We start from the raw sequence: 243,793 nt of genomic DNA, 5'->3' as shown, positions 1-243,793 counted from the left end.
GGTAGATTTGGCCAGTGGGTCTTAGTTTGCCAATCTCTGCTTTAGAGTTTAAAATGGTTTTTACATGCCATGCCTTTAAACAGATTAGTAAATAATCGGTAAACATAAACATTATAAATTTACGAGAAGAACTAGAGAATTTTATGTTTAGACTACCAAAGTACAGGTGAATGTTATAGAATGAACACACCCTGCTTTGGAAGATTGCAGACCCATTTTGGCTCTTAGTTACACATATATCTTCTGTCAGATGATGCCGAAATCCAAGCCCATCCCAACACATATACAAACCCCAATCCTTCTGAGGGCTTGGTGAAGCTCACTTGGTGTGAAAAATAATTTGTTTCAAAACGTCTTGCCATAAAAATGTTCTTACCTTAGTGTAACGAGGGGACCTGATAAAGACATGTTTCTAGGGGCGCCTGGGTGGCTCAGTCGGCTAAGCGTCTGCCTTCGGCTCGAGTCGTGATCCCAGGGTCCTGGGATCGAGCCACACATCGGGCTCCCTGCTCAGCGGGGAGCCTGCTTCTCCCTCTCCCACTCCCCCTGCTTGTGTTCCCTCTCGCTGTCTCTGTCAAATAAATAAAATCTTTAAAAAAAAAAAGACATGTTTCTACAGTTTTAATCTAGCAGGAGTCACAAGCCAGATTTAAGGAGAAGGACTAGAGGGGCACCTCGGTGGCTCAGTCAGTTAAGCATCTGCCTTTGATTCAGGTCATGGTCTCAGGGTCCTGCTCAGTGGGGAGTCTGCTTCTCCCTCTCCCTCTATCCCTGGCTCATGCTCTCTATTTTTAAAAGAAAAAGGGCTAGAAACAATATCACAAAATTACATTTCGGAAGTTGAGGGGCTAGTAGAATAAATTAGAAGGAAGACAGAGAGTGGAACCTAATAGTTAATTGGGAAAGAAAAATGGGGAAACCAGTAAGACTCATTAATTGTATATCAGCTGAGGTTTTGAGTCTAGGATATTATGGTTTTACTAATTTAAAAAAGGAAGTATGTGAGGGGTGGCTAATTTGTGAAGAAGAGTTCTAAGATACCTGATTTCTAACAATCTTACATCCACCTAAATTTAAAGGTTCAGAATGCTCTTCCAAATACTCGGAGACATTCATTAATAAACGTTTTGTTATCTTTTCCAACATCTTAGCAATATACTGAAACAAATATTATTGGCATATAATTGGAAGATACCTGTGACTTTTGTTATTAAAATCAATAAGCATGAACAGGCACCTGGGTGGCTCAGTCTATTAAGCACCCGACTCTCGGTTTCCGCTCAAGTCATGATCTCATGGGTCGTGAGATTGAGCCCCATATGGGGCTCTGCACTCAGTGGGGAGACTGCTTGAGATTCTCTCCCTCTGAACTTCCCCCCTCTCTAAAATAAATAAATCTTTTAAAGAAGAAAAAAAATCAATAAGCATGAAGATCACTGTGGTTTTATAAACTCCCAGTGAGAGTTTTTCATCAAGTCACCAGAAAGTTTTCAGAAAATTACTTTTTCCAAAAGAAACTCACACTAAGACTTATTACTGACATTGAGAAGAAGCCGTTATGAGCTGGGGAAGCATATAGTGGCTTCACTCAAGAGTTCAGAAGCCCTGGTGGCAGGGAAATAAAGTTGTTCACAGAAGGCAGGCACCATGCAACGCCAATCTGGAAGGCTTCTTGAGCAAGAGAAACAGCACTGACCACAAGCACACACTGCCAAACACTGACTGAAGATGAATTTATTAAGGTCCAATTAGTATGTTTTAATTTCAAATAGTCCAGAATATATGCACATGAAAGTCCAAGTTCATTTCAGTCACTTCCAACATAACATGCTCTGTATTTTGTATAAAGAATGTGCAAACACCTTTCTGCTAACTGGTTCCCCACGTTCTTTTCACGGTGGGCGCTTTACAAGTCTGTCCTCTGCTCAAATGCTGATGGAGCAGACTTTTTCCTTCCTAGACAAAATGATTCTTCTGGACATCTTTCTCTTAAACATACTCCCAACTTTCCCATACCTGCTTCATGACTCTGACTTGACCGGTTACTTTTTCTAACAAACTGGTGCAATGACTAGTTCATCTGGACCATTCACTGAACAGGTATCACCTACCATGGTGGCAGTCTACTGGAGGTGATTCCGAAAGAATACAGAGTATCCAGTCCCATACTGACGCACTCAACCCATTTGCTACAGATGGGTCCCAAGCCATTTACTACGAAGATCCTTTATTCTCTTGGCCATGTTTGATGTCTTCGCATTCTCTTCACTTCTACATTATGGGTGTGGCCACCAAGAGCTGGACATTGGCTCCTCAAACAAAATTTGGGATTGCTAGACATATTCATTAGAGTGTCCAGGTTATCTGTGACAGTTGACTGTTTCTAGTCCATCTTGTGATATAAAAAAGTCACTCTCAACTAAAGTGACCACTGCATTTCCTGTGTAAAAAGGCAATTTAATTGGCTTTCCTCTCAATTGCCACCAGTATGGCACAAAGCAGGAAATCCCTTTTTATAAAAGGTAAGAGCATAAAAAGACATTTCACATTTAAAAAAAAAAAAATCCTTCATGGGAATATGTCCTAAGTAAATAATCAATTATATGGACAAAGTTGTATGTACACAAAATTTTTGCAACATTATTTATAGTAGCGAAAATTAGAAATGACCTAAGTAGTCAACAGTGTGGGAACGGTTAAATAAACTGAGCTGCATCCATTAAATGGAATATTGTATAGACAGTAAAATTATGTTTTTGTAAAATTTTTAATGCCATAGGAAAATGTGGCAACTCTGCAGTGGAAGGAAAAAAAAACTGGTTATAAAATTGTTTACGTATGATCCAAATTATATAAAAAGGGATATAATATACATAGAGGCATACACAGGGGGAAAAGCTGTTAATGGTGGTTACTTCTGGGTTGTGATATTACTAACTTTTTTTCTGTTTTACACATTTCTGTATTTTTCAAGTTTTCTACAATGACTATGTCTTATTTTATAATACAGAAAAAACACAGGCTATTAAAACATTCCTCTGATGTACTGATAATTAGAATGTACTTGGATATTATAAATATCAGTATTACTGTGTTTCATCTTCTAGGACCTTCTTTAGAGTACATTTTCTTTTGGTAATAAACTTACATTCCCTGTTTAACATGTGTTATAACACTTTGATAAGAAGGTAATATTAGGATTAGAGCATTGTTTCATAACCTAAACAAATACTGGCTTTGACCTCTAGGTTCTTCTATGTCCTAGAAGATTTAAAATCAATACCCTCTTATCTTTTTAAGTAAGGCATACTGCATACATACATTACATGCATGCTTTCTAAAATATCATTCTAATTTACAGTTTCCCCACATAAGGAAAAAAATGGAGTTATGGTAGTTTAAAAACAGCCTATAGTCTCATCCATCACAAGCATGTTGATAGGCATACACATGTTTATTTAATGAAATGTATCCTTTGGAAATAAAAAAAGGGAAGCCTGTATGTGGATGAAGTTGTGGATTCAATTAGTCAGAATTTATTCCGACTTGCACCAAACCACACAAAATCGTTTGAAGTCTAGTTAGTGTAGTCTAAATGGACACTCCAGAATCTGTTTATGAATTCCATGGCAAGATCTCCACTTTCTACTTTTCAAAAGGAATGGGGATCAGGATGAGGGTTGTCACGTAAACTCATTTTCAACATATCTCACGTCTTGTTGGGTCTAGGGACGAATACTGCCATTGGTTAGTGTTTAAGTACATGAGTTTATTTTTCCTCCCCCTCTCTCACACCCCACCTTGCCCTGGCATTGGGGGCGGGGGAAGGCTGTTCATCCCTCCGTCCATGATGGCTGGCTTCTCATCTTAGTTGCCTTTCTAAACCACAGAGTGGTCATTGCTGTGAACTCCAGCCAAGATGGTGTGGTTGAGGGAGGAAGCTGAGCGGTCAGAGCCTTCCGTGGGGCCGCTGGTGCTGTCACCACGCTGGCAGCACAGGATCTGTCTGAAGGTGGCGCTCATCTCCTTGTCGCGATAGGAGTAGATGATGGGGTTCATGGCAGAGTTGAACTCGGCGAGCAGAAGGAAAAATTTCTCATAGGCCAGGACGTCACACTGTGGACAGCACACATCGAGAAGTAACAGGACCAATCCAGGAGTCCAGCAGATGATAAAGGCACCTACAAAGGACAGGGATGGAGAAGATTTTAAAAAGGAAGAATGAAAAAGTATGTTAATTATGAAGCAAAGCAACTGTAATGTGAAATGATTTGGGTTCAGTATAAAAATACTGAGATTCAAAGCCACCAGATCATCTGAAATGAAATGCTCATTTGCTGGGAAAAAAAAAAAACTGAAGAAAGTTTTAATGCTAAAATAACTTAATAATATCTCATTGATTCAGACCCTAATAAAATTGAGTATTGATGAGACAACGGTGATGACTACTTTAAGCAAAACACTGAGTTCGCTAAGCAATTGAGACATGAAGGACTGCACTGGGGATATATACCTAAACACCTACAATGGTGGGGTTTTTAGCGGTATAACATTGTTTTGGGGGAAAAGGTAAGCCTGTGACAAATATGCTTTAATGTTTAATTTAAGGCACAATTTCTGAATTCAGGTTGAAGGGACTCAAATCCTTGCTTTGCTGCTGATGAATTTAGGCAATTATTTTCTTCAGTTTTCTGATGTGGAAAATAGAAATGATCATAACCTCATCAGGTTTGTTGTAAGGAGTAAATGAGTGCTAAGAAAATAATCGTTAAGTATATATTTTAGCAGTAACAACAATAATACTGTTATTATCTGCTCAGTATCATGGGCCTATTTGGAAATAGAGATTTCCAACAATAAGATGGATATTTATTTTTTATTCAGCAATCATTTAAAAGGTGTTCTATATGCTTTAAAAATACTAACTCATTTAATCTGTACACCACCATATGAGAAACCATTATCCCATCGTACAGATGAAGGAACTGAGAAAATACTAGGTGATAGTCCTGCTTCCTGAACTTCATAAAAATTAAATATTTTAAACCAAATTTTATGCTTTAAATGTTTTACTAACTTAAATCAACTTTTCTTCCCAACTATTCTGAATTGTTAAGGTTTTACTAGAACTGTCAAAAGAATGGAAATACAGTCTGTATTCTTAATTTCAGCTGATTTTGTTCCTCAAATCACTAATTTGGCTCCCAGGGGAAATGGAAGTTGTGAAACAGCACCAAAATCTACCACCGTGTTACCCCGGGATCTACTGGGGATCCTCAGCCAAGAGGACATGGGTCAACAGAACCAGTGGGCACCCTCACAACCCATTACAGCTCACCCCACACGTGTAATCAGGCTCCACAGTGAACAGACAGGGAACAGGGATGACCCCCGGAGTGCATTTGAATCTTCAGATGGAAATGGCACTAGCCTAAGTAGATCCAGGCTTGGACCGGGGTCGTGGATCTGCACCAGCCTCAAGGAGTGAGTTTAGTAAAATGTAAACACAAGAGATTTAGTCTCCAAACAGCCCATTTTTTAATGTGAGCTTTCTTTTTTGAAACTATTCAGCAGGGAAATGAAAATAAAGGAGAAAAGTACCCCCATAAAGCTCTTTGTTCGAAAACACAAATGTGTATTGGTTTTAAACTGCTGTTCACTTTGAAGGCCGTCCACGGTGCTTCATTTTCTAATAAATACAATACCTTAGACTTTCCTTAGAGAGAAAAAAAATATTTCAAGTATCAGGAGATAATAGCCAAGGAGCTATTTGAACTTCAAGTAAAAATGTTAATAAAGCATTCATTCCAAGTCCTTGAATTTCCTTGCTTGAAAATCACTCAGAAAGCTAAACATAAAGGGAAATCAAAGGAATGCCTCTTGGGTTTCAGAAATAATGCATTATTCATTGAGAAGCCAGGAAGGGAATTATTCTCAGGGTGGAAAATGCTTGGATGGAAAATGCATGGTCCCATTATTCCATTTACTTGGAAACTAAAAACATGCAGGCCCTTCATGAATGGGAGAGCATTCTTGCAAGTTTCCTTTCCCTTTCTTTTATCAAAGCTCTAATTGAACTCAAATTCAGAACTTGATTAGATACCAGCAACATGCATCTCAACAGATTTATTTTAAATAAAATGATCTTTTTCTCCTCCAGGGCAGCAGAAGGGAACATCCTTATTCTCACAGACTTGAAGTGACAGAATTCAGATACAGTCATTTGTTGTTTATAACTTCTTCTGATTTTTAAATTCAAAAGGAGCAAGATCTTTTCAATGAAAGCCAGAGTCTCGGAAAGTAACCCACGGGTCTTACTTTTAGACCAGAAAAAAAAAAAAAGCAAAGAGACTTGCTAGATCAGCGACAGGAAGTGAGCAACACCAGCCTGACACAGGAGCTAATACACGTGGAGGCTTCATTGAGGAACTCAAGAGTCATCTCCCTTATTCGCTGAAAGGAACTGTTTATAGTACCGTGATCAGGCCCAACCACACAGTCCCAATACTCTTTGGTTCTTCAAGACTCAATGAGTAACTCGAGGGACTCACAATACAGGCCTCAAAAATCAACATCTAAATCCAATCATACAGTTTTCCCTTCTTCTCCCTTCCCTTCTCTTCTCTTTCACAGAGGTGCCAAGGACCAAACTGCCCCAAAGTGAAGATGGACTACAGAAGTAGAAGAGGGGGACTGGAAAATCCCAAAGGGCTGAGGCTTCCAAACAACAGTGAATGGGGCTCCCTGCCAGCTCAGTCAACAGAGCGTGTGACTCTTGATCTCGGGGTTGTGAGTTCGAGCCCCACGTTGGGGGTAGAGATGACTAAAACATAAAATCTTTAAACAATAAAATAAAGACTGAGTGAATGTTATGAAATCAAGTTTGCTCAAATTATGGACTTACCCCCAAGCTTCTAAAAACAAAAACTACACTCAGGCCACTTTGGTATTAAGTAGCCAACCATAATTCAGTGGGGTGATAGGACTTGAGATGTGCATTATGGACCCTATCAACACCTAATCTGCAGAGACTCAAGTGCACACCAATACCAGGTTAGTAAGAGTCAAAAGGACTTTCATCTCTGCATCAGTAAAGTGGAAAAGTGACAGCTCCCTGCCTACTCTACAGGGTGTGGTGAGGATCACATTAAGACACAACATGTAAAATCTCCCTAGACACTGTGCATCTGCTTGACTTATACTACCTATAAGCATTGTGGGTAGCATGAGTGAAGGCTGGTGTAGCTGCACCAGAGATTTCCTCCAAGGGCAGAACGTGGACAAATGTTCTGGACTGTAGAAGACCTGGCAGCTCCAAGATGAAACCACCCCCAGCTGTAAGAGATTCCAAGGCCTTGCAGTTGAATATAAGGAGGATGAGAAGGGAAAGAGAGGGAACGCAGTGAAGCATGGGACCCCTAAATCATTCTGAAGGTTCTCATGGGTCAACTCAATACCTAGACCAAGATGGCACATAAAATGACGTAGTATTCAGTGGGGACACTGCTTTATGTAGCTTGTATATTTCCAGGACATTTCTGATGGACATATTCCCACAGATCAGGGCAAAAACCAAGGAATTGTATGCAACATTAGGAAAGTAAGAGGAAGCATAAGTCCTTTATGGTTACTTATTATAAAGTCAGAAGCCAGAAGTGGCAGAAGATAAGATGTCCAAGGTCATGAAGGCCTTGTGTATCTGGCTAAGACGTGTGAAATTTCTCTAGCGTGGCACACTAGTTCTCAGGCCTAGCCACACATTACAATAGCCTGCAGGGCTTATAAGAAAGAATGATCTTGGGCGCCTGGGTGGCTCAGATGGTTAAGCGTCTGCCTTCGGCTCAGGTCATGATCCCAGGGTCCTGGGATCGAGTCCCGCATCAGGCTCCCTGCTCCTTGGGAGCCTGCTTCTCCCTCTGCCTCTCTCTCTCTCTCATGAATAAATAAATAAAAAGTTTAAAAAAAAAAAAAAGAAAGAATGATCTTCACCTATACTTCCCCCATGAGATTTTAATGTCATTGGCCTTGCTAGTCAGAGTCTCACTGAACACAGAACACTATCATAGAGTGGAAGAAGAAAATAATCTGGATAAAAATAAAGACAAAAACATTGGATGTTTCCAAATTCCAGAGGAGAAATAATAAAAGCCTGAATCAGGGCAGTGGCAATGGGGGTGAGTATGAAAGGATCAGTAAAGTATTTAGGAGACGGACTGCATGAAATGGGTAAGATAAAGAGAGTCTGGGTGTGACTCCTAGATTTTCCATTGGGGTGAAGGAAGAAGGTTGCTATCTTTCACTGAAGGAGGAAAAAGTGATGATCAGGGTTTTCTGAGGGGAGATGAGGAGAAGAGAGAGGATGACCATGAGTTTACTGATCTGTGGTCTGAGACACCTGCCGGACTTTAGATGCAGATGCCTGAAGGACATGATAGGCTCACGGCAATTTGAGTCCTGGGAAACCGTCTCCTAGCACGCTGAACAAGAGTGGTTACATTCTGCACTATTGGCCCATTTACAAGTAACACCGGGAGAGGGATATTCAAAAAAATACCCGTGGGTTAGAATAAAATAGCTGAAGTTGCTCTTCTTGGAACAAGCTTCATTCCTTTCTTACACATCTGTCAAATCAACCCACGAGGGGCCCCGTGCCCACAAAGATGGAAGGAGAGGTGCTGGAATGCGGACGTAAAAAGCAGGGAGGAAAGAGGCTGTTTTGGAACAACGGGTCACAGCTGCAGAACAAGATCGTATTACCACACCTTCCCTCAAATCTACACAACCTCATCAGCTCAATAATGCTTACCATCTGGTCTTACAATTAGAGTCTTTTTTTTCTAGAGTGGCTTTTCCCTAACGAGTTGAACTCTGCTTACATATGGAACATCAGAACCAAAGTGAGAGAGAGAAAAGTCTTTGACAGAGAAGACCGCTAGGGAGGGAGCCCAAGATTTTTGATGAAGAAAAACCAGAAAACATTTCCAGGCTGGCTGGCAAATTTGTGTTTTTACCAAAAAACCAGACATCCCCCAGATCCAAAACAAGATAAGGTTAACTCAATTCCACACCAGTGGTGTATTCCAGTCAACCTCTTCTTTGGCCTCGCTCTTGTTTCTCAAAGGATCTAAGAAACAGTCTGAGGTTGAAGGGGAATGTAAGTGTTCAAATACATACACTCCTTCCATTGCCACTAAATTGTGTATCCCAGAATCCAGTCCAATTTCTGTAGTCATGATTTCTGCTATTAAGGTACACATAAACAATTTGCCTAGCTAAAAAAATCCTTCTAAACCATGTATCTTAAAAGAGGCTACGTTAGATAACAGACCTAGCTTATTCCTAGGTCTAGCAGTCAAGGGGTCATTGCAAAGGAGATGTAAATGACTTTCTGAAATTAAAGTTTTTTCCTATAAGAGTAACCTAATTATTTAGAAGATCCATTTCCTAGAACACTGAGAAGATAATGCATTTCTACTTCTTCATGGTCATAGTAATGCTTCATACATTTAAAGTTGCATGATTTCATTCATCGTGTGTTGTACTTTAATGTTTCCTTCACTCCTGAGAGCAACGTTTATCCTAATGTCCTTCCGGACATTAGCAACACACAGATCCTCAGGGTGCCTGGCTGGCTCAGCTGGTGGAGCCTGCGATCTCTGGGTTGGGAGTTTGAGCCCCAAGTTGGGTGTAGAGACTACATTTTAAAAAATCTTAACAACATATAGATCTCAAAGCAGAACAGAATACTCATTATGTTTTCTTCTGAATATTCCTGGATAAAAGCTTCAGCTGGTGCTGTCTTCAGCAACGCAATGCTGGCTGATACACAGGAGAATGCCACCCACCCTCGCTTCACTTCAGCATTTGATGCTCTCCTTCACGTTAAACACTGAGTATCATACACATACGTGCTCCATATCTCACAACAGACTGTAAATCTCATCCTGCAACTGGACATTGGAAAGCACATGCTGAAGTGGCTTGCATGCCAGTATCACCTCTTATAGAGCATCTGTGTTTGACACTGGCCGGGAGAAACCACTTCTCCATGGCTACAACCCTAGGCAAGTAAGCAATACCTTTCATCTGCCCATTGCAACAGGCTCCTAACCAATTCCTCTTTCTCCATGCTTCTTCCCCAAAGCTTGCAAAGAATGGCCAGTGATCTTTCATAAGCATAAATCAATTCATATTACATCACTTGCCTGCTTAAAATCCTACAAAGGTTTCTTCTTGAAATCCTTACTGTGATCTGTAATGCCCCATAGGACTGGCCCCTGCCAGTCTCTTCAACCTCATCTCTTTCCACTCATCCCTCATTCACTAGATTCTAATCACATGCACCAAGATCATTTCTGTCTCAGGACCTTTGCATTTATGGTTCCTTTACCTAGGAACACTCCTTCTGGAGATCTTCACATCTACTTACTTACTATTAAATATCACTTCCTCCAAAGCTATCCCCGGTTATCCTAACCAGTGCTGCACACCCTCCCCACTACACTCTCTCATATTTTGTCCTCTCCTATCGCTTGTCTATACCCAAAATTCTCTCACTGATTTGACATGTTTATTTTCTATCTTCCTTCAGTGAGAATGTCAGCTTTGTAAAGGAAGTAAATGCAGTTTCTGTCATGTCTGGATCTCCAGCATCTAGAAGAGTACCTAGCACACCGTGGACATTCAATGTATCTGCCACACATCAGTCACATGTAACCGCCCAATAGACACATCCAAAACAAGGAAAATTAATTAGTAATAAAGTCACCGAATAAGGTTTGGAAAATAAACATTAATGCCAACAGGAGGCAAGGTCTTTGAATGGGTGTTACTACACGTTCTAAAGGGCATGAGGTGGACTCTAGAGGCAAAAGTCTCTCCATATATGCATTTGTTACTATAACATAAACAAATCTATTGTTAACAGTCCTGATGGGTATCAGATTATCTATGGAATCTCCTGAGTTCTGGAGAAACATGTTTGGTCAGTAATGAAGGGAGACATGGCATTACCCATGTTGCTGCTATAAGAATGATTCCATAGGATGCTGCTGCCCCATCAGGCCCTGGATTCTGGAGTAGCTACCTGGATTGTGCAGTGTCACTAATTGACCAGACACACCTTTGTGTTGATCCCTCAGAATTCAAAGTTCATGCAGGGGCTCTGACAGGCCGTGATTAGGTCTCATACCCATGCCCTAGTTATCAGGGAGTGGGGAGCGAGAATATATTCTATGCCTTGGCATAGAATGTCTTTCCATTTTCTTAGAACATAAAGTACACATCTAATCACTTATCATACTCAGTATCCATGCATAATATTAGATGTGAATATTTGCAACACTTTTCCAAGTGCCATGCCTGTATTGGTGTGTTGTTTTCATATACTTATGATAATTTATAATAGTTTGCTTACGTCAAGGAAAACTCCTAATTTATGACAGGATAAGGATAATTCTCATTAATCTAACTTTTCTTCCCAGCATAGTGTATCAGCTGCTTTCCTTTCAGTGACTGATAAATAAATAACAGTATGAAGCTAATTCCTTGAATTATTACATTTTGTTTCCCCTATAGAAAGTTTGGAAAATGCAGAAAATATAAACAGGAAATTTTAAAAATCACTTAGAGTCCTGCAGTCTAGAGATACTTTAGTATATGATCTTGCACTTTTAAAATGTTGCTTCTTTTTAATTCTAAATGTGGGCCTTTTTTCTGATTGAATATGAAATTAACATGGAATGACTACTAGTGATGGGGAAGGGAGGGGAAGTAGATCTTTTATCTTGAGGATGATTATTTTGTTATTTGATTGGTGTTTTTATGTAGTGACGTACCCTAATTTGGTCAATACAATATCCCCTTGAATCAGTGAGGATATTAACTGTAATTTATTTGAAGCTGTTTTGTGTTTCCCGGAGGACTTCAGTTTCAATGTAAGATACTGCAGTACACGCAAATCCACTGCAGGGACAGCATGCTTCAGGGAATGTGTGTTCACGACGCAGGAGACTTTCCTGAATAGGGGACCCTCTGAGAAGTCAATCGCCATCTGAGCCAGCTTTGTCCCATCCCTAAAATATCCAGTGATGCCATCGGGTAAGCAAAATGCTGTATTAGACAATTGCATGGACAGAAGTGCACTCCTCTGAAAGTTCTTATCTATGAACAGTGAATATGAGGTTGTAATAATGTTCAAATAATACAGAAATAGCATGGCCATCTTGTTAGCTCCAAATTCTAAGAAATCAAGAGACAGCTATAGTAAACTAAAGACGCAATGAGTTATATGTCCTTACACATCCACAGACATACCCCACTTCCAGCTGTAGCTAATATTCTCCCAGAGTAGTATATGACCCCTTAGGTCTCTATAAGCATACAAAGCAGGAAATGCTTGAATTTACTTTCAACAAAACCAATGCATATGAAACTATGTTAGAATGGATCACCATCTCTCCCCTTCCTCCCTAAACATGTTTTCTGATGTCTACCCAGCTCTGTCTTGAGGTGAACTAGCGGAGAACAAGACTGGCTCACCAGGGCATTACCACCCACTAATAACCAAAAAACAGTGCTCCTCCAAATGCCTACCAAAGCATTTTCTTGCAAGTGCTTACTATTCTCAAATGACAGATTTTAAACATAAAAATATATACGATTTATATATATACGCACACACACTATATGAATTATACATAACACGTATGTATACGTATGTGCATGAATATATATTTATATGTGTGCATACACACATACACATATTCATACCCACATCCAGAACAGTCACTGCATTTTAGTGTTTTTAAAAAAAACAATGAGATCTATTTTCTTAGACATACAGTAAACTCTGAGACCCAAACAAAAAGGATGCCACTTAACATATTCTTCACAGAGAAAATTAATTCATCATTCTCAGAACAGTGAAATCTGTTTTGCCTTCTAAGCCCAGTGATTGCAAATTTTTTTTAAAAAGTAAACTTCACCCCTTATTTTAAAAATGGTAAATCTCACTGAAAATCAATGTTGTCAACTCCAGACCAACGTCAACTAACTCAGAAAGTGATACTAAACATATTGCATGACTGTGGTCCAACTGTTACCAAGGTAATTTGAATAATATTTATTCCTTTAAAAAGATAAATAAAATCTACCCCCCAGAATCCTTCCCTAGCAAAAGTTCAACATAAACACGGAATTTATAATCAGTTTTACAACATAAACAAGGAATTCATAATTGGTTTTGCAACATATTTAATTTTTCCGCTATGAATTAAGATTCTCCCAAAATGACTCAAGTCTGAAAAATGAGTACTAAAATCTGGGTGAAAATACAGAATGTAGCTGATGACAGCATCCTATGGATTTTATTCTTTACAGTTCATGAACTACTGGCATGGATCAGCAAGATACGTATTACTCAAGAGACAAACTTCAAGGACGAAGAAATGTAATGAAAATTTCATTTATAATTCATTTCCTTAGTAACAAAACAGGGGAAAAACTTAACCTAAAAGCAACTTCAGCAAATTTTGTGAAATATTCTTGCAACCTAAAAATGTTTCTTTAAAAACTGTGTATAAATATATATGTATAAATACATTTTTAATAGCCAAAAGATATGAGAAGAACAGCAGAAATGATAAATATAATTGTTCTTTTCAATATTGGCTATCCCTCCTACATTTGCTAAATGTTCTGGATTGATGTTTACAAAGCACAGATTCTTGGCAGAATAGGAGGGAGATGCAGTCTCCCTCTAGTTCTGCTAGAATATGATAGTTGTGTGCCTAAGAGATCTCTCTTTATCAAAAACTTAAGTTTAAAAAAAAAGCTATAAACGCAATCATTCATTTGGGAAGTGGGGATTTAGGCTAAAGAGTTCCAGATTTAAAATCATAAACAGGGCGCCTGGGTGGCTCAGATGGTTAAGCGTCTGCCTTCGGCTCGGGTCATGGTCCCAGGGTCCTGGGATCGAGTCCCGCATTGGGCTCCCTGCTCCGCGGGAGCCTGCTTTTCCCTCTGCCTCTCTCTCTCTGCCTCTCATGAATTTAAAAAAAAAAAAAAAAAAAAAAAGAATTTAAAATCATAAACATATTTTTCTACATGAACTCCAATTATTTTAACTACAAGTTGCAAGCAAAATATTGGTTGCTCAAAACTAACAAAACAAGATTAAGTATCACAAGGCAAATTCTAAGCATAAATCCTGAACAAAAGTCTATCAGTTCTAAAGCCTTCAAAATAAACTGCAACAATATCACTTCTGGGAATTTGTCATATAGATATACTCACAATACAATTGCACATGTACAAGGAATTCTTTGCAGCATTATTAATTTTAATTCCAGTATAGTTAACATACAGTGTTATATTAGTTTCAGGTGTACAATATAGTGATTCAGCAGTTCTGTATATTACTCAGTGCTCTTCAGGGTAGGTGTGCTCATGATCCCCTTCATCTATTTCACCCATTGCCCCACCCACCTCCCTTCTGGTGACCAACAGTTTGTTCTCTGTAGTTAAAACTATTTCTTGGTTTGTCTTTTTTTTTTCCTTTATTTGTTTCTTAATTCCACCTATGGGTGAAATCATATGGCATTTGTCTTTCTCTGACTATTTCATTTGGCATTACACCCTCTAGCTCCATCCATGTTGTTACAAATGGCAAGATTTCATTCTCTTTTATGGCTGAGCAATATTCCATTGTATATATACACACACACCACATCTTCATCTATGCATCAACCGATGGATCATTTGGGCTGCTTCCAAAATTTGGCTACTGTAAATAGTATTACAATAAACATAAAGTTGCATATATCTTTTCAAATTAGTGTGTTCATATTCTTTGGGTAAACACCCAGTAGTGGAATTACTGGATTTTATGGTGATTGTATTTTTAATTTTGGGGGAACCTCCATACTGTTTTCCCTGGCTGCACCAGTCTGCATTCCCACCAACAGTGCACAGGGGTTTCTTTTTCTCTACATCCTCGCCAACACTTGTTTCTCAGCAATGTTTATTTTTAAAAATAAGAAATAGTCTAGGTATCACAAGTAGAGAAGAAAAATAAATTACATTGTATTCATAAAGTAGAATCCCATTCAGCTTTTTAAAGTTATTAAGATATTCTATCCTGATACCAAATGATCTCCAAGATATACTGTCAAGTAAAAAAAAAAAAAAGATAAAGAAAAATATGTATAATATGCTATCAATTATGCTTTAACAACAGCAACCAAAAAAGCCTGTGCAAATATGAACATGCCCTATAATAAGCCCCAACTGAAGTTATCAATAAATTTAAAAAACGTTTAGAACATGAAATTATAAAAATGATACTTAAATGTTCTATTTGAACTTAAAATACCAATTTGTGTTCTCATTTGCCAATCCTTTCACATAGAGCCAAGGCCCTATATGTGAATATGGGTCTGCTAATTGGAGCTCCGCATCCTCCTCCATGTAAAGCCACAGCAATAAAGCATCACATATTACTTCCAAACTGGCTCCTTCAAAGTGGAGTCAGAACTTGAAAATTCTTGTAAAGCAGTTTGAGTACAAAAAGCTTGCAGACTTTTTTTATGGTTTTCTCCAAACATACAGTTGTTCTCATCAGCAAATCTAAAGCAACTTTTTGCAACTTGCTTTCACTAAATATTAACAAAATATCCACCTCAGTTTTCCCAGAATCATCTTGTTGTACTCATTTTTATTCGATAATGTAATATTTAATTAGTTACACTATTATTATAATAATCCTGGCATAAACGGCTTTAGGAGCAAAAACCAATTGATTCTTGTTAACTGTCAAGAGCTGAATTACTTGGCCTTAAAGCTACAGTCTACTAGCTTTCTTTTTTATTCATCCAAATATATGTGTATATTATATGTCAGGTACTCTCCTAGGTACTGAGGATACCACAGTGAATCAAAAAGAAAGAAATCTCTCCTCTCATTGAGCTTAGGTTCTAGAAGGGATGTGAAAGACAACAAAAGAAATAAAATCTCTTTTAGAGGGGGATGGCATTTGGAGACTGGGAGAGCAGGTGTGGAAGCAAGGAGAGCAGCTGGTGGCTCATGTAGAAATCCAGAGAAGAGGGCGCCTGGGTGGCTCAGTTGGTTAAGCGACTGCCTTCAGCTCAGGTCATGATCCTGGAGTCCCGGGATCGAGTCCTGCATAGGGCTCCCTGCTCAGTGGGGAGCCTGCTTCTCCCTCTGACCCTCTTCCCTCTCATGCTCTCTATCTCTCATTCTCTCTCAAATAAATAAATAAAATCTTTAAAAAAAAAAAAAATCCAGAGAAGAGACAATGATGGCCTTGAACATGGGAAGGTAATCGCAAGTGTATGCGGATGGTCAAGCTTATCTAATTTGCTAACAGAATGGATGTGAGAGAGAGAGAGAGAGAGAGAGGGAGGAGTCAGGAAGCCTGCAAGCAACTGAAATAAAGGTAGTGCCAAGGAGGACACTATAAGAGTTCAGTGGGTCTTGAGAATGACAGCCTAACTGGAGTGGATTCAAGAGTGAACAGGAGAAATTGGATACTGCAAGAATAGACAAGGCTTTTTAGGCAGCTTTGCTGTGGATAAGAGAAAACGGATTATTGGCATTAATTATGTTTTACAAAGTTTTTTGTTAACATGTTGGTTAAGATAAAGTTAATAGGTCTATACTGTGTGTGTGTACACATATGTGCATACCCACCCCCATATACATATAGGCTCATATATAAGAGTAATTTTTAGAATGCTACATCAAACACTGATTGTCAGTTCTATGTAAATGGTATGCTTTAAAAATGTGCAGTTTGTTAGATGCCCCTTCAATAAAGGGGGAAGGGGAGAAAGATGGGTGGGAGGGAGAGAGGAAAAGTGATTGAGATGAAGAAAGAGATTGACCAAGCCTAGCACTGACCATCTTTAGTCTCTTCTTCGAATCCACTGGCAGGAAGCCTATGTCCAGCCGGCTCAGAACCATGCAGTCACCTTAAGTGGTGGTGCAGGCTTCATGCTGGGGAGGCCCATGGCTGTCCAGCACGGCCTGTGGCTGGTGGCTGAGTCTTCTGATGCAGGAATGAAGTGTGAGCCAGCCCTTCTGATTTCAGAACTAAAGCTCATCCGTGTTAAATATGATATATTTTTTAAAGATTTTATTTATTTATTTGACAGAGAGAGACACAGCGAGAGAGGGAACACAAGCAGGGGGAGTGGGAGAGGGAGAAGCAGGCTTCCTGCAGAGCAGGGAGCCCGATGCGGGGGCTCGATCCCAGGACCCTGGGATCATGACCTGAGCTGAAGGTAGACGATTAACGACTGAGCCACCCAGGCGCCCCTTAAATATGACATTCTTGTCTTAAAAAGAATAGCTAGCAGACTGGGGAAGATTTAAAATCCTATTAATGACAGGATGAGTAATTAATAAACGGGCACACCCATATACTGTTGACAGAAAAGTCATTGGACAATCTTTCTGAAGGGCCATTTGGCAATGTCTAAACATAAAATGTCCTCTTCTATCTACCAAGTCCAAAAATGTATCATCCAGAAATACCTGAAAGCAGCATATAAATTGTGAATACAGAACATTCAATGAAGCAATATTTGTGATGGTAGAAAATCAGAAATTTAAACATCCATCAATATTATAAATCAGTGGAGCAGGAAACAGCCAGCACACAGACAGACATTGCTGCATGTAGGTATTTATCCACATAGGAAGACAGGCAAACTATACATTTGTAAAGTTATACCACACACCATTCCATTTATTATAAAATTGCAATAGATACTTATATGCATCCACACGCTACACACATCACAAAAATTCTAGAAAGACACACACCAAATTGTTAACAGTAGTCACCTCGAAGTTTCAGGGTGGTGGTAGTGTAGATTTTAAATTTTAATGTCAATGTTTTTCTAATTTTCAGGGTTTTTTTTACAAGGAACATAATCATTAAGGGGAATTGGTGACAATATTCAGGCATTATCCCCACGGCACTCAAGACGCTAGTTGTGGGGAGGAAGAGAGACCGAGGTTTCTCAGGGATAACATTTTGTTCAATCTCCCAGACTGTGTGATTTGGAGGACTTTAAAGGTATATATTCATATTTTCGTTGATAAAAGAGTTAAGCCTGAGGTCACATACAGTTTTTTCCCCTTACTAGTGGTGGGACATTGGCCACCTTCTTCAATTCTGCAGAGCCTTAATTTCCTTCTATGTCAAATGGGGAAAGTACTTCCAGCACTAGCGTGAGGAATGAAAGAGACCACCACTAGACTAACAGGCCATCTGATAGACTCCCTTCATTTTTTTCCTCTTTCCTCCTTCTTCAGGAAAAACCCAAGGAATAAATCTAGAAGAAATAGAGATACTTGGATCCCCAGGCCTAGAAGTAGCGAAGTGGAGAGCTGCACTCTCTAACTTCACCCTAGCCACAGAGGGACCACAAGACCGCCTTCCTCCTCCTGTTTGAGAAATTTCCAAAGGCGCCCACCGGCGTTTCTTGACAGGCTCTCAAATTTTCGGGCCGGTCCTCTTTCTCCTTTAAGTGGAAAGTCAATTAAGTATTTTCATTTAGTTTCTTACTTTTAGACCCTATCTCATTTGAAAAAGGATTGGAGCTAAGAGACAAATTAGTAAAAAGTTGAAAGGATCCTTGATTTTACTATGCTTCAGACAGAGGAGAACAATTGCTAAACAGTAATGGGCTACCTCAACCTTGCTATGCTGTTCCAGGGTTCTAGAAAAGGATGAAATCCTGGCTCTGGAGAGCCTGGAAACACAGTTTAAAAAAAAAAAAAAGTGAGGCTCTTCTCTGAGCATGCTCAGAGCTCTGGTGTAGGGGACCCAGCTGCCCACAGCCCAGACAGTGGAGTTTCTGGGCAGATTGCTCCAAGTTTCTCTGGGGCAGACGCTGGGGCCTGGCTACCTGACAGTGTGGGCCCACAATCAAGAAGGGCAGAACTGAGACGCACCCCCTTCCCCGGTCAAGTCCCAAGGCAGAGGCCAGATTCCTAGCTGGGAGACTGGATGAGATGGAATTGTTTTTTTAACGACAGGGTCTGACCCAGCTGAGCTGTTTGAGGAAAACAGATAAGGCAGGGAGGGAACTTCTTTAGGGAGTGGACACAGGCCTCACATTTCTGCTTTCTCACAGGTTACAGTTTAGGAGGGGTTGGTGGTGGGGGGACTGATTGGGCAGCATAAGCCATGAGTGTGGTGCTTGGTGCTGGAGGCTCTCCAGCCTCCTCTGTGGGCTTGGAACCCACCCTCCTGAAACAGTTGGGCTGCAGGCAGAGGGTGTATGCTGAGGGAATTCCAGCACAGGCTAGTTTCGGCTAACAGGGTAAAGAACAGATAAAAAATAATTCTCCTAAGAAATAGAGCAACAACGGTACTTAAACCAAATGAAGCTGTGGAGGGGCTGGACATTTCTCTTGCTCTTCTCACAGACAGAATAATGTTGTCAGGGAAGATACAAGCTGTGTCGATTCATTTACCTACCTGTAGCTCCAAAGGGTTAGCCAAACGTCTGCTTCCAGTTTACCCTGGAGAGAGAAATGGGCTTTCCCAATTTAATCCAGGGACATGACGCTAATGAAGAGCCTCCAGTCTCATTTGTGATTAGTCTTGTTACTGCTTGAGATTTAAAAATCTGCTGATACCTTCCAGGGCTCTCATTTTTCATAAATACTACCGATCGCTTCCTGGTAATAAACCTTTCTTTTTCAGGCACCTGCTATATCTTCCAGTCTTTTGTGGTCTTTTGAGCTTAACTACGTAAAGTGTTGAGGTGCAATTATACCTTTTTACACCCATTTTTACGTGGTATCTTTTGTAATGCCTGATTGAACTTAGCATGGAACATTATAAAGGCACCTCAGGATGTAAAATTTAGTTTTGTAGTTTGTACATAAGTAATTTGATTTTTTTTTTAAATTCCCCATCGTGTTCCACAGTACAATGTGGAAAGTAATCCTATGTTAAAAACAAAGCATCAGCAAGAATTGCACAGTAAGATGGAATAATATAAGAATAGAAACTTCCAAAAAGATGAAACTATTATTATAATAGTAAAATAAGAGCAAGGTTGGTAGATTGAAGACTTCTAGAGTCAGGTGCTACATGCATATTTAACAAATACATAATACATTTAAACATGGCTTAGAAGTTGGGAGTTGGGTTCTGTAACTTGTATATCAATAGGCAACTTTTTTATCATGCAGAAACATTTTTTCCTTGAAGAAGACACAAAGAAATGGAAAAACGTTCCATGCTCATGGATTGGGAGAACCAACATTGTGAAGATGTCAATGCTACCTAGAGCAATCTACACATTCAATGCAATCCCCATCAAAATACCATCCACTTTTTTCAAAGAAATGGAACAAATAATCCTAAAATTTGTATGGAACCAGAAGAGACCCCGAATAGCCAGAGGAATATTGAAAAAGAAAAGCAAAGCTGGCGGCATCACAATTCCAGACTTCCAGATCTATTACAAAGCTGTCATCCTCAAGACAGTATGGTACTGGCACAAAAACAGACACATAGATCAATGGAACAGAATCGAGAGCCCAGAAATGGACCCTCAACTCTATGGTCAACTTATCTTTGACAAAGCAGGAAAGAATGTCCAATGGAAAAAAGACAGTCTCTTCAACAAATGGTGTTGGGAAAACTGGACAGCCACATGCAGAAGAATGAAACTGGACCATTTCCTTACACCACACACAAAAATAGACTCCAAACGGTTGAAAGACCTAAACGTGAGAAAGGAGTCCATCAAAATCCTAAAGGAGAACACAGGTAGCAACCTCTTCGACCTCAGCCGCAGCAACTTCTTCCTAGAAACATCACCAAAGGCACGGGAAGCCAGGGCAAAAATGAACTATTGGGATTTCATCAAGATAAAAAGCTTTTGCACAGCAAAAGAAACAGTCCACAAAACCAAAAGACAACCGACAGAATGGGAGAAAATATTTGCAAATGATGTATCAGATAAAGGGCTAGTATCCAAAATCTATAAAGAACTTATCAAACTCAACACCCAAAGAACAAATAATCCAATCAAGAAATGGGCAGAAGACATGAACAGACAGTTTTCCAAAGAAGACATCCAAATGGCCAACAGGCACATGAAAAAGTGCTCAACATCGCTCGGCATCAGGGAAATCCAAATCAAAACCTCCATGAGATACCACCTCACACCAGTCAGAATGGCTAAAATTAACAAGTCAGGGAACGAAAGATGTTGGCGGGGATGTGGAGAAAGGGGAACCCTCCTACACTGTTGGTGGGAATGCAAGCTGGTGCAACCCCTCTGGAAAACAGTATGGAGGTTCCTCAAACAGTTGAAATTAGAGCTACCATTCGATCCAGCAATTGCACTACTGGGTATTTACCCCAAAGATACAAATGTAGGGACCCGAAGGGGTACGTGCACCCCAATGTTTATAGCAGCAATGTCCACAATAGCCAAACTGTGGAAAGAGCCAAGATGTCCATCGACAGATGAATGGATAAAGAAGATGGGGTATATATACACAATGGAATATTATGCAGCCATCAAAAGGAATGAGATCTTGCCATTTGCAACGACGTGGATGGAACTGGAGGGTGTTATGCTTAGTGAAATAAGTCAGTCAGAGAAAGACATGTATCATATGACCTCACTGATATGAGGAATTCTTAATCTCAGGAACAAACTGAGTGTTACTGGAGTGGTTGGGGGTGGGAGGAATGGGGTGTCTGGGTGATAGACATTGGGGAGGGTATGTGCTATGGTGAGTGCTGTGAATTGTGCAAGACTGTTGAATCACAGATCTGTACTTCTGAAACAAATAACGCAACATATTTTAAGAAAAAAGAAGAAGAAGAAGATAGCAGGAGAAGAAGAATGAAGGGGAGTAAGTCGGAGGGGGAGACGAACCAGGAGAGATGATGGACTCTGAAAAACAAACTGAGGGTTCTAGAGGGGAGGAGGGTAGGGGGATGGGTTAGCCTGGTGATGGGTATTAAAGAGGGCACATTCTGCATGGAGCACTGGGTGTTATGAACAAACAATGAATCATGGAACACTACATCAAAAACAAATGATGTAATATATGGTGATTAACATAACAATAAAAAAATTTAAAAAAAAAAGAAAAGAAACATTTTTTCCTACATCCTGCCTTCCCATTCTTCAACCCCCTTAGCACATTTGCAAAACTCTGATGGATGAGACTTGCAAACTGATCACAGAGGGAGGAAACTCTGCCAGTGCCACATGTTTGAGAATGGACTGTCACTTAGCTCTCTTTTGCATGTTACAGGCACCTGTGTTCTTCAGTTGAGAGCTTCCCCATCACAACTTTCTTTGAAGATCAGAAGACATAAGGTAGAAGAAAAAGACAAATGGAGAATTCTAGAAAGATAGAAAATTTCAGGATACCTAGAAAGAAAAAGAACTGGATATTCACTAAAATTAGCTTTTTTTTTTTTTTAAACTAAGCAGATACCGGGCGCCTCAGTTGGTTAAGCGACTGCCTTCGGCTCAGGTCATGATCCTGGAGTCGATCCCAGGATCGAGTCCCACATGGGGCTCCCTGCTCAGCAGGGAGTCTGCTTCTCCCTCTGACTCTCCCCCCTCTCATGTGCTCTCTCTTTCTCTCTCTCTTTCAAATAAATAAATAAATCTTTAAAAAAAATTAAAAAAATAAACTAAGCAGATACCCACACTACACTTACCAATGATGGAGTTTCTATACCACTATTGTTGAATTTGAAAACTTTGGGATTATTTCATAGAGATTACATAAAATCCTCCATCATAGAATTTTTGAAGGAAGAAAGAAAACATTTAATGGGGCAAACAAGGTCTTGGACAAGTCACATCTCACTGGCCTTCACGCATACGTTTCAGAAGCTGAAAAGACTGATAGGTCTTAATCATTTCTGTGACATCAAGCCCTCAAGAGTCCAGTGAAAGCCATGGCCCTATCCTCAGTGGGAATAATGTCCTAAAACAACATTTCGCTTATAAGTCTAGGCAATCCATAAGAAAATTTCTGGACCAAATTATTCTTCCCAGTATTAGTTATGCTTTCAGGGATTTAAAAAAAGCTGTTTCATTTTGTCAGTAGCTGTCAACTGCAGAACTATGACATCAGAGAATATAATTTGGCAATTTTATTCATCTATATAGGAAGCAGAAATTCTTTCTTGTAGGTTGATGTGTGCAGAGAAACATGAATTTAAATCTAATAGTATTATAGTGAGGACTTCCACCCCTCTGCCTATTTACTCATTGCTTCCCTCATCCTGCCCCTCTGCAGATAGAAATAGTTCACAAGAGAGGCAGCATAAAGCTATAAAAAGAACATTACTTTTAAAATAAAGAGAGCTGAACTTAAGATGTTTTAAAAGTTATGAGGCACTCAAGGATCATCTGGTTTACTGCACACATTTATGAGATAAAGATAATGAAGTCTAGAAGAAATGTTGCCCTTTCCATAAAACATAAGCCAAAGGCCCATCCTTCATCCATTCTTACTTCTCTGAGCCTCAGTGTCCTTATTTGCAAAAGGAAGAAGATCACTTACAGCCTGAATAGTCTAAGGCTAAACTAGAAGTTTAATTTTCCCCTTTTCTATAGAAGTTAATTCTTATTTATGCTATAAGCTATAATACTTATAACACCCAGCCTTTCATGTAGTGTATGTCACCTTAACTCCAAAACAACCTATGCATATTTTCATTGCATTAGTGCAAAGAAAGAACAGTTCCTTGTCATTCTGTCATATAAAGTAATAGATTTTGATTTGTACCAAAAAACCTGATAACCCTTAGTTGACTCAAACATCAGGCAATTTTTAAAAAATGCAAAATACAAATTCTTCCATCAGAACAAATGATGATTCTGGAAATGTTTGCAATTAATATTAAGAAGGAAAAGGTTTTGGGGGCACCTGGGGCCTCAGTTGGGTGTCCAGCTCTTGATTTTGGCTCAGGTCACGATCTCAGGGTTTTGAGACCAAAGCCCGGGCTTTGCACTGAGCATGGAGCCTGCTTGATATTCTCTCCCTCTTCCTCTGCCCCTCCCCCCACCCATCTCCCTTAAAAAAGGGGGGGGGAATGAAAAGGTTTGCTACATTTTGTTACAGAGAAAAATCTGAATATAGCATACATACACACATATGCATTCTCTTCTTCACATCATGAAATCAGTAGGAACCTTAAATTCACTATGAAATTTTCAGATATTCAAAAAGGTTATATCTTTTTTCATAGTTGAAACTCTAGGAAATGCCCAAATTAAATTATAAAAGATGAAAATAGCCATTTTTCTGGTTAAAAGGAAAACAAACTACACTGACTGTTCAGAAGTTAGTTCAACAAAATTCAATCCAGAAACAATAATACCAAGCAGCTATTTTGTGCAAGACAATGTGTTAAGTGTCTTTACGGTTGGAATGCAGAGATGAAATAAGACATAGTTCTGGCTTAAAGAGCCTAGAAACTGAGGTTGGAAAGAAAGGCATTTATGTGACTAAAAGGGAAACAGTGGGGGAGGGGAACATAGGAGGAGACGAAACAGGAAACAAGAAAGCATGAAAAAGTCATGTAGACCAGCACTTTTCAAACTTAAATGTGCATAGGAATCAACTGGGAAGCTTACCAAAACACAGATTGTCATTTAATAAGTCTGGGGGGAAGCCTGAGAGTCTGCATTTCTAAGACCTCCCAGATAATGCTAATTTTACTTGTCCACATATAACTCTTCGGGTAGCAAGGATCTAGAAGACCCTGCTGCCCAACAGAACTTCCTGCAATGATAGAAATGTTCTATATCTGAGCTATCCAATATGGTAGCCACTAGGCACTGAAACTAGTGAGCACTTGAAATATGGCAAGTATGACTGAGAAACTATTTAAAATTTATTGCATTTTAATAAATTTAAATTTAAATAGTCGCCTGCCTAACAGCCACCCTACTGGACAGTGCAGGTCTAGACTAGGCAATTGCATGGTACAGCATGCTTTGAGTAGGTAAATCAACCTAGTTCAGGATTTCTCAACCCGGGCTAATGACATTTTGGACTAGATAATGTTTTCCTGGGCAGGAGGGTGGGGGAAGGGGGGGTGGTCTTTCTGGTGTAAGATGTTTCGCAGCATCCCTGGCTTCTACCCACTAGATGCAAGTAGTACTCCCCAGTCATGAAAGTAAAGATCTCCAGACATTGTCAAAAGTTCTCAGAGAGACAAAATCAGTGGTCTAGATGATGCTTCTATATGGAAAGGTATAGGAAGTAAACAGCAACATCCTTAAAAGTAACCCAGTATTTGTATTCGTTTTCTATTGCTGCCATGACAAATTATCGCGAACTCAGTGATGCAAAACAACACCAATTTATTATCTTATAGGTCTAGGGGCAGAAGTCTGAGATGGGTTAAAATCAAAGGGTTGGCAGGGCTAGATATCTTTCTGGGGGCTCTAGGGGAGACCCTGTTTCCTTGACTCTTCCACCTTTCAGAGGCCACCTGTGTTCCTTAGCTCAGGGACCCTTCCTCCATCTCCAAGCCAACAGTCCAGAATAACTGCCCCATCTCAAAGTCCTTAACTTAATCACAACTGCAAAGTCCCTTTTGCCATGTAAGGGGGACATGTTCACAGGTTCTGGGAAGTAGGGTATGGATATCCTTGGTGGGCCATTTTTCTCGCCACTATAGTAAAATGAAAGCTGAGAACAGTAAATAATTTCATACCTCAAATAATTTAAGATAAAGTCTTCCTCTAACATCTTACAAAACTGTGATTGTATTCTCTGCTGCAAATACTTTCCCACCTAGAAATAGTATTTTCTATTCACACATAGATCTGTCTACGTAGCTGGTTATTCCACTTCTGCTGTTACAGTTCTCGTGCACTGCCTCACGCCTCCCTAACTAGTGTTGAGATCACTAGCAGAAAATTACATTTTTAACACCCAAGGGAGAAAATAGCATTCATTTCTAAATCTTTGGATTATTTCTAGAGCTTGAGAATTCTATTTGCATATGTATATAGTTATATCTTAGTCCGTTGTTGCTGCCATGACAAAACATCACAAGCTAGGTAGGTTATAAACGACAAAAATTTATTTCTCATGGTTATGGAGGCTGGAGGTCCAAGAGCAGGGTGCCAGCATGGTCAGATTTTGGTGAGAGCCCTCTTCTAGAATGCAGACTGCCAACTTCTTATTGTATTCTCATGTGGTGAGAGGGACTAGAGACGAGAGCTCAGTGAGGTCTCAGTTTATAAGGGCACTATAAACTGAGGGTGGATGGGGGCTCCACCCTCATGACCCAAGCACCTCCCAAAGACCCCACCTCCTAATACCATCACCTTGTGGGGGGGGGTCAACATGTGAATTTGAGAGGGACGCATTCAAATTGCAGCAGTTATATTTCCTACTTCTTTACCCCTAAACTTTTTATTTCTCTTAAAAAGAAGAGGAGTATACCCTTATCCAAAACATCCATCAACAACTTTTTCTGTATTTTTTAGATTTTTGCTCCTATGTGCCAAGAGCTGGGGCATCTTCAGTTATAAAACAATTAGTGACTAAGGTAATTAATTATCGTTCAAAAATATTTCAAACAAATCTTTCTTCACTCTGTTCCTATAAATTTCTCTTTAGAGTAAAAGCCTACATCTGCTCAACTGTCTCTGGAAGAGAAGAGTGGTAATAAACAAAGCCAGATGGCATTTATGCTTAGAGTTTCTTTCCCTTCTTGAGTTTGATATACAAGATTTAATGAATTGTCTTTAAAGGCCCATTTTCCCAGACTTGGGAAGTTAAGCTTGTTGAGGTCGACATGAGGCAATTAGGAGGAAGGTGGAGGGAGAAGTGGTGGCCTAAGGATAGAGCATCTGCTGACTCACTTTCCCACCACAGAGAGTGGCAGACTGAAACTGAAGCTTCAATTTAACTCTTCTTCCACACTCTGGAAAATACAAGATCTTCCATTCATAGAAGGCAATGACAGCAGCATTATTACAGAGTGGAGGGGGCTGGGGAGAGGACAGATTGTGTTCTGGTTTCATTTACAGGGAACTATGAGAGGCAGAAACGTAAAGAGATAGAATAGAGTACTTTTGCTGAAATGAAGCCACTGACCTAACTCATTTTTTCTATTACAGGTAGTCTTAAAGGGTCCCTCCAAACCCCATAATGTCCCCTAATAAGACTTCTGGTCCAGACAAGATGACATAGACTACTTTCTCCCGGTAGCTCCCAGCTAAGTATCAATACAAACCCTGGGGGAAAACCATTATAAGAGGCAACCAAAAACAAAAATCAAAAAAAACAAAAAAAGACCCACCCAAAACAAGACAAAACCAAAACCTCTGAAATGCAGAAAAAGGAAGGTGAACTGGTTAGAGACTCTAAGACTGAATGATCTTGCAATGTCCACCTAATAGGAGAAGGCCAACCAAGCCCAGATTTTCCACACTCCCAACCCAGTAACAGAAGGTAGCCCAGCGAGGATCAGAGTGGCACCAACGCCACAGGCTAACCAGCGGCACTGGCAAGGGGAGGAATCAGAGCTCCACTGCCGGTAAGTGGCCAGGGAGAGCACTCTCCTTATTCACTAGGCCTAAGACTCCCTTCCCACCAGGAGAGACAGCAGGCAGCTAGACGCACCAGCAAAGCAGACAAGGCCATAAAAAAGGCCTCACCTGGGAAGTGCCCTCCTTCTCTGCAGGGTTCGGGGGAGAGGGAGGACAGAGGACGGGAGGATTGCAGCACAACAGGTGCCAGGAAGTGTGGCTGTCCTCAATGGCCAAAGAGTTCCTCTCCTCACCCCCACCAGAGGCACTGGGAGGCCCTACCCAGGGAAACCCCTCCATCCCTCAGGTGGAACAAACAGGGACCAGGGGGACCTCGAGCAACCCCAGATCAACCAAGCCAACCAAGAGAGCACCACAAAGTCTCTCAAAATGTAACTGTCATTGGAAGCAAGAGCCTACAAAATTAGGACAAGATCTCCATGCTAAAACTAAACGGGATGACTGCCTGGTAAAAGTAAAGATTTATATAGGACCACAAGCCTTCTAAAATAATAGTCAAAATGTCCAGACACAATGGAAAAAAAAAAAATCACCCATCACACCAAAAACTAGAAAAAAAAATCACTACTTGATTGAGAAAAGAATCAATGGATGCCAACACTGAGATGAATCAGATGTTAGAATTATTGGCATCCTTGTCAAAGCAGTCATCAAAAAATGCTTTGACATGCAGCTCCAAATTCTTTAGAGCAACTGTAAAAATAGAATCATCACAGCAAAGAACTAGAAGTTATAAAAAAGGACTGAATTGAGGTTACAAATGTGATAACAAGAGTAAACTTAGTGAGTTCAATAGTAGAGATGACAGAGGACAGATATCGGGAAGCTGATAATCAACAGACTCTACTGAATTTGAACAGAGAGAAAATAGACTAAACAAAACAAACAAAACCAATGGCAGGAACCAGGACAATAAGATCCAACATTCCTCTGTACCATGAGTCCCAGAAGGACAGGACAAAGAAAGTGTAAAAGAATGTTAGAAGAATCAGTGGTTTAAACTTTCCAAGCTGCATGAAACTAAAAGAGAATAAGCCCAAAGAAATACACACCAAGACATTTCATAATTAAATTTTGAGAACTGAAGCAAAAAAAAAAAAAAAATGTTGATAACAACCACAGACAAATGACACATTATCAGTAAGAGAATACCAATTCACCGAACAGTAAATTTCCCATCTACAACTATGGAGGCCGGAAAAAGTCACACATTTTCTACCTGCTGGAAAAACAACAACAACAAAAGAATCATCTTCAAATTTTGTATCCAGCAGAACTATCCTTTAGAATGAAGGGAAAATAAAGACATCCTCAGATGAAGTAAAAGAAAAAGAATTTGTTGCTAGCAGACCTACCTTGAAAGAATGGCTAAAAAAAAAAAAGTTTTCAAACAGAAAGGAAATGATAGAAGAAGGAATCTTGGAACATAAGAAGGAAGAACAACAAAAGGAACAGAAATATGGTTACTTAGCTGGGAGCTACAAGGAGAAAGTAGTCTATGCCATCTTGTCTGAGCCAGAAGTCTTATTAGGATACTTTGTGGGGTTGGGAGGGACCCCTTAAGACTACCTGTAATAGAAACAGACAATCCTCCTCCTGAGTTGTATAAAACCTATTAGATATTTGAAACAAATACTCTACCATCACCTGATACTCAAGTCCATGATATTTCAAAGTGGGGAAGGTAAAGGCACCCCAATGGAAGTGAGGCTGCCACATTGCCAAGTGGTAAAATGTTGACATCAGTACGCCATGTTAAGTCACGCATGTATACTCTAACAGCCCTAGCAACCACTAAGAGAAGAATACAAAGGGATACACTCAAAAACACTGCAAATAAATCAAGATGCAATTCTAAAAGCTCCGAATTTCTACTTGGGATTCTGCACATCAGATACCTACACGTATTTAAAAGTATAAAGTCATTCAGGGAAAAGTCCTGGACCGGATGGATCTCTGTCTGAATCTAACTAGGAATATAGATCACCAGAACTTACTGGGGCTCAGTTTCCACATCTCTGAAAGAGAAGTGGCTGGAGAGGTACATCTATAAGACAAACTGGGCCATTTCTAGTGATAAAATTTGATTACTCTATAAATTATAAATCTCCATTCTTCTCATTCACCCTGTATTATTCCTTATGATTCAGATGTCTCTAAAAGCACTCTGAAAATCAAAACAAAAAAGTATTTGTACGGAAAATATTCTTAAAATATGGTTAAGGAGAAAAAAATGGGAAAAACCCACTGATTTGTTATTTGTTATTTCCCAACAACAAATAAACAAGGGACCATTGATGGGAGGCTGACTTATTCAGAACAGAAAAAAGTTTAGCCTTTATTCACTGTAGTATAACATCCTTAAAAATTCATTTTAGCTTTTCCCTGAAATCAGAAAAGTGGTGTGCGTGCGTGTGTGTGTGTGAGAGAGTGTGTGTGTTTTAAGGATAAGCCTTTCCCCTTTTTTTTTTTTTGGTATGAAAATTCCAGAACAACTAAACAGATACATGTAAATCAGAAATCTCAAATATTCTTTGAATAGCAAGCCATTCTTCTACTCTCTGTAGTTCCTATTCTGCTCTAATCTCTGAATTATTATAATGTTTATTTCCTTCCATTGTAAAGGTAATAGATAATCAGTACAGATAACCCAAGCAATGCAGCTATTTAGCATGGCTGGCCCAGGAGCCAGGTGGTGGGGACGGGGGTGAGTGGTCTGGGATGGTCTTTCCTTCTTTCCTCTCCAGAGTTAGCCTTCTGGAGGTAGTCAGCATCTGCTACCAGGGGTTTAATCACTGCTTAAGATTCTCTCTCTCCCAAAAAAAAAAAAAAAAAAAAAGATTCTCTCTCTCCCTTTCCCTTATTTCTCTCTCTCTCTCTCTCTCCTTCTCTAAACAAAAGAATCATCTCCATAATTTTAGCCTGTAGTAGAAATACAAGCTTATCTTTTCTTTTTCTAATACCAACCCAGTGTATGCCAAAATGGTTACCTCAAAAAATTATCTAATAAAAGCACACATTCCAACCATTCTGTGGTAAAATTTTTGTTCATATTTAAATATTTTTCTTGGATGTGATTCTCACAACCTTAAGAGTTGTTAACCTATTATCAAAGTACTTTAAAAACAGTTTTCTTGCAGGACAATACTTTTTAAATTAAAATACTTCTCTATGTATATTGTATAAATATATTCAGCAAATACAAAAATATAACGGATATATAAGATACATCAATTATATATGTAAGACCCAAGTTTCTATAGTGGTATTGAAATCACTTTAAGGGCCAACTCAAGGATAAAGGAAGTTTCTAAAAATTATGATATGAGGAAATCTTTCATTGATGCAAAATGGATTGAGATTTTTATAATTACAAAAATTAAAATTAATTAGACTTCTATAAATATCTATACATTGTCTGTTACTACAATATAGATACCTAGTCACAACAGCTAATATGTGTTTGAAAATATTCAAAATGTATTGATCATATCACTCTGACAAAGGGGAGAAAAGGAGAACACTAATCTAACAACTTATTATCTAAGAGATTATAATCTTATTTAAGAATTTGATGGCAATGATGTCACAGACAACAAACTTTCCTGATAATACACTGTCCAGGGAGTAACATCACAGAACTATCAAGGGAGGGGTAGAGAGAAACTAAGACTAACAGACAAGGGTGGAGAATGGCCTAGAATGATTCATCAGAGACCTGGCAGGCATGAAGGCATCGGTGGTTCTAACCCCCTTCGCACTGAAAAAAGGTGAGGGGTAAAGTTTCCAGGCTTCCAGTGGAAAAGGTGGAAGTGAGTACAGAGAAAGAAGCATAAAGATGAGGAATCATACAACCACTGAGGTCAAAATAAATAGATTAGCCATAAAGAGAGAATAATCTGGTTGACCTTAGACTCTTCTAAATCAAGGTCCAGTAAGGCAACATCTGCGAGTTTGCAGGAAATGTCTTGATTCTTTATTCTCTCCAGTCATTCACATGTCAGCCCAACAGAAAGTCCTCTCAGATAAAAGGGAACATTATAGTCTACATGATGGGACTATAGGTGACTATTTTCTTTCTTTTTTTTTTTTGACTGATTAGACAAGTCATTTTACTTCTACTTATATTAATCTCTCTTTTTTATTATTTCAGTTAGCCACTGTATCACTAGTTTTTGATGATGTGGTGTTCAATGACTATTTTCTTTTTCAGTATCTCCCAATTTATCTTTACAGTGGAAGGAAATTAACATTATAATAATTCAGAGATTAGAGCAGAACAGGACCTACAGAGAGAAGAAAGACTTCAAGAATGACCATTCAAATAACTGAGATTTCTGATTTACATGTAAAATTGTTCTAAAATTTTCATACCAAAAAAAAAAAAAAAAAAAAAAGGAAAGACTCATCCTTAAAATACATACACACACACACACACACACACACACTCTTTTCTGATTTCAGGGAAAAGCTAAAATGGATTTTTAAGGAAGTTATACTATAGTGGATAAAGGCTAAACTTTTCTATTCTGAATGAATCAGCCTCCCATCAATGGTCCCTTATTTGTTTTGGGGGAAATAACAGATCAGTGGGTTTTTCACATTTTTTTTCCTTAAATGTATTTTAAGAACATTTTCCATTTTGACTAGGAATTAAAGTACTATTAATTTTAAATATTTATTATTTTAATATTTGAGAAATTCTTAGTAAGCTATTTTAAAATCCTTTAATTATTATTCTAAAATATTTTAAGACATTACTTTAAATGATACAATGATTTAATAGTAAAAACCATTTTTATTATTAGATTTTACTATTAAATTACCTTAATAGTTTAATTTCAGTTATTAGAGTTTTAAGGAAGAATACACCTATATAAATTAATACCTTATCACATAATATCTTTGAAAGAAACCCAGAGGGAAATATAAAGTACAATAATAACCTAAGTGGATAAATACATTTTAATAACTGCACTGAACTGAACATTCTCATCTGTCAGAGAGAGACTCATTAGGAAGTCAGGTTAACTAGACACTGTGAAGAAATGCCTTTTCCTCTGTGGACCAGAAACTCCCTGACCTGGATACAATTTCCCAGAAAGCCTCATAAATTCAGAGACAGCTGCTAAGGGAGCGGGGAAGCGCCTTGCTGAAGGACAAGGCAGGCATGCCCAGCATCCCCGGAGGAGAGGTGGTATGCTCCACACACAGGAAAAGGTCAATGGGACTTTTAATTTCCATTTCAGAAGACACAGGAGAACTGGAGACCAGTCATCAGAGTGGAGAAGATGTGTACGATCCTGAGCCCTTTTGTACCTTCCCTTTATTCCTACTACTTCCTGTTTCTCCGTTGAGATTGAAAGTAAACAGTAAGACCCAAAAGGTCTAGGTGCTTGCATAAGGGATGATGAGAAAGCAGAAAGGCTAGGGAGACACTGTATGAAGCTAAAGAAAACCTCAAAGGCAGAAAATCCAGAGAGTAGGTGGATGGATGAAAAGCAACCTGGGTTCCTGTGGACCATGAAGGGGAGAGAGAAAAGCACAAAAGCAAAACAGAAATGAAATAGTTAAATCACAGGTTTTAAATACTTAAAAGACAAGGGAAAGAAAAACACAACTTCTTTCCAAACACACCCTGCTATGACCACCCATAAGGCTAGGCTTCTCTGCTGTGACCCTCTCCTCATGAAGGTGAGTAGAAGAACTTCCTATCACAGAACCTTGAACTTGGAAGCTGGGATAGTGCCAAGAAGCTCCCTCCCTCAAAGGCAATTCTTGACTTCTTCACAGATGCAAACGTCTGATCCCAGACCCAGAGACAGAATATAAAACCTCAAAAAGGGAAAACTCTTGTCTTTTAATGAGAGTTTACCAAAAAAGAGAATAGATGTCAAAGGTCTTTTTGCTGACAGCAGAGTCCTCGTTTAATTGTTTTTACTTGTAAAAGCAAAAAGAGAAGAGGCAAAATTAAATGAGCTTCTCCTTTCACAATAGAACTGTTTTCAGACATTGCTCATTCAGAGAGCAGTGAAATCTTATCAATGGAGCTAATGTTTAGATACGTTTCCATCAACTATAGAAACTGGCATAGTCGAAATGTGAACTATTAACATACAGTCATAATGGCTCTTGTTGAGGACAATGTCTCAACAAATATGAGGACAATGTCTCAACATTTTTTTTCATTACTCAGAAACTGTCCAGAGAGAAGGGTTAGAGATTCCACTCTCAATGTCACCTGGCCACTCTGTCCTTCCTTCTTCACCCTCCCGATGAGAGAGCGTTGCTTTCAGTTCACAGGGTGCTCATCTTGCCTCTCCAGGGATTGCCTCAACAAGTGAAACTGGACCGAGCAACCGGTCAAACTTGGCAAGCTCAGATTTTCAGCCCCCGGAAGGTCTGGCACAGAAATAAGGCAAGGAAGTTAGCAAGCACTGAATGAGGACTTTGTGGCGACATTTTGCCTTTACTCTTGTAAAGGCAATCCTACTTCCTACTCAGTGTAGGAAGTAGGATTGGTTTTCCTGTTTCCCAGATGAGGAGGAACCTAAAGGTGATTTCAGTGGACTTGTCAAGCTACCACCCAAAGCGAAGTCTGTGTTCAAATACCAGGTATTCCCAAACCCAGAAACTCATCTGGCATACAAAAGGTGCTATCTATTTATCTATCTATATGGAAATAATGTGTTAAACTATCTGACTCAAGGGGTATTTCTCCCCAGACCATGTCATATGACAAATACAGAGAAGCCACCACATTAAGCACGTTTGTACAAGTAGCATTTACCACTATTCCAAGTCAGTCCTAGAGCCGAATCAGAAACGTTAATCCAAAGACAAGTGAAAGTCAGCACCAATCTGTCTACACACACACACACACACACACACACACCCACACACACACACCCACACACACACACACACACACTTGATTCTCTAAGTCTCTGAGTCCAAGTTGAGCAAAAGTAGTGATACAAGGTATTTTCAATATATTTTAAGTAAGTACATCCCCTTTTAGCTTTAGACATTACAAGCCCATGGAATAAGCAGCTAGACCAACGGATAACCCCATGATCTACCCAAGGAACAATAGCCCATTTTGGATGGAACACAGTAAGTGGGAGGGGGATTATGGGACATAAGTCTCCAGAACAGGCTGCAGTATCATTCTGGAAGGACAAAAACATTAGAGTAAGGGATTTCAGCTTTCCTTCTTAGGCGGTGAGGGACCCACCTGCATTATGGATTAGGAAGATCACCGTGACTATTTTGCAGGAGGGAGAGGCAAGGGAAGACGCCACAAGTGGAGGGAGGGACTCTGAAGCTCAGCCTGGTGCCTGCACTATTCCTCCGCAAGAAGGCTGGCTGTTATTAGACTGTATTAATGAGATGTGTCCAAACTTGCAAGTATCAAGTCCTTTATCTCTGGCAGGAGATGAAGGACTACAAGAAGTTTCCCTATTGCTTTTTTCCCTTGTTCCTGCCCACAGAAAATGCCATCACCTCAAAAATTGCCTCTTCCTGGGGGAAAGCAAGCTCCACACCCAAGAACTTACAAACCTCTAGCCTTTTCAGTTCTAATCATGTTTCCCTTTATTTTCTCATGCAGGTATCTCCCTAACTTTTCAAGTTTTTTTTTTTATCATTATGTACACAATGTCTCTAATAAATGTGTTTCTACCAAGTTTGTGAGAGTAACTCATGGTTTCCTTCTTATAAGAATGGCACTCCCACCATCTTTATTTTACAAATGAGAAAATTGAGGTTCAGAGAGCTCAAGAAACCTCTCTGGGCATTTCGGCTAACAAATAGTGGGGCAGGGATCTCAATGCCTCCAGAGGCCCTCACTCCGAGCCACAAAGCTAACACTGCCATAGAAACAAACACACGGCATAGAAATATGTCAAAATGGTGGTCGGTGGTCAACCTCAGGATGAGTTTTGTATTCTGACTCAAATATTCTGTATATTATAAAACATCAACACTAGATGGAGTTTACTTTGATAATCGGGAATAAATTAGTGATTAGTTAACAAATATCACATGCAACCCTTGTGATTCAGCACCATGAGGTCCAGAGGGCCCATCCCTTGCTCTGTGAGACATCCTTCATTGTTACATAGAGATCCTTGACTTGGCCACAGGGTCTCCCTTTCCTTTCTTTGCAACAGAGGTGGGACAGTCTCCAAATGAGGCAGATGACTTTTGAGGTCCCTCAGGTTTCTCTTGAGAATGTTAATTACCACCCCCCACCCCGCAACTCACCAAAAAAATAAACAGAAAATTCTGCTGACTTCAATCAATCTATACTTAACTAGAAAAAAAAAAGTGTCCAGGTGTTATCAAGAAATATAATCTGAAGAAAAAAAAAACTTTAAAAAGGACTACAATATAACATGCATGGCAAACTGCATCCCTGTCTTCCACATGAGCCAAAAGAAAGATTCTTAATGGCTGCTGGAAAAAGATACAGAATACCTAGAGCTATGTGTTCATTCTCAATAATGTAATGACTTTTCAGTTTCCAGAAGATAAAGCACATTCACTTCAAAACATAATCCAAGGGATGAAAAGCAAAATTTTAAAAATTTCTTAAACGCTGGGGCGTAGGGCAGGAAGTGTGAAGTACTGTGCTACATTTCATTCCAAATTGAGTCAACCAACAGATTAGAAAGTCAAGCCCCACAGAAAGGCTTTAACTGACTACACTTTGGCAGCAGGCCACCAGCCTTCATGGAAGAATGTTCTAAGCAATGACCTATGGGACACGGCATTGCATGTGAACACCGTTAAGTTGTCCAGCACATCACACCACGGCCAATGTGTCCATCACAGATGAAGACCCTCAGGAGAAATGTCTCTTTGGGCTCAGTACTCAGAGGCGCTCTCTCCTGACTTTACCTTTGGCCACCAAATCATGAACCTTTTGTGTTTATGTCCTTGCATTAACTGCCAGAATGTACGCCCTTCCCAAAAGTGACAGAAAAGTCACTTTCTGACTTTTATTCTTCCCTATTTCTTTTTCTTGCTTATTTTTAGTTCAACTTTGTCCTCTGAACTGTATGCATCTCTTTAAGCTGCCTTAAATTCTTTTTTTTCCCCCACAAAGCATAAACAAACACAGGCACATACTCTGCACACGTCTGTAGGACTGTTTATATAATACTGCTCTTAGAACATAAAAACCACCCAGCATGAATGAAACCAGCATGTCTCCTACAGACCAAGAAGGAGAAAATAAATTTTCATTCCTATTTTAACAGTGAGATCCAAACAAGCCTAAGGTCTGTCCCCCCAGGCCTTTCGGCAGACACTCAGATTACAGCCTGAGCCCAACAGAGTTGCCGGCTTATCGGCAGGGTCACAATTACACTGTGATTATGTGTCTCTGTGCCACTGTGCTCAGGAAGTCCATGGTCGGGGTGTTAAGACTTCCATCCTCGAGGTGGGTAGACAAAGGCAACTGTCAGGTTAGAGGTGTGACATTTCAAAAACAGAGGGGAAGGAAGAAGGACAAGGGAAGGAATGCATCAAGAGGCAAGAGAACCAGTTAGGAGTAATTCCTCAGTAGCCCAAGGGAAAGAAAAATTCTAGGCAGAAGTGTTCATTGACACATTGTTTAAGGAAAGGTAAACAGCTTGGGTGCAAATACTTTTTTAAAAATGTGGACTTAAGGGGTGCCTGGGTGGTTCAGTCCTTAAGCGTCTGCCTTCGGCTCAGGTCATGATCCCAGGGTCCTGGGATCGAGCCCCACATCAGGCTCCCTGCTCAGCGGGAAGCCTGCTTCTCCCTCTCCCACTCCCCCTGCTTGTGTTCCCTCTCTCCTGTGTCTCTCTGTCTCAAATAAATAATAAATAAAATCTTTAAAAAAAATGTGGATTTAAATACATAGTATCCTTTAGTCTTTCACTCAATAACACTAATTCCTTTTAAAATGGTGCTTTTCCAAAAGTCAGTTTTTCTTCCAACTAGAACCCTATTAAAACACATGGCACATCTATGGTGGATGCACTCCCTCAAGGGGACCCCCAATGAGTCGCACCCTTGTCTAGCACCCTCCCCTTGTGTGTGGGAAGAGCCTGCAATTTGCTTCTAACAAACAGAATGTGGCAATGGTTATAGGAGTCCCTCTCTTGATTAGGTTCCATTATATGGCAAAGGTGAAGGGATTTTCCACATGTGATTAAACTGACTTTAAGTTGATCAAAAAGGAGATTAACCTGGGTCAGCTGGACTTGATCAAGTCAACTCTTTCAAAAAGAATCTAGAAGCCAGAGACTAGAATAGAACCAACATAGACTCACTCACTCTTCCTTGCTGACTTTGAAGAAGCAAGCTGCTGTGAATTCTATGGACACAATGAAATAAGCTCTGCCTGCACCTGAGGGCTCTCAGAAGCAGATCCTCCCCTAGTCCAGCCTCCTGAGGATAACAGAGCCCAGCCCAAGAGTTCATTTCAGCCTCGTGAGACCCTGGGCAGAGAACCCACGAAGGCGTGCCTGGAATTCTGACCTGCAGACACAGAGATAAAATAAATGGGTGTTTTACCATGGAGTTTGTGGCAATCTGTTATGCAGCATGGAAAATGAATCCAACATCTCAAGAGAGTCAGTTTGCATGGGAATTGCTTATAGTATTAGCCAAACAAAAAACAAGTGGAATGGAGACTTCAGGCTCTCTTTCCCTTGAGAGTTTCTAGGTATGTATCACCTAGATTTTTTTTTTTTGTAGCTTTAATGTTTTTAAAACCATTTTAGGGGCGCCCGGGTGGCTCAGTCGTTAAGCGTCTGCCTTCGGCTCAGGTCATGATCCCAGGGTCCTGGGATCGAGCCCCTCATCGGGCTCCCTGCTCCGCGGGAAGCCTACTTCGCTTCTCCCTCTCCCACTCCTCCTGCTTGTGTTCCCTCTCTCACTGTGTCTCTCTCTGTCAAATAAATAAATAAAATCTTTAAAAAAAAAGAAACACATTTTATTGAGGCATGACTGACATCAGACTCTTAACTGTTCACATCATGCTTAGTCGAGCTCTCTCACATTAAATGTTGCAGATACTTGAACTCAAGCTGCTGCAACTATGTCCATGACACTTGTCTGGAAGACCACCACATGGCATCCCTGTGAGGATTCAGTGCCTACTTGCCCCCGCCAAGAAACCTGCCTCCAGTAGGCCAGGACATGTTTAGCCTCGCCAACCTGTGACTTCCACAATTTCCTAGTCAGCCAAGCAGAGAATCAAACTCTATTTTTAGATTATTACCGTGATTCAGCATTCAAGTCAATGCCTTCGAGCCTGACACTAGAAGACCATTTCTTTTCTCTCACCTGTCATTTGGACATGAAAACCACCCAATGAGCATGGATCCAGCAAGTCTTTTTTTTTAATTTTTGATTGTTATGTTAATCACCATACATCATTAGTTTTGGATGTAGTATTACATGATTCATTGTTTGTGCATAACACCCAGTGCTCCACACAGAACGTGCCCTCTTTAATACCCATCACCAGACTAACCCGTCCCCCCACCCCCCCCTTCTAGAACGCTCAGTTTGTTTTTCAGAGTCCATCGTCTCTCATGGTTGGTCTCCCCCTCCAATTTCCCCCCCCTTCATTCTTCCCCTCCTGCTATCTTCTTCTTCTTTTTTCTTAACATATATTGCATTATTTGTTTCAGAGGTACAGATCTGTGATTCAACAGTCTTGAACAATTCACAGCACTCGCCATAGCACATACCCTCCCCAATGTCTATCACCCAGCCACCCCATCCCTCCCCCCCCACCACTCCAGCAACCCTCAGTTTGTTTCCTGAGATTAAGAATTCCTCATATCAGTGAGGTCATATGATACATGTCTTTCTCTGATTGACTTATTTCACTCAGCATAACACCCTCCAGTTCCATCCACATCGTTGCAAATGGCAAGATCTCATTCCTTTTGATGGCTGCATAATATTCCATTGTGTATATATACCCCATCTTCTTTATCCATTCATCTGTCGATGGACATCTTGGCTCTTTCCACAGTTTGGCTATTGTGGACATTGCTGCTATAAACATCGGGGTGCACGTACCCCTTCGGATCCCTACATTTGTATCTTTGGGGTAAATACCCAGTAGTGCATTTGCTGGATCATATGGTAGCTCTATTTTCAACTGTTTGAGGAACCTCCATACTATTTTCCAGAGTGGTTGCACCAACTTGCATTCCCACCAACAGTGTAGGAGGGTTCCCCTTTCTCCGCCAACATCTTTCGTTCCCTGACTTGTTAATTTTAGCCATTCTGACTGGTGTGAGGTGGTATCTCATTGAGGTTTTGATTTGGATTTCCCTGATGCCAAGCGATGTCAAGCACTTTTTCATGGGTCTGTTGGCCATTTGGATGTCTTCTTTGGAAAACTGTCTGTTCATGTCTTCTGCCCATTTCTTGATTGGATTATTTGTTCTTTGGGTGTTGAGTTTGATAAGTTCTTTATAGATTTTGGTTACTAGCCCTTTATCTGATATGTCATTTGCAAATATTTTCTCCCATTCTGTCGGTTGTCTTTTGGTTTTGTTGACTGTTTCTCTGGATCCAGCAAGTTTCTAACAGACCTGAGAGGAGGAGCCTGGGTTTTACTTCCATTTTAACATTGAAATCAAAACACAGCCTACCACCAGGCTACCCAGAGGAGACTCAGTTCCATAATAGCATGTTCTCTCTGCTGTGTGCAAAATTATACCCTGATGATATATTTCCATGCCACTGTGCCCAAAACGTGGTTAGGCAGCAATGGCCCTAGAATGGGTGAATGGGTGAATGGCTTAGTCATGTGAACATTTGTGGGGAAAAAAAGACAGGGAGAGGACAAAGTTTGACTCTTTTCCTGAGGCATTTTTCTGTTCATGAGAAACTGAAATTGAAAATTTTTTTTAAAGATTTTATTTATTTATGTATTTGACAGAGAGCAAGAGAGCACAAGCAGGGCGAGCGGCAGAGGGAGAGAGAAGCAGACTCCCCGCTGAGGAGGGAGCCCGATGCGGGGCTCGATCCCAGAACCCCGAGATCATGACCTGAGCCGAAGGCGGCCGCTTAACAGACTGAGCCACCCAGGCGCCCCCTTGTATTATGTTTTTTTGTGTGGTGAATACAGTGTTTTTTGCTATCCAGTAAAAAGGCCAAGCATTTTCTCTTCTGAAATTATTTCTGGCAACAAAACATTGGTAATGTTCCTTCAAACTGCTGTGATTCCTATACACTAATTAAAACTACTGTCACACTGAGATGTACTGGACCCAGCAGAAATGGCAAATTTTCATTGCTTACAAAAATCACGAGTAACAGTCACCTTTTCTTTTCCTTCTTTTCCTTCCCTCTTTTCTTCCTTCCTTCCTTTTCCATTTCTAACTTGTGAAATATTAAAAGGAAGCAACAGAGCAAATATGGAGCGCTAGTTCTGAAATTACAAATCCTGAGTGAGGGTGTGGACTCCAGCAAACAATGAATAATCTTCAGCAATAATGAAGGAATAATTTCTTGACTCAGTCTGATCACCTCTGTAATGTAAATAATATTTGCACTGTCAAACCTATGAGGTATACGTGTATAATGTCATGAGAATTTTTTAAAAGATTGATTTATTTGAGAGAGAGAGAGAGAAGCAGACTTCATGCTGAGTGGGGAGCCCGACGCGGGGCTTGATCCCACACCCTGAGATCATGACCTGAGCTGAAACCGAGAGTCGAATGCTTAGCCGACTGAGCCACTGCTGTCATGAGAGTCTTAAGAGATTATATAGGTCTGTGAAGATACTTTAGTTCATATAAACCCAATGTTACAAGAATGCAAAGTGCTTCTTCATGTTTAATAATTGATGCTTTCTCTCATCAACTGGCAAAGACAGTCACTAAATTTAAAAAATGAGTGGTTACCTTATTCCTAACAAAATTTAAAATATTTGGAAGTAAATTTCATAGTTACTGTCAGAAAAAAAGTATCAGAACCAGTTAACATTTATTCAGTACCCCAATAATTTATTAACATCAGGCATGGTACCAAGAGCACCGCACATTTTCTCACTTGATTCTCACATGAATTAAGGCCTATTATCATCTCCATTTTGTAGATGAGGAATATGGAGCTTCGGGAAATGGAGAAGTGGTAAACTTGGGATACAAAAGCAAGCAGTCTAATCCAGAGCCCACAAGTAACCACTCAACGGTTTCAGCTACATTTTTCTGGGTTGACAGGCCAAGAACAGCGGCAATGAGCTGTGGTCCGGGCAGTTCTCTGTTGCTATAAAGCAAAGACTGCCCCTGAGGAGTTGGGAGGTCTGGTGTGGAGGGCATGTCCACTCACACCGTGGGAGAGTACCACCGACGGACATGTAAGGAGAAGCCACATCACTGGCATACCATTTAGGCATCCTACAGTGGAAAGTATACTCCCCAGAGTTGTGAACTGAAAAAGTCCTGTCAAATTTAGAGCCCCGTGACTGACCTCAGCCAGCTACCAAACTGTATCAGGTCCTCCACAGCTGCATCTAGGGCCGTGGAGGTCCGGCAACAACCATACACAGACCAGTGCCGCTGGACAGGACACCAGACAGAGAACAGCCCTATGCAAAGGGGAAGGAAATGAGGCGGCTAGAACCAAGAAATAAATAAAAACAGGAACCAGAGAACAAGAGGTGGCAAATAGCCAGAAGAAAACAAAACTGAAGTAAAACCAGAAAACAGAACTATAGCAGGGCCCTGGTTCCCAAACTGCACCCCAAGGCACCTTAGGGTTCCACAGTTAATTTAAAAAAAGAGCACTGCCAGATATTTTAAGTTTGAGGGAATCAGTGACACTCAACATCTGTCAGAGACCATGTGAAAACTCCCAGCTTGAAGTAGTTCACAGTTTCAACATTAGATGGCATTAAATTCCTTTCTGTGACATGTTTTTGCAATATTGTCTGCTATAATAAAAATCAAATATTGCCTAAAACTCACTGTGGCACAGGAAATGAGGTTGGTGGTATCTCATTTGAGTCCAAGTTTTGAGAAGTGGCACAGTGATCAAAAGGTGCCCACAGCCCTCAGTAGTTGCTGTTAAGAATTAGATAAAAATGATCTTCTTTTCTGTTAATTTATTTTTGTTGTTGTTGTTGTACAAAATGTCTGCTAGTTTATTAGGAACTGTGTACTTGGTTTTTTTTTTAAGATTTATTTATTTGAAAGAGAAAGGGGGGAGGAGGGGGTGGGGCAGAGGGAGGGAGGGAGAGAAAGAACCTTGTCAAGCAGACTCCCTGCTGAGCACAGAGCCTGACATAGGGCTCCATCCCAGGACCCTGAGACCACAACCCAAGGCAAAATCAAGAGCCAACCGCTTAACTGACTGAGCCGCCCACACAACCCAGGAACTATATATGCTTATTATATGCTTATTAAGTTGACTTAACTGCTTAATAAATTAAACTCTTACGTATTTATTCAGCACTGTGGAAAAAATGGAAATAAGGACACTGAGAAATTATGGGAACCTCTGCATTTGGGACTAAAGTCATCTAGGGAAGACAGAAAAGTGGGGGAATCTCAGAACTGAGTTTCCAGAGACTTTCAGGATCCCTGAGATGAAAGCCCCACCCAAATCAAGGAAAACCTGTCCCACTGAGTCCCAAAAGCACAATGGGTCCCAATCCTTCTGCTCTGCCTCTTCTTCTCACAATATAATGAATAAAGATCCACCACAATGAGGACTAATCCAGGGACTTTAGGTTTCAACACAACAGTATGATCATTCTATACAAACACTAAGTTATGTATTTTGTTATGGTATCTACCAAGTACTTACATTCCTGGCATCTTATACAATCATCTTACTAATCTTTTGAGGCTTTTCTGTTTCTGCACTACCTCTCCTTATACAGACAAAGAAATGAAAGCATGGGGCAACTGAATCCATGGCCCAAGATGACACTGCTATGTAGTAAGGTCAGGACTAAAATCCAGGCAGTTGGCACTTCGTAGGTAACCCTGTTACCCCTGTGCTACAGTGTTCAGTTGTTAGACCTGTAGGTTTCCAGCGAAATAAACATACATTAGACTTTTACATGGAACAACGTACTTAAAAGTAGGACAGATATTTACATGGGACTAAATGCATTCCCATTTTTGTTTATTCTTGGTTTCTCAATCCTGGAAAAGCTTCTTTCTTTTCCAGGCCTGCTAATGACTGTGCTCATGAATAAAAATAATGTAAATGGTTACAACATGGCACCATTAAGAGAAAAAAAAAGCCATCCATCCATCCAAATACTGGCATGAATGTAACAAAATATTCTCATTCCTTTGTGTTAAAAGTGTAAATTGATATACACTTTACAGAGAACACTAGTAATCAAGATTCATAAAGTCCCAGTGAGGACAGTAAAGATTCACATTAAACAGTATTTATCTCAGGACGCCTGGGTGGTTCAGTTGGTTAAGCATCTGCCTTCAGCTCATGATCTCAGGGTCCTGGGATCAAGTCCCAGCATCCGGCTCCCTGCTCAGCGGGGAACCTGCTTCTCCCTCTCCCTCTGCCTGCAGCTCCCCCTTCTTCTACTCTCTGTCAAATAAATAAAATCTTTAAAAAAATAGATAATATTTATCTCAATGTTATTTATCACAGCAGAGAGAGAGAGAGAGACATAAAACCTAATTGCCCACTGATCTATCACTTGGAATGTCTCAAGTCTGTGTGGAAAATTCATGTTTTCATACAGATGACCCACAGACCCACAAAAAGATGTTCAATATCACTAATCATCAGGGAAATGCAAATCAAAACCACAAAGAGATATTATCACCTTACATCTGTCAGAATGGCTAAAATGAAAAACACAGAAAATAACAAGTGTTGGCAAAGATCTGGAGGAAAAGGGACCCTTGTACTCTGTTGATGGAAAGGCAAACTGGCACGGCCACTGTGGGAGACAGTATGGAGATTCCTCAAAAAATTTAAAAACACAACTCCCGTATGATCCAGTAATTCCACTACTGGGTATTTACCCAAAGAAAACGAAAACATGAATTTGAAAAAAAACAGATACACCCCTATGTTTACTGCAGCATCATTTACAATAGCCAAATTATGGCAGCAACTCAAGTGTCCATCAATGGATGATGAATGGATAAAGACGATGTGGTGTATGTACATACGTACATACGTGTACACACACACACAGGAATATTACTCAGCCATAAAAAAGAATGAATCTTGTCATTTGCAACAACATGGCTGGACCTAGAGGGTGTGATGCTAGGTGAAATAAGTCAGAAAGAAAAATACCATATGATTTTACTCATACATGGAATTTAAGAAACAAAACAATGAGCAAAGAAAAAAGGAGACCAAAAAAACAACAGACTCTTAAAATACAGAGAACTGGTAGTTGCCAGAAGGGAACTGAGTGTGGGGATGGGTGAAATAGGCGACCAGGATTAAGAGTACACTTGTCTTGATGAATGCTGAGTAATGAATAGTTGAATCACTATATAGTATACCTGAAAATAATAGAATACTGTATGTTAATTATACTTCAATAATAAAAAGAAAACTCATGTTTTTAAAGATTACTTAATGGCATTAACAAGCACGGGATATTTTTTTAAATTGTGCAACAAAACTGTACTGTATAATCTCAACTGAAAAGTATTCATTAAAATAAAGGACTGGAAAGAAACTGCATTCATTTTAATATTTTGCTTTTTCTCTAAAATGTTTAGAATTCTAAATTTTCTTATTTTTTTTATTTTTTAAAGATTTTATTTATTTGACAGAGAGAGACACAGCGAGAGAGGGAACACAAGCAGGGGGAGTGGGAGAGGGAGCAGCAGGCTCCCCGCGGAGCAGGGAGCCCGATGCGGGGCTGGATCCCAGGATCCTGGGATCATGACCTGAGCCAAAGGTAGACGCTTAATGACTGAGCCACCCAGGTGTCCTAATTTTTTAATTTTCTTCATCTTCCCTTCTTTCCCTCTTGACAAATATGTGTTACCTTGGTAATCAAGAAAAAAGTCCTAAATATTAAAAAGGGGTTCAGTATCTAAAAGAGGTAAATGCAGTCCAACAATACCCCATTCCTCCATCATCACCTACACTGTAACACTCAAAACCTCATTTACATAAAGCTCTCCTGATTATAGTCACAGGATTCTCTCCCTTCTCTCCATTTTTAGATAGCTTTATACTTCTTTTTTTTTTTGGTATTTTTGTCACTTCCTTCCTTTTACAATAATCATCTATATACACATGGAATTTTTCCTACCAGACTGGGCTTTAGGATGGCAGGGCCATGTTTGCTTCATACCTGTATCTGTCATCAACTTTACTCCCATCCTGCCTTGTAGTTGGGTCATATTGGTAAATGATTAGGGATTATACATTTGGTTATTAGTTATTTCAACACACAAAAGGCAATACAGGTCACGTGAACTGAATTAGTTTGTAAATACTGCAGTGTTCTTAATGGCACTAAGGGGCAGTAACTAGATCCAGTGAGTGGTACCCAAGAAAACAGTTCCATCCCAGACTGTGGCTAAATTTCTGTAATAGTCCACCTATATCTGAGGATAGTCTGGTCTCCAGAGAGACAAGAGTGCCCCATGAATCCAAGGTGTTTTAGCAGAGGCTGAAAGACCACGTGTTCTTCTGGCTTTGTAAGAGGGTATAAATCCCATGATCCTTGTTAAGTCTCATTCCACACCAAGTTTCTAAGATTCTACATGGATACATGTACATGGACAAATAGATGTAGATCCACATGGATAGATGTACATTCTAGATCTACACGGATAGATGAATGGACAAACTAATGGGTTGAATCCCCATATAGGGCTCTCAGCTCCATTTCTATGGGCAGACAGGGAGAAAATGCCACCAGTGATAATATAGGCCTATAAAAGAGGCTAAATGGCTCCAAGAAATGACCATGCTGGGAAAACAGTTCAAAAGATTAATCACAGCCCGTTGCAGGTGGAACTTTCATGAATGCAGAATAACAGGGAAGCATATTCACTTGAACAGGTGCCAGACAAGATTGTAAGCGCTTAACATACGTCATTTAATTCTCAAAATAACCTTCCCATTTGAGGAGAGAGTGATAAGTAATGTTCTCCCCCCAGTAGGGAAAAGCAGCTCTGAAAGGTCAAAAATATTGCCCAGGGTCAAAGCTGATATGTCAGCTGAACTGGGATTTTTAACCCATGGACATATCCATCCTAATCCCATGCTCTTTATGCCAGGCTGCCTCCGGAAGAAAATGAAGGAGTAGCAGAGACAGAATATTCTTTAACCTGTGAACAACTAAATGATCAATCTGTCCTTCTCTGTAAAGGTCTCCATGCAGACACACAACTGCATCAGGTTAACCCCCCCAAAAAGAACATGGTTGCCTTATCTCCTCTCTTGCGGGGGGGGGGGGGAGGGGGATAAAAATGTTCTCCTTGGAACAGAAAATTACATGCCTACCTGAAAAAAATCTTAGACCTGCCATGATTTCTCAAGGGACCTTTATAGTAAGTCCGCTGCATTTTCAGTCATTAAATCAAAGGTGACAAATTTTCCTTGGGTGCTAACAATTAGCGTGGATATTTCAACTATGTTGAGAGTAAAGCCTATTTAGTGCAAAAAATATCAATCTTCTTTATAGTAAGCTTTTCAAGAGCCAAGCATCTTATCTTACTAATACCATTTTCTCCCTAACTCCAACCTCCATTCCCTTTCTCTCCTCATTCTACCGCTTGCAAAGCGAGTCTACAAACACACAAGTGTGGGGGCAATCGCCAGCCCTAACTCACCGTGTAAGTGGTACCCATAATGTGTCTCTTTTAGTAGGAAAGGTGAAAAATTGATTTTAGAAGTGAGCAAAGTCAGGTTTAACGCCAGGCCTATGTGACTCAACTATGGATGACCGGATGCAACCACAGAGATCCTGCTTCAGCAGGTCTGGGCTAGGGCCCAGCCACCAGCCTGTTCAAACAAGCAGCCCAGGTGATTCACATGCTGGTGGTCCTTGAGCCACACCTGCAGAGACATCAACAGAGTGAAGCCCTCCACGGTCCAGATGAAGACAATCACAAGTGGATTGCCCAAAATAAGTGGCAAACTGGAAGTGAGAACATAGTTAATGCATTTGCAACCACACTACATCACATTTCTTGCTTAGCATTCCGAACTTTTTTGGGGGTCACTGCTTTATAAGCTGCAGCTGCAAAAACATTCATAACTTACATTTATGTGACACTTCCTATAAAAAGAGCTTTCACAATCACTATCATATATGATCTTCACAAAAATGTATTATTCACATGTGCCAGATGAGGGAAGTGAAATTCAGAGAGATTAAGAGTCTTGCTTGAAATTTTTATATTATATATATTTGGGGCAAAGTAATAGGATTTAATGAGTCTTGATCTAGTAAGCCCTCAAATGTTAACCATTATTATTTCTGGGTGATAGACATTGGGGAGGGTATGTGCTATGGTGAGCACTGTGAATTGTGTAAGACTGCTGAATCACAGACCTGTACCTTTGAAACAAATAATGCATAAGTTAAAAAAAAAAAAAGAAAACCATAAATATTGACTCAGGAAAAGTTAAAATTGGTAGAAAAACTTAATTAAAAATAAAATTAACCGCCAAACTCTAATAACACTTGTTACTAATTAACTCCCTCCAAATCAAGTATTTTTTATAAAATTTAGCTATAAAATAAGGCCAAGGAAAAGTCAATGTGGGAGGAAAAATGAAAACTCACAATGGTGGACATTTTGTTACAATCTGATATGTTAAAAAAAATAAAAACCTGATAAATTAAGTCATTTTACAATTTATACAAAAACGTGATTCTCTTAAAAATTTCAGATTTTTAAATCTGAAAAAAGTAGCAAACTAGAAATGCTTTAATTGTGCTATATATTAAATTGTTGAATTAAAATAGACTAGTTATATACACTTCAGAAAATACCTTCTCAACAAAAATGTTACTCTGATATCAATATGTATATGTAAAAAGACAGTACAAAAATGTCCTTGAGATCTACACAAAACAATGGGTCAAAGTATTCCATAACCTTAATAAGTTACAGAGTAATAAAGCTACCTACAACACTATTATTAAAGCTCTAAGTCTGACTGCTGAGGGGCAACACACGGGACATGTATAATACTGTAATAGTTAGATCACTTACTATGTAATGGATTACAGACAGATAAATATATAAATGAATGTATTTTCTAATTCAGTTTCTAATTTTTTCTGCTCTTGCTTCTAATGTCTTTTTTTTTCTAATGTCTTTTACATTTACATAAGGCATTAGCCTTAAAAGTAATAGAACCCAATCAGATTGAACTACAATGTTAAGAAATTCAATTACAGGGGCACCTGGGTGGCTCAGTCGGTTAAGCATCTGCCTTTGGCTCTGATCAGGATCCCGGAGTTCCGGGATTGAGCCCCACGTCGGGCTCCCTGCTCAGCAGGGAGTCTGTTTCTCCCTCTGCCACTCACCCTGCTCGTGCTCTCTCTCTCTCAAATAATTTAAAAAAAAAGTCCATTACAGAATTATAGCAGTCTTGTTATCTTAGACTTACTACTCACATTTCGTTTCCACAGAATTCTCTCGCATTTTAAATAACACGTTGTTACGTATTGGTACTTGTGAATATGCTAGAGTACGTGCATGGTACCTTGGAAATAATTTATTTTTATGAAAACATCTTCACTTGCCCCCCACCTCTGACCAAGACATTAGAATTTGCCAAATTAAATAAAGCTGGCACTTCTCATCTCTACAACTTTTGTGTATTTGATCATTACATATGTTCTTTGTAGAATGTCCAAATACAGACTCCTGTTTTTGTTCTGAAACTCACTAATTCCAGCTCCTCAATTTATAGCGTGGCTTTTCCTTTGGGGCTGGGGCAATATACAAAGGAGCATTCCAGGGTACCACGTGCTCAGCAAGGTTAGCAAAGCAAATCCCTACAATGTAACATGGTGAATCACTTGCTGGCTGCAGCAAAAGCTTGTCAACTTTTCACTTCATCAGTTTCCTGGGCAGGTCCTGGAAGGCTGGACTCCTAAGTGTATCTTCCCTCTCCTAAAAGAAAGGAAAATAACTCGAGCAGATGAATTCATGCCCGGTCGCATGAAGAGAAGCTTTTTGAAGTGCAGAAATACCCATTTAGAATGAACTCATGGAAAACCCTGCTTAAAATGCAGTGTTTTTTGTCAGCAAAGGTCTGCTTGGACAGGATAAATAGGTGAAGCCATGAATTTCCAGTCTCCCGATGCCAGATTAAATCCCACTTCTTCAAAAAAGACCCTGTGATTGCTGTGTCACCCTATTAGAACTTATTTGCTTTGGATCATCACAATAACTCCTCTATTAGTGGAGGAGACCTGCCAGGGTTTAAGTAAAGCCATGACCACACTCAGTCTAGACACTATCATCTGCACTAAAATACATGAATAAGAAGTAGCTTCTCAGAGGCATAAGGCTGTAATTTAGACCTCAAAGGAAAAAAAATATCAAAGGTACAAACACAAGAAAAAAAAATCCTTTGTTTCTATGGAGAAACAAACTTCATTAAAATACTTTTTTTCAAAGAGCTTGACAAAGAGTGTGTAAAAGGGGAGAATAATTCTGTTTTGAACTGGATGTATGTGGTATACAGTATGCTCATAAGCCTACATAGCTTCTGAGACACAGACAGAAGATTCTATAAACCAGGTATGTCCCTTTATTTCTAGACAACTCAAAATAAAAATCAGAAGTATTAAATAAGCGAAACCCTTCATGTACTTAAATCAATCTCAGGATAATATGGAAACCTGTAAGACAGAGAAAAATCTCCGCAGAGAGAGTTGACTGCCATCTAAAATGCTTTCGTTCCCACCCACCGCTATGTATTGGGGTTGCCAGATAAAATGTATCATGCCCAGTTACATATGACTTTCAGATAAACAATGAGTACTTTTGTTAGCACATCCCATAAACATTACTTTTATTTGCTAAATCTGGCTATTCCCATGCATGTATGTGTGTTTATTGTAAGTGTAGGTGTCGCTATTTCCTGGCAACAATCTTTCAGGTCCTGAAACATACATGTCACTACAGAGCCCATCTTACTTCCCACAGGATAATTTGCTCATGTAGAAATTCATCCCTTTCCTGTAACCAAACTCATTTACTTTACAATTTCATGTGACACTGCTTACTATGGCCAATTAAAAAAAAATGTATTATACCAGTGCAAAAACGTAGGCAAAAAAATGATACGCACGATATTGTCTTAAAATTATACAAGCTTTCCCTCCCGCCCCCAGATTTGCAAGCCTAACAGGAGTTATTGTCTTATCTAAGTGACATTAACTGTAATATAAGGAGGTGACTGAATATTTAATTCAACTCAGAGTACCAAGAATATCTTACTGAAATTATTTCTCTGCCAGGGTTCACATGGCAAACTCTATCATCTAAGACGTAACTCCTAATCACCATCATGAAGTCTTTCCTGACACTGCCCAATGGGAAGACAGCATTCCCACAGCACCTTGCATATTTTATTTACCATACTATATTGCATTTACTTAAATTATCTATCCTGATCTACTAAAATGAGAGCTCCTTGAGAACAGGGCCCATATTTTCACTGATCTTTGCATCTCTCCTCCTTAACAGAGGGCCTATTAGACATTCAATACATGTCCGTTGACAAAATAAACTATTATTAACTAGCTCACACTGGAACCCAGCCTAAAAAAATGTCCTTGACAGGCAGGATGTGGAACTGCCTTATTATAACTACCTTATAACAAACACCCCTTTGAATGAGGCTCATTAATACACTGCACTGAATTTCAAGCTATACAGGTATATTTCTATTGTTACTAGGGAGCCTATAAAATTCTATCCAGAATAAAAGGTACATTTCACTGATTTATTCAACAAATATCTAGAGTTGGCTAACTGCTAGGCCCTGTTCTAGGTGCTGGAAAATAAGATAAAGCCCCGCCATCATGGGATGTCCATAATGATACTCCAAGGAGACTGATGAAGTAGCAGTGAGAGATTACGAGTTAAATATCTTTTATCCTTTTCTCTCCAGGTGAACACTGATGAGGCCCCAAATAAAGTAATCCTAGCTGGATACACTGTAAAGCTGGGCCTGAACAGGAAACAGCAATAAGGTGTCATGACCCCAACCTCTGGCTATTCTTCCATTTATGCCAAACATGGTCCCTCACTGTAGGTCAAAAGCAAACAGAATGGTGCCCTAAATGGTGGCTGGGCTCTCAGCTGTGCCCTAAGCACAGCACATCCATTTGAAGGAACTGAAGACCCTTTTTTTTTTTTTAAGATTTATTTATTTGAGAGACAGAGAGCGCATGCACAAGCAGGGCAATGGGGAGAGGTGCAGGGGTAGCGGAGGGTCAGAGGCAGAGGGAGAGAGAGTGTTAAGCGGACTCCGCACTGAGCACAGAGCCCGACGTGGGGCTCGATCTCACCACTCTTGAGATCACAACCTGAGCTGACACCAAGAGTCGGATGCTTAACCAACTGTGCCACCCAGGCGCCCCCTGATGACCCCCCCCTTTTTTTTAAAGATTTTATTTATTTGACAGAGAGCGAGAGAGGGAACACCAGCAGGGGGAGTGGGAGAGGGAGAAGCAGGCTTCCCGCAGAGCAGGGAGCCCAATGCGGGGCTCGATCCCAGAACCCTGGGATCATGACCTGAGCCAAAGGCAGACGCTTAATGACTGAGCCATCCAGGTGCCCCCTGATGACCCCTTCTAATGGATATTGGCAGAGTGGCCTGTTCCATTTCAAAATTCTTTTTTTTTTTTTCAAAATTCATTTTAATGGTTAATGCCATTTAATCTTCAGAGAGTTACCAGGTCAAAACTGTCATTACTTATGATGCTAACAGGACTTTGAATACATAAAGCTGAGGTTCACGAAGATGCAGACACCTCTGCAGTACAGATATATCTTCGAAAAAGCAACGGCCAGGTAGAATAAAAAGTCCAGCCTATTATTGGTCCAGCAGCGAAGAGCTGCTGAAACACAGTAGGACTTCTATACCATGTCATAAAAAGGAAGCACTATCTCAACCACCAAATCCATTGTCGTACATCTGCTGGTCTGCGGGTACGGCAGGAGGAGAGAAAAGGGGAGGGTGCACATGCCGACAAGACCTAATAGTGATGAGGATATTTGCTACCAATCAGTGTTTTATATTAGCCAGACCCCCGTGAGTCAGTTCATCAAGCGCTCCTAATCACTTGAGAAAGGTCCTACTATCCTTCTTCTATTAATTCTGAAACTGAGGCTCAGAGAGATTAAATCACCCACTCATGGTTACAAAACAAGTAAGTCAGAACTTGAATTCTCAACTCTGGCCTATCTTATTCCAAACCTAAGCTCTCAGGCCCTCAGCAACAGTGGATTCCCAGGGGTCACCACACACCAGTCCAGGAATCTTTGCATCCTTTAGGACCTTTAATGATAAGGAAAATGTCTGTGCAGCATTCATATGGGGACAGGAGCCTCCAGGAATACAAAGTCTGAATCAGACCTAAAATAAGAAAGAGCTTCATGTTCTGGCTACTCTGTCCACACCTCAAAAGAAACTGTTAGGTTAATGTGGTATTTTTGTTTTTTGTTTCTGTTCAAAAGTTTCTTCTGAGTAAAAATATTTGAATGGAGCTGGGCAACAAAAGGGTATAAAGAACTGGTATTTGAAAGTTGTTTTCGCTTTTGACCAGGGCCGAGGACTTGGGGTCTGGGCAGCACTGTGGGGCTTTTGTGGGGTGTCTCTCCTGACCACACCCAGGGTGCCAAGCCAGGCTCGAGGCTGGCCAGACAATCGGGGCTCTCATGAATATTCTCTTAGGTTCCACCTCAAAGAGGTCTTAACAGGGATGCCACAGGGACCTCAGGAGACTTGGGGTGGCTCTGGTTCTTCTGCAGAGCAACAGGATGTGTAGCTGGTCACCAGTGGCCAGGGAATAAGAGCCTCTTGTATCCACTCCTTTCCTCTAGTGACGGGACCGACTGGGAAGCCTTCTCTTCCCGTCACAGAGCTCTCTATGGGAGAGTAAAGCAAAACAATTCATTTGAGATTATCCTCTATAAATGTGCCACTCCCTTTAATGGGGAATAGAGATTGAAAGCTAATTATTAAAGAAGGTGATATGGAGGGGCGCCTAGGTGGCTCAGTCGTTAAGTGCCTGCCTTCGGCTCAGGTCATGATCCCAGGGTCCTGGGATCGAGCCCCGCATCGCATCGGGCTCCCTGCTCGGCGGGAAGCCTGCTTCTCCCTCCCCCACTCCCCCTGCTTGTGTTCCCTCTCTCGCTGTGTCTCTCTCTGTCAAATACATACATACATAAATAAATAAGAAGGTGATACGGATAAATATCATAATCCCCTGCTACTATTCCATTTCTATTTCTGTGTTTTCTACTAGAGAATTCTACGTGATTGATCCATGATAGTTGTGTCCTTATCGTTTTGTTGACAGAGTAATAAGCAGAACTGTAATCTTGGAAATCAAATTAGCCAACTTCCTCCTACAGATGAAAGTACAGAGAAATTAATGCACAGAGAAAGTGACTTGCCCAGAATCACCCAGATGGTTAATGGCAGAGTCGCGAGAGATCCCAGAGTCATCTACCTTGATGAATATTAACTGAGAAAACACACACACACACACACACACACACACACACACACACACACACACACCCCGTGGGTAAAACAAACTTGATAAAAAACTAAGATAAATGAGAAATTAATACAACTGCTGTTATTAAGAAAGCTGACAGGATGCTAATATGTGTAAAAACTACATACTATGCAAGTAATTCAATTTCTAAGGACTTTTGTCAAAGTTTCATTACGGAGATTACTAGGCAGTTATAATGAGGCCAAATTCAAGGTGACCCTTTCTCTGGGTGCCAGGTACCTTTACAGCCACAATGTTTACTCCTATCCTGGCTGGCTAGCCCCATAAATACATGTTGATGTTCACAAGGAAGAAAATGTGGAAACTGTGGACGGGACTGAACAACATGGAGACATAGGTAGTGAACAGAACCTTTCTAGAAGTCAATCAGTCAGTCAGTCAAGATCCAGTCAAACCTGGATCTTGGCTTGGGCCACGAGAGAACTCAGATCTAAATTTCTCAACTAGCTTGGGAGCTTCAGTCTCTTTTTTTTGGTAAAATTAGGGAGTTGGATGGTGTAATTTGTTTTGTTCTATTTGTAATTTACAAGGACTCTTTCAGCTCTAAAATTCTAAATCTGGATAGAGCCTTGCTTTAAAACAAAAAACAGAAGTTCTTCACCATCTATATAACGGATCAAATCCAGTGTTGAAATCTACATTTAAAAAGCCAAAAGAAAATGTGGAAAGAATATAAACAAACAAAAAGCAGAACCTAGTAGAGTGACCACACATCCTGCATTGCGCAGACTTGGTTTACACCTGTTGCTCCTGCATTCCAACCAATTACTGCCTGTTTTCACTACCCAAAGCATCTCTGTTTGGATGACAAATTATATGGTAGCCCCTGTAAGGAACTGGTGTTATCTTGGAGAAGCCCTCACCACCTTTGATCACCTACAGACAGAAGCCTAAATGCCTTGGTATGTTATAAAGGCTTTGACTCTCCAGTCAAAGCTCTCCAGCACCCCCACCATATGCTAGTGACACCTGACTACTTTAGTTCCCCGGAGGTGAGGAATACTGCTCCTGCCATTGCTTAGCTTCTCCGCCTGCATCCTACAGAATGGCCAAGTCCTCCACAGGCATCAAGACCTCCGCTCTATAATGCCTTCTCTGGGAGGCCTCCCTTCTCTCCACCTGGGATCACTCTGCCCATACCTCTACTACCACGTGGCCCCAACAGCTTCCGTAGCTCTTTATCTCCTCTACTGCACCCTAAGCTCTGTAAAATGGAGGTCACCTTCTTCGTCTTTTTATCCCTTAGCACAATCATCAGCACTCAACATGTTTGTTGAATTAAATAGAGAAGTACATAAAGATTTGCTAACAGGATACTGGCTAAATTATCTTTCATTGGAGTGAACACAAAACAATTGGCTTCATTCAACTCAGCTGGTCACCACCACTATTATTACCACCAGTAAGTTTCTTGTATGGTGTGCGGAGAGCCAGTGTCCTGTGATGGTGGGTCATGGTCTATGACCACCTAACAGCTCAATTCCACTTCTGCCACTGACAAAATATGTGATCTTGAACAAGCTCCTTGCCCCAACTTAACTCAGTTCCCTCAGTATAAAACAGGGGAAATGCAACTTTCCTTGGTGTAGGATTATAAATGGTGCATGAAGAGTGGTGCCAGGTATTGATCCTGGCACAGAGTACACAGGTAGTAAGTAGTAATTTGGCTTCAGTGGATCATTTCCAGCCAGAGCAGGTCAAACTAGAAAAAACCATGACTCCTCCTTGCTCCCCAAAGAGATAAGCCCCACCTGGATTTTGCTTTATGTCCCTTACTCTCTCCCGGGACTAAGATGCCAAGACCTCCACAACAGTAAATATTATTCTCCTTCCAAATCCTAGTTCTTTGCTTTTCTAATTATCCCCAACACAAGGGTCAACATGAGGAATACAGCATGAAAGGCAAGGACTTAAAACTCAAGATAGACTGTGGTCAAATAAGGAAGAACTTCTTGACTGCCACTCTGATTCAACTATGGAACACACGCAAAAGGAATTCTTGGTAAAATGCCAAGTAGGGAGAATTCAAGCCTGGGGAAGGCTCACACGACTTCTTGCAGGGACTGTGAACCCTCAAGTGAACTACACCTTGAGCAAAACACTCCCTCAATCAGAAGCAGTCGGTTCCCGGTGCTCCAACACCAAGCACCAGAAAGGGACTAACAAAATGACCAAAATGACCGTCGTGAGCATCTCTAGCAGAAGAAAGAGGAGGAAAGGAATGTTCCCTTCGAGATTTCTTCATCACAGGAAACAAGGCACAGGCAGGGAGGCAACTAATGGGATCACAATGTTTCAATTAAGTAGCACAGAGCTGTTGGAACTTTGTAACAAAATACAGCCATGTGCTAGTAGTTGTTTTCATTATAGAGGCAGGATTGCAGGGAGGTTAAAAAAAAAAAAAAAAGACTGGAACCAGAGTGCCTGAAATGTATTCTAGCCTGTGCTTAACTAGCAGCGTGACCCTCAGCAAGTTACCTAATCTCTCCAGACCTCAGGTTTCACCTCTGGAGAGTGAAGATAACAAATAGATAATGGTACCTAGACTCTGTAGGGCTGTTTGGGGGGCTTGTTTTTTACTAATACTAATTTCTCAGGTAGGGTAGGGTTAGGCACAAGATTAATGGTGCTTAAGTATTTGACAAATAAAAATATTAAGATTCAGTACTCAAAAGCAGCTTATATGCAACCTAGTTCTGAAAAATTGCTACTGGTATTACCATGATACATCTCAAAGATGTCTTTTTTTTTTTAGAAAGCAACACAATTTCTTTTTTAAGATTTTATTTATTTATTCATGAGAGACAGAGAGAGAGAGAGAGAGAGAGAGAGAGAGAGGGGCAGAGGGAGAAGCAGGCTCCCAAGGAGCAGGGAGCCCAATACGGGACTCGATCCCAGGACCCTGGGATCATGACCTGAGCTGAAGGCAGACGCTTAACCATCTGAGCCACCCAGGCGCCCTCAAAGATGTCTTTACTTCACGTTCACTCATAGGAGTTTGACTTGTTGACCAACACATCTTTTTTTGATCATGGAAACTGAACAGGTCTGAAACCCAGAGTACACGGTAAAATGGACACTGATGGTTTCTAACAAAATTAAACTTTAATCATCCCCACAAGAAATGAAGGTAAAATAAACTTACTACTGAGTCACTTCCCAAGCTATTGTATTTGTCTGGAAGGCCCCAAACATGATAGGAGTGTAGCTAGGTCTGGCTTCTGCTCTACGGCTGAATACAGTGGCATGAGCTTAGTGAATTCACCGTGGCTCTCTCTTTTCCTCAGCTTCGAAGGCTCAATGACTTGGTTTTGCACCACGCTTATTCATTCAACAGTTACTTAATAAGCATCTACTCTGTGCCAGATACTATGACAAGTAATGTGGACAAAATGGACAACACGTCATTACAATCCCTACTGGCCATCACAGAGCTGGCAATCTGGCAGAAAAGGCAGATATAAAAAACCAAATGTGCACCCACAAGACCTGATGGTCAGTAAGTGAATTTACAGTGGAAACAGCTACGAGTAGACTAGATTTGTTTCCATAAGACCAAGCCATGTCCTCCATGCAACCATTATGACTACACAGGATTCAAGCAGAGGAATACACTGTATGAATGGTATCAGGCATCACCTTGACAAACATCCGACTGTTGAGGATTGTGAATTCCCTATTTTAAGCTTTCCAACCACCCATTCCCTCACTCCACCCATTCTCCCATTCTTGTTGCTTTTCTCAAAAAGGCTGCAGTCCATTTAATTTCTCCTTCCCGTATTACAATCACATACACATCTTGCTTCACCAAATTTCTTCATCTATCACCCTGATTGGAGTTTTCCATGTTCTAAAATTTCTTCCATCACACCCCTATAGAAATCATGTTATTTATTCCAGAGATAGTTACCAATATTCAGTCTTTATAGAGGCTACTAGTTTAAACCTCAGAGGGCAACATTATTTCTCTTATTTTCATGTTTGGGGTTGGCATGGTGGCGTGGGAGGGGCACTTAGGGGCAGATCTACACCAAAACTGTTGCCCCATAAACCCTCAAAATAATTCTCATTTAACCTATAAAACAATCCAATGAGGCACAAAAGTTAACTTTATATAAATCATTTAAAGCTTACTACATACCAGAAGGTGATAGGCATTATATAAAGGGCAAAATTAAAACAACTTGGCAGGTTCATAGTTCAAGTTCAGCAGTCATTGTTTACTGGTATTTCTGTGAACTATAACCAGTACTTGAGATAGTATTAGAAAAAGTACACCCATATGAAAAGTTTCAACCAACATTCAGAATATCAGTAAATAAAAAACTATTTGAGTCAATGCAGAAGTAAAATATCTTGTGTTACTTAATTTCATATAAAAATAACAATCATGGTAAACTAAGACAGGGCTTCTGTTGTGTCAGCAATTTCAAGGTTTTGTTTTTATTCTTAGAGGTCTACCAGAGGGTCACAAGCAGGATACTCAGCTATGATCTCCTGGATGCATTCACCCTAACCAAAAATGGATGGGACTAATGCATCAACCAGAATGTTAGGTTAGTTAGCCATAATTAGGGCTCTCTTTCCAGTGGCTCAAATTAATACAAGTCCCAGACTTTCCAAGGAGCCACACAATCCAGGTTACGTTCATTCAACACTGCTCTACAAACTGATGCAATGAGCATTATAGGAGCTTTCCAGTGAATTTCCAGGGGAAAAGATGAAATGCTAAAGATTTTTAAAAATATTTTTAAATTGTGATCAAACATTAATCTGAATGTAGCCTATGGAGAAAATGTAATTCAATAGGGTAATTATTTAAACAAATTCTCACTGGGTGAACTTTTATTTTTTATTTTTTTTAAAGATTTATTATTTGAGAGAAAAAGAGCGAGAACAGGGGGAAAGGGGGAAGAGGGAGAGAGAGTCCCAGGCAGACAACACACTGAGCATGCAGCCCAACACAGGGCTCGATCTCACCACCCCAAAATGACGACCCAAACTGAAACCAACAGTCAGGACGCTTAACCTACTGTTCCACCCAGGCATCCCTCACTGGGTGAACTTTTAAAACAGGTACTCTAAGCTCAAAAAGAAATGTTCTGTGTTTGTCCTCTTTTTGGGTACATGGCCAGGAGTCAGCACAGGGTCTGGAACGTATTAGGTGCTCAGAACTATTTTCTGAGTACATAAATGAATAAATATATTCCCCTGATCCTTACCATGAGTTTACATCTAAGAAAAACAACAGTGAAAGGCAGAAGTTATCTGAGTGTATAGAAAATAAAATCTTGCTCTTCACCTTGAAATATGAATTTCCACCACCAAAAACAGAAAATTGATGAAAACATAAATTTCCATAAAGATGGCCACAGAATGTTATTTTGTGCAGCAAATCTATACAAAACTTTAGCACGTTTATAGTTACGACTACAGAATGTGAAAGATAACTTATTTAGAAAGAGTCTCATAAAAACTATATATGAAAGCTTATTCATATTATATAAAAGCTCTTACTATCTGAAAATCTGTAATAAAGAGACCACAAGGCAAAGGTAACACAATTTGGGCTGTAAGGAAACCCTTTGAAAGCCGGTATTTTCAATACTTGATAGCTAAACTCATTAATGACCTTTTTCACATACTATTTATAGCACATCACTGAGACATTTCCCCAAAACCAATTCTGCAATTGTAGAAAGACTTATATGCTGACTTCATCCCAGACATTTGTTGTAAAGTGCCTCATCCCCCTTGTAATTCCTGTATGTTCGTCTACCACTATCATAAGTTAATATGGTTTTATATTAAGCCACTGATAATCCATAAAGTAAGTTAAAAGTCAAGACAAAACTTACCAAGCACAATGACCACAGTCTTCAGAAGACTCATCATGGTATCCCGATTCCTCCGGGGTCCAGAACTATGCCGAGACATTCTCATAGTCCTCTGGCGAACATAGCCAAAGATATGAGCATAGAGAACCACCATGACAACAAAGGTCACCAAGTTGAAAATAGCCCAGAAGACTAAGTAAGAGTCACTGTAGAGGGGTGCCATGTTGGAACAATTTTCGATATCACAGATACAGTTCCAGCCCACACTGGGTATAGCACCCATGACAATGGCCATAGTCCAGATGACCACAATCACCACCACCACCCGCCGGTTGCTCATCCGTGTGTGGAGCTGCATGCGGAAAACCGTAATGTGCCTCTCGATTGCAATAGCCAATAAGTTGGCCACAGACGCCGTCAGGCTGGTGTCAATGAGGCCCTGGCGGAGCAGCCACGTGCTGACAGTCAGTCTCCGAGTGTTGGGTCCTGTGTTGAACATTAGGTAGAAATAAGCCAACCCAGCAAAGAAGTCTGCAGCAGCCAGATTAGCCATTAAGTAATAAATAGGAAAATGGAAGCGGCGGTTGACATAGATTGCTACCATGACCAGTAGGTTGGCCAACATGATGAAGATACAGACAGTGATTCCAAGTCCCATCACCAGCTTGCTGACTGTGTTCCATTCTGTGGCAAGATACTTTCCACTCCGGTTATAAAAGAAGGCAATGGACTCATTGTAGAAGCACTGTGGTTCATTCATGGCTGTGAACTAAAAGAGAAAGGAAGAAAGATGAAAAAGAAAGAAGAAACCACAGATCCAAATTTAAAGACTTATAGTATGGTAAATGTGGCGCGCACGCGCGCGCAAAGAATCTGAAAATCTGATCCTGCATAACATTCTATTATGTTGAAACCCCAAGGCTTTTCAGTGTCTTACTGTCCTCAAGATTAAAGACAGTTGTAGTTAAATAAATGACAAGGTCTGTGCTTGGTGCAGGTCAATGAAGTCTACTAGAAAAGCCACATGGCCCAGAAATCTTGCCTAAAATACATGAGACAGATGAAAAATTGTGCAGAGAATTGCAACTGGAATATTTACCATGATGAAACCTATTTTGACCTGTTATTAAGGGAATCTGTAAACACAGTTGGTTTATAGATAAGGTATTACTGCTCCATTATTCTGCATTTCTGTTCTCACATAGTATGCTCGATCTGTGACACTTTGTAATGCAGTCCCCACAAGGACCACCATTTCAAAGAGGTCACTATGCATCAAAGCTGCTTTGCCCAAAGCCAGTATTTGCTGTTCGACATTCCTGTGGTCAGCACTGTCTACCCCCACGACTCCTTATCCCCAGAATAGCATTTGTCGACCAATCTATGACGTTAGAGAACTTTTTTCCTCTTTGGAGGACATAAGAAATAGGTCACCTAATGTAACCTCCAAAGAGCAGTTGACACTTTGGTGCTGCTCTACAAAAAGTGAAGTGCACTTCAAGTTTCTCCAAAATGTGAAGTGATCATGTTTTATTACGTGTTTTCTTATTTTTCAGCATCAATTAGAATACTCATTTATTAATTATTCTCACTTGAATCCAAAAGGGACTGAGCAAGTTTATAACAGAATATAGGTAGTCAATAAAACTATTAAAATAAAATTAGAAAATAAACAGTAACATAAAGGAGAAATGAGAAAATTACACATCAAATAGAATAAATCATTTTCCCGAAGCCTTGAGTTTGTCTGAGACTCCTAGAATCAGAAATTATTTAAAGACAGCTCACGCCCTTTTTCCTTTTATCCTGTATGTTTAACCAATGACTTAACAAACATGACCGTTTTAACCACTATTTTTGATCCAATGTTCTACTGAATATCCATAGGTTGTGCATGTTTACCAAACACTGAACATTCCTAAAGAGTGTGAAATGCTTATTAAATGGTTAGTCTTCTGACTTGTCCAGACATTTAGTCTCTCTTCATTTAGACTTTAAGAGCTTTTAGATCATGTTTCTATCATTACACTTACCATGTATATCATTATTTATCAGCTGTTTCTTAAGATCATGGCCCAAGAAAAGAGTGAAAACCTTGTCTTACACATTTTGGTAATCTCATATACTTTCCAAAAAGTCTCATTCATTGGAGGTCTGAGAACCTGATTTGTCATCTCCCATGACAAATCTTTCCAGTCCTCTGGCTATTTCATCTAATTTTCTTGCCTCTCAGTTTCTTGACCTCATCCCTAATGGCCTCCTATTCCATTACAACTCAGCTGCCCACTCCCATGGTCACACCCTGAACTTTCTAACCACTCAGAACTGTCTCCCTTTGGAAATAAATGATACATTTTAATTATTCACCACACTTCCCATTCTTCCAATTTTCTCATTTGATCCCCAATACAGCAGTTCTTTGAAGTCATCTATTTCCTTAAGCATCCTACCTTTCCCCACTGGATTACTCTGTCTTCCCCCTTTTCCTTATACAGCTTAGATCTCATACTCATTGACTCTTTATTGATAACACAGGAACACAGTCTCTCCTTGAAGATTCTGAGGTCAGATCCTTCAGAATTCAATTTTTTTTCCGGCTTTAAGAACACTTACACAGTAGATAATCCTTAGATGATGTAAATCCCCATCAAAATTTGGAGCCTCGTTCCATAATCATACACATTATTTTCTATGGCAAAATATATTTATACATTAAATTTGTTAAATAAAAGTTATAAATAGCCTCACATAAATTCATTCTGAGGTTTTGCCACAAAATGAATTATGAAAAAATCTTCAGTTTTCAGTCCTTGAATTTTGTAACTTCAGATAAGGAAGAAGAGACCTTTCTCCTTCAGTCTACTTGCCCCACACTGTACTTCCATGACAGTCTCTTGGAATAACACCAGTCTTGGCTGAATGCAATTGGTTGCCACTTCCACACCTACACCAAGGCTTCTGAGAAATATTTGAGAAAATCGATATATCTGGCAGATGGATTCTGATCTAGATTCATGACGTCTAACCTCAACGGAGACTTCAGGAGCACAAGGGGTCTGATTTTCCCCCGTCATTCTCTATCTTCTCCACAGTGGCTAATTTAAGCTTACCTACTGTTCTCTTTTGACAAAAGACAACATCGCCTATTCAAGAATCCATCCTTTCGTCCTCTTCTGTTACAATAGAAGGGGTGTAGCTTTTGCCATCCAAGTGTTGTGAACTCCTACTATTTCAAGAACCTTGTTCTAGAAATTGTTTCCTTCCTCCTTGTATCTTCCAACTCCCCCCTCACTCCTCCTTCTCTCCCTCTCCCCTCTCCTGAAGCTTTCCTATCTATGTTCAGGGAAGTTTAGTTTCCACCATCTTTTAAAAGAAAAAAGAAAGTCCCTCATGATCTCATTTCACCTTTCAGCTTTGGTAATTTTTCTCCTTCATAGCCAATTGCTTTCTCCCTTGCTAATACTGTCATTAACTATAGTAGGGCACCTCTGCCCCAACCCCTCCATCAGATCCACTCCCTTAAATTCTTTAGTTCCATATAACTTCCCAAAGTAACACCAATCTTGTCTTCAGAGCATTAGATATGTGACTGAGAAGCCCTTTTCAGAAAATTCTCTTTCATTGGCTTCCATGACATCATAGTCTCCTGGCTTTTGATTCTTCTCTATGGCTGGTCCTTCTCAGTCATTTCTGATGGGTCCCCATGCTCTACACAATATTGATTTCTACATTAGTTATATACTCAGCCAACACATTTTCACTGAGTTTTCTAGTATGTCCTCCCAAGATCTCAATGATATAACCTCAATACTCCCATGATCTATGTATTCAACCCATACTTTTTTCCTAAGCTCTAGGCAAATATCAAATTGCCTACTGGTATCTTGGATTAACTACCCCATAGGATACTCAGTACTCAGTCTCTGTGTTTAAAACCAAATTCAAACCCATAATCTTCCTCATGATCCCCAACTTGCTCCTCCCATCTTCTTCTAGTCCAGAGGCTAGAGAACTACTATCTCTCCAGTGGCCTGAGGGCTAAACTCATCCTCATTACTTAATAACCAAAGCCCATATATTCTCCTTGCTAAGCATCTACTCAACCTCTCTATTCCATCCTCACGGAATTACTATCACTACAGTGGTAGTAATACTATTACTTTCTTACTACAGTGGTTTCCTAAACATTATTACTACATTATTATTATTATTATTACTACTATTATCATTACCACCACCAGCATGATTACTATAGTGGTTTCCTAAGTGTTCTTTCTACCCAGTGCCAATCTCCTCTCTAGTGATCTTCCTAAAAGACACAGTTGACCAAGCTATTCTACTGAAAATGCTTTAATGGCTTACAAGTGCACTTAATGATAAAAACTTAAACTCTTCAACGACCTTATCAGTTCTCACCGGCCCTCCAGCCTCAATTCAAAGTATTAACGACTTCCAACTCTTCTTCCGCTCTATGTAACATCTTGTGCTCTCTCTCATCTCTGCTTCTCAGAACAGTGGTTTTCTCTACCAAGATCACTTGGAGGGTTTCTAAAACACAGATTACTGGCCACATCCTGAAAATTTCTGATTCAGTAGATGTAAAGTAAGTCCCCAGGTGATACTGATGCTGCTGGTCCACAGACCACACTTTTGACTCCCACTGGCTTAGAACAATCGTCCCCCAATTTTCACCTGGCTCCCTTGCTCTCATTCTTCATGCAGTTGAAAGGTTATTCTTTCTAGTCAGTTTCCCCAGACATCCCCAAGTCTAGGCAAGGTTTTTCTACTACAATTCCCTGCAGTTAGCTCTCAACAACACTTACTGTATAATAATTGCTCAATTAGCACTTCCTCATACTAGGCCATAAACCCTATGAAAGCAGAAATTCTAACTTTCTTGTTCATTGTACAGCACCCAACTGTTAGATTAGATGCTAACTATACATTGGTTGCATTAATAAATTCCAGAAATGTTTACAAGTCTCCTTTCTGCAAAGGACATACGATACACAAAAAAATAAATTATAACTATAAATGCAAAACTCTCCTTTAGCCTCTATAACCATTTACTTTCTCTGGACAAATACATTTTTAAATCAAATACCAAGCACACAGTATTTCACAGCATTCCAACTTCTGAACACCAACTGCTAACAAAGTCAAGAGATGGTATGTGCAGCTTCTTCGCTCTTCCCAACTTAGGAAAACTAAACAGTTAAGGAGGAAAACATAAGACAGTGCAAATTGTCTTGTGAAGCCACAATATACTAAGAAGAAGAAAACTGACAGATATTCTCTGCTGGTATCCCGTATATCGCATCCGCAAATGTAAGGTATCCAAGTCCTCTGCCATCTCTGATCTCTCAAAAATTTGAATAGTAAACACCATACTACATCTAATGACATAACTTACATGATTGTTTGAGCCCCAGTTTTATCATCTGTGAAATAAGAAAACTGAGCTAAATTACTATTATCTATATCAAGAGAATTCTGGGTAAGAACTTTCTATTTCATAGAAATTGCCAGCTAAATATCAAGACAGCACAAAATATGCCTGGAATGAAAACAGTAAGGGTAGAATATACCTGAGAAAAACGTCAAAGGAATGTCAGCTGGATTGAATGTAACAGGGCTGAACTGAAAGAAGAATGAAATCGCCTCTCTTTTCATCTGCAAAGAGGAGGAGGCCTGGAGTATAGGTGAAGGAGACCCCAGCAGAGTGGCCAACAGGGTAGTGTCAACAGGCTTTCTCACTTCTTCAGGACCCAAGGGATTTAAGCAGAAACCCAAATCGAGCTCTGGGAGAATCTAACTCAACTATATTGGACTATAATGCATTCAGGCAGTCATGCCTATAACAATAAAGAAAGCAGGAAAAAAAAAAAAGATCAAATACAGTAAGACAAAAATGCAACCTCAGAGGAGAGGACCCTTCTGAAGAACAGAAAACAACTCTCCTTGAGCAGATTTATGCGGGGAATAAAAGAGGTAAAAAGAAAAAGATTAAATTACAGGATATTTCTGATTTGTATTCTCAAAATACTTTGTTAGGGTACTAGCACTGAAAAGAGAACAAGCCATCATGAACACACACACACACAACAAAGCAAAAAACCAGTAAAAACTACATGGAGATTGTAATAGTTTCCTATTGCTACTGTAACAAATCACCATGTAGCTTAAATACAAATTTATTATCTTATAATTGTGGAGGTCAGAAGTCCAAAGTGGGTCTCTCACTGGGCTAAAATCAACATGTTAGCAGAGCTGTGTTCCTTTCCAAAGGTCCTACAGTGAATTTTTCTTGCCTTTTCCAATTTCTAGAGACTGTCCACATTCCTTGGTTCATGGCCCCTTTCCCTCCTCAAAGCCAGCAACAGCCAATCAAGTCTTCCTCACACTGCATTATTCTAACACCGACTCTTCCTACCCACCCTCCCCCCCCCCCCCGCTTTCCACATTTAGGGACCCTTGTGATTACACTTGAGACTACCCAGATAACCTAGGATAATCTCCCCACGTCAAAATCCTTAAGTGAATCACATGTTGCCCAGTAAAGTAGCATATTCACAGGTTCCAGAGGTTAAATAATGGACATCTTCGCAAAACCGCTATTGTGCCCACCAAAGAGATGAAAAACAACATTTGAATTAAAAACAGCAATTCAAACAATGCAATGAAGTGTAAAAATTCCAGAAAACTTGAAATGGAAGTCGAAGACATATTGAAGAAATTCACCCAGCACTCAGAAAAGGTCAGAGATGACAAGAATAAAAGGAAAGGAGGCACATAGAGGGACACATCTAGTTATACTAGCTTCCTAGTTATACTAGGAATCCAAGAAAGATTAGGACAAAGCTGAAGTAAAATAGCTTGAAACATAAGTTACTGCTTAAGAAGAAAGACCTCAGATTACTGGTTTGCGTTTATGTAAATTACAAAACAGAGTTAATTAAAAGCAACTAGAATTCAGATATAGCTTGGTTAGATTTTGCAATCTCAAGGGTAAAGAAAAATTCTTTAGGTATAAAAAAACAAGAAAAATAAACAAAAAGCAAATAAATCAAGTGTCTAGAGAAAAACAGACAAAATGGGGTATTGCCAAGCTACTGCGACAGAAAGATTCCAAAGGACAGAACACTAGCAATCAAAATCTTCATTAAATGGAGAAAATGAGGTCCATAAATTCCACAACCAACTATACTGATGTTCCCATATGAGGATAATATACAACGGTTTCAGAAATGTGGCAGGTCACAAAGAACATCATCTACATTTCCTTCCTAAAAAACATAACTGAGCAAAAACAGTGGCAGCAAGCATCAAAAGCCCCAAAACATAGGAGTCTAAGTCACTGCTCTTCATGTGGTTCTAAAACTTAGAGCAAATATCAAAAATAATTCTCGACAGTGTACTTATAAAAATAACTTAATCTAGAATTAAAATCACCTTATCAATAAGAGCTTGAAATGAGGGAGAAGTATGTAAAAGTGGGCACCCGGGTGGCTCAGTTGGTTAAGCGACTGCCTTCGGCTCAGGTCATGATCCTGGAGTCCCAGGATTGAGTCCCACATCGGGCTCCCTACTCAGCGGGGAGTCTTCTTCTCCCTCTGACCCTCCCCCCTCTCATGCTCTCTATCTCATTCTCTCTCTCAAATAAATAAATAAAATCTTAAAAAAGAGAAGTATGTAAAAGGTCATTTTCTCTTCTTTCTCAAGAAAGAATCAAGAAGTGCTATTTCAGTTGTAACAGTAATTTTCAAAAATGTTTAAAAACCACCTCATTGAATAATTATATTTATCGTAGGAAATCTAGGGAAAACAAAAATATGACCAGACAAAACTCAATACTTTTTAAAAGTTTATAATGCTAAAATCTAAATCACTGTAATTAGAAATTCTCTGTAATCAGAAAAGTTGCAGAATTCTGCACTGCCCAAGGAACAAAGAGGTAAATAAAACAGGATTATTCCAAAAATATTGTCCTCGATGCTAAAAAGAGAAGTCCACATTCAGGCTCTTTTCACATCCACCAATTACATCTCAGGATGATGGGCCGGAGGGAGGAGGCCTCTTGGCTGCTCTGCAGAGCAGATGTTCCCAATCTGAGAAGTTTACCTCACCCTATCATGTGATCTCGAAAGAAGTCATAACAATTCTGCCAAGCCTGAACTCTAAAGGGGCACATACAGTGTTCATCTTCACTATGCACTTCATGTACTTGTTTGCGCACCCACACACATCTACGGAATGCAGGTAGGGGCGGGGCATTGCACGACACTACGCTTTGCAGGGGTATCAAATACCCCTGCTGGCTGTTGCAGGTCCTCTCACAGTCCACCTAGTGCGGTTTTTTAATCTCCTGAGACAATAATTTAGTCATTGGCCAGGTGGAAAAGAGAACACTTGGCACAAGCTCACAGACTGGTAATTAAACCTTTGTGATTTAGTAACTATTTAGATAAAAAGTGTGTATGCAACTGACATTCTAAAAGGGAGATTTTACTCTCCCCTGGATAAAGAACCAGTCATTAAGACATAAATCAAGCTTAGTTTCCCACTTCTGCTAAACTACAACAATGGAGTGAAAGCTTCTTCCCGATTCCGATTGCTGGGGACAGCTAACCAGTCTTCAGTAAGTCCCGTAACTGCCTGGAATGGTGATTTTCTTATTTGTAAAGCAAGGTATGAATGCTTTCTAAGGCCCCTGCAATTCAATTTCTTCAATCTAAAATAATCAGGCCTTCTACACATTTCTTCCCCCTTCCAAAAAAAAAAAAAAAATTAGAAAAGAGCACAGAATTAAACGCAATAAGTCTCTATTAAGAAAAATAGTTCTCACCCCATTTAGAGCCTCAAATTAGAAACAAAAAAAAGTGAAAGTATCTGCCACTAGAACTAGAAAACGGGCCACAAAACAATGCTGACAGAAACAAAAAATGTTTGAAAGCTAGAATTCTTTTTTTTAGGGGGGTGGGCAGAGGGGGAGAGAGAGAATCTTAAGCAGGTTCCACGCTCAGAGCAGAGCCCTACGCCGGGCCTTGATCTCACAACCCTGAGATCATGACTTGAGCTGAAATCAAGAGTCAGATGCTTAACTGACTGAACCAGGCACCCTTGAAAGCTAGAATTCTTACCATAGGTGGAGAACAGGCAACTACAAGATTTTTGAAAGTTTACCTTAAAAGGTACATAAAATGCTACTTCTTATAAAGTAACAATGTATATGAATAGAATGTGTACATATGTAAAGAGAAACTATGGAAAGCAAATTGCACACTAATGAAAATACTTTGTATCTGTTACAGCCCCTTGCAAGGGGCAGAGATAAAGTGGGCAACATTATACTTATCAAATCTCCAAAGAGAAAATGTTGAGTTGGTCCTAAGAGGAAGGAATGAAAAAACAATCACTAAAAGGATTAAGAGGTTATGGAGAAAATATAATACTCTTCTCAATGCGTTACTGAGTTAAAGGGAACCACAAGCCAAGGCGATAGCCCCCGCCCCAGCAGCACACTGTCAGGTATGGAGACAGGGCATTAAATATTATTGGGAAGAAGATGAGCCCTGAGCCTTGACCGAGGCAGTGAGCTAGAACGGAGAATAATCACTAAGCTAGAAGGCTTGAAGATCTCCTTATCAGTAAAAGAGTAGCGGGGGTGGGGGAGGGGGGGTGTGGGGAATCTACCCTGTTGCACTGGGGAAAACAAGGAAGCGTGTCTGTCTCTGCTTAGGCTCCAGGCTAGGAAATAGATAAAAGTCTCCCTTCATTGTCATGACCCCAAGCCTATAAATCACATATAGTTGTGATCTTAAGTTCAACTTACCTGTCCAGTCTGTGAAGCCACAGGAGAACGACCTGAACCATGGTCCTGAGAGTGTGATATCCCCACCCTCTTCCTCCTGCTCCACACTGCCTGGCACGAGCATACAGCAAACCTCTCGGGGGGGGGGGGGGGGGGCCGACCTCAGTACAGGCACACCAAAGACAAACTCAGCACCCAAAAGAATAGGACACACGAAGAACATCACATGTGAGAACCAGAACAGTCCAAAGCAGGATTAGCCCCAAGCCTATCAGATTAAAGACTATCACAGTATCAGATTTGACATGCATACTTGATCTAAAGGTGATCTTCCTTGATGCACCTTTCCCTCCAATGATGTCTCTGCTCCCATCCTATGTGTTACTGCTACTCAGCACTGTACTTCCATTTGTTTTCAAACCTACATAAAATTACTTGATAGTACTGGTTTTTTTTTTTTTTTTTTTTTAAGATTTATTTACTTGAGAGAGCGAGCGAGCATGAGCACATGCATGCGCAGTGGTGGGGGGCGAGGTGGGGGTGACAGAGGGAGAAGGAGAGATAGTCCCAAGCAGACTCCATGCTGAGCATGGAGCCCAATGTGGGGCTCAATCTCATGACCCCAAGATCATGACGTGAGCCAAGACCAAGAGTAAGACACTTAACCCACTGAGCCACCCAGGTGCCCCTATTGTTTTGGTTTCATATTTTCAAAGTTCATTTGGTTATCTTTGTAAAGAAGCCAGCATACCTATGTTACAAGAACAAACAAGGAAATTAAAAGCAAAAGAAATTATTAGCCAGTATTTTTTAGGAATATAAACAAGAGCTCCTAAATATATTATATATTCATAATATATATTATACATTTATATATTTATATTAGAACATACATATAATTATATATCATATAAATATACAAATATAATTTTACAAATCAAGACTAAATAGGGTTTAATCCAGAATGCAAAGATGACCTAACATTTAAATATCTAATTATATAATTCACCAAACAAATTCAAGGAAAGAAAAAAAGTCAATGATCATTTCAATAGACATAAGAATGTGTTTAGCAAATTGCAGTGCCCTTTCATGATAATTTTGCAATCTAGAATTAGAAGGGAGCTTCTTTAACTTGATAAAAGATCCATGGCAATTGTCATTGTTGATGGAAGTATTCCCTTTAAAAACAGAAATGAAACAAATTACCAACTGCTTTTTAACATGGACTGGTGGTTATAGCCAAACAGTAAGAAAAAAAAAATTGGAAAAGAAAAAACTTACTGTTTTTCACAAATGAGATAATCAGTTACATAGAAAATACAAAGATGACTGTATGAATAGAGTTTAGCAAGTTTGCTAGATTAAATATCGAGTCACATGAATCAGCTGTGTTCCTACAGAAATACCAGAAAAAATATTTTTAGGTCATTATTTTAAGAAGAACTCATTTGCAAGAACAAAATCTCTAATGTATCTAAGAATAAATCTTAATATTCAAAGCTTACAAGAAAACCTAAGGAGAGAAAATATTTTACGGGTAGAGAAAGATATTAAGATGTCAATATTCCCACTATTAAGCTATTAATTCAGTGCAATAAAATGAAAAATCCCAAAGGATTCATCATGGTGCTTGACAGGTTTCCTGAACATTGATACGGAGGTATAAAAGAATCAGAATATCTGGGAATAACTTGGAAGACAAAGAACTAGATGCCCTATAGAATGCCACATTTTATTTTAAAGTCATAGTAGTTAAGACATTGTGATATTGTCACAGAAATACCTGAATGGCCCAGTGGAATACAGAGCCAGAAACTTGACAAGAGACATGCTTTACCCATCAATGGAGAAAATGGCATAACTGTTCATCTATATGAAAAAATAAAATAAACTGATTATCAATGCCACATACACAGAAATCAATTTCGGGTAATATAAAGACGTGTGAAAAATAAATCTCTAAAACTTTTAGAAGAAAATGAGGCATATATTTATAACCCACAAATAGATTTTTCCAAACAAGGCCAACACATTGACAAAATAGGACTAATTAGAAATCTGAGACTTCTGGGGCGCCTGGGTGGCTCAGTTGGTTAAGCGACTGCCTTCGGCTCAGGTCATGATCCTGGAGTCCCGGGATCAAGTCCCACATCGGGCTCCCTGCTCAGCAGGGAGTCTGCTTCTCCCTCTGACCCTCTTCCCTCTCGTGCTCTCTGTCTCTCATTCTCTCTCTCTCAAATAAATTCTTTAAAAAAAAAATAAAAATCTTGAAAAGGTAACAATCTTTAAAAAAAAAAAGAAATCTGAGACTTCTGTGCTGCAAAGAACTTTATAATGACTGAAAAAAACTAGAAGAAATTCTGGCAACGCATTCAAAAAAGGCTTACAGTGAAATGTAAAAACTTCCTACAAATCAAAAAGGAAAAGCCAAACAATCCAATAGAACAGGCGGAGATAAGGATCGGTAATTCACAGAAGAGGAAACCTTAATGGCCAATAATCACATGAAAAGATAATTACTCCTCAAGGAATCAGAGAGAGTTAAATACAAACTGAAGTCAGATACAAATTATGTCCATCAGGTTGGCAAAAATGAACACATCTGAAACATCAAGAGTTGGTGAGGACAGTCATCTGGTGTCAGTGGGAGTAAAATTTAGTACAACTGTTTTGAAAAAGTTTGGCAAAAACCACTAAGGTTGGACACGTTCATACACGTGACTAAGATTCTAACCCTAGAAAAAACTCACACATGTGCCTAAGGAGGCATGCACAAGACTTTTCGTTGCTACTCTTCTATAACACTGAAATACCAGAAGCAACACAAATATTCGCCAAGTGGAGAATGGGTAAATTGCAATCTAAACAGAAAGGTATGCTATGCAGTTAGAATGAACAATGGAGAACTTCACGTATGCTGATGACCAAAGCAGTGGGTGCAGTATAATGCAGTACACCATTCTTAGGAATGTTAAAAATTTGCAGAAATACTAAATATTGTTTGTATTTTCCCACATATGTATATATATCCACCAACACATGCAGGGAGATGACAAATCTCAATGTATGACCTGAGCCAAGAGGGAGGTTAATTAAACTGACAAAGACTACAGGGGGCTTCAACTTTATCTGTAATGATTTGTTTCATTTATTCAAGACCCAAAGATTTTGAAATGATTACACCAAAATGTTCAGATTTTACAAAGCTGTGTAACAGATCTACGACTGTATTGTAACAGTTTCTCCGCCCTTCTGTGCGCTTGACATATTAAAAACAAAAACAAAATGGAAAAACCACACAGCTAACTAAGTCTGAGTCACAGCAAATGGGCTGCTGTTGTTCCCTCAATAAAAGAGGGAGCGGAGGGAAGGACAGGAAAGGGTAGCAGCAAGTACTGTTGCTAGACTACACCAGTCCCAAGGTGTGATTAAAGAATGACACCCAGATACGGGATGATACTTCACTTGCAATTTCCTATTTCCTGGGAGACAGCAAGGGGAATGAGAGGCGCCATCATAGATTTGTAGCAGCTGGGAGCTTAGGCCTTAGAATCAGCGAGACCTGAGTTCAAATGCCGGTTATAGAAGACTCCCCTCTCAGGACTCAGTTTCCTCATCTGTAAAAATGGAGAGGAAAACATCACCCACTTTTAAGGATGGAGTACAGTCTCTGTGAGATCTGTTCTCTGGAAACTTTTGAATTCAGGAACCCAGAGAGCTTGACACTCATAAACCAATGGCCACCTCCAAACACAACTTTCTTGAAACTCACAGATGAAAACAGTATGTAATTCACCCATGAAGAAAATGAAAAAATTATTTTCCATTAGCCCCTCTTTTTCATAGTCTAACAGTAGAATGTTTCCTTATTACCTTGTTCCAATTCATTTTTTCTTACAGCGATATGGGGGTGGATTGGTGTCTGTTTCTTCTGATGCTTTATCTCTCGCTATACAAATATCCCACTGACTTATTCATTATAACTTTATTATAAATTCTGGTATCTGGAAGAGCTTTTCCCACCTAGTTCTTCTTTAAGATTGTATCAGTTACTTTTGACTTTTATAACTTATATAACACTTTTTTATATAAGTGTTAGAACTTGTGAGGTTTCCAAAAAAAAAATTTAGGATTTTTATTGTGATCACATTCAATCTATAAAATGCATTTGCAAGGAACGGACATCAAATCAATGAGTCTTACAATCCACTGACACAGTTATCTATGTAAATCTTCTCGAATGTCTATTAGTGTTTGATAAGTAATCTCAAAAAATCTCAAATCTATTATCCTTAGGTGCTTGATACTTTTCATGTACTTACACATTGCTTCTCTGGATAATTTTCTCACCTAACAGTTGTTTCTTTTATTATCGATATAACTGATAAATAATATTAGTTTCAGGTGCTCAATTTTTAAAAGTTGGATTATTTATGTATTTAAGTCTTTGCTGTATTCTGCCACTTACACTTATGTACTCTTTTATTCCTACAGAGCTTGTCTTTCTTTTTCTATGACTAGAGAAAGCAATAAAATGTGCATCCAAAAGAAGTCGCATTTAATACTTTATTGGTTTTTTAATGATTTTTAAGGAAAATATGCAAAAAAGTTCTAAGAATAAATGTATATTCCTCATACATCATCTGAAAAAGCTAAACATCATGGTATAGCTACAGCCATAATCCTCACAGATTCCCTATCATGCCACCTTGTTTCTTCCACATTTGCTTGCTCCACTACCACGGAATTGAATCCCCATCTGCAAGTTCAGTGTCATCCTAGTTTTCCAAGCTAATCCTGAATGAGACAATGGGCTAATGAGCAGTTAAAGTCTCCACCACGACATGTCTCACAGGAATAGTAGGATCTTTGCCTAACCACAACTGCCGAGTTCCGAGTTCCCACTGGTCACCCACACAATCCAGCATGTCAGAGATAAGCCCAGAACACAAGCCACAGGGATAGGGTTCTTCTGGGTCCTCCCCTCCACTGTTTTTGCCAGATTTCTTTGGTAACCTAATCAACTACAATTAAGGTCATGCTAAACAGAGTTCTGGAGTGTGCAAAGTCCTTAAAGTTGGGGCTCAAAGCTGCACCCAGATGAATAGATCTCCTTTCCAGGTCTCAACTAAGCCTCCAAAACCTCCCCATGCAGGCTGGTAGGGTTCATCTAAATGCAAATATGTTTACATCAGGCAGCTACCTAGCTCAACCATATCCTAACCCTCCTCCTCTGAGACTGGAGATTTTTGCTCCCAAAGCGAATCTGAATCATTGAAGATTACTTTACTGCCAACCTAGCCTTTCAAGAACTCAATCTACTCCATGACCCTTTCACGAACATTCTGTCTGATGCCAAGGAGCAGGCAACAATCCACTATCACTTCTCTCCCAGCCTGCACCTGCCTAGGATTACCATTTATGAAGTGAGAGAAGTTTAACTGAAGGGCAGTTCTTAAGGGATGCCATGCAATTATGAAATAGCGGTATCATCACACACAGCAGATGAAGGCTGATTCTTTAAATGACAGTCTTCTTATAGCAAGGTATGGTTCTCAAAAGACAGAAATCTGGACTCTGTGATTATGCTCTCCTCCGCTGGGAAACACACCAGTGCCCAGCCCCACCTTAGTGTTTATTCCTGGAAAAGCTGTAATGAAAGTTCAAAGAAAAATAGCTGGAGAAGCTAGGCATGCAAAAAGGAAAACAGGCAAGCAAAAAGCATCAGAATGGGAAGGAAGAGTGAGAAAATCACATCCCTTTTGAAGGATAAAGAGGTAGCTCCATTAATTATTAAAGACTAGATGAACTAAAAAGAAAATATTGGAAAGAAAAAGAAGCAAACATGAAAGGTCTTTGTACCCAGTTATCTTTGTACAGTTTTGTTATATGAGTAGAAAATTCAAAATGTGCCCTCATATAGATGAATGGACACACACACACACTGGACTAGTACTCAACCATGAAAAGGAATGAAATCTTGCCAGGTGCAACAACGTGGATGGACTTAGAGGGTATTATGCTAAGCAAAATAAGTCAAAGAAAGACAAATACCATATGATTTCATTCATATGTGAATTTAAGAAACAAATGAGCAAAAAGTAAAAAAAAAAAAGAAAAAAAAGACACACACACAAACCATGAAACAGACTCTTAACTATAGAGAACACACTGGTGGTCCAGAGGGGAGGCAGGTGGGGGCTGGGGGAAACAGGTGATGGGGATTAAGGAGGGCACCAGTCATGATGAGCACTGAGTAATGTACACAACTGTTGAATCACTGTGTTGTACACCTGAAACAAATATAACACTATATGTTACCTATAATGGAATTAAAATTCAAACGTATTAAAATGAGTATAATTGTTAAACACTTCCCAATCACCACTGTCTGGACCTACTCTAAAAAAAAAAAAAAAAAAATCACATGGCCTCGGGGTGCCTGGCTGGTTCAGTCGGTACAGAATGCAACTCTTGGCTGTGAGTTTGAGCCCACGCTGGATGTGGAGATTACCTAAAGAAAAAAAATAAATAAAATCTTTTTTTTTTTTTTTTAAATCACACGACCTCTTGTCATGTGAGCTAATTAACTCCCTATCCCTCTTTCCCCACCTTTATTTTACTTAAGTTAGTTTGGGGGGGAAAATGTGCCCTCATATTCTGAAATAAAATATCCTATCAAGCTTTATGTGAGCTTATAAACACAAAAGAGAGCAGAAATGATTTTAAATTGCAATATGAGAACGCATTTTACCTCTAAGAGAAACACGGTTCAAGATAGAGTAAGTCAGAAACCTCAGTGTTTATCTATGTATGCAATTACCTCTGGCAACGTGCTGGCGTTTTCCCTGGACTGTTTATCTAACTTGGCTTTCCTCTGATGGATCTTCTGGCATACTACATGAGCACATCATATACACAGACCATACGCAGAGGTAGCCACCTTCTCCCTGTAAAGAATTCTCAGAATAACTATGGAGAGGAAAGGAAGGAAATAATATATGTCACATATCTAACTAAGGGGCTGCGAGTGTACTTAATAGATATTTTGCCATTTAAACAGATAAAGGACTTCACAGCTATTTTGCCATTTAAACTTGGGAGCACAGGGTGCCTGGGTGGCTCAGTTGGTTAAACGACTGCCTTCGGCTCAGGTCATGATCCTGGAGTCCCGGGATCGAGTCCCGCATCGGGCTCCCTGCTCAGCGGGGGGTCTGCTTCTCCCTCTGACCCTCTTCCTTCTCGTGTTTTCTATCTCTCATTCTCTCTCTCAAATAAATAAATAAAATCTTTAAAAAAAATTTTTTTTAATTTTAAACTTGGGAGCACAGTGTATATTACTTGAACTTTAGAGATTAAAATAAAACTGAAAGAGATACCTATATTGAAACTTGCCCTAGCTGTTGGGACCTGAACCAAAATTCACCTATATCTCAGCTAAGGGATTCTCTTTTCTCAATTCCATGGTAGATGAAGCCAGACGACGCTGTGTCTTCACTGTGTGGCACTGGAAATATATTTCATGCTCCAACTATTCACACTTTAGTCTAAAAGCACTCTCCAGCCATCTGTGATCCTTTACTTCAGAGACTGACAATTTAACAATTACAATCATTCTTTTACTTTGGAGCCTTCCGTGTAGGTCTCATTTTTTCTTATTCTTCAGTGGTGAAATATTCTGGTTCATATGTCAATCTACCTCCCACTGAGAGAATAAAGGGAGGAAATGGAACTGCCTTTTAAACCTTAAAAAGTGATTGAATAGTCTTAGAGAAAACTGATCTGAGCGATATGTTTAAAAGACAACATAACTGCAAAACCACTTTTTGGAAAAGCGATTGGGGGTACCTGAATATGGATGTGTATAAAATGACATTAAGGAGCTGTTTTTAACTTTGTTAAATGTGCTAACAGTACTGTGGTTACAGAACTGAATTATTTTCAGAGATGTATATTGATGGACAAGGGTCAAGGTGAGAGGACACGATGCCAAGCATTTGCTTTACAATGGTTCCTCCCCCAAAATGGGAGCAAGTGAAACAAGTAGGGCAAAATACCAATAACTGTTGAATCTAGGTGATGGCTGTACTGGGATTCGTTATGTTATTTTTTTTTGTGAATGTTTGAAAACTGTCATCATAAAAAGTTCTAAAAACCAGGGCGCCTGGGTGGCTCAGTTGGTTAAGCGACTGCCTTCGGCTCAGGTCATGATCCCAGGGTCCTGGGATCGAGTCCCACTCGGGCTCCCTGCTCAGTGGGGAGCCTGCTTCTCCCTCTGACCCTCTCCCCTCTCATGCTGTTTCTCTCTCTCTCAAATAAATAAATAAAATCTTTAAAAAAGTTCTAAAAACCAGACAAACACAGAAGTCTTTCAATCTCAAAAAATGCAACCCACTTAATATGGAATTCAATTGCTGTACTCCAAAAGTATCCAGTCTCTAACATCAGAAATGAAACCTCTAGAACATACATTTTGGAAACATGATGGATTTTGTTAGAGGAACCTATTGGTAATATTCAAAAACGCCTGTCTTCCAAAGACAAGTCGAGACCTTGTGTTACATCAGAACACTGGATATGAACCAGAGGAGCAATCTGTTAAGACACTGAGTACCTCCCTACCCAAACTCATGTCTTTAACGAAAGCTATAGGAAGTCACTTGGAGGGATAAAAATATCTTTGTTTCCCAGGCTCAAAACCAAGATAGCCACTTCACAAATGACAGACAGAATGAAAGACCTTGTAAAATACAGCTAGAACAGAGTCCTCCCTTATTGGAATCCCCAGTGTGGAATCGGAATACCTTTGATATTCTCAACACCAGTCCTGGGTTTGAGAAAGGCCAAACCATCCATGCATGTTGTGAACCACTTGACCCTTCCATTCAAAAGGAATATGCAACTTTTAATCCATACTCCACCCATGGTTGGATGAAGCACAATTAAAGTACTGCTAACCAGAATTCTAGAAACAGAAACCGGCCATTAAGAGTGGCAAGATTCTTTATTTCCTATCCCACCTCCACCCCATCCCAAGCCCCTACCTGCAGGATATGAACACATTAATTTAACCTAATGGTGAACGTATTCCCATCTGCAAACATTTCCCTAAAGGTTTCCCTGGGCAAGGAACTCTTTATTGGTGCCTGGACTAACACAGCAGTAACTTAGCTACATCGGTCTTCCTGCTGCTGCTAGTCCAGTTTCGCCTCAGTATTTATCTAGCTTCGTAAGAACAAGGTGCTTTCTCAACATGAGAAAACAAAAATCCGCCTTACAGTCTCGTCAGGAGCAAAGCAGGGAATACAAACTTGTCCCACTTCAAAGCACAAGGCCTATCTTTCACTAACTAAACAGTAACCCCAGCCGGAGCAACAATGGAAGCTTTCTTCCCTATTATTGTTTGAAACAATCACAGGCTATTTGTTCATATTAATTAGCTTATATCTAGTATTAGGTAGCCTTGATTAGGAAAATGCTCTTTGTTACCTAATGAATAGAGGAAAACAAAACCAAAAGCTTTTTTTAATTGTTGTTTTTGCCTCAGAAAAGGATTGTCAGGCCTTTCACACTCGAATGTAGGTTTATATTTACACAGGTCCCTGAATTCACTCTAGAAGAACGCAAGTGGATGTGCCAGACAATACCAGGCTAAGCTGATTGAGTGTGCTTATTTCACCTTTGCCTGAGGAGACAGTATATTTAAAAGACTTTTACCTTCTCTGAACCTGGAGAAACCTTAATAATGGGAGAGTAGACATCCATACAGACTCGGGGGCGAAGGCAGGTCAGCCTGGGACTAAAATCTGACTACACAAATTACATGTGAAGAACAGACATACAGATCATCACGAGGTGCATCACTGACCAGAGCACCTGGGAATGAAGTGACCCAGGGATCTGCAGCTCTCCAGAAGAGTAAGCTCCTGGGACCTAATCCCCTTGTTTACTTCCAGGTGGGCTTGGGTTCCTCCAACAATCAGAGACTACGTGTTCCCAGCGTTATGTTAAGAATAATGGGACTTGCTACCCTCGTTGAGATTAATTAATGAACTTGTTCAATAGGACTGTCGAAAGTCAGGGTTTGAACCCAGCCCCAAGACTCCAAAGCTACACAGATTTCAAGGGGCGCCCTGAGTGGCTCAGTCGTTAAGTGTCTGCCTTCGGCTCAGGTCATGATCCCAGGGTCCTGGGATCAAGCCCCACATCGGGCTCCCTGCTCAGCGGGAAGCCTGCTTCTCCCTCTCCCACTCCCCCTGCTTGTCTTCCTGCTCTTGCTCTGTCAAATAAATAAAATCTTTAAAAAAAAAAAAAAATTAATGTTCAATTCCTCAATGTAGCTTGCAAGGCGCTACAAGAATCTTCTCCAACCTTGTAACCTACCCCATCTACCTCCTCTACAAGCAGAGGTATGCTGATAAATATCTAACAATGGGCTCTTAAGAGTCAGGGACTGTGTGCCAATTTCCATGGTTAAATACTCCACCCTGGCTGATTGCAAGCTACAAGCATGAAGTCAATTGGCTCACACAGTTTCTGAAAACTTAACAATCAGATCTTGGCTGGCTCTAGCACATCTCTGCTTGCAACCTCACACCTCAGCAGACGGCAACTATCCTGAACGAACCTCCAAATGCTGTGCTCTCGCTCTCCCCTTGGGACATTCGACATTCACAAATGTTTCTCCTCCCTTGTCAAAGGAAGGACACATTAGCTCCCAGCCTGGCAGTCTTCCTTCCAGAAGCCTTTCCCTGGCTGCTTTGCTTTACTTCTAAAGTCCCCATACTTCTATCCTAGCAGGTGTGACACCGCTAATTTTTTGTTTCCCTGTCTGTATGTTTCCCACTACATTTCTAAACCCTGTTTCTCTTCCTTATTCTTGGATTCCCCAGGCCTGCCACAGTGAGCTTGTTGAACACTATTAACTAAGATGTACTGAGCACTATGTGCCAGATTTTGTTCTAAGTTGTATACATATTACCTCATTTCACCCTTAAAACAATCCTATGAAGTTGGTTCTGTAATTTTTATGTTCAGTTTGCAGATGAGGAAACCGAGGCCCTCAGAGGGTGGATACCTTTCTCCCACCCCCACGGGCTCAGGTAGTAAACACTGGAGCCAGGAGTTAAACCCCAGGCAGTGTGACTGGAGAGCCCTTGCACATCCAGCCCAGGGTTTGACTTTTCTTCCCCCCAACTGGCAATTCTCAATGAGAAAATTTTACTTAAATTTAAATTCTCCCTAATGAGAGAAATTAAATATTAAGGGATAGAATGTCATCAGGTAGGGTTAAACTTTAAAGGGACTTTTTCTATCTCCCCAGATCCAATTTTGCACTCTTGGAGAAAACATCATTCCCATTGACAATGTATCTTCTAGACCTTTTACTACGTGCTTACATTAATGTACCATATGGTCATCCCTAAAAACATATGATCTTGTTTTACAGTTTGAATGATATCTTCTTGAATTAGTCTGCATTTTACTTTCTTTTTCCTCCATCAGGTATCTTAGGGAGATATAGCTGTGTTGAGATATATATTTATCATTTTTTTTAACTGCTACATGGTACTTAAAGCATATCAGCAAGCCTGAATTTGTCATTCCACTATCGTATATTCAGAAAGTTTTGTACTTTTTGGCCTTCAACTAATGCTTCAGTGAGTATCTCTATGCATGTCTCCTTGGTGTTTTTCTAATGTAGTTACTGAGATGGGAAGAGGGTATATGCAAAGGGACAGAATTTTAATAGATGCTATCAAATTACCTTCTAGAGTGACTGTACCAATTTACCTTCCCACAGAGGATTTACAAGAGCCCATATTTTCCCCAAGTGTTTATATTAAATACAACATCTTCCTACCTTGGGCGGTGTAAACATTTTCATTAAGTGAGTCATTGAGAAATATTCTCGCGCTCGCCAGCTGATAGTAGCTTGTGTACAAGGAAAGAGGCATGTGGATAAGATGCTCCTCCTGGAGATGCTGAAAAATGCACCAGCGAGACCCAGGGGCTGAAACCCTTGCCCAGAAAACCTGTGCTAGGGCCTAACTCACTTCACCAAAGGCTCAGAATGGCTGCTGCCTGGGGACCACCACAGCAGACTCCGACGTGGTGACCTCGGGTAACGGGCACTAAATCTCATCACCCACTCATAAAGTCTCTGCAGCACCAAAAACCCTACTGAGGGGAATGGAAACCAAACAGCCCAAGTCAATGAAATGCTGAAAAAGCAAGATGCATTTGCCAGACAGAGAAATACACATGATGGCGGTCACACTAAACTTTCTGGAAAATACCAAATGTTTTAAAATCTTAAGTAACAGGAGGACTTTAACCAGATGATCCAATTCCAAGGTCTTTTTTTTTTTTTTTTTTTTTTAGAAGAGACAAGAAGCATTTATATATACATGAAGTAAAAACGCTCCCTTCTCCCTCCCCCTTCTCCATTCCCTCCTCCACATACCCCTACCTTGAAATACATACAGAATCTAGTAGCCTGAAAAACGATACAGGACACACACACCAAAAAAAAAAAAAAAAAAAAAGTGTGGAAAAACATTCTGTATCATCAAGATTTAAACTTCAAACAATATGGCTCTTTTTTCAAGGGTATACTTTTTTTCTTTAACCTTGGCTTGAAAATGATGATCATGGGGGCGTCTGGGTGGCTCAGTCATTAAACATCTGCCTTCGGCTCAGGTCATGATCCCAGGGTCTAGGGATCGAGCCCCACATCGGGCTGCCTGCTCCTTGGGAAGCCTGCTTCTCCCTCTCTCACTCCCCCTGCTTGTGTTCCCTCTCTTGCTGTGTCTGTCAAATAAATAAATAAAATCTTAAAAAAAAAAATGATGATCATGAATGAGATGGGGAAGGTCACACTCTAAAAGGGGGAGAAGATGAAGGAAGAGCAGATGGGAAACCAGTTGTTGAGCACCTACTATGTGCTCTGTGTATATCCCACCATTTAATCCATAGAACCATCCCATGAAGTATGGTGACATGAGAAGACATGGAAGCTGAGCGAGGTCAGCACGATGAAGGCCATCCAACCATCAGGATGTGACTTCAGGCCTAATGCTTGCAAAGGCTGTTTCCCCACTAGACCACACTTCCTGCTAAAATGGAAAGAATCCAGTTACTACTCTAGTAGATCTGATTGTAAAATAATCTGCAGGCAATGTTCTTGCCACGTAACTGCTCTTCACTGGACAGAAAAAGTAATGTGTGACTACTGTTCACAAGTTCCTGGAGGTGCATCTTCTTTTCAAAGCTCCTAGAACAGGTCAAGGCAAAATAGTAATTAGAGGAAGCAGACAATGAGACTGCATTCAGAAAACGTCCAAGATGAGATCTGTTCTGAGACAGTTCATTAAAACCCTAAAAAAGCTGAGAGAGGGAAAGCAGCAGGATTGACCGTCAACTGTCTTGACTGGGAATTTGATGCCTATCGGAACAGCCAGACATTCAAAGCACTGAAAACCAAGACCCCCGACACACAGAGGCTGGGCTGCTATCATCACTTGCTCATTGTTCCAGCTGCTTCTTGAACTCAATAGCACCTCCCTCACGAAAGCACTGTTATCCAAATGCCCACCAAATGATCACTAGAAGGTTGCACACCATCCCTAGAGTCAGACACACCTTCTGAAATTCAATTTACATATCTGATGAAACTAAGATTAGCCCAAACTTAAGTGAGGTTGAATCACTTACCTGTGGTTGTGAATTTACAGGGGTTGAAGTGAAGGCAGCAACCATGGCAGCTCTGTAGTTGTGGGCAGTGACCAGGCCCCAGCACAGCAGTGCCAGACACAGGAGTCAAGTTACCTTAGTTGTTGATCAGATCACAGTCATGCTAGGAGGAACTGTGTACCTGGAAAAGGACAGGAAAATCCACATTTAGCCTGAGAGGACTAGGGCGTGGGAGTGAAGTACCACTGGCCAGAGGAAGCAAAAATTCCCGTACCATGTACCAACTCCTAGCTTAATGAAAAGTACCCAGAAGGGAGCATCGAACATCTCAGAGCCAGGACTCCAGTCCCACTCAGCCAAATCATGTTAGGTTGATGTACTTTCAGAAGTCCGAATCCAGCTGTCCTTGCTAGCTATTTTGAGGAGGCCATTTCAAGCTGTAAAGCTGGGGACAGGGGGCCCAGTGGAGACATCATTCCATCATTCAACAATAAAGGACCCACGATTGATAACTGCCGTTTAAATACAAAGGGCAAAGAGAATAAGACCATCAAGGGTCTTAAAGATCACCAGTTCAAGTGTACCCATCTGCAGATGGAAAACTGAGGTGTGGAGAAGAAAGAAACTACAGTCCCACATTTCGTTAACAACAGAAGCAGGAATGGAACCACAAACAATTCCCAGTCTCATATGGAATATAAGACAGTGAGTATGTTCCATGTTTACACTTCCTCAGGAAACTTAGTCACCACTAAGATTAAAGAAAGGCAAGACATCCCAAAGTTACAGGAGTCAGTTACAAGAATGAATCAAGTACTCCAACTGGTGGTGGGGGGGCTTCTTCCGTCTTGCCCACGAGTGGGGGAAGAGTGAGGGCATTTCTACAGCCTTTTTGACATCCTCGGAGAGAGGATGCTAGATAGGTACAAAATATAAACAAGTCTCCTGTTACTGATATATTCATTAAGGAAACTCAAAAAGGTGCTGAATTCTCTGCAGTAAAGCATGGCCCCAGTTCTGTCCAAAGACCGGTATGATTGTTTCCACACTGCAATTAGATCCATGGGGAATTTTTTTCATTTTAAGAATTTACGAAAAGTCTTCCCTTCTAAGAAAAGTTCTCATTTTTAGGTTGTTTTCAGACCACCTAACGATATCTTTTCTTTTATTCAAAAGATATTTATTAAACATCTACAGTGAACCAGGAGCATAATGTATAAAACTGAGCCAGCCTCTGACCTCAGGGAGCTTTTGTCTGGAAATATACTTTCTCGTTTCACTAGCATGCAAGATGATACCGCAACACGTCTCAACTACTGGAAGATGATACTTTCCATTATAGCAGAAGTAAAGATTTAACTCTTCAGCTGGACATTTAATCCAAGGCTTCTGAACACCGAATTCTCTGGCACTACTCTGTCCCAGATGGATGATGTCGGGCAAGTCACAAAAGCTCACAACTGTGTCCTAAGAAATAATTTAGGTTTGGCAGCAACTTCTATGAATGTGAAGTTCTGGATTTTTATCCTGTCTTTGCATATTACCCTTCAATACTAGAGTTTCCATCACTTTAGGTTTTATTTAAAACTATGGCTCCTTAAAAATAAATAAATAAATAAATAAATAAAACTATGGCTCCTTCCTAACTTTCTCTTCTCTGTTAGAGTGATTATAGTTATTAACAGGTAAGGGGTAAAGCTGTCAAAGTATTTTGGTATAACATTCAACACTAAATTCCTTAGGTGCCTTAATGTTCTCCTTAATTCTAGCTTTAGGGGGGAAAAAAAGACCTGTTGTTTATCAAACCGCGAATCTAAGTGAACAGCCTGGGAGAAAGGTCTATGTATAGGGGAATGCCTTTTTGCTTGACTGCCAAGCCTACACTGAGAAAATTATAGGACCCCCATGGTGCACTGTTTTGTACTGAACTTATTCCTGGCATCATTTGTCCCCACCCCTCCTTTTTTTTTATTTTTTCTCTTTCCTTCTCACGTTATTTATAATTCACATCATCTTACTCTATCATATGTGGGGTAGAGACAGATGAATATATAAATAGCATGATAACCAAAAAAACAAAATAAGCAGGCAAGTGAGATTCTATTCTGAAAGACTCACACTATGTGCTCGGGTCCAATATCTAAGTCATTAAGCAATATGACCTTAAAAGATTTTCAATACTCCGAGTACAGAGACTTGCCTGAAAGATGAATAACCACACTGGGATTTAATGAAAGCCTAGGAGATGCTGGGCGCTGAGAAACTCATTTCGCATACAGGTTAAGGCGCATATTGTTAACTCATTTCATGGACAAGAACCCTGAGGCTTTACAAGTTTGTGTAGCATACATAACCAAAGCCACACGGCCCCTTAGACATCCTTGAGACGCATAAGAGCTAGCCCAGATTCTTAGTTTCCTATACTCAAGAAGCAAGCAAGAAAATAAGGCAGAAACTTAACTGCTTTCTCCTAAAGCAGACCTATCGAGTTGTGAGGCTTTTGTGGAACCTTTTCTTACATGATGGGAGTCCTTTATGAAATGGCATATGGTTAACTTAACTCTAAAACTGCAAGGCCTAAGCAATACTACCGCAAAGGGTATAAATCAGCTCTCTTGGGGAAGTGAAGGGCTAAAATTACATTTATAAAACCTATGTACTTCCCAGCTTATTTACCGAAGTGCACAGATCATGGGGGGAGAGACAAGATGACATCCTACATACTGCCATTCGGTCCCCAGCCAAGTAAGCGGTCTCACTGTGACCATACGAGTCTCCCGCTGTCCCAGGCCTCGCAACGTCAACCACAGCATCGCACCGAATTTCTGAAGAAATTCATCCCTCTCTGAACTCTTCCAAGTATCTGGATGCCTGTCCTGTAGTCCTTCCAACCTGCCATGGATCCAGCTCTCGTTTCCTTCGCTTGAGCTGGAAGATTGCGCTCCAGCTAGAGAGAGTCACGGAGCAAAGGGCCCTGCTGACCCCAGCTGCCTTTGGGTCATAACTGTTGCCCTTGCCCTCCTTCTCTACTTCTCTTCATTCTCCATTCTAGGCATCTCTTCTGATCTGTACCATTCTTCCCCAAACCACAAACCACTTCTCATGCCCTTCACTTGCAAAAGATCAGCCATCACTTATTTATTTACTGGCCCATTCATCTATTCCTCTATAGTCGTTGAGTATGAATTAACTCATTATCCCTCCCTACGATTCAAAACAGATGTACGAAATACAATCCATAAGTAAGAAAGCTACATAGACTCATTCCCCTGTGCCAGATTACTAGAGAAATCACCAACTGACTCTAAGAATAGGAAATATCGTGAATCAGCCCTAGAAGCCACAGATGGAACCCAGCTATTGTTTGAATTTTCAGAAAAATATACTAAAAAGAATCAACATGGGAGGCTGACAGAAGGACTAAGGTACAACATCCCCTTCATGCGAAACTGCACTGAATGGACAGAAAATAAGCAAATGAGACCCTAACAGACTCATAATGATACTCCTAGCTCAGAGGGATGAGGGGTGGATGGAGTGAAGCCAGGAAGCATTGGTGTACATTTCAAATACACTCACCCCTTAGATGGCCTTCCTGGCTTCAACCGAGCAAGTCATCTCCGGCGGTATGTACTTCTGATTTACATGTGGCCATGATGACTGCCCCAGAAAACGTGTGGGGAAAAAACCCTACCATCTGGCTTCTGACATGGGCAACCTTGCCAAGTGACAATGACCTTAGTAATTACTGAGTGCCACACCAAATACCTAAAAGAAAGTCTTTGGTTCTGAGGCAAACTCCCCTTTGTTTACTTCTGCAGCTGATGCTGGCTCCTTCCCTAGGCCTCAGAGGAAGATGAATTTCTAACTGGCAAATTAATGTGTACTATAAATCTAACCATTTTTCTCTATCTGGACTTGAGTCAAACAGTGACTCATTTCAGTCTCTTGAAAGAACACAGGGCAATACCCAATACTGAATATGCAGAGACTTCCCTCTCTATGGATAAGCAACAGAGAAAAATCCAAATCCACTAAGCAAATGAAAAATATTATGGCTCAAGAGAAGGGAAGATTCTAGGATCAGAGCAAATATTTACTTAAGGAATGGGTGTACTATATTAAGAAAAAAACTTTAAAAATTATGAGGTAAGAATGAGTCTGCGTTAACCAGAAAAAAAATCTGATTTATGAACTTGAATGAAGGTGGTCAATAAAGCAGGAAACAGAATAAAAAATAAAGCAAAAGACAGTTTTTATGAAACAGAAGATAAACCAGAGCTTAGTCAGGGAGGTACTTACATGGGTAAAGATTTCAAAGCTGCCGTCCCCAAAACATAACAGATGAATGAAAAGTACTAAAGGGGGAAAGAAAGAAGTCATCAATGCTACAACCAGGAAAGAGTAAATTTATCTTTAAAGCTTTAAAAAAGCATTACATATAAATAAAGCCTTTTAGGTGAAGTAGAAAAAAATTCCAGACTTTAAATTTGTGTATCCTTCTGCAGAAAGCTCTATATAGTCTGGCAGAAACCAAGTAGAAAAAAATACTCTGAACCTCAAACCTGGAGAAACAAGATGTGATATAGGAAGGTCCGAAATAGCATCGGAAGCCAGCCTTAGAGCATCTAAGAACTAATGCTCTTCTCTGGATTCTAAGCAGATGAAAACAGAACAATAGTAACACCAGAAAGGTAACACTGCACCCATTGAAACAAAAACAGGCTACTTAACAAATGCTAATTCAAAATGCAGTAGAAAGATTGGAATATCAAGTTAAGAAACTTGCCCAAAATGTAGAGCAAAAAAAAAAAAACAAAGGAAAAGAGAATAATAAAAAGGAGAAAGGTAGGGGACTAGTCAAGGAGATCCAATAGCTAAAGAAAAGCAATTCCAGAATGAAATAATAAAAGAAATGGGGGATGGGAGGAGTCACATAACTCAAAACATTTCCTAAAATGGAAAAGTCATAAATTTGTTGATTATTAGGGTCCACTGAGTGCCTACTTGCCCACCTCAACTGATTTTAATATGCCAACATTAAGCACATCATTATGAAAAATTTTTTAATGGTAGAGATAGGAAAAAATCCTGTCACCAATCAGAAATTGGGGGTGAGTGGTAGGGGTGCTCATAAACAAAGAATTGGGGATCAGAAAGTCTTTGGACTTCTCAACAGCAACCGGGAAGCTAGAAGGCAGTAAGGCAAAGAGTCAGGTGATTTACAACCTACAATTCTGTTGGAGGATGTTCTTGGGCAACACAGGAAGGAAAATAAGAAAATGAAAGGCATATAGTACAGGAATTGGAGTTCAATACAGGAGAAAAATAAAAGGAATTTCTGGCATCGTTGAGAAAAGAGATCCCTGGATGACAGGTAATAGGATTCAAAAAAGAGCCTGGGCAAAAAAAAAAAAAACTGTCCATCTGGATACATCGAGAGCAAACTTCTAGAACTGACAAGAGTTTGGGACTGAATGAGTACACAGAATACGAAGCACACAGAACACAAACATAAAAAGAAGGATTAAAATTTTCTCTTTTATAAGGATTTGTAGAAGAGAAGCATTCATAGAATTCTAGACAGCTCCACTACTAACAACACTAACAAGGTCATGATGGCATTAACACTGAATAATGAATGGCCTAATCAAAATCATGACCTAACTGTATTAGGACAAAGAGGTACAGGATGGGAATGTGTGTACGACACATCTTTCCCGTGGGACAGCAAGAAATATTTAAAACTGATAGATCAAAAAGTGTAAGTAAAGATCTTAGAGATGCAATGAAATTACTGAACAAAGCCACCAAAACAACTGAAAATGCTAGGCATGTTGAGGGAAAATGGTAGGGAGAGAAGAGCTCCTTTTCTTAAGCAAGCTTCATATAGCTACTTGATACTTTAAGTCACAAACATGTAGAACTTTAAAAAATAAGAGTAAAAAAAAAAAAAAGGAATAGTATCAGGGCTGACACTAAAAATTTAAAACTACAACAGGCAGAAGTGTCACAACAGAAAACCAAGTTGATGCCATGGAAGAGGAGCTTGAGAAAAACTACACACACTTAGAGTAATAGAATTTACTAGACTGATTAGACAATATGGCTATGGAGCACAGAAAGTAGAGATTCAATATAAAAATAACTGGTAGATCTGAGGGCAAATGGCACAATAGTTACCTAACAATAAAAGCAAACTTTTTTTAAAAGATGATGGAGAAGATTTAAAGAGCTCACCACAAAACAATAGAAAAAAACAGATAAGATGCACTAAATCAAAATTAAGAACTTCTGTGCAAAGGACATAATCAAAAGTAAAAGTACAGTCCATGGAATGGGAGAAAATATTTGCAAATCCTAAATCTAAAAAGGAGTTTAATATCCAGAATGTATAAAGAACTCCTACAACTCAATAACAAAATCAAGCAATCCAATTAAAAGATGAACAAAAGACTTGAACAAACATTTCTCCATATCCAGATGGCCAAAAAGCAAAGAACAAGATAGTCAACATCACCAATCGTTAGGGAAATGCACATCAAAACCACGATGAGATACCACCTCACATCCATTAGAATGGTTGCTATCAAAAAAGCAGAAAGTAAGTATTGTTAGGGATGTGAAGATTGGAACCTTTATTTTACTGCTGGTGGCATTTACTGGGAACATGGCTCAGCTGCTATAGAAAACAGGATGGCGGTTCCTCAAAAAGTTAAGAATGGAATCATCATATGACCCAGCAATTCCACTTCTGGATATACAACCAAAGGAACTGAAAGCAGGGTCTCAAAAGAGGTATTTGTACACCCATGTTCCTAGCAGCATTATTCACAGTAGCCAAAAAGTAGAAGCAACTCAAGTGCCCATCAACGAGTGAATGGATGAACAATGTGGTACATAAATACAATGGAATATTACTCAGTGTTAAAAAGGCAGAACACTCTGATCCGTATTACAACATGGATAAACCTTGAGGGCATTATGGTAAGTGAAGTAAGCCAGTAATGAAAAGATAAATACTTTGTGGGCGCCTGGGTGGCTCAGTTGGTTAAGCGACTGCCTTCGGCTCAGGTCATGATCCTGGAGTCCCGGGATCAAGTCCCGCATCGGGCTCCCTGCTCAGCAGGGAGTCTGCTGCTCCCTCTGACCCTCTTCCCTCTCGTGCTATCTCTCATTCTCTCTCTCTCAAATAAATAAATAAAATCTTTAAAAAAAAAAAAGATAAATACTTTGTAATTCCACTCATATGAGGTGCCTAAAGTAGTCAAATTCACAGAGACAGAAAGTGAAAGGGTGGTCGCCAGGATCTGCGAGGAGGAGGAAATGGGGAGCTGTTGTTGAATGGGTACAGCATTTCAGTTTGGCCAGATGAAACGTTCTGGAGATCTGTTTACCAACAATGTGAATATACTTAACACTATTTAAACTTGAAAATGGTTTAGACAGTAAATTTTATCTTATGTATCTGTTACCATAATTAAAAGGGGGGGAAACAAGAGCTCACCACATTCCAGGTAAAATATGAAGTACATTACCTGCAACTGAAACACAGATCTGTTAAGTTACTAAACTGCAAGAGTTAAAAGAATTCCCATTAAAATAAAAATCAAGTGGGGGCGAAAAATTAGGCTGTACACAGCCACCATCCTGACCACAACAGATAAGATAGGAGCAAATTTCATGATTTCGTCAGAAATATGGAATGACTCAAAAAGCATATGTTCACCCAAATTGTCATTTACTTCCAATAGCAAGAACAAGGCACTTTTATTAAATACAATCAGGATATATTTCACCCTGAAAAATCCACTCGATGGCATAATGCAACTGACCGTGTGATAAATAAAAATAAGGTGCTGAGGAGAGCCTCAGCACGAGCAGCCGGTCAGTGTAAACACAGAATACCTGTGATCGTAACAGGACCAAAAAATGCAGTTATTATAACTAATAACAGCTATATAATTGAAATGCATATAGCTGTAATGAGCTAAGATAAAAACTCCAGAAAATCAGGGCGCCTGGGTGGCTGAGTCAGTTAAGTATCTGACTCTTGGTTGCAGCTCAAGTCATGATATCAGGGTCGTGAGGTCGAGCACCGCATCAGGCTCTGGGCGAGTCTGCTTATCCCTCTCCGTCTGCACCCGCTCCCCTCTGCTCGCTCTCTTTAAAACAAATAAATAATATTAAAAACAAAACAAAACAAAAACTCCAGAAAATTGCAAGAAAAAGGAAAACATTCTTCACCTTTTGAGTTAATCAATACTGTTTTATTTCTAAGGTCAATAAAAGGAGAATTTCAGGCTCAAAGAGCCTAAAAAGGAAAAGGGGGGGTGGGGAAATGGGTGACTAAGGGTCCATGGTACATTTTTTAGCTCAATTTCCTATCCTTACACCACTGCTTCCCACAAAACCAGTGAGGCAAATGGTCCAGCTGGGATGAAGAAAGCTGTGATCACAGGGTCCATTTGCTTCTCATGCAGAGTTAGAACAAAGAAATCAGAAAAGCACTTAAGAAACCAAATCATTTCTTCATGTTTTGTTTTAAAATACCGTCTCTACCTGTCGCAGCAGAAACTTTTCCTCTCTTCTTCAAAGTATCAGGTCCAAGATCTTGCTTCAATATATTCACTGAAGACAATACGTTTTGTGTTCTTAAATCTTTTCTTTTCCTACATATAGGATCAGTGTTTCCATTTGCTTCTCCAGCTTTTCAATCAGACCTTTCATTCTACACTTGGCCTAAAAGTCTATCATTCTTTCCATATGACACTCAGCTGATGCATTCCAAGGAAGGGATACACGTGGCCTGCAGAAGGAGAAACGAAAGCACCACCATCGCCAGGTTTAACATGTATCTTATCTGTTCAGAGTCCAGTATTCTACAGATAGAAGAAACTGGCCCAAAATTACCTAAAGAAACTCACTGTTCTGATTTCTAAGAGTGCACTGACAGGCATACTGTTTTCACTTTTGAACAGTGCTCTTGACTGGGAGAGATACTATCCTGAAATGTATCAAAATAACCAGGAATTGTTAGAACACAATTGGCAGAAAAATCTCAGAACAGTTGTCACTACTAAAGCGGAAGATGTGTTGGCCATACTCTGCTTACAGTCTCAAACTCAAGCTAGCTTGTGTTACGTTGCTTAGAAGATGGGGGGAGAGGGGTTGTAGTTTTAGTAAGAGTGGATCAGGAATGGGCTACAGTTACAGGTTTCAGAGTTAGAGAAAAATGAACAAGTGAGTATACTCACTCACAAAGGAGGAGAAAAGGGATGGGAATGAAGGAAGAAAAATCATCTTTTTAAAAGGATGGAGAAAATCCTCTTGAAAGGTAGGACAAATTTCTTTATTCTGTTTCTTTCCACAGGCCAAGGCGCACAATGTCTAAGCTCTGGGTCTCCTTGGTATCTCACGCCATGACCCTCAGACATCTGCACAGGGACCCAGAGTAGTGCAAAGACTAATGGGACTCAGGACTTGCATCTAAGGGAACGAAGAAGTACCCTGAAGCATAGCATGGATAAATTTTACTGAGGAATGTTTGGGGAGGGAGCCTCTGAGCCATGCTGGAGTATTTGAGGTCCCTCAGTTTCAAGACAAGGAGAATTACCACTTCTGTAACCAAGTCTTGGGCCAAGCTAGACTACGCCAAACATAGCCACTGGAGCAGATAGAGGATATTTCCTTCTGAGAGCAAGTGCATGTTTCTAAAGTCAGAATTCCTAAATGGCCTACAACTGAAGGAGTATGAACATGCATATTCATGTTAGTGGAGGTGAGGGAAAGGGAAAAGCGGAAGAAAAGAGAGTAAATGGGAGTGGGAGCAAAGTATCCAAATAGCGGGCCAGAATACAGAAGTCTACAGCTGTGATAAGAACAGTGATTCAGCCCAGAATAACAGTTTGTAACAGCAAAGGATCCCGTTAACAAAGGCATCTAGGAATTTATACTGTGTAAAGAATACTAAGAGCAAAGATTTTGCTACAAGGAGGCTCAGTGCATTATCATATATGACTGGCAAATTTTAGAAACAATCTAAACATCTAATACTACAATACTTGCCAAATTGAGTTATTAAAACTGTTTACATACAATTTTATGTAATAAAATTTATACAATAAAAATTAAATTGTACTGAAATTGTGTATCTATACACCCCCTCATTTGGGAAAGCATACAAAGACAATACATACGTTATTTACTAAGCCCTGAGATGGTACATGATATCACTCAGAATATCTTGTTTTGCCAGAAAGACAGCACTCAAAAATTATGGAGACACGTTGAAAGAACAGGGAAATTAGCTTGAAGGGCACCCCCCTGGCCTAAAATAAAAATTTTTGAGCTTCAACATAAATGACAGTAACAGCTTTATAATCCTTTAAATAGAAATCCAGGAGTCCATTTTAATGTAAATAAACTAATAAAAGTTTGGTAAGAAATGGAATATTTACATAGACCCAAATACTTTCCCACAAAATCTGTATTCATTACAAAAGCAAATCAGTAGCTTTACAGTGGAGAAGTCTGGAAGACACCACCTTAATCAAGTCTTCAAAGTAAACATCATGGGAAATTGTAACAAAATTGACATTGTACACCACCTGACAAGATGTAACGAGAAGAACACAGCATCCCTTCTTTGATATTCCTGCCAAAGGTTCAAAATCTGAATTTAATCAAAAGGAAACACAGGCCAAACCCAAACTGAGGGACATTATGCAAAATAACTTTCCAATAATCTTTAAGTTTTACTTACTGACGTAATCTCTACACCCAACGTGGGGCTCGAACTCACGACCCTGATATCAAGAGTCATGGGCTCTTCCGACTGAGCCAGCCAGGCACCCCATCCTATAATCTTTAAAAGATTAGGTCATAAAAGGGGAAAAAACACTGAGAAACTGTTCCATGTTAAAGAAGACAAGAGACATGACAAATGAATACGATGCAAGATTCTGGACTGGATCCTTTGCTATAAAGGAGATTATTGAGATAAGTTGGGGAAAGTTCAGCAGGATCTGAAAATTAGATACAATAACGATGCTCATCTCCTAATTTTGACAGTGGCCTTGTGACTATGTGAAGAACGTCCTTGTATATAGGAAATATATTCTATAGTATTTGAGGGTGTCAACATCATGTCAACAAGTCACTCCTCACTGACTTGGTGAGATAAAAGTCCCTTCCTACTTTTGTACTCGCAACTTTTCTGTAAGTCTGAAAGAGGAGGGACAGGTGGAGGTTGAGGAGGGGAGAAGCAGGGGCAGCAGAAGCCCTGCCATCTACGAGAAAATGTGTTTAATTGGAAAGGAGTGTTCATGTGTCACCATTTAACATACGAATACACATGCCCCAGAATCAATTGAATTTTACAAAATTTAATCTGGTTAGGAGTTACTGTTACAAATTACAGGACTACCCCAGACACACATGGGCCTGATTTCAGAGAAGACAGGAAAAGATGTCTCAGACAAATGGCTGCGTATAAGGGGCGTGTTGCCAAAAGTCAAAGAGGTCTTTTGAAAAAGGAGAAGTCTGGACCACAGCACATAGTGCAGGCAGCATCACACCACTAAGTTTTGCTTTAGTTGCAAACCTAAAGAAGTATTATAGTACAGAAGAGATACATTCACATGCAACACAACACAAAGGAAAAGGCAGATGCCCCAGCAATGTGGCTTTAAGAGTCTATCTTCTGTTTCCAGGCTCTGGGGGGAAATGTGACAAGGTACCACGTTCTTTGAAGATGGTAGATTATGAAATTTCTTCTGCCTACCCGTGAGAATAATCTCTTCCAGATGTTGTTTGGCGCACAATGTGCTATTCAGAAATATGAACGTTTTATTTATTTTTGAAGTTCAAGAGCCAAATAAGAAACCTAGTTTCCTTCACTAATCTCTAATTAAACTGGAGATAAGTTCCCTTAAAAAAAAAAAAAAAAAAAGTCCTGTACATCCTAAGTCTAGACTTAGACATCCTGGCCAACGTTTTGAGGAGGAAAAAAATAATACCTGTTGAATACAATTCTAGTTCTCTTCCTTGCCATGGGAAAAATGAGGCGCTTAATTTAATTTCCTTTCCCGCTCTTAACATACACCACTGTTCCTCAGTGAAGTTGCTCCTGGCAATCTCTCTCTAAAACAGACTCCCTTAGAACAGTAAGTATGGAGGGAAATCTAAAGAACACTAGGATTGTGTGACAGCAAGAATTATTCCCAGCAGGGCGGAGGATATGTAAATACCATCGTTTCCTGAGAATTCACATACGTGCTTTCGCCACACTTGAAAGGTCAGTAAGGAAAGGCTGGCCTCGTTCGTTAATATAACAATTTCATGAGTCACATTTCAAAACATTATCACCCCTGTTGAAGAAATTAGGAATGTGAAGCAAAGGGAATTGAAGGGCTCTCCTCAGTTCGCAATGATTTAGTAACTATGAAAACACAAAGGGGCCCCTCCCCGAACTTACGTGAATGGTATTCTAAGTCTTGTTTTCCTCTTATGAAAGGATTTTAAATGTGACAGTGGTTATCTTTTTATTTTTTTTAATAATTTTTTATTGTTATGTTAATCACCATACATTACATCATTAGTTCTCGATGTAGGGTTCCGTGATTCATTGTTTGTGCATCACACCCGGTGCTCCACACAGAACGTGCCCTCTTTAATACCCATCACCAGGCTAGCCCATCCCCCCACCCCCCTCCCCCCCAGAACCCTCAGTGTGTTTCTCAGAGTCCATCGTCTCTTTTAAAATTATTGTTGAAGGTGTTTATCAGGAAAGCAGCAGAAAGTGGAAAGGCAAAGGAGCCTTTTTACAAACTGCAAAGAGATAGTCAAACCGCCAAGTAGCCACAGAACCCCTATGCCTGAGACACGACCTAAAAACCAGCTGGAAACCTAAAAACAGCTGTGAGACCCCACTTTAAAGACTTCTGACCATCTAATCATCAGTCTGAAAAATGCTATCCTACTTGTTCAGAAAAATCACAGGGGGTAAATCCAAATATGTAAAGAACGGAGGGTGTCCTACAGGAAAACATCTCGCTAGCGTGAAAAGATACGATACGGCTAAGCCCGAGAGACGAGAATGCACAACAAAATTAAAAAGGGAATTCTGGTAGAAAAGGAATCAGAAAAAAAAGTTTTGCTCAACGGATGCTACCTGAAAAATCTGGAAGAAGGGGAAAAAAAAAAAAAAAAAACCCCACCAACCAGACTCAGTGGCAACAGTTTCTACCTGACCAAGAATTTCCTGGGGCTTAAAAAAGGAAGGAGGGTGCTGGAGAGCCGGGGTGCGTGTGGTTGCCATTGTAAGCCAAGTCATGGAGGAAAAAATAAGCAGGCAACAGATCTATAAATCCTTTGGGTTCCAAGATGTCTTCATTTTACACTACTATGGCTCTGGTTCCAAGAAACTGAATGTGGTGTGCTCAGTCCATAGCCAAGAAGTGGATCCAGAGGCAAGAGGAACCGGTCACCTCTCTAAGGAGCCATCCCAGTTTGAGTGGTGGTGGAGGTGACCAGGAGGACAAGCGAGGACTCTTCTCCTGCTGAGGCCTAATGGTTTCGTTTTGGAGGCTGATCTCAGATCCATGTTACATGAACTCCTCTCAGCTGGAGTTCATAGCGCCACACTGATTTCTTTTGGCCCCAATCCTGCATCGCAGCTGTTTATACTTATTTGAGGTATGGTGTATTTTGAAACAAAATGAACCAGATTTCCCCTACTGCCTATGTCAGTGCCTGGTAATGGAAAACATTAACTCTTTCACAACCAGGATACTGACAAGTGTAGTACATCCATCATATGCAGGAAGACCCAAAGGAGACAGGGATCTGGAGCTGGGAGAGTTCTCCAAGTAAGCTTATTTCAAAGCAAAGGGCAGATATTCCACCATTTACATAGTTTCTGGAACCCGTCCATCTCCATACGCAGTCAGTTTACAGGTTTTAAAACAGCAAGAGTCGTGAGTTCGAGCAATTATATGCCAACAAACTGGACAATCTAGAAGAAATAGATAAATTCCTAAAAACATACAAGACTACCAAGACTAAATCATAAATAGAAAATTTGAGATCAAACACAGTAAGGAGATAGAAACAGTGATCAAAAACCTCCCAACAAAGAAAAAGCCAGGACTAGATAGTTTTGCTGGTGAATTCTACCAAACATTTAAAAAAGAATCAATGCCAATCCTTTTCAAACGAGAAAGGAATATTCCTAAACCCATTTTATGAGGCCAACATTAACCTGACACAAAAGCCAGATAAAGATACTACAAGAAAACATAAGCCAGGGGCACCTAGGCGGCTCAGATGGTTGGGCGTCTGCCTTCGGCTCAGGTCGTGATTCTGGGGTCCTGGAATCAAGCCATGCGTCAGGCTCCTGGCTCGGCGGGGAGCCTGCTTCTCCCTCTCTCTCTGCCTCCCCCCCTGCTCATGCTCTCTCTCTCTATCTGTGTCTCAGATGAATAAATGAAATCTTAAAAAAAAAAAAAAAAACCATAAGCCAATATCCCTGATAAACACAGGTGCAAGGGATGCCTGGGTGGCTCAGTCGGTTAAGTGCCTGCCTTTGGCTCAGGTCATGATCCCAGGGTCCTGGGATGGAGCCCCATGTAGGACTTCCTACTCATAGGGAGCCTGCTTCTCCCTCTCCCTCTGCCCGCCACTCCCCCTGCTTGTGTGCGCTCTGTCTCAAATAAAATCTTAAAAAAGGGGTGGGGTGGCTCAGTTGGTTAAGCAACTGCCTTCGGCTCAGGTCATGATCCTGGAGTCCCGGGATCGAGTCCCACATCGGGCTCCCTGCTCAGCAGGGAGTCTGCTTCTCCCTCTGACCCTCTTCCCTCTCGTGCTCTCTCTCTTTCTCTCTCTCTCGTTCTCTCTAATAAAATCTTAAAAAAAAAAAACCACAGGTGCAAAAATTCTCAAAATTTTAGCAAACCAAATTCAATAGCACACGAAAAGGATCATACAGCATGATCAAGTGGGATTTAACACTGGGGTGCAAGGATGGTTCAACATACACAAATCAGTAAGCATGATACAACCACATCAATAAAGGATAAAAATCTTATGATCCTCTCAACAAATGCAGAAAAAGCATTTGACAAAATGTGACATCTGTTCATAATAAAAACTCTCAACAAATTGGGAATAGAAGGAACATACCTCAAAGTAATAAAGGCCACATATGACAAACTCACAACTAACATTATGCCCAAGAGTGAAAGGCTGAAAGCTTTCCCACTAAGATCAGGACTATAGGCAAAGATGGCCACTCTCACTACTCCTATATACTGTATTGGAAGTTCTAACTAAAGCAATTAGGCAAAAAAATAAAAGGCATCCAAATCAGAAAGGAAGAAAAGTCGTCTCTGTTTGCAGATGATATGATCTTATAAAAAAGAAAATCTCAAAGACTGCACCAAAAACATCCTGTGTTTTTTGGCTAAATAATATGTGGTGTATATATGTACAATGAAATATTATTTAGCCATAAAAAACAAAAATCATTTGTTTCTATGCACTACCAACTATCTGAAAAAGAAATAAAACAATCCCATTTATAATGGCATCAAAAACAATAAAATGCTTAAGAATAATTATTTGATGAAGACAGTAAAGAGCTATATGCTGAAAATTAGAAGACTGATGAAAAAAATTGGAAGACACGAATGGAAGATATCCTGTGTTCATGGATAAGAATATTGTTAAAATGTCCATACTACTACCAAAAGCCATCTATCAATTCAATACATTCTCTAGCAACATTCCAGTGGCATTTTTCATAGCAATAGAAAAAATCCTAAAATTCATATGGAACCACAAAAGATCCCAAATAGCCATTGTTCCTAAGAATCATAAACCTAGAGGTACCACAATTCCTGATTTCAAACTTTATTATAAGCTATAGTAATCAAAACAATATGGTACTGACATAAAAACAAACACATAAACAACTGAAACAGAACTGAGGCTTGAGAAATAATACCAACATATATGATCAACTAATATTTGATAAGGGAGCTAAGAATACTCAGTGGGGGAAAGGATAGTCTTTTCCACAAAGGTGCTGAGAAAACTGGCTATCCACATGCAAAAGAAGAATGAAACTGTATTCCTTTTTCCACTACTCATAAAAATTAACTCAAAATGAATCAAAGACTTAAGACCAAAATTATAAAACCACCCGAAGAAAACTACAATATCCTTGACATTGGCCTTGGCAACAATTTTTTGAAAATGACACCAAAAGTACAAATAACAAAAGTAAAAATAAATAAGCAGGACTATATCATACTAAAAAGTCTCTGCACAGCAAAAGAAATAATCAACAAAATGAAAAGGCACCTACAGAATGGGAGAAAAAAAAAATGCAAACCATCTATCTGATAAGGGATTAATATCTGAAATATATAAGGAACTCATACAACTCAATAGCAAAAAGTGATTTTAAAAAAATGGGCAAAGGTCTTGAATAGACATTTTCCAAAGACATACAAATGGCCAATGGATACATGAAAAGATGCTCAATATCACTAATCATCAGGGAAATGCAAATCAAAACCACAATGAGATGTCACCTCACACCTGTTAGAATGGCTATAATCAAAAAGACAAGAGATAACAAGTGTTGGTGAGGTGGTGGAGAAAAGAAACCCTTGTGCACTCTTGGTGGGAATGTAAACTGGTGCAGCCACTGTGGAAAACAGTATGGAGGTTCCTCAAACAATTAGAAATACCATGATCTAGCAATCCCACTTCTGGGCTTATAGCTGAAGGAAATAAAATTATCTCAAAGAAACATCTGCACTCCTATTTTTATTGCAACATTAACAATAGAAAAGACCTAGAAACAACCTAACTGTTCACGCACAGATGAATAGCTAAAGGAAATGTGGTGTATATATGTACAATGAAATATTATTTAGCCATAAAGAAGGGGAAATCCTGCCTTTTGTAACACTGATAAACCCTGAGGCATTATGCTAAGTGAAGTCAATCAGAGAAAGACAATATTGTATGCCCTCACTTGTATGTGAAATCTAAAAAAGCGAACTCATGGAAATAGTGAGTAGAATAGTGGATGCCACGGGCTAGGGAGTGGAGGAAATGGGGAGATGTTGGTCAAAGGGTACAAAATTCCAGCAATAAAATGAGTAAGTTCTGGGGATCTGTATAGCATGGTTACTATAACTAATATTCTGTATTATACACTTGAAAGTTATTAAGAGAGCAGATCTTAAACGTCATGACCAGCAAAAAAAAAAAAAAGTAATTATATGAGATAATGGTTATGTTAACTAACCTTATTGTGATCATTTTGCAATATATACCTGTAAATCATGTACATCTTAAACTTAGACAATGTTATAGATCAGTAATATCTCAATAAAGCTGGGGGTAAAAAGACTCATGGATTAAAGTGGACAAGGGAAATAGGTATTTCTAAATTGAGTGTAAAATTTTACTGAGCTCTCTGGTAATTAAAGCAAAAGAGAAAATGAAGAACTGCATATTAACTATCAGGAGAGAGAGACTATGTCCTTCTACTAAATCTAAGTAAGAGTCACCATGTGGTACAAACCAGAAAGAAATATTAATATGGCCATTTCTTCTCTACCAATCCTCAATGAAAGCAGAAGACAAAAATCCATGGTTCTCAAGATGTTTGCAAATGACATATCCAATAAAGGGTTAGTACCCAAAACATAAAAAAAAAAAAAAAAAAACCATATACAACTCAACACCAAAAAAGCCCCCGAATAATCCAATTAAAAATGGGCAGGGGCGCCTGGGTGGCTCAGTCGTTAAAGCGTCTGCCTTAGGCTCAGGTCATAATCCCAGGGTCCTGGGATCGAGCCCCGCACCGGGCTCCTTGCTCAGCGGGAAGCCTGCTTCTCCCTCTCCCACTCTCCCTGCTTGTGTTCTCTCTCTCTCGCTGTGTCTCTCTGTCAAATAAATGAATAAAATCTCTAAAAAAAGCGGGGGGGGGGGGGGGGGGGCAGAAGACATGAACAGACATTTCTCCAAAGGGGATATACAGATGGCCCACAGACACATGAAAAGATGCTCAACATCACTCATCAGGGAAATGCAAATCAAAACCACATGAGATATCACCTCACACCTGTCAGAATGGCTAAAATCAAAAACACAAGACACAAGTGTTGGCAAGAATGTGGAAATAAAGGAACCCTCTTGCACCGTTGTGGGAATGCAAACTGGTGCAGCCACTGTAGAAGACATGGAGATTCCTCACAAAGTTAAAAATAGAACTACCCAACAATCCAGCAATCACACTACTGGGTTTTTACCCAAAAAATACAAAAACACTAATCCAAAGGGATACATGTACCCCAATGTTTATAGCAGCATTAATCATAATAGCCAAATTATGGAAGCAGCCCATTCATTGATAGATGAATGGATGAAGAAGATGTGGGTGTGTGGGGGTGTGTGTGTATTCCACATGTACACACACACACACAAATGGAATATTATTCAGCCATAAAGGAGAGTGAAATCTTGCCATTTGCAACAACATGGATGGAGCTAGACAGTATAATGCTAAGTGAAATAAGTCAGAGAAAGACAAATACCATATGATCTCGCTCATATGTGGAATTTAAGAAACAAAACAAATGAGCAAAGAAAAAGTCGGGGAGAGACAGAAACCAAAAAACAGGCTCTTAACTAGAGAGAACTGATGGTTACCAGAGGGGAGGTAGGTTGGGGGCAGGGGATGGAGGAAATAGGTGATGGGGATTAAAGAGTACACTTGTCACGATGACCCCCACGTACTATACAGAATTGTCGAAACACTATACTTCACACCTGAAACTAATATAAGACTCTATGTTAACTATACTGGAATTAAAATTCAAAAACTTAATAAAAAATTAAAAATTTTTTTAAATCCATGGTTCTCAGAGGGCTGAGAATCTTAAACCCAGTACATACACCAGAATGAGCATCTCTCCTCACCCCTAACCAGTGCTTTTGATTTAGCAGAATCCAGTCACCTGTATTTTTAAAGTCTTTTTTTGTTGTTGCAAATCTGGTTTTAATATATACCTCCTTTTACCTACTCATTTTGAATATACACTTGTCACATTTGTGGTATGATAAAAATATTTTTAAAGTCTTCTTAAGTAAACCTCTGATTACAAGCCTTGGTCTTCAATTAGAGTTCTATAGAGACACCTGTATATGGACAAATGCATTATTTTCCACATTTATACAACTGAGTGATCTAATAGGACACAAGGTGAGAGCAGAGGTTCCAAAGGAGGCTTTGCCACAGAATATAAAAACACTGATTCCTGGGCCCTGAGACCCACTGAATCAGATTGTGTGTGGATGTGAACCAAGTATCTGTATTATAATGAGTGCCCCTACGTTGAAAGCCAGATGTGTTAACTAGTGCATTAGACTAGTGGTTCTCAAACTATAGCCTACAACAACCAGATTTCACTGGAGGGTTTGTTCAAACGCCAGATGGCTGAGCACCAACTTGGAGTTTCTGATTCAGTAGGTCTGCAATGGGCCATTTTACACTGAGTAACAAGTTCTCAAGTGATGCTGGTGGGGCTACGCCAGGGACTACACTTTGAGAAGCACTCACGAGACTGTTCTTTTAATCGATCAGTTGCCTCAAATGGCCTTTGATACAACTAGAAAGGAGGTAACTCAGGACTGCAGGCTCTGCTATGTGTCTAAAGTGTAAGTGTTCAGGGCTGTTGAATAAAAAACAGTCTCGTGCTTTTGGTACAAGACAAAGAGCAAATTTGGTTTTTTAAAAAAAAACAAATGACACTGCGATCCAAATTGAGGGCAATTTTACCTATTCAATTATGAGGATTTCCAGGAATTTTCTTAGGAAGGAGATTTTGAACTATTCAATAGAGACTAACTGAAACTCCACGGGTCAGTGATGGAAAGATCTGAGTTCAGGTGTTGCCATTTATAAATCTTGGACATGAACACACACACACTTAGTGAAGCTGCTAAGAACATGTTATTTTGGAGCAGGACTCAATCCCACTGCATGTCCACAAGAATAAGAGAGGTGCAAAATGTACCCACCACACCATTATATGAATTGACCTACGGAATGAAGGGATTTAATGCTGTCCGTCTGAATGGTGCCAGGGGTCTGCCAAAAGCAACAGATTTCGTATGGACAAAGTCAAGAGCAAGCTCCTTGAAGAAGAGGACCAGTCAACAGCTCTGAGGCATCTTAAATTCATTTCCTGGTCATGAGCATAAGATCATACCACCGCAAAGGAAATAGCTGGTTCACAGGAACGTTTAAGTTATTAATCATAAATTTAAAAAAAGGCAGAGGGAGGTGGACACAGATAGGTTTTATATCACTTGGAAATGGAATGTGATCCATCAAAAGATAATTCCCATATACTACACGATTCTCAGGGTGGTTGTATCAACCCTCTTCCATACTGAAGTCTAAAATCTTTGAGATCAATCAGTTCAACCCAAGAACCGTTTCACGAGGATCAAAAGCTTTGGTTAAATCAATAAATCACGCAAATGGTCATGAACGGACTCCTGAATAAAGATGACATCAGCCCCTAGGGGTGCCTGGGTGGCTCAGTCGTTAAGCGTCTGCCTTCAGCTCAGGTCGTGATCTCAGGGTCCGGGGATCGAGCCCCGCATCGGGCTCCCCACTCAGCAGGAAGCCTGCTTCTCCCTCTCCCTCTGCCTGTTTCTTCCCCTGCTTGTACACTCTCTTTCTCTGTCAAATAAATAGATAAAAAATCTTTTTTTTTTAAAGATGACATCAGCCCCAATTCCTTGATACATCTCCACCCAATTTCCAGTTAAAATACACATAAAGACAAGCGAAAACCTCAACACGGTTCTGAAACCAAGAATAATAGCCTGCCATTAATAATAATCATAAAAACCTGGCAGTGATATCTATTAACTACAATGTATTATCTATTAAGTACAGTGAAGGTGGGGCTGAGTTAAAACCAGTGAATGTCCACTGAACACTTTGCCAAAAAAGAACTAAAAGTGAGAAGGTTCAGACCCCCTCCACTCTACCTCCTTTTCCAGAATGAAGAGTGGGTACCAAAGAGAACAGCAGGGAACAGCCCTGTATTGCTCAGCTCTGCTTTCTGAAATAACCATGGAGCAATCCGCTATTTCCCCTTTCTCCCATCACTCTTGGAAATCCTGTGCAAGGACTTTTTTTTTTTAGGGGTGCCTGGGTGGCTCAGTCGTTAAAGCATCTGCCTTCGGCTCAGGTCATGATCCCAGGGTCCTGGGATCGAGCCCCGTATCAGGCTCCCTGCTCGGCGGGAAGCCTGCTTCTCCCTCTCCCACTCCCCCTGCTGCTGTTCCCTCTCTCGCTGTCTCTCTCTCTCTGTCAAATAAATAAATAAAATCTTTTTTTTTTAAAGGACCTTTTTTTTTTTTTCCATAAGTCAGTAGGCAATAAAGAATCCACTGCCAGGTTCAGGGCCACCTGAATACGGGAGAACACAAGTCTACTCTAAAGAGATCTGGGTACAGGAAGAATTCTAACATGAAGAGTTTGTCTATCACTACACCCGAGTCTCTTAGTATTGATTTGTAACTCAGGAAAGAATGGGCCCTACTTTGAGTGGGGAGACTTCTTTGGGGCGTGGGGCCAGGGTTTTCTCCTGTGTCAGCAGTCAAGGTAGAGAGTTTCTGGGCGGGCGGGGAGGATCATCCTTTCCAATAGTGCCATGTGCTCACTGCACAAGAGCATGTGGCTCAGTGGGAGGAACAGGGCTTGAACCCCGCAAGCACTGTACCACTCGTGGTGGAGCTGGGCCTACCCAAAAGAAAAAGTCTTCTGAAACCAGTGGAGCTATACAGCTAGTAACAGGGGATGGTTTTCAGTCCAAAGTCAGGGCCCGCACTGTCCAATAAGATGGTCATGCGTCATATGTGCACAGTGCAAAACAGAACATTTCCATCACTGCAAAAATGTCTATTGGGCAGGGCTGGCATGCTGTTCACAAAAACTGTGAAGTGGAAAAAAGCTCTGTTACTTTTTAATTAAAATTGAAGTAGGATTATTCTCTTCTACAAAATGTAGTTTACAGAGAGTTCTGTCATTTTGGAGTCAGAATGAAATCTAGCTACAACAAAGTATGCATTAAGACAGTGATGATAAGCTCATAATCAACTATTTCTGTTCATTATGTTTCCTAGTTTTCCATAAATTAAAGTCAAAAGCGTGGAAACACTGATCTGTCCTAAGTAAATCCTTTAAAAGGAATAGGGTTCTAATTACATATTCATCCATATTCCTCTATTATGCTATCCTTGTAAAATTCCCTTGAGCAATCAATTTTTGAACTTACTTCTAAGCCACCCCACACTGCACACTACACAGTAAATCACTGTAATACTAGAGTAGGTATTGTAGCTATTTTAGGGCAAAATAAACTTATTTTTACCAGATAACATTGTGTGTCAAAGTTAATCAAAGAAAACCAAAACATATTTCAGAAAGAACTTATCTTTTAAAATGGAGAAAAGGGTCATACAATGTCAACTAACAATAGGAGAATAGTGAGGATAAATGCAAATCAATATCCATCAGTTTTTGAGAGCTAAATAGGTGGACATTCTCTTATTCCTAATCAAAGTTAAATAAACCAGAGGCTCCAAAGTCATAAACACAGATAGGATTTTTCCTGCCAACAGTAATAGAACAAAGCAATTCAAACTGTCAGTAAAAGAGGAATATAAGGACCAGACTCTAGAATGATGTGTCCACCCAAAGTCTAAAGCACTAGGGTGTGTGAGTTCTCTTTAAAATATAGAAGTGTTGGTTACAGGAAGCCTAATTTGCATACCTAGATCAGAAATTCTGGAAATCCAAGTAGGTCATCAGGAGCCCATTATAAGTGGAATCCTTAGTTCCCATGGAATCAATAGGAAAGTATTTAAACCAGAGAGATTCATCCTCAGACAGAGGAGGAGAGACTACGGCTGCCCCAATGCCTAGAGTTTAGTGGGCAAGCCAGAATACTACAAGGTAGAAGAGAGTTCACAGGTGCACATTCACATCTCAAGTGCTGATTCAGAGAAAGGCTGGCCTAAGTGCAAAAAGCAGGATGGCACACAAATCATCCTAGAGTCCATCGTCTGGAGAAACCGAATATAACATTTGCTTAGTGGGAAGTGCCTTTGAACGTGCAGGCATTTCTGAGAATGCCTTGGAGAGTTTCCCTACTTAGAAGGAAAAGTTCCTTCTGTTTCGGGGGGGATGGAGTAAGGTGAACTATTATTTGGAATTCAGTGACTACAGAGTGGTGGCAGCAATCACAGAATGAGCAGAGTCACCCAGGTTTCTGTACAACATGGTAGGATCAGGAGCTTCCTTCCTTCCCAAGAGCACCATCCATCTGAAGGCATCCATCTGTGAGCTGGTGTATGAAAACTAAACCAGTCTTTATGGGAGTGAAGGCAAGATGCTGGAGCCACATATATTCATTATCCCCCAACACCTCTGATTGTACTTCAGGTTCTCATGGCTCACAGAAGCAAAAATGTAATGGAAGCCAGAATTAGGCTAAGCAAGAATCCAAAAGTAACAATTTATTTACATGTACCTTCGAACACTGTGCCAACCGTTGTTTTTAAACAGTGTTCTTATATTGTTACTCATGTCAAAAGTCCCATTAATGATTCCAATAAAGTTTATCCCAACAAGTTAGACTTAGGAGGAAACTGCCAACTCATCGTTCCATGAAGACATAATCAAGGCTCTATCATACATCCAGTAGACAGCGGACATAGTTCTTTGTGCCCAAAAACATTTGTAAAGCGTATGCCTTGAAATCCCTCACCTTCCAATGATAGTGACAGTCACCAATTTTGGCCAACACTGACTTTGTAAGACATTTCCCCCCATCCATCCTAGGCCTCAACTGGCCATACCTAGTTTGGAACCAAAGTTTGCTTCATTCTTATTCTCTCTTCTGTTCCTTCAGCTTTGTTCTCTCCTCCATTCCCAGCCCTCAGAATAAAAACATACTATAATTCTTATTTTTTTAAAAGATTTTATTTATCTATTTGACAGAGAGAGAGACGCAGCCGAGAGAGGGAACCCAAGCAGGGGAAGAGGGAGAGGGAGAAGCAGGCTCCCTGCTGAGGAGGGAGCCCGACGCGGGGCTCGATCCCAGGACCCTGGGATCATGACCTGAGCCGAAGGCAGTCGCCCAACCAACTGAGCCACCGAGGCACCCCTATTTTTATTATTCTTATTTTTAAAAGAAAACAAAAATACTCTCGACCCCAACTACCACTTCTTCCTCTCCCCTCCACTTTGTTCCTTCCCTCCACCACCCTCTCTTTAAGGCCAAGAACATGGAAGTAACAGACTGTGTTCATTGCTTTTGCATCCTTCTGTGATGTGCCATGGCTTCTGCCCTCACCACACAAAATTTTGAGAAAAGATCACTTTCCTCTAAATAAGGACATTTCTCTGTCCTTATCTTACTTGACCTGTTAGTGGCATTTTACATTGTTAATCACTGTCTTTTAAAATTGGCCCTACTCATGACACCATTCTCCCTCTATTCTTAACCAACTTTCTGACAGCTCTTTCTCAGCCATCTTTGCAAGGTCCTCTTCCTCTGCTGATCTGGAAATGTTGGTGCACCCCTGAGTTCTTCGGCCCTTTTCTTTTCTATTCTCCTTCTGCTCACTCTTCTTAGACCAGCTTATTCATACTGATGGATCCCACAGCCATTTGCAGGCTGATGCTTCTTCACTATGCATCCCCAATCCAGAACATTCTGCCACACTCCAACTGACCTATATATAATTTAAGGACCTCAAATTTAAAAATATTCCAAATCTACTTATTATTCTCCTACCTTGAAACATGCCGCTAAATCCTGTTGACAATACCTTCCAATAGATTCTAATCCATTCTCTCTCCTTTAGTGCCCACTGTCACTTACTTAGTTCAGGTCATCTCCTCAGGACAATTGCAAGAATCTCTATGACGAATTTTACTGCACTTCTCTGCCCCTCTCCAACTTAACCTGCCATAGTGATCTATCTGAAAAGCCTGTAGAAATCCTTTCAATTGTTATGAATTGGGACGGAGGAGACAAACTTAGATTCATCTGCATACTCCACAAGACCGCCCAATAATCTGGCCTCTGACTCATGCATGAGCAAGTCTTCCATTATTTACCAACGAAACTACTCGAAGTTCCTAGAACACACCATATTATTTTAAACCTTTTCATATCTATTTTCATGGATTCAAATGCCCTCTTCCACTACCGATACACAAAGTAAACTCTTTATCTTTCATTATCAAGTCTCAGCAGTCTCCTTCTTAGTCACAGGCACAAACATATCACCACCAGCAGAGAGTTGGTGTACCCTCCTATATGTCATCATCTCTGCACCTTGCACACAAGAGATAACAGTCATCACGCTAAACTCTTTATGACACAACTGCTGGACTTTGTGCTCCTTGAGGATACAGTCAGCACCGTAATTATCTTGTTATACTACTGTGCAGTGTGCCTGACACACAGTCCTCAATAAAGCCTAGTTGAATAACAAAAGGAAAAATGAATGAGGACACACGGCCATGAGAAATGAAGAATGATCTAAAGAACTGGTCTACCCCAAAGTGCAAAGTGTTTAAATACAACCTAACTATACTTCCTAGCCAGTGGATCTCATTCATTCATTCATTCATTCAGGCAACAAATGTGTATTGAGCACCCACGATACACAAAAGGCCATACCACACAAGAAACAAAGTGCTGGTAACAGTCTTCTCAGCTTTCTCAAATCACTGCAAACCCCGACAGTACAAGAGCCTTCCTGATCAATCCCACACATTTCCAATGGTCACTAGGAAGATAAAGAAAAAACATACACAAATTGGTAGAAAGATGGGTAAGCATTATACTTAACCTTCTTCTTTAACACATCCCTAAGCTCATTCCTTCTTCCTTAACACACTCACCTGCTTTTTTCATCATGGATTCGGAGTTCACCATTGTCTCTATAAACATCTACATTACAAATTCCATATTATGCCAATTCTATTTCTAAAAGTTACAGCCTCAACATGAAAAACATTCCCAAATAATTTGCTTTATCCAACTCATACCTCCAAACAGATACAAAGACAAATCAACATGAATAAAAATTTGCAGTGGTCTAAGGTGACAGACAGATCTTTATATCACATAACCAAATACATTTTCTATGAAAAATAAACCTTTAACAGACCTAAAAGAAAAAAATAGAACAATTATATAATTGTAGAGAAAGGGAAGGCTACTTTAGCATAATGCCAAAGCAAAAACCATACAAGATTGATAGAGGTGACTATCTAACCATTAAAACTTCTTCATATTAAAAAAAAAAAAAGGAAATGCATACTGGAAAATGTTTTACATCATGAATGCCATTAATATCTTAAAAGTTTTAAAAGAATTATATATGATATACAGTTTAAACAAATAAAAATAAACCTACAAATAACCATCCTAATAGAAAAACAATTGATAAACATGAATGAAAATTTATAAGAGAAAAGCAAATGGTCCATGAGCATAAGAAAAAGTTGTAATTCACCTTTCAAAGAAATGGTCAAAGAACACTCAGTGTTAACTAAGTATGGTACTTTCAAATACTGTGATCACAAGTTTCAATATGGAACAATCATCCTGATCCTTCAGGAGGACTCTAGCAACATCTATCAAGAACCAAACAAGCATACTCTTTGACCTAGCAATTCTGCCTCAAGATATTTATCCTGGGGAAATAATCAGTGGCCTATGCTAAGACAACTATATGAGGACATCTATTACAACACTGTTTGTAACAGAGAAATTGAAAGCAACCTTAAGGTTCCAAGGAAGGGGATTATTTAAGTAAAAAATATATTTGAAGGATGACATGTGTCCTACAACTAAAAAGTCCCACTTTAGACTTCCTTGCCAGGAATACTAAGAACAAATTACCCTCAATACCCTCCCAGTACAAAATCGTATAAAACTGCCGACTATTTGTATACATATGCCTAACATACACACAAACACCACACCTGCCTCCATAAATGCCTAGCCAGGCTGGCCAAAAAAGTAATGAACCTCTTGGAAAGCCAAAATGTGTTAAGAAATCAGTCAAGGTGAAAGAACACTGAACTTAGTCACCAGCTGTATCCCAAACCCAGATGACTTCTAATTTTAACTTTCACAGGCAGAAAGCAAGTCAAAGAGTAGACTGCGCCACCCAGGCACCCCAATACAAGATTTTTCTGGACTGATACACTTTGAGTTCTCAAAGAAAAAGTTCCTAGAAATGTGAGATCACATTAAAAAAAAAAAAAAAAAAACGCAAAACAAATGAGGAAGCAAGCCAACACATACAAGAATCATTAAAAACAACAAATAGCAGAGTCAGACCTACAAAATCTATAGATAATGGAATTATCTGATACAGCCTATAAAATAAAAATGTTTATGGGTGCCTGGGTGACGCAGTTAAGCGTCTGCCTTCAGCTCAGGTCATGATCCCAGGGTCTTGGGATCGAGTCCCACATTGAGCTCCCTCCTCAGCGGAGAGTCTGCTTCTCCCTCTCCCACTCCCCCTGCTCGTGTGTGCACACACGTGAGTGCTCTCTCTCTCTCTCTCAAATAAACTTTAAAGAAATAAAATAAAAATGTTTATGTTTCACAATCAAAGGAAATATATTAAAGGTGTGACAGTAAGAAATGACCACGCAGCTCTGAAAAAGACCCAGTTTCTAGAAATGGAAAACACTGTATTTCAAACTAGAAACTCAATGGGTGAATTAAACAACAGATTAAGTGCAACCAACGGGAAAATTAGTAAATGGGACCACTGCTACAAAGAAGTAACACAGAATGGAAGATGGAGACAAAGAGATGAAAATTTGAAAGTGAAGTCAGAGGTAGGAATGATAGTGAGATAGTGAAAGAGTCTCAACATAAATGAAGATCCAGAATCAGAAAACCACGAGGAGTAAAGTGTTATTCAAAGAAGTAACGGACAAGGGGCGTGTGGGTGGCTCAGTCGTTAAGCGTCTGCCTTCAGCTCAGGTCATGATCCCAGGGTCCTAGGATTGAGCCCCGCGTCAGGCTCCCTGCTCAGCGGGGAACCTGCTTCTCCCTCTCCCACGCCCCCTGCTTGTGTTCCCTCTCTCGCTGTCTCTGTCAAATAATAAAAATCTTTAAAAACACACACACACACAAAGAAGTAATGGACAAAAATGCCCTACACTTGACGGTAGACGTGATTCTCAGATTCAAAAGACAGCAATATCAAACAGAAATCTACACCAAAACAAATACAGCACATATTGATGCAAAAATGTTTGATATGAGGGGCACCTGGGTGGCTCAGTGGTTAAGCGTCTGCCTTTGGCTCGGATCATGATCTCAGGGTCCTGGGATCCAGTCCCACATCGGGCTCCCTGCTCAGCGCGGAGCCTCCTTCTCCCTCTCCTTCTGTCCCTCCCCCTTGCTCATGTGCTCTCTCTAATTAAAAATATATATATTTGATATGTTCCTAATTTAAAAATATATATATCTTTGATATGTTCCTAATTTTTAAAAAATTTTTAAATTAGCAGTATATTAGATTAACATAAAAAAATTTTAAATTAGCAGTATATTATGCTCTAGGGTTGTTTTTATAAGAAGTGTGGGTTTACAGACATAGAAGAATGGTTTTTAAAATGGTCAGTGTATGCTTATTGTTAAGTGGAAATATTTGTCAATTTTTGATTTATGCTTTTTAATCTTTTCCAGGGATTCTGAATTGTGTATCACTTTTATGAGAAGTTACTAAAACTTTTTAAAATAATGCTGAACATACTTATATATTCGAGTATATGAAGAAACATACCAAAATGTCAACATCTAATATTTCTAGATTATAAGAATTTGAATGATTTTTACCTATAGTTTCTAATCCATGATCAAATAATTATATGTATAAATATAGATAAATTATATGTATAAATACAGAAGGAAAGAGCTGGTATTTTAAAACGTTAACAGTGGCCTTACAAAAATGCTGTTACTCCATGATTTATAATTTTTATATTTTACAAATTTTCATTTGTTATTTTGTTATTATCGTTTACATTTTATACATTTCCATTTGTTGTTTCAAAATTCAGAAAAAATCAAAAAAAATAACAAAAAAAATTAACATATGCATATGGATACATAGGTGAGTCAGTTGGTCTTAGAATTCTGGGTAGAACTTTGTGCAAAAAAAAAAAAAAAACATTTTAAAATAATCAAAATTGAGAACAAACATGCAGCATATCCACACATTTACATACAACGTTTTCAGAGACTTGCTGCCTTTAAATGTTAAAATTCTAAAGCACACAACAAAAATAGGTGCAGATCTCCTCAGCGATCTACAGGAGGGTAACAGGCAGAAATGACAGAATGTTAGCAGTGGCTGTGTCTGGTGGTACAGTTTCCTTCTTGCATTCATGTCAGGGGGAGGGAGAGAACAAGAGGACTAGTCAGGGTTTCTCAATGTTGACACACATCTGGCCCCAATTTTGAGTCTTGGGAATCAGAGCAGTGCAAACAAGAGAACCAGGAAAATAAGACAGGAACTAAAACCACCTATCTTAAAACACATTAAAATTTAGAATTATTGGCACTTAGAGGGGGAAAGTCAACATGGACTAGGGCCTTTCAACATAAGGAGAAAAGACCAATGTGACCAAGGAAAAGGGGCAAAGCTAATAATGCGTGGCAGCTGCCACTTCTCTTTAATGACCTCAAAATTGACAGATCCATGATTTGTGTGTTGGCATAGAGTATCTTCAACCTAAAAACCAGATTTTAATCTCTATTTATTCAGGAATAAAACTTCAGACTATAGGCAACATACTTTCACGAGACTTTAAATATGATTATTAGCAAATGACAGGAGAACCTCACATCGCCTGGTTGAGTTCACACAAAATGTCAGGACTCCCCCTCTCTTTGTACAAGCAGATCCCTAACCAAAGGACAGGAATACAAAGTCTCAGAACAAAACTTTTAATTTATTCTATCCAGTCTTTGTCTGATCTCTAAAGGAGTGATTCTGCAGTGCTTTCCAAATTCACAGCAGACCTGATGTATAAACATCGAATCATCAAAGACAGTTCAAGAGAGCACTCTGCTTCCAGAAACATTACAAGCAAAAACTAAGAGCTTCTACACCTGCAAATAATAAACTTCAAAGGCAACCCCAAACGAGCCTGGCATTTATCACTAGTGTGCATAAGTATGTGTATGTATACTCCATCAACCAACTATAGTTTACCTAGTCTTCTTTAACCCTGGATTCTTGTATAGTGTCCTTAAGTGTGCTGTTCATAAAATAGCATCTCCCAAATGGAAGGAAATTTCTAGTCTAGTTCTACCTCTCATCCAATGCTTTAATATTGTCTACATTCTCCAGTAGCTGCTGGAAACATCCAATGATGGGAAGCTCACTACCTTCCAAGGCCAGCCATGAAGTCCTCAAATAGGTTGCTTACTCAAAATTCTCTCTTAGATGTAGTTCATGTCATCCTGACTGAGAAGCCCATCCATGGGACCCCGCTGCTCTTCTGTGATTAAATTGAATCTCATCCTTCAACACTTGAAGGTGTAACAGGCAGATGAACATAAAGGTCAGGTCACCCATTTCTTTCTTTTCATCATTTCTCACAATGCATTTCACACATCCTTCAGAGAACTTTCCACTCTCCACTCAGAGCACAGCTATTCTCAAAGGGTAACAGCTAAAACACCTGACAGTACAGTACCCTTGCTGGATGGTTCTGCCCAAGCCAAAAGATGGTGAAACCAACCTCTCATCTGCACTCATGTTAATTTTCATCTATGAGGTGTACAGAGAACACACTGCAATGAAAGAAAGTCTACAACTTGGTATAACAGCCATTTCAAACGGGCCCCGCTTCAGAAAACGCTACTACTATGAAACGGAGAATTATAAAAATTGAAGTTCTGAAATCCACTGTTTCTCAAAGAAAATGTGGTGCACCAACAGAGTTTGCTTAAAAATGCAAAGTCCTGGGACGCCTGGGTGGCTCACTTGTTAAGCATCGGCCTTCAGCTCAGGGCATGATCCCAGGGTCCTGGGATTGAGCCCCGCATCGGGCTCCCTGCTCCGCAGGAAGCCTGCTTTTCCCTCTCCCATTCCCCCTGCTTGTGTTCCCTCTCTCGCTGTGTCTCTGTCAAATAAATAAATAAAATCTTAAAAAAAAAAAATGCAACGTCCTGGATCCTTCCCAAGCTGCATGAATTAGAACCTCTGTGAGAGGGCCTGGGACTTTGAATTCTCAATATACTCTGGCAATTGTGACACAAAGGAACAGGGGAGCACCAGTGCCCTACCCCATGAATGCTATATTGCTGTTGCTTTACCACACACAATTCTCCCTCGCCCTCTCCCTCCATCTCCTGGCAGTCCACAAAGGCAGAAACGAAATGACCAGTACCATCTAACTTGGTTTCAATTGATGGATCAACTGGGATTCAAACCAAATAATGGTAATCACTTCTTTTAGTTCTGTCCAAGCTTGTCCCTAAAAAGAACAGTTATCTGGGATGTAGTACTAGGAGGAAGAGGAGAGGGGCCTGAATATTAGATGGGGCTAAATTTGGGGAAACAGCCTAAAGCAATTATTCACGGTTGATCCTTGGAGGTAAGTGGTATAAAGCTGAGAAACAGTTCCATGTGGAGAAACCTGCCAAAAGAGGAGAGAAGGAAGGAAATCCCAAGCAACAGAGAAGGGGAATTCCTGTGACTATACAGGACACACCAGTTGGATTTGGCCTGTGGCTTTGTGAAGATTCTGTTGTTGCACTCTTAGAATGTTGTTGAGTTCTCCCGTATTCAAACGAAGCTCTATGCGATTTAGAAAACATTCTTCCCCAGGTAAGCAAACTCAAAATCAAAGTCTGTGTTTGCTGCAGCAAGAGCCAAAAATCCAAGAGTCACTTTTACATGCAGGGATGAGGATCAAAGTTATTTCTTCAAATATCAAGGAGAAATCCTAATCCTGAACACAAACTGTGCCCATCACAATTCTTTCTGTTGTTTTGGGTCCTAGTTTTTCAAAATACACTTTACATTCCCCTGCCAAATACAGATGCAAACTGCAGACAAAACATCCTACCACAAAACTAAATCTGAAAATGCCTAGGACCAAGAAATCCACAATAAAGGGGGCTAAAATCCAAACCCAAAATGGTAAGTGTAATAACGATGATCCTTACCATGTGGTAAAAGATGAATCTAATTAATGTTACCTTAAAAAGAATTTCAGTAACTCCTCTCTTTCCTGTTATAATTGCCCATGATAGGCCTCAAAAGCCAGCAGTTTGGTGGAGACATTTTCTGACCAATGTACTTCTTCACCCTGAGTGAACTCTATGAACCAAGCAGTAGTGGATTCCATAATCTGTCAAACATTTACAGTTACAAGGGGATCAATAAAAATGCAATTGTCATACGGTTGCTTTCTAGATTGCTCCGATTCCAAAGTAACAAAGGAAAGGAAAAAAACAAGTAGTGACCCAAAAAATGACATTCTGTTAAATCAGGAGACTGGAAGGGACCTTAAAGATTATCTACTAAATCCCTCGGCCCTCCATTCCCTCTTCCAAACAACTCAGTCATCAAGCAAATCTTTATCAAGGGCAATTTCAACATATTCAAAAGTCTGACCTCTCTGCTTAGACCCCTCATTACTCAGAATCGCCCCGTGACACTTCAAAATCCCCCTTTCTAACTGGAACTGGACATTCATACAGCTGTTCTCACTCACATACAATATATCTGCCCTTAGATGTCAAGGTCCCCGCTTCCTACCCCTCCATTTCTCCGGCTCATCAGCCCTGTCCAATCAAAATGCCACAGTCCACCCCCTGAGCTCTCCACACACCAGCCTGCTACCTCTCAGGCTCCTTTCTGCCCTTTAACACCCAATTCTTACTAATCTCCAAACTGCCTGTTCTGCTTCCATTCGCAGCCTCCAGGGGTCCCATGGAGAAAACTGAAGGACAAGATGAAGATGTATTCTAATCTCAGCAGAGCCCACAGCAACAGCCGTTAATGCTGTCACTTCTCTCTGCTCTCTTCCATTTCTCATGGTGTTTCTTCTAAGCCTTTAATCCTTTCAAAGAAGCTCCATAACTTTCACATCCATCATGGAGAAATCAGGAGGCATCAGGCAGGAACCCCCTTTAAGTTCTTCCCTTCCTCTTCTGCTCTCCCTACTGCCCATCACTTGAATAATCTGGGCCATTTTTTCACGTACCTTCTCTGGCTTACCCACCACACACAGCCTAGACCACGCCTCTTCAAACCTGGATGCACACTAGAATCACCAGGTAGCTTCCCTGTTAAGAGCTGAACTGTGTCCCCCAAAGATTAATATGTTGAAGTCCCAAACCCTAGTACCTCAAAATCTGCCCTTATTTGGACATGGGGTCCTCAAAGAGGTAATTAAGTTAAAAAGAGGCCATTAGGGTGCGCCCTACTCCATTATGTCAAGTGTCTACAAGAAAAGGAAATTTGTACGTGTACACACGGAGGAAAGATGTGAAGATACAGGGAGAGGATCATCTACAAGCCAAGAAGAGATGCCTCAGAAGAAACCAACCCTCCAATACCTTGGTCTTGGGACTTCCAGGCTCCACAATTGTGAGAAAAATTGCATTGTTTAAGCCACCCAGTCTGTGGTATTTTGTTATGGCAGCCCTAGCAAACTCATACACTTCCCACGCCCTCCCTATTCTGACATCTCTATCTTGGTGAATGTTTGGTGATTCCATTATTACTCCTCATCCTCCTAAATATCTTTCACCTCTGCCTCCTTCCCTCCAAACCCACTATCACTGCCTTAATTCAGGCTCTCATTATCCCCCCTAGGATATTCCAGTCGCTTCCACCTCCCATTTCGCTTGGCTGTGTGGAGACTCATCTTCCTGAGACAGAAATCTTCCAGGCCAATGCTGTTTCAAGCCCTTCCACAGTTCCCTACTGCCTCAAGTCAGACCTCCTGGAGAATAGCATACAGAGTCTTCCAACCCCTTCCTGCTTCAGCCATAACCTCCTTTGCTCATTAAGCTCCCTCACTTTGGATCCACCTAGAACTTCCCTAACACATAATGCTGATCCAGGCAACTGTCTGTACACATTCACTTGGCTCAAGGAGGGGAAGCCAAACTCTATGGCAAACTCCTACATGATCCTTCCAGTCTCAGCCTCAGAATCACTTCTCAATGAAACCTTTTATGAACCTCCTCCCCACCCAGATTAATTACTACCTGTTCTTCGCTGCCTCTGGAATTTATACATACTTCACATTACACCGTGACCATACTTTGGCAGGTGTCACCAATACAAATACCCACAGGACCAACCAGGTATCATAAATCAATGAAGTATCTAGCAAAAACACACCTTAAATGTGCATGATACAGAAACCATGCTTGCATTAAAACCGATCATAATGACTGCTCGCTGTCATACCTTTTAAAACCTTGCACTCAATAAAATGTAGAGGGAGCCAAGTTCATTTAGCCAAAGGCACACACACGTCAGGGCCTTCGTTTCTCTTCCTTCTACTTCTTGAGGGGAAAAAGCTACAGAACACGCCTGTGGGCATTTTCATAGCCTGACAACCTGTGGTTCATAGACTGATCCATGTTCACGCTATCCTCAATGGGACTGATGCTTAAAGCACACAGATACACACTTCGCCAATTACAAGGAAAGGATGCAGTCTTAAGTTGAACTCAACTGTTACTCAATTTTTACCAAAAATATTTTGGGAGAAATAACATACAGGCAGGATCTTGAAGGGTAGCGAGCCCACTGTTCCACAAGGAACATGGAAGGTCTATCCTTGGACACAACCAGCAAAGGGCTACTTGTCTGAACTATCTTGCTTTGACTTCCACAGAATTGCTCTTGTGAGATAAGCTTTGGCATTATGCCCTTGACCCATATTGAGCAACATTATTTTTTGAACTCCACTGTTATATTCATTATAAAGATTGTGCTGGGAGACACTGTTAATTATACTAACATATCTCATGTTTCAAGAACCATGAATAAAATCTTCTCTCCTCCCAGGGCCATGAACAGTTGTGCCCTCTCTTTAGTCCTGGTGCTCACAGGTGTCCAGATCGTACAGCTGATCGTGTCCCCTCTTCGTGTCAACCATTAGGAAGAAGAGTGAAATGTGAGGTCCTTTCCTAGTAACGTGGGTAGGACCCCTCAGGGGACTCTCCATCTTGATCTTTGCTTAAACTCATACTCTTTCTCTGCATTTCCTTCCTGTGCATACTAAACTTATTTTTCTTCAGGAGGGAAATGCACAACTAACACAGTATTTTCAGTTAGTTCCCACCTCTACAGTTGGTCAGTTTTTTAAAGACAAGGCCTCCCTCTCACTCATTTTATATCTCTAGAGTCTAATAAGCAATCATTTATTGTCAAATTGAATTACATCACATTTGATTCCTTCCAGTTACGAATGAAATGGTAAACTACTTCCTTCTTAAGAAAGGTAATTTAATTTCCTCAGAAGAATAAAAGTGGCCTCTGCCCTTAATACCAATGGCATCTAGAAGGCATCATGGGGACAAGTTTCAGGAAAACACAGTAAACAAGTACAGGTATAAATACTACATAACTTTTAGTTATTTGCTATCCATTTTTAGAATATTTGTTCCGTTTGCTAGTAGTTAACCAGTTCTTTTGTAGAAACCTATTAACCAGGAATATTCCACAGTTGATACAGTGAATGCAGTTAAAACCAAAATATTTTATGGCATATTAAAATCCGTGCATTGAAGGGTACAGGACCAAGGGAAACCTCAAGAAGATGTTCTCTGTTAGAATATAAAACTGTGGGGGAGTGAAAATATCACCACAAAGGAGAGAAGTATATCCACTAGTGAGGTCAGATCAGTTCCACTCGGTATCATCCAGGGCTGATTATTATTAAAGCTTGTCGCTCTGATCATTTTCCAAGTTCTACAAATCCACGTTTACACAAATTTCAATCTTTAAATTTTCTGAAATTCAGCCGGTAGTAGTGTGAAGTGTTATCATTGTTTTGGAAAGCAATTTAATCATTTCTCATCACTAGTCATAAAAATCATCCCTACCTTTTGAGGCAGTTAAGACTGTAACTAGGAATCTACTCCAAAGAAATCATCTGAGGGGTGCCTGGGTGGCGTAGTCAGTTAAGCCTCCAACTCTTGGTTTGTGCTCAGGTCCAATCTCAGGGTCTTGAGAACAAGCCCCGCGTGGGGTTCCATGCTCAGCGCAGAGTCTGCTTCTCTCCCTCTTTCCCTCTGCCCCCCTCCCCTGTGCATGTGTGTGATCTCTCCCTAAAAAAATAAGTCTTAAAAAAAAGTGATCTGAAATGCAGAAAAAGCCTTGCACAAAAAGGTGTTCACTGAAGTGAGAGGTAGAGCTACTGCTAGAACTAAGGTCACCTTTAATTAGGATATACTATTAAGACAAAGGACAAGATATTCATTGTACCCAATAAGATTTTGACCCTATAAAATGTACCAAGAGATTAGAAGGAAATATCTCATAAAAAGTTGACAATTGCTATATCCAGGTGGTAACTGTAGCTAGTTTTTACCTTTATATATTTTTTGATATCTACAATGAACACATATTACTTGTGTAATTTATAAGTTTTTTTTTTTTTAGAAAACCTTTTTTAATATACTTGGAAATCATATGATATTACTCTCAAATTAGTGATCCCACTCTTCATTAGTCTCAGAAAATAACATAAGAAGCCGTTGGGTGCAGTGTTTTTTAAAATAGCAAAGAAATGAGAAAACTAAATGTCCAAAAATAGGACAATGGTCAAATGAACACAGTTTAACAACTTAATCCAAATGGATTACTATTAGGCTATTAAAAAATATAATGATTCAGACCATACAGTCACATCTAACAGTAAATAGAAAATGGTCAGCAGAGGCACAAAAATAGACACATAGATTAACAGAATAAAATAGCCCACAAATGAACCCATGCTTATATGGTCAATGAATCTACAACAAAGGAGGCAAGAATGTACAATGGGGAAAAGACGGTCTCTTCAACAAATGGTATTGGGAAAACTGTACAGCTACATGCAAAAGAATGAAACTGGATCACTTTCTTACAGCATACAAAATAAAGACCTACATGTGAGACCTGAAACCATAAAGTTCCTAGAAGGAAACATGGGCAGTAATCTCTTTAACATCAGTCATAGAAACATTTTTCTAGCTATGTCTCCTGAGGCAGGGGAAACAAAAGCAAAATTAAACTATTGGGACTTCATCAAAATAAAAAAGCTTCTGCACAGCTAAGGAATCAACAAAAGACAATCTACTGAATGGGAGAAGATATTTACAAACGACATATCTGATAAAGGGTTAGTATCCAAACTATATAAAGAACTTCTACAACTCAACACCAAAAAAACAAGTAATCCAATTTAAAAAATAGGCAGAAGATATGAAGAGACATTTTCCCAAAAAATAAAGATGGGCAACAGACACATGAAAAGATGCTCAACAGCACTCATCATCAGAGACATGCAAATCAAAAGTATAATGAAATACCACCTCATACTTGTCTGGATGGCTAAAATTGAGAACACAAGAAATAAGTGTTAGCGAGGCCTGGAGAAAAAGGAACCCTCACGCACTGTTGGTGGGAATGCAAATTGGTGCAGCCACTGTGGAAAACAGTATGACGTTCCTCAAAAAATTAAAAATAGAGCTACCTTATGATCCAGTAATTCTACTGGGCATTTACCCAAAGAAAACAAAAACACAAATTCAAAAAGATAGATGCATCCCTATGTTTATTGCAGCATTTATAATAGTCACAATATGGAAGCAACCCAAGTGTCCACACATAGATGAATGAAGATATGGTGTGTATACACACATACACACACACACACAAATGGAGTATCACTCAGCCACAAAAAAGAATGAAATCTTGCCATTTACAACAACATGGATCAATCTAGAGGGTATAATCCTAAGTGAAATAAGTCAGTAAGATGATCACATGATTTCACTATGTGGAATTTTAAAAAAACAAAACAAAGAGAAAAAAAACAGACTCTTGAATATAGAGAACTGTTGGTTGCCAGAGGGGAGGTAGATGGGGGGATGGGTGAAATCGGTGAAGGGGATTAAGAGTACACTTATTGTGATGAGCACTGAGTCATGTAGAGAATTGTTGAATCATTATATTGTATACCTGAAACTAATAAAACACTGTATGTTTATTATACTTGAATTTAAAAAAATTAATTAACTTTTTTAAAAAAGAAAATGGTGAATAGAAACAAAAACACATTTGTTAACTCTAGGTAGAAGTAGACCATAAAATAGACCACAGTGGAAATAGGCCATAAAATTAACATGATTAAATGAAAAATATACTACATTAGGGAACTGCAAACATGAGTGGGTTTGTTTATTTAAATATTGCCATAATGCAGTGGTTTCATAATGTCTGGTTTCAGAAAAATTTTTAAGCATTTTAAAGAATATTCTAATCAGTTTTTAAATAAAAACACTTTTTAAAGGAGTTGAACAGTTTTAAATACCTTAAGATATGTTTACTGAAAAATTACTAGCTGAGTTATTCCACTATCAAAATGGGATGAAAAAGGAAAGGACCTAGATAAGTAAATGATTAGGTCAGTGCATTCTCCCTGTATTAGAATTAGCCCCAAATAGTCCACTAACCTCTGCCATAACACCAATGGGCACGCTTAAAACTTTTTTCCCAAAATTAATGGAATGTTAAGTATGTTTTACAGTTAACTATTACAGGAATAATATATTTAGACATGAAACCTGAGCTGATTCTTGCTACTAGAGAAGGTATTTAACAAGGTCCCTAATCCCTGAATCAGGTAAGAATTTGTGATTTGTGGTACTGCACTTTGAGTTGGCGAAATGCTTGAAGAGTTGCCAAGACTCCATTTCCCAAGGTCATGATGACAAAGTCCTGCTTGAGGGTTGACATTCCCTTGAACAAGCAGAGATGTTCAAGTGATGCTCCTAACTCTGAAGATAAAATTCCTCCAGGGAGTTTTAGATTTCTGTCTACACAACTTTTCTCCTAGAGCCATCCAGAATGCCTTTCCTTAGAACACTGGGCAGTGCATGAGAACACTCTGTGCCTCTTTCTAGCTTTGTCTGCCTAACTCCATAATTCCAAACCCTTCTGATTCACTTATTTCCAGTACTAGCCTTAAGCAATACCTGTGCCTATTACCTGCCTGGATTTATGCCCAACCTGGATCCCAAACACCAGCTACACGATCTGCCCCTGCCTTGTCCCACATCAGGAGCCCTGAGGTCCTGGCCAGGTTTCCATACAGTATCAGCTTAAAGAGATTATTCAACAGCAAATAAAGGACTATGAGCTGATGAATCAGCACCAAAACACACTAAATACCCACAGCTACCTGAACTTCTTCAATAAATATTATGAATGAGGAATTAGATAAAGCTCAAACAGAAAAAGCATGCATCTTGTCTTTTTTCAAGTATATTTTACTCAAAAATAAGAGCAAGTGAAATAAAATGCTAAGTAAAATAGTGACTTAAAATTTTGAAATTACCAAAAAATCTACTTTAATCAACTGATTTAACATGTAAGAAAAATGGAGTTGTCAAGTACTTTTCTTCTGTTCCACATAAGACCCATTCTTTATCAAATATTCCTTAAACTTGGAATAGTCATTAAAACTGAATTAGTCCTCCATGTGATTCCTTAGCCCTTAAGTCTCTTTGAAATAACATCACTCACTGTTCAAATGGTTTTTATAAAATGCGGATTATATATAACTTAGATACTGCACATTTCCCCCAAAGCAAATACTCAGAAAATAAACTGAATGAAGATTTTTCATCTTCACAGACTCTCAAAGGTTAAAATAAAAAAAAAAAAAAAACTTCAAGTATGGGCAGTATGGGCAAACTGCAAACCAGGATGGTAAAGCCGAAAGGATCTGCCCAGGAAAGTCCTAATCTTTGCCCACCCGTCCACGGTGCCGAAAGAAGCACTAGATGTGTCATCCCATGAGCCTGGCCTTACAATACACATAAGGACGTAAATACCTGGAGTTCTCCCACATTTAGCTTGAGCCTGTCAGACTAAATTAGCTCAGTGTTCTTTGAACATTAAACAGCCAGAGCAAAGTTGAAAATAAAAAGTACAGAGTCACCGAATATAATGAGAATGATCAGTGCAAAGTGATTCTAAGTCCTCTCTTTTTATTTTTTTACTTGAGTACAGCAGACAATATTACATGAGTTTCACGTGTACGACACAGTAATTCAACTTCTCTCTAGGTTCTGCTCTGCTCACAAGGGTAGCTACCATCGGGCACCACACAACGCTATTCCAGTATCATTGACTATATTCCCTATGCTGGACCTTTTATTGCCATGACTTACTCATTCCACAACTAGAAGCCCGTACCTCCCACCCACCCATCCCCTTTACTCACTTTGCCCATCCCCCCACCTCCCCCTCTCTGGCAACCATCAGTCTGTTCTCTGAATTTATAGGTCCGATTCTTTTGTTCATTTGTTTTTTAGATTCTGCTTCTGAGTGAAATCATATGGTACTTGTCTTTCTCAGTCTGACCAAGCCCTCTATTTTAAGACAAGGGCCCAAAGGCCTGGAAAGTGTGGGTACGATCAAAGGCCCACAGACAGTGGTGACAAAACTGGCACTTGACTCCTGATCTCGCATCTGTCTCATTTAGTTTCAAATTTACTTTATGAATTTCCAATTTAAAATATTTTTTTAAAAAAACTCTTCACCCAGGGGTGCCTGGGTGGCTCAGTTGGTTAAGCCACTGCCTTCAGCTCAGGTCATGATCCTGGAGTCCAGGGATCGAGTCCCACATCAGGCTCCCCGCCCAGCAGGGAGTCTGCTTCTCCCTCTGACCCTCCCCCATCTCCTGCTCTCTCATTCTCTCTCCCAAATAAATAAATAAAATATTTAAAAAAAAAAAAAACCTCTTCACACAGCCTTAGAAAAGGTGAGGGGAGAACCCTAAAAATCCTACTATGGCAAAATAAAAAAAAAAAAATCCTCACAGTAATAATTTCTAATTTCATGATTGGAAACAAACAAAAAAGCCACTGAGAAGCTATGAAACATCCACCCAATCACCTGGTCCTCACTTACCAAAACTTAATTTCCATGTTTTACCTTCTTCTGAGTTAGGCGTAGTTACTAAATTGGTAACAACACTGTATTTTTTTTAACCCAACCAAAACTGTGCTCACTTCGGCAGCACATATAATAATCCAACCAAAACTACATCTACATATCCAGGCAGAGCTTTATACAGTTCCTAAGGCAGAGCAAGCCACAAAATTGCTATAATATAAAACTGCTTCAAAACATATACATGCACCTACCTCCCAAAAATATCCTTTCTATTCCTACCTGAATTTTGTTAAGTGGGGGAAGGAAAGTCACAAATAGGAAGGCCCACTATGTATCACAAAAAATTGCCAACTCATCAGACCCAAAATTCCGCCTTCCATCCGTCATTCACTTCCAGTACTCTGTTTCGCTTCTATTACTCAATTCTTCCATGACTCTACAGTCCCATGTTCACACAAACCACCTCAGCCCTGCAGAGTTAACCCCTTCTCATTCTGCAGATCTAATCAAATGTCACTTCCCCAGGGAAATCCTGATTCACCCCAAAGTCAGATAAGGTTCTCCATTTAATCTGTTTTGAAACTCCCTGTTGTTCTTCCCTTCTAATACCCATATTTTGTAAGTATATATTTGAGTGATCATTTGGTCAATATCCCCCTTCCCACTGGACTCCATGCTTCATGCCTCCAGTGATAATGACTACTTTATGTACCACTCCATTCCCAGCTGCCAGCACAGGCACTGGTATTGTATGTAATAAAGACATGTTGAATAGTGAATGGCCCTAATTCCACATAGAACAGCACCACACCAAATGTCTTCAAAATTTCTGAGTTATGACCAGCATTTTTTAATGAAAATGAACAGACCGTAATAGAAAACACAGGAACAAAAAGTGTTATAGTTTTCTGTTTGTAGTTAAGCTGCATGAAACTTGTTTTATTCATGTATATAACCATTGCTAACCTTGGGGCATGGTCAAAAAAAAAAAAAAAAACATGTTGAAAGCCACTAAACCAGATGTCCCAATACAACTCCTCCCAACTTCCCATTAAAACACTCAAGAACGTGCACAAAACTGCAAAGATCAGCAACAGTACTAGAAGGGGGCGGGGGGGCCAAAATCAAGCCATTATTTCCACTACACTCTTTGAAAGATGGATATGCAGCACATTCTTAGACCACATAAATCTGAAAGATGCACACTACATCTTTTGAACTTCAACAAGACAGATGCTCTGATGAATGTAGGAGAAGTCCTGAGTCTAACTCAGGAATGCAGAAGATGCCATTGGCCAGATAAATATGAAGAAATCCCCCAACTACACAGGAGATACCTTTCGAGCCAGCTAAAGCAGGGGGCCTCGTGGCCACAAGAGCTAATGAGGGTCAAAACAGACACATACAAAATACAGTGGCAGATTTTATCACAGAATAGAAAACAAAAGTCTGAAGTCTATACTTACAATTTTGGAGGTAAAACATATATAAATTTATGTATTAAATGTATAGTGGAAATTGGGAAGGGGAAGAAGGCAAGAATAATTAAGGCATACTAAATTCTTTGTTGTGCAGAGGAGTGGGATCAAAGTAATTTAGTTCTTTGACTTTGAGAACCAGAGAAACCCAGGTTTAGGAATGTATTTAGAAAACAGAGGCAATCACTTGTAAAACTGAAAACTAGACTTGACCACTTCAAAATACTATGGATGTACTGAACAAGGCACAGAAAGAGAAAATAAAGGCAGGAAGCATATTAGATTGACCCATACAAAACCTGCCATTTTTATAGGTCAAGAGCAACCAACTACCAACAATTTCACATGACTGAATCTATCAACAATGAAAATAGTAAAAGCTAACGCATTCAGTGTGCCAAACATTTTTAAACCATTAATTCAGGATTTGGTGTTTTTGTGTGTTGTTTCTTTACAAATAGAAATCTGTAGGCTTAAAGACATTATGTAATTTATGTAAGCCCATACGGCAAAATATTGGTGGAAAAAGGCAAGCCAGTACTTTTTACTCAAAGCTATGGTATCTTTCATAACAAAGAGAATACTTAAGGGTAAGAATTAGGTTCAAACATGTGGGTTGAAACAATAAACGTAAAAGCCATACGTTTCCTTTAAGAGGTATGCTGAAACAAAATCCAACTAACTATTAATAGGCGGGGCCCCTGGGTGGCTCAGTTAAGCGGCTGCCTTTAGCTCAGGTCATCATCTCAGGGCCCTGGGATCAAGCCCTGCATCGGGCTCCCTGCTCAGCGGGGAGCCTGCTTCTCCCTCTCTCTCTGCTGCTCCCCCTGCTTGTGCTCCCTCTCTCTCTGTCAAATAAATAAAATCCTTAAAATAAATAAATAAATGTTTATAGGCAACAAAATATAAAATAAAAGGACACCAAAAGTTTAAAGTCACAAAGCATGAGTGAAGTCTTTTCAGACAAAGACAAAAAAGCAGACTGGCAATATTAATCTCAGGAAAAAAGTAGGGTGTGGTTCCAAATGCACAGAGGATTATTTTACATTAATAAACACACAATAAAGGCCCAACAGGAATCTTTAATATTATGCTGACACATAGAAAGTGCTATAAAGAAACTGACAAAAGCCCATTTGTAGACAGAGACTGAAGGACCATTATCAGTCTATGACAGAACCAGGACAGAGAAAATGTGAATAATATTATAGTGGCTGAATTAATAAACCTAACTGTACTTGTCACACAGAGAAAATCCTGCTCTTTTCAAGCAACACAACACAAAACCCGCAATTGACCAGAAAGACAAACTGTACAAACCTCACTTAGTTACCATGATAAAGGAAGTTTATGCAAAAGATTACATGTGTGCAATAAAGCAATAATCAGCCACATCATAGAGAACCACCAATAGCATTCCCGATGAAGTCAGGTATTAACAAGAATGTTTACTTTGCCTGTATTGTTTTACATTTTCACAGCATTTTTCTTGCACAAAACAGAATTTAAGCTAGGTCCATTAAAATCATTGCTACTTTTAGATCGAAAATTCCTTCTCCCTCAATGACTAGCAAAATGAGCAAAAATAATTCAAAATTATTGGAATGAAGTACTATATATCAAAAATGCCAAAGCTGATCAACCTCCACCCTCATGCAATTTCATCATTTAAAACAAATGACCTAATTTCAACTCAAGAAGGCCCAGACTTTTGATTTTCCTCATCATTTTCCCCAAATTACCCCTTCCTTTTCTGTATCAAGGTCTCATTTCCTCTTCCATCCTCCCAGTTTCACTGAACTAATTCAACTCATCTTTCCAGCCTCAGATGGAAAGATTTATACTCCTCAGTATAAATACCGCTTTCTCCAAAAAATTCTTCCCACCCTCCCAAAGCTGGTCTCCCTACTCCACTCTTCCAGGACACCCTGCTTTTCTCAGTCATTCCAATCACACTGTGAGTTACTTGTTCAAGGCTGCTTCCTTCCTTAGATTGTAAATCCCAAGCACTCAAGACCACAGGTTATGCATTATAACACGCTCAGTATACTACTTTTTAATTCATAAAATGTCCTTTCAAAAGACTTTTTCTTCAGAAAAATCTGAGTTCTACTATGTGCAAGGGACTATATACTAAGCATGGGGAAAAGAGCAGTAACTAAGAAAAATTTAAAAAACCACTTTCCTTCGTTTAAGAAGTCAAAAAAAGTCAAAAAACAATACGGTGGAGGGGGAAAAAAAAAAAATCAGGCATGTCGGATAAACGGGAAAGGTCATACAATTTTAAATGTAGTCATTAGGGCAGGCTGCACTAACAAAGTGGCATTTGAATGGAGACCTGAAAATGGAAAGAGAGCAAACATATGGATACCAGGGAACAGAGAACTCCAGGCAGAAGCCACAGTCCATGGCAAAGGCCTGGGAACCACAGTCCACTGTGCAGATAAGCTCACCCATGGAGACTTTTCAGAGCAAGGCTGGAGCTCTGGGAACACCAGCACCAAAAGATGGCAGAGAAGCATACACCCTTAAAATAAAGAGAAAAGAAGCAAGCGGAGATGGGAAATAATTCAACATTGTGACTACCATGTTGTCACTGAAAATTAAAAATGGAAGATTTTAATGGCAGGTATACTTAAGACACAACACAAAATGCTACTGACTATTCAGGAAGATCAAATATTTGAAAAACTCCAAGAAATGATACCAAAATGGAATGAGGAAGTTATTCTTGAAGGGCAGCACTATGGCTGCGTCTCCTATACTTTCCAAATTCTAAAGTGAGCACGTACTGTTTTTATTATCAAATGGAAAAGAGTGTAATTTTAAAGAATCATAATGGCCTCGGGCGCCTGGGTGGCTCAGTTGGTTAAGCGACTGCCTTCGGCTCAGGTCATGATCCTGGAGTCCCGGGATCGAGTCCCACATCGGGCTCCCTGCTCAGCGGGGAGTCTGCTTCTCCCTCTAACCCTCTTCCCTCTCGTGGTCTCTGTCTCTCACTCTCTCTCTCAATAAATCAAATCTTCAAAAAAAAAAAAGAATCATAATGGCCTAGAGAGAAAACGACTAAGAACAGATTTATCCCTGTTCTAGCTCACATGCAGGAAGCCATGCCAATGTAATTATACAAAATGGAAATCTACAATTAGAAAAAAAAATTTTTTTAACCAAGTAAACAGAGAAGTTATACTGTATCCTACTTTTACCTTCATCAGGCAATGGAAGCTTGCATGTACTAGATCAGATTTTATAAATCCCCACAACAAACCTGTTGGGGTTCCTACATCTGGTCTTTATGCTAATGGGGTTTCCAGAGTTTTGCTAAGTTTCTCAGCTTGTCTTTTATTGTAGCAATGACAGTAATAGGACTTTCACTGCTGTTAGTCCTGCAGTAAATTAAAACTGTATTTTGCAACTCCTCTCAGCCCCCAAACCACCACTAGTCTTCTAATTAGTTTCAGAATTGTCTTTTCGTTTGCCGGAATGGATTGTTTCGGGAGCTTTTATGCACCCAAAGGAATATCAAGCTGGAACTCCATCCTCTTTGTATCATCCCAGGACCACCTCATCAAGAGAAGCCATCGTGGGCGCTCAATGTGTGACAGCCTATAAGACTATTTCAGTCACCTGCTAGAAAGAAAAACAGCCTGAAGAATCAAAATACATCTTGTCCTTGTTAAAACACCAAGTATATTGAGGGTGAGGGTCCCTTTCACAATGTGTATGTACATCAAATCATCACATTTTACACTAAATACCTTAACCGTTTTATTTGTCAATTATACTTCAATAAAGCTGGAGGGGAATTTTTTTTATATCTTCATATTTAAAAAAAACAAGTATATACCACTCTTCTCACTCTAAAAGTGCTCTTCAGCTTATCCTGTAAATTTCACTGGTATTGACTCTGATATATAACAATTACTCCCCAATACTGCCAAGCTCTGACCTCTCAGCCAAGCTTCAAACTCAAATTCCAGCCACCAGCTGAAAATTTCTGCCTAAAACCAACATGCCTCACTGGAAGAATTCTTATACTGTCATGTCCCATCTGCTAATGGCATCGACATGCCCTTTTCTTTGTTTGGTCCCCAATGGCTTTGCCCCCTCCTGTTGGCACTGCAAGACTGACCTGAAGCATTACCTAACTCTGCCACAAACCCTAACCTGTCACTCACACGCAGTGCCTGCGCCTTCTACACTTCCATGTGGAATGAGCCTCTCAGCCAAACTGTGCACAGAGGCCAGAATCCTGCTGCAAATCCTTCCTCACCTCCAAGGCAGAGTTACTCTCTCCATCCTCAGATGTTGAGATGGCACTCTGTTTAAAATATTTATCATTGTCTGGGCGCCTGGGTGGCTCAGATGGTTAAGCGTCTGCCTTCGGCTCAGGTCATGATCCCAGGGTCCTGGGATCGAGTCCCGCATCGGGCTCCCTGCTCAGCGGGAGGCCTGCTTCTCCCTCTCCCACTCCCCCTGCTTGTGTTCCTTCTCTCACTGTGTCTCTCTCTGTCAAATAAATAAAATCTTAAAAAAAAATATTTATCATTGTCTGCCCGATCTCAGGCATTTATTTCCACGGCTTTCCATGTTTATGAGCTACTTGAGAGCAGCGACCATACTTTCTTGGTGGCTTTATTATTATTATTATTTTTATTTTAGTGTCCTGAGCCAAGCATAAAGACTTCACCACAGAAGTGCTCCAAGATTTCGGCCACATGAAACTGAACTGACTGGGTCTCAGAGAAAGTGACAAGGGAACCAGATTCTGCCAAATTTGGAAGTCAGTTATCCTGCCCTAGCCTTTGAACTTTTAGGTCTCCGTGTCTACTCCAAGGACAGCAAGCAGTTCTGTATGGAACTACAATAAATACTGAGTACAGAATGAATGCCTCACTTTCTGGACAGGACAAGAACCCCTCTTCCAACAAATCACAGCCCAAGATGGCAAAGCGGCCCCTTCACAAAAGGCAATTCTGTTTCAGCCGTGAGTCTCCCTTAGCGAGAGCCCTCCACCTTACTGTCTGATTACCGCCTTGGAAGAGGGCTCCTCACTTAAAACTCGCACCATGAAACCTGCCTGGAATAAGGAACTCCACCTATCTTTTCTGTTGGAGAGCTCGACAGGCCTACCCCAGACGCCTTGTTTTCCACCTAACAAAAGGTTCACAGATGCCAAACACGGGCTCCGAAAGGCCCCTCCTCCTCTCACCCGAGACCCAGATGAAGCACAGTCCTTGTGAGAATAACATTCTCTGCAATGATATTTGTTGTCTCCGTTGTCACACAGCTGGAAATAGTTTTCTTGTTCCCTGTTCATAACAGCCAGACATTCATCTCTCTCTGATAGAAACGTCACTGAGTAATACCATACTGCACCGATTCAAGAAGTCCCATTTATATGTGTGTGTGGAGGTCTGTTTCTGAAGATTCACATGCTCCTGAGACTTCAAAGGTCTGAGCCACGGTGGCAGCCTTCCTAACAGACTCTCTAGAACAGAGGCAGGAGCGAGTGTGTGCACACAGACACACATACACACAGGTCCTTGGGTATCTATAAACAGACCTGCACGCACACATGTAAATATCTACACACACAAACAAGTTTGTAGATCTGTAGAAAAGTACAAGTATGGAAGGCTATGTAACAAATTGCTGACAAAGGAGCTACATCACATGCTTAAGGTTAAAGGGGCTGAAGGAGGTTATTACATTTACCTTAGACACCTCCATATTGTTTGAATCATTACAAAATCCACATCTTTTTATAAATGAATGCAGCTACCTTCTTCTGGTTAGAACACTTTCTACTGTGTTCATTCCCCAGTGATCTAAACAAGATAAGTAAACTACATCAACAGCAAAGTACAGAGATAGTGTGGCCTCAAAATAACTCTGACTCCCCAATGAACACTAGATTTGGATTATTCTAGTAAATCATAAACTGAATATAGAAACTCAAACACAGGTTGGGTCAAAATTAAGAATATCCAAAATGAGGGCACCTGGGTGGCTCAGTGGGTTAAGTGTCTGCCTTTGGCTCAGGTCATGATCTCAGGGTCCTGGGATAGAGCCCCGCGTCAGGCTCCCTACTCAGCGGGGAGTCCGCTTCTGCCTCTGCCCTCCCCCCTGCTCATACTCTCTCTCAAATAAAATCCCTCAAAAACATAAAAGTATCGAAATTGAGATGGAAGCAAGCCAAGGTTACAGGTAAGACAGCTACATCTGTCTCTAGATTTGACACAAACAGGTAAATCTTGGGAAAACATTTCAAGTTTATCAAATGACAATGAGAATACCAGGCTCTGTCTCCTTCTCCTATTTATGAGGGAAAGGCTAACTTACCTGAAGCCACTGAGACTCAAATGGAAGAATAATTCAATAAGCATGCTCCATATTTTGAAGCATTTCAAAAGAACTTCCATTAAAATAATATGATAGAAGGGGCGCCTGGGTGGCTCTGTCATTAAGCGTCTGCCTTCGGCTCAGGTCATGATCCCAGGGTCCTGGGATTGAGCCCGAAGCCTGCTTCTCCCTCTCCCACTCCCCCTGCTTGTGTTCCTGCTCTCACTATCTCTCTCTCTGTCAAACAGATAAAAAAAAATCTTTAAAAAAAATATGATAGGAGAACTCCTTGAAAAGATGAAAAAACATCTTGTTTTCTGTTTCCCAGTATACGGTAAGTGTGCAACAAATATCTATAGACCATTGAACAAATGAAAGATTAAATTAAGGAACAAGTAAATGAAAACTAGAATTAGCAAGCAGATAATGTCAGGTCTTATTCCCATTTTACAGATGTAAAAAGAGAGAAATATTGACTTACCCAAATACAAAGCCTTTTGATACCCTCTATCTTGATCCCTTTTTTCTTTTAGGTTCCTTGATTTATCTCCTAGGGTCCTTCCAAATCCTAACCCTTCAGCAGTCTTCCCTGATCCTGACCACCACCACACCTCTGAAGGTCAGGTGTTCCTGCTCGGGGCTCCCGTACTAACACGCGCTCATCTCGCTCACCTCGCTCATCACACTTGCTACACTGAATCACTTTGTTACACTAACCTGTTAACATGTCTGTACCTCCTGGAGGGTAGCAGTCCTGCCTGGACTCCTAGCACAGTGCTTATTATACAGCAGGCAGTCACTTGAGTGCTGCTAGGGTTGAAGAGAACTTGTGTCCTCTGCCCCTGAATCATTTCTCCTTCCAAAGAGCCAGGAATATCCTTCTGTTAGGGCAGAATTTCAGAGTGAAGGCAGCTTAGAGATTGGTCAAGGAGAAACAAACACAGAGAAAGAAAACTGAGGATAGATTTACACGAAATCGAATCTAGTCCACGGTTTTGATACTTAAGAAAATGGATAAAGGGAAACTTGCTACAAAGAAATGGTTCACAGTAGCACTCTCTCCAGTAGTTAAGTCCTAAACCTTCATAAGCATAGGCACCTCTGATGGCTATAATGAACAAAATTCACTTTAATGGTTTCAACCTGGGAAATCTCACCCCCCCAAAGAGACCCATGACCAGGTGTTATGGGTCAAATTATCTTTTTTAGAGAAAGAGGCTGGTTTTGAAATTCTTTTATCTCCATATTAAACACAACAAACACAGCCTGATCTAGCTCATTCAGGCTTATACATGTTTGTTTCAGCACTGGACTAAAGAGTCTGCCCTGTCCTTTCTAGCACTTTTTCAAAACAGTACTGTAAAAATAAAAAAAATTATAACCTAGATCCATGCACACAGTACAGCAGTCCTCTTTCATTTCTGAAAGAAACTTGAATTTTACATGAACTTCAAGGTTAAAGTTTCTATAGCACCGATCAGATGACAGGAGCTAACATCAAAGTATTAGGACAATCTTCTTTGCCCCATCTCCATAAGTCAGTAATAACAACGCTACTGTGAAATCATACCAACCTGCAGGAAAAAATGTCAGCGCATTTAAATAAAATCACAATCACCACCACCCTCTCTTACTTCCCTCCCTAAAAACCAAAGACACAAAAAAAGTATCCTTCTAAGAAACAGAGTATACTAACCCTGGGCTCCTTCAAATTAACTAATTAAACATGCCAAACCCAAGTTCCCTTGCAAAAGAGAAAACTGGTGGGAGGATCCTTCATTCGAATTGTATTCAGAAGAGAGTAAAAAGCCCCTGACCTAATCTTTTATTAAGGCTCCTGGGTAGCCCAACATCCCCAGATTCAAGGCAATTAGAAGCCTTAGCCCGACCAGCTCCACCTGTGACATACAGCTGAAAAGCCGTCCACTCCCACCTGTGACACGGAGGTACTGTGTTAAGAGAAGAAACCGACAGAGCGGCCAAATGCCTCTCTCTCAGATGGACCCCCGAGAGATTCTTCCTATCTGAGAGGTTATAAACTAGACACCTTAGCTCTAGAGATTTAGGGAGGAAAAAAAAGCAGATGATCAGAAAGGAGGTTCTTAAAGAAGTAGTCATCTACACCATTAAGCTACTTCTATTGGAATTACAATTAAAGGATTTTCAGAGTTGGGTCAGCCCTCACTGCGGTACCCAAAGTAGTGCTCTCTCCCCAACCTCCTCCCTGGATCATTTCCTCCTCCCCTTTACAAGGGCATTAGCCCCATTTCAAAACTAATAATAATTCTTTCTCTTCTGTATGACAAATATTCAATCGCTGTGGTTAAATACTATGTATAAGATAAACAGGGTCAAGAATGCTGGTTGCCATCAGTCATGTTTAAATTAGCATTAACTCACAGGCCCTTCCCTAAACAAAACAAAAGGCTTTCTTGGTCAGCTCTGTGCCTGAGGAGTGATTTTAACTCACAGGCTCAAAAGGCCTCACAAGCATCATTAATTTCTGCTCAATGAAATTTCTCAAAAGACCATTATCAGTTTGGGAGGACTGTGGAGGAGGAAACTATGTATCATTTATTCTATCATTTTTATATAATCTGGATGAGCTGGTAGCAGTGCCCTAACATTCACTGGCCAAGAGTTACAAGGAAATGTAAAGGAATCAAAGCTCGGTCCTTTCACACATTTCACCCCTCATGATGCCCCAGTAGGCACTACCATTGTCTTCCAGCATTGTGGGGGTTAATACTTAGCCCTTCCCAACCCCACGTAGCACAACTTCTTATAAAATAACATCCCAGGTCCCCCCTAATTTACCGCCTGGTCCCTTTCCAGGCTTCATTACCCCAGACTCCAACTACATCTTCATTCTCCACCATTCATCTTTTAAGAGATGCAACATTTTCACCCTTCAAGGCCCTTCTGTGAAGTCTTCCCCAGAGTCAAAGTTCATTTTCCATTCCCGAGCATGCCAAGGGTTCTTGGATTCTACAGCTGACCCCTAGTTACGCCATCCAGCTACTATATATTGAAGTTAGCTGCACGTTTTCCCTCTGCACTGCCGCTCTTTTTAGTGTCTTTGTGTCTGCCTCTGTAGGAGGAATTCAGTAATTGCTTATTCAATTACAATTTTCTCCTTTTCTCCCAACCTTCTAAGACATCCATAATAGTTCTCGACGAGATATCTAAGTAATAACACAATAGGGATTTGGGGGGGAGGGGGTAACATGATATGTAAAAACAAGAAACCAAGTAGTATAAGGCTGAGTTAACAAGGCCAGAGCAAACTTTGAGACTTTAAACCAAAAGCTATGTTCCCAGTTTTATTACATCCACACTTCACTTTTTAAAATAAATCATGTTCCTCAAGTGTGTATGCATATGGGTACCAAAAAAACTAAAGGAAGACCAGCCACACATGGGTACCAAAAAAACTAAAGGAAGGCCAGCCACACATTAAGCACAGATATTAAAATCTTGACCTCAAACTAAATTTGAAGTCTTGTTATTTGCTGAACACTTGGAGCTTCCCAGTGAAAATGATAGTGTATTCTGCCCAGATTGCAACTTTCCTTACTAAGCATTTGAAATAAGATTCTTGGCCCTAAAAATCACTAACTTCAGGCTGAGTGTCATTATGTATCAAAAAGACTTAGCAAGTAAGAGTTTTACTTTCTTTGAATTTCCCAGTCTAATAGAACCAATTCAGTAAAGCCTTGAAAAATCTATGGTATAATTTTTTTTAATGAAATTTGTTTGGTAAATATTAGCTTCAAACAAAAATAGAAGTTTCCAAACACAAGCTGTTGAAAGGGCTGCCCTTCCCATCTCTGTATTTTTCCCCATCATTTACAGGGATACTGAGATCCTCTCAGTGCCCACAGCACTGGGCAGCTGCTGAGCCTGAGAGACACTGATACAAATGGGAAGTTGGTCAGGTCCCACAACAGAGGTTACCCCCACTCCACATCACTTTTAAGGCTAAACAAGTTCACTCACTGTAATAGAATAATGGAAGATTAAGGGGGTGTGGGGGAGTATTATTGATGCCTTTGTGGAGGAGGAAAGAAAAAAGAGAGGAAAATCAACCCCCAGGTCAAGGTTCTTCCTCTACACGCCCCCCCCCCGCCCCCCCCCCCGGTCCAGGCATCTCCTACTGCACTTTTTTTTTTTTTTCTACCTTTGACCCTCTTGCCCTCTCACTTCCCTTCTGGAATAACCCGTTCACGCTTTACTCTCTTCCTACTATTCTACCATGGGATAACCAACCGCTAGGTTCTAAGTACTTGGGGGAGCTGGAAAGAACAGCAAAGATCATTAAATCCATCCATTTTCCAGACGAGTACCTCGAGATGAAGAACAAGCTGACCTGACTGGCTAAGGTAGGCACCGCTAGGGGACGTGGTGAGCATACGGACTCACATTATGACAGCCCACTCTTCATTCTGCCCCTGCCTTCCCCCTACGCTACCTCTTTCTCTTACTTAGCTTCTTTATCCTCAAATTAAACGGTGTCAAGTAAAACACGGCCTTAACATACTTACAGTGCTAATCGTTATTCACAGTTTTGCATTTGAGGCAAATTTGCTCACTGCTACCAGATTTAGAGAACCAAGAACAGAAACAACTAGATGGTAGAGTGACGCGCGCGCGTGTGTGTGTGTGTGTGTATGCAATTTAGTTCGGTCCAAACAGTCATAACTCCAGTATACACCCTTTTCCCTTGGGGCTTACTCTTCTATTTGACAAGCGAATCTCTTCTTAGGAGAACTTAGAAGGTTTCCCAGTGCAGTCTCCCTTTAACCAGAATCGCAGGCTTTGAATCACAGACCACTGGCTTCACAGTTATGCTCACGCTGGACAAACAACACTTATGCAAATAAGTGAAAAACAAGGACTGTTAGAGCCTAAAGGAATAGAGGATTTTATCCTAATAACTGCAGTTACAGGTTTCCGATATTCAGGTTTGCAAATATGCACCTATTCCAAATGGGAATCGGTGAAACTTTAACAAGCGGAGCCCTCGCTGAAAACCCACATTTACGAAAAATCCAGAGATTTCAACAAACAAGAAAAGAAAGAGAAGTAGCGACAGAGAGCAACAATCTCAGGCCCCAGACCGAAGGCAGCAACAAGTCCTGGATGCCGTCATCCCTTACAAATCAAAGGCCAAATGGCAGCAAAGAAAAAACAAGAATAAAATTTAAATCCATTCATAACAAACTAGTCCTACACAAACCAAACGAGCCTGTCGGTTTCAAAACTACCAACTCTAAGCCAGGTCCCTCCCTTGCCTTCAATTTCCCAGTTACTTGCTGAGCGTGTTTGTTAGGCGGCTGCACAGAAAACTAAGTTGAAAGTCCGCAGCTCGGGAGAGACTAAGGAGTCGTCCGTGAGAAGCAAGTGGTGCGGGAGCTCCGCGCTGCGGGGCGCGGGGAACCCTGGCGTTCCACGTCCACCCGGACCCGGCTTTGGGGTAATTTCGAGCCCCCCCACCCCCTGCAAGCCTTCTCGCGCTCCCACCCAGACCCAGGTAACCCGAGGCCACGTACGTGTCACTTGGGCGGGTCCGGGCCGCAGACGCCGCACAAAGCGCCGGCCCCGGGGCGCACTGACCTGGCCGGGGGACCGAAGGGCCGGCGGCCCAGGCGGCTGCGGCAACTTCCCTCCCGGGGCTCGGTCAACTGGTTGGCTGCGGAGGCCAGGAGAGCCTCGCCTCCTGCAGGCCAGCTCGCAAGCGCGCACGCCCACCCACAGCCGACACAGGCAAGCGCGCGCGCGCGCACACACTTACACTCGCTCGCACAGCCACAAAGCCTGTCTGCCCCGGGACAGTGCGAGCCGAGCGCGCCGTGCTGCGGCGCAGGCGACGCGGCAGCCGCTGGCTCAGCGCCCAGGGGGCGCCGTCCCCCCGCCCCGCGCCCGCCCCTTTACCTGCGCCCGCCGCTGCCCTCCGGCTGGCCTCCCGCAGCGCGCTCGCTCCCCGCGCCCGGCCCTCCGCCCGCCCCCTCGGCGGTCTCCCGGAACGGGGCCGCCCCCTGCGCCCACCACCCCCCCCCCCCCCGCCCCGGGGAAGCCGGGGAGGGCTCCGCGGCGCCGGCGTCCAGGCCGCCCAAGATCCGGGCAGTGCTCCGCAGCGGGCGGGGGAGTCGCAACCCAGGGAGCGCCAGCCGCCGCTCGGGCCGCCTGCTCGCGCTTTGGCGCGCTGGCCGGGGCGGCGGGGGAGGGCCGGAGCCGCGGCGCGGACGCCAGCCTCCTTTCTTCCTCCGCCTTTTCTGCCGGCTCCACGTAGCACAAGTCGGCAATTCCCGCACCCCCCGACTTCTTCCCCCTGGCTCGTTCCGTCACCTGGTGTGACGCCCCCAGAGCCCCGACACTCGGCGCGCCCCCTCCCCCATTCATTGCGACCTCCCTGCCCTGGCGGCTGGGCGGGGGTAGAGGGGCACCTAAGCCTCCCGTCACTGTCTTACCGCCCCCCCCCACCTCCGCAGCCCCGTGTGACCCACCCGCGGAGACCCGCGGCCACCGGCTCGGATGCTCACCCCTCCCGCGCTCACCTCAGCGTCCGCCAGCTTGCTGGGCTGGGTGGGCTCCCCCACACGGTGCATTTTCATTTTGTCGCTCTACTCGTCCCACTCGAAAAGCTCTGGAAAACATCGCGGGCCCGCAAAACCCTGAAGTAGGGCCTTTCTCGTAGTTCAGTTTCTCAACTTCGCGGAAGACACCAAGTTTCTCCCAGCACAGCCTCTAACTGGAGGCTGCAAAGAAACCAAGAGTCGACTTTTCTGCTAGAAAGGTGCACACGTTTCTGTCTGAGTTTTCCATTGACTCGGTCTGCAGACCAAAACAAGTGTGACTGTGCTCCCCTAGTTCTCCATAGCCAGGGTTACACATTTCTCTTCCGCTTTCCCAGTGAAACTTTGCAAGTGCAAACTATCAGTTTTAGGAGAGTAATTAAGGGCGGGGAATGCACACCTGGAGGTGTGGGCGGGAGCGGCGCCAGACTAAGGTCTGGAGATCGTTCTCGGGGAAAGTGGCAGCCACAGAGGATCGCCCAGGTCCTCTAACAACACCCGGTCCATCGGGGGCTTTCAAGCCGCGCCACCTCCCAGCCACCTCCCGCTTCCCACCCTTGGCTTCCCAGGATTTCCGGAGTTTGGGCAATTCTCGGCCTCTCGCTCCGGGGCTAAAGCCGCCACGCATCAGAAGGAGCTGTTAAGGGGTAAAAGCTGAGTGCGCTCTTGCCTTTGAAAGGGCACATAAGAGACCGGGACAGCAGTGTGGCAGGGGGACTCGCTCGGCAGGACGGATAGCTAGGTCTGAGGAAGAAACGCAGAACAGCGATGCGGGGGGGGCTGCTTTGGTGGTAGTCACTCGGTAATCTCGGGCTTTCAGAAAGGAGAGGTCCCTTTAAACCGCAGTGGGCGGGGAGGGGAAGACATCTCGTAAAGGACCAACACTTTTCGAGATACCAGTTAGGTGTGCTTGGTAACAGAACGTGACCTGCTGCCCGCGACTGCTTAGAACCTTGACTGTGTTGGCCTATGGTTTTCACAGGATGCTCAGGGCTAAGACCTGTCGCTAGTCAATTACTATCTAAAGCGGTTTCTTTTTTAAGATAATCTTTCAAATCCTCCTTTAAAACAAACAAAAAAAAAAGTTTTGGTTTTTTTTTTTTTTTAAGTAATCTCTACACCCAGTGTGAGGTTCGAACCTACAACCGGGAGGTTAAGTCCCAGGCTCTACGGACTGAGCCAGCCAAGCTCCCCCTCTCTAAAAAATCAAACATTCCACTTTCTCTCCTTTCCTACCCATTTATGGTTTATTTTACAATAATCCACTTAGAATGTGAAAAATTAGAAATGTAATACATGCACGGTGCCAATATGTTCATGTAACAGTACAGAAATGCATGTCCAACACTCTTTTCTCAAATAATGAAAGGCGTTGACCTTAAACTCTAAAAAAATATATTGGGCAAATAGGAAAATATCCACTATAAAGTCTAAGTATAATACAAAGTATATATTGATAAGAAAAGAATACATGCTGAAAGCGTTTTGTTTTCACCACAGCTCTACACAACTCAGAAAATCACTTAGCTAGGTTTCTCAATGCCAAAACTTCAATATCTAGTGGAAAGAATATTTTACATTTTTATTTAAAATAATTGAAGTATTATATTAATTTTATCAATAAACATTATTAGATTATTTAATTTAAAAAGTATTTCAATGTTTAGCCCTTCTTCGTAAGTCAAAGTGTAAAGGAATTTCTTGCCTACCACTTCCCCTTGAATATCTTTGAATATATTGATTTTATCTCTTACCATCTTAAGGAATATTGCTGCTCGTGCCTTCATTATATATTAACTGCCTTAATATATAACTGCCTACTCTGTGGTCCTGACATCAAATGGGGAGTTCTGTCCACACAAGACTTATGTACTCAAGAGTTCTAAGTTATTTGCTGTACAACACTTTATTTTCTCTTTATTTGGTCTCCTGTGGTCTAAGATGAAATGGAGAACAAAATTCAAGGTCAGCGTGGACAGACCTGTCTTTCTGACAAGTGTAGACCTGTCTGAATGAGACTGCTCTGCAACCAGCTTTAGGACAATAACTTTCAAATCCAATGTAGGTTGTATGCCCAGCGTAAAAGGAGCGAGAACATGAAATCCAAGACAGAATTCAGTTCAGCACAGAGATTAATTCATCAAAACAAGTACTGTGTTCCAAATGAGCCAGTTTTCTCCTCTGTAAAATGGGATAATAATACCAGTATAGTCTATTTTATTGGGTTCTGAGCTGTCTTTATCAAAGTAAGGTAATAGACTTGAACAGTCTTCTTAAAACATTGAAACAGATGATATTGTTTCAGTAGAGATGAAGGATACCGTGATATACTTTCTTTAATGTTTTTACCTGCCTGTGGCCCTCTTGCCACTCAGACCATTGCCTTTCCTGGATAGTCATCCAAATGCTTTCTGCTCTAACCTTTCTCTCTTACCTTCTGCCAAGCAGTGTTTCTCTAGATTTGTTTCTTCAAATGACTTCAGCAGAGCCGAAGACTCAAAGACAGCTGGTGCTGTCAAATGTGAGAAAAAAAATATTTTCAGCAAAATGAAGAGAATTTTAATGAGGAATATTTCAAGTACAGTTTCCATTATTATCTCAAAGGATACTATAGACTTTGTTAGATTACTGATGTTATCTAGTGAGTGGTCCAAGAGCTATAACTGACAAAGCATTTAGGATGGACAAGTTGGCTGTCACTGCATTAGGCTCTATCATTTGTTCAGAAAGGGATTGCTGGTCATGCCAGTTCTCTGCCTTCCCATGTTCCCTTTCATCTGGCAAAAAGCCTTTGAAATTTTCTATGAGATTAATCAAAACTATCAACAGAAAGATCTGTTGGAAACTCTCCCTGGTCTGTTAATGTAGAGACTGGTTCAAAAAATATATTTTGGTGAAACAATACCCCGAGAGAATACAACCTGCTGGGAAAGTTCTTCAGGTGCCTCTGGGGCATAGGTTTCTTCCTTCTTTACATAGGGCATGTGTGCCTCTCTGGTGTTTTTCCTTTGGCTAGAAAGAAATCATTCTCCTTAGGAAACCTTTCTATTTTAAAAGGCCAGCGGCAGAGATGGGTGAGGCAGCCCAATTTAGTTTTTAAAAAAAAAAAATGCTCTTAACGGTAGAAATAGCATAAGGAGACTCCAAGAAGGGGGAGGAGACGTTGGAATTGTATGCATAGCAGCCCTGTGGGAGGGCTACCTGGCAATGAAATGAAAACCCTCAATGGAGTGCCTCTGTGCTCACCTGCTTCTCATCACATCACATTTCTGCACAAATCATCTGGCCAGTCTACAGCAGATAAAGGACTAGCAAGTTCTTTCCTGTAATCTTCCTTACCCAAGTGAAAAAGCTTTGATAGAAAACAAACGGAGAAAAAAAACGAAAATGAAGAAGAAAAAAACATGTGTCACGTGTATAATCTTAGAGCTAACAAGAGACCTATATATAAAGGAATCATAGAAAGGGTCATAAAAATCAAACAAAAATAGGTAAATTGCTAGTAAAACGGATAGTGGAGAAAAAAAGAAAAATGAGACTATGAATGAGATTATAATTATAGTTTCAGTACAATTTTTTAATACTAAGAGAATAGTATAGTCATATATCCTTTCTGAACATTAAAAACTTAGCTAAAATAAACACTTCTTAGCAAAATATAAATTACAAAAACTATTGGTTCAAAAAATTTAGAACATGAATATATCTATAACCATTAAATAAACTGAATTCCCGTTTCTAAATCTTCCTGCAAGAAAGTTCAAAGATTTAGTGGGAAAGATTTATGAAATCTTCATAGACAATCTCTATTCAAATGGTTTCAAAGATTAGAAAAAGAAGGAAAGCATCTCGATTTTATGAGTTAATAAAATCTTGATACAAAAATCAGAAAAAACATAAAAAGGAAAATTATTAGACAAATCTCAAAAGGCATTAAAAAATGTTATTCTTACATACAATGTTATCAAGCCTAGTTCAGCAATGGATTTTTAAAAAAATATACTTCATCAGGTTAACTCCATAATGTAAGGATGATTTAATATTAGAAAATATAAAGTAATTTGCCATTCATTTATTCTTTTAATCTTAGCAAACTAGGAAAGGAAGGAATTTCCTGAACACAATAAAGAGTTGCTACCAACAACCTAATTCTAGAAACAGTATTCTTAATTTTAATTCATTAAACATTTGTCTATTAAAGTTAGCAACAAAACAAGGATAGATTTACTATTTTATCATTTATACTCAACATTGTACTGAAGCCCCTTGCTAATAACACACACACACACACACACACACACACACACACACAGAAATGAGAAGTTATAAGGGTCAGAAAACAAGAAAATATGATTTATAGATGATGTAGTTGTCTGCTAAGAAATTCAAGCAAATCTAATAAAGTAATAGAATAAGAGTTTAGCAACATTGTTGAATAAAAGATCAATATACGAAGAAACCACAGCCCATTAGAGGTTATAAATTCTTAAAGGTCTCACTCATAATAGCAACCAATCTTTATTATAATTGATTAAAAATGCATAGAAAGGTAGAGTATGTGTGGAGAAAATTATAAAGTTTCATTGAAATACAGAGAAAGGCCTAAATAAATGGAGAGATACATCATGTTCATGGATGAGAAGACTCCTTGATCACAAAGCAATCTACTTCAAATTGTAATATAGGGTCTTTCATAGACCTTGACAAAGTGATTCCAAAATTCATGTGGAATTGGAAGAGGCCAAGAATGACTAAGACAATTCTGAAGAACCAGAGGGAGGAAAAATTTTCCCTTCAGATATCAAAAGCTTCATACTGTAATAATGTGGTGTTGGTGCAATGATTGGTAAATAATCTAATGAACAAGAAAAGGAGCTTCATGGGGCGCCTGGGTGGCTCAGTCAAGTGTCTGCCTTTGGCTCAGGTCATGATCCCAGGGTCCTGGGATCAAGCCCCGCTTGGGCTCCCTGCTCTGCAAGGAGCCTGCTTCTCCCTCTCCCCCTCCCCCTGCTTGTGTTCCCTCTCTCGCTGGTCTCTGTCAAATAAATAAATAAAATCTTTTAAAAAAAAAAAAGAAAAGCAGGTTCAGAAACAGAACCTCATAGACCTGCAGGGTCTATTATGTCATTCAATAATCTAATGAAAGAGAATTGTAGGTTCAGAAACAACCATTCATATAAATGACAAATAAGTCAATGCAAATTAGTAAATCAAAGATGATCTGTTTAATTAACAATGCTGAGATAATTAGCACTCTCTTTATATATTTTTAAAAATGGGATCCGTACCTCACACTCTAAACAAAAGTAAGTTCTTAATGATTTTAAAAACAAGGCAACACCTCCAGTTTTTAGAATATCTTCATCATTTCAGGGTACAGAAGAATTTCTTAACAAGGCACAAAAAGCACAAACCATAAAGAGTCTTTTCTTTCAAAAAAACATATGACAGATTCTAATATGCTGGATTCTTATGAGTTCTGGTAGTTGATATGATGTCTGCTTCAAGCCCTGCAATGAGTATTCTAAGGGATATGAACAGCACTGTGTCACCCTGAGCAAAAAGTGGGGCACAGGGTTTTCCTAAGTCATGTGTATTTTGTTGTCTCTGTTGTTTTGATTTCATAGTCTACTATACCTTCTAGAGCAAGGTGAAAGCAGCAATACTAGAGGTACAAGAGGCTCTGAAACATTTTTGGATATAGACTGCTTTCAGAACCTAATCAAAGCTATGAAACTTTTCTACAGATAAATGTAGTTATCTATCTTGTAGCAGAGGCCTCTGACTACAATAATATGCTTTCTTGCCTTCTTGGGTACCAGCTAGAGTAGATTTCCCAGCTACTCTTACAGGTAGTTGAGGCCACATAGCTGAGTTCTCTCCAGTAGAATCTGAGCCTAAATGACTTCTGCCTGGTCTAGGACTACCTATAAAATTCTCTTACATGTGCTTCCTTATGGTCTTTGTCCCTTTTGGTTGCCTGGGATGGTGATGCCCACACCAACCTTGGAGCCATGCTTGAAGATGACAGGCAGCCATAAGTCCTGACGCCTTAGTGTCCGTATGAAGGAGAGCCTATCTACTGATGTGAACACCCTCTATGGACTTTTACCTGAAAGATATTTCTTGTTCTTTGAACCAATAAATTTTGGGAATCTATCAGTTAACTTGGCTTAACTAATATATATACTCACATATATTTTGACTGTTATCTCAGCAGGTCAATGACACCTACGGATTAATCTAAGAAAAGGAGAAATTCTGATGTACTGCCTTCTGGAGTGGGCACTCATCAAAAGTGGGCAAGTTAGAGATGTTACACATTTGTGCAAAGTCTGCTTGATTAAGCACTGATTACATTTAACTGAATGGCTCCACTAACATATACTCTGCCAGAAGCAGAGACGGGTAAATTCCAAAGGTTTAAAAAAAAAAATGATGAATGAGTGACATCAGGAACAAACTCCTGATATACACAAAAATATGGATGAATCTCAAAAACACGCTGAACGAAAGGAGACACACACAAAACAGTGTATATTCTATGGTTTCATTTCCAAGAAGTTCTAGAACAGGCAAAACTCATCTGTAAAGTTAGAAACAGAAAAACAATTGCCTAGGGAGTAGAGATTGACTGACTTCCTTGGGTGAAGGATACGTCCTATATCTTGCTTTGTGTGGAGGTAACATGGGTGTATATAATTGCCCAGACTCATTGAAATGAACATTTAAGATTACTGTAATTTATTGTTTGTAGATTATGCCTAAATAATATATTTTTAAATGCAAGTGAAATTATGTGGCTCTATCCATACAATAATATTCCTAAAACAAACATGGAATAATGCTCAGCCATCACATCCTCTGGGAGCTACTGTTGTGATTAAACGCATGTATACACTACAACACCTAGAAGCAGAAAATGATTATATTCCTACACAAAACCAAGACACACAACAAACATGTCCTAAGAAAAATTAACTTTATGATAAGTCAGTAGATTATTCCTAGGTATAAAGTCTGTGATTTTCCACAGCTAGTATCCTAATTCTGTGTAACATAGAACATATTTCTATAATCAAGAGTGTATAGTTTCTTCTGCCCTTAGTGAGATATACTAATTATATGACAAGACTACATTTTAAGATTTTTATTCAATGTTTTCTTTTCCCTGTATTTCCATTTTCCTCCCTCTCGTTGTTGAATCATCATATGCTCTGTGTTCATTGCCCAGGAAGGTGTGCGGCAAAACAGACAACAAAAGAGCCAAAAATCTTTGCAGAGAGCTTAAGCTCTTAGGATAAAAGGATTTACAGGCATAGAGTGGTATGTATAGACCTGAAAGAAAAACAATACGCTAGTAGGAGAGTGACAGAGAAAGGTTTGTGTCTCAAGAACAGAAAGTCTTAGAGGCAAACTCTAAAGACCAATGGTAGATGGGCCCCTCCAACACAATGACATTATACAAAACTTTGGATGGATGACCCATCTGGATACATGTGTATAACTAATTCCCTAAGAATGGAAGAAAACTCCAAAAGAACTGAGCTTATGCTTTCCCACCAACCCTGAAGAACAGGAGATCAAGAGTTAGAATTTAATCTGAAATATAGAAAAATACTTCTTGAATATCTAAGTTCATTGACTGAGATTCACACCCACTGTATTAGTTTGTTAGAGGTGACAGAACAAAGTAGTACAGTCTTGGTGGCTTAAACAATAGAAATGTATTGTTTCACTGATATGGAGGCTAGAAGTCCAAGATCAAGGATTTGGCACAGTCGTTTCTTCTGAGGTCTCTCTCCTAAGCTTGCTGATGACAGTTTTTTCCATATGTCTTCACTTGGTCTCCCCTCAGTCTGTGTGTCTGTGTCCTAACCCGCTTGTAAGGACACCAGTCCTTTTGGACCAGAACCCACTCATATGAACCTCATTTTACCTTAATTACCTCTTTAAAGGCCCCATCTCCAAATACAGTCGCATTCTGTGGGATAGTACTTCAACAAAAAATTTGGGGGAGACACAATTCAGCCCATAACACTGACTAAGGTTGGAGTTCTTATCCATGATTGTTAAGAGCCCTTGGCCACCTCATGTGGGCACCTTGAAAAGATTACAAACCTTAGAATAGGAACCAATTTGATATAAAATGTGGCCACAACCTTGGGAGGATTACTATGCAGACAAGAGGTAACTTCGCAGAAGTCACTGCTAGTTTGCACAATACAGGTGTACTGTAAGGAGTTTGAAACAGTAACACAGAACAGTTTAAAACTCCTGGGATGATGTAGTATGATCAGAAGGAAGGAAGCAATAGCAAATGAGCCTTGATAGAATTTGCTGATGAGGTTAACTTAGCTCTAATTTCTAAGAAAAGATCTAGAACAGTATCTATGAAAAGTTATCTTTAAAACCCATTTCTGGGACTTTAAGCTTCTGAAAGGTTAACAACAATAATCATAACTGGACTTCTTCCCAGAGTGAGATTGGCACTGACTTGCAGAAATTTAGATCTAGAGAGCATGGACTTGACCCATTCAGCACAGGTTTTGGCAAGTGTAAATTACATTCAATATCATAATCTATTCTAAGATGAAGTTGAATGAACATGATCCTCCCCCTTCCATAATTCTTCTGACTGGTAAAGGAGAGGGAGGAGGTAGAACTTCTCCACAAGCAGGAATGCTGAGCCAGCCTTTGTCAACAGCATGATGGACACATGAATGAAGTGGCCACCATGGCAGAGAGGGAGGCTATAGACTCCCACTTTCCAAAGCTACCTCTACGATGCTGCTTCTAAATGTCCAAACTACCAGCTACAGAGACCTACTCAAAGCCCACGTGCAGACGTAAACATGGACCAACTCTGAGCTCCTAGTACAGACCATTTCTTGAGGAGACCAACTGGCAACTTAGTGGCAAGTTGACTAGGTTGAGCCTCTTCCATGCTAGAAGGGCTGTGGTTTATTTCCACAGGAATAAACATCTATTCTGCATATGGCATTGCCATTCCTACCCTCAGGCCTCAGCCAGCATCACTATCCAGATCTTATGGAATGCCTGATCCACAGGCATGGAATCCCATACAACATTCAACCAAGGCATTTAGTTTACAGTGAAGAAGGTGCATCATGTGGTCTTATCACATAAAGCCCCACCCAGAAGCTTCCTGTGGAGGGAGGGAGAAGCTGCTGAAGAACACAGCTGAAGTACCAACTTGGAGACAGGACCCTGCAAGCATGGGGAACTATCTTTCAGGATGCAGTATATGCATTGGATCAGAAACCTATTGAGGTGATGCTTTATCACCAACAGAAAAAATACACAAGTCCCTGAAATTAGAGGGTACAAGAAGTAACCCCATTTACCATCACTGTCCATGACCCACTGTGGGACTTTGTGCTTCTCTCCATACAATTCTGGGGTCTACAAGCTGGAGGTTCTGTACTCGTACCAGGACTAAAGTCTTACAGCAAAAGTCCCATTGAACTACAAGCTGTGGTTTCTGCCTAGGCAGTTTGGCGTCCTGGTGTGTAGAGACCAGGAGACAAGGCATTGTGACTGTGAACAGACAAACATAGCAACTAAAGAAGAACATAGTTACCCAGGACACAGAGCCCTGAGGAACAAGGATTTGAGTCCCACCATGAGGTGCGTTACCAAGACTGGCAAACAAGTTACCTGAGGGGGAAGGGATTTAGAAGACACACAGTAAACATGTCCTAGAAAAATTAACTTTATGATAACTCAATAGATTATTCCTAGGTATAGGAATAAGGAATGATGGAGCAGCTAAGTACCAGCTGTGGTCCTGAGACAAATTGCAGTGATAAAGTTTCTAGTTGGTCCTTCTAACCCCCCTCTTCTAAGTTTATCTTCAGGAAGGGAAGCCCACCCGATACCTGGAGTCTCTACTACCTCCACAAGTTTGCAGAAGTGGATCCATGTAGAGCAAGTACACTCCGACACATGTGAAGACCTGCCATTCAGATCTGCTTCAAGAAAGAACTCACTGACCTGCTGCAAAGATAATCCATGGCTTTTAGTACTTTCAGTCCTCTGTGGCTTTTGAGATGAGGCCACATTCTTCCTAGGATATCCCTTCAGCCAACGAAGGAGCAAAGTGATAGCCAAGAGCATGCTGGTCTCATGGTGGGCCATGGCCAATGACTGAGCAAGGGAGCAACACAAGTCCGAATGTGGGACTTCTCTAATGGACCATCTTTGTTCCCAAGATCCGCATCAGGCCTGCAAAAACTTTGTTGGTTCTGTATCGTGGTCTGATGGCTCCCATTGCCCCATCCCGCTTCTCCACCTTTTCCTTTCATAGATGTTACTCTGCAACAAACTCTCTGCACTCCCAACTCAGCCCCAGCATCTACTTCCCAGAGAACTCAACCTGTAACAAGTACATTCCATAGTTACTGCCTTTTTAAAAGTAGGTTATACTTATCTTTAAATAATTGTCATGAATAGTCACTTTGTTGAGATTTTAAAATTGCTCGAGAGGGAATTGTTAGGGTATTTATACCTTTGTTTATCCTAGTACTATAAATTAGTGTTTGTTTTTTTTAATGATTTGCTTTGCTAAAGGTCTTTTATTTTTTTACTTTTCACAACAAAAATAGATCTAGGATCTATTTATCAGTGCTATTCATTTTCTGCTGAGTATCTCATTAACTGTTTTGTTTACAGTGAAATCCATCCTACTGACTTTCTTGGGTTTATTTTGTAATTCTCTTTAGTTTCTGGTGCTGAATCCTTAATTTATTTTATTCTTTTCTTTGAATAATAATTTTTAAATGCTCTCAACTTGGTACATAACTCAGTCCGTTGGACCAATTTTCCCACTTCTCAACAAGGCTTTATGAGAGGTATATGGTGAAGTCTTTGCCTATCTCTGAATGTTTTCTGTTCTCTCCCAAAAAAGAAAAATAGAACTATATTGGAACCTAAAAACCCCTTCAAATCTACAAAAATATGTCTTTATATAATAGGTTTACAGATAGTTTTGCGAACCTTTATAAAATAGGTCCAGGAGAGTTTTTTTCTACTACATAGTTAATTGTACCTTTGCTTCTTTTTTTTTTTTCTTTTTTTTTTTTTGTCTCCTTCAAGAACAGCCCTATCCATACACTGGCTCTTTGTTCTCTATTCTCCATTCACTTGCTCTCTTATCATTTTTAGCTCTTTGCCTTTTCTCCCTGCATCCTAGGAGAGCTTATAACCATGTGATCCTATGATCCATAGCATTTTTTCTCTTTAATCACTCCAACATAGATTTTATTTCCATTGAATTTTAAATTTTATTGCACATCCCCCTCTTGTCTTCCTTCTTCTTTTTCATCTTATCCAATTATCTTTAAAAAAAAACCTCTCGCTGTTAACATTTTATATCAACCTGCCCTTCTCCTAACTCACCTGTTTCCATTTCTTAAAAACTCATCTTTTTACACTCTATTACATATGTATGCCTAACTCAGTTATCTAGCGCTTAGTAAATACTTGTTGGATTAATTAAGTTCAAGTAAATGAATGAACCTTTGACTGTAGGTCAAGTTCCAAAGCAAAGGGGAAAATAATACGCTAACAAAATTGGCAGTTTATTCAAGTAAAAATGAAATGTCATTAATTTCTGTTTCCAGTTTTATTCAAAATCAGTTTTTAAGGTACAGTAAGAGAATTATCCAATATTTAATTTCAACCTGTTTAAGAGATCACTGATTATCAAGACTATATCCAGCTTATGTAACTGGGCACCTCTTTTTTAAAAATTGCCTTGAAGAAAAATTTATTTCTGAAATGTTGAAATCTGCCCATCCTCTTGTGCTCTACACATATATTTGCAGCTCCTTCTTTCTGTGTTCTCTCTCTCGAAAAAAAAGTCTGAATTTGAAACATTAACAGTGGAACAGTTAAAAAAAAAAAAATCCTCTGGTAATATTAACCAGCCACAAATGGCCAGGGTAAACTTCCTTCATGAAAGCTTCTTGCCTAGAAGTGGGATTGGGTCATTATGTCTGCACAATAACCACCCCTGCAAACAACATATGAATGCCAGATGGTTGGAACTGTTCCATTAAGAAACTGATGTTTTCATTGTTTGGAATTTGATTTTGTAGCTTTCTCCATATAGTGATTTGATTGCAGCATTTAGAAGCCTTGAGAGCTTTCCCATAAATTATTCCACCCCTTGAATATGAAACTAGGGGAGGCTTGTTAGCCTGTTTTTCCATTAGTATGTCATTCCCACTTTCTTACTCAGATGTGGATAATTTAGGCAGGATTCATAAAAAGAAAATGTGCGTTTTGTGCTTTGGTTGTTCTCTTCAAGGAACGTGCTACTGAATAATACTTCCCTCACTTTGTTCCTTGAAGAGGTATATGTGAATTTCATTTAAAAAAATTAAATAATACTAGCAAACAAAACTCTGACTGTGTACTTCAATGGCTCATAGATTACTTTTGCAGTTTTAACTATTCTATACATTTTATCCTATTAACTCGTATGAGCACCACATCAACTCTGTGAAGTCAATACTGTTATTATCTCCACTTTATAGATGAAGAAACTAGAGAAAAGTGAAGTGAAGTAACTTTTCTAAGGTCAAAAAGCAGTGGTAGAAGCAGGATGTCAACCTCGGGGGGAAAAGTCTGAGTCCGTGTTCTTAACCACCTCACCCCACATTACATTGTTTAAGTCCCAGCTAATCTAGCTTGTTCCAAGAGAACAGTGACAAAACTAGATTCCCTGCTCCTTATTTAGTCCTCAATAAAGTAAATAGTGCCTTGCTATGATTGTGGCAAATGTCTTATCTATTGCAAACCTTAGAGAACATCCCAGTATGTATAACCATCTATCAATAGGACCAGTTAAAACTATACCTTGGAGAGATTTATTATTCTGTTTAAGAAGTAAAGGAGGTTTGAGGTGCCTGGATGGCTAAGTCAGTTAAGTCCCTGCCTTTATGGGGCACCTGGGTGGCTCAGTCCTTAAGCATCTGCCTTCGGCTCAGGTCATGATCCCAGGGTCCTGAGATCGAGCCCCACATCGGGCTCCTTGCTCAGTGGGAAACCTGCTTCTCCCTCTCCCACTCCCCCTGCTTGTGTTCCTGCTGTCACTGTGTCTCTCTCGTCAAATAAATAAATAAAATCTTTAAAAAAAAAAAAAATCTCTGCCTTCAGCCCAGGTCATGATCCCAGCAGTCCTGGGATCAAGCCCTGCATCAGCCTCCCTGCTCAGCAGGGAGTCTGCTTCTTCCTCTCTGCTCCTCCCCCTGCTCATGCTCACTCTCTCTTAAATAAATAAATAATCTTTTTAAATAAATAAATAATGGAGGTTTTCTTTCCTGAAATCCTATACAAATTACTCTTGCTATGAATGCTCTAGTCTTGATATCCCCCATTATGTTAAGGTGGGTCATGATTAAAAAAAAAAAAAAGCCACTCATTTGCATTAGAAATAAAGTACAGCATGAAGTTACAGAAAATGGAAATGGGCTATAAAATCAAAACTACAAGGAGTTACAATTGCAAAATGGCAATTACTGTGATAGACCTCATGATCAGTAGGTCCTAGTGAGAAAGCATACACCTGCCCTCAAGGTGAAAGGACATGGGGACATGACCGTGACAAACATTTGGAGTATGGAGCTGCAAGTGGATGACTCAGGGAAACCAAGTAGTTGAAAGGGCTTTAGAAAATAATCTTTACTCACAGGCAAGCATTTAAATGTCATCCTAAGACTAGTTCTGATGTGTCAACTCCACAGGCAAATGGACAGCATAGTGGGGGTCTGTTTTTTTTTTCATTGCCCCTGCATCCATGCTCCCTTCTGCTAACAACACCCTGATATTCCTTTCTCCTGTTTTGTGTTGACTTAACCTTTTCCTATGATGTGGTGCTGGCCATTAAAACATTCAATTCCACAGTCCCATTGATCAATTCAAAGATGAGACAGTGATCCTATCAGAGCCAATGAGGTACAATCTTGGGTACTTTTGCTTGAGCTGATGAGAAAGGAATATATTCTCTTTTCCTGCTACAATTGGAACTGTGAGACTGAATGCCTAAAATGTCGGAGGCCACCATGAATAAGAACTTGCCAAAGGGGTAAGCCAACATTCAGAAAAGTAGCATACAGAGATGTAGAGGAAGTGAGATAATATCCTAAAGACATCATTTGGACCCCTGGATCAAGGTGAACCTATGGTCTGTCTCTCGAACTTTTAACTTACATACGCCAATAAATTCCAATTCGTATTTAAGCTCTTTGAGCTACCCAAGGAGTTCGGACAGGAGGAAAGACCTAAGGCCCCTTTGGAGAGAGTTCGCTTTGTGTTCTTTTGTGAGGGGAAACAATGGAGCCCTTGAAGAAGGCTCTGGAGAAAAACAAAAAGGTTGGGATTTAACGATATCCCTGAGCAGAGCTAATCTTTGAGGACATGAAAAGAGAGAGTCTAGATTGCCCTTTGTAGAAAGGCAAAGAAAATGTTCTGTACCTTCACGCAGAATCCTTGGGGATAAAGTTGAAAAGAAAACAATTTCAACAGGTAGTAACTAAAAGGTTTCATTTGTGTTATTGTGACAGATTTCAGAGACTTGCCTTTTAGCCAGTAAGCCGCAAAGATGCTTTGTGCCTTCGAGAAAGGCATGGACCTGAGTTTCCATACTTTCCACGAAATTTGTTCCCTATATATCGCTTAGCATGGGGTGGCAGACTACTGGTGGCCACCAGAAAAACTTACTTTTCTTATGCCCTACTAGTGGAATTTTAGCTGGGTCCATGGATGTTCGGCTAGAGTCTCCACTTCCGAGCCAACTTTGCAGCCAGTTACGATCATGTGATTAGTTTGCACTAATGGAAGTGGAAGAGTGTGAGTGCGAGAGATGTCTGCAATTTCCAAATCATTTGCTTAAAAGGAGATTGCCCTCCATCATCTAGCTTGATTCGATTTCAAACAATTAGCAAGGGGGCGCCTTGGTGGCCCAGTCATTAAACATCTGCCTGCAGCTCAGGTCATGATCCCAGGGTCCTGGGATCGAGCCCCGCATCGGGCTCCCTGCTCTGTGGGAAGCTTGCTTCTCCCTCACCCACTCCCCCTGCTTGTGTTCCCTCTCTCACTTTCTCTCTGTGTGTCAAATAAATAAATAAAATCTTAAAAAAACGGGCACCTGGGTGGCTCAGTTGGTTGGGCAGCTGCCTTCGGCTCGGGTCGTGATCCTGGAGTCCTGGGATCGAGTCCCGCATGGGCTTCCTGCTCAGCGGGGAGTCTGCTTCTCCCTCTGACCTTCTTCCCTCTCGTGCTATCTCTCATTCTCTCTCTCTCTGAAATAAATAAATAAAATCTTTAAAAAAAAAAACAATTAGCAAGGACAACACCCTAGGGACCAGAGAAGCAACAAGATGAAAGAAACAATGTCTTGGAATGACTAACTGAAGACAGGAGAGCTACGCCACCAACCAGGACCACTCACCACTAGACTGTTATTTGACAGGGAAACAAATTTTTTATTTAAGCCCCTGTATTTTGGAGCTCTCTTTTTTTATATATAGCAGTTAGCCTCTATTCTAATATTCCTATTTTCTGAATCTTTCACCGTTTCCTCCTCCACTTTTTCATAACAGATAATTTCCATTTTTTCATAACAGATAATTTCCATTCCATAATATCTCCTAAATCACACTCCAACTGGCCAGGGTCTTTTAGTGTCTCTTCATTCTTTACAAACTATTGCAGCCATCACCTTATTGCTTTGTCCTCTAACAACAAAGTGGCAACTTTTATCAAACAATATTGAGAAAAACAACTTTGCTTAAATATTAAGAGGGAAACCCCTGGACTATGAGAACTTCATTTGGATTCATTTCTAAGACTTGACTGCTTGGATTTTATAGGGGGTGTGTCTGTGTCATTCTCAATCATCAGGAGGACGGCACTAGCTCAGCTAATGATTCCCCCAGATATTTCAGATCAGAATAGCATATCTTGCCCTCTAATTTTAAGTGCATCAAAGAGAGTTAAAAAAAAAGAAAGAAAGAAAGTTGAGAAATTTTTTTCCCATAAAATATCTGACACTTTTCTATTTTCTCACCTCTGGAAGTGTGTGTGGTTTGATGATTAAGAACCTGATCGTCTTCCCCCCAAAAGTCCGAGGATATGATTGTCATAGACACACCTCAGTCCAGGTGCACTCTGCAGCTCTGAGAGGTCTCACGGAGATGGAGCTGGATCTCTGAGAGCAGCAGGTTGGTAGATACTTGAAAGCACACCTTTAATGTGACTCAGTTGTTGTCTCAATCTCCGTTCTCGCCTCTGTCATCCTGCTTCTCCTACTACCAACTGCATTCATCACTCTCGATGATAAGTCTTTTATTTAAGTAAAATGTTTTCTGCTTCTTTATAACTTTAAGTTGACAATGCTCCCTGGAGTATCCCAAGACTTCTCTCTCTACACCCTTTTTTCTTCTGTTCTTCCTGCCACTGCCTGATTCTCACTCTATTTCATTTGAATTCTTGAGTTTGAGAATCCCATTGGCCCAGCTTATCCCTCGTTGGACAAACCTTTTTGTTCCAGTCTTTCTTATAGGACTGGCTACCTTTGGGTTAGATAACCTCTGTCCTCCCTGACAACTACAATGTAGTGAGGTAGAGGGGAGGCTCCTATGTTGTAAAACATACCTGCATATTCCCTTCATTTGTGGGGCAGATATAGGACAGAACAGTTTTTCTTAGACATGGCTATGGGAATGGTAAGCACTGTGATTAACCACCGTACCACAGTAATGAATATAAAGTCCACTAAACTTGAGCCACTCATACAGAGTAGCCAAATCTGGGGTGTATTTCCAGATTTCATTTGGTGAGGAAAGCTCAAATAAATAAAATGGACAATTCTGTGTAGCAGACTTCTAAAGTAGAGTTGGGTCAAAAGTTCTGCTAAATGAAAAGACAACTGCAAAAGACATATCCAATAAAGGGTTAGTAACTAAAACATATAAGAAACCTATACAACTCAACACACACACACACACAAAACAAATAATCCAATTAAAAATGAGCAGCAGACATGAACACATATTTCTCCAAAGAAGACATCCAGATGGCCGACAGACACATAAAAGATACTCAACATCACTCCTCATCAGGGAAATGCAAATTAAAACCACAGTGGGACACCAACTCACACCTGTCAGAACAGCTAAAATCAAAACCTCAAGAAACACCAAGTGTTGGTGAGGATGTGGAGAAAAGGGGACCCTCTTGCACTGTTGGTGGGAATGCAAACTGGTGCAGCCACTGTGGAAAACAGTATGGAGGTTCCCTAAAAAATTAAAAATAGAACTGTGATCCAGTAATCACACTACTAGGTATTTACCCAAAGAATACAAAAACACTAATACAAGGAGATATATGCACCGCTATGTTTATTGCAGCATTATTTACAATACCAAATTTGGAAGCAGCCTAAGTGTTCTTTGATAGATGAGTGGATAAAGATATGGTATATATAATGGAATACTACTCAGCCATAAAAAAGAATGAAATCTTGTCATTTACAACAACATGAATGGAGCTACCAAGTATAATGCTAAGCAAAATAAGTCAATCAGAGAAAGACAAATACCATGATTTCACTCATATGTGGAATTTAAGAACTAAAACAAAGTAAAAGAAGAGAAACAAACCAAAACACAGACTCTTAACTATAGAGAACAAATGGATGGTTACCAGAGGGGACGTGAGTGGGGGGATGAGTGAAATAGGTGAAGGGGATTAAGAATACACTTATCTTGGGCGCCTGGGTGGCTCAGTTGGTTAAGTGACTGCCTTCGGCTCAGGTCATGATCCTGGAGTCCCAGGATCGAGTCCCGCATTGGGCTCCCTGCTCAGCGGGGAGTCTGCTTCTCCCTCTGACCCTCCCCCCTCTCGTGCTCTATCTCATTCTCTCTCAAATAAATAAAATCTTAAAAAAAAAAAAGAACACACTTATCTTGATGAGCCCTGGGTCATGTATGGAAGTGATGAATTATGATATTGTATGCCTGAAACAAATATAATACTGTATGTTAACTACACCAGAATTAAAAAATTTTAATTCTTCTAAATAAAGTTTCTACCACAAAACTACATAAGGGTGAGGGGGAATAGCTCAGTATATCAGTAAAACCCCACTCGTGCTCAGTCATCATGGTAACCCCTTCCTGCCTCCCAGCAGCAACTACATTTTTAACCAGATGTCACCATCCCTGGGATCCCATGAACAAAGGTTGCGTGAATAGGCAAGCTGAGGATCAGTCAGTTACCAGAGAGCAAACCACAGGATGTTGAAAGCATACCTGGAGTACCCCATGTACCTCATTTAACCTGAACTTCACTTGGGGCAAGTAATCAGGTAAACTAGGTGGGGCTTTGGCACCTAAAAATTCACTAAAAGGGCAGTTCTGAGGCTGTTCTTCAGGTCTGCTTCTATCTTAAAAAGAAGAAACTTTTCTGGCCCAGCCTAGCCAACTCACTTCATCCAGGATCCTTACATTTACCTACCCTACCCAAGGAGAGAAGTGGAGAGAAGAGAACTACCAAGGGATAGTAAACATGATCCAACAAGACCATTAAGAAAGCCCATGGTGGCTACTGCTCATCATTCTAACCCTCTTCATAATGACTAGACAGTGAAAAATAACTAGGTAAGAGGAAAGAATCTGCCACCCAAAAGAGTGGTTCTCTTTTGAAAAATCAGAAAAAAAAAATGGCCTCAGTTAATAGTAGTAATGGTGAAAACTAAATAGAACTTTTAAAAAACATTCTAGTTGATATTTTCAATGAGATTTAAAGATTTTTTTTAAAAGATTTTATTTATTTATTTGAGAGAGAGAATGAGAGATAGAAAGCACAAGAGGGAAGAGGGTCAGAGGGAGAAGCTGACTCCCTGCTGAGCAGGAAGCCCGATGTGGGACTCGATCCCAGGACTCTAGGATCATGACCTGAGCCAAAGGCAGTCGCTTAACCAACTGAGCCACCCAGGCACCTTAAAAGATAATACACAGATGAAATGAAAACAGGCCACTAGAAAGTAGTAAGTGGAAAGCAAGAATGAATTTTTATAGATTTAAAAATATGATTGCCAAAAGTAAATAAATAAAAGCAAAACCAACAAGTGGCAGAATGGACATTCCTGGAAATCACATTAATGGGTTAGATCCACTGCTGGACGCTCCTAGAACAGCATGTAACCATAAGGTAGGGTTTTGACGGGATCATGGACTTCACAGTTAAGTGACCCAAGTTCAATCCGTAGCTCTACTCCCTTTATAGCTATTTTGTCTTGTGCTGTTTTAGGTAACTTTTCTAGGCATTTATTCCTCATCTATAACATTAAGCTAATAAGAGTGTCTTTTTTATTGGATTGCCATGAAGATTCAACTAGGTAATTTATGCAAACTCTAAATGTCTGATACATAAAATACTTAAATGTTAGTTATCATTATTAACACCCAGCAAAAAGCAAAGAAGTCAAATTCTTAATAGAGAAGATAAAGAATATGGAAGAAAAATACAGGAGACTGGATGCTATATGTATCTAATAGAGTGTTGAGTAAAACTTTTCCAGTTTTACAAAAATGGTAACTCAGGGGGCATCTGGGCGGCTCAGTCAGTTAAGTGTCTAACTCTTGATTTCAGCTCAGGTCATGATCTCAGGGTCCAGGTCAGAGCCCTGCGTCAGGTTCCGTGCTCAGCGGGGTGCCTGCTTCAGATTCTCTCTCTCCCTCTCGCTCTGCCCCTCCCCCAGCACAGTCACTCTCTCTCTCTCTCTCTCTCAAATAAATAAATAAATCTTTAAATATATATATATTTTTTAATGTTAACTTGGGTTGACAGCTGAAAATAAAGAAACTCCATGTGCACACTTCCTAAAGAGAGACACTAACAAGTAGGGACAGACTTACATGGTATAATAAAAGACGTCACAATGGCCCTTAGCCATTAACAGCACCCTTTTCCCCAACCCCAGTATATAACAGAAGGACGAGGATTTTCAGAGAGTTTACATAAATGACTACATGTGATTCTCACTGGTGATACATATTATCTAGTGAAATCGCTATTAGCATTGAACATAGCAGAAGGAGCAGGGACAGAGAACCTGTTGCACCTGACTCAGTCCAGTATACCAATGAAACTCGAGAAATGTCAAGTAAGTAGGAGGCCATCAGTGAAGAATACCACTCATTGTCAAGTCCAAAGGCTCTCTCTTGACAACTTGGGGAAGTTTCAGTTGGGGGAATTGATTAAAAGATACAGTAGTAAGGGCACCTGTGTGGCTCAGTCTGTTAAGCACCTGCCTTAGGCTCAGGTCATGATCCCGGGGTCCTGGGATCGAATGCCCTGCTCAGCAGGGAGTCTGCTTCTCCCTCCCTTCAGCCCCTCCCCCCACTCATACTCTCTCTCTCTCTCAAATAAATAAATAAAATCTTTAAAAAAGATACAGTAGTAAGAAATAAACACAGGGGTAGAGGTAAAACTTTAGATTTAACAGAACTTAAGAGACATATTGACCATTTGCAATGTATGAACCTTAGTTGGATTCTGACTCGAACAAATAAATTTTGTTTTAAAAATGACACAATAGGGAAATTTGTACTGTGACTGGATATTGAGATATTAAGGAACTATTTTTAACTTTTAGGTATGATAAAAGTACTGCGGTATGTTTTAAAGGGTTATTTTCTTTTAGACATATACATTGAAGTATTTAAATATAAAGTAATACAATGTCTGAGAATTGTTTCTAAATTATCAGAGAACACATATGGGTATAGTGATTGATGAAAAAAATTTTAGAAGTCTTTTTTTTTAAGGTTGAGTGTTTGAATAAAATAACAATTATCTGCTGTTTAAAATAAGCCGACCTAAAACAAAAAGAAAATAGAAGTTTGGAAATAAGCAAAATGAGAAGATACTATGCAAATGGTAGTTTAAAACTCATGGATAATGTTATTAAGATCAGAATAAGTAATATTCAAGGAAAAAATTAAGTGAGATTAAGATGGACGGTTCATATGAACAGATGGTCTAATTTATCAAAAGATGTAGCAATGAAACTTTGTGTTCAAACAATATTGCTTTAACTATCCAAAGCAAAAGTTATTAGAAGCACATGGAGATTTTAATACGGTAAAAGAAAGTACTAATCAATTGGACTTATAGATGAAAATATTCTAAGAGCAACTATTATAAGACAGATGGCAATAGTCTAAGATTTCAAAATAGCTACATAAACTTACTTCTAGGAGTTTAAAAATGATTTATAATTTCATTCATAAGTCATCCTCAAATGAGGTCAAAGCAGGAAAAAAAATGCATCTTAATAAATGCAGAAAAGTCCCATGTTAGGCCTTGGGGACCCAAAGGTGAACAAAGAAGAGCTCTCCCTCAAGGAGCTGACATTCCAGCGGGAGAAGGCAGAAAATCAACCCATAAACAAACTACCCATCAGGTAGCAATCGAAGCCACAAAGATGACAGAAAAGTGAACTGAGTTCTTAGGGGAGCACTTAGTTGAGACAGAATGGTTAGGAAAGACCCTTTGTAAAGATGGCATTTGAACAGAGACCTGAGGAAAGCCAACAAGGGGGTGAGGAAGGGGTAGGAGTCAGGGCTCCACGTAGAAGGAAAGATAAGCCCAACCGTCCCGAGATGGCACTTTGCTCCCCTTATTCAATAAGGGGGGGTACATACCAATTTAAAAAGCCTCCAAATAAAAACAAGCAACACTTAAAAAAATGATAAACTGGGTAAAGATTTGTGAAATATGAAAAGTATTTTAATGTGATTTTCCTTTTTTGAGCGTCCATCCCATCTGGATGACGGTCAGGGGTAATTAGCACTGTTAACAGAAGGAATGCAAGAGAAACAAGACTGGGTGTTCAGCTTCTGACCGTCAAATGGCTTTGCTCAGAAAGAAAAGGATTTTCTAAATTCTTTGAGCTCTCACTTACTGGATTGCTGACTTGATCAGAGAGTTCTGCTACCAGGATCACACAGAGAGGACTCAGGAAGCAAAGGCTGGGCCAACAGAGGAAGAAGTCAAAGTCCGTCCTTTCCTTTTGCAGTGGAGTTTGGAGAGAAAGAACAGATGCGATTGGATTGAAATTAGGGGCCAGTGATCTCACTTCTGTCCTCCTAGGGTAGAGGTCAGTGAGTAACACCGAGGAAAGATATCATGGAAGCTGAGGGCTGGGAGCCAGGGGACTATTTCCTTAGATGCTCAGTCAGCGTTCAGCAAGGTGTGAGAGCGATCACGCGGCACTGGCACACGGAGGTGGCTAGAAAGATGGCTTCTCACACCTGGATGTGCCCCATTAGGGGAACTAGATGTTCCCACGTGCCTTCCTGTGGATGACACAATGACACCGAGTGGATTCAACAGTGAGTGTCTGCTGTGGAAACCAAGAGTCTGTGGTGATGGGGACTTGGCACCTTGCTTCATTTCAGGTGGGAGGGTGTACACAGGTTATTTCAAGGTCTGTGTAGTCAACTGAGTCCCCCCCCCCCCCCCCCCCCGCCCATGCAGGCAAGAGTTTATCAGTCTCTTTCCAACTCATGTTTTCATGCTCTCTGGGGTTTTATAGATATTTTAGTGAGGCCTTGTGTGAGTCGGCCTCGGGGAGTAGTAGCCTCGTTATTGGCACACCAAAAAAGAGACGGGGCTAGCTTTAGCCCCCCCCACCCCGCCCAGTAATCTCTATCCTTTATTCGTTGAGATGAGCAGTTGACTTTCTCAAACCTACTTTGGGCTTCCATCCAACACTAGGAATGCCTCCGACTCCCTCATACCCAGAAATTTTGTAATCATCAGTGGCAAACCAAATACCATCTTGAACTCTCAACTCTTAACTTGTGCGCTTGAACTCTGAAGTTTTGAAGTTGTCTTTTCTGAGGCAGGGGATAAGAGGCTGCCATCTTTCTATTGACAGTTTCAGATCCTAGCTCTTCTGGATCGGATCTCCTCTGAGTTACTTTAAAATTCCATCCTCCTCTCTCACAAGAAGCAGGCACCTCATCAGAACTTCTGGGAATACAGGCCATAAATTCAACCAGTCATTTATTCCTGACAGTACTTTCTTATGATTTCTTCTTGTGCAATAAGTATCTCAAAGAGAAATGTTGGGACATATGACTGACCGAGTAATCAAGGAACTTAGCCACGAGTTTTGGCTAATTTAATTGATGCAGCTTGGTCCTCTTGCATTTCTTCTCCTTTTCCTGTCTTGTGTTTCATCTCAAGAGAGGCAAATCTGGATGTCATAAGCTAAAAAGAATCTCTGTAACTACTCACCCCATCTTTTGAACCCCCTTCTTTCATACCTTATTAGTGTCACTTCTGTTTGACTCATTATTCACTTCCCTGCCCATGTTCCCCCTGTTCCCTCTGAAATGTTCATTCTTTCTGCTTCTGTGGTTTCATCATGTCCTTATAGCCCATCTTCCAGCAACACCTACAGGCCCCGATTGATACCTGAGAGGAACTGCCCTTCACCATTTTTGCTATTATTCAACATTATGGCTATTAAGTGTGTCGGGTTAAGATGCAGAGTCCTGGGCCTCTGGCAAATCAGAAACTGTCAGCAAGTCTTGGGGTTCTTCATTTTACAAGCTTTCTGGGTGATTATGATGCATACTAAACCTTAGGAAGTAAAAACAAAAAACAGATAAGGCCTTTGGTCCTCTCAATTCTTCATTTTTTGGCTCCTTCCTTCCTTTCTCACTTCCTTTTTTCCTTCTTTGGGACTTAATATAATACAGTGCACTCACCTTCTGGTTTTAAGTCTTCCTCCTTCCCTTCTACTCTTTCTTCATCCCTTCTTTCTCATCCTCCGTCTCTCTCCTATCCTGCCCTGCTTTGCTCTGGCATTTAAGTGTATCATTGCAGTATGCTGAGCATTACAAGTATTGGATACTCTTTACCAAAAAGAGGGGAGTGGTAGGGAAGGGAGGGGAGGGGAGGGGAGGGGAGAGGAGGGGAAGGGGAAGGGCAGGGAGGGGAGGGGTAAGGGAGGGGTAAGGGAGGGGTGGGGTGGGGAGGAGAGAACAGGAAACCAAGCTGGGCAAGAGCTGCTGGACTGAAATCTCCCTTGAGCTTTGGACACGTAGCCTACAAACTACAGAATGGTAAAGAGCCAGGAAACCCAAAAGTAAGCACAGCTGGGATCCATAAAGTCCCCTCCCTCTTTGACTTGGGGAGAGACATTTAAACAGCTGACCTATTGCTCCAGTGTTTCTTTTCCATCATATGGAATGTGTGATAAATAGATATTTAAAAGCCGACATTGTCCTGCCCTCCTTTATCCTTTACCACTATTTCACTAATTATTTTTCAAGAAAGTTTCCATCCGATGGGCCTTATAGAAAAAGGCTTAATTCTTCCACATGCTTTTAGAGTTCTGTGTTAGTAGAATAGGAAAAAAGTCTCTTCAAAACCTGTTGCCTGCAGAAGTAATACACGCAGTCTGTGGTTGTTGTTTTATTAAACACAAAAGGCTAAAAGAAAACTGTTTAGAAATTTACTGTTTTTTATTGCAGTCAAGGTTACTGAAGAATTGCATGTTAATTAAATTATGGCTAATAAAAGTGTATTTAAACGATATGTATTCCCAGAGTCTGTAATTTAAAGGAAATTTATAGTAATTTTTTGTGTGTCAAATAATGGCCTCTTTTTGCTATGCAAATATTCGTCTTATTTTGCACATTAAGGTTGCCTAAAAATCCTTTTCCCTTAAAGTGGAGGCATTTCTGTCTCACTGAGTGTTTTGCTAAATTAAGTGTTGGGAGAAGCAGAAACTCTATACCCATGTTTACCTCGCATAAGAAATGCTAATTTTATGTAAGTTAACTGGTTAGTAGAATTGTCTCGGATGACTAGGCTTGGTGTCCAGGAAGGAGAAAAGTTCTTTCACTTGCAAAAGAGATCCATTTTATCATCCTCGCTTGGTTTTTAAAATAACAAATTCTGTTTTAGTTGCAAAAGTTCACAAAGAGACCTATTTGATTTGCTGAATTTAAAGCGTTTATAGACACACAGCTTTCTTAGAGATAGGAAGAGGGAGTCACAGCAGCGCCCACTGAGAATTATCTTCCAAATTCCGCCTCTAAGTCTGGACTTCACATCAAGATCTGGCCGACACAGTCCTGAAATTGTCAGCTCTCTGAAATAATCACAGCCTGCCGTCAGTCAGAGGTTTTGCCATTGCCTTCATGCACATTCCTCCCTCACACAGCGATCTCCCTTTAATTCTTCCTCTTCTCCCTTAGCTTTTATAATAACTTGATTAATTAACACCTATACCTCCCTCCGCTGTACAAATTCACACCAGGAACTATTAGTCAAGGGATCAGGCTGGGAGGGAAAAAGAAAAGTATGCATATAAGAAAACGAAGTGATGGAGAGAAAGCGCCGACCCCCTCTCCCCCAATGGCTTCAATATGCCCATCCCAAGTTCTGATAAACATCTCTTTCATATTAAATATTGGCTGGAAGTACTTTTACATAAAGGAAAAAGAAGACCTTTTTTATGGCTTTGAAAGGTGAGTACAAGATCAAAGGAGCCAGGATCTGAGTTTCTTGACCGGAATTCCACTAACACAGATGGAAAACCCATTAAAAAAAAAAAAAAAAAAAGTCAAATCTATTCACAAATAAAAATAAGCCACTAGGTTTTAAGAGCTTTGGCCTGTGTTCTGTGGAACATTAGGAACCAATTAAATTGCTCTCCCCTTCTTGTTGATCCTAAATAATATGGTCTTTTCCCTTCTATGATTATACCAACTTCGTGTCCCTGTGAAAGGAATCTGCTCTTTCATTGCCATTAAACCTCTTTCTCCACAGCACATCAGAATTGGTTTAAAAAAAAAAAAAAAGCCTGCATTTTATCATGCTCGTGCGGGGAGGTGGGGGGAAAGCTAAGCATCTATCTTACATCCTGTAGTATTTTCTTTTGCCCCCAAAAACGGTTGACAGTTGCTTAATGGCTGGGTGCATTTGTATGTTGAATCACAAAGTCCAACCATTGACAATGATTCTGTTTTTCATTTGCTTAAACTTTTCACCTCCCTCTTAAGCTTATCACGGAACATATTCTTCATGTTCTGCTTTTAGCTTTCCTTTTTTAGGCTTGTGCACATGGTGCAGTTCTGAGAGCATAGAGAGGTAGGCTTAGTGCCTTATTGTGAAATATGGACTGTAACATGACATCAATCCTTCCAGTTACCGCCTGAGGACACACCACTCAGTGGTCTGCTTCCCGTCTGCCCACCAAGACCACAGCCCCAACAGAGGGTACGATGCCTCATGTCCGCACATCAACAAAACTACATATCTGCTCCTGGGGCGTATTCCTAGGAGCAGGGTGGATATTACACACTGGAAAGAGCTACCAGTTAAGTTCAGAAAACCACAAGTCACATGGCTCTTCGCTTGTACAATACGCAGACATGATCATCCTCGTACATTTTGCCATACAAAACAAACGGGGAAAGAGAAGGAGCTGGGACCAGTGCCCTATTAAATCTCTCCAGAATGACTTAGACAACTCTGGAGCCTCAGAGCGCTTAGGTAGGAGCGGACAACAACCTCACAGACTTTTTGGAGCTTCCGCTCCCTGCGAATCCCCATCAGTGAGTTCAAAGTTCAGTCGTGTGTCGTGTTAATGTCAGATAATTGTGCCAGGAAATGACAGAGGAAATATTATTATCTCAAAGTTGAAAAAATGGCTTTCATCTTCTATCCACAATAACCCAAAAGCTTCGCTTCACTCTCCTAGTGGTTCATCAAGAAACACTTTTTCCTTAAGAAACACTTGCCCTGTTCTTCTCGGACCTGCTGAGTGCCTGCCCTCAGTACTGCACAGGACCGCACCGTTCCTTTCGAAGTCAGCCACAGGATTAAATTATGTACCTTTGGGGACAATTGATTGGCCATCAGCCTTGCTGTCTGCACAATAATGCTGCTTTTTATGCTTTTCTAGGAAACAGAAAGGAGTAGTTGCCTTCCTAGAAACTGCCTAGTGACCTGCCATCACCAGATGCATCCAGGTTGCCTAGTAAAGGTCATTCACATTTGAGTGGTGACAAAGTGTAACAGGAGGGAAAAATCAGACCAGGGAAAAGGAGACCTGATTTTGGCCAAATGTCCTTATCAAAGACGGCACCCAATCTCTAAGCCTCAATGTTCTCAACTATTAAAGGAATAGCAGAAAATTGACATTCACGGAGTAGCTACAATATTCCAGGTGTTTCAGAGAACTTTTTAATTTTTATTCACACAAAACCCTTCCAAGGGCAGACTTCCTCTCCCAGTGTTTTACATGAGGACATTGGAGCTCCCAGAGGTTAATTAATTTGCCCAGGGTCACAAAGCAAAAAAGTGGCAGAGCCCAGATTTGAATCTCTGTCTAACTAGCTTCAGAGCTGTTGCCTCCCCCGAACCTACACGTAGGAGAACATTATGCTTGGCGCATAGTTAGTGCTCTGGTCCCTTCCAAAGCCCCGTCTAGCTTTAAAATACAGATCCTATTATAGATGCCAAGCCTCAGGCCTGTTCAGTTATGCAACTCATTTATAACTCACTGCACACAGAGTCCAAAGCTATCTGCTTAATTCCCCCTTTTGAATTCTTACCAGGCTACTCTCTCATAATATCGTCATGTCTTTCAGGCTAAACTTCTTGCTACCCTCTTTTTTTTTTTTAAAGATTTTATTTATTTATTTGAGAGAGAGAATGAGAGACAGAGAGCACGAGAGGGAAGAGGGTCAGAGGGAGAAGCAGACTTCCCGCCGAGCAGGGAGCCCGACGCGGGACTCCAGGACCATGACCTGAGCCCAAGGCAGTTGCTTAACCAACTGAGCCACCCAGGCGCCCTCTTGCTCCCCTCTTATTCCAATGTTCCCGTGTCCCCATCTTTGATGCCCTATCAGTTTACGCTCCACTGTCCAGTACCATTTGTCAAGCTCTGACCCTTTTCCGTGTGCTAAGAGCTCTTGAAATCTCAGCCTTCATTAGACGTCTTTCCAGAAAAAGTTAAAATAAGCACAGTAATTCCCTGAACCCTCACTGACTTAGTTGACAATTGATTTGCATTAAACAAATTGTACTCTACATGTAGAGTATGCTGTACATTTTATACAGCGTATAAAGAAGTACTGTATATTTCATATGTATAATATATAACATACCTAACATATACCAAATATAAAATAATATATAAAATACATAATATATATTATACTATGTATATATAGCCTGCGGATAACTGTGAAAACATACACACACACACACACACACACACACACTCACACACTTCATAAGAATAACAGATTATTTTCAATAACAGCACAGTCCCAGTCATATTTAGAAAAGCAGTATTTTCCTCAAGGAAATAAAATATGTAAAGATCCAAGTCTGCCCACAATGAAGTCAACCTTTTATAGGAATAGCAGAGGATTTTAGTTCCTGGCACCTGCATGTTCTCCCTCCTTTCCGACCCCAAATTAGGTATTTGTGGTGGTCTTCCCAAAACAAAGGAATGTTTCCCCCAACCCCACCCACATAAAACAAAGAACTGCCAGAACTTTGAGCTGACAATGTTTTAGTTAGGAATCAAGCTCCAAAAGTATGGCATCCCTTTCCCTCAGCAGCCTTTCAGCAAGAAATAATTTCAGCCAAGCACTTGGCCTGAGAAGAGGAGATGAGGAAGCAGATGCCTTCCCTCTCCTCAGGTAGGAAATCCTGGAGGTCGTGATCTTTGCTCCACATTTAAATTTATTCTCACACCAAGACATCAAGTTCTCCATAATTTTTGTACTTCTATTTTTTTTCCAAACCCACAGAATGTGTGAGAAAGGTAACTTTCTCAAATTTGACCTGAGTTATGTTGCCGTGCTATTTTGGGTTTTGTGTTTGAGCAATTTTACTTTGAAGTGTACCAGTCATTAGAATGTGGGTTAAAAGAATTGGCAGGTGCAGGAGAAGGCAGTAAAGGAATATTTCAGGTGGGATGGACAAGAAATCCTACGATTCTCTCTGTACTTTCCACGAATTGAAATTTTCCCAAAAGATGTGTAAACTTTCCCAAAAGATGCCATTATTTTCACTTCCTGTTAAGGATTCCGTATCTGTGGCCATAAGGTAGTTAACACGGGTAGACTTCGAAGATTATTATTGTTCCCTCCCACCCTGAGCTGAAGAGCGGAAAACAAAGGAAATTGGGACCTGTCACTCTTTCTCTCTCATCAGCTTTTTCTCTTACTCCCTCTTCTCGCTCACCAGGGACTGGTCACTGACTAAAAGAAACCACCTCAGCACTATGCACATCATCTCAATACTAGAGTCGCATTAAATTTTAGAGTGACTTATAAAAGCCAAACACTGTTCTTAGTGTTAGGCCTCCCATTTCCTGGGGGAAAAAACTGCTCAATCACACATGAGAATGAACCTAGTCCTAGACAGATCCTCAGCATGCTTTCACAAAGCTCCTTGGCTGCAGGGAATCAGATCCCAACTTTCTCATCCCCACCTCTGTTCTCTCAGAGGCAGATCGTGGGGGAAATACAGCTCCAAAGTAGAAAATCAGGACACATCAAAATCCGACTGGTAGAAGACTTTGGTGGGGCAGCTGATTCTCTGGATATTTCCCAGCTTCAGATGAGTTAGGTGTCAGGGAAAAAGTTATTTGGGAATGTGACCAATAACGTCCTACTAGAAGAGAACTACAGCACTCTTTCTACCCCACGCTTCTCCCTGCACCAACACCCAGATAGAAGGTGGGGCATTGGGATAATTAACGCCTTGGTCCAGGGACAAAGGAAGAAGCAAGAACTTCGGGGAATACCTGAGCTCTCAGTCACAGGAAAACCCTAATTGGGGTCGGCTAGTAGAAAGCAGTTACTGACAAAAGGTGTCGTCCATTCTAAATAAATGGTGAAGCTGTGGAGGGAAATTCCACCTCAGAGGGAAATCTTTCCTCTAAGAGAATAGTTATAGTGGCTTGTTGGTTTAAGCATTTATGAAGAGACATAGAAAAGCTAAAGAAACAGCTGATTTAATTAGAGGGTAGTTCTGGAAACTGACCCAGGCAAAGGGCAGGTGCTACAGAAATGCGAAAGACGAACTAGGTTGTAGGGGCAGGGTAGATTTCAAAAGAGCTGATAGTACGTTACTCATGGCCTGTAGGAAAGTAAAGTAAAAATCGATAAGAATTTTGTGAGATCAGGGGCACCTGAGTGGCTCAGTGGGTTAAGCGTCTGCCTTCGGCTCAGGTCATGATCTCAGGGCTCCCTGCTCAGCGGGCAGTCTGCTTCTTCCTCTCCCTCTGCCCCTCCCCACCCTACTCATGCTCTCTCTCTCTCAAATTAATAAACAAAATCTTTAATTAAAAAAAGAATTCTGTGAGATCAGATGAAAAATGCCTACCCTCAAGGGTCTCCAGAGATCCTCAGAAGGATCTATGTGACCTCTTTTCAGAGGGTGATGACTTGGAGGCCTGAATTCTGCTCTTGGGAGAATATTCTGCTGGCCTCGGGCCAATTCTGAGGTCACTTTATCAGACCAGCAGTTATTTAGAGAAGGAACCAGTTAAAAGGAAAGTCTTAGGGGTGAAAGATTCCCCCTACCTTCCTAGAGCATATGGAGGCAGATAACCTGAATATCTTGGCCCAGATCTTTCTCATTAGGCTGAATTTGTTGAGGTAGGAGTTGATTCCAAGGTAAGCCAAGTACCTGGATGGATTTTACAAATTGGTAAATATCCTTCATCTGTTCTTGGCTGAAGTGGAGGGAAGAGATTGAGCTCCCAGAGGCCACCATATGTGACCAGCAGGAACTCCTTGGGGTTTGGTGGAAAATTGTGGGAAGTGCTTACTGAACTACATCGTTGCCTTAAGAGTTCTAAAAAACTCCTTAAACCTGGATTCCTAAGAATTCAGCTATGGTAGGGAGTGCTTTCATGTTGGGAGCAGGGGGAAGGGAGGAAGCATAAATTTTATATGAAAAACTAGTTTAATGTATGGGGTTATCATCTGAATAATCAAAAAATTTTAGATTGTTTCTAAGCTGGCATTTACAGTGCATATGATTCTTAGCTTATCAATAATTGCTCTCATTATCCTAAATTCACTTTCTCTATTTCTCTTCATCAGCTGTGTGTACTCTCTTACTGAGCTGATGCTTACTACATAATCTACCGAATTTTCGCTTGTATAAATTTGCTGCCATCTCCAGTGGAATTAATTCCACAGGTCTTACAGAAGGGAAGGTAACTATGTGAAAATGAATGATACAAGATGGTTCGTTCTAACACTGACTAGTCATGTGACCTTGGGAAAATTACTAGAACTAGAGTGGATTTGATCACAGTACCTGCCCCACAGAGTTGCTGTGAGGATTAACTGCTGTGACAAGTCTGTGACACCAAGTGTCCTATAAGAGCTGCTCAATGAATGGCATTTCCTTCCGAGATGTCTGGGGGGTGGACACTTTTGAGACTCTTCTGTTTCCCACTTGGCATCACACTGGACTGCCTGCCACTGGATGGATGTGCTATCTGATCTCAAGTCCATTTATCCACTTCTCCATTCTCAGACCTAGAAATACGCTGTTATTCCTCCCCTGAAACCTAGAGCTCTTCTCACAGTTTCTTCAAACCTTTGTTCTACACCATTGGACTGAACACTATTTCCCCAAGTTCCTTCTGGCCCCCACTCCATGCCTCTCACCTCCTCTGCTGGCCGCATTTTCTAACTCCGCCATTTTTCCCATTCTTTTTTTTAAGGATTCACAGCCTCTGTCCAGAAATAGTCTGCCCTGCATAACATTTACCTGTTACACCTTCAGTAGCCTTCTCTACAGTCTAGCTTCCAGGGATAGTCCAGCTCTTGAGAGATCAAAAAAATAAATACATAAAAAGAACAAAGGAAAAGAAAAAAAGATGGCATAGGCATTCAGGAGAAGCTAATAAATAGTTCCATGTGGACGGGAAAGCCTACATATTTGGGGATTAAGTGCAGAGTTCATAGAGAACCAAGAAATTATCTTCATCCTCTATCTCAAGTTCTTATCCAATCTGAGCAATATAAAACAGCACTTTTTGAGTTGTTAGTAGGTGTCAGTCACAGAGTGTTTTATGTAGGTCATCTCATTTCATCTTTAAAGATTTGTAAGTATTTATTTATAAGTAATTTCTATACCCAATGTGGAACTTGAACTCACAACCCCAAGATCAAGGATTGCATGCATGCTCTACCGACTGAGCCAGCCAGGTGCCCCCTAACTCATTTCATTCTATTTCTGTAAGTGATTTCTAATTTCTGTAAGAAATTTCTAATTTCTGTAATTTATTATCATCATCCTCATTTCATGGATGTTGAAATTGAAGCACAGAAAGACATTAAAGGTCACAAAGCCAGCGAGCAACTCAGACATTCTGGCTCCAGGGCCCACTGCTCTACACAAAGGGGTTCAAGTCTACTATGGTTTTCAGGCTAAGAGAAAGTAACCATTTCAGTCCATCCCATTTTTTCTAAGACTTTGGACCCTGATTCTCTTCCTCATGCATTTGATAAGCCTGGAAGAAAGGCTATGACATAGATAAAAATGTTAATGCACTGCTCTCAGAGCACCAGAATTTTCTATAATTCTCTATTCTGTAATAATAATAATAATAGCTGCTATTGACCATTCACTATGTGGTGGTGCTACACTAGGAACCTTTCTTATTCCATTTAATTCTTAAAATGACCCTTCTAAGTACTTATTATTATCCCCATTTTTTATAACTGAGAAAACTGAGGCTTAAAATAGGTAAGTGACTGAGTAGTGAGGTAGGATTTAGTTCAGGTCTCCCAGATTCCAAAGCCCTTGTTCTTTCCCAGATACTGTCTTCCCCTTCTTTTCTTTAAGGTACAGTGATCTTCTCGCCTGTAGTCTCTGACCTATGACCATCTTTAATTCTGCATGAAAAGATTAAAATGATAAAGAGATTAAAATGATTCAAGTAATCAGTTTCTGGTTATCTCAAGTTGCCAAACAAAGTGAATTTAACCCATGAGCCAAGACCTTTCACCAAGAAAAGGAACAAAACAAACACATTATTTTATCCTTCGTTATGTGGTTTGTGACTCCCAGTGAAAGGAACTCGGCTGTAAAATTAAGAAACGAAAACCAAATGGTTCACAATGAAGTTCTGGAATCTATTCTCTTTAACAGGTAAGGGAAATGGAAAAAACAAAAAACTGGGCTAAATAACTAAACGAATATTGGAATGATCATATTCCATGGAAAGAATATGAGGCCATGGTTTGCAAACCCAGTTCTGCACAAGCCATGCATTGTTTTAATCAGTCACTTTATTTCTTTGAGATACATTTTCCTCATCTGTAAAATAGGGCCAATATCTGCATCGCTTAACCCAATAGATTGATGGAAGTATTAAAATATGAGAAGGTACACCAGTGTTGTGTAATTTATAAAATCTATTTAATTACATTGGTCTGTCATCCTCATTGCCTTTGGAGTCAAATGGGTTAGGGTGTATGTAAGTCCTAGTCCCTGACTATACCTGGGATATCAGATCAGGTCACCTACCTTCTCTGTCCTTCCACTTATCGTTTATAAAATGGATGTAGTGAATACTTGCTAATTGCCTACCCCAGAATCCAATCCCCACCTCTGTCACCCTAACATTATCCAGTTTTCATTCACAAGTATACCCCTGCCCCATGGATTTCAAATACTCTAGAGGTCACCTGACTCCACTTCCAGTTTCAAGGGTGGATCTTGACCAGATTAAGGAAATCAAGGAGTAAGGCCACCTTGCCTTAGTGATTGATTTACAATGATCATAATCTGATAACCAAAGAGACTGGTTCAGAAACAAGCAAATTCATTACTCCACTATGACTAATGTGAGGCATTGGAGGTTTGCAGGTGAACTGAGCTTTGGGAAAGAAGCTTCCTAGCTCTTATGAGATAATACCTTAAAAAAAAAAATTATATTTCTACTTTTGGCCATGACGGAGTAACTGATACCCCGGACTAGCCTTCCTACGATAAACAACTAGAAAACTGGATAAAATATATAAAACAACTATTTCTAGACAACATACAAGTGGCACAAGATTGTGACACCTAATAGAAGAAAAACAAATGAGTTGAATCCTATGATTACCCCAGCTTTCTGTATGGAGACATTTACCAGACATTGACAGAAGGAGGAAGAATCCAAGCAGAGCACAGTGGTCTTACTAAGCTGACGACACAGAGACCAGAGTTCAGGGAGGCAAAACTGGCCAGAATTTTTTTTTTTTAACTGGCTAGAATCTTTATGGAGCACCAGAAAGGAATGAGGTGCATAAATAAATTGTTCCATAAATCTGCATGGGGATCACCTTGAATGTCTGACCAAATAATAAGCTGTATATTTAAAGCACGAGACTACCCAAGAGTAAGCAAAGAATATTTATGTGAAGCTGTAAGCTGAACAACTAAAAGAACCTTCACTGAGTTAAGAAACACTTCAATCTAACCAACCAAAATGGAGAAACCTCACTGAACACTCAAGGCATTCATTAGGATCTGCAGAAGGCTGCACCTTAAGAATAGGGCTTAGCTCTGGATCAAAGGCTACCTTAAATATGCTCTAACAGAGCTTTAAAAATGCCTTGAAAGGACCAAAAATATCTAGAAGTAAGTTAATTGCCTTCCAGAATAAAATCCAACACAGATTAAAGGAAGGCAACAAACTCTAGACACTCAACAAGGCAATCATTGCAATGTCCAGAATCCAATAAAAATTATACATGCTCAATGTCATTACAAATTAGGTAGATGCAAATCAAAACTTCAATGAGATGCTACGTCACACCCACTAGAATGGCCCTAATACAAAAATATGGAAAATAACAAGGGCAAGGATATCGAGAAATTCCCATATTGCTGATGGAAAATATAAAGTGGTACAGCCACTGTGGAAAAACAGTTTGGTGGTTTTTCAATGAATTAGACATAGAATTGCTATATGACCTAGCAATCCCACTCTAAAATAAATATACAAAAGAAAAAACAGATTTTTCAAACAAAACATGTACATGAATGCTCATAGCAACACTGTTCACGATACCAAAAGGTGCAAACAACCCAAATGCCCATCAACTGATACATGGATAAACAAATGTGGTATGTCCATTCGATGGAATATTATTCAGCCATAAAAAGGAATGATGTACTGATACATGCATGCTATGACATGAAAACTTGAAAACACTGTAGTAAGCCAGACACAAAAGATCACATATTGTATGATTCCATTTATATGAAATATTCAGAATAAGCAAATCCACAGAGACAGAAAGCAATTAGTGGTGGCCAGGGGGCGGGGAAAGGAGGAAATCAGGAATGACTGCTTAATGGGTATATATTCCCTTTTAGGGTGAAAAAATTTTTCTGACACTAGATAGAGGTGATGGCTGCACAACTGTGAATATACTTAACACTACTGAATTGTACACTTTAAAATAGCTAAAATGGTAAATTTTATGTTATGTATGCTTTACCACAATTTTTAAAAAATTATGGTTATAGGTGTCAAAAAGTAGGAAATTCTTGTGCTTTTTTCCCCCGTTTGGAACTTTTATTATAAAACAGGGAGAAAAATCAGACAATAGAAACAAATCCATGGATGAAAGAGATGATGGGATAAGAAGAAAAGAACTTCATTATTATTATTATTTTTTAAAGATTTTATTTATTTATTTGAGAGAGAGAGAATGAGAGATAGAGAGCACGAGAGGGAAGAGGGTCAGAGGGAGAAGCAGACTCCCCGCCGAGCAGGGAGCCCGATGCGGGACTCGATCCCGGGACTCGATCCCGGGACCATGACCCGAGCCGAAGGCAGTCGCCCAACCAACTGAGCCACCCAGGCGCCCCTGGCTATTATTTTTTTTAAACAGGCTCCATACCCAGCATGGAGCCAAACACGGGGCTTGAACTCACAACCCTGAGATCAAGACCTGAGCTGAGACCAAGAGTCAGATGCTTAACCGACTGAGCCACCCAGGTGCCCCCAAAAAAGGACTTTAAAGCAGTGATTTTAACTACATTTAAGTATCGTATTAGTTATGTGTTGCTGCATAGCAAATTAACCCAAAAGCAGTGTAAAATGGCAAACACTTATTATCTTCTATTTTCCAAGAATCAGAAATTCAGGAGTACATTAGTTGGTGCTTCTGACTGAGAACACAATGATTCCTTATGCAATTAATATGATAAATTTGGCAGTAAATAAAAGACAACAAAATATAAAGGGCAGTAAAACTAAACATGGTCAATACAGAAGTAAAATGGCAAACGTGGCAGTAAATATGAAAAGACATTTCTGCTTTTTTAATTTCTTTAAAAGATAACTGGAAGACTTCTGCTTGTGACAGAGTAAGTCCCCTCCCCTCTGCAGAAAACTATAAAACTTAAATAGGAATAGAGTGCTGAGAACTTTATCCCAAGACAAAAACCCAGAAGACACAAAGAAAGCAGAAAGCTTGTGTTACCTCCTACAGGAGACACAAAAGTCACTAGGTAAGCCTTCCCTGGTTATGTCACCTGCTGGAATAATCTCAGGAGAAAAGCAATAGGGTTCACATAAAGAACTTAGATGAGACCCATCTTAGCACACACTGGGGAAAAAATGAAGGTCAAATGAAATAGTGTTGATACATGAATTCATTTTTAGACTTGTTTGCAAATCAAAAATTTGCTATTAGATCACCGAGAAAAAAGTGAAATATCTGTCCCTGTGGAGTTGAACATGGAGCAAAATTCTAAAATTCTCCATTTAGCAGCTCTTCCATGGCATCAAACTGATCCCCTTCCAGCCAGTTGGGATGCTCCCAGCAACTGATAACCAAGAGCCATTTGAGAGCTGTGGGAAGTCTCTCCAGACAACTTTCTTAGACGATGTCACTAAGCTTCTTGTTTCCATGAGCACCAAATTATTTGTTTTAAAAAGATTTCCTATGACCTCACATGTTTTTAAATTTGGGGCTTGTCATGTCTTATTTAGAAAGTCAGCACAGCCCATGTCTGAGCAAAGTAACATGATACGACAGAATAATGGAGTGTGAAGCTCCCCCCACCCCCTGCCCCACCCCAGTTGTGCTGGGAACCAGGACATGGCAGAAGCACGTGGTCACCATGAAGGTAGAACAAGGGAGGTGCGTGGAGGTAAGTGTGGGAATCTTAAGAGAGAATAATGTTCCTGTAAACCAAGTGAAACAAATTAAGATTCAAAAATTCAGTGATGCTATACTGTGACAACATCAATTAAGGGTTAAACCTCTTCTGCTCTTTGGGGGTCAATGTGGTTAAAACCTCTTGCCTTCTTTGGGATTTAGACATACTTACTAGCCCTCTCCTGCACTGATTCCCAGCCCTTGCCGTGCAATGGAATCACCTGGGAAGCTTCAGAAACTGCTCATTCCTGGGGCTCATTCCCAGAAATTCTGACTTAATTGCTCTAGAGTGAGCCTGGACATCAGCTTATTGTAATGTCCCCTGCTGATTCTCACGAGCAGCAAAGTTTGAGAATAAGGTCTCTACTGCTTTGTGACATAAAGTGTGGTCTGAGAAGCTCATTAGAAATGCAAATCTCAGGCAACATCTGGATCCACAGAATCAGAATCTCCACTTTACTAAAACCCCCACGTGCCTCAAATGCAAACTCAGTGTGAGACATTGCTTGATTTTCCTGATCCCTCTTCCATTCTTCAGAGCAGTAGTTCTCGCCCTGGGCTTTACATTAGAATCGTCTGGAAATTTTTAAAAAAATATTTATGTATGGGTCCTCCTTCCAGAGATTCTGATAGAGTGTGGCCTAGGCATGGTTTTTTGTTTGTTTTTTTTTTCATTAAAAAACAACAACAACAACCTTCCCAAGGGATTTTAATATAAATTCAGGGCTGAGAACCATTGCTATAGAGATTTTTTTTTTCTTCTTTTAATTTAACAGCCTTTAGTGTAATGACAACTTCTGTTAAAAATTTAGGTTCTGTGGAAGAGGTAACATTTTCGTTATTTTCCAACATCAGATATGAAACCTTAATGTGCAAAAGCAACCACTGTTTTGCTTCTTAGAAAATCCAGAGTCCCTGTGCCTCAACCTCAGAGAGTTTCCTTTGGTAAGTCGGGAATAGGGTCCAGAATCTGCAACTTTTACAAGCCGTGGTTGGAATTCTGACGTGTGTGCTCTTTGCATCATAGTTTGAAAATCACTGCTTTAGTATGGCAGAAGAATCAGAGAGTAGACTTTGATGGGGATAAGGAGAGAAAGGGGACCATGTAAGCGCCCAGAGTTCAGGGTAAAGGAGCAGAAAGAAGTAATGCAGGCTAAGCAAAAGATGGAGCCCCAAAGGTCACTAAGAGAAAGATGGAACTGTATGGAACAATTCCCAGGAACCAGCCGTAAAGATCAAGGCTGTCTGTATAGGCTACTTTCTGTCTGAGCATCTCCATGTTGCCCAAGGAACAACAGCCCGTCTGATCACAGTGAGCACCATCTTGCAAGCCTTAAGACCGGGAGACCATTTACGCTATTAATTGCTACTTCCCAGGGCCCTGAGGTTTTCCCTTTTTCTTTTGACCCACCAGACTAAAGAATTAGAAGAAACAGAAGAACTCAACCTGAAAGAATACTGTTCAAAACCCCAAATCCATCAATGCACCTTGCCTTATAGAAGCAAAGTGTGTGAACAACTAACTGTACATTGAATTCTTATAAATCAAATGATAGTTTGAATCCCTATGCAACATCACTAATGATCAGAAAACTGCAAATCAAAATCACAATCAGGTATCAACTCACATCTGTGAGGATATCTATTATCAGATTTTTTTAATTTTTTTAAGTAATCTCTACATGCAATGTGGGGCTCGAACTCCCAACCCCAAGATCAGGAGTCATGTGCTCTACCAAGTGAGCCAGCCAGGTACCCCCAGACATCTATTATCAAAAAGACAATAGACAAATTTTGGTGAGGATGTAGAGAAAGGAGAACCTTTGTGTACTGTTAGTGGAAATGTAAATTAGTGCAGCCTTTATAGAAACTATTATGGAGCTTCCTTAAATAATTAAAAATAGAACTATCAGATGATCCAGAAATCCTACTTCTGCGTATATATCCTAAGGAAATGAAATAAGAGTCTCAAAGAGATATCTGCACTCCCATGTTCATTGCAGCATTATTCATGGTGACCAAGATATAGATACAACTTAAGTGTCTATCAATGAATAAATGGATAAAGAAAATGGAATATTATACAGCCATAAAAGGAAACCTTGTCCCTTGCAACCACATGGATGAACCTGGAGGACATTATGCTAAGTGCAATGAGTCAGACACAGAAAGAAAGATACTCTAGAATCTCACTTATATGTGGAATCTAAAAAAGTCAACTCACAGAAACAGACTAGACAAGACTGCTAGGGATTAGGTAGGAATGGGGGAAATGGGGAGATGCTGGTCAAATGTAATAAACTTCCAGGTATAAGATGAATAAGTCCTGGGGATCTAATGTACAGCATGGTGACTACAGTTAATAATACTGTATTCTAGGGGCACCTGGGTGGCTCAGTTGGTTAAGCGACTGCCTTCGGCTCAGGTCATGATCCTGGAGTCCCGGGATCGAGTCCCACATCGGGCTCCCTGCTCAGCAGGGAGTCTGCTTCTCCCTCTGACCCTCCACCCTCTCATGTGCTCTCTCTCTCTCTCTCATTCTTGCTTTCTCAAATAAATAAATAAAATATTTTTTAAAAAAAATACTGTATTCTATCCTAGAAAGTTGCTAAGAGAGTAAATCTTAAGTGTTTTCACCACTACCCCCCCACACAAAGGTAACTATGTAAGGTGATGGATGTGTTAATTAACTTGACTGTGGCAATCATTTCACAATATATATTTATATCGAATTATTGTACTGTACACCTTAAGTACACATAATTTTTATTTGTTAACTATACCTCAATAAAGCTGGTGGGAAAAATCACTATGGCAGGGGAAACGGGCAATTTTAAAGACTCCCCTCATGAATCCTGCTTATCTGATCTTCTTAATGAAGGACATGCATTTAATATTGACAGTTCATAGGGTTATTACTGGATTAAAGGGGAAAATGCATTTAAAACATTATGACGGTCCCTGGCACATAGAAATTTAAAAAAATAGATATTATTTTTACTACGATGATGGAATTTGTCTAAGCTAAATCTCAGAAGACCTATCTCAGGGGTCATCACCAGTCCTAGGAGGCTTAATGAGATTTATGTCTATAAGAGCTTGCAGACAGGAACACAGTCAGGCAAAACCACAATTTGTCAATGATTGACCAAATGAAAACTCCTTAGAGATGGGGGGAAGTGAGTAGAACAACAGTGATTCATTTTCCCTAACAAATCCATTCATAAACCATTTGGTCTCATTCAATGAGAACTTACTATGAAAACACATGGGTTTAAATCTCATTAAATCCCTAATTGTTATTAGTTGCACTTCACTGATGGGAAATTTCTAGAAAGGGACAAAGCAACTACTAAGATCTGGGTCTGTCTCCCCAGACCCGACTGCCACCACTCCATACCTTCCACCTTCCTGACTAATTGTCCCAACAAATGTTCACTTTGCCACACTATCAGAACAAACACAGACAAGTTGCTTGGAAGGTGACACTCAGCCATGCTGAAATGAGACCTCTATCCCCTGAAACAACCTCAGATTACAGAATGTAAAGCTCTTTTTCTAAAAGGTTCCAAACCAGAAGTTGGGAAGATAGCAGCTATTCATCCAGGAGCTCAAGAGACCTCTCAACTCGTCTGAGCCTGATTCACCTCTTTGTTTATGGAGTGACAATCTTCATGATGAGTTGGGATGTCAGGCAGAGCTAGAAGATCTTACCCACTGGAGAACTCCATTAAAAGTCTGAGCCCTTGTCCTACCAGCTCGAACTCACACACCAACCTGCCTCCCTCCACCCTTAACACAGCGCGCCCGTCTGCAGACCTAACCCCACAGACTGCCCCGTGCTTCTTCTATGAGGGGCACACAGCCACAGTGTGATGATTTGATGTATGTATACTTTGTCAAATGGTCACCACCATCAAGCTAATTAACACATCCACCACCTCACATAGTTACTTGTTTATGTGTATACGTGTCTGGTTGAGAACATTTAAGTTTTATTTTCTTAGCACCTTTCAAAAATAGAATACAGTATTATTTAGTCACCATGCTGTACATTAGATACTCAGAACTTACTCATCTTATAACTGGCAGTTTAGACCCTTTGACCAGCATCTCCTCATTTTCCCCACCCCAGCCCCTGGCACCCAGCGTTCTAGTCTCTGTTTCTGTGAGTGGACTTTTTTTAGATTCCACAAGTAAATGAGCTCACACAGTCCGTCCCTTCATTCTTAGTCGTGGTGCCATATCTGTATTTGCTGCATCCCAGATTTGAGGTTGGAGGCCCTATTACACTCACTGTCCTTGTGGGGTGTTCTCAAATACAGGAGGCTGACATTTGGTGGGGATTTGCACCCAGGGTGGGACCACAAAATGACATCTGCACGGCCAGGTAAACCAGCCTCTGATTGGAGCACTTAAGGAAATGAAATCCCAGCAGGATTCTGATTTTCCTCCTTAATTAGCTTCCTCCATTCCCTTGAGCATTTGCTCCCTTAGCGAGATCCTACCCCATTAACTTCCCTTTGTCTTGGCTCAAGGGTGTTACCTAAATACCTGGAAGCAAGATCGCCTGTAGCTTGAGAGGGCTTTTTGCGGCCCACAGCAGGCTCCCGGGCTAGACAGCTTCTGCTAATGCTAATTGGACTGTTTGTGTCACAGTTTCTGTCCCCAGGAGAGATGCTGCTCTGCCTGCCTGAGCTCCTGCCAAGGGAGCCCTAGAGTTCCCGCTCAAAGAGCTTCTATAAACGCGCATTTATTCCCAGCCAGTCTCCCGAGGGGTCAGCCAGTGTTTATTTTAGCCACGTTAAAGGACTTGTTTTCCCATGACCTCTAGGTGTTCTGAAATGGAAAGTTCAAAGGATAAAAAGAATATACCCATAACTAAAATAATATTAATCCCATTTTTTAAAGTCAGATTAAGGCAACTGAAATTATCAATCAAATGGAACCAATGTTAATTCTAGAAATAAGTGTTATAAATCTCATCACCATGTTAAAGTTAAAATCACACATAATAAGATAAGAACACTGAAATCTAGTGATCCTTGGAATCTCTGTTTCTATTACAATAGCTTCTCCCTCTCCCGAAACTTGAGTGCTCTGTCAGGCTTTATCGCTATGTTAATTTTTTGAAGAAGAAAATGGGGAAAGTTTATAGACAGGAGAAGAGAAGTGAGGAGGGAAGAGGCACCTTTTCACTTTTTCTATATTAGGGAATCAATCTATTTCTTTGGCTGAATTATGCTTCCAGGTAAAACACTGCTGGATAATATAATGCAGAATGCTACAGTTGAAATGTTTATCTTTGTTTTCCTCACGTTGGATGAAGCTAGGAATTCATTCATTCATTCATCAATATGTACTGGGGTTAGGATGAACATGTATATATGATTTATTATCCAAACGGGGTAGTCTAGAGAATGAAAGGGATGCTTTATTATCTCTACCAAGACAGAAGGACCTACCAGGACTGTTCTGAACAAAATGGGAGGTGTGGTCACCTTAATAATTGAACACTCCCTCTATACCTGGTGTAAAATCAGAAAATGTCTATGGGGTGCGTAAAGGGGCTATTCTTCATTCCTAGATTCAAAACTCCCACCTTTTCTTAAAATACCAAAAGGTTCTGCTAAAACCTATTAGTTCTTTCAGGTAAAATAAAAATAGCGCTCAAGTCTTTCAACCACTGATTTTTCTAGCTTGAAACAATTCCCTCGACCCAAATAGGATCCTCTTTTCCCCCTATGATTTCTGAGAACAGGTTGAATTTTGATAGGTAATTCTATATTTAATTACACTGATATACGATAAGAGCTCATTGAGACGCAATCTTACCCAAAAAAACCTATTGTTCTCCCTCAAAACTGAGGAAATTACTGTCTCACCATTCAAGGGAAAATAGTCAAGACAAAGTACAAAAACTCATATATATATATATATATACATATATATATATATATATATACACACACACATATACATGTGCATACAAATACAAATATATACATTCAGTTTTGGAAAGATTTGAGCATAGCTGATGTTAGTTCATAGTTCATGTTTTCAGAGAACAATATTTATAGTTTAGAAATAAATTTTGCCCACCTGGCTTAGACAGTATCACTAGCCCCAGCTTACAGTTGAGGAAATTAACTACTGACAGATAGGCACTCAAAACTCCTAACCCTGATTCCATCACTCTTCTTACAATAAAACAATAACTCATTACAGATGTTTAAGTGACAACATTGTCAAAAATTCCTTATACTTCCATCAAACTCAAAACTTTTCAAAGCATTTTCCCATTGACTCAATATACATGAAGGAACTGTCATGTGCCATGCACTGACTAGATACTGGAGGCACAAAGGGGAATAAAACTGTCCCTGAGTATAAGGAACTGGAACTCTGATATTTAAGACAGACAAGGAAACAGGTCCAGTTCAGTTGATAAAGTAAAATGAAGGAGCTGCAAACTATGCCAAGAGCCACACAACAGAGAGCCCCAAGGCCAGGCTGTGGGGACCACACAAGGTATCCCAAGATGTAATGCTTGCAAGAGAAATGGGAGTTTGCCGGAATGACAAGCTGCATATGTGCTCATGACCTGAAGTCAGGGAACAACAGGTTAGGTTAAAGCAATAGCAAGTTGTTTGTAAATAGCTGTAGCAAAAGATGTATTTCAAGATAGGATGCTGGATCACTGACAAGGCCCAGGATGGGAGCCTGGAGTGTTTAGCTTAGGAAGTTGAAATTCATTTTATACGCCTAGGGTGCCAATGAAAGGAGAAGGAAGTGATGAGACAGTGAGACACTCAGGGAAGCAAATGCATGAGGCTCGGCTGGGATCTAAATTTAAGAAAATGGAGGGGAAGGATTGCCAGGAAACAAATGTACTGAAGACAGAAGCTGGTAGGATTTGGGGTCTGGATGTGGATGTGGAAGATGAGGAGTAAGAAGAAAGCAAATGTACCTCTAAATTCTTCGAGGAACTGGGTGATTAGATTTCATGAACCAAGATAGGGCACGTAGAGGGATGAGCAGATTTCTGAGAGACACTAAGAAGTTCAGTTTTGTATCTATTGAGTGTATGTACTGAGTGTAAGGCCCATAGAACTGTCAAGTGGCAAGACCTACAGGAAACAGACAGTAGACCCGTGAAGCTCCAGAGAAAATTCTAGACAGTAGTTTCAGCTTTGAAGGCCACAGGTGAGGCCAATACAGAACACCATTCACTGAAGAGGGAAGCAGAAGAAGCTTTCCAACCGGGAGGGGGGAGAGGAGTTTAAACAATAGAAGGTTATTATAGTGTTTTGTTTTATTAGAAACCAATTATTTGAAAATAGATGTTTTAATTAACATGGAGCAAAACACTTCCCCCTGCTTTGTTTTATTAAGAGATCTACACATACCTCCACGATATTTCCCCTAAAAAATGGACTTTGAACCACATATATGGAAAAACAAGAGGGGAGGAAATCTTTCTTCCATGATGTCAAATTGATGAATGTGTGATGACCTTTCAGAGGGAGAGATGCACTCGGGGGAAAGGGGGCCTATTTCTAGAAGCCCCATAGGACTGACCTTCAAAGTTTCTTGACAGTTCCAAGACACCCTCTGAGATCACAACATTTTGTACTAGCTTCTCCATGTATTTGTAGCTAAACAAATTGTTGCAACGTCCACCACCCATGTTCCCATCCCTTTCACAGATCAGATGTAGATTTCCCCATGGCCAGCAAGAAAGCCAAAGAATGACTGAAACCCCTAGCTAGCCCTGGGAAACAGGCCACACAGTGAGGAAGAGGGAAGTTATTTCCCTAAGCGTCCCGTAGTGAAGTCACTTTTGGCTCCATTCTGATTGTACAAATGGCCTGTGAGATTGGATCCCCTCATCTCAAGAAGCGGCTTCCTACAGTGTGAATATGGTTCTGAACTTGGACCAAATTATGTCCACTACCACCCCCCCGCCCCCAAATTCGTATGCTGAAGTTTTAACCCTCAGTACCTCAGAATGCAATTGTGTTTGGAGATAAGGTCTTTAAAGAGGCAATTAAGTTAAAATAAGGTCTTTAGGCTGGAGAGTAATCCAATATGACTGATGTCTCTCTAAGAAGAGATTTGTACACAGATATGCACAAAAGAAAGACCATGGAAGATACAACAGGAAGGTGGCCACCTGCAAGATAAGGAAAGAGTCCTCTGAAGAAACCAAACCTGCCAACGCCTTGATTGATCTTGGACTTCTAGCCTCCACAACTGTGAGAAAATAAATTTTTGTTGGTTAAGCCACCTAGTTTGTGATACTTTGTCATGCATGCCTAGAAACCAATATAGGCAATTATAAATGTGGTATCAAATATGTGCCAAGGATTTCCCAAGATGAAGTTAAGTGGGAAAAAAAAAATCAGGCTTATTTTCCAATTAAGGGTATTGATGATACACAACTGTATTGTGTAAAAACATGTTAATTGATTTATAAGCTCTAGAGAAGTCTAACCATCCCGGAGAGAAGTGAGCGTGTGGGCACCTGAGCTTTGTATCATCATTGCTATAGAATTCACTGACAGAGTTTCATGGAATTCCATCCCGTCTGTGGCTCAGATGTGAACCGCTTTAGGCAGATTGTATTGGGTTGATTCTGCAAAACTCTTAATATTTGAAACACAAAATCCTGAATGTAATATGACATTTCAAAAGCAGGAAGAAAAAATTGTGGATAATGTCTCTGCTTGTGTGACAAGTCACTTTTTTCCTCTCTTCTTTCTCCTTCAATATGTCACCAAGTCCTATGGACACAACTTTTGAAATTGGCCTCACCTCTGTTTCCCCACCCATACTGACTGCGACTGCCTTCATCCAAACCTGCATAATTGCTGGCCCATTCTACTGTCTGCCTAACTAAATTTTTTGGAGGGAATGCAACACTGTGTAAAGGTTAAGGGGCACAGTCGCTTGAGTTAGAGTCCCAGCTTGTCCCTTGACAAATTGTGTGACCTCATTCAAATCTAAGCCTCAAATTTTCATAATTAAAACAGAGGTAATAACAGTACTCTCCTCATAAGGCTGTTGGAGAATTTAGTGAAATAACAAGTAAAAAGCATTTGGGGTAGTACATAGTAGGATACTCAGAAAATAGTAGGTATGCTATTACTAACCTTTTAAAATCCATCGCCTTACAATGTTTTGTCATGCTCTCTTCTGCTAATTCCACCAGCCAAGATTTTCTTGTGCTTGGCTTTCTTGTAATTGATATGAAAACAACAGACACGTTGAATTTTCTGTTTCAAATATCACTAATTTCTCCCACCCGAGTCTCCTCAATGAAGGGGCCCAAGCTCCCCATGTGAAAACCCAGTCCTCACGGACAGTTTCCAAGTCCCTGCTGTAACCCGTTCTCCCTGCAACATCAAGTTCCTGAGTTCTTTTCCAAAGCGCAGAACTCATCTTTCCAATCCTTCAGGGGCCTATTCCGGTTCGTGAGCTGAAGCCCAGATGCTTCCACGTGGCCCACAGCACCTTCGTCAAGCTGCCTGCGCTTCCCATTCTCACCTCCAGCCCTGAGGCCCAGCTCAGGGCCTAGGAACAGCAGGTGCTCAGCAAATGTTTGGTTAATGAGAGGCATGCCTGAGAAACACTGAGCTCCAAGGCTTGTTTCTTCTCCACCAGCATCAGCCTGTTGTAGTAGAAGCTTCCTAGGGCTGCCATTACAGACTACCACAAATTTCAAGGCTTCCAACAACAGAGAGTTATTGCCTCACATATCTGAAAACCCGAAGTCCGAGATCAAAGTGCTGGCAGGTAGTGCTCCCTCTCAAAATTCTATGGGAGAGTCCTTCCTTGCCTCTTCCAGCTTCTATGTCCCCAGGCGCTTGCTCCTTGGTCTGTGGCTGCATCTCTCTGGTCTCATTCTTCATCTTCATGTGGCCTTTTTCCCTGTGTCTCTTCTGTGTCTCTGTGTCTCAATTTCCCTCTCTTTTCTCTTATAAGGACCCCTAGTCAGCGGACTTAGGACTCACCCTAAAACCAGGATGACCTCATCTTGAGACGCTTAACTTGACAACATACACAAAGTTCCTACTTCTTAATAAAGTCACATTCACAAGTACCTGGGGTTAAGACTTGGACATAATTTTTGGGAAACACAACTACAAACAAACTACAATAGTCAAGAGTAAGAGAGGTCAAAAAGGGAGGTGTGATTAGAAAACAGAGAGCTTTGACCGTGCACAGGAAGGAAATGGGATTTGCACCTGCAGTTCCGAGACCAGAGCCGTCTGGGTGCTGAGCATGCCATCTGGAAAGAGCCCTCGAGCAAGCCCAGGCAGCAGGGGGACAGTGGTTTCTGCCCGGCTCTCTGGTTCCAGATCTACTTGTTAATGGTTTTTGTTTTTGTCCTATGAACGATTATTCATTAATAAGGCAAATTCGAGAAAAGAAAAAAAAAATCACATGAATCCCAGCACTCTTGCATCTTTTTTCCCCCATATTTAGGTTTTCGTTTGGGTTTTGTTATTTTTTTAATGAGTAAGCTTACACTAGTATACAATTTGTACTCCGCTTTTGTCTTATAATGAAATTATTAAAATCAAAATTATTTCCATTGTATGATATACTCTCTATATTTTCTCTTAATGTATTTTAAATTTAGTTTCATATTTTTCAAAATTACACCTGCACAGAACTTAAAGTTTATAAGGTTTGTTACAAAGATAAAAATAAATCACAAACAAACAAAACAAACAAAAAACAAAAATGGCAATCCTCTGTATCACAGATCCCTCTCCCATGTCCTGCTGCGCAAAGACAACCACTTTAAAAGAATTCTCGGCTGATTCTTTAAATGTTTATTTCTATATATCTTGATAGCATGCTTATAGTAATATTTCTTGATTTCTCAGTTTTAGATGTTATTTATTGTCTGTTTGGTACCTCTGCATCTCTCCCCTATTTCCACCATCACCACTATCACTAACACACACACACACACACACACACACACACACACACACACACACACAAAATCACACATATCTTATCTCCCTGTAACCGCAACATGTTTATACATTAATTGCAGTTAGATCAACAGACAGTGTTGACATTATCTGTAGCTGAGCCAGGAAGTGGTGCTATCATTACTTGTTTCATTCTTAAACAACTGTTGCCTTCTACAGTATTAATAATTGCATTTTTTGCTTTGTTTGCTGTATATTTATCACTAATACATTTTTTAATTCTTCTCCATTGTCTGAATCTTTCAAGACTCTATTAATGTCTTCTTTTGGAGCCTTATCTCCCAGAGCTAGCTGATGTGTTTCCATGAGCTCGATGGCTCCCTACATCAGCTACACAGCTGCCTTCCTGGGATCTCCCTTGACCCTCACCTTGAGGAGCCCCTTCACCTCCATCTCCCATGGGATTTCCTGTTTCCCAGGTCCTATGTTTTCATTATTTATTCTCTCTTTGTGGTAGAGCATCTCCTTCAGTAAGTTCCTGGGAAAGGATGCTTTGATGGTAAATTCCTAGAGACCCTGCATGTCTGAAAACATCTTCAGTCTCTCATAGTTAACTGATATTCTCCTGGGAATAGAATCGAAGTCAGAAATAATTTTCATTCAGAGTTTGTAAGAAAAGCCTCCAGGAGTCTTTAGCTTCCTCTGGTTGCTGTTAAGAAAACCCAAATCATTCACTGCCAACATCTTCGCCCAACGACCCCCTCCTGTACCTCCAAGCTTATAGGATTTTCTCCTTGTTGCCAGAGTTCTGTAATTTCATGATTATGAGGGTACCAGCCAAGGGCAGGAAACTCACTATACTCCCAGATGACATTTTTGGTAGACTTTTTAATAAAGGAACTGGACACACAGGCCACGATGAAAGGAACCCAGGGATCTGGAAGCACTTCAGGACTAGCAAGTGTAGAGAGCTGAGAGCACCATTTGACATGAAGGGGCAGGGTGAAGACAGAAATGTCTGTATCAGATTCTGCTTGCATACTGCAGCTCTGGACAGAGGGCTGCACAACAGAACTGTAGCAGCAACGGGAGTAGTCGCTGCTAGGACTGGGCATGATCTTGTCATAGTCTGCGTCATCTGGTTGTGATAAGAGCAAAACCACATTCGTGTCCTCACTCACATGGTCTCCTGGTGAGTGCTTCTCCCTCCTACATTCACAAAGAAAAAAAACACCTCCCTTTTGCTGAGCACAAGGGTATGTGTTAGATGTGGATACAGGAAGAAGATTAATTGGTAGAACTTAGCTGTTGCAACTTAGTTGGTAGAGAAGGAAGAAAGTCCAGCTGTCCCTCTGGGAGGAAGTATAGTTTTTGGCCCACTCCTCCAGGTCCCTGTTCCTTTGGGCAAGAAGAATGCAAACAATTGGTTTTGTCTCTGGAAGGCCTTTCAGATAGCCTTTCCAAGTAAAACATACATGAACAGGTCATGAAGGAAAAACATCATCCAAAGGACCCAGGATGGGCCAATGTGGGTCCCCATAGGGCCACTAGCCTCTATAAAAGTATCTTTTGTATGAGCTAGAGAAAGACAACACTTCTGTGGGGACATCAGAAAAAGATGTCCACTCTGGGCAGATCCAGCCCTGCAGGAGCACAGCTCAATGAGCAGAGCCAGGCTAGATGCCAACCGCCATTTACTCCTGGGTCAGGCACTTTTGTCTGTCAAATGGACAAGCTTTACAACTATTTAGAGTGGTCCCAGGTCTTCATTTACAGAATACAACAAATCTGTCAGCGTGTGGACCATGACCAATAGTGCAGCATAACACCAGACAGAGGGGTCTGTTGTCACCCTACCAGAGCTGACTCAGAGTAAAACAATAACACAGATTTGGGGAAGCTAAAAATGCAGGAAGATGAACAATAAACAAGTTAGCCAGACCCAAGAAAGGTGAATCCTAAACGAGCAACAAGGAAAATCAAGACACCACCAGAATTACACCACGAGACCCTCACCATAAACAGAACTCCCAAAATGCTATCAGAATTCCTGTTCCAAAGGGGATCAGACATAGCTTCTCCCATTTCCCTCATATGTCTTTTACTTTGAAGCAAGTGTCGCCTACAATCATAAGAGTGTTGTTCTTCAAGGGAGACCACCAGAAGCCTGGCAGGGACCCTGCTAACCCTCTAGAGCAGTAGCTACAGAGCTGACTGCAAGAGCATAGGAAGCCCACCCAGCATTTAGCTCCCTCTGATACCTTGAGCTCAGGTGGGATGGAGGGGGAGTTGTTTTGTAGGACTAGCAGATAGAGGGATGGGTTCGTAATCTCCAAATGGGGTTACAGAAAGCTACAAAGTCTTTGGTGGAAGAGTTCCAAGGCAAAGTAACCTCTGACATCCCTTGTCATCCGGGTTTTCAGAAGCATCGGAACAACACGGTCCATTATGCTTCTCAGGAAGCTTGTGGCTGCAGGGACTTTGGCAAACCACCAGTCCATACCTCTTGCAGCTCCTACCCCATCCTCCCAGGCCCCGAAAAAAGGTTTTATCAGGAGCTCACTTTCCCATTCCTGGCAATTTAGCACAGCTAGGAATAAAGAATACTCGGAACAGTAGATCGTAAGTCTAAGTTCTGCGGGGAGCGCTCATTGTTGGTATTGCATCTAACATCTTGCTGCAGCTCCGTGTGGGCACTGGGGAGATTTCCAGGAACATGGAAGTCTTTGTCTCCCCCAATATTTCAGCATTAGAGTCTCTGAGACCTTTTCAGGAAATCCAGAGGTCAAAACTAATTTTATAATACTGAGACATCATGTGTTTTTCACGGCATCCCTATTTGGACTGATGGGACAAAAGCAGTGGTGGGTAAATCAAGGCAGGGACATCAAAATGTATGAAGAGGCCAGCAGTCACTGTACTCTCTACTGTCACACATTTCCAAGAGGGAGAGCCAGCTTCACTTTACAATGTCTTTGATGAAGCAGTAAAAGGTACAACTTTCATCAACTCTTGATTCTTTTTCATATTCTGTCTGGTGAATTTGCCAGTATGCATGAAGTTAATGCATAACAAAGTTGTATGTTTGTCTCAAAGAAAAGCACTTGAATTTCAATTTTGAATTTCAAGCTGAATAGCTACTTTTTTTTTTCATGAAGTGTGATTTTTACTTGAAAGGAAGCTGAAAGACAAATATTCATATTCAGATTTGGGCGTTTGACAGATAATTTTTCTGAAAATTAAAAAGCGAATCCATCACATGGAAAGTATCTGTTGCCAATTACAAAATTTGAGCTTTCAAGCAAAAATTACAAATTTGGAAAATTTGTACCTGTTATCATGAAACTGACAGCTTCCCGGTACTTCTGTCTTTAAGTTGCTTAAATTGTTTTTCTGAGACTGGTGCTGAAATGAACAGCTGGGATGTTTTGATGTTATATAATAAAATATGTCAACCTTTTAAAGATCTATATAACTCAGTGAACCAACAGTGTAATATCCATTCAAAATACCAAATAGACCAATAGATTTTTCATGAAACTGAGTATGAAAGTTCTTTGATAGTTTCAGATTTCACAATGCAACTAGTCTTAAAGAAATTACTACTTGTTGGAGCCCCTGGGAGGCTCTGTCCATTGGGCATCCGTCTCTTGATTTCAGGTCATGATTTCGGGGTTGTGAGATCCAGCCCGGCGTCAGGTTCCATGCTCAGCACCGAGTCCGCTTGAGACTCTCTCCCTCTGCCCCTCCCCTCACTCTCTTTCTCAAATAAATAAATAAAATCTTTAAAAAAAAAAAAAAAAGAAGGAAAAGAAACTATCACTTGTCAAGGGGTAATTTCTGGAGTAAATGCTGTATGTAGGCTCGAGAGCATGGGTGGATAGATTGCCTTTAGGATTGTAGACAATTAATCCATTGCAATAGAAAGGAAGGCGGAGTATATGGAGACAAATAGAGGCAAGCTGGTAAACTTGGAAGAAGCACAAGGATATGGAAGCTCTGTCCTGACTGCAATGTTCTCAGTGAAATGAGAGGCAAGAGCTCCAAAGAAGGGAGAAGGAACTGAGTGGAGAATGGAGGAGAATTGCTAGGCAGCGCCCCACTATGACCACTTGAGGTTTGTGGTCATAAATTTAAAGTGAGACCAGCCAACACATTTACGTGGAGTACAATATTAGAGTTTTCTGTTGAAATAAATTTTTTTTATTGATTTCTAAGAAAGAAACAGAAACTACCACTTGTCATTTGGTGCACTGTCAAAGGAGAATAAAATTTTCTGAAATGGCTGCTAAACCACTCTTACCTTTTCCAACTACTAATCCACATGTGGCTAGCTTTTCCTCATATACTTCCACCAAAAGAACATATCACAGCAGATTGACTGCAGCAGCGTATGTGAGAATCTAGCTGTCTTCTATTAAGCCAGCCACTAAAAGATCTGCAAAAATGAAAAATAATCACCCTCTTCTCACTAAATGTTTTGTTTTAGAAAATAGAGCTCTTTTTAATTAAAATAGTCCTTAGAGTAACATGTACTAGATACAATTATTTTAAATGAATTAATACATAATTTAAACTTATTGCAAAATACATTGTTTTCATAAAAATATACTATTTATGTGAATATGTAATAGGTTTATTATAGTTATTTTTAAATGACAATAAATAATAAAATTTTCTTAGTTCTACTCTCTTTTTTTTTTTTAAAGATTTTATTTATTATTTGACAGAGAGATAGAGAGCACAGGTAGGCAGAGAGGCAGGCAGAGGGGCAGGCAGAAGGAGAGGGAGAAACAGGCTCTCCGCTGAGCAAGGAGCCCGACGCGGGGCTCGATCCCAGCACCCTGGGATCATGACCTGAGCCGAAGGCAGACGCTTAACAGACTGAGCCACCCAGGCGCCCCTTAGTTCTACTTTCTAAATGTGGTAAAATCATCCATAGAAACAAACACTAATTAATTTAATAATTTATTTTTAATAAATAATTTTTAAGAGTCCTAATAATTTTTAAGAGTTTGAGGAGGCCCTGATCCCAAAACAATTGAGAATTTCTGCTGTAGAGTATGATATAAGTCAGCCTGGTTTAAGCGAGCTCACTGGGCCGGTGATTAGGAACAGGGCAAAGAAGCAGAGGCAAAGAGTGGTTAGCTGAAACAGAGCCAGTCCAGAAGCTGCGTGCACTTTTCCTGCTCACAGCCTATTGGCCAACAGTTCCATGGCCACGCCCAGCTGCCCAGAGGCTGGGAGACCTGGTCTCCATCGGGACAACCAGAAGGAAGGCATTAGAGGTCTCTGTCATACTCCCAAAACCGGACCTTGGGGGCATTCAAAGAGAGACTTCTCTGAGTTGGTATAAAGGTAGCTTTGTTATTTTGGCCAGCACTGCTGAGGCTGAGGCTCAGGCGGGAGATGTTTGGCCAATACAGCAGACCGGCAGCTAGTGGTAGATCAATACTTTGATCCAATAGGCTCAGCTGAAGATGGCTTGGAGAGTGGCATTTGTAATGTCCGCTGGGGCATATGCCCACTCCATTTCTCCCTTATATAACATCTGAACTTGAGGGCTGGCCAAGCAGACAAGGACAAAGAGGTACAAACATGGACCCTTTACAGGCAAAGCACTCAGGCTCCCATGATCCACCAGGGCCCATGTTACGTTATTAGTAGCATCAAGGGAACATGAATGGAGAGTGGACCTCACCACAGATTTCGATTTGTCTACCACCAAAAAGACTAGCTGCTTCAGAGAACTCTGGTCCTGATAAAGGACAGTTGCCATCTCTGAGAGAAAACTCTTCCTCCTCTATTTGCTCTAGGATGACCTCCTATAAGCAGCCTATTGGACCAGCCACCAGAGAGCCCCTGTGGAAAGTGGGTGCAAGTGGCTTCCTCGAGCCTAGTGCACTGTAGGTGGGACCAGTCGTGGTGAGACTGAGTGCCCAGCCTATATGGTTCACACAGGACCACTGACTGCCAACCTCAGCAGCTCAGCTCAGCTCAGCAGATCCCTCACTCAGTTCACACAAATCACTTCTTTTCATCTTCATCACTTGGTCTTTAAAATAAAGGATAAACAATGTGCTCATTCCCAGGGTTGCTGAGAAAATCAAGCAAGATTTATGTTGCAAAACACTATGTACCAAAAAGTTAGAGCAGTCAGTTAACGTGGCCATTACCTCCACCTGACACAGTCGAGAGATCTTTAGGTCACTTACGATTTCTTGGGTTCATATGTCCTCTTCCTTGGCACTCAAATTGTTGTGTAATCAATCTCCAGAACTTTGTCACCTCGGAAATCTGAAACTTTACCGATTAAATAACCCCTCCCCATTCCTCTCAAAATTGGTTTTGAAGTAATCCTTCCTCTCAAGCTTCCAGAGCCATGATCAGCTAAGCCGATGGGCCACACAGGGTAGCCCCCAGGACATTTCTTCACCTTCCTATTAGCTACTCATGAAGCATGGATTATATTGAGTGTACTCTTTGCAATGATCTGAGGCTAAAAATATATATATATATTATTATTCTCAAAGATCTCACAGTATATTTTACAAGTGTGTCGGTAACTGTGTGTGATCCAGTGGTCACAAACACGCAATTAAGATCTGTACAGGTGTGGAAGTAGCACAAAAGAAGAAGTCATCCATTGAACTGAGAGAGGAAGCATGTGAGGATGTTATTAAAGGCTTCACGGCAAAGGTCCTCAAGTTGGGATCTGAAGAATGAGGAGGCAAGAATTCATTACAAGAGAAGAGTGGAAAAGTTCCGAAACATAATGGGTTCAGTCTAATGTGAGGTATTTTTAGTCTAATGTTCTCTCATCAATTGTCTAATTCACCAAAGAGGTTTTAAGCGATAAGGATTCCAGGCAGGAACTTTAGGAGAGCGGGGGAGGATGGTTATGACCCTGACAGACCAATGAAGGAGATGATTTTTGCAGAGACTTGGAAATCCTGTCTGTGTAGGTGACACCTCTCCCTAATATGCACACATCCCTCTAGGGACAAATATTCAGGATAAAAAGAAAAACTATTCCATGTGCAATGGAATATTACGCAGCCATATAAAAGGATGAGGTCATGCCCTTTATTTCACTGAGCATGGACACATGCTCAGTGAAATAAGTCAGACTGAGAAAGACAAATACCATAGGACTTCACTCATATGTGGGATCAAAAAAGCTCAAATAAACAAACAAAAAGCAGAATCAGACCAACAGAGACAAACTGATGGTTGCCAGAGGAAAGCGGGGGGGTGGGTGGGCAAAACAGGTGACAGGGAGTGGGAGGTACAGGCTTCCAGTTATGGGCTGAATAAGTCACGGGGATGAAAGGCGCAGCATAAAGAATACAGTCGATGATATTGTAATAGCCTCGTATGGTGACAGATCGTAGCTCCACCTTGGTGAGCACAGCAGAACATACAGACTTGTGGAATCACTATGTTATACACCTAAAACTAATGTAAATCTTTTTCTGATATATTTTTAGTTTTGTTTGATTTCAAAGCTTGAGTTCTGGTTATATTGCTAAAAAGCCTACCAACTGTGCAGGGAGATTTTTTTCTTTTAAAGTCTATTCTTTTGCTGTTCAAAACCATTTCTAAAAATCAATCTCTTTGGAACCTATTCCTAAAGCCATATTTACCGACGGCAATCTCAAACATATCTGTTGGATGTATTCCAAGTTAAATACTGATTAAGAGTTTAACAACTGATTTACGTTCCTTTTTGCCTAAGTATTCTAAAATGGTGATTGGATTGCTCTACAGCATTCCAAACATCATACTTATCTTTATATAAATACTTATTTATAAATGACTAGCAACTGATGTTTCAGCCTCTTTGTTTAAAAAGCTTAGGCAGTGGGATCGAGTCCCGCATCAGGCTCCCCTGCTCCTTGGGAGCCTGCTTCTCCCTCTGCTTCTCTCTCTCTCTCTCTCCCTCTGTCTCTCATTAATAAATAAATAAAATCTTTAAAAAAAAATAAAAATAACATAAAAAGCTTAGGCAGTTCCAAATACGCAACTTTACTAGCAAAAAAAAAAAAAAATTGGGTCATAATGTTATGGATTTACTCCCAAGTATTTTCTGTAGCCACTACCTGGCAGAATGGGTTAGTACACGCAGCTAAGAGAAAGTCCTGCGTTTGCTAACTCTGCTGATAAATCACGCAACCATTCTAGCCTCCTTTGATGAATAAATATTCCCTAACCCCCCAAAAAAACTTATTCGAAAATCAGTGCTTTATGGTTTCAGTATAGTTAGTTCTAGTACAAATTCTATGGATGTTTTTAACAATCAAAATATTTACAGACATGTAAATTTTAAGATCCTTTCTATCCTGCAATTGTAGTAATTGCTTCCATCTTGCTTCAAAAGAAGGGCCCGACAAGCTAAAGGTAAGAAAAGTCAGCACTGGGACCCGTCATGGAGAATTCAATAGTCCCAGGGCTTTAGAAAGCACTCCCTTGGCTGCAGAAGCCTAACAGCCTGGGGGATGTCTTAACTTCCAAGGCAGAACTCACCTGAGTTCCTTCCTAATTTTCCTGGCTCCCAGGTCCTATGATCCAGAGGCTGCATGTCACACAAGAATCCTAAACCCAAGTGAAATAACCCTGAAATGCCACGGTCTTGGCATAGACGTGAAGCCAGGGTAAACACACGGCCCCGGTCAAAACACACAAGAATTGCAGGCAAGCTTAAATTACGCTTCCCTTCATCTTGATCTTATTTTGCTATGTCGATGGCATCATTTTAGCAACAAATTAAAATTCAACAAAAAATTGAATGAGGGAAAATTTTGAAATCTACCTGGGAGACCATAGTGATATTTGCTTTTTTGTGTGTATATATATTTGGTTGAGGGGTGGGGAGAAAAAAAAAGATGGATGTTTCCCAGATGTTGTAGGCCAGGGGCAAACACCCAGGTGCTTTCAATTACTTGAGAAGCAGGAGAGTCTGTTTTGACAGAGCATCTCCACGTATAATTTAAATTCCATAATTTAGGAAGTTAAATAAGACAAAGGAGAAATGCCCTATACTAATTTGTTTCATCAGCAAGCTTTCCAATTATGGAGCCTTTCACTAACATGCCAGGAAATCTTACAGTCCTCAGGATGCAAAGGGTATAAAAGCCTCATTGGGTTTCTTTTTATTCCATTTCCTCCTTTAGTATCAATTTTTCCATACTTGATTAGTTTTAACCAAAGTAACTTTTTTTTTAACATATCTCCCTCCTGAAATATAAAGTAACACACATTTTTTTACAGTGACCATCTTTCCTTTTTCACCCTGTGATTTAAAAATATTCTTTTCTTTGAATCAGTTCAGATACTAGAGCATCTGTTTTAAATATAAGGCTTTTTTGGTAGATTTTTTTCCTCCCACATTTTTATTAAGTGATACATCGGCTTTATTGGTTCATCTTAAAATGATGTCTGCTTCTTTTAAATCCGAAAACATAGGAGAAATTGACTATATTATTCATAATTAAATACTATGTTTACAGATATGCGTTTGTGGTAAAAGATTTAAGACATGTGTGAGAACTTCAAGGTACTAGCTAGCTCCCAGGAGGGAGAGAGAAGAAATGATGGGCTTCCACTGTATCGGTAACATTGTATTTCTTTCACAGAAAAAATTACCTGAAGCAACGATGACATATTATGAGCATCTATTAACTCTGTGAATGGGATATAGAGGTCACTTGCTGCTGCCACAAGAACAGCCACAGGAACCTTAGGAATAAAGCTACTGCTGAATTCGTATGAACTAAGGCAAAAAACATTAGAAGAACAAATATCATCAGACAGAAGGTATCGTGGCCCTTTGGGGAAAAACGTGGCTTGGAATCCCCGCTTCGTCACTTTGTAGATACAAACTAGGATAAGCTATTGAATCCCGAGCCTCAGTCTCTCCATTTGTAAAAAGAGTACCATGACATTGACTCCGTGGATTATGAAGAATACATGTAGAGTATAAAGCCATGATCAGACCTTTCCATAATCCATACGGAGTGATGATCCATTTATCAGTGAAGTCTGAAATTCACTTCTACATTGATTTCTAGATTTACTGAACTTTTTAAAAATTTCCAACAAACAAATTTCAACATTCCTCATTGAAATGCTGTATTTATAAAGTATTCCAAGCAGTGGGGTGCTAGTATGAATGTGGGCAATATAATAAAGGATCTGAGTACATTGAAGAATTAAAAGAGAATATGGAAAAGTGAAACCTTGAGATGGTGCCACTGGGAAAAACTATCCCTTTAAAAATTTTTCATTTTTGTGGAAAAGAAAAAAAAAAGAGGAAATCTATGGAACTACCTACGTAGAGGGGACAGCAAAGGAAAATTCATCATTGCTTTCACAGATGTTGTCACATTTACTACTCTTATCCAAGGTTACACAGCAAGTGAGTGGGAGAGCTGGGCTTCAAAGCTAGGTTTGGTTTCATTCTCACATCCATACTTTTCATTATTCTACAAAAGTATTCCCTTTCTGGAACCTAATTCTGATCAACACAGAGGAAACTGTTGGCTAAGGAGAGGTGATTATTCTATACCACTTTACAGAGAGAAGAACCTACTAATAAAATCTCTAAACCACTTCATCTTTGATTTCTGGAAAATATAAATGTGAGAAAAATGTAATTCTAATACATTCCTACACTGAGAAATTTTATTATTGACCCTTAACAACAGGGCAACTTGTAATCCTTGAAAAACATATCTGTGATCACTACAACCATTACAGTTACGGAAAATGAATTGTGGTAAGTGAACTTCATTTCTCTTTTAACAGATTTATGATAGGCTGATTAGGAAAAAGGCAGTAGAAAACACTTCTCTGTGCTTTAGCAGGGCACTGGACAAAATCTCCCATTCAATCACTCAATACACAATTACTGAACCCTATACCTGGCAGATGCCCGCCCTGACATTTAAACAGCCCATCCCATCCATAGTTCATACAGCACACTTGTCAGAATCTGTTCACTTATTTCCAATGGCGCCCATCAGTGGCGCTTCCTCTATCCACTCTTTGGATTAACTGACTCCTGCTCATCCTTTGAGATTCAGGAGTCACTGCCTCCAGGAAGCCTTCCCCAATGACCCTTCCCCTGAAGCAGTCCCTCACACACAGCAGTTCTGTGTACAACCAACATTTCTTGTGCACAAATTTATCCAAGCACTTATCCCACTGATTTACAACTGTTGGCTAACTTGCTCGTCTCATTCTCTGGATTGTAATTATCCTACTGGCAGGAACTCTGTTCTCTCTCTGTTGCCGGCAGAAAGTAAGTGTCTGATAAATACTTCTTGGAAGAAAAATGTATTAAACCGTATTGGAAGTGGTACCAGACTTGACACACTAAATATGTATAAGCCTTCTTTCCTTTCAGTGGTCAATTTCCACATTTATTTAAGAGAGTTTCTTTTGTGCTTGTCCTGACATGACTATCAGGCAGCCCCTCGCTTTTGGGTGCTCCTTTCCAGTCCCCTTCTCCAATTCACTGAGGATCAGTAGAACTGCTCTAGCTGAATCACTCAAAACCTGGCTTCCCTAGTCAGCAGATACAACTCCCATCCAATGAATAGCATTTCAAATCTCAGAAGAACCGTGACTATTCTGGGATACAGGCCCTGTGAAGACTTGGATTTTAAAAACCACTGACCCATGACTGGGATGCCAACCTGCCTGTAAATCCCTGTGGCAACTGACTCAAGAGGATGGAGATACGTAATAACATCAATTCAGGCCAGTCTATACAAGGGCACACAGGAATCAGGGAAATTATATAAAAGCAGATTTTTTTCTATTCTCCTTGTCTCTAGCTGATTGTTCAATGTTGCAAAGAGAGTTTGAGTCTCCTCCTATTGGAGTTCAGCACCCCAAGCTTCTAATTTGAAACTGGCATCTCCTTAATGAAAGAGGTATAAGGCATGGGAGAGCTTGAGACAGTAAAAGCACCAACATCACTGGAAGGTCAGTAACATCTACTTACAAGGAATCATGGCTGGATCTGGGACAGTTCAGAGTTCAAAATAACTAAACCTTGCCTGATTTTTAAAAGGTCTGTAAAATACTTCTGGTTTACAAATGACATCTGGCCAGCAGTTCCCCATTTAACTTGTCCGCTTCTTACTAGAAAGACTAGAAAGACACTGGGGAAAAGGTAGAAACGGATCATGGACCAAAACTAAGTCAAGTAAGTACCTCCCCATTTATATTCCTTCTTTTATCGGCCTAGAAAGGCACAGGATTTTTGTCCTCCATCTTTATCATTAAAAGTGCTTCCAGAATGTGTTTGACGGTGTATTTCTTTCAGTGAATTTTGCTCAGAAACATTTATCTATCTTGCAGTTGAATTGTTCCCACTGTTCCATTTGTCTGGGGTCTCTTTGGCAGGATCACAGGCTTTACCTGTGTGAAATCTCTGGTTCTGTCTTCCATGGCTCTCATTTTCTTTTTCGTCATCATCCTTTTCTTGTACATCCTGCAGGAACGTGTCCATTGTGTACTGTACTTTATTGATGAGATTTTCCATGGTCCCAATGCTCCCCCTTTCTCCTTATTTGTAGGACTTGAGATGTTTTTTGATTCTCTGTGGTCATTCTTTATCTTATCTGATAACTTCGTATATGCCCATTGCGCACAAAAATGCCAGAAGACACTCAGTGATTGCAACCAAATGATTATAGCCAAATTGCCTATCATGAGTGGAGGCAAGAAATTCACACTTCCAAAAATATAAACAACTAGAAAATGTACCATCCAGGTGCAGTTTTTAGAAAAATTCAGATTAATACCTACCTCCATGTGATTTTTGTACAAACAGCTAACACAAGGGAGAAAAACAAGTAAAATAATGGGAGGGGGCACACTATTTGACACTCAACTCTCTGATAATCAGAGAACAGGATAAAAAACTTCAAGACAATCACTTGTAATATTCCAAAGCATTGCAAAGTTAAAAGCAAAGAAATCATAGTCCATAGAGCAAAAGATAGAAAATAAAGAAAAAAAAGACAATCGGGAAAGTATAGAAAATGCCAGAAATAAGAAAAAATAAGTTAACTATAATAAATGTAAGTTGAATCACTTTCCCTAGGAAATAAAAACCTCTTAGATGTGTCAGAAAATGAAGTTCTGCTATATTCCATTTCTACAAAATAAGTTCAAAGCAAAAATAATACAAAAATGGCTATAATAAAGATATAGTCAAAGCTATAAAGCTAATATCTGGCAAAAATAAAGCAATGGCCACAATATTAATATCAGATAAATTTGAATTAAAGGCAAAAAGCATGAATTGGGTCTAAGAAGGCAATTCATATTAATAAGAGATTTATTTAAAATGAGTAATATTCACAACTGTTTTTATACATTTCAATAAAACATAAAAAGAAATAAACACTAACAATAGCACAACAGTACTGAAAAATGTTAGCACTATTTTGGTCAGTCTACTAAAAACTTTTAACAGACTGTTGCTATTGATTGTGATCAATATATGGCACTTGAGGTACTTCAGGTACATGATTTTTTAGTCTACATGAATAAAAGTTCCTGAAGAATCCTCAAATCAGCTGAGGGGTAGCCTTGAACAAGCTAAATCTTACAGTGGCCAGATGTTTTAAGAGCCTAAAGAGTTATGTGATCAAATATTCATGCTGATCTAAAGCATATGCCATATCCTGTAAGACAATATCCCAATCATGCAGGATTTTGTCTCCAAACTCCCTTCACTAGGCCATTCACTGCTTCTAGGATGAGGTATGTAGTAATACTAGGGAATTTCTTGGGCACATATCTTTGACACTTCTTTCACCATTCCCAGTCAGATGAAATATTGTATGGAATACCATGACAATGGACAAGCCAGTCTATAACTCCACACAGCAGTGCTGTCAGGGTGAGGCATATCTCTGTCAGGAATTTGCATGTATTTCTTTAAAAATAAGTTGCTGCACCCTCCATGATGGTGATGGCAGGTCATGTTGGAAATGGTGCCATATCAGGGTTTCTGAATTGGTTTCATTTATTGATAAGGTAGACCATCATCAGGGTAACCACTAAATAAGAGGAAATCTACCTTTCTGAGTCCATGCATAACCTCTATCATTGCCAATATTGTTACTTTGTACATAAGCCCACCAAATAAGTCATTTGGGGGAAAGAAACTGTCTGATATTCAAAGGATGGGTCATCTTGTCCACCTGATAGTTGAGATATTCCTCTATAGGGGGTGCTACCTGATGAGATACAAATATCTTCAAACTCTGGCCATTCTGTGAGGTCCATCCACATATTTCATATTACCAATCCTCTTCTTTCTAAGTCCCAGACCTGCTGGCTGAACAGTCAGAGTTTATTTCCACCGTTTGGCATGCATATATCTCACTAAACACCAGGGAATGTGTTAATTTTCTCCAGCAGAAATAGCACATTTGGAATAGCAGCTGCAATCAGAGATACCACTGATGGTAAGTTCAGGAATCCACTTTAGTAATGCCACTACATACAACATCTTACCATTTTCTCATTCCCCCACACGCTCAAGCTGAGAGGTTATTTCCCTTAAGTAAGAGAGCAATCTTGCCCAAGAATTCTCATGCTGAGGATTTGATTCTGGGGCTACTTTTTGTGCCAAATACCCGAGTCCTGGAATTCTCCCCGTAGCTCAAATTAGGAGACTTTAATGAAAATGCCATTACAAACATATGGGCAGTATTAATGAATGTCAAGTTACCCTAAAATTAGCATTAACAGGGAGCCATTACCCCCTAGGCTTGAGAGACAAGGGGAGGAAACAGTGTTACTGGATCCCAGTGAGAAAAGAGTCACCAGTAGAGAGCTGTACTCATGGGCAGTCACAGCTAATGCCAACGATGTAGCACTGAAGCAGGAAGAATCCAGGAATAAATATTCTGGTATCTCTCATACCACCACTGATCTCTATCAGCTAAACCCAGTTGGAAGTCAGGCAACGAACCCTGGGCGATATACTGGGAAGAGATCAGTCTTCTGGGTAAACAAGAATGCAGAGAGGGTAGATAATGGGTATGCGGGTGGGGAGTCAGAATCATCGGCACAGAAATGCATAAACAAAAAAAGCTTATGTGACTGTGTGTTCAGATAACAAGGACTAAACTAATGATCTATCTAGAATGTGTAGCATTTATTGCATGAAGATATATCTACAAATTATTTTTACAATGATTTATAGTGAACATTTATATATAAATATATATACTGTAAATATAAATATATATACATACATATATATGTGTGTGTATATATATATATACACACACACACACACACACACAAACACACACACATACTGTTTGGTTAGCCCAACCCATAGCTTTTCTAGGAATTCCACCCTCCTTTTTCACTAGTCCATCTACGTGGTCTGAAGCACTGAGTAAGCCCGTAAAGATAGGGTCAAGAATAATGCAGATGTATAGTGAAAACACGGGAGAAAATGGAGAAAGAAGATGTATAAAACAGTTCCTTCTCAGTCTATTCCTGAAACACAGCATCATATTGTCCTTGAATCCCGTAAGATTCCCTAGAATCCTTCAAACAAATCCACCTACATTTGGCCCATGAACAACATGGGTTTGAACAGCATTGGGTCCACTCATATGTGAATTTTTTTCAATAAATACAGTACAGTGCGGTAAATGTATTTTCTCTTCCTAATGATTTTCTTAATAACATTTTCTTTTCTCCAGCATACTTTACTGCAAGACTACAATACATAATACATACAACATACAAAATATGTGTTGATTGGCTTTTTGTGTTACCACTAGGTTTATGGTCAACAGTAGGCTATTAGTAGTTAAGTTTTGAAGGAATCAAGTTATATGCGGATTTTTGACTGGGAAGGAGGGGCAATCACCACACCTATCTCCCGCATTATTCAAGGGTCAACAGCATTTTGCTTAAGTTAGAGTTTGGTTTCTGTTACTTAGAATCCTAACTAATAGATCATCATTATGAATACATAGTTAGATTTAACACAACTTTATACATTAATATATTGTGTCAATTTGAGCTTGTAGCAATGTTTCCTTCTCAATCTCAGATGATTCTTTTTGAAAAATATGATAAATTAATGAAAAGAAAAAGAAACATTACATGTATTGATTGAATGGAGAAGAGTCAAAGAAAAGAAATTGGGGGATGAGTGTGTTACAGTTTTTCTACCACAAAAGCAGAAAACCCATTAAATCTATATAAGCAATTCTAGGAATGTGTCACTGCAATTGAACATGAAATTTTGTGTAGAACATAGATAATCTTTGAGTTATCTAAATTCCTAAATGGCGGAGTGTTTGACTCACAACCAGCTTGATTTCACTTGGTCAATGTACTCACATTTCAGAATTTACCAGAGACCTTCTCCCTTCTCAAACCCCATAAACATCAGTGGCTTATGAAGGTCTATATACTCCCCACTGCGGGAACACAAATAAAATGGATATTCTTGAGGAAAAAAAGGAGAAAATGACTTTTCAATGGAGTTTGAATCCACAAGCTTCCTCTCCTAGAATTCCCCATCTCAAATTTCTATACCAAGATCTTAGCTTAAAACACTTATCTACGAAAATAAATATCCTCAAGAAAATAACACCATCCTAATGTTCTCTCCTAAATCAAGCTTACTTCAGGAAAAGAAACTTAATTTAATGTCAGAATTAGCCATAGAAAATTCAGTCTGGGTATATGTTGAAACATTGTTAGACTCCAATCCTGACCCAAGAAAGGTTAAAATGGTTTTGCTTGGTTGGTTGTGTTTAGTTAGTAGAGGAATGTTTGTTCTCCCTCTGTATTGCTATCATAAAACACATTGATCATTGTCTGTAGCCATTTGGTTTTACTGTTTATATTTGAGAGATGTTGCAATATTGAGTAGGGAAGTCTCTGTCATAGGAGGGAAATGATTTGGACCATAAATTGTTATTTACAAATAAAGCCAGCTTATTCATCTGTTTTCTCTTTATGTTGCTAATTATCAGAGCTAAATGAGTGTTTTTATTTAGACGTTTCCTGATTCTCAAGTCTCCTTCAGGCAGATTTTGAATACCAGGGGATTTTTCACCAACCATCACAAGCAAATATTTAGCCTAATTTCCAAACTTTTATTGCATTGTGATCCCTGCCACCTTATCTTTCCCTAATCTCATGGAGTGAACATAAAAATAAGGACATTTTAAATGCAATGGAACAAACACTGGATATTTTCATGTGCTAAGCCTGTGCTAGTCATTCAGCGTGCAAAAAAATGAATACAATTCCTGGTCTATCTGGAGATGAGAGAAAAGCAGAAGATCCACAAGTATTGGCCTCTATTCTCCATAAAGTCAAGACAGTTGCTAAGAGTAGAGGGAAATGGAGAAGAAAGAAAGATTCAAGGGAAAGGACATAAAGAGAGAAGCAAAATTTGGGACTTGCCATTAAAACAAGGGCAAGCATTAACTGAGTATTATGTGCCAGCCAGTGGCTAAATTGCTTCAACATACATTGTCTTTTTTTAATCCTTAAAATAAGGATCCTTAAAATAGATGTAGGTACCACTGTTCTCATTTTAGAGATTAAGTAACAGGAATCAGAGAGGTTAAATGATTTGCCTAAGGTCATACAGCCTAGTGAATTGTAGAATCAGGATACAACCTGCTATCTATAAAAGAAATTGACTAGAAACAAGCAAAGAACTGTTGAATGGCAGTAAGTGCCATGTCCCATTTAACATCTATGAACTTACAGTAATACAAACTTGCAGAACGAGGCTATTTTTTTCCAGCAAGGCTTGGAAACTCAAGAAAAAGAATGTAGAAAGCTAATTGTTGAAGTCATCTAGGATTGGCTGAGGTGAGGATTGACCTGGTTGTGGTGGGTGAGGCATAGTGTGGCAAAGGAACTGAATGTGCTGAAGAGTCCTGTGGAAATGAATGTTAGGCTAAAAAAGGGAGAGGCCCCTGGCTAGTGATAGAGTAGATAATTCTTAATCTCAGGGTCGTGAGTTCAAGCCCTACATTGGGTGAAGAGATTACTTTTTTAAAAAACAGTGTAGTGTTAATGGCATAGAACAGGTGACCTATGCCATCATCACCCATAGGTAATGTGGAAAGATGGGAGGAACTGGGATGCAGAAGATTAGCCAAACATGCCAGTGTTTTAGATGGATGGCAGGGAAATGACTGGGTAAGCTGGTATGTGACAGCAAGCGGTAAGGTGGAGGGTAATAAACTTAAATGGAAAAAGCCTCAGTGGAGAGGGTTTTGTAAGACAGTGGAGAAATGGGGGTGGCAACAGTAAGCTGGGAAGATAACAGCCCTGTCCTCTGGTCTTAAGGTACATAGACTATGTGGAAGTAAACAGCCACAGCCCCTGAGAAGAGCGTCAGATCTTCTCAGGAAAGACCCAGACTTCATTAAAGGCAAGGAAGCAGAGGGAATACTCAGGCAAGAGGTTGAAAATATGGGGATAGGCGTTGCTGGCTATGTAGCCACCATTTGAGAGATAACAGCAAAAGAGTCTGGGAGGTGAGCAAATATGGCGGCTAGTTCAAGAATAAGGAAGCAGCAAGCACAAGAGGGATTTCACTTACACTTGGATTAAAAGGAATGAGAAGCATGGAGAATCTGGTCTCAACAGTCTTTCTGAGAAAGGCAGTCGTCAGTCTCAGTAGCCAGAAGACTTAACTCACTTGACTGAGTTGAAGGTGGACCTATAGATAAAACTAGCTACTAGATAAAACTAGTAAAGCTAGATAAAACTATAGATAAAGCTAGCTACAGATAAAACTAGTAACCACCCTAAACAGCTCTAAAATTAGACAAACTATATAAGGCAACTGCTTTCAGGTACTGAACCACAAGAAATGCAGGATCATGATCCTTAAGAGAAGGAAAATGCAGAAGATGAACATCATATTTTTCTTAGATTGCTGCCTGAGGACAATTTCCAGATGATTGAGTTAGGGAGGTGAAGTCCAAGCAGAGCACAACAGTCTCACTGAGCTAATCAGGTAGGAACCAGAGTTTGGAGCTACGGAGGCAGCTGAAATTTGTGCTTTATGGTTCAAGAGGAGTAATTGCACAGAGGAGGAGTCCTGAAGTCGGCATGGGGTGCCAAGTGCGTTACTGGACAAGGCTAGGCTATACAGTCACAGGATGAGACTCCACTGGGACCAGCAAAGAGTAGATAATGCAGGAATGAGGGCTAACTGGAAGCAAGAGAGGTCATACAGAGCTGAGAGATAGGAGATTTCTAGCCCAGCCAGTGTGGAGAGGCCTTGTTGAGAACTCCACAAATGTCATGTCTTAAGAACAAGGACCATAACCTTATATAAAAGCCATACCCTAAGAATAAGGAGAGCAAGGGTCAAAAATACTTGAAAATATAATGGCTAAAAATTTCTAAAATTGGTGACACCCATAAATCTCTAGATCTAAGCAGCCCAGGAAACCCAAATAGTATAAACTAAAAGAAAACCCAAATCAAACCTGGTATAACATAGTCACACTACTACAGAGAAAGCTTTTAAGGGAGCTATAGAAGAAAAAAGGACATTAAAAACAAAAACAAGTATAAAAATGATTTCTGATTTTCTATCATAAACTATGGAGGATAAAACACAAAGGAATGTCAACCTTAAAATGCTAAACAAACAAGAGAAGCCTACCCAAAATTTTTTAACCAGTGAATATATCCTCTAAAAATGAGAATGAAATAAAGACATTTTCAGATAAAGGAAAAATAAGAGAATTTGTACCCAACAGACCTGCCCTATAAGAAATGCTAAGGAAAAGGAAGTTCTTTAGGCGGAAGGAAATGATATATCAGAGGAAGAGTTGTATTGACACAAAGGAATAAATAACACTGGTAAATATTTGAGTTAATATAAAGACTAGCACTTTTTTGACAATTATAAGAAAAAATAATGACATTGTGTTGTGGGGTTGATATCATATGTAGAAGCAGAATATATGACAACAATAGCACAAAAGGTGAGGATAATGTAACACAAAAAAACAACTCCATTTACAATAGTATAAAAAAATAAATACTTGGGAAACATTTTTTTCCTCTTTTTTTTCCTTTTGTGGGGTGCAGAGGGAGAGGGAGAGAGAGAATCCCAAGCAGGGTCCATGCCCAGCACTGAGCCTGACACAGGGCTCAATCCCACAACCCTGAGATCATGACCTGAGCCAAAATCAAGAGCTGGATGCCCAATTGACTGAGCCACTTGGGAAACCATTTTTTAAAAGAAGTTCAAGATTTGACCACTGAAAATTTTACCACATCATTGAAATAAGTTAAAGACATAAATGAAAGAGAAGACACTCCGTGTTCACGGATTGGAAGATTTAATATTTTTAAGAGAGAAATTCTCTACAAATTGATCTAGAGAGTCAATGAAATCTTTAACATAATCCCAGCTGCCTTTTATTTTTACAGAAATTAAGAAGATGATCATATGAAAATTCTAAGAATTCAGAATAGCCAAAACATTATAAAAGAAGTACAATGTTGGAGGACCCACACTTCCCAATTTTATTTTATTTTGTTTTTTTAAAGATTTTATTTATTTATTTAACTGACAGAGAGAGAGAGAGACAGCGAGAGAGGGAGAGAGACAGCGAGAGAGGGAACACAAGCAGGGGGAGTGGGAGAGGAAGAAGCAGGCTTCCCACGGAGCAGGGAGCCCGATGTGGGGCTCGATCCCGGGACACCAGGATCATGACCCGAGCTGAAGGCAGTCGCTTAACCAACTGAGCCACCCAGGCGCCCCCACACTTCCCAATTTTAAAACTTACTACAAAGCCAGAGTAATCAAAACTGTATGGCACTTACATTGGAGTAGGCATACATACCAATAGTATAGAATTGAGAGCCTAGCAATAAATCCATACATTTATGGCCAATTGATTTTCGATGAGTGCCAAAACAGTTCAAGGTGGAAGAATAGACTTTTCAATAAATATTGCTAAGAGAATTATCTATTCACATACAAAAGAAAGAATTTAGACCACTACTTCTCATCACATCAAAAATTAACTCAAAACAGATCAAAGACCTACATGTAAGAGCCAAAACTCTAAAACTTTTAGGAGAAAGCATAGCACAAGTCTTTATGGCTTGGATTAGGCAATGACTTCTTAGATATAACACTAAAAGCTCAAGCAACAAAAGAAAAAACATAAATTACACTTCATAAAAATTTAAGGGGCACCTGAGTGGCTCAGTTGTCGAGCGTCTGCCTTCAGCTCAGGTCATGATCTCAGGGTCCTGGGATCGAGCCCCACATCTGGCTCCCTGCTCGGTGGGAAGTCTGCTTTTCCCTCGGCCCCTCCCTCTGCTTGTGTTCCCTCTCTCACTGTGTCTCTCTCTGTCAAATAAATAAAATCTTAAAAAAAAATTTAAAATATATGTGCTTCAAAAGACACTAGCAAGAAAGTGAAAAAATCCACAGAATGGGAGAAAACATTTGTGAATCACATACCTGATAAGGGACTTGTATCCAGGATATATAAAGCACTCTCACAACTCAACATAACTAAAAAATGGACAAAGGATTTGAACAGATATTTCTCCAAAGATAACAAACAAATAGGCCAGTAAGGATGTAGAAATATGTTCAATGTCATTAGCCATCAGGAAATGCAAATAAAAACCATAATGAGATACCACTTCAGACCCAGTCAGTGACTATAATAAAAAAACATACACAGTAACAAGTGAAGATATAGAAAAATTAGAACTCTTATACATTGCTGGTGAGATTGTAAAATGGTGTAGCCACTTTAGAAAACAGTTTGGCAGTTCTTGGAAAATTTAATCATATGATCCAGCAATTCCACTCCTAGGTATATATGACAATATATGTTCACACAAAAACTTTTTTTTCACACAAAAACTTTTGCATACAACGTTTATAGCAGAATTATTCATAATAGCCAAAAAGCGTTAATCATCCGAAGTCCATCAACTGACAAATGGATAAACAAACTGTGGTTTACATACACAATGGAATATTATTTGGCCATAAAAGGAGATGAAGTATTAATACATGCCTCAATATGGATGAACCTTCAAAACATTATGGTCAGTGAAATAGATAAGAGAGCTTCTTTTAGGGAAATGAAAACATTTTAGAATTAATGGTGATGTTTGTACAACTCTCTGAATATATTAAAATCCACTGAATTATACACATTTTAATGCAGGTAAATTTAACAGTATTTGAATTATATCTCAATTTTAAAATGAAGAACTCTGTAGAAAGATGGAAAAATAAAGGTTGTTTTATTTGGGATGGGAAAACTCCTTAAATTAATCCATAAATTCCACATAAATCCAATCAAAATCTTAATAGAACTTTTTTTTTACTTGACAAAATGATTGTAAATTTCTTGAGAAAATAAACATAAAAGAATTCATCTTTAAAAATCTGGAAAATATTGCAAAACATAAGCTGGTTGACATTGAATTAGCTCTCCTAGCTATTCATGTGTTAAATGCATGTGTTAAAATACTACAATGTATAAAATGTATAAAAGCATATGCAGTGAGAAATTTTTCAATTTTTAATTTTTAAAATAATGCAAACATATTACTTTTATAATAATAAAACAATAAATCAAGCAAAAAAAACAAATTAAAAAATAAATAATCTATGAATCTCCTTCAATGTTAGTTTATTCCATTTTAGGCTAAAAATCCCTCTTCGATATATCTTCATATGCATGATTTCAAGTTGCTTTTTCAGCCTTGTTGATTTTCTTTGAATATAGATTAATTTATGCATAGCCTCCCTAGAGTTTGGCACCTAACCCAAATACATTTAATGTGGACTGATTGGCACACAATAAACATTTATTTTCTTGTTTATTTTGGTTACTTCATTTACATGAATGCATCCTAAAATCATACTAGCCCTTTGGGGCAGTTAATGCACAAAGTTTACTGATAATTGAGTCAAAGACTAGTGCCTAAAGTCCTGAGACTTGTTCGTAATCAGTGCTGCTAAGTCCAAACTATCTTTACCATCTTGTCCCTTGTGCAGTGATATCTGGAATAAAGTATATGACCTTACCTTAATTCCATCAAATTTCATCTTGATCTATTGTCCCAATTCTTTGTATTTGATGCAATCATTCAAGGTCCTTATTAATTCTGCCAGCTCTGCAATATCTGAAAATTTGTAAGGAACAATCCTTAGGTCATCATCCGAGTCACTGATGAAAAGAATTATCAGGACATCTTGGGGGGACACAGACTGCACATAATATGAAAATCTCCTTATGCATTAATTAATTCCTATCATGTTTCTAGCATCTAGCCCACAGGTGCTCAGACCTTAGGGTAACCTAAGAGTTACTTGGGTCTCTTACAAATTCTCTGGACTCACCTGGAGGGATTTAGATTCAATAGGTCTAACATCCACAGAACTACTTTTAGATTTACCAAAGACTACATTTCTCTTTATTGATTATAAGCATATTGGAGAGGTCATGTCATACATGTTGCTGAAGGCAAGATGCAGTGTCTATGGAACTGACTTCACCCACCAGCCTAGCTCCATGTTAAAGAAGAGAATGGAGTTAAGGTGCAAGAAAGCCCATGTTGCCTTCTTATGAACAATGCTGCCTATGTGTCCACAAAGCCTTTTCTGATAATCAGTCCTAGAGGCTTAATTTCATACATTTTCATTCAGTTACCAAATATCTGGGCGGGGGGCCTAATACATGCCGAATGTGATGCTAATCTATACTCCCACCTGTGGTAAGAGCTTTTCATTGTACTCATGTTCACATTGGGTCTGTAATTCATTGTACTTTGTTTGACAAGATAGAATAAATTTATTTGCATTATTTTAATTTACATATTTATTATCTTCAATAATGAAGGCAAAGACTCTCACATTTTTCTTGGCCATTGCAAATTCCCCATTGATTCCCATTTTTCAATTGCCATGTTTATTTTTTCTAATAAACATGTAAGTTATCACTGTTATTTTTTTTAATTTTTTTATATCACTGTTATTTTTAATCTGTATTATGAGTTGCAAATAGTTTTCTCATTTTCTTTGTTTCTCTGTTCCCACTTTTTGTTGTCTTTTAACCTTTCTATGATTTTTCTCCTTTATAGCAAATATGTTTCTATTCCTTACACAAAGCCAACAATCTTTTTATTGTGGTTTCTGCCATTGTTTGAAACCATGCTTTAAAAATCTTCCTCCAAGGTTATGTAAACATTCAATTATATTATCTTTAGGATATAATGTTTCATATTTTCATAGATTTAAATTTTAGATATCTTTTTATCAGTTATAGATCCCCATTATCCTTTAAAAATACCATCCTTCAAAAATCTGATAAGGATATTATAGCAGTATTGCTTAAATACTAAAAAATTGAGGAACTGCCCAAATGTATCATAAGATGAGATTAGTTCATTATGTAGAACATCCATAAGATAGAACCTTGTACCAAGTGAGATTTTGGTCTAAAAGGATATTTTCTGATATGAAAATATTCATAATTTAATGTTAAGTGAAACAAAGCAGGACTACACATAGACACACATACACATTCATGAAGTCTGAAGCTAAAACTATGCACTATGTTGAAATCTAATAACTTTGAGCTAAATAGAAAAATATGGTAAAGTATAAACTATTTGGTTTTAGATGACCTACATAATATTTGGAAGTTATTTAGAAATTTTTGTTTTCAAATACAACTATGCTGTTATTGTGAACCACTGATACCCAAACCAAGTCAGTAATAAACTTTCTGTAAATGAGCAGAAGTTTAACTAGTTCTATATGGTCATACGCAAATATAAATATACTATCACATTTTACTTATATGGAGCCAGCATGCTTCTCCATTTAAATTTATTCCCACATCTAAGTGATTTTTTTTTAAGATTCTGTTTTATTTTATTAGAGAGAGAAAGCACGCGAGCAAGGGGAGGGACAGAGGGAGAGGGAGAGAGAATCTCAAGCAGGCTCCCTGCTGTGTGCAGAACCTGACTAGAGGCTTGATCCCAGGACCCTGAGATCATGACCTGAGCTGAAACCAAGAGTCGGACACTTAAGTGACTGAGCCACTCAGGCGCCCCTAAATGATGTCTTAATAGTCCATTAAAAACAATTCTGGCATAAGAGTTTCAACAACATGTGTCAGGGGTCCTCAAGACCATCCCCAGGTTTGATGATCTGCTGGGGGGAACTCCAAGACTCAGCATAAAGCCATACCCATGACTATGATTTATTACAGCAAAAATATCAAAGCAAAATCAAAGCAAAGACCAGAGGAAATCATGAAAGCTTCCAAGAGTGCTCTCCCAGTGGAGTCACAGGGGAAGCACTTAATTCCCCAGCAACACATTGTGACAACACATGTAAATTGTTATCCACCAACCAAGTTCATTAGAACCTCAGCCCCCAGGATTTTTACTGTGGGCTGGTCACACAGGCACCCTCTGCCTAGCATGTTCCAAAATTCTAGGTTCCCAAAAGGAAAACAAGTATTCAGCAGAAACCACATTGTATAAACTGTCTAGGCACAGTGAGCCACTCTTATCAGTTCTGCAAATGGTGGAAACCTTCCAGAAATTCAGGATTCCCGATGCCAGTCAAGGGCCACCTTGCAAACGGGCATTTCCAAGGATAGTAGTTTCTAGCCTGCTGCGTTAACTCTTTCCTGCACACACGTTACAAGTTATTAAGTCACCAGATGTGGCAATCACATACACACGCGTTAGTCTCATTCATGCCCAAATAAAGTTAAACAAAGAAAAGTGAATGAATGAAGTTTACTCTAAAATTTACTTTTATTGGGTCCACAAATAAATTATTTCAGAAGTGACCAATTCAGCAGGGATCAGAAATTAAAATATTATTTTTTTTCTTGAGTTGTAAAATTAATGCACATTTGTTATAGAAAATGTGGAACACTCAGAAAAATATTAAAGAGATAAGATTCACGGAAGCCCTCCAACGTAGATTTTACCGTTGCTTTTTCTATTCATAGACATCTATTAACATAGTTGATACCACACTATTATTTTTTTTAAGATTTTATTTATTTATTTGACAGAGAGAGACAGAGCAAGAGAGGAACACAAGCAGGGGCAGTGGGAAGGGAGAAGCAGGCTTCCCGCTGAGCAGGGAGCCCGATGCAGGGCTCAATCCCAGGACCTGAGCCGAAGGCAGACACTTAACGACTGAGCCATCCAGGCACCCCCCAGGCTTACTATTAAATTTTACTTTAGTTACCTTCATTTTTCTATGCCATTAAAAATTCCCAATAAACATCATAATGAAAAGTATTTTATCCCTGGTAATAATATAATTTTTAAAGTCTTCTCCTTTCAGTTGGATAGATGGGTTGTTTCCCGTCATTAATATTTCTTTAAGCCCTCATAAAACCTTTCAATGACTTCTTATTGTTCTTGGAATAAAGGTCAAAATCTTTAATATGGTCAACAAGGCCCCACGTGACCTGGGCCTTCCTTCTCTCTGTGGCTCCAGCTCATTCTTTCCCATTCTCTCTCAGGCCTCAATCACCATGGCCTTCCTGGAATTCCTCAAATGTGTCACTGTCTCCCACTTCATTGTTTACACATGTGTAGGTCGCTCCTACCTTATATACTGCAATCAGCACCGTTTTAATTAGTCATGTCATTAAGTATGTACATTTTTAAGATATATATCTCCTATAATAGGCAGTAATCTCCATGGAGGCAGAGCATATATCTGTCTTGTTCACTGATGTCGTCCTTCCCAGGGCTAGATGTTATCCCTGGAATATAGACATGCAAAAATAATTGTACAACCAAAGAACAGATGTATTAATGATAGGATTCTAGGTGTAAGTCAACCAGTTACCTAGTATTGTGAGTAGAGTTTTGTTTAAAATGTTGCAGCCTGATCTCAGCTAGCTCTGCGTACTAACCGATGGGCCTATGTCCCCATTTGGGTTACATCTCTATAGGGTGGGCTGCAGTGGCCTTAGAAAGCCAGTTTGGAAATAATAAGTTATTATCCAAAGATAGAAGATGCAGGCCAGAGGGAGGTCGCCAGCATAAGGATGCAGTGAAATCTAGGATTGATGTGGGAAATACTCAGGTATTCTATGGGGAAGCCCAGAGACCTTGGGGAGGGGAAAAATGGGAAAAGCCTAACTTTCCTGTGGTCAAACATAATGAGAGCTCAGATTCTTTCATTCAGAATTAGAGGAAGTGCTAGTTCTGACAACCATAGAGGTCAGCAACCCCTGGGTTACAAACCAATAAATTCACTTAATAGGCAGTCAATGAGACAGAAACTACTTTTCCAGATGTTTTGTGTCTTCCTGCTACACGGCACTATGATTACTGTTCTAAATTTTATTTCAAAATATACAATATTAATTAAAAAAAAAACACTGAATGTAGATGAAGATACAATAAATGTGGAACCTTCATATTTGGTACATGAATAAAGAGCCAGAAACTTTTTGTGTAATTAGACCCAGAAATTCTACTTAATGAAAACATCTTAAAATAATAAATCAAAAATATGAGGGAAGGCACAAAAAGGTATTAAAAAACAAAATAAACTTCAAGTTTACAAAAATGCCTTAAAACTTTGGGATGAAAATCAAAAAGTATTAATTCATTGATAGAGATAACACTGATTAATAATGATAAGGAGACATATATATTATTTATACCACTAACAGTATAAAAGTTTTGGAATCACATATAAAATTAGGTAAGTAAAATAGGCAGCAGCCTGAGTGCAAAATGGCAAATAATATGTTAAGCAATTCAAAGCTTTTCAACATTTAAAATACAGAATTGCAGAAGGACAGCAGTGTATCCACTGCAAAATCAACTCCCTGACTTCGATTCCTGGTAGAATGGAGAGTTAGCCAACCCTGACACAGGCCGTGGAGCATGTCAGACTATCTTCACTAGCTGGCTTGCTTTCTTTACCCTTCACTAACTGTGCTTATATACGTTGAGGGGAGAGCATACACACTCCTCAGCAAACATTAATAGGCCTTAGTAGTAACTTCAGTTCACACTTGTATATAACCTGTACATAATATTTCCATGCTTTGGAAAGCATCCAGGGGCACCTGGGTGGTTTAGTTGGTTAAGCATCTGCCTTTGGCTCAGGTCCTGATCCCAGCGTCCTGGGATCAAGCCCTGTGTGGGGCTCCCTACTCAGTGGGGAGCCGGCTTCTCCCTCTCCTTCTGCCCCTCCCCCTGCTCATGCTCCCACTCTCACTTTCTCTCTCAAATAAAATCTTTTTTTTTTAAAAAAAGCATCCATCACAGTCTTATTTATACCAGTAAAATATGGACACAACTAAAATGACTAGGAATTAGAAAATCATTAAATATCCCATCATAAGTGAGCTCACTGAAACACTCTGGAACCCTCAGAAAATAATCTTCTAATTAAATTTTAAGTTAACTTGAAAAGATGCACCCTGGGAAACTTCTTACATTGAATAATAAAGGTAAAAATAAGATAAAATATACAAATATAATGAGCCTGTATCATATTTATAAAACATAACAAAATGCTAATAGCAATTATTAAGGTGACAAGTCCCAAATTTTTTCTCTATTTTTTTCAGAACAGTGAAATTAATTTTATAAGAAAAATTATATGTGAAAATACATGTGATGTCTGTTTGCTTCCATGGTTTTTTGGACCATAACCCAAAAACCTCAAGGTGATTGGGGCTCTGTGGTAGCCAGCCAGCCAGCGATTCCCATTTTCGGCCCTGGTTCCAGAGGGTCCTCCCAAAGTGTCGGAACCCCCAGGCCTGCATACCATCTTGATTCAGCCATATTGCGTTTTTAAGGAAGGGCACCAAAAAGAGGATGTTCCTGTAGAATAGATGAAAGAGAGAAGAAAAAGAGTATATATTTAAAGTGTACAATTTGATGATTGACATTATGAAATGATTACCAAGACCGAGATAATTAACACACACATCACCTCACATAGTTAACTCGTGTTTGTAGGTGTGCGTGTCTACTCTCAATTTCAAATTTCAAATGTACGGTACCAAACTATTAAGTATGGCCACCATGCTGTACATTAGCTCCTCAGAACTTCATCTTATAGTTGAAAGTTTATACCCTTTGGCCTACACTGTGATCTATACCCAAAAGAATTGGCTTTTTTCTTTTTTAGATGCCACATATGAGTGATACTATCCAGTATCTGTCTTTCTCTATCTGGCTTATTTCACTTCGCATAACACCCTTCAGGTTCATCCATGTTGTCACAAATGGCAGGATTTCCTTGTTTTTTAAGGCCAAATAATATTCCATTATATGTATACACAACATTTTCTCTTCTTTTTTAAAAAAATATTTTATTTATTTAAGAGAGAGAGTGGGGGCGCCCGGGTGGCTCAGACGGTTAAACGTCTGCCTTTGGCTCAAGTCATGATCCCAGGGTGCTGGGATCGAGCCCCACATCGGGCTCCTGGGATCGAGCCCCACATCAGGCTCCCTGCTTGGCGGGGAGTCTGCTTCTCCCTTTCCCTTTGCTGTTTCCCCTGCTTGTACTCTCTCTCTGTCAAAAATAAATAAAATCTTTAAAAAAGAGAGAGAGAGAGTGAATGAGAGAGAGAACATGAGCAGGGGCAGAGGGAGAGGGAGAAGCAGACTCCCTGGCCCCGATGCGGGACTCAATCCCAGGACCCTAAGATCATGACCTGAGCCAAAGGCAGATGCTTAACCAACTGAGCCACCAAGGCGCCCCAGCATTTTATCTACCAATCTCCCAAAGGACATGTCGGTTGTTTCCATATCTCAGCTATTGTGAATAATGCTATAATGAACATGGGAGTGCAAATATCTCTTCAAGATAGTGATTTTGTTTCCTTCAGATGTATAGCCAGGATTGAGATGGCTCGATCATATGGTAGATCATATGGTTGAAAGGAAATTCTATTTTTAACTTTTTGTGGAACCTCTGTGCTGTTTTCCATAATGACTATAACCAGTTTCCATTCCTACCAATAGCATATAAAGATTTCCTTTTCTCCACATCTTAGCCGACATTTGTTATCTCTTGGTCTTTTCGTAATAACCATCCTACCTGATGTGAGGTGATATCTCCTGGAACCACATATATTTTTAGTTGTTAAAACTCAGGAAATTAATACCTAAGACCTGTGCATTTCACGGTATGTAAGTTTTACATAAAAATGTAAATTAATATTCAACTTTTATTAATGACATATACAATACAATATACAGACATCACTATACCGAAGTCTGCAATTTACCTTGAATTACATCATCAAAAATTAGATGAATTAGGGGCGCCTGGGTGGCTGAGACGGTTAAGCATCTGCTTTCGGCTCAGGTCATAGTCTCAGGGTCCTGGGATCGAGCCCCATGTCAGGCTCCCTGCTCAGCAGGGAGTCTGCTTCTCCCTCTCCCTCTGCTCCTCCCTCCACTCATGCCCTCTCTCTTTCTCTCTCTCAAATAAATAAAAATCTTAAAAAAAAAAAAGATTGATTAATAGATGTTTAGGGGGATGGTTAGATATGTGACAAAGCAAGTAGAGTAAAATGTTCATTATAGAATGTAGATAGTGGACATAGGGGTGTGCACTGTAAAGTTTGTTCAGATTTGCTGTATGTTTAAAATTTTTCATAATAAAATGCTGGAGGGAAAAAAACAACTCACATCCTCCAGCCCAGCTCTAAATAAATTATGAAGTAAATACATTACTTTGCTGTATCTGCCCCTTCGCTCCTGATCATTTTTGGAATGTTTTGGGATTACAGCTCCATTCTCTCAAAAATAGACTTGCCTGTATTGGTTCAGTATACTGCTAGTACTGTGAACATCACAAGGCTTAACCTGAATTAATTTACCTCACCTGGAATATTCGAGTATTAGTATTAGATCACATTGGTTGTGATCACCATATACTAACTTAAACAAATAGGGAATTTATTGGGAGGATATAGGGAAGCTCACAGGATTGAAGGAAAATTTGGAAACCAGGCATGGAACATGCAGAAACTAGACTGCTCCAAAGAGTTTAGGTAACAGCAAGTCTACCATTGCCCCAGAAACTGGTACCCCAAGGAATTAACTCCAGTTAGTCCAGTAACTAACAGCCTTTCATCCTTCTGCTCCTAATTCAAACTTCAGGCAGAGACCTTCCAACTAGCTTTCCTGGACCATCAGACTGTCTTTAATGGGAAGAAAGATCATTTCCAAAAGAAAACTCAGGTGCTATTTCCAAAAGAAACCAGAACAGATGAATAACCAAAAAACAAGACCAAAAAAGCTAAACAAAACAAAGATTACAGTGTACCTACATTACTCTGTCACCCTTACCAGACACTGACACTGTATTATTTATTCAAACAGCACTGTTTTTCACTTCCATCTCTTTCTCTTGTTTTGTGACTCCAACTCTGTGGCCACCTAGCTCCACCAAAATTTCCTAGGTTCTATTTTTGCTCCCCTTGTCAGCCCAGATTCCAAAATTTCATAAAGAAGCATCATCTCCCTATACTCACTTCCAACGCTGACTAAGGACTTAAGACTTCCCTGGGTCACCTTCTGGATCCCACACTAGTGTATCTAAACCTAGATCAGCTTGTGTATTTGGGTCTATTTCGTGATTAGGAAGTTCTCTGGATATTAGAGAAGATGGGACCTCAGTCCAGCTTGCTTTGTCCAACACAATATATCAGAACTTAAGGAAGCTCAAGGAACTAACCTGATCCACCTGAGTTCCACTCTCTCTAGAACAGGAATGCTCTGAGATGATTGTTTCTTAGGAGAGCTACTACCTAGACACAGGAGAGTAATAAAAGTCTGCAGAGCAGACTAAGTCATTTTAAGCCACTGGATTTGAAATAACTAACAAGTTCAACAAAAAATTGTGAGTAGGGAATGGAGACTTGGCCCCGGAGCTGCACATTTGGGCCGTGTTTATGTGAGTCAGGAGAAAATCTGGCTCTGAAGCTGACACACTAGCACGGTTGTGGCTGGTGCCTCGCAGAGTAATTTGGAGCGCATCCAGCCAGGACTGGCCCTCCAGTGTGGGAGGCCGGAGGCCAGCTGGAATTATTTTCCATGGGTACCACACCCCTGGATTCTCAGGGTGTCCTCAGACCATTGTGAAAGAGCACACCCAACGTCAGATAGCAACCTGGGGGGTTCCCATCACCACTTGATTTTCCAAGTTCTGACTTCATTTTCTCCAAGGCATTTTCTCCTCATTTTTCTGGTTACGAGGGACTGCAGCTGCTTTCTTTGGCTATTCCTGTCCTTAAAAATGGAATATTAACTGGTTTAAGAAATTATAGCTGCCTATTCATATTCAGAAAATTTTAATTCTAGTTCTGGCTTCATAAGTTATTAATTGTCTGAGTTTGGAAAAATCACTCCCACTTCTCTAAATTGTAGTTTGTCTAAAAAAAAAAATCTGTTCTATGTACTTTAGATTATTATAAGGATGAAGTGTCATAACTTTTTACCATTCCACAATAGGTTTCCTGTATGTGTCTGATAAAACTACATGGGTTCTTTACATGTTAAATATATTAATCATATATCAAATTTTTAAGTCTGGTATTTGCCTTTAATTCTCTTTAGGTTGCTTTTAAAATATATTAAAAAATCAAGCATAATGATTATGAAAAGAAAACATTAGTGTTACAGTTTTTAAATAGGTACTCCAAAAAATAAAAATTACTCATAACTTCACTCACCAGTGTGCATTTTAGAATATACACTTACATTTTGACTATGCCTATGTTTGCAGATATTTGTGAAGACATACATATTTTATAACAAAATTAGGATCAGAGATACACACTGTTTTGTAAATTTCATTTTTATTTCACAATATATTGCAAATATGGATTCATGACACAGTTTGTAAAATACAAAATATCTTGCAAACACTCCCCATTACTCTCATTATAATAATTTGTACTACTAATCCAGCAAAACTTATGTTTTCCTAGGATAATGATTAATTTTAAGATTATATTTCTGGGGCACCTCGGTGACTCAGTCAGTTAAGCTACCAACCCTTTATTTCAGTTCAGGTCACGATCTCAGGGTCCTGGGATCCAGCCCCACATTGGGCTCCCTGCTCAGCAGGGAGTGTGCTTGAGATTCTCTCTCTCCCTCTCCTTCTGCTCCTCCCCTCCCCACTCATTCTCTCTCTCTCTCTCTCTCTCAAATAAATAAATAAATCTTTAAAAAAAAAAGTACCAAGGACGTTACAGCTTTCATGGTTTAATTTAGCAATATGCCCTATCATTTGACTGTCACAAAACTTTCTTCCCCCTTAACCTGGATAGAAAATTAAGCCATTAAAATCCTTCCTAGTACTAGCAGAATAAATGGAAATACGTGGTCAGAGATTTCACAAGAGAGAGAGTATAATAATCCTTGCTTCCAAGAATTATAAATGTTCAACCTTCCTATTAATTAAGGAAATGGTTCAACAATTATGTCATTAAAAGAAAACAAACCCAAGAGCCTATTGATAGCACCTGTCCACTAAAATAAGCATCCTCTTATATTGGTGTCTGTGGGGAAAGTGTTACCGCTTTTAGAAAGTAACTATGTAGTACGTCATAGGATAAGTTAAAAACTAATAGTAATTTGCCAATAGTCACAGTTCTAGAATTCCCGTCTAACAAAAAAGTTGATTACAGTGGGATCTTTATCGCAGATTTGCCTGTTACGCCTTTATCTGTGTTAGTGAAAAATAATAATACAAATATCTGAGAATGAGAGACTAACTAAGAGACTCTTAGCACATCCATTCAGTGTAATATATGGCCATTGGAATATGTTTAAAGTAACTTCCTAATAACATTTTTAAATGCTTATAATAGCATGACAAGTTCAAAGTTAAGAACACTTCATAGGCTGCACGTTATTTTTTGTTTTTCATGCTTTAGCAGACATATATTCAGATCTTGTTTTTGTCTTCCACCAGAATAAGTGGATTCTCTTCCCTCTTCCTCCATTTATCTGCCTCCTGACTGGATCTCCACCTCAGACCCACTGAGGTACTCCACCTTCTCACGTGGCTCTAGGCCCCTGGCCATAAGAGGACACTGGATGCAGCCTGAGGTTTTATTCTGCTCAGGTATACTATGCTGAAAGCCTTGCTAGCACCCTCCACATTCTTTTCATTTCTTCCCTGACCTATAACCTCTCTGTTGAAGTAAATACACATCTTGGAAAAGAACACACCCCTGTACTCCTTTCCTTTAGTTTGTTCAACAATCAGGTTGCTGCCATGAGTGAAAAAAAAGAGTACAGTTGATGGGGGCTAGGAATTTGAGAAAGAGAGAAAAGCATATTTGGCCCCCTTACCAAAAAATTCATATATATGAGGTAGTAAAGGAGCCTGCCTTTCTGCCCAGCGATCCTCCCATCTCTCAGAGCTAAGGCCAGAGAGTGGAGGTGAGGTAAAATCTCCTTCTGCTTTATTTTGCCACCTGCCATGCACTTTGGCATTAGTAGGGGAGCATATAGGTCCATGGTCTTTTAGTTTCAACCCAGCTTCTGTGTCACTGCAGCAGATGGGATTTCCTTCTGTCCTCTAGAATGTGGTCTCCTAGTATCTGTAGTTTCTAGGAGCTGTATTCATTTCGTTTTATTTGGTTTTAGGATCTTTATTTATTTAGTTTTATATACCAGTAATAGCCTAATGGAATAATGGGAAAGAGCATATCATACACTGAGTTTTATTTTTTATTTTTTTAATGTCTTTGTTTTTTAAAGATTTTATTTATTTATTTGGCAGAGAGAGAGACACAGTGAGAGCAGGAACATAAGCAGGGAGAGTGGGAGAGGGAGAAGCAGGCTTCCCGCTGAGCAGGGAGCCTGATGCGGGACTCGATCCCAGGACCCTGGGATCATGACCTGAGCTGAAGGCAGACGCTTAATGACTGAGCCACCCAGGGGCCCCAAAAACCTTAGTTTTAAAAGCAAATCCGATAGCACAAAATCTAAGTAGTCATTGTTAAAAAGTTGCCATTATCAAGAGTGTTTAAAATACTTTAATCACAGATTACTGTTCTAAATTAGTTAGCTTAGAATATCTGGTTGTAGATTTTTATATTTCTATATTCACATAATGCCATAAAAAACTTATTTACATAATTTATTTTAATAAAAACCTATTTGGGGTTCTGCTACCCTCACATCCATTTCAAAATTTGTCTTCCTTTCCCTAGATAATGATCGTAAGGAAAAAGTTTAATTGAGATGATTTGAGAAACAGGTAATGTAAAAAGAGAAAAATAATTTTGCTTTATTTATGGACTTTTATTTTTATTTTTTTAAAAGATTTATTTATTTATTTTAGAGAGAGAGAGAGTGCATGAACAGGGGGAGGGGCAGAGGGAGAGGGAGAGAGAGAAAAGCAGACTCCTCACTGAGCATGGAGCCCAACACGGGGGTCGACCTCAGGCCCCTGAGACCATGCCCCAAGCCAGAATCAAGAGTCAGATGCTCAACCAACTAAGCCACCCAGGTGCCCCTATTTATGGACTTTTAAAAAATGATGGCATCAGATGAATTTTATTCAACTGCTTCAGGAACAAAATGTCCCTTGAAAATATCAGAGACATCATCTTCTAGATGGAGAGAAATGCAAATGTCAGCCAACAATGCATTAATGAGATTTTAGGTCTATTTACTTAGTCTAGGAGTTAGCGCTGCATGGAAATCTTCAAGCCACAAAAACACCGCAGAAAGATGAAATAATAAAAGTGGCATGCCAAAAGGTTTTAATTAAATGTAAAGCCATGAATACAATTTAATTGGGATCTCCTTCCAGGGCCAGAAATGGGGCCTCCTGCTCTGTCAGGGCTGTGCCTTGCTGTGGCTTATGTGTGAACAGCTACATGCTGAGGGTCTTGCAGTCACTCTTCACATCAAAGCTATAAGTCAAGCTTCTCCAGTGACTTTAAAGCAAGTTAAATAAACACCCATCAGGGAAAAGAGGAAAAGCTGTGGTTGAGAAAAACAATTCAAAAGAGCAAGAAGCAGCAGATATTATAGAGAACCACTTTGTCCACCCCCACTTGGGCACAAGGATATGACCTCCCCAAGTTTCTCAGAACTGTGATGAACACAGCAATACACTGTCCAGGTCCCCCTTCAAGAAAGGATTCACTGCTCAGCTAAGAGGAATATGGGTAGCAGCGAGCCTCCAGCTGACAGAAACTTCAGGGTCAGCCTCCTCTACCTAGAACTGCTTCCCCCATGGTCATACCCTTCTCAGGGTAGCCTGTATCCAATGACCTAGCAAGTTGTGGGTATAAAGGTTCAGTCATTAATGTATGCAGTATGATTCCAGGTGGCTCTGATATATCAAAACCACAATAAAACAAATAGAAAAGGAAGGTGAAATAGAGAATAAAATAATACCAGGTGATAGGATTAGTATACAAAGCACATTCTATAAAATCCTATACACTTGCTAGTGGTGGGCTGCAAATTTGAGTTTATTTATTTATTTATTTTTAGATTTTTATTTATTTATTTATTTAATTGACAGAGAGAGAGACACACACAGCGAGAGAGGGAACACAAGCAGGGGGAGTGGGAGAGGGAGAAGCAGGCCTCCCGCCGAGCGGGGAACCCGATGCAGGGCCCGATCCCAGGACCCCGGGACCACGACCCGAGCCGAAGGCAGTCACCCAACCAACTGAGCCACCCAGGCGCCCCTGCAAATTTGAGTTTAATAAGAAGTGTGCCCTCTGGGGCACCTGGGAGGCTCAGTCGGTTAAGTGTCTGACTCTTAATTTTGGCTCAGGTCATGATCTCAGGGTCATGAGATCGAGCTCCACATGGGGCTCCATGCTGGGTGTGGAGCCTGCTTAAGATTCTCTCTCTCCTTTTCCCTCCCACCCCTGTCCCCTGCTTGTACTCTCTCTCAGGAAGAAAGAAAGGAAAGAAAGGAAAGAAAGGAAAGAAAGGAAAGAAAGGAAAGAAAGGGAAGAAAGGAAGAAAGGAAGAAAGGAAGAAAGGAAGAAAGAAAGAAAGAAAGAAAGAGAAAAAGAAACCCTCTGGTACCAGAGAAAATGGCAGAATAGGAGAACACTGAGCTCACCTCCTCCCATGGATACAAGTAGATAACACTCACATCTGTGTAAATAACCCAGAAAATGACCCAAAGACTGGAAGAACAAACTCCACAACTAAATGCAGAGAAGAGGCCACAGCGGATTGGGTAGAAACGGCAGAGACTCTGTGGGGAACTAAACGGACACATGGGACTGTCTGCAGGAGGGAGGGGGCCACTGGTGTGGAGAAGGGAGAGAAAAAGACTATCGCACTGGGAAGCCTGCACAGGGAAGATGAATCCCCATAATATTTGGCAAAATCTAGAGGGGCCAAATTTCATGAGTTCTCACAACCAGTGGGACTTAAAGCCTGGAACTTTAACAATCAGCAGGCTCAGCTCTGGGAGAGGGAGAGGGTGATAGGAAGCCAAGGCCCCACCCTTAAGGAGACAGCACAACAAACAGGCTACAGAAATTCAGCATAGAAGCATCAGTTTGAAAAATGCCTGGGGCATGGGAGGAAGAATTATGTACTGTCCCAGGACAGAGATCACTGGGAGACTCCTCCAGAAAAAAAGGAGCTGGCAGGTGCCATTTCCACCTCCACCCCCCACCCCCACCCCCTAGCAAAAATACATGGCCAGCTGCAGGAACCAGCATGGCCCCAGCACTCACCACCTAACTTGCTTATGCAGTACCCCCCCTCTGGCCAGCCAACCTCAGTCCTAGTTCTGTGGGTCCCCTCCCCTAGAAGACCCGAACAAATCTTGCCAACACCAAGTCTCCCAACCACCTGCATTGCAGGGCCTCAGTCCTGGTGCCTGCCACCAGTCACCTCCCACAGAGTATGTACGCACCTTGTTAAAACTGCACATCTGCCCCCACATGCTTTGCAGATGGGCCCGACCAGCCCTGGTCTCAGTGGCAGCTGCAAGTCCCTTATGGAAGGGGACTAGCTCACAAAACTTGCAGGCACTGCATGCCCCACCCACACATGCTTTGCAGATTGGCCCCCACTGGCTATGTCTTGGCAGCAGAGGCATATCCCCTCTGGCAGAGGACCACTACCACCTAATTAGAAGCTCATGCTCCACCCACACTTTCAAGAGGAGGAGACTTAGCTGACTTTCCTAACACAGAAACAAACACAGAGAGTTAGACAAAATGATAAGACAGAGGAACATGTCCCAAATGACAGAACAGGACAAAATTATAGCAAGAGACCTAAGCAAAATGGAGATAAGTAATACTCCTGATAGAGAATTTAAACTAATGATCATAAAGGTACTCAATGGACTGGAGAAAAGAGTGGAGGACATTAGTGAGACCCTTCACAAAGAGATAAAAAAGAATCAATCAGAGAGGAAGAGCACAATAATTGAAATTAAAAATACACTAGATGGGGGCACCTGGGTGGCTCAGTCATTAAGCGTCTGCCTCCGGCTCAGGTCATGATCCCAGGGTCCTGGGATCAAGCCCCACATCGGGCTCCTTGCTCCGCGGGGGGCCTGCTTCTCCCTCTCCCACTCCCCCTGCTTGTGTTCCTTCTCTTGCTCTATCTCTGTCAAATAAATAAATAAAATCTTAAAAAAAATAAAATAAAAAATAAAAATAAATAAAAAAATAAAAATACACTAGATGGAATAAATAGCAGGCTAGGGGAAGCAGAAGAACAAATCAGCAAACTGAAGGATAGAGTAATGGAAAGTAATCAAACTGGGCAGATGAGAGAAAAAAAGAATTATTCAAAATAAGGACAGACTTAGGGAACTCAATGACTCCATCAACCGCAATAACATTCATATTATAGGGATCTCAGAAGAAGAAGAGAAAAGGGGGCAGAAAATTTCTTTGAAGAAATAATAGCTGAAAATTTCCCTAACCTGGGGAAGGAAACAAAAATTCAGATGTAGGAGGCACAGAGATAACCCAACAAAATTAACTCAAGGACACCCACAAAAAGACACATAATAATTAAAACGGCAAAAAGTAGTGATAAAGAGAGAATTTTAAAAGCAGCAAGAGAAAAGAAAGCACTTACATACAAGGGAAACCCCATAAGGCTATCAGCGGATTTTTCAGTAGAAACATTACAGGCGAGAAGAGAGTGGCACGATATATTCAAAGTGCTGAAAGGAAAAAATCTGTGGCCAAGAATACTCTCTCTAGCAAGGCTATCATTCAGAATTGAAGGAGAGATAACAAGTTTCCCAGACAAATGAAAGTTAGGAATTCATGACCACTAAACCAGCCCTACAAGAAATGTTAAAGGGGACTCTTTGAGTGGAAAAGAAAGATCATAAGTAAAAGTAAGAAAAGTCGGAAGCACAAAAGCAGTTAAAATAAGTGTATCCATAAAAATCAGTCAAGGGACTCACAAGATAAAAGGATGTAAAGTATGACACCATATACCTAAAATGTGGGGAGGAGAGGAGTAAAGAATGGGTTCAAACTTAAGTGACTATCAACTTAATACAGGCTATTATATGCATAAGATGTTACATACAAACCAAATGGTAACCACAAATCAAAACCCAGTAATAGATATGTAAAAAAATAAAGAGAAAGGAATCCAAGCATATCACTGAAGAAAGCCAACTTATGGTGGGAGAAGGGAGCAAAAGAAGAAAGGAACAGAGAACATCTACAAAACAAATAACAAAATGGCAATAAATACATACTTATCAATAATTACTTTGAATTTAAATGGACTAAGTGCTCCAATCAAAAGACAAGGTGACAGAATGGATTAAAAAAAAGAAAGAAAGAAAGAAAGACCCTCCTATATGCTGCCTAGAAGAGACTCTCCTATATGCTGCCTAGAAGAGACTCATTTCAGACTTCAAGATACGTGTAGACTGAAAGTGAGGGGCTGGGGGCGCCTGGGTGGCTCAGTTGGTTAGGCAACTGCCTTCGGCTCAGGTCATGATCCTGGAGTCCCGGGATCGAGTCCCATATCGGGCTCCTTGCTCAGCGGGGAGTCTGCTTCTCCCTCTGACCCTCTTCCCTCTCGTGCTCTCTATCTCTCATTCTCTCTCTCTCAAATAAATAAAATCTTTAAAAAAAGAAAAAAAAAGAAAGTGAGGGGTTGGAGAAACATGTACCATGCAAATGGATGTGAAAAGAAAGCCAGAATAGCAATACTTATATTAGGCAAAATAGACTTTAAAACAAAGATTGTAATGAGAGACAAAGAAGGACATTATATAATCGTTAAGAGGACATTCCAAAAATAGACATAACAATTGTAAATATTTATGCCCCCAACCCAGAAGTACCCAAATACATAATACAGTTAATAACAAACATAACGGAGTTAATCTATAGTAATATAATAATAGTAGGGAACTTTAACACCCTACTTACAACAATCGACAGATCATCCAAACAGAAAATCAACAAGGAAACAATGGTTTTGAATGACACACTGGACCAGATGGATTTAACAGATATATTCCAAACATTCCATCCTAAAACAACAGACTATACATTCTTTTCAAGTATGCAGAATAGATCACATATTAGCCCACAAAACAAGTCTCAACAAATTCAAAAAGATCAAAGTCATGCCATGCATCTTTTCTGAATACAACTCAATGAAACTAGAAATCAATCACAAGAAAAACTTTTGAAAGACCACAAACACATGGGGGTTAAATAACATGCTACTAAACAATGAATGGGCCAACCAAGAAATCAAAGTGGAAATAAATACATGGACATAAATGAAAAAGAGAACAAAATGGTCCAAAATCTTTGGGATGCAGCAAAAGCAGTTGTAAAAGTTTATAGCAATACAGGCCTACTTCAAGAAGCAAGAAAAACCTCAAATAAATAACCTTATACCTAAGGGAGCTAGAAAAAGAAGAACAAACAAAATGCAAAACCAACAGAAGAAAGGAAATAAAGATTAGAGCAGAAATAAATGATATAAAATAAAAACTTAAAAAATATAGAACAAATCAATGAAACCAGGAGCTAATTCTTTGAAAAGATCAACAAAATTGATAAAGTTCTAGTCAGACTCGTCAAAGAGAGAGAGGATATAAATAAACAAAATTAGAAATGAAAGAGGAGAAATAACAACCAACACCTCAAAAATACAAAAGATCTTAAAAGAATATCATGAAAAATTATATACCAACAAATTGGACAGAAATGGATAAATTCCTAGAAACATATAGCCTACCAAAACTGAAGTGGAAAGAAATAGAAAATTTGAACAGACCAATTACCAGCAAGGAAACTGAATTAGTAACCAAAAAACTCCCAACAAACAAAAATCCAGGACTAGATGGCTTCACAGGTGAGTTCTACCAAACATTTAAAAAATTGTTAATACCTATTCTTCTCAAACTTTTCCATAAAATGGAAGAGGAAGGAAAACTTCCAAATTCATTTTATGAGGCCTGCATTACCCTAATTCCAAAACCAGATAATCATCCCACAAAAAAGAGAACCACAGGCCAATATCTCTGATGAACATAGATGAAAAAAAAATCCTCAGCAAAATACTAGCAAACTGAATCTAACAATACATTAAAAAAAAAAAAAATCATTCACCACAATCAGGTGGGATTTATTCCAGGGATGCAAGAGTGGTTCAATATTCTCAAATCAATCAACATGATACATGACATCAGTTGAGAGAAAGGATAAAAACTGTATGATCATTTCAGTAGATGCAGAAAAAGCATTCGACAAAGTACAAATTCCATTCATGATAAAAACCATCACCAAAGTAGATTTAGAGAGAACATACCTGAACATAATGAAGGTCTTATATGAAAAACCCACAGTGAACATCATATACAATGGGAAAAACTGAGAACTTTTCTCCTAAGGTCAAGAACAAGACAGGATTTCTATTCTCACCACCTTTATTCAGCATTGTATTGGAAGTCCTAGCCACAGCAAACAGACAAGAAAAAGGAAGAAAAGGCATCCAAATTAGTAAGAAAGATGTAAAACTTCCACTATTTGCAGACGACATGATATTATATATAGAAAACCCAAAAGACTCCAACGAAAACTACTATTCAGTAAGGTTGTAGGATACAAAATCAATGTATAGAAATCTGTTGCATTTCTATACACTACTAATGAAGCAGCAGAAGGAGAAGAAAACAATCTCACTTATAATTGCACCAAAAATAATAAAATATCTAGAAATAAACTTAACCAAGGAAGTGAAAGACCTGTACTCTGAAAACTATAAAACATCAGTAAAAGAAATCAAAGATGACACAAACAACTGGAAACAAATTCAAAAAGATCAAAGTCATGACACGCATCTTTTCCATGCTTATGGATCAGAAGAACAAATACTGTTAAAATATCCATACTTACCCAAAGCAATCTACAGATTTAATGAAATCCCTATCAAAATACCATCAGCATTTTTCACAGAATGAGAACAAACAATCCTAAAATTTGAATGGAACCACAGAAGACCCCAAATAGCCAAAGCAATCTCAAAAAAGAAAAGCAACACTGAAGGTATCACAATGCCAGATTTCAAGTTATATTACAGAGGGGTAGCAATCAAAACAGTATGGTACTGGCACAAAAACAGACACATGGATCAGTAGAATGGAATAGAAAGCCCAGAAATAAACCCATGATAATATGGTCAATTAATCTTCAAGAAAGGAGGCAAGAATATGCCATGGAAAAAAGACAGCCTCTTCAACAAATGGTGTTGGGAAAACTGGACAGCAACATGCAAAAGAATGAAACTGGACCACTTTCTTATACACGAAAATAAACTCAAAATGGATTAAGGACCTAAATGTGAGACTTGAAACCATAAAAATCCTAGAAGAGGGCACAGGCAGTATTTCTCTGACATTGGCCATAACAACATCTTTCTAGATATGTCTCCTGAGGCAAGGGAAACAAAAGCAAAAATAAACTATTATGACTACATCAAAATAGAAAGCTTCTGCATAGCAAAGGAAACAACCAACAAAACTAAAAGACAACCTAATGAGTGGGAGAACATATTTTCAAATGACATATCCAATAAAGAATTTCAAATGACATATCCAATAAAGTATTAGTATCCAAGATATATAAAGAATTTAAACAATTCAGACACCAAAAAATCAAATAACCCAATTAAACAATGGGCAAAAGACATGAACAGACATTTTCCAAAGAAGACATACAGATGGCCAATAGACATATGAAAAGATGCTCAACTTCACTCATCATTATATCAAAGCCACAGTGAAACATTACCTCACATGTGTCAGAACGGCTAAAATCAAAAACACAAGACACAAGTGTTGACGAGGATGTGGAGAAAAAGGAACCCTTGTGCACTATTGGTGGGAATGGAAACAAGTGCAATCACTGTGGAAGACAGTATGGAGGTTCCTCAAAAAATTAAAAATAGAATTACCATATGACATAAAATCACACTACTGGTTATTTACCCAAAGAATATGAAAATACTAAGTTGAAGGGTATATGCACCCCAATGTTTATTGCAACATTATTTACAATAGCCAAATTATGGAAGCAGCCCAAGTATTTACCAATAGATGAATGGATAAGAAGATGTGGTATATATATATATATACACACACATATATATATACATATAAATAATAGAATATTATTCAGCCATTAAAAAGAATGAAATCCTGCCATTTGCAGCAACATGGATGGATCGAGAGAGTAGAACACTAAGTGAAATAAGTTGGTCAGAGAAAGAAAAATACCACATTTCACTCATTTGGGGAATTTAAGAAATAAAACAAATGAACAAAAGGGGGAAAAAGAGAGAGAGACAAACAAAAACCAAAAGAAATAAAAAAAAAACCCAAAGCATACTGAAGTACTACTGCAAGGAGAATTAGCCAGTCTTATTGAAAAATATAAATCAAAAAGTATCTAGATAAAATATTATTAAATCAAATCCAGCCTTGTATAAAATAAATATTACATGGCAATCAAATGCAGTTCACATCTGAAAACCTAATTAGTATAATCCAACACTTTAACAAAATAAAATAGTGGATGAGGGAAATGATTTTTTATTATTCAAAAATAACTCATGCCTTTAAAGAACTCTTAGCAAATAAAAATAAAAGTGAACTTCCTTAACCTGATAAACAGAATCTACTGAAAGCGGATGACAATCACCCTGAATGGTGAGAAGTCATAGCATTCCTTTTGAACATGATAAGGATACCCACAATCAATACTTCCATTCAACATTGTACCAGACGCCCTAGCCAGAGGGGTATGGAAAGAAAAGATAAGTTGCATATACGTTGGAGAGGAAGAAACAAAACAATTATTTCCTGATGATATTTTTTTTAACATTTAGAAACTCCAAGAAACCCTATAAACAACCAGAGCAAGTCAACACAGTTCAGCTAAGTTGTTGTACAAAAGTCAATATATAAAATCAATGCATTCTCCTACATTAATAATCCAACAAAACTTGTATGGGTTATTCAAATGGAAAGAGATTTTCCAAGTGTGAAGGCCATGGAAAGATTCATAAAGCAAATAACTGATAAATTAAACTCCATAAAGTATGTTAAATGATATAAAAAATATCATTAACACTTAAGTGACGAACTGGAAAAGTAGCCACAAATAAGGCAAAAATTTGATACCCTTAATATACAAAGCATACTTCTAAGTCTTCAAATCCATCGGAAAAACACTACTACTCCCAATAAAAATAGTAGCAAAGAAAATTCATGCAAGAAAATATCACTTATAATCATGTGAATAAAAGGATAGGCTTACCATAATAAAATAAGTGCTTATTAAAATAACAGTGATGTCTTACTTTTTAACCAGCAAATGGAAAATAACACCAAGAAAACATAATTTGTGTGCTGAGACAGGTCCTTTCCCACATTGCTGTTAAGAGTTGAAGGCACACAACCAGACTCTAGACTATATTTATGTTATGGGACATAATACAACACTCTGTGTCTGACCCACCACCTGGGTCCGTATCTTTTTATGTATCCCAGAGAAATAATTATACGTTTATATTATATATTCATTTATGTTACACATAATCATATTTATTATATTTATATTATGTAATTACATTTACATGTGAATCTATATATGTATGTACAAAATGGTCCATGCTGTGACTTAAACTATAGAAAAACTGGATATGCAACAAATGGGAAATGGTTAAATAAATTATGGCTCACCAGTAATTGATTTCAAATTTTGATATGCTTGGGAACCCTTCTTCAAGGAAAATTCTGTACAGAAGCCCAATATATAAATTAGTTAAGTGTGGAGCTGCTGTTTGAAAAGCACAAGAGGAGCCTTGAGCCCATTTGACTCAATAGCTTCCCTCCCAATTCTTGCTTCTCCCAAGCCCTTTGGTGGCCCTCAAGACACCTCAATGAATCCCCAAGACTACATGGAAAACTGAAAAAAAAAAACCACTATACAATAGTATAAGACTACTGAATTCATACTTTGAAAAATTTGTAATGACAAGAGCAAAGGCTCAGGATATAATATCACATAAAAATTAATATATAGAAAACTGCATTCTGTATGATCACAACTGGATAAACACATGTATGTAAATATCTGATATTCTTTCTACTTTGCTCTTTATAGTTATCTGTAATTTTCAACTTTCTTACCAAAACCATGAATTCCTTTCATAATTAAGGGGAAATGGAAAAATTATTAACAAACGTGTAGTTTGCATTCAGGCTCACTAGTTGATGCTAGAATTATTATATGCATCTGTAGGGGAAAAAAATCTTGGAATTTTTAAGAAAGTTTTATTACAAACAGTTAAAGAGCTCTCCAATAATCTACCTCTGGGACATTTATCTTCAGTGTTATTCAGAGCACATCTGAAATCAATTACAGCCCCCCAACTGGCTTTAGGAGCCTCTGTGTGCCTCCAGCCATCTCCACAGCTAATTGCCTCAGCCGTGGTCAAAGTCAAAATTTCTCAGTTGCCTTGGTTGACCTAGAAATGTTTTATGTAATTTGCCATTATCTGGAAGGGAAACAGTTGTTAGAAAATAAATCTTTTTTGGCTTTGTCTTGTTAAAGGGATGCCAAGAAATATTCTTCACCGTTCAGACATACCAGAAGAAAAATAAGAAATATTCAATAAAATAAATGGAATCTCCAAAGTAAATCCAAAGAAAAATCACTGTTAATCAATCTCTAGAGATACAAAGTGTAGGGTGATTTGTTTTTTAATCTCTGAATATCAGAAATAGGGCATCTATAAGGACTGAACATGGAAAAAAAGAGGCAGAATTTTTTTTTTAAGATTTTACTTATTTATTTGACAGAGAGAGACAGCAAGAGAGGGAACACAAGCAGGGGGAGCGGGAGAGGGAAAAGCAGGCTTCCCGCCAAGCAGGGAGCCCATTGCGCTCGATCCAAGGACCCTGGGCTCATGACCTGAGCCGAAGGCAGACGCTTAACGACTGAGCCACCCAGGCACCCCAAGAGGCAGAATTTTTATTTTTCTTTCCTTCCTCCATTCATTACAGATTTGCCCAAAAATCTATAATAAGAAGATAATGTACTAGCGGCTGGGAATAGAAATTCATGCACAGTAGAGGAGAGAATGGAGGTGGAAACGTAAAGAAATTATTGCAGTTTATTGAAGAGTGCTAGAATAAAGGTGTGTGTGAGCAGTTTGGGAAGCGCAGAAGAGGAAACCACTCACTTACTTTCCTAGGAGTAGAGGAACAAGGAAAACAAATTGTGAAGGGGGGTGTAGGGGGAGGATGGAGGCAGAAATATCCCAGTACTTCTAATAACTCAAGCAGCTTTCCGTTGATGATCACTAATCTCAAATGGTCCCCGAGAGCCTCTGGGCAATTCAACTGGATTTCAGTAGCTCACACTTGCCTACTCTCCATGACTGGTTTGTACCCTTTTCTGTCTCCTCAAACCTCCAACACTTCCTCCCCTTTCTTCCGTCTCAGAAGCTGAGACTGCTTGCTTTCTCACTGAGAAAACAGAAGCAATGGGAAAAGGTTTTGACATACTCCCACCACCATGTCTCCTGACTTATTGGTATGTGGTATGTGTGCCCTTATTCTCCACCATCCCTGCTGTGGCTATGGATAAACTCGTGGCCTCTGAGCTGAGGCCAAGCCCTCCACTTGTGTGGTAGATCTCATCCCTTCTTGCCAACTCAAGAACACTACTTCAACAATTGTTTCCTCTCTGCCCTGCATCTTCAATTTCCCTCTCTCTACTGAGTCATTCACATCAGTGCACAAAAATGCTAGATCTTAAAATAAAACCCTCACTTGACCCCACATTCCCTCCCAGCTACCACAACACATCTCTGCCTTCCTCTACTGCAAAAATTCTATGAAAGGTTGACCTATAGATAGTGTCTCAAATCCCACTCTTTCGAATGCATTCCTGTCAGGCTCTCTTCCCAACCACTCCACTGAAACAGCTTTCATAAATATCCCCAAACCTGTCTCTCCCACTCACTCTCCATCCTTCACCTCCCTTGCCCCATCACCATTTGATATGCCATATATTTACTTGCTTGTTTGTTGCCTATCTCCCCCAACTAGTCTGTAGTTTCCCGGAACTCTACCCCGAGGGCCCAGAACATCGCCTGGCACAAGTAGACAATAAATTTGTGTTACATGGATAAGTGAGATAAATAAATCACCATGCCTAAGATTATGCAACCATCCAGTTGGGGAGCAGAGGTCTAAACCCAGCTATACCTGACTTTCACCTTGTGTACCCCAAAGCTTCATGGTGACAACGTGGGCCTCTGGTGAGGTGACAGGAATAGATGGCAGTATCATTAGTGACATAGGGTCTGTAACAGGAGGAAGATTTGCCATGGAGAGTTGTGAAATCATTTAATAGTTTGCAAAATAAGTATAACATTAGAGAAATTGCCTCCTTACTCAGAGGTGAGTAATCTGGCAATCTCATGGATCTACTATACAATCCAGAATGAGAAATGGAACAACAGCCTCTAAATGACCTAAGCAGATGTCACAAAGCCCAAGCTTACACACGGGGAGCTTAGTGGGTTCTCTTGGGGCCGCAAGTTTAGGGATAGGTATTCCAACCACAGAAGCTTAAAAGCAACAGACTCGGAGGTACTAGAGGGAGCACACCTGCATACGCACACACACACACACACACACACACACACAATTCCAGAAGACTTTGCAAGAACTTATATGACCTACTATGGTTTCATTCAGCCTTACCACAGCCCTTCACACCTCACGAGCCCTTTACACCTCAGCAGTAATTCTCCTGCAAGACAGTCAAATGCAGGGAACCATAAGACAACAATTGTTTAGAACAATGATCTGAGGTTATAAGGTTAAGACTGAGTTGTATTCAGTATCTTCTATTTTATTTATTTTTATTTTTAAAATTTATTTAAATTCAATTAATTAACATATCTTCTATTTTAAAAGTTAGTTGGGAACTCACACATTTTAGAGATATCCATAGAATCTGGTTGCAAGATTTTAAAGCCTACAGTTGAAGAGGTAACATTTATGGGGGGGAAAATCTATTTAATAGAAGAGCCCAGCCCCCAATCATGCTAAAATAAATGGGACGTTAGTGTACTGCTTCGAAGGGTAAAAAAAAGAATCAAAGTGGATTTAAGTGGATAAGTGGATTTAATTTTTATTTTTAATTTGTGTTTAAGTCATGCCAAAGGCATCCGAGAGGTGATAAATATATCACAACTTGCATCATGGAAGTAACATCTGATATCAACAATCCAACAGAAGTTGGTACTCACTGGTCCAGGGAATGGGAGGTTGCTGACGTTAGTAGGTCTACGATCTTCTATAGAGAGATGATAGTCTTATTTGTGGTTAACTAAGTATACTTTTTCCAAGTGAGAGATTGGTTTTTCTAAGATTAGCAGTATAATGTTAAGACTGAAAATAAATTAGCAGTACCAAAGAAAACTCCAATAATCAGGCTGTTAACTCTGCAGACCAAAAAGAGAGAGAGAAATAAGAGCTTAATATCAAAATTTTCAAATTTTTTCCACCCTCATTAGCACTTCTGGTTTCAGATTTCACTGCCGGCATTACCGATAGCATATGGAAGCTTGTTTTTGTCACATATGTGAAGATTTATTTAACTTGAAAGCCCTCTCCAGTTCATGCAGATTGAAACCATAACTAAACACCTTGTCACGTGTTTCCTATTGTGAATAGGCATACATAGCTTTCCAAAGAATAATATTCCAGCGTGCAGATTTTGCCCAGACTTTCAAAAGGTAGATTATAGATCTTGAGAAACTAAAAAACTTACTTATGATTTTTAATCAGGAAAAGACTGTTCAAAATAAGACATGGAAAACAATTCATTCTCTGGAAAATAGGAAAATAAAGCTTTGGAAAACCAATTTCCCCTTTTCTTTGAGCCAGATTCTAAAATCTGTGGTAAAAAGATATTACATGAGAAAAAAAAAACATCTTTTTTTCTGTATTCAGTGGTCCAAATATCAAATGAGATACTTTAAAGATATAATTTTTGCTTTTGGGGGGAATGGAATGGTTTCCTAAATGTCATTAGGATCATCACTCTGCCTTATGGCCAAGTCTTTCTAAAGTCCCTACAATCTGATATCCAAACATATAAAATTCAAGGCAATATAACAGAGGAATTAAGACCATAGGCTCTCAAATCAGACAGACTTGAGTTTGAATTCTCTGTTCTACTTAGAATCCTTACTATCTTTGAACTATTAACTTTTATGAGCCTCGCTTTTCTTATCTGCAAAATGGGACAAAAGTATGGCCTGTTTCATACTTTCAGAGTTACCGAAAGAATTAATGAAATAATACATGGAAACCATCTACCATAGAGTAAATGCTCAAGCACCGTTATTAGTGATTTCGGTTATGAATGTGATTATGATCATGGTAAGTAGCATAGGTGGCTGTGAGTGAGTCTGGTTTCTCTTTAACACCACTTGCCTGCCTGGCACACAGTCACATAATACTTCCTTCTTAAATATTTTATGACAGACTGATGAAAGGATGAGTTTTAACCTGGATCCATGCTCTTAAAAGTCAAGAAATGTAATGACTCTTCTCTATTCCATTTGATCTACCTTCCTTGTTCCTTCAACTTTCTTCCCTACTTTCAGAACAACAAGAGAAGGAAAGAATGGAAAGACTTGGTGACAAACAGGAGAATGTTTTTGAGGATTTGGACATTGGAGAGCATGAGGTTTACTCTTGAGAGAGTTGAACCTGGGTAACATAAAATGAAATATGAAGGACAGCCAGCCCAAGTGAGAAGAAAACAAATCCTGACATATATATGTCAATCATTGGTATGACTTACTGAAAAGCCAGTCTAGCAGCTACTTTTTACCCCCTACACTCCCTAATTCTGCCTTGAGCCTTTTCCATCTCTTTAAGAGCAACTCCCTTCATGTGCTAGCTGTATTTAAAAAAAAAGTGCTGGTGAACAAAAAGTTTAATTAACCTGGTAAATTACAAACCAAGAAATGATGACAATAAAGAAGGTCTTGAGAAATTAAAAAACTTACTTATGATTTTTAATCAGGAAAAGACTGTTCAAAATAAGACATGGAAAACAACTCATTCTCTGGAAAATAGGAAAATAAAGAAGGTACCAGCAACATTACTGGAAGACTGACAAGGGGGGAAGGTTCAGGTAAGTTCAGTGGACCCTGAACTACTTTGTAGTCTTCACCCAAATCCAATCCAAAAAGGAAAGCTCAGTCGCTTCTGTTTTCATACAGGGCTTGATGAGCATGTTTTGTCAATTATTATCAATGACTGACCATGACATTAGAAAATGTTATCTCTTCAAACTGAAGAGAACCTGGCACTGACCCTTCTCTGTTGTGCTTCTCCATCCCCCGCATAACTATGCCCCTTCACCTCTGCTTTTTCTTCTTCTTCTTTCTTCTTCTTCTTTTACTTCAGGATTTATAAAATCCTTTGAAACATGTTGTTTCCAGATGTAGGTCCCAAATGCCCTGTCATTTACTTCCTGTCCAAGCACAAAGCAGATGAAATTACACAAGTTTGGCCTTATGATTCCACCCTCCAATGCCTTCATTAAACTTCAGGATTTTAAAAGAGTCTGCCCAGTTCCTGGCAGGGACCTTTCCATACTTCCACCCCCAAAGCTGTAAATTACTACCTCATTAAACTCAATTGTAAATGATTAGGTGTCTGGTATGTACTTTCCTTTCCCTGCAGCCTCCTTGGAGTAATTACTGCATCCCAGGCCTCCCTCCTTAACTTAGCACATTATTCAAGCAGGGCAGTGTTTGAGTAGCTCATTGAGGGAGGAGGTTTTATTTCTCTGAAGGTATTATAACTCTATCTTTTGGTTCCAAAAGCGGGAGATTTGTGATCTTCCAGTTCCTGTGGTGCAATCTCTCTTTTAACAAGAGAAAGCTGTAGTCAACAGGCCTTTTTCAAGAATTCATTTTTCTTCCTACCACACAGGCAGTTGGAACTACAGAACTGTGGTTATTTTTTGGAGGATCAGTGAGATAACTGAACATTTTTCAAAGGCTGCTGTTGTTGCCATTAATGTCCATAGGTAAAGATCACCTGGGAAATATTTAAAAGTGGGGGGGCTTTTGTTGTTTTTTTTTTTTTTGGTTTTTGTTTTGTTGTTGTTGTTTTTGAGACAAAGAGAAACAAAGGTAACTCAGGTAACCAATGCCTAGTCACTTAGTCTGATTCTTTGATTACATTTGTTTTACAAAACCTTGAAGAGTCTGGAAAGGTCGTGGGTAAAGGGTAGGAGCAGGAGAGAGAGGAGGTGGGGCTGTCACATCGAATAAATAATCTATCCCAAATTCCCAGCCGGGTTGCCACCGTGTTAGCAGGAAAGGTGAAACTAATATTCCCTGAGGGGCAAAAGCTCAGAAGGTCAGTCCTCTTTCTTATGGAGATTTTGCCTCTTTAGTTGATTCATTTGGTTGAGTCTTAAGATTTTTCACTGCCCCTGTCTTGGGCTTCTCTGCCACTTGTTTCACTATAGTCAATCAGTTATACTTCACTATGTCACCAGCATATAGGTAAAGATAGTGACTTGTCATATGGAGAAAGGAAATGAGGGCCATTGAGCAAAATGCTTTAGCTGAGGTCAAACAAGTATTAGCAATACGGTCACTGCTGAAGTAGAGTTTCCACCATGTGTGAAAGAAAACACAAAAGTTGGTAATGGAATGGATCATCATTCATTTCTAACTCGGCCTAGGAATGTGTTCTTGGGTATTATAGATGATCCTAAAGGAGATTCATTCAGATTTGGACATGACACACAAGGGGTAGACCAGGTAGCTTAGGTGTTCATTTGTCTGCATTCATTTGTGTGTGGAGAAAGTTCAAATGAACTTTGCTTGGGAGACCACTCTCTAATTGGGATGGAATAAAAGGATATAACTTGGTCTTGGTTCCTAGCCTAGCACCTTGGAGTAGACAGTAGGAAAGAGGTAAAGGAGCTATTTCCCCAAGGAAGGAAAAGAAGCATAGGGTTACCCAGTGACAAAGAGTAACATATAGTCAGGAAGGGTGCAGGCTCCTCCCCCTGCCCACACACAGCATAGCTTTGGTTTGGTGAGGACTGAAGGAAGTGCAGCATCCCTCAGGCACCCCAAGGGCCTGAGGATTGCCATCTTTTGGCAATGTCATCAACGGTGTCATGGCAGACACCAGCAGCAGTGATGATGCTGAGTTACAATTCTTGGGAAGTTTCATGAACATCAGATATTCAAAAGGGTGCACAGGGTCAAACAACATGAGCTAAAGTAAGACACCACAGAAAGAACCAAGTAAAACTTGGAAAGGTTGGACACCCTTTGTTAGTCTTATGCAAGTGCCAATAGAATTTATTACTATAATCATCCCATCCAGACCTATGGTCTGGTGAGTTCTGGGAACATCAGTTTACACAAAGGAACACTATTTAAATTAGTACCACAAAATGGGCACAGAAAAAATTAGCTAGTGAAGTAGACTGAATGGAAGTAAAGCAGGTTTGTAAAATACTCCAGGTTAACTGTGTTTTAGGCAATTCACTCTCTATTTTTTTTATTCCTTTTTAAATTATCATTTAAAAGCCTGTTCCTATTTTTTTTTTTTTTTTTAGATTTTATTTATTTGAGAGAGAGAGACAGAGATAGTAAGAGAGAGCACAAGTGGGGAGGAGAGAGAGAAGCGGCTCCCCACAGAGCAGGAAGTCCGATGCGGGACTCCATCCCAGGACCCTGGGATCATGACCTGAGCCGAAGGCAGACGCTTAACCGACTGAGCCACCCAGGCGCCCAAGCCTATTCCAATTTTAAGGTTATTTTTCCCCCATAGAGGAGCAGAAGAAACAAAAAATGATGTATGTCAAAAACCCTACTGTAGGGCTGCATTTTTATGTAAATCAATACCAGGCAAAACTAATCTATGTTGATAGATACCACAGGGTAATTACTTCTGGGTTGGGGCTGTTGACGGGGAAGGAACATAAGGAAACTTTCTAGGGATAAGAACATGTTCTCTAACTTGTGTAGTGGTCATAAGGGGTATACACATTTATAAAAATTCATTGAGCTATAAAATCAAAATTCGTACAATTTACTATATTAATATGCCTCACTGAAAACAGTGTTAAAAATGTTTATTGCATATGTATTGCCTATTCTTGACTTCATATACTTCCACAAAGAAAAAATTGATAGATCCAAAATACTCATGTTGCTGTCTTGCTTAGAGTCATATTATTATTATTTTCTTTTTTTGAGAGAGAGAGAGAGAGAGAGAGAGAGTGCATGGTGGGGGGAGGAGAGAGAGTAAGGGGAGAGACAGACACTGTCCTGGGGAGGAGCAGAGGGAGAGAGAGAATCTTAGGCAGACTCCAAGCCCAGCGTGGAGCCCAACACGGGGCTTGATCTTAAAACCCTGAGATCATGACCTGAGCAGAAATCAAGAGTCGGAGGTTTAACTGACTGAGTCACCCAGGCATGCCTAGAGTCCTATTAAATATATAAGTTAACCTAAGAAGAACTGATAATATATTGGGTCAACCTATCAGAAACACATTATATCTCCATTTATTCATTTTTATTTGAATACTTTCTCTACATATTAAATTTTTTCCTTAGTTAATTTAAAAAGTACTTTTGTAAAAATTTTAATTATATATTTTCCATCATACTCACCAGTGAGTTGTTGCTCCTATATAGGAAAATAATAGTATAGTTATTTTAACTAACTTATTTCCATTATTTTCTCTCTAGAATTTGTTGTTGTTTTGCTTGTTTTCATTGAGAATATCACTAAGAAATAATGACATTATTCCCTTGTTCTTGGCTTGAACTACCAAAAAGCTATTTTTTAAAAAGCGATATACAGTGCCATATGTCAATTATATATCAGTAAAAATGAAAGGAAGAAAATGACAAAAGCTAGTATTCCTGTCCTCTTTGTAGTCTTGATAAAATGCTTTTAGCATTTACCACTAGTAGGATGTTGATGTTAGATTGAGAGAAAGATTCATTCTCATATTAAGATATTATCATCTATCCTTAGTTTTCTTTGAATTTCATCATAGATGGGTATAGAATTTTGCATCTCCAGGCATAGAAAATAGGTAGAGAAAATTCATCTCAACAATTTATTAAAATGTTCAAATGGTTTCCTTCCTTTGATCTAATAATACCATGATACGTTATGTTAAAAGAGTTTCTAATATTAAATTATTCCAGGGCACCTGGGTGGCTCAGTTGGTTAAGCGACTGCCTTCAGCTCAGGTCATCATCCTGGGGTCCTGGGATCGAGTCCCAACATCGGGCTCCTTGCTCACTGGGGAGTTTGCTTCTCTCTCTGCCTCTGCCTGCCACGCTCCCTGCTTGTGCTCTCTCTGTCAAATAAATAAATAAAATCTCTAAAAATAATAATAATAAAATAAATTATTCCAGATTCCTAGAAATCATATTCCTTTTAATGTAGTTCTACATTTGGTTTGTGAAGAATTTAGGTAGTTTTTTCCCCCTCTAGAACTGTAAATATATAGCTTTATTTTTTTCACAAGCATTTTAGGTCCATTTTTTGCCTCTGTAATTGCAAATGGAGAATTTTTTTCCTGTGGTAAGCATTTCAGGAGGTTTGGCCTCAGTGATCATAATTTGAATTTTAATTTTGTATGCTTTGTCAGATTTTGGTATCAGTGCTTAGCCAGCATTGAACAATGAATTGGGGAATTTTCCTTCCTTTTATGGAATCTAGAATAGTTCAGGTATTGTGGCAATTGCCAGTTTTTGGAAGGTTTGAAAAAACTCACACATAAAAATGACTCAGTTCTTTATCCATCTTGGAGAAAATTCTTTTTGAAGGTTATTGGTCTATTCAATTTTTCTGTATCCTGACTCAATTTGAGCAATATATATTTTCCTACAAAACCGTCAGTTTTGCCAGCTTTCATAATTGTTAATATTAAATATCATATTCTCTTATAAATTTTTTATAATTCTATTATTTAAAATTAGGTCCCATTTTAATTTATAACACTGTGTGTTTTGTACATGGCAAGCTAACTTTCTTGGCGGTTTCTCTGTTTTATCTGTCTTGATGAATTTCTGCTTTTACCTTTAATCCTTTCCCCTTGCTTGCCTTAGATTAATTTGATTGTTCTCCAACTCTTTGATGATTATACCTTATTTTCATTCTTTCTGGTTTAATAGAAATGCACTGCAAGAACACATTCTGGATATACTTTTAGCTTCCATTATGTAAGACCTTATATTCAGTGTTCTCATCATCATTTCCAATAACCTCAGCTTCAAGTTTTTTTCCTACTTAACTCAAGAAAAGAGACATATTAGTTAGAAATCAGGTTTGGCTGCCATGAGAGGCCCTGACAGTGGCTGAAATCAGGGAAATATCCATGTAGGAGCCTAGGGCTGAGGGCAGCTCAGTCTTCATCTTGCTAAGATATATACCACCAGTTTCCATAGTATGTAGTTTCCGCATCATGATTTCA

The 243,793-nt window shown here is 39.8% G+C and overlaps 1 protein-coding gene across 13 annotated transcripts; it reads right to left on the bottom strand.

The window, feature by feature from the left end:
* Positions 1-1,716: 1,716 nt before the first annotated feature.
* On the bottom strand, positions 1,717-148,917 carry LPAR1 (lysophosphatidic acid receptor 1). 13 transcript variants are annotated; one of them, XM_027616689.2, is made up of 6 exons: positions 148,786-148,917; positions 141,852-141,929; positions 139,400-139,600; positions 83,734-83,893; positions 60,225-60,972; positions 1,717-4,181 (listed from the first exon to the last, which is right to left on the bottom strand). In XM_027616689.2, exons 4-6 carry the CDS (start codon positions 83,776-83,778, stop codon positions 3,880-3,882), a joined length of 1,095 nt encoding a protein of 364 aa, XP_027472490.1. In that variant the 5' UTR covers positions 83,779-83,893; positions 139,400-139,600; positions 141,852-141,929; positions 148,786-148,917; the 3' UTR covers positions 1,717-3,879. The 13 variants fall into 13 exon arrangements, with proteins under 13 accessions (XP_027472490.1, XP_027472500.1, XP_027472491.1 ...); XM_027616699.2 differs by lacking the exon at positions 139,400-139,600 and adding an exon at positions 76,841-76,967; XM_027616690.2 differs by lacking the exon at positions 139,400-139,600.
* Between the last annotated feature and the right edge of the window lie 94,876 nt (positions 148,918-243,793).

This window comes from Zalophus californianus, chromosome 13 (assembly GCF_009762305.2).
Source record: "Zalophus californianus isolate mZalCal1 chromosome 13, mZalCal1.pri.v2, whole genome shotgun sequence".
In the NCBI taxonomy this organism is placed as follows: Eukaryota; Metazoa; Chordata; class Mammalia; order Carnivora; family Otariidae; genus Zalophus; species Zalophus californianus.
Note: the sequence above shows the minus strand (reverse complement) of the source record. Positions and strands in the feature narration are given on the sequence as shown.

Bases quoted from the DNA above. Each gene is read 5' to 3' on its own strand.
- LPAR1 (XM_027616689.2), bottom strand. From the start codon at position 83,778: ATGGTTGCTGCCTTCACTTCAACCCCTGTAAATTCACAACCACAG. The intron at 60,973-83,733 runs GTAAGTGATTCA...TTTCTCTTTTAG, and splicing joins CTGTAAATTCACAACCACAG to TTCACAGCCATGAATGAACC. The intron at 4,182-60,224 runs GTAAGTTTTGTC...TGTCCTTTGTAG, and splicing joins GACTGTGGTCATTGTGCTTG to GTGCCTTTATCATCTGCTGG.